Consider the following 288,358-nt stretch of genomic DNA (forward strand, 5'->3'; position numbering starts at 1 on the left):
TAATGTCCTTCCATGTGTAAAATCTTCTCTGTCCCCCACCCCCAGGAACAGATGCCTCCAGCATCCAGTCAATTTATTTGCCATGGTGCTCATCACACTGAACTGTGAGAGTGTGTTCATCACACATTAGCCTGTATGAAGGTACAGATATTGTTTTAAATTATTAAATCTGACCCAGCATCAGAGTGTCTGGCTCATATGGGCTCATTAAAGAGTTGTTGAGTGAATATATACAAGCATGAAGGAATGAATAATACAGTAAAATAATCACTTCTCTTTAGCTTGCTTGAAATTACTTGGCTTCTCTTACCTTTGGGTTTTTACTTTTTGAGAATTGTCAAGGACTTTGGGATGTTATGACTCTCTTAAGTAATAGGCAAAAATGTAATTTTATGAAGATTTAATGATATAATATCATTGCCAGCTGGTTTTAGCACTCAGGGAATTTAATAGAAAATTTGTAACATTGTCTTTAATTTGTTTAAATATTTATGAACATCGTTTTTGAGAAAACATATCTGGGGTTATTGTTTTATAGAATTCAATTTGGTGTGGTTTCAATGGTTTGGTGGTTCAACCTGTTTTAATAAATTCTGCTAGAACTGTCTGTAAATTCTCTGGAATCTGAGTGGGTGTCTTTTTGTATCTCATTTCTGCTTGTCCCACCTTCCAGGGCCCCAGATTAAATCAATGTGTCTGTCACAAGGATCTTGGGACATTCAGACCAGCAGTCCTCATCAGAACTCGTCATCTTCTGATATGGAATCTAGATAATCTGTGTCAACATATAGGAGAAATCCAGAGAACAAGCTGTCTGCCCAACCTGGGTCTGAGAAGAGGCCATTCTGGTCAGTGAAGAAGATCTCCAGCCAGACTTCATCTTCTGGCTGCAGATAGATGACTGTGGACCCTGAAGCCACGTCATGGTTTCCTGTGTTGGCGTCAAAGGTCTTTATCCGGTACTGCCCATTGTGTACCAGCCCAATTGCCAGATGCTTATTTGCCAATGTGATATCATAAGAAAAGTAATAGATCCCTGGGAAAGCACAGATGAACTTCCCTGTTGCAGGGTTGTAGTGCTCTCCCTCATTGAAGAGGACCTTGTTAAATATAATTGGTAACCTTTCTTCTGGGTAGCTGGTTGTGATGCCAACAGAAAAGGCAGATTTGAGCACGATGCTTCCACATCTACAAACACCAGGCAGCCCTGGGTCCCCTTGCTCTCCTCTGTCTCCCTTTGGTCCAGGAGGCCCAACAGGACCTACTTCTCCTTTCTCTCCCTCAGGTCCCATGGGTCCTTTCTTCCCAGTCTCTCCTTGGTCCCCTTTCTCTCCAGCAAGGCCCAGTGGTCCAGTCTTACCTCTCAAACCTTCAAAAAGAGTTTATAGTTTAATTAACAGTTTCTGTAAATATAGAGTCACAAACAACATGCCCACATACCCTAAATATTTTTTCTCAGTCAACTTTCAACAGTATACTACTACATAATTAATATTTAAATAAATCACTAATGCACTAAAATGGAAATAGAAAAATTTCATCAAAATGTCAAGAAAATTTTCCTGAATATGTAAGAAATCATTTAAAACCTGATTAATTTAAAATAAGTAACCATCATTTTGATGACAGATTACCTGCTGCTAAATTAGACACATATAGATACTTATCTCTATAGGAGGAATTCAAGGAGCATGATATTATTCCCCAGAGTGAGGTCATGGGGGCAGACAGAACAAGATGAATCCTTAGAGGCTACTTAGTCTTATGCACCATTCTACTTCTATCAGGATTATTAATATTGGGTTGGCGAAAAAGTTTTGTTTGGGTTTGGAAAAAGCCCGAACGAACTTTTTGGCCAATCCAATAAAAAGTTAATCAAAGTGAGATTAGCTCATATTTATTGAACATTTACAATGTATCAGGGTCAATGCTTTAGGTGCATGCATTATCTTCTTTAAGTCCTGCAACAACTTTATGAACTAAGAATTATTATTATTTCCACTGTAGATGAGAAAACTGAGCCATGGAGAAATTAGTTTGCTCAAGGAAACAGAGCTAGGGAGTGATGGAGCTGTGATCTGAACTCATGCCTGCCTGACTCTGGCATCCGAACATCTGGGGCAGTGGCCAGAGTGTCATTTGTAAAGTGCACCACAGTAAGGGCTTTTCAATATGTCACGATAACCAAACAACAGTGACTGCCACCACTGTGCAGGAGTTCTTTTTTGGAGGAGAAAACTGAATCCCAGAGGGATGAAGAAACTTGCTTCAGTAGCAAGACTAGGACTGGAATCCAAGTCTTAGCCTAACGATGTTTCTCCTTCATCAAAATGCTTCTTACTTTTGGGGCTAAAATAAAAAACCTTTAATTCTTTTTGGCTCTGCAGCTAAATGGTTGTATTATTTTAGGCAAGTCCTTTACTTTCTCTGGGTCTCCATATTTGTAGAAAATACATAAGGGCTGTGAAAGGATTTCAACAAATTCAAAATCATCATACTGGAATATTTTCTGTTTGTTCAGATATTTATATCTACAGGTCAACCATAGGCTAAATGTAGAGAAATTGTGATCATGGGTTGAAAGTGATAAGCAAAATCTATTGAATTTTTAAACCTTATATGTAATAACAGTGACTTAAAAGTATAAAAAATGTCATTCAATTTTATGGCCAAATCCATTCCATAAATATTTTCTTGAAAAGTATCCAAATGATTGGTAATTTGTAATGCACTTTTGTAGTCAGGGAAAGCATATTGTTGTTATATTGTGTACTTTTACTCTTAACTATGTATTTGTTCTCAGGAACTTTTATTAAGCTAAAACTTTTATTTGATAGTGCTTTGATATCATTTATTTGAATATTACACATACATCAATGTATGAGTTTGATCATTTTTCAGTTATTTGGCAAATTTAGCAATGAAGTGTTCTGGATAATACAAGTTTCAGGAGAATTAAAGCTTTACCCTTAAAACATCAAGTATTTTGTTTCAGTAATTTTAGAAAGAGGTTGTGTAATAATTTATGATGCATAGAAAATGCTAATAATGAATGTAACCCTTTTTTGGTGACTAGGATCAGCGTTGTTACGGGTCATAGGAACATCCTCCAGCTCTAGATGACTTTTGTTATTAAGTCGAAATTCCACTAGCCCCAGCCAGAACAAACTGGTATTCATTTCTGGAAATAAGGCCATAATAGTCTAATCTTTCAATGTTTGTTTCTTTTTGGTAGAAATGAAATATGAATACTATTTTACTGTTAAATTAACTTTCGAATCAAAGACTACAACTTATACATTGTTATTTTATTTTCAATAGGAGCTAACTTTTGCTGTCTTCATCAGTGACTGATGCATCAATAAAAAAAATTTTGGCATCAGTAACAATTTCTGCCATTAAATTTCATTATGTACTGAAATTTCTTTGCCTCTATAACTTTGGGGAAGTCACTTATTGTCTTAGTTTCAAATGCCTCATTTGTACTATGAAGAAATTGGATCTAAGTTCACTCTAAAGCCGTTGGGAAAGTAGTAAACAGTGACTCAGCAGACTTGGCAAGCCCTAATTCAGCCATGGATTAGTTAGGTGACTGTGAAGAAGGGGCTTTACCTCTCTGACTTTAGTTTCCCAGTCCTTGAAATGAAGGTGTTGGACTAGATTGCTTGAGGTTTCATCCTCTTGAAAATTCTTTGAGACCAAACCGTAAATACTAAGATGCAATTTTACAATGCTAGCCGTGAAAAGATCTTTATAATCTCAGCACTTGGATCTCTGTAGCTATTTAATATTTTGAACTGCTGGGAGTTAGATAATCAGGGACTAGTGGTAATAATTTACAGTAATTCTTTCTGTTTGCGTGAATGATTTACCCTTGTGATAAAAGCCAATTAATGAAGAATGGAATGAAGGGATAAATCATTCCCCCTCCCTATTCAGTCAGACATAGGCTGGGTAGAGAGGAGAATTATGGAGTGTTAGTCTATGCTTAGATACTGAAGCTTAGAGAGAAAGAATTTCTTCTTAGTTCTCCACAAAACAAGCTTACAAGGATTTTTTTCTTCAGTGCCATTTCTTTTTTCCATCCATCCATCCATCATATATGTATGTGTGCATGCATACATTTATCTAAACCATCTAATACTGATTGGTCATCCACTACATGCCAGGCACTGTTCCAAGGGCTGAATGCCATTGACATGAATGACACCTGTCCTACCCTCAAGTTAGCTGTTATGACATATGTTGTGGTCTGCAAATATGGGCCATAGCTAAGTTCATGAATATCTGAAGTCATATAATGAAATAGAATAATCTGTTCATGAGGTGGTTTTAGTGTTATCTGAAGATATTTATATGGATGTACATTCACATTAAATTAGATTTTAAAAATATGCTACCACAATAATTGCTATAGACCAGTGAGGGAGACAGATATTTTTACAGAAAATTGATAATTCAGTATAATAAACTCTGTATTTGTAATTTAGAGTAGGGAAGTTGGAGAAGACATATACTTGACCTTGCCAGCGGGTTGAGGTGGATGTGGTGGGGATGAATGAGAAGACATATATGGTATTAAAGGGGAAACAGGAAGCAGAAGCTTCCAGCCAAGTTGTGTCCAGTTCCAGCCACATTAAAAGCTAATTCTCAAAGCCACAAGACTCTGTTCTTATTGTTTGTAAGTGAGGTGTGCTTCTCTTCATTGACCACAAAGGCATTCTTACCTTTCTTAGCTGTCGTATATCCTTACTTGTGTATATGTATCAATATATATTGGATTTAAATAACTAAGGTTGGGAAAGTCTTTTTTACTTTTGAATCTCAATTTTGTCATTTGTAACATTATTATTATTGATTGTAATTTTAGCTAACAAGGTTATGGCTGAAATTAAGTACTAAATGTAAAATTGCTGACACCTAGTAAGTTCTTAATTAATGGTGATGATGGTGATGTTGATGATGATGATAGTGACATATTGTAATCATGTGTTTCCACATTGGCCTCTCCCACCCAAATGTTTGCTTATCAAGGCAGGGACAATGTCTTGTTCATGTTTGCATTCCCTAGATCAGTGTTCTCAACTGGGGGCAATTAAACACTGCCCACCAAGGGAAAGTTGGCAATGCCATAAGACATTTTCATTGTCACAATTGGTGGGGGATGTCACTGACATCAAATGGGATCCTGCTAAATGTCATTCAATGCACCAGATAGCCATCCCACAGTTAATAATTATTTGGACCCAAATATCATCAGTGTGGAGGTTGAGAAACACTGGTTTAGAACAATACTGGAGAGCAAGAGGTGCACAAAAAAATTTGTTGAATGAAAAATGCATGAATGGATGGATGAATGAATGGATTGATGAATATGGGGGATAGCTGATCTCATATATGGTTAAAATTATAGCAATTACGAACATTCAGTTTGCTCTGAATACATATGCATATACATATCTTTAAATAACACTAGAACTACCTCATGAAATGGATAGCTCATTTCTAGTTTATTATATGGCTTTGGATATTCACAAACTTAGCTAAGACAAATATTTGCAGATCACAATGTAATAAATAATAACAGCAAACATTTATGGAATGCTTACTACGTGGCACTTATTCTATTGAGTACTTTACATGTATTATCTTCCTTAATCTTCACAATGACACTTACTACCCCCAGCTTACAAATGAGGAAACCGAGGCTCAAAGAGGTTTTTTTCCTCAAGGATGCTAAGTTAGTAATTGAAGTGTCATGTCTTTCTGACTCCAGTGAATGTTTCTGTGACTCCTACATTATTGCTTCTAGACACAATAAACTAAAAGGACCAGTAATATCTAACAATGATCCTGGTGTTATTATAGGATTTCAAACGTATTCATGATCATGATACAGCAGTAAGAGAGTTCATATGTGCTACCAAATAGAGCCTTTGAAAGACGTAAGCTCCGAATGAAAAGTTCTTTATCTGATGTTGAAAAGTTACCTAAAGATACTTTATCTAGTGTTGATTAAGGGTCATAGATTCAGTAGCTGCTTATTTGCCAAATATTTTCTGCATGATAAATTCAGCAATGAATTGGTATCTAACCTTCTGAATATATATTATGATATTGTTTCATATAACACCAGTAAATCACGTGCAATGACTAGATAGAGATGTATTTCTTAGATCTACTGATTTTTTCTTCCTGTCTTTTGTTCCACATTTTACACTCAGAAACTTGTTTTCAAAGATTGATTCCATCCAAATCTTCCTCTTTTAGGGTTAACACAACCTTACTAGAATTTCAATTCGGTTTACTTTGAAGGATTGCAGAATCTGGCAAGCTTCATGGGCCAACTTATTTGTGGGGAAAAAGTGAAAATTACTGAAAGAGTAGGACACAATTGTGTTGCTGTAAAGAGCAATAAGACGTCTATATTTCAGCTGCTACAGGACAGGTGGGAGAGTGTTGAACTAGGAAAGGTAGGCTATACAGTATTATTGTCATTTCCTTTGTGACAAGTAAGCCTTTTGTGTCTTTGTTAAGGATATGAGTGCAGAGCAAGATGGCCCCTGTGCTTTTGGCTCCTAGTTCCTGCCTCTCCTTCATCTCTCCGTCTCCTCCCCGTCCATCTGTCCGTCTATCCATCCATGCTCTCTCGCATGCAGCCACTGCCCGCTGGCTGTACCAGCCCAGAGGTCACGGACATCAGATGTTCCAGATGACTCCAGCTCTGCCAGTCACTAGACATGCACTTCCATCTTCAGTAATTCATTTAATCATGCTACCGCTCTGTGTTCTCATGTATAAAACGTGATCACGTCCCCTTGAAAGAGGTGTCATTACGATGCAGTGAGAATGCAGGTAGAGGGTTTAAAGCAGTATCTGAAGCATAGTGAGGACTCAGTAAATTGTTACGATTAATGAAGGTGAAGTTGAGAAGGGACTTAAAGGGCAATTCTCATTAGAAAAAACAACAAAACAAGGGAGTGATTTTCAGGTGGGGGTGACAGAGGGGTTTTTTATGGAACTTCATTCATTACCTGCAGCCCCCTTTTCACCTTTCTCTCCTTTCCTGCCGTCTCTACCATCTCGTCCTGGAAGGCCGATCCGACCATGGGGCCCAGGGGAGCCATTTGCTCCAGGGGGGCCTGGAGGTCCAGGTAAGCCAGGAATGCTACAGATATATCTTGGGGAGTAGCTGTCTCCTTTGAACTGATTACCCCGAGGTTGTCCACTCGCACAAATGGCAAAACTTGTAACATAGAGCAAGACAAACATCTTTGGCTCTGGAAGAGAAACACATGGACATAAATGCACCCTCTTAGGTGGGGATTTTGGCATAACTGAACATGAGAATGGACATTTGCAACAATTCACCCCAGGGCTCACCTCTCCATGTGTGTCTAAATACCCTGTTTGCCCTCATAATACCATTGAAAATTATTAGCACTTTATTGATAGAGAGTTCTCAGTGCCCCACACAAGGGCTGGTGGAGATGAAGTTGGTGAAGATTTTAAAAATTCCAGAATAAATCACTTTGTTGCATTTTCTTTTCTGCAGGAATCAATGGTGGACTTTGAAAAACAATATTTTGTTTTTGCAAAAGTACACATTTTTAAAAAGAAAATTAGAGATGCAAATGAATAAGATAAACATTAAAGTTATTCTCACCACTCACAGATAATTACTCTTTACATTTTGACGTATACATCCTTCTGGTGTTTTCTTTCTATGCTATGAAGAAAAGTGATGTTATGACATTCCTGCAAGTCTTTAACTTTTTTTCACTTAACAATATGTCGTGAGCATCTTCCCATGTCAAAAATTATTCATAACATTAAAAAAATTGTTGCATTTGCTTCTACTGTCCTTTATGTACAACATTCCCCATTATAGACGTTTGCTTCCAGTTTTCTGCTAGTATAAACACCATGCTAGATAGACACCTTTATATCTAATCTTTGCATGCTTCCACAGTCATTTTCTGAGAATTTATAGGCTTTTTAAAGCAAGAAAAAGGAAGTGACATTTTCAGGAAAATCATGTTTTTCATTTGATAATCATGTGTAATGTCAATTAGTGTTAATTGGAGTACTGTGCATGTCCTGAGTGGAGGTGTCTCAAACTTTAATTTAAAATCTGCAGGATATAATGCCGTACTGTCCCATTAAGCTGTTAGCACTGGGGCTCAATTAAAGTGGTGAGTGAAATTAAATCACGCATGTTGCCACATGGTCCGAGTGAAGCAGGCAACAGATCTCTTCAGCTCTGATCTAATGGGATTTGGTTTTTCCCTCCACAAAGCCTGGCCACTGAGGATGATGGATCATTTATTAGCATCACATTTGGCATATAGGCTGAGGGGTGCATAGTGTAGGCTTGGGACCCTTGATTTTCTAGGCTAATGTCTTACAGCTATCAGCATCTTGGGTGGGAGTATACATGTGATTCTGGGATGGTATAAATGAGCAGTTTTTGCACAGTTGGACCTATACTTTAATAAGAAATCTGTGGAAACAACCTGAAAGTCTATCGACAGATGAATGGATAAAGAATATGTGGTATATATATATGCATACACACACACACACACACAAACACAGTGGAATATTAGCCATAAAAAAGAGTGAAATAATGCCATTTGCAGCAACATGGATGGACCTAGAGATTATCATACTATGCAAAGTAAGTCAGAAAGAGAAAGATATGATACCATATCAAATACCATATGATATCACTTATATGTGGGATCTAAAATATGATACAAATCAACATATCTAAGGAACGAAAACAGACTCACAGATATAGAGGACAGACTTGTGACTGCCAAGGGAGAGGGTGTAGGGCAGGGAAGGATTGGGAGTTTGGGATTAACAGAGGCAAACTATTATATATAGGATGGATAAATAACAAGGTCCTACTGTATAGCACAGGGAACTATACTCAATGTCTTTTGACAAACCATTATGGAAAATAATGTGAAAAAGAATGTATATATATGTCACTTTGCTGTACAGAAGACATTAACACAACATTGTAAATCAACTATACATCAATAAAATAAAAAAAAGAAATCTGTACAGTGCTTGATGTATATGCCTGGTGTATACTTGTCAAAAGGAAATAATCATAACATGTGGGAAAAGCAGTTAGATAGAGTTTCTTTTTTTTTGACAGCCACATCAGAAAATTAATCAGCACACTGTACCACTTTTATAGCACCCATGAGGAAATTGCAACATCTTGGAATTAGATCCAGAAATTTGCCAGAGCATAGGAATGACAAACTGAGAAAAACATAGTGTGCACATGTGGTTCAAAATAAGTCTGATTCCTAGAAATCTTATTAGTGAAAAACTGAAGCAACTTATCCAAATATAGGCTCTGTACCCTTGACCAAATCTCCATGTTACCAGTGTCCTTACCCCTCACCAAAAAAAAATCAAAGAGAACATTTTTCTATGCCCTGTCTCCTTATAGAACACAAACTCAAAATTATTTATCTTATTACTCACCTGGGATTAAGGCACGTTCTGAAAAGCCCAGCAGATCTGATAAACATACCAGCCCTTCCAAAGGTGCCTCAGATGAAAGAAAATGGAAAGAATCTTTTATTCAAACCCTTGTCAGTTAAAACAAGACAGGATGATTAAATTGCTAGATCTTCCACCTTGCAAAAAACTGATTAGAGGAAGCTTTGGGAAGGGATTTAAAAGAGGAGAACAGATACTTATAAGGAGGCTTTTAACCAGACATGGAATGCGATGCTGTAGCTGAAGCCAGGAGCTGGTCCTAAGAGGGACTTGAAACGATCTGGTGAGAAGGTGCTTTGGGCAGTGGCATCTCAGACACTGGTGGAGATGCTGAAAACATACATGCCAATAGTTGGGGATCAGTCTATGAAGGAGCGTGTGGTCAGAGTTGATGTTATGATGGATAGAGGATGCAAAAGTTTTAAAGATGTGCTTGGAAGAAAGGATGTTAATATTTCCAAGAGCCAGGTAAAGGTACTCAAAGGAAGAATAAATTAAAACAACTGAAACAAAGATACTCATTGAACAAATGGTTTGCAATTCTTTGACAAATGCACTAGAATATTGTCTGCACAGTAGTTTAAATGCTGAAAGCATTCTCAGTTAGAATACTTTGAAAGGCACTCAGAATGGTTATCCATTAATAATCCTCATCAGAATTGAGGAGCGAGGTGTTGTGGCACCTGACCCATGATGATGACATGATGGTGAGTGGCTTGGTTCGAGGCTTGGGACTCAAATCGTCAGGATGACAAAGGGGTGTGGGTTACAATGGAAAACTACAGTGGCATTATCTTGTAATGGTTCTTCATTTCATTTAAAAGTCAAAAGCCTCGTGGTACATGGTCTACAAGGCCCTACTTGATTTGTTGCCCATCTTTCTTACCTCCCTGACTTCATCTTCTTCTACTCTCTTCCCACTTCCTCATCATCTGTCACACTGGATTCCTTGATGTTTCTCGAAGATGCCAGATACGCTCTGCCTTAGGGCCTTCACACTGTCTCTTCCCTCTGTCTGGAACTCTTTTCTCCAAGATGCCTACATGTCTCCCTCCCGCATCTGCTTCTGCCTTTGTTCAAATGCTACCATTTCATTAAAGCCAACCTTCACCTCCTCATCTAACATTGCAAATGACCTTCTCCTACCCATGACGTGCCCTCTTTCTGTTCTATTTTTTTCTATTCTCCATTGTACTCATCATCCTCTAATTTACTAGATTATTCTTAATTTTATTATGCTTTTAAATTTGTAAATATCTCTGTCTGATAGAATGTAAGCTTCATGAGGGCAGGGATCTTTGTCTTAGCCATTGATGTCTCCAACCACCTAGAATAGTGCTTAGCACAAAAAACTCAGGCTGAGGGCAAAGGAGATTTTGGGGGTGGGGAAGGTGTGATTTTTGTGGGAAAAAGACTAGATAGAAATTATGGAATATGAGAATATTACAAAAGAAAGAGGAAAGAGAGAATTTAAAGAAATATTCCTGGGGTCTATGGGTCCCTTTTGCAGTATCTGTTTGAGAAATACAGATAAAGGATTTAAGTTGTTTTAATTTTGTATAGTATAAAGTATTTAAAATATTTATTTTTGTATAGATAAAACATGCACGTTCATAAAATTAAAAAAAGATGTGCAATGAAAAGGAAATCTCTTCTCTTTCCTCTCAGTCTCCCAGACATGTAGGTTCTCTCTCTAGAGGCAATAACTGTTGCTAGTTTCTTGTGAGTCCCTCCGCCTGTAGGCATACTGTATGCAAATTCCTGCACCTTTCTTTTCCACTTAGCTTGGAGATATCAGTATACAGATAAAGCTGCCTCATTCTTTTTTTAGTCGCAATGGAATATCCATCGTAAGAATCTATTATATTTAACGAGTCACCTATTGATGGATACTTGGGACATTTTTATTCTTGTGCTATTACAAACAATAGTGCGATAGATATTTATATGTATATTCTTTGCATGTGGTTTATGACATGAGCAGCAAATAGCTTTTCCCAGTTTGTTTTTTCACTTCATTCATGTATTTTAAAAAATCTTTTTATCTTGAAGACATTTTTGAGGGTTCAATTTCTTGTGTTTAGAAAACCTTCCCCACTTCAAGATAATAAAAAGAATTCTCCCACTTTTCTTTCAATTTTATTTTCATTTTTTCACCTTTAAAATTTGAGCCACTGGAGTTTTTCTGATTAAAAAGTGTGAGGTAGGGATCCAACTTTATATTTTCAACACCTTATATTAAAAAATCCATCCTTCAACCACTGCCCCACTGGTTTGCGATGAATTTGGTTATTCTGGCTGGGAATGAACTATGTGAGTCATGGCTCTATACACATTACAATACTTTTAAACAGCTTTTTGAGATTTAATTTACACACCATAAAACTGACCAATTTAAGGTATACAATTCAATGTACACCATAATCTAATTTTAGAACATTTTTAAAACTACAAAAAGAAACATACATATTAGCAGTCACTCCTCATACAAAATACTTTGAAAGATTGCATTGAATTATGTAAATTTATGTAGAATATGTGCTAAAATGTATTATTTTTTTCCACTAGTGTGGTCCTTTGGAGTTAGAAAATCAAAGCTCTGGAAATATTGTTAATTTGAACAGATCTGTCTTGGATGTTAGCTGTAAATGACTCTCTATACTATTTTTCTGTAAGGATTACAAAGTAACAGATCTTTAATTTTTTTAAATCCCTATTTTAACAATTATAATACTTTGTGGTACTATAGATTTCGAAGCCTTCATGTTAATGTATATTTTGAACCTGTAAGGCAGGAATGTAGTATATAGTGTTTTGTAAAATTTTAAAGTCATAAAACCCTTTATTTTTGCTAAACTAGCTATGGAAAACACTTGGAGAAATACTGAATAAATCAGTGCAAAGATTCACCTTCTAGAAAATGTGTCCACAGTTTGAGAGCTTTCAGTAAATAACATGTTTTTTCTTTATTATAAAATAAAATAAGCCCATGCATACATGGTCAACTAATACTTGACAAGGGAGCCAAGAATACTCACCAGACAAAATATAGTCTCTTCAATAAATAAATGGTGTTGGAAAAAACTAGATATTCACATGCAAAAAAATAAATAAATAAGAAATTGGAACCCTATCTCACACCACTCAAAAATATAACTCAAAATGGGTTAAGGACTTAAATGTAAGGCTTAAAATCATGAAACCTCTGGAAGAACACCCAGGTAAAAAGCACTTGACACTAGTCTTGGCAACAGTTTTTTGAATATGACACCAAAAGCTTAAGCAACAAAAGCAAAAATAAACAAGTGGGACTACATCAAACTAAAAAGCTGCATAGCAAAAGAAATGATCAACAAAATGAATAGGCAACCTATGGGGGAGAAAATTTGCCACTCATGTATCTGAGAAGAGGTTAATATCCAAAATACATAAAGAACTCATATAACAATACTAAAAACCAAATAATCCAATTAAAAATGGGTAAAGAATCTGAATAGACATTTTTCCAAAGAGGACATATGAATGGACAGCAGGTACATGAAAAGATGCTCAACATCACTTATTATCAGGAATTTGAAAATCAAAACCCCAATAAGCTATCACCTCACACCTGTTAGAATGGCCATCATAAAAAGACCAGAGACAATAAGTGTTGGTGGGAACATGGAGAAAAGGAATACTGTACACTGTTGGTGAGAATATAAACTGGTACGGCCACTAGGGAAAACAATATGGAGATTCCTCAAGAAATTAAAAATAGAACTACCATATGATCCAGCAATATCACTTTTGAGTAGTATCTATCTGAAGGAAATGAAAATCATTACCTTGAAGAGATATCTGTATTCCCATGAAAACTCTAATTCGAAAAGGTACATGCAGCCCAATGTTCATAGCAGTATTATTCACAATAGCCAAGATGTGGGAGAAACCTAAATTTCCATCAACAGATGAATGGATAAAGAAAATGTGATATATATATATATATATATATGTGTGTGTGTGTGTGTGTATATATAAAATATACAATGGAATATTATTCAGCCACAAAAAAAGAAGGAAATTCTGTCATTTGTGACAACATGGATGAACCTTGAAGGCATTATGCTAAGTGAAATAAACCAGGCAGAGAAAGACAAATTATCTTGCTTATATGTGAAATCTAAAAAGCTTAACTCATAGAATCAAAGTAGAATTGTGATTAGCGGGGGCTGGAGTGTGGAGGAAACAAGGAGTTGTTGGCCAAAGGGTACAAACAAAGGATCTTCCAGCTATGAGATGAATACGTTTTGAGGCTCTAATGTATAATGTGGTGTCTATAATTAACAATACTGTATCATACACTTGAAAGTTGCTGAGAGAGTTGATCTTAAATGTTCTCACTACACACAAAAAAATAATAATTACCTGAGGTGATGGATGTGTCAACTAATCTTATTGTGTTAATCATTTTGCAATACATATGTGTACCAAATCTTCATGTCATATACCCTAAACTTACACAATGTTATATGTTAATTATATCACAATAAAGCTGGAAAAAAATTTTAAATGTAGTTGATAGACATGTAAAATTGTCCAGCTGCTGTACAAAACAGTATGGTGATTACTCAAAAAATTCAATATAGAATTATCATATAATCCAGCAATTCCATTTCTGGGTATACCCAAAAGAAATGAAAGCAGGGGCTCAAATATGTTTGTATACCCATATTCACAGCAGCATTATTCACAATAGCCAAAAGGTGGAAGCAACTCAAGTGTCCATTAACAGATGAATGGTTAAACAAAATGTGGCACACACATACAATGGAATATTATTCAGCTTTTAAAGGAAGAAATTTTTGACACATATTACAACATGGGTGAATCTTGATGACTTTAATGCCAAGTGAAATAAGCCAGCCACAAAAGGACAAATATTGTATGATTCTACTTATATGATGTGTCTAGAATAATCAAAATTGTAAAGAAAGAAAATAGAATGGTGATTGCCAAGGGCTGGAGGGAGGGGGAAATGATGAGTGAGTGTTTAATGAAGACAGAGTTTCAGTTGGGGAAGATGAAAAGTTCTGGAGATGGATGGTGGTGATGGTTGTACAGCGTTGTGAATGTACCTAAAGCCATAGAACTGTGTACTCTGGCAAATTTTATGTTGTGTATATTTTACCACAAAAAAACTAAGTAAAAAAAAAAGATTAATTAGGATGTATGGAACCTACTAGTATTCTTATTACTGTGCTTTAAAGACTCCATTTACTCAATCCCCACACCACTTTTATGAAGTTGGTGCTATTATCTTCACTTTACAAATAATAAAATGGAGAGTCTGAGGGTTCAAGTCCACACAGCCCAAAAGATGGCCCAGGCAGGATTTGAACTGAGCTCTTTTGTCTCTAAACACTTGGGTTTTCCCTGACATCATGTGAGGGAAACTGTAACATTACTTCATGGCAAAGGGCTCGATTACTAATTCAAGTTGAAAATGTGTTTTGCCTGGAAATCATTAGAAGGAGGGTAGGTAACCATGGAGGCCAAAACGAGATATATCCTTGGCCTGCAGGGGAAGGGATTTCACAACAGCAGGGTTTGTCCTCCTCTGGCTGCACTAGGAGTGCACCGTGAACAAGATGGGATCGGACCTGAGCTGCTCACACCCCAGTGCCTTCTGTTTGTTCTTCCTCAGCTCTCTCTTTGGGGCCCTGGTTTTCCTCCTCAGAACGGCTTCTTCTGTTGGCCATGAAGTCCCTTCCTTCTCCTGTCTCTACTCCACCCAGCATAGCCACACAACCACATTGTGTTATGGCTAACTATTGCTTTTTCTCCACCAAAATGCAAACTCTATCACGAACATTTAGGACAAAGACTGATCTACAGTAGAGGCTCAACAAAGGTTGAATGAAGGAAAATATTCATCAATATTTATTCTTATAAACAGTTCATAATTTATAAAGCTCCATCTGCTGTATGTAAAAGGCTATGATGGCACAACAGTAATCTGTTCTAACATCTGTCAAATATTTTGTCATCTACAGAGCAACGTTAAGCCTGTATCATCTTCCCAAGGACCCTTTTGTGTTAGGTCGGACAGGGAACCGATGTCCAGAGAAGTCAGGTAACTTGTTTATGATCACAAAGCTAATGTCAGACCAGAGATTTGAACCCACGTCTTCAGTTTCATGGATTCTTCTTCCAGAGCCATCTGTTTAATAAACTCAAAAGCTACCATAATGAAATAGGACACTGCATCCACATCTGTCAAAATTCTAAAAAAAAATAAACACCATACCTTGCTCTGGGATGGTGGGTTGCTCCAGAATTCTAAATCCACAAGAGACTGAGGATCTTTCATGAGAGCTCAGAGAAAATCTTGCTTTGGTACCAGACAGAAAAACAGATCCAAGTTCTCAGAGGTTTCCAAATAGTTGTGCTAAAAATAATTCTCTCCGTTAGTCCCAAAGAGCCAGAGGCACTGGAAGTCATTCATTGGGTGAGGCTCAATCAGGGCCAGTTAAAAACCTCGATTTTGTTTGAGTTAAACCTGAAAGTGCCTGCTTTTCTTGACCGTTAACTGTAGAGGCGCCTCCATCTCTGTGTGTTGCGGCCTCGTTTTCAGATTTGTTTACTTAATTTTTTCCCCTCTTCATTTGTTTTCCACTGAGTGGATGTTTCAGGAAAAAAATTACTCACTGAGTGGAAATTATTTGTTAACTTAGAGAAAAAAGTTATGTCCTTTTTGAGCATTTTCAATGTAGAATCTTCAGATTCTGGAAGTGGGATTGTGTCTCGTGAGATAACAAGGAAAGATGTCCCTATTCTGGGTAAATACGGCAGGAAAATGGTCCCTCATCCTATGTGCTGCAAAATGAAAGAGGGTGATGAATACTGTACTGCTGTTTTCTTTGTTCTCTGAATGGATAAATGATTGGATATTTTCTGAAGACTAATAGGTCTTTGTTTGTATAGAGAATGGATCACAACTCAAAAGGCAGAATGCTTCTCCAGACCCTATGATGACTCATCTTCAGTGCTATCAATTTCTTTTTGTCCTTTTGATACGAACTTCATGTATATCCTTACAACAGCAGTATGTAATTCATAATGGCGTTTATGGAAACTGAGTGACCGAAAAATTTTGTTTTTATCTTGCTTTCCCCACCATTCTTCTCAAGCTACTAAGAATGCAAATTGAAAGAAATACTTCCAGTTGGGGAAATGAGCACGAATCACAAATTTGACCGAGAAGATTCATGGGCTTTATTTTGCCTTAGCTATCCACCCTCCCATCTGGAGGACATAGTCTTTTGAATTTATTGGCTGTCCAAAATCTGAGTGCCAACATAGAGTCATAAAAATAATGCCTTGAGCATAGAAGTGAGGCACAGCTTTTGCTAAAGTAGAGTAGGATCTTAATCAGAGAGAGTTTCCTCATCCTCAAAATAAAATGGTTGTCCTTATATTACTCAGCTATAAAAAGGAATGAAATTGAGTTGTTTGTAAAGAGATGGATGGACCTAGAGTCTGTCATAGAGAGTGAAGTAAGCCAGAAAGAGAAAAACAAATACTGTATGCTAACACACATATATGGAATCTAAAAAAACAGTACTGATGAACCTAGTGGCAGGGCAGGAATAAAGATGCAGAGGTAGAGAACAGACTTGAGGACATGGGGGGCAATGGGAAGCTAGGACAAAGTGAGAGAGTAGCACTGATATATATACACTACCGAATGTAAAATGGATGGCTAGTGGGAAGCAGCTGCATAGCACAGGGAGATCAGCTCGATGCTTTGTGATGACCTAGAGGGGTGGGATAGGGAGGGTGGGAGGGAGGCTCAAGAGGGAGGGGATATGGGAATGTATGTATACATGTAGCTGATTCACTTTGTTGTACAGCAGAAACTAACACAACATTGTAAAGCAATTATACTCCAATAAAGATATAAAAAAATAAAATGGTTGTCCTTGATTATTTCTAAGTTTTCTCACCGTTCTTAATATTCTCTCATCTTGTGCCTCGTGATGTGGAGCTTAAAAAATAATGTCAGCCACTCTATACCTTACATACAAGTAGAGATACAAGTCACCTGGAAGGGGATACTTGTTATTGAGAGAGGTTACTCAGGTGACTCTTTGCATAAAGGGAAGCACTTGGTAGTGGTTTTTTTTTTTTTTTTTTTTTTTTTTTTTTGGTAGTGGTTTGATGAAGGTTTTCCTCTCAGGGACCCTTGGCTGGAGAGGGGTTGAGACTATTTACTTATAGCATCCAGGGCCTTCTGGAAAGGAAGGAACCAATGACCCAGCCCCTTCTTTCCATGATGTAAACTTAAAGAAATTAGTCATGGACGACAGGGTTGGTTTGGTCCAAAGCCTGCTGTGAAGAAAGAATACTGTGGACCACAGAATGGAATTGAGCGGGAGGTACTTGGGAGTCTGGGCCAAAAGCATTAAAGGATTTGGGGGTGGCTGGTTTTGGTGGAGTATGTGGATGAAGCTGAAAGTTCATCTGTCTTCAGTGATTCTGTCATCGCAGCTCTCCTTTGGGGAACAGTGGTTGAACACACAATGGTGAATTAAGAGGGTCATTATATTAAAGCTTAGTAAGGTGGTAGTACCAGGGTTAGTGAGAGCATCTCCTACAAATGGACAAGCATCTACTATTTTCTGCACAATCAGAGTGTGGCAATTTGGTGGCAGCTAAAGCAACAGGACTAGTGGACAAAATTTTTGTTTTTTCACTTTCTGCCTGGGGTAGAAGTAGACATGACCCCATTTGAACCAAGAATGCCCCTAGAATTCTTAGATCATTCATGGAGGGGAGGATTTAGATCTTGACTAGTCTACCTGCTAATAAAAGAAAATGGGATCCTGAGAACTAATTGGAAGAAAGAAAAATGGCATGACTGTATTTGAACTTGAACTGGCACATAGGTCATAGAGGCTGAATTCTTTCATTAGTTCACTCCTAGCCTAACACCACAGAACAACCCACTGTCTTGTGTAAGAAGGCCCTAACTATCTGATTTGAAGGTAATCTCTCCACACTCCCCTCTGAGGTCTTCTAAAAGGCTGGACTAGAATAGCAGTCCTTATAATCTTAATTTCTGGGATGTCAGCCTGTGGATATGTTCATTTATTTTTATACAAGGGATGACTTTATTTTTACTGAAGTACAGTTGATTTACAATGTTATGTTAGTTTCTGGTGTACAGCAAATTGATTCAGTTATATATATACATATTTTCTTTTTTCAGATTTTTTTCCATTATAGTTTATTACAAGATATTGAATATAGTTCCCTGTGCTATATAGTAGGACCTTATTGTTTATTTTATGTGTAGTAGTGTGTATCTGCTAATCCCAAACTTCTAATTTATCCCCCACCTCCCTTTCCCTTTTGGTAACCATAAGTTTATTTTCTATATCTGTGAGTCTGTTTCTGCTTTTTTTTTTTTTTTTTTTTTTTTTAATAGCTACTTTATTTATTTATTTATTTATTTTGGCTGTGTTGGGTCTTCGGTTCGTGCAAGGGCTTCCTCCAGTTGCGGCAAGCGGGGCCCACTCTTCATCGCGGTGTGTGGGCCTCTCACTATCGTGGCTTCTCTTGTTGCGGAGCACAGGCTCCAGACGCGCAGGCTCAGTAGTTGTGGCTCACGGGCCCAGCTACTCCGTGGCATGTGGGATCTTCCCAGACCAGGGCTCGAACCCGTGTCCCCTGCATTAGCAGGCAGATTCTCAACCACTGCGCCACCAGGGAAGCCCTGTTTCTGTTTTGTAAATAACTTCATTTGTATCTTTTTGTAGATTCCACATATAAGTGATATTGTATGATGTTTATCTTTCTCTGACTTACTTCACTTAGTATGATAATCTGTAGGTCCATCCATGTTGCTATAAATGGCATTATTTCATTCTTTTTTATGGCTGAGTACTATTCCACTGTATATATATATATATATATATATATATATATATATATATATATATATATATATATACCACATCTTCTTTATCTATTCATCTGTCAGTGGACACTTAGGTTGTTTCCATTTCTTGGCTATTGTAAATAATGCTGTTATGAATATTGGGGTGCATGTAAATGATGACTTCTTAAAGGGATTTTCTCATTCAGTCTTCTTTGGATTGGTACAATCTCCATCAAAGAGCTTAGAAATGGGTAAATTTTTTGACCTCCAAAAGAGGTAGATGTGTTCTTATTTTTCTGTCTTAACTTGACCAAGTGTTGACACAATTTATGGGTGTTCATATTTGTTTTTTCTGTGTCATTCATAACTTCCTTAAATTCCCTTTAGTGTTTGATGGCAAGGTTTCTTATATTATTAAATTATAACTGTAATTTTTCTGTTCTGCAATATTTGATTTTTTCTTCATTATTTTTCATCTTAGCTAACTTATTATAATCTATATCTTCCTGGATTTACTCTTCTTCACAGAGAGAATAAAACCTTTGAAATTGTGTCCTAGAGCATTCAGACCTCAGATGTTACTAAAGCTTGTTATTGCCTATTTCACTCAGTTATTTTCACACTTATTTTAGAGACAGTAGCAAAAAAAAAAAAAATGATGGGTAGAAAAATATGCTGAAGGAAGTATTGGCTTAAAGTAAAAAAGTCGGGTTCCATTTACACCTGCCACTCATGCCGAGGCCAAGGTCTTATTCTGTCTTTTCTAGGCAGACATTTTTTTCTCCTCTCAGCTTGTGCTTATTTTCCTGTAACCTTAACTCACTTTTCAACTGAATTCAGTTCAATCTAGATCAATCCAATCAACGTTCACGGAACATCTCACAGTGTGCTGGTGAACCAGCTCTCAAGAAACAGGTACAGATTGATAGCTTTGTCAGTTTCCTTGGTGTAAATACTTCCATCACGGCCAATTTCAAGCTACCAACCTGATATTCACTGAATACAAAGTTGTGTGGAGTTGGCCCTTGCTAGCTGGTCTAAGCTAAATCAGCACAGCACTGGGAATATATATAAGCCAATTCTTGGTACTAGAATTATTTTAAAAAGAAGGTTCTAGCTTATGTGCTAAGACATTACATCATTTTCTCCTTTAATCCTCACCATAACCTCTTGAGGTGAGTAATTTTATCATCCTCCCTTTGTAGATGAGGGATTTGGGCAGGCTGATCCACAGTTGGCCTACCTAACCACTGTACCATGTATCCCCATAGGGTGTTTCTAACTTTACAAGACCAGGTTCCTGCATCCACACAGCTTGCTGGTGGGTGGATTGCACGCCTGACTCCTCCTCTTCCTCCCCATAGCACTGGGTTTGGGCGGGAATCTAACCTTGTCTTTCTAGCCTCAGTGCCTTGGTTATATCATCTCCTCTTGCTTGCAAGTCCCTGTTGGCCATGTCCTTCCCATGCCTTTTTCTTCATATGCTTGCTTTTGTCCTCCTTATGCATTGCTTTCGCCAGAAAGTCTCCCTGATACTCTCAGCAGGTACAGCCTTCACTTCACTCGAATCCTCCTAGCACATTATTTGGATCTCTCTTATGCACTTTAACTCGTGGATTCTTAACTAGATCTACTGTATCAGCACACCAGTGGATTAGTTCTAGATACTGATACTTTTCAAAAGCTCTATGGGTAATTCTGATGGGCAGTCAGAAATTGGGCATCGTTACCTTATCTACTTTTGCTCAAATGATACCTCCTCTGTTAGTCCTTCCAAGCCAGGGAGTGTCAGTGATATAAATCTGATCTGGTCTTCTCACTCTTTTATTCTGTTCTTTTGTTAATCACCTCATTACATACTTATTGAGCTCCTACTATATGCCAGATACTGAGTGCTTGATCTTGGTATTCAATGGGGAGCAAACATGGAGCCCTTACCCTTAGAGAGAAAAAGTCTAGTAGGGAAGACAGACATTCATCAAATAAGCATAAGACTATGTTTAGCAGATGTTAATTGGGACTTTCCATCATCTTGGAGTTTCAGTTGAGCACTCAAGGCAGAGAATAATGGGCAATCAGTTCTCATACATCCATTTAAGACTTGCCAAAAACCAGCTGGATCTGATACTAGCTATAGTCCATTTTTACCCACATAAGAGAAAACTAGAAATTCGAACGGGATGAATAGTTGAAGGGAGCCATCAAGGTAGAGAGTCATTAGCTGATAAGGGAGTGCCAAGGACCTCTCCTCTCCCTTCCTATGAGGGAGGAGATGGAGGAATAATACCCCCTTCCCCAACTCCCAGACTAGTGGCAAGGACCCCAAGAGATTATGGATAGTATTAGAGGTGCCTGCAAGAAAGAAACCATCTTGTTCTCCAGTTGGATATTAACCGAACTGTGAAACTGAAAGCCTTGCAGTTCTCATGAGATCAGAGAAATGTGGGGGAGCTTGACCTACCCCTAAAGTTTGATGTCTTATGTGATCATAGAAATTAGAGAATTCTGAAGGCAGAAGGCTGTCTGGAGAAGAGAGAGCAGTGTAGAAGCAGCTATTTGAGAGGCAAGGATGTATGAATTTCCCAAGAGGAAGATGGTACTGAGGATGGCAACTGGGATTGGGCCATTTATTTGGGACCTCTTGAGCCAGGAGGGAGTCCTTCTAGGATGAGGAAGCCAGTAAGAAGCCAGCTAGCATACCACTGACTGCAGAAGCTGAGGATGGTATGGGGGCAAAGTGGGGTATCACCCAAGGAGTTTATCACCCATATTAGGAAATTGTACAACATGGAGGTCCCTCAGAAAGCCTCTAACGGCCATGGGAAATGTTCAAACAGAGAGAGCCATATTTGAATACCTGGAGCACCAAGCAGGTATCGGCAGTCAGAAAAGAACCATACAAGTACCTATTAAGTAAACATACTTTGGTCACATTTTTCTAATTCTCCTCCCTTCTGATCTGACTCTGGACATGCCCAAAGTAGAAGGAGAGGTAGGAGATGGGGCAAGAGTGAAAAGCATAACATATTCTGAGCTGAAGACTTGGAAAGGACAAGCTTTCTATTGGATGTGATATTGAGGTGTTGATTTAGATTTGTCTTTTTAATGTCTGAAAATGAGTCACAATTAACCAACGAGATTATTCATGTCATTCAAAGTGACCAGAAAGCTAAGGAATTTGCCTGAGTTGTCACGAAAGGGCAGGGAAGAAGATCCAACAGGATTTGACTAGAAAAAGTGATGGGAGAAAAATGAAGTCGCTTCTTATTTATATCATATTTAAGACATAGAAGATCATTTGATAAATTCAGGAAACTCTGGAAAGTGTTTTCTGAAGGGAAAGTAAAGGGTGTTATGGGAGTGTTTAAGCAGGGCAACCTAGTTGAGACCTAGGGCTTGTCTAAAGAAATGACATGTGACCTGAGATATAAAAGCGGAACAGTCATTAACCAGGAAGAGAAATTAGAAAACACTTCCAGGCTGAGGGAATGCCATGTGCAAAGGCTCTGAGGTGGAAGAGGATGATTTTGAAAGAAGGTCATTGAAAAGAGCAAAGGAGGGCATATGCCCGGAGGGAGGATATGCCTAGAACTAGCAGGGCTCTGCTGGGCTTGGAAGGTTCTGGTCTTTATCCTGAAAGGCTGTGAGCAGGGTTTTATGAGGCAGGCTGCCAACGCTCCCTCAACCCCATTTTCCTGCCTCTCGTTGAGGTGACTTCAGTAAGCTATACAGACTTCATTTGGCTTATGAACTGAATCTGCTTTCATTGTTGAGAAAGATGTAAGTTCTTGTGAGAAAAGTGGTTTGCATATTTAAAAAAAGGCAATTCACACAGTCATTGAATGAACAAATGTCATGACCTCTACCTTGTGCCAGGTGCCACCGCAGGCCCTGGAGATGAGGAGCTGAAAGAGGAAGACAGGATTCTAATGCCTTGGAACTCACTCCAGTGAGAATTTCAAGTCATTAGGGAAGGAAGGGACCTCCGAGGGCATCTGTCTGATTTTCCCATTTTAGAGAGAAGGAAATACCTTCAGTGAAAAGTGACTCTTCCAAAGGCCCCATTTATGGATAAGACCAGAGTTAGAACTCAGGTCCCCTGTAAGATTCTGTCCTCTGTACAGCATAGCTGGATACCAGGACCTGATTCCTGACTTCACACAGAGAAGACACTGCAGTACTTTTCATACACATAAATACTTATTACTGTGGATAATTGAGAGTTAACATGGTAGTATTATCCCAGATCATAATACTTGATTTTCATCTTTCTACCCCAAATATCACTTCTTATATTTTAAATCATAAGAACATTCTTAAAAATTACAGAAAATTTTGAGCGTACACAAAAGTAGAGACCAAATGGAAAATGAGTTGCTGTGTACCCACCACCCGGCTCAATAGTTACTGAGAAGAATATAATTTCATTAATACCCCTACTTAACTAATCCTTTACCCCTGCATTTGGTATGTTTAGAAGCAAATTCCACACATCATATCATCTATTTCATAACTATCTCAGGAAAACCAAGGAATTTTTTATCATCTTGGGTAATAAATAACAGAGTGATTGACACCATACAGCTTCATCAGCCCTTGAGACTTTTAACCAAAAATGGGCTTACTTTAGAGTAGTTTAAAATGTCTTAAAAGCACTTTACTCACGAACTGCTACACTGTGCACTAAAAGTTGCGAAATGTAATTTTATGTAGGCTCAAGCTTTCTCAGTGAAGTTTTCAGGGTCCACAGGGGAGCTCTCTGGCGACTTGTTACAGAAATTCCAAGAAGTTTGGAGCTCATTAAAGGCCTGTCTGTGGGTCTGTGGGTTCCAGGAAAGACTACAGTACAGAGCTGGCCTTTAGTCCTGCCACATGTCAAGGATGGGTGATACTGCTGCCAGGTGCAATTTTTGACTTTTACCAACATAACCTGTCATACCATCCTAAGATTGTTTAGGAAACACGAGAGAACTAGCATCATCTTTATTTTTTTCATGGAGCATAAGCTTTTGATAGTCATACATGTTCCTTTCTCTGCTAAGCACTATTCCACTGTATGGGCGTACCACATCTGGTTTGTCCATGTACAAGCTGAGGGACATTAGACTTGTTTCCAGTGGTCAGCTCTTCTGAATTAAAGCTGAAATAAACATTCATGCACAGGTCTTTGTGTAAATGTGTTTCTATTTCTCTTGGCTGAATACCTAGGAGACAGATTGCTGGTGAATATGTTACATGTATATTTAACTTCATAGGAAATTGCCAAACTGTTTTCCAAAGAGTGTATGCCATTTTGTATTTTCAGCAGCAATGGATGAAAGTTCTAGGTGCTCCAAATCCTTGCCAGCACTTGATATTACTGATTTTGCTTTCAAATTTTAACCATTCTAATTGGTGCGTGGTGGTATTGTGCTGTGGTTTTAATTGCATTTCCCTAATGATGTTGAGTATCTCCTCATGTACTTATTTGCCATCCATATATCTTCCTTGTTGAAGAATCAGTTCAAATCTTTTGTTCACTTTGGGTTAGCTGCTTATCATTTGTTGTAAGAATTTATATATTCTAGATATATATCAGATGTGTGTTTTACAAATAGTTTCTCCAGTCTATGATTTGACTTTTATTTTATTAGTTATGTCTTTTGAAGAGAAGCATTTCATTTTAAGTGTAGTTTATTAAATTTTTTCTTTTATATTTAGTGTTTTTATATCTTATTTAAGAAATCTTTGCCCAACTCAAGGTTACAAATATTTCCTCCTAGAAATTGTATAGTTTTAGGTTTTATATTTAGGTTTATGATATCTTTTAATTTTTTATATGGGGTGAAGTAAGAGTCAAGCATTTTTTTGGGAGGTTGGGAATTGAGAGACTGAATATACAGACAATGGCCAGACCATATTTACAATAGACTCTGACCTACAACCTTAGGCAACCTACCCAGGAATCCAACCTTCTTACCTATCATAACAGCCAAGGAGGTCAACTTGTTGTCGTAAGCTAGATGTGCAGGAAGTCAGACTACTGTCTCTAGTAACAATCCTGGAAGCCAAACAATAACCCCTGTAGCAATCAGCCCCACATAGCCAGGACTTGATTAATAACTGACAGCTTCCCTAATTTTTGTCTCTACTTCCAATGTAAGTCTAACCAAAGAAAGCCAAATATACACCCCAATCAATCACATAGGATATCCCTTGTCTGGTTATCCCACCTACAGCTTTCCTATGAAAATTCCCTCCAGTCAGGGCATACCTGAAACCTTCTCTGTCTTCCACTATAAAGCTTTCCCACTCCTCTGCCTGTTTTTGAATCTCTGTCAAAATGCAAGTGTTGGTGGCTCACTCCCTTGCTATAGCCAGCTCAGTTCCTTGTTCTCATTTAGTTGGTCTTCATTTATTTCCACAATACGGATGCAAACTGCTTCGTTTTATTTCTCAGTTTGCGTAAAATCTGGCAGGGAAGCAGGGGTATTGTTTATTGAGGCCCCCAATAAGTGTGGGAAAGCCAACTCCTACTTTTAAGGGGTTTGCAGTCTGTAGGGAGAAGCCAGTCTTTTGTACCTGAGTTACACTTGATATAAACTCAGGGATAAGAATGTGCACCTTACAGTGTGCTCCTTTGGGGCAAGAACCCTGTGTTATTCTTCTTTGTATCACCCACTTATAGCCAAGGCCTAAAATCTAGAATTGCTCAATATATGCCAGTTGACATAATGACTAATTCTAATTAGATGCCCAAATAAGAGCATGACAAGCAGTCGACAATGAGGATTGGGTTTTGGAAATAAACACAATGGGTGTGTAGGAACAGCCAAGTAAATAACTCTCCTACTTTCCTACTTTCCTCGGTTTAGGCCTGGATGTCTCATAACTGACCTCTTGCAACAGCCTCTTAACGGCTCTCTCTGCCCTTGTGGTCTTTTTGCCTTCAAGTCCAACCTCTTTAGTCTGCTGCTAAAGTGAACTCAAACAATGAGCATTTGATAAATAAATATTGGTTAAATGAAAGAAGAATAGCATTCTCCTATTTAAAACCATTCCAATAATTCAAACTACTCTGTGATTTTATGACCTAAAGAAAATAAAAATCTACAAAGGCAGGAAATACACAGTAAACAAACATGTGTTGAATGTCTACTATTTTCCAGGATGGATAAATAAATAAAGAAACCAACATTCATTGAACTCAGACCTCATTCATTGGTAGTTCCCATGTTAAAGTGTTGATGAGAGCTAGATGCCTGGTTTGAAAACGTTTGGAGTGTCTGAATCTTGAACTGGATTGTTAAAGAATGAAAGCATTCACAGCAATGCTGATAATCATAATAATGCTGATAACAAAGATGAGAGCTAACTGGTATTTCATGCTTACTACATGCCCAGCATTGTCCCAGCACCTAACGTTTATTTTATCTTCCTAACAGTTGCATGAGGTCGGTATGCCACATTCTAAGCTCCCTGAGGACAACAATCAAGGACTTGTTCCCTCCCAGAAAAGTGCATGCATCAGAGGAGGCCCTCAACAAATGACCACTGAATGGATATTATTATTCCCACTGTGTATCTACATAAGCTACAGCTTTAGGTGTGTAAGGGACTTGTCCAAAGTCACCCAGTTAGTAATTGTTGGAATCAAGGTATGAAGTGTTTGGTTTTAAGCAGAGTGTTCTTAGGTCCCAGGTTTCCACAATAACTGCTTCTGCTAAGATATCCAGCTAGACCACGGATGGAACTTGAGGAATCAAGAAATCCTGTGTGGAGTTTCACTCTGCTGGAGCCCAGCAGGCTGATTTGAGGCAAAGCAAAAAGGAAGGAGGGTGTCTCTGAGGTCAGCTGGTCAACTCTGGCTTTAGAGTGGCTCATTGCGGTTATATCCCTGGCCCTGGGAGCAATTCTCCTGGGACCCTCACAAGACAGGAAAGAGAGGAGTTAAAAGGGATGGGGGACCTGAGATCTCATCTCCTTGCTTGGAGAGGAAGTAGGCAGCATTTGCGGCCAGCTAACAATATCCTCCAGTTTGTTAAGAGTAATAAAGAATGAGCTCAAAGGCATCCATTATGCAGAACTTCGCCATGTGACAAATACCAGGGAAAATCATAGAAGGTGCGAATGGAAAGTGGGATTATTTGCTAGTATATCAGTGCCATTGGTTGGAATGGTGAGATCCACCTTGCTCTTGGATTCTGGGGCAACTTGGAAGCCAAAAACACCTGCTGTCCTGTGCAGGTGGTTACACGGGCCACTCTTTTTCTACTGGGCAGATGTGGTCACTGAGACGTACATATCTGGCCTCTCAGGACATTAGCCAGTGGCCAGGACAAGGGACCTATCTGAAGGGTTGCCCCTGGCAGCCCAGAGGAAGTTCCTCAAGGGGCTAATAGTCAACACCATTTATTGGGATTCCTAACTTGAAGGCAGCAAATAATAGCATCCATTTATTAAGCACCTACTCTATGCTAGCCACAGTAATCCTGACCACCTAGTGAAGTAGGTATTATTACCTACTTATTACAAATGTTTATTTTTTTATTGTTCTATATGTGTCTGTTCATAGATCTTTTGTTCAAAGATTTGTAATATTGCCCATACACTGTTGCTGTTTGCTTTTTTTTAAAAATCCTCTCATTGTTCTATTTTACAGCAGATTTCTTTCATGTTTGTATTCTAACATTTCTTTTCTTTTTTGTTTTTAATATCTTTATTGGCATATAATTGCTTTACACTGGTGTGTTAGTTTCTCATGTGTAACAAACTGAATCAGCTATACATAAACATACATCCCCATATCTCCTCCCTCCTGCATTTCCCTCCTACCCTCCATATCCCATCCCTCTAGGTGGACAAAAAGCACTGAACTGATCACCCTGTGCTATGCGGCTGCTTCCCACTAGCTACCTATTTTACATTTGGTAGTGTATATATGTCCATGACACTCTCTCACTTCATCCCAGCTTACCCTTCCCCCTCCCTGTGTCCTTAAGTCCATTCTCAATGTATGCGTCTTTATTCCTGTCCTGCCCCTAGGTTCATCAGAACTTTTTTTTTTTTTTAGATTCCATATATATGTGTTAGCATACGGTATTTGTTTTTCTCTTTCTGACTTACTTCACTCTGTATGACAGTCTCTAGCTCCATCCACCTCACTACAAATAGCTCAATTTCATTTCTTTTTATGGCTGAGTAATATTCCATTGTATATATGTGCCATATCTTCTTTATCCATTCATCTGTTGATGGACACTTAGGTTGCTTCCATGTCCTGGCTATTGTAAATAGAGCTGCGATGAACATTGTGGTACATGACTCTTTCTGAATTATGGTTTTCTCAGGGTATATGCCCAGTAGTGGGATTGCTGGGTCAGGTGGTAGCTCTATTTTTGAGGAACCTCCATACTATTCTCCATAGTGGCTGTATCAATTTACATTTCCACCAAGAGTGAAAGAGGGTTCCCTTTTCTCCACACCCTCTCCAGCATTTATTGTTTGTACATTTTTTGATGATGGCCATTCTGACTGGTGTGGTGATACCACATTGTAGTTTTGATTTGCATTTCTCTAATGATTAGTGATGTTGAGCATCCTTTCATGTGTTTGTTGGCAACCTGTAGATCTTCTTTGGAGAAATGTCTGTTTAGGTTTTCTGCCCATTTTTTGATTGGGTCGTTTGTTTTTTTGATATTGAGCTGCATGAGCTGATTGTACATTTTGGAGATTAATTCTTTGTCAGTTGCTTCATTTGCAAATATTTTCTCCCATTGCAAGTGTTGTCTTTTCATCTTGTTTATGGTTTCCTTTGTTGTGCAAAAGCTTTTAAGTTTCATTAGGTCCCATTTGTTTATTTTTGTTTTTATTTCTATTTTTCTAGGAGGTGGGTCATAAAGATCTTGCCGTGATTAATGTCATGGAGTGTGGTACTTATGTTTTCCTCTAAGAGCTTTATAGAGTCTGGCCTTACCTTTAGGTCTTTAATCCATTCTGAGTTTATTTTTGTATATAGTGTTAACGAGTGTTCTAATTTCATTCTTTTACATGTAGCTGTCCCATTTTCCCAGCACCACTTATTGAAGAGTCTGTCTTTTCTCCATTGTATATTCTTGCTTCCTTTATCAAAGATAAGGTGACCATATGTGCATGGGTTTATCTCTGGGCTTTCTATCCTGTTCCATGATCTATATTTCTGTATTTGTGCCAGTACCATACTGTCTTGATTACTGTAGCTTTGTAGCGTAGTGTGAAGTCAGGGAACCTGATTCTTCCAGCTCCGTTTTTCTTTCTCAAGATTGCTTTGGCTATTTGGGGTCTCTTGTGTTTCCATACAAACTGTGCATTTTTTTTTTCCTAGTTCTGTGAAAAAATGCCATTGGTAGTTTGATAGTGATTGCATTGATTCTGTAGATTGCTTTGGGTAGTAGAGTTATTTTCACATGGTTGATTCTTCCAATCCAAGAACATGGTATATCTCTCCATCTGTTTGTATTATCTTTGATTTCTTTCATCAGTGTCTTATAGTTTTCTGCATACACGACTTTTGTCCCCTTAGGTGGGTTTATTCCTAGGGATTTTATTCTTTTTGTTGCAATGGTAAATGGGAGTGTTTCCTTAATTTCTCTTTCAGATTTTTCATCATTATTGCATAGGAATGCAAGAGATTTCGGTGCATTAATTTTGTATCCTGACACTTTACCAAATTCATTGATTAGCTCAACGAGTTTTCTGGTAGCATCTCTAGGATTCTTTGTGTATTGTATCATGACATCTGCAAACAGTGACAGTTTTACTTCTTCTTTTCTGATTTGGATTCTTTTATTTCTCTTTCTTCTCTGATTGCTGTGGCTAAAACTTCCAAAACTATGTTGAATAATAGTGGTGAGAGTGGGCAACCTTGTCTTGTTCCTGATCTTACGAGAAATGGTTTCAATTTTTCCCCATTGAGAATGATCTTGGCTGTGGGTTTGTCATATATGGCCTTTATTATGTTGAGGTAAGTTCCCTCTCTGCCTACTTTCTGGAGGGTTTTTATCATAAATGGGTGTTGAATTTTGTCAAAAGCTTTTTCTGCATCGATTGAGATAATCATATGGTTTTTCTCCTTCAGTTTTTTAATATGGTTTATCACATTGATTGATTTGCATATATTGAAGAATCCTTGCATTCCTGGGATAAACCTCACTTGGTGATGGTGTATGATCCTTTTAATGTGCTGTTGGATTCTGTTTGCTAGTATTTTGTTGAGGATTTCTGCATCTAAGTTCATCAGTGATATTGGCTTGTAGTTTTCTTTTTTGTGGCATCTTTGTCTGGTTTTGTTATCAGGGTGATGGTGGCCTCGTAGAATGAGTTTGGGAGTGTTGCTCCCTCTGCTATATTTTGGAAGAGTTTGAAAACGATAGGTGTTAGGTCTTCTCTAAATGTTTGATAGAATTTGCCTGTGAAGGCAGCTGGTCCTGGGCTTTTGTTTGTTGGAAGATTTTAAATCACAGTTTCAATTTCAGTGCTTGTGATTGGTCTGTTTATATTTTCTATTTCTTCCTGGTTCAGTCTCGGAAAGTTGTGCTTTTCTGAGAATTTGTCTATTTCTTCCAGGTTGTACATTTTATTGGCATATAGTTGCTTGTAATAATCTCTCATGATCCTTTGTATTTCTACAATGTCAGTTGTTACTTCTCCTTTTTCATTCCTAATTCTGTTGACTTGAGTCTTCTCCTTTTTTCCTTGATGAGTCTGGCTAATGATTTATCAATTTGTTTACATTCTCAAAGAACCAGCTTTTAGTTTTTTTGATCTATGCTATCGTTTCCTTCATTTCTTTTTCATTTATTTCTGATCTGATCTTTATGATTTCTTTCCTTCTCCTAACTTTGGGGTTTTTTTAAGTCTTCTTTCTCTAATTGCTTTAGGTGTAAGGTTAGGTTTTTTTATTTGAGATGTTTCTTGTTTCTTGAGGTAGGATTGTATTTCTATAAACTTCCCTCTTAGAACTACTTTTGCCACATCCTATAGGTTTTGGGTTGTCGTGTTTTCTTTGTCATTTGTTTCTAGGTATTTTTTGATTTCCTCTTTGATTTCTTCAGTGATCTCTCGGTTATTTAGTAGTGTATGGTTTAGCCTCCATGTGTTTGTATTTTTTACAGATTTTTTTCCTCTAATTGATACCTAGTCTCATAGTGTTGTGGTTGGAAAAGATACTTGATATGATTTCAATTTTCTTAAATTTACCAAGGCTTCATTTGTGACCCAAGATATTATCTACCCTGGAGAATATTCCATGAGCACTTGAGAAGAAATTGTAATCTGCTGTTTTTGGTTGGAATGTCCTATAAATATCAATTAAGTCCATCTTATTTAACGTATCATTTAAAGCTTGTGTTTCCTCATTTATTTTCATTTTGGATGATCTGTCCATTGGTGAAAGTGTGCTGTTAAAGTCCTCTACTATTATTGTGTTACTGCCAATTTCCCCCTTTATGGCTGTTAGCATTTGCCTTATGTATTGAGGTGCTCCTATGTTGGGTGCATAAATATTTACAATTGTTATATCTTCTTCTTGGATTGATCCCTTGATCATTAGGTAGTGTCCTTCTTTTTCTTGTGTAGTAGTCTTTATTTTAAAGTCTATTTTGTCTGATATGAGGATAGCTACTCCAGCTTTCCTTTGATTTCCATTTGCATGGAGTACTTTTTCCATCTCCTCACTTCCAGTCTGTATGTGTCCCTAGGTCTGAAGTGGGTTTTTTGTAGGCAGCATATATACAGGTTTTGTTTTTGTATCCATTCAGCCAGTCTATGCCTTTTGGTGGGAGCATTTAATCCATTTACTTTTAAGGTAATTATCGATATGCATGTTCTTATTACCATTTTCTTAATTGTTTTGGGTTTGTTTTTGTAGGTCTTTTCCTTGTCTTGTGTTTCTTGCCTAGAGAAGTTCCTTTAGCATTTGTTGTAAAGCTGGTTTGGTGGTGCTGAATTCTCTTAACTTTTGCTTGTCTGTAAATGTTTCACTTTCTCCGTCGAATCTGAATGACATCCTTGCTGTGTAGAGTTATCTTTGTTGTAGGTTTTTCCCTTTCATCACTTTAAATATGTCCTGCCACTCCCTTCTGACTTCTAGCATTTCTGCTGAAAGATCAGCTGTTAACCTTATGGGGATTCCCTTGTATGTTGTTTGGTGTTTTTTCCTTGCTGCTTTTAATATTTTTTCTTTGTATTTAATTTTTGATAGTTTAATTAATATGTGTCTTGGCTTGTTTCTCCTTGGATTTATCCTGTATGGGACTCTCTTCGCTTCCTGGATTTAATTGACTCTTTCCTTACCCATATTAGGGAAGTTTTCAACTACAATCTTTTCAAATATTTTCTCAGTCCCTTTCTTTTTCTCTTCTCCTTCTGGGACCCCTATAATTCGAATATTGGTGCATTTAATATTGTCCCAGAGGTCTCTGAGATTTTCCTCAATTCTTTTCATTCTTTTTCCTTTATTCTGCTCTGCAGTAGTTATTTCCACTATTTTATCTTCCAGGTCACTTATCTGTTCTTGTACCTCAGTTATTCTGCTATTGATTCCTTCTGGAGAATATTTAATTTCATTTATTGTGTTGTTCATCATTGTTTGTTTGCTCTTCAATTCTTCTAGGTCCTTGTTAAACGTTTCTTGTATTTTCTCCATTCTATTTCCATGATTTTGGATCATATTTACTATCATTACTCTGAATTCTTTTTCAGGTAGACCGCCTATTTCTTCATTTGTTTGGTCTGGTGGGTTTTTACCTTGCTCCTTCATCTGCTGCGTGTTTCTCTGTCATCTCATTTTGCTTAATTTACTGTGTTTGGGATCTCTGTTTTGCAGGGTGCAGGTTTGTAGTTTCCATTGTTTTTGGTGTCTGCTCCCAGTGGGTACGTTTGGTTCAGTGTGTTGCGTAGGATGCCTAGTGGAGGGGACTGGTGCCTGTGTTCTGGTGTACGAGGCTGGATCTTGTCTGTCTGGTGGGCAGGACCATGTCCGGTGGTGTATTTTCAGGTTTTTGTGAACTTATATGATTTTAGGCAGCCTCTCTGCTAATGGGTGGATTTGTGTTCCTCTCTTGCTAGTTGTTTCCCATAGGGTGTCCAGCACTGTAGCTTGCTGGTCGTTGAGTGGAGCTGAGTCTTAGCATTGAGTTGGAGATCTCTGGGAGAGCTTTCTCCATTTGATATTACATGGGGCCGGGAGGTCTGTGGTGGACCAATGTCCTGAACACGGCTCTTCCACCTCAGAGGCTCAGGTCTGACACCCAGCCAGAGCACCAAGACCCTGTCAGCCACACAGCTCAGAAGAAAATGGAGAAAAAGAAAGAAAGAAGGAAGGAAATAAATAAATAAAATAACATAATTAAAATAGAAAAGAATTATTAAAAATAAAAAAGTAATACAAAAAAAGAAAGAGGGAAAGAAAGAAGAGAGCAACCAAACCAAAAAACAAATCCTCCAATGATAACAGGCACTAAATCCTATACTAAAACAACAACAACAACAACAACAACAAAACAGACAGTCAGAACCCTAGGATAAATGGCAAAAGCAATGCTATACAGAAAAAATCACACAAAGAAGCATACATATACACACTCACAGAAAGAGAAAAAGGAAGAAATAAATATATATATATATGGAAAGAAAGAGAGCAACCAAATCAATGAACAAATCTACCAATGATAATAAGCTCTATATACTAATCTTTGTTAAACATAAAAACAAACAAATTAGATGCAGAAAGCAAACCCCAAGTCTACAGTTGCTCCCAAAGTCCACTGTCTCAACTTTGGGATGATTTGTTATCTATTCAGGTATTCCACAGATGCAGGGTACATCAAGTTGATTGTGGAGATTTCATCCACTGCTCCTGAGGCTGCTGGGAGAAATTTCCCTTTCTCTTCTTTGTTCACACAGCTCCTGGGGTTCAGCTTTGATTCGGCCCTGCCTCTGCTTGTAGGTCACCTGAGGGCATCTTTTGGGAAGTCTGAGGTCTTCTGCTAGTGTTCAGTAGGTGTTCTGTAGGAGTTGTTCCACATGTAGATGTAGTTTTGATGTATTTGTGGGGAGGAAGGTGACCTCCGCGTCTTAATAATCCTCCGCCATCTTGAAGGCACCTTCTGCTCTTTGCTTTCAATTTCACTCTTTAATTGAAATATATTTGTCATATAACATTGGGTAAATTTAAGGTGTACAGCATGTTGATTTGATATGTTTATATATTGTAATATGATTGCCATTGTAGTGATAATTAGCACCTCTATTATGTAACATAAGTTTCATTTCTTTTTTGTGGTGGGAATAATTAAGATCTAGTCTCTTAGCAATTTTGATAATTATATTACAGTATTGTTGTCTGTATTCACTATACTGTGCATTAGATCTTCAGGACTTGCATTTGTCCACTGGTTGCAGGTTTATACACTTAAACAACATCTTTCCTCTTCTGCCACCCCTAGTCCCTGAGAACCACCATTTTACTCTCTGTGTTTATGGTTTAGCTTTTTTAGATTCCACATATAAGTGATATCACACAGTATTTTTCTTTTTCTGACTTATTTCACTTAGCATAACACCCTCAAGTTCCATCCTTGTTATCTCAAATTGCAGGATTTTCTTCTTTCTCATGGCTGAATAATACTTCATTATGTATACGATATCATCTTTATCCATTCAACTGTTGTTGGACACTTAGGTTGTTTCCATATTTTGGCTGTTGTGAATAATGTTGCAATGAACATGGGAGTGCAGATATCTCTTTGAGATTCTGTTTTCATTTCCTTTGGATATATACCCAGAAGTGGGAATCCTGTATCATCTGTTTACTTTTTCTTTAACCTAATATAATATCATAAGCATTTCTCTTCTGTTATTCTTTGGAAGAAGTAATTGCCAAACAATATCTGTCAAGAAATTATACCATAATTTATTTAATCTCTACCCCCCCCTTTATTGGACAATTAAGCTCTTTCCAATTTTTTCCTATTATAAATGAGATTATATTGAAAACTTTTGTGCATAAGCCTTCATCCTTATTTAGGATTATTTCCTTAGGATAGATTCCCAGAAATGGAATTACGGGGTCAAAAGACTTGTAAGTTTTATGTCTCTCTTGGTACATGCTGCCAAACTACTTTCCAAAAGGCTGTGTGAATTTATATTGCCCCATCCTTTTATGAAAATAAATGCAAGGGAATGTAAACCCCTTAACTCTCAGGCACTCCTAGTCCCTGGAACACAGACAGAGCCAAGAAACTCCAATTTGGAGGTGACGTTAAAGGTCAGTGAAGCTGACCCCTACTGATGCTCGATCACAGAGGTGTGTTTTGTGGAGAGCACATCAAAGTTTGTTCCACAGTGGTGTTGATAATTGTACCCTCTCTGGGTTGGGTGGCCCCAGATTCTCTACACAACCTCATCCAGGGGCTAAGCCTGTTCATTTGTAATTTCACAGAAATTTCACAGCCCTGTTGCATGCTGGACACATAGTGGTTGCTCAATCCAGCTTGGCAGATTGGATATAGGTGATGAGACACACTGCCCGGATTGAAGCACTCTCATTGTGTCCCTGGGTAGACAGCTCTGGCAGGACACCAGAGGCAGCTTTGTGTTGGGACAGAACAGTTGGCCTCTGGTATGGCCAGAGCTCAAGGGCACCAGAGACCCTCAGTCCCCAAGACTCCTCTTCTATAGGGTCTTTGAAGTGTGGGACACTCTTAAAAAGCTTCCTAGAGACCCTTGCTCAAAGAGTCACATGACCAAGGAGGAATCATGTGACCAGAGAGGTAGAATCCATTTCTATCTCTTCTGCACCCAACGTGTCAAGCCCTCCTGGCCCTCCCTTCAAGGTACTACCCTGACTCAGACCTACCTGTGACATTTGCCCTGGTTATGTCCTTCAACCTGGCCTTCCTTTGCCCTTCAGGCTATATAGAACTCACCACTTTTCCAGATCCAGCTGAAAGCTGGCTCTGCTAACTCCAGGTAGTTTATTCATTCCATGGAGATTTATCCAGCATCCCCTAGGTACCAGCCCCTGGCCATGTGCTCAGGGTGGCAGTTAGACAAGCCTATTCTAGTCCTCGCACACACTTGATACTCTTAGAGCTCTACAACTTTGTATGTTGCTCCTCTCTTTCAACCTTCAAGATCTTTCTCTCTGCTTCTTTACCTGGTTCACCCCCACACTCATTCAAAATATCTTCATTAATATTCAACTCTGTGCCCAGGCACTGGCCAACATTAAGTCACTTCCTCTTCTTACAACCTTAGAAGGTAGTTACAGTGACCATTATTTTCATTTTATACATGGCAAAACTGAGGCACAAGAGGTAAGTCTCCTGTCTGAGGCCACACAGTCTTAGACTCTTAACCACTCTATTTTACTGCCTCTTTTAGTAAATACATACACTAAAGACAGCAAGGGCTACAAAGAAAAAGAAGAGAGGCTGGTGATAGACAATAAAAAGGGGGGACCTACTTTAGTTCACGGAGTCTAGGAAGACCACTCTAAGGAAGGGACATTTAACAGGATTCTTGAGGGTGACATAGCTGGATAAAGATAGGAGAAGAACCTCCCAGGAAGGGAGAACAGCATGTGTAAAGGTCCTGTGGCAGGAGAGGGCTTTGGGAACTCTAGGAAATGAAAGGACAGTGGGTTGGAGCTCACAGGACAAGGCAGCCTGTAAGAGAGGAGGTCAGAGAAATAGGCAAGGTCACATCATTTCAGAGCTTGAAAAATTTGGCTTTTATCCTAAGAGCAATGGGAACCATCAGTCAGGGGAAACCATGATCTTTTTGTTATGTTGAAAGTGATGCTCTGGCTACTGTGTAGGGAATGGGTCAGAGAGGGCTGGGCAGGGGAGGTTGCTGACCAGTTGGGAGGCTGATGCAGCCAAGCGGGCAAGAGATGATCATGGTTGGTCACTATAGTGGCAGGAGATAAAGAGATGGAGAGATTTTGAACATATTTTTGTTTAAGTCCTGATGGTGTCCCATGGGAATCTCCTTCCACACTTGTCAACACCAGCTAGCTCCAGCACCTTCTTTCTGCTCCCATGGGACCTCACCCTCTTCTCAGCCTCTTGTCACATGGGCAATGATCTCCACCTTATCTCCTCTGCTTCCTCTCTGGACTGTGAGCTATCTGTTGTTCATTGTTTTGCTTGCTGCTGCACCCCTACTTCTAGAACAGTGCCTGTCAGTTGGTAGGTGCTTGATAAATGCTTTTACAATTTGTTGAATGGGTCATTTACTGTGTACCAGTCTCTGAGCAAAGTTTTATGTGCATCATCTTGTGTGCTATGCTCAGAAATCCCATATGAGGTGGTTACTATTTCATCCTCATTTTACAGACGAAGCAAAGGCATAAAGGGTTAATTTCCTTTTTCACACTCATGTAACTATGAAGTATAGAGCCGAGGCTGGAATCCAGGTCTGCTGGTGACAAAGACCATGTGTGGGTCACCTAGCTATGCTCCCTGCCTGCACCTCCCTCCAGATGTGTCTATTAGGAGAGCAGGATTCTTGCTTGGATTGTCACTGCATTAGACATCCTGGCCCAGTGCAGGAGGCAGCAAGTAGTTGTGAATGAAACTCAACCAAATTTAGTATAGACATACAATGGAATATTGTTCAGCCATAAAAAGGAATGGAGTACTGATACGTATTACAACACGGATGAACCTTGAGAACAGTATTCTGATTGAAAGAAACTAGACACAAAAGGCCACATATTGTATGAGCCTATTTGTATGGTATATCCAGAATAAGTTAACCTGTAGAGACAGAAAGCAGATTGGGAATTACCAAGGGTTGGAGTTGGGATTCAGAAATGGAGAGTGACTTCTTAATGGGTCCAGAGATTTCTCTGTGGGCGTTGAAAATGTTTTGGTACCTAGATAGAGGTCATGACTGTACAACATTGTTATTATACTAGTTGCCACTGAATTGTTTAAGATGGTAAATTTTATGTTATATAAGTTTCACCTTGATAGAAAAATAATACATGGGAATGAAATGTATTGATACTAGCTTCAGGGTAGTAGTTAACTGAGGAGCAAGAAAAGGATCAAAAATGGGGCTTTAGCTAAACTATAATTTTTTATTTCTTTATAAAAGATCTGAAGCAAAAAAAAAAAAATCTGTCATTACTTGAGTTGTCGCTGGAAATTCTTTCATATAGAGAAATGAAATTAAGACAAAATGGAGTGCAATAGCCGAGCAAGAGGCAGAGTTGGCCAGATTTCAGCATAATTCTCTTTCCACCAAAGCCTCTGACTTTAACGTACAGGAGGGACTTCATACAGTGTGTTGTGGCCACAGTCCCTGTCGCAGAATGAATGCAATGTCAAAGTGAGACCTAACCACAGAGATCAGCTTCCCATAATTAGTCTCTCTTCCCTCCAATGGCAGAGGAGTTGTCTGAGACAGCAGGGCACATCAGAGTGGAGGGCTGGATCTCCCCAGGCAAAGCCAAATCCAAAGTCATGAAAAGAGCTGGTAGTGCTCAGGCTTGTAGGGGAGTGGAGTTCAGGCACCAACACTTACTGAGGGGTCTGTGGACACTGCCTGGACCCCACCACTGTGCACGTGCCAACGTGGCTTACTTTCAGAGTCACCTCTTGGGTGAGCTGCATTTGCCTCTGTTTTGCAGCTGAGAAAATGGAGGCTCAAAGGAGGAGCATGCTCAAGATCACAGGGGAATAAGACAGGGCTGGGATTCCAACCCTGTCTGCCTGGTGCCAGTAACCTGTGTTCACTGCAGTGCTTCCAGCCTGAGAACAGACCCTGGCACATAGAAGGTGTTGGATCAGCACTTGTTCAATGAATAAATGAATGGTAGCAAAACAAGACAAATTTTTAATGGCCCAGTAGTTTGGTAAAGATGCAAAGAATTCAAACCGGCTAAGGGGCAGGTGTGCTCATAGGTTATTTGTGCAAATATTAAGCGGTACAGTCATTCAGTGGTACCACATTTATATTGACAAATATATATGAAGAGTCTGAAAATTTTGCAGTCCTTTGTCTCAACACTTCTATTCTTAGGATTTAATTTGAAGAAAATTTAAAAAATGTAGGCAAGCTATGTGTACAATGATGATGATCATAGCATAATATGCCTTTTTATTTTGGTCTTATCTGTTCTACAGTTATAGATTGATTAAGTCAATGACACATCAACAAAAGGACTACTTTGTAGCCATTAAAATCTATGTTCTGCAAGAACATTTAATGACAAAGACAAGTGTTTATAATATGTTACTTAAAGGAAGAAAGTAGGCTACCAAATACTGTCTCTAGAGTTGGAACATTCATTTTGGCTTACAAAATAATATATTATCAGAAGATGAGACACCTCAATTTTAAAATACTAATGTGGCTGTATTGCCTTGTGAGGAGGTTATGGGTGTTTTGTACTTTGTACTTTAATTTCTACTGTGTTTTCTAAGTTTTCCATGAGGGACAATAAGCATATTCCTTTTGGTTTTAAAAAGTCAATAAACACTAACCCACTCTACCTATGCAATGGACAGTATCTTGTGTGGATGAAAAGAATGCCCTTTTTCTAAAAGAAATAAAACATTGATAATATAAAAGATTATTTGTGGATATTTATCTCAGTGTATTTTCTCTTCCTCCTCTTTTTTTTTTTTTTTTTTTGGTTCTTTAATGTATAATTTTAGCTCCTCTTCCTGGTACCAGATTAAAACATTTGGTTAAAGTCCCAAATTCTCTTCTTCTATACTTTCTCATTGATGAATTTGACAGCAAAGAGTCTTGAATTTTAGACATCTGGGAATGGCCGTGATTTTGGATTTGTTTTGTGAAAAGATGTATTTGTTCAGTTGAGCAAGTGTGAAGCAAATGCTTTCAGCGTGTCTATTAATCTTAGTGGCCTGAGTGATGTAAGGGTATGCTCACTCATGTTTTATGGTGTTTGGTTTCATAAAAATATGTTTGGTTTCAAGGCATTGGCCCCTGTTCTCTGTTTACTAGGAACGAGTTTGGAGTATGGAAGGCATCTTGAATTTTTTCCCAAACTTAATTTGTTTCTTAATCGTCGACTGGAACTTTGTGATGGTTATGACTAACACATTTTGTGAGTTCATGAAAACGTTTGTTTTAATAGGAAAAACCCCAATAGAATAGCACTAGAACCAGAAATGCCCGACACCATGTTTTACCAAAAGACTCCTGCTGGAGGGTTTGGGGATAGATCTGAATGGCTGTTTCTGCTTACCACACCAATGAGACATGGAGGCGTCTTCATTTTGGTCATGGATTCTAAAAGGTAAAGGAGTTAAAACAAAGGGATTTTCCACCAGAGCTGAGGAACTGCAGCCTGATTTATAATAGTTGGGACACAGGTGAAATTCTCTTTGGCTCACACCAGAACTGAGGTTAATAATGTGCCCAATGGCATAAAATTAGTTTGTGTCCTCAAGAATCATGTTAGAACATTCTTTATCTTCATCAAGCTTCAGAAGTATGAGATGGCATACAGTATTGGCTATGTTAATATTTAGTAAGAAGGTCCCAACACAGAAATGTGTGCATAGGATTTTGTAAGGAGAAAATAAAAAGAAAGAAAAAACACTCTACATTAAAAAAAGAGGAAAACATAGGCAGAACACTCTATGACATAAATCACAGCAAGATCCTTTTTGACCCACCTCCTAGAGAAATGGAAATAAAAACAAAAATAAACAAATGGGACCTAATGAAACTTAAAAGATTTTGCACAGCAAAGGAAGCCATAAACAAGACCAAAAGACAACCCTCAGAATGGGAGAAAATATTTGCAAATGAAGCAACTGACAAAGGATTAATCTCCAAAATTTACAAGCAGCTCATGCAGCTTAATAACAAAAAAACAAACAACCCAATCCAAAAATGGGCAGAAGGCCTAAATAGACACTTCTCCAAAGAAGATATACAGATGGCCAACAAACACATGAAAGAATGCTCAACATCATTAATCATTAGAGAAATGCAAACCAAAACTACAATGAGATATCATCTCACACTGGTCAGAATGGCCATCATCAAAAAATCTAGAAACAATAAATGCTGGAGAGGGTGTGGAGAAAAGGCAACACTCTTGCACTGTTGGTGGGGATGTAAATTGATATAGCCACTATGGAGAACAGTATGGAGGTTCCTTAAAAAACAAAATAGAATTACCATACGACCCAGCAATCCCACTACTGGGCATATACTCTGAGAAAACCATAATTCAAAAAGAGTCATGTACCAAAATGTTCATTGCAGCTCTATTTACAATAACCAGGACATGGAAGCAACCTAAGTGTCCAACAACAGATGAATGGATAAAGAAGATGTGGCACATATATACAATGGAATATTACTCAGCCATAAAAAGAAACGAAATTGAGTTATTTGTAGTGAGGTGGATGGACCTAGAGTCTGTCATACAGAGTGAAGTAAGTCAGAAAGAGAAAAACAAATACCGTATGCTAACACATATATAGGGAATCTAAGAAAAAAAAAAAAAGGTCATGAAGAACCTAGGGGTAAGACAGGAATAAAGACACAGACCTACTAGAGAATGGACTTGAGGAAATGGGGAGGGGGATGGGTAAGCTGTGACAAAGTGAGAGAGTGGCATGGACATATATACACTACCAAACGTAAAATAGATAGCTAGTGGGAAGCAGCCGCATAGCACAGGGAGATCAGCTCGGTGCTTTGTGACCACCTAGAGGGGTGGGATAGGGAGGGTGGGAGGGAGGGAGATGCAAGGGGGAAGAGATATGGGAACATATGTACATGCATAACTGATTCACTTTGTTATAAAGCAGAAACTAACACACCATTGTAAAGCAATTATACTCCAATAAATATGTTAAAAAATAAAGGTCAGAGAGAACTATAAGAAAATGTTTCTTGTTTTCCCTTTTTTTTTTTATGATCATGGAACTATGTTTGTTGCTCTCTACCTTTCACTATTTCTGAAATTCTTAATGATCAGGCATCATATTTATAATAAGAGACTCATTCATTTATCCAACAGAGAGGTGCCAATCACTAACGTTAGAGATTCAAAGATAACTAAACCACATATCTGCCATGAAGAAGCTTATAGCATCCCAGGGGAAACAGACAAATAGATTAGAAGTGAACAGTAGCCACGAGGGAGGTATGTTTGAGGTCAAAGTGTGAATCAAAAAAGCTGTGACCAATAAAACTCTTAGAGGAAAACATAGGAAGAACACTCTTTGACATAAATCACAGCAAGATTTTTTTTGATCCACCTCCTAGAGTAATGAAATAAAATCAAAAATAAACAAATGGGACCTAATGAAAGTTCAAAGCTTTTGCACAGCAAAGGAAACCAGAAAGATGAAAAGACAACCCTCAGAATGGGAGAAAATATTTGCAAATGAATCAACGGGCAAAGGATTAATCTCCAAAATATATAAACAGCTCATGCAGCTCAATGTTAAAGAAACAAACAACCCAATCCAAAAATGGGCAGAAGACCTAAATAGACATTTCTCCAAAGAAGACATACAGATGGCTAAGAAGCACATGAAAATGTGCTCCATCACTAATTAGTAGAGAAATGCAAATCAAAACTACAATGAGGTATCACCTCACACCAGTTAGAATGGGCATCATCAGAAAATCTACAAACAACAAATGCTGGAGAGGGTGTGGAGAAAAGGAAACCCTCTTGCACTGTTGGTGGGAATGTAAATTGATACAGCCACTATGAGAACAGTATGGACGTTCCTTAAAAAACTAAAAATAGAATTACCATATGATCCAGCAATCCCACTACTGGGCATATACCCAGAGAAAACCGTAATTCAAAAAGACACATGCACCCGAATGTTCATTGCAGCACTATTTACAATAGCCAGGTCATGGAAGCAACCTAAATGCCCATCAACAGACGAATGGATAAAGAAGTTGTGGTACATATATACAATGGAGTATTACTCAGCCATAAAAAGGAACGAAATTGAGTCATTTGTTCAGACGTGGATGGATCTAGAGACTGTCATACAGAGTGAAGTAAGTCAGAAAGAGAAAAACAAATATCGTATATTAACGCGTGTATGTGGAACCTAGAAAAATGGTACAGATGAACCGGTTTGCAGGGCAGAAGTTGAGACACAGATGTAGAGAACAAACGTATGGACACCAAGTGGGGAAAACCGCGGTGGGGTGGGGATGGTGGTGTGCTGAATTGGGCGATTGGGATTGACATGTATACACTGATGTGTATAAAATTGATGACTAATTAGAACCTGCAATATAAACAAACAAACAAAAAAAAACTAATCTTAAACTTTCTTTGGGTTTTTTGTATGGAAATATGTTAATATAAATGTTTCAGACATTACATGAAATTTCTAAAAATCTTATATGTTCTGGTATAATGTTATGTCATAATTCTAGTTATTACTTTAAAATGTATATCTCAGAAATAACTGAATTTCCTTGTCAATTGCATTATTATGAACTTTCATCAAATCTTTAACCGTGGTCATTTTTAAGTCTTTTGTCATTTACAGACAGTTCTGGGTGTACTCTGATGCTTTTGCAAAAATGTTCCTATAAAAGGGTTTCATCTTCAAGGAATTCATGGAAAAGACTCCGGCAAGTACAGGTTTCTGGTAACTGACTCTACTGCTGAACTGAATGAATAAGCATTTTCAGAACTCTAATGGAAAACTGATGAATTCATAAAAGTGCTAACAAAAGATCAAGATGAAAAAAAAAATTAATTACATGGGACTGAGTGAACTGATGAAGATGATTATAATTTTTGTGACTTTCTGTTTGAATAAAAAAAAAATCCCACAAGGACTCAGAGGCAAAAAATATAAAATCAGTTTTCACTGCAAAGTAAAGGAGCTGTTACAGTGGAGGATTACTGGACTGAATGTCAATATTATGACATAGTATGAGTGTGTTTCGTGTTTGGTAATTGCAATCATTGTTGCTTTTGTTGTGTTCATCCATTTACAATGCTTGGTGTCAGTTTATTTATCTCTTGTAAAAATAAAATACAGTGTGTGTGTGTGAAAAAAAAAAAGAACTGACTATATCAGAAATTAATGAAATAACGTCTACAAAAGAATACTTTGGCATATTGAAAATTAATTAAATACTATGTGTATATATGTTTGTGTGTATTTGCACATATATGCTATATCTGTGTGTATATACATATATGGTGTATATATACATATATGTGTGTGTTGTACATATATATGTTTATATATATAGTCTCTTGGTATGGAATGGAAGCTAATTTTCTGCTATTCAGGAAAAATATTGCTTTAAACTAAAAAAAAAAAAATAAAGCAGTGGCCATTATACTTATGTGTAGAGTCAAAATTTTAAAATAAATGAATGCACATGACTTGACCATGAGACAAAGATTTCTATGTATGAAAGAATATCATCTCTTTGAGTCTGGGTCTGGGTCTGGGTCACTCTGTCTAGTTATGTGTGTTTGAGAGCATGGGACCTAAAGACTGAGGTGGTCCATCCTGTAGGGAGCTGAGTGAGACACACACATGTGCTGGGGTTGAGGCTTGGCAACTTGTCAGTTTGAAGAATGTCATGAGTTAGTCTCTCTGAATCTTGTCTCCATCTACAGAGGCCATAACTTTACTGATGCATCTCTTGAATATTATAACATTGATGTACAGTTACCTCACTCCCTTGGATCCTGTGTTTCAGATGGATGACCTTCTTTCAAAATTTTAACTATAACAGAAGGATATCCTTTTTAGCAGGAAGTAGAGTGATAAAGAGCTCAACAAATTGGTTAGAAATCACTTTCCAGAAAGAGAACACAGGTTCTGCATTAGGTCTCCAGGGGTTTTCCAAAGAGATAGAGCATTAATTTGGATTGAGAGTTGTTTGTTTTGGCTGTTGAGAAGTCTTATTGTGGTGTTTGTTAGTTTTTAGCATCCCTTCCATGTTGTAAGTGGTTGAGTTTGCTCACATTGGTTATCTCTGAGTCAAAGGACTGTTATTAATTTATTACTGAAATATTTCTTTAGTGTCTGCTATGTTCCTGGCCTTTCTCAGAGCTGAGGGGACAGCGAGCAGAAAAAAACAAGATTCTTACCTTCATGGAGCAATAGATAATAAATACATAGACAAACAAATAAATAAGGAAATGGGTGACGGAAGGGTTGTGTGCAGAGGCTGCTTCTTGTTAGATCCCCATTGCTGGTGATGTTCATTTAGATCAATTTTGGTGTCAGTTGTCTGGACAGTGTGGACAACACCTGGACTTTGGGGTCACAGCCACCTGGGTCCAAATCACAGGCCTGGTGCCCATCAGCGTTCTTAGCTGTGTGACCTCGGGAGAGTTACATAACCACTCTGAACCTGTTTTTCTCATTTCTGCTTTGGGGACAAGGGTACTCCCTCTCAGGGCTGTTGTGACGATGAAATGCATTAAGGTAAGTGAAGTACGTGGGTCATATTCAGTGCTCAAAAACTGAGATACCTGCTCTTTTTTATTGGAGTATAGTTGTTTTACAATATTGTGTTAGTTTCTGCTGTACACCAAAGTGAATTAGTTATACATATTCATATATCCACTCTTATAGGTCATTACGGAGTAGTGAGTAGAGTTTCCTACGCTATACAGTAGGTTCTTATTAGTTATCTATTGTATATATAGTAGTGTGATACCTGCTCTTTTTACGCTATCTCCATCTCCTATTGCTGGTTCTGTTGGGATTGCTGGAATCCTAAATCGAACAGCTTTTCCCTGTTGTATCATCTCCAGAAAAGTAGCTCTGCAGGACACTTGTGACTTTTCCAGTTGTCGTGTGGCTTTCTTTACTGGTCATAATCTGAATAATGGCCACCCGAGGATGTTCATGTCCTAACCTGTGAATATAGCAAAGGGGCTTTGCAGGCATGATTAAGTTGAGGGTCTTGAGAGAGGGAGGAATATCTTGGATTAACTATGTAGGCCACTGATGTCATCGCAAGGGTCCTTATAAGAGGGAGGCAGGAGGGTCAGAGTTACAGAGAGAAGGTGATGTGAGGATGGAGGCAGAGGGAAACAAAATCAGAGGGAGAAGATGCTATAATGGCTTTGAAGGTGGAGGAGGGGACCAGGAGAGGAGAAGTGTAGGCGACCTCGAGAAGACAGAAAAGGCAAGGAAACAGCTTCTCCTCTAGAGCCTCCAAAAGGAACACAGCCCTGTGAACCCATTTCAGACTTCTGGCCTCCAGAACTGTAGGTTAATAACCGTGTTGTTTTAGGCCAGTAAGTTTGTGATAATTTGTTATAGCAGCAACAGAAAACGAACACAGGTGACAACGGGAGACCCTGCCTGAGTTCCAGGCAACAGACAGAGTACGGGTCTCTGGGGCTGGGCTTCTTAACATGATTTCTGAAGCTCGAAATCATGGTTTGAAGCCCAACTCTACCACCTACTAACTGTGCGATTTTGAGAATGTGACAGTCTCTCTGTACCTCGGCGTGCCTTCTATAAAATAAGATGAAAGCATACGTTTAGAAAATATATTAGGACGTTGTCACGTGGTGAGTGCTCAATGAACAAAAATTATTAACATAAATGAGTTCTCACTGAAATGAATGGCTGTCTCCCTGGAATAGCGGAGGATGAATGAACTGTTGCCAAGGTGCTGGTTGAAACTCACCAGTTGTTTGAATGTTAGGAAAGATGATTTTAGTTAGTATACATGTCCATTTCCTTACAGAGTCTCTTTCAGCTGGGGCCAATGGTAGTGTCTTTCCCTTCCTGTTCACATATGGAAAGGGATGCAAATTGGATGACAGATGCTTCTCAAAACTCTGTTTTGTCTTGGTTATAATTCAAAATTCATGTTGAAGCTCTAACAGCCAAATAAAATGTTGCCCTTTGAACTTTTTGCAATTCCATTTGTCTCTGGTAGATCACAGGCTGCTTTGTTTCTGCTCTGCACAGAGTTATTCCCTGATAATTCTGAAAATCAGGGAGAAAGCACATTCACATGAAATGGTTGTGATTTTTCTAAGTTTATCTAGTTAAGGTCATACTGTTCTCTAATGTGGTTTTATATTTGAAAAACAGAAGACACCATTTGTGTGAATTTAACCTAAGGAAATAGTTCTTAATTCAATAAAAATATCTACATATAAAGATGTTCATTGCAGCATTAAAAACAACCAAAAAATCAGAATAAACTATAATGTTACAAAATAGGAGAATTGTTAAATATATTGTGGGATAGTCACCCAGTGGAATATTATGAAGCTAGGTTCAAAGTGTGGTTATAATAGGGAAAGTATTTGCAATCCACTGTTAAAAGAAAAATCAGGAGATGAAATCTGTTCAGTGTAAATATAATGCTTTTTATGATTATAGCTCACACATTAACAGCTTAGCAGGAAATATACCAAAATACTGTCATCTATTGTGTTAAGGTGGTGGAATTTTGAATGCTTTTTGAATTGCTTTTTTTCCCTTCTATTTTCCAAATATTTAGCAATATATTTACATATCTAAGGGAAAAAAATAGTTAAAAAAACAAAGCAATAAGCCAAAGCTTCAAAACAGTACGGAGGATGTCCAAGAAAACTATGAATGTACACTTTTATCTAAACGAAAACACCTAAAGAGTTCTAATTTCTTAGATCAGTGCTGATGGCAAGAAAACAGGGGTGAGAAGTCTTGGTCATTAGCACTTATCAGGGCATGTGGAGACCTTTCTGGCACATACACTTTCTAGCTTAAAGTCAACCAATTTGGTTTCATGAAACAAAGAAGAATTTTTCCTTCCAAAATAATTCAGTTCTGATCATATCAATAATCCCCATTTCAGCACAGGGGCTACAGAAAAAAGAAAGAGGAAGAATGGCTATTATTTACTGAGGGCTGGCTATGTACCAGGCTCTGTGTTGAGTGTTTTACATGCACTGTCTTCACTCATCCTCACAGGTCTGTTAGGTGGGTACCATTATATGGGTTTTACAGACGAGGTGCTCAGAAGAGTGAACACTCGTTGGGGCAGAGGCAGGTTCAGACCTGAGCTGTTGGACTCCTAAGCTCATTATTTCAACCAGGAACTTGACCTAACTAGGCTGCCCTGAGACCTTAAGCTAATTCTGTATAATACTCTATTTTTAAGAGATGCAACACTGTCTTGCTAGATCTGTAGTTCCCTGCCGTGGCTGTGCAAGGGGAATTTTTAAGTTTAGTTTAGTTTCAAATAGGCAACACACAATGGTGTTTGAAAAATTCATATAATAGAAGTATATATAGTGAGAATAAGTCTCCTTCCCACATCCATCTCTCATTCTCCCGTTTGTCTTTTCTGAGAAAACCATCGCAAATGGGGAGCACTAAATAAATACAGGTATCAGGGACCCATTCTCACGTTTTAATGACTTAAAACCTAGGTTTGCCCAAGAACCTGAATTTTTTAACAGGCTTCCCTGATAGTTTGGATGCAGGGCCTGGGGCTGAGGATCATTGTTCCAGTGATACAGTGGTGTCTAACCAAAGAAAAAAATAGTAAATAGCAAATTCACACTGCTTATGTCAACAATATTTCACTTGCATACAGCCTTTCAGGAATATAGGTGTTTGATAAAACTAGTTCACCTTTTCTTGGATTTGCAAAATCCAACAATTTTAGAGAGTGATATATTTTATTTGGAAATGTTTCTCAGCAGAGGTAGATTTGAAAATGATCTCAGGATTCTGTGTGTCCTCAGACTCCAGCTGGTGCCTGGGAAGGAGCACTGACTTAGGGGAGACTGGGTGTCTCAGTCAGCTCAAGCTGCTGTAACAAAATACCACATACTGGGTGGCTTAAACAATGGCATTTATTTCTCACAGTTCTTAAGGCTAGGAAGTCCAAGATCAAGGTCCCAGGCAATTTGATTCCTGGTGAGAGCCCTCTTCCTGGCTTATAGATGCCATCTTCTTGTTGTGTCCTCACATGATGGAGAGAGGGCACTCTGGTCTCTCTTCCTTTCCTTATAGGGACACTGATCCCACCAAGGGGGGTCCCACCCTCATGACTTTATCTAAATTAATTACCTCCCCAAAACTGCACCTCCAAATACCATCACACTGGGGGCTAGGGCTTCAACATAAGAATTTTGAAGGAACATAAACATTCGGTCCAGAACACTGGGCTCCAGTCCACTCTACCAATGTCCAGCTGAGAGTTCTTGGGCTACTTCGATTGTCAGGCTTTAGTTTCCTCATCTATAAAGTAAGCTGATTGGACCTGCTCAAGGGTTTCCAAAGTGATCTCTAGGGGGATCTGGAGCTCTCTCTGGGGCTGAGATGGAGGAAGGAGGTGGTAATTGGGCAGGTAGATGTCTACCTTAATAGACCAGACGCTTCCTCACCCTCATCATTCCGCAAGAGCATTTATCTATCTACCTACCTATCTATCTATGCATCTATTATCTATCTATCAAATCATCTATCATCTCTCTATCAAATCATCTATCATCTATCTATCTATCTATCAATCATCTATCTATCTACCTATCTATCATCTATCACCGTTTTAGTATTAGTTAAACTCCAGACTGCTCAGATTTCACCAGCTTTCCCACTAATGCTCTTTGTCTTTTCCAGGACCCAATCCAGGATACCACATTGCAGTTAGTGTTTTATTTGATTTTGCCTTTGATTAGATTTTATTCAAACTAATGGTTCCAGAATAACAACACAAAATGCTTGATATCCACTGGATTAACTGCTCACTATGTGTCTTCCACTTATTTGGGCTTAAGGCAGACATGTATGACGATTAACTGATGCAGGGAAATGAGTAAGGTCTTTGGAGTCAGGCAGAGCTGGTCTCTGGAGGTCTCTGGATATCTACTCTTGGAGGATATCGGACAATTCACTGAGCCTCCCTGAACTTCAGGATTCTCATTTGTAAAATGGGAGAGTAACACCTAATTTGCACATTCTGAAGATAAAGTGAGTTTGGCACAAGATGCAACTGTAAGTGACATTTTGGCTCTGGGGGCTGTTTTCCACGTCCATACGGTGCTACTGACCCTCAGTTTTAGGGCTGCCTAGGCCACCACCTGGCTATACTATTGGTGCTGTCCTCCTGACACGCTTGTCCCCATGCCACCTGAGCCTTTTAAACATGTACATGTGCCTGGAATAATATTTAACAGCAGGTTGCTCTCCTGCTCCAAGGAAATGCCCTCTGATATCCAGTGTTTTTTCATACTGTTGAGGTGGGATTTAAAACATGCATCCTGATTCATTTATTTGAAACTAGAAAAACATTACACAATTAATACATATTAATCATGGAAAAATTAGACTATATGGATAAACAACAACAACAAAAAAGAAAATAGAAATCAGCTGTTAATCAGACCACCCAGAAATAATCCTGTTATCATTTTGGCATCTACATCTGGAAAGATACATATTCTCTCTCTCTCTCTTTTAAATTATACTATTCTATGCATTACTTTTTTGGAGAATCCTATTGTCATTTACTCTATATTTACTCATATTTCCATATAATAAATATAATTCTGTAATGTAATTTAAAAATGATATTATAAGTTTGTATGGAAATTGTCTTAACTAATTCCTTATTGTGGGATGGTTTGGTTGTTTTCAAATTTTGCTTTTGCCAGTAACATTGCAATACGCATCCCTCTAGTGAAATCTTTGTGCACTATTCTCCAATTTGGAAATTTGAAGCTGGCAGCTGTCATACTCGGCCCACACCCTCCTTTCCTCTTGCTTCCCTTTGCAGAGTCCCCTGTGTGGTTTGTTATGTGTATGGTGAAGGGTATGCTCCTTTGAGGGCAGCGAGCACGTGTTATTCATCTTCTCCTCTCTGATACATGGCACCATTATGAGCTCTCCATGTGTTCCTACTGTGTCTGCCTCCCTGAACTTGTGCCCCCATTGCTGGTTCTGCTTGGATATTGATGTCTGGGTTCTTCACTCTGGTCCATCCCCTTACTCATTCAGTAGAGATCAGTTGAGAACCTAAGACGTGCAAAGCAGGAATCCAGACACTGGGGAAACAGGGCAAATAAGACAGAAAATGGTCCTGCCCTCAGGGAGTGGTGCTGTAGAGCGGTAGGCAGACAACAAGCAAGGGGAACAAACGCAGTGTTAACCTCAAATAGCGGGAAGTGCTGGAAAGACCAGAAAGCACTTAGGAGGATGGAAAGTCTTGGGAAGGAGATCAGAGGAGGTTTCCCTGAGGAGGCAATGTTAGAGATCTAAAAGAGGCAAAGGTGTGACCAATGAATCTGGGTGGACGAGCGGTCCCTGTAGAGGAGTAGCGGTCCCTGTAAGGATCCTGCAGCAGGAATAATCCTGCCTGTTCCCAGGAAGGAGATGAGATAGCCGGGAGAGAACAAGGGCCAGGGTGTTGAAGATGAGCTAGGTTATGCTGGGCTACATCATGCTAGGTCATGGAGGCCATGGGGAGGAGTGTAAATTGTATTTGAAGTTCAGTGGGAAGGCCTTGAAGGAAACAGGAGAGGAACATGATCTGGTTTTCATTTTCAAAAGATCACTCTGCTCAAAATTTATCCTAAGCCAAAATTATCCAGATGACAAAGCACTCAGCAGGGAGAATGATAACTCCTCAGCAGATACTGATTTAGAGGAAGGAACAGGGTTTTCTGAGTTTTAGTCTCCTGAGCTTTCCAAATTTCTTTTTGTGGCAGATACTGTTATAAAATCAGTATTTGTTCCCCATCTGCTTTTGCTACTACAATTCCAATTTTGTCAGCTGGCAATATAGGTCCACTGCCTAGCCTCATTTGCCGGTGGCCTTGGGAGGCATGTGACATGATTATAGCCAATAAGGTATATATATATAAAAAAAAAATTGAATGGAGAATTCTAGAAAGATTTGCTTTCCGGAAAGCACCATACACAATTGGTACCCACCCCCTCCTTCTCCTCTGCCTGTGATGAGCACAGAGGTGATGTTTCAAGCACAGAGTCATCTTGATGACAAGCATGAGGATGAAAGATAACATGTTAAGGATGAAATGGTGGGAAAAGAGAAGCAGGCTGGGTCTCAGGGGCTTTAATGAGCAGCTGAACCCATGCCAGCGACCCCTTGACTTTTTGTTGTGTGAAGAAATAAAAACCCTTACTAGTTTAAGCTGCTGTTACTCAGATATTCTGTTGATTGCCGCCAAAACATTCCTAAGTGACGCATTTATCACTGAGGAAAAGTGAGCGCTGACTTCATTAGTAATTCCCCGGAATAATATGCAAATCATTAAAAGTCTGAACAACCCAATGTGTTTAAATTGAAATGATTACTGAACCCAACTTGGGAAGCCTGAGTTTTGTGGATTAGGGTCCAGGATCTCCATGCTAAACCTAAGTCTACTTGATATTACCCAAAGAAAAACAAACCAGAATCAAACTGAAGGAATGGTTGAACTTCAGATAAATATTTGTTCATAACAACTGATATTAGTTCCTAAAAGATGTTTCCAAGGTTAAAAGACAATTTTGAAAAAATATTGTTTGACATTATTTTGCTTTAAAGAAACTCTGTATGTTTCCACTTATATATTTACTTTCTGCCATGAAAGAGGAGGATTTTATTCACTTCCTGCTCCCTACCACCCCCAACCTCCTGATTTTTGTTAGTTACATTATTATTTTGGGATTGCCTGGAATGATCATGTTTATATTCTGTTCTGCCAACTCATTCCCACTGTTCGTCTGTCTTGGTTCTGTGATTAAATGAGTTCAGTACTTACTGTTGTCCTTTTCTCCACGGCTGGGTGTTTAATTTTGATTCATGCCTTGTACGCTGGATTTCATCATCAGATATTTCTCAGGAAGCGCTTTGTTACTATAGCCCTTGAATTCCTGCATGTTTAAGAATGTTTCTTAACATTCTTGCATGTTAATGCATGTTTCTTTTATAGACAGCAGAATTTGACTGAGTAGAAAACTCTTTGGGTCACCACCCTTTTCCCCTTAGAACGTGATAGATGTTGTTCTGTTTACTCGTGTTGAGTGTTGTTTTGGAATGAGAAAAATCTTGTGATTCTTGTTCTTTGTATGAGGCAGACGGAACATTTCCCCTTGAATTTCAGTATCTTCACAGTGCATTCGCCGATGTTGCCAATTCTGCTTTTTTTCCCCTAGGATACGGTGTGTCCTTTAAATCTAGAGATACCTAGCTTTCTTTACTTCAAGAGCCTTTTAAGTTTTTTCCTGTCCCCTCTTTTTTTCTGTTCAGAATACCAGTTTGTGTTCCTCAGTTCGTATTGTCTTGTCTGTCATCATTTTTATCTCATTTTTCCTTTCTATTTCGTTTCATGTGATTTCTTACACTTGGCCTGTGCTCTCAACAGTATTTTCTGCTGCTTCTAAGTTGACTTTCATCTCTCTAATTGCTTTATTTTTATCTTCCATTTATTTCCTGAGCTCTGCCGGTTCACTCTTCAACTGGTTTTCTTCTTATTTCTCTTTTGATCACTTCTATTGCTTCTTTGAACTTTCTTTTATGAAAAACTATGCTGTCAGTTCGTTTAAGACTGAAGAGAACTAATTTCTTTGTTCTCTGGAATAGATCATTCATGTCGTGTGTATTTTTAATCTGCCTTCTGTATTTGTTTTTTTCTTCCTCTTGCAATACCCATGCTGGGGCCCTTGCCGCCTGGTTTCTTTCTCAGTATTACTCAAATATGAGTAGGTGCATCCAGCTGTTTGACTAACAGTAGTGCAGAGGGGGGTGGGAGCATTGTTAGCTGGGCTCCAAATTTGGTTGTGGTCTCTGCCCTCCCACCCAACAAGCCTTGATGAATTGTTTCCTTCAGGCTTTTGTCTCCAGAGGGTCAGTGTAGCTCATAATGAAACATTTAAAGCTATGACTCCAGGGTTCTCTCTCCCAAGCCCTACTCACCCCTTTTCACGTCCAGGCTCTCCCAATCAGAGACTCCTTGTAAACAACAAACATGGCGAGTCTTCTTGGTTCCTCTTCATATATTTGCCACTCCCTTCCCCCTGTCTATCTGCAATGTGGAAACAGAGTTTTACAGGGATGTTCTGACTTCTCCTGTGTGAGGTCCACAGCACTGGAGCCCACCAGTATCTCCCTTTCTATCCCCTTCTGTAACACCTCCTTCCTCCATCCTCAAAGCTAAGCATGGCCAGATGGATTGCTTGGCCAGCAAAATGTGAGTGGAAGTGACATGAATCACCTACATGCTTTCATTCCCTTCCACAGTGAGCTATGAAGCCTCAAGTTATGATGGTGGTACAGGAAGATGGTGGAGTTGGCCACGTCCCTGAGTGCCTACTCTGTTGCCCCATGTTGAGCATGTAGCTATAGCAATATTGTAGCAACAACAAAGTGTAGCAATAATAACAACAGCAATAAACAACATAAAAACTTTGCTGTCTTAAGCCACTGAGATTTGGGATTTGTTTGTTACTCCTGCATAAACTAGCCTCTTTGACTAAAACAGGGAAAGAAAAGCCAACAATTTCTGTATCAAATGGTAGGAAGTGCAGACACAGAGGAGGTTGGAAGGGCTGGTTGGAAGGTGCGCATCAGAGCAGAGCATTCATCAGCCGTCCTGGACGCTGACCAGCTTCATGGTTTCCCTGAGTGTTGGAGGGGAAATTTCATAGAGTCTCCAAAGGAAGGTCTCTTGTTGCAGAGGGTTTCAGATTTCTTGTGTTCACCAGGAAACAAAACAATAGAACTTTTCTGTTTCTCTCTGCTTCCTTTCATATATCTTCTTGTGCACCAAATTTAGTGCCATTGACAGCTTTATTTACTACCTCTGAACAAACTTGGCTGATTTCTGATGGGTTATACTGATCATCTAACCCTGTAAGGTGATCATGGGAGCTCATGGGAACAGCTGTCTTCAGGTCTTCCTGCAATTTATGGTCTGTAAATGCTTTCTTCTATTTTGTTTAAAAAAATAAGGTATTTCTCCTCTCCACAATTAAAAAATGCGTGTGCAATCCTAGACATTCTTTAAGAATAAAGCATTACATCTTTGATGTACTATTGAGCCTAGAGACAGTGATCTTAGCTCCAGTCTTGTTTCCCTAAAATCCAGCATGCATGTTAGACCACAATAATATCTCTTCCCTGGAACCAGGCAATCTAGGCTTAAACCCCTGTCTTGCCATTCTTTAATGGCACAGCCCTGGAAAAATTGCATAAACTTTCTGGGCTTATTTTTCTCATCTGTAAAAATGTGATAATAAAAATGGACTTTTTCATCCCTTAGGAATATTGAGAACAGCAAATGCGCTGATATCTGGGAAAGCCCCTGGAGCAGTGCCTCACCCCAAGTGGACACTCAGGACAGATTTCTTGAAAGCATCTTATAAATTTTGCAAATGGCATATCCATTCATTCATTCATGTACTCAACACCTATAGAGTTATTTATAGTAACATAAAGAAGTGATAGTCAAATTAAGGTACCAATTAAAGTCAAGTGTTGTACATATCCTGAGATTCCAACAGCTAAATTTGTGTGCTTACTCTGTGCTCAAGCACCAGGCCAAGGCTTTACATAGGCCGTCTCATTCAATCCATACAACTCTCCATGTATTACTATCATTATCCCCATTCTAGACAGAAGGTAACTGAGGCTTAGGAATGTGAAGGAATTGGTGCAGCTCACAAAGCAGCAGAGTTGGGATGGGTGGTGCAGGCAGTGTGACTCAGAGTGTGTATGCTTATCTAGAGCGCTTGCAGAGATACCATAGATGCTGGAAGCCAACTGCTGCCTCAGGATGGATGGTCACGAAAGGTCGTCTGGAGAAATGGCTGCGTGAGCTCAGCCCTGAACTTTGAGTAGGCGGTGCCCATTCAGAGGAGACCTGAGCATGGGCAAAGATGGTCACAGAACAGAACTGTTGAAAGCATGGAGTTTTTGAAGGTCAATGTTGGAGAAGGCTTGAGTAGTAGGCAGGAATCTGATCAAGACATCAAACAAAGGTGCTCAGACACTGATGAGACCAGTGATAGTTAAGCATGAGTCTAATATGACTGGTTTGCCATTAGTGTTTGGTAAATGGATTCTAGCCAGGGTTATTAGAACTCTTGGTAACTCCAAGTGTTTTAAAATTCCCAGCTGGGTGTGGAAGAATAAAATTGCTATTGTTTCTAGGGTCTATAGGCTCCTTTTTACCTAGGGTCATATCTCATCATGTTTGCATTTCTGGAACCAAATATAGCATCTGACCCGTGACTAGCACTCGAGAAATTGTTGGCTGAGTGAGGGAATAAATGAATGACTAAGTAGATTAAGGATAGTAGCCAAGATGGAGGAAAACAGCTAGACCAGATTGTTGGAATGCTCCAGTGCTGGTCTGGTAGAGGATGGGCTCTGCTGGGGGATGGGAGGTGAGTGGTGGGACTCTATCCCACAGTGTGCTCTGGCAACTTCAAAAGCGGTTTGGATGATCTGGGGATCTTTGGAAGCAGGACTACGTAGTTACGCGCCTCAGGTGGGAGATTTTCATGTGGTTTGTTAAAGCAACTCCCTGGCTGTGGGTGGGGCTTTTTGAGGTGGGCTGTTAGGTGTCCTATGATAATTTAGGATCTAGAGGGAAGCTGATTCCAAAGAATGTTGCTTGTTTTTGTTTCTCAGAAAGCATGTTTCTGAGTGAAGCCTTAAGGACTCTTGGGAGTGTTCACAGCCTGGAGGGGGTTGAGATCGTCTGGCTCTTATGCCTGTGAGCCCCTTGAAGGTAAGGACCATGACTTAGTGCCCTCAAGCCCAGTGTGGCTCAGAGCACGTGTGTTTAACCACTATCTATGGAGCCTCTAGTGATACACATAGGAACTAGGAGCAGACTACCACCTAAGGGTGGATGGTCACCAAAGGCCTTTTGGAGAAATGGACGCCCAAGATCAGCCCTGAAGTGTGATGAGCAGATGCCCAATCAGATGGAGGAACCCTGAGCGCGGGCCTGGTTATAGAGCAGGTATGCCAGGTAACTGCAGACAGTTCAGCGTGGAAACACAGAGTCTACGAGGGCTCTCTGAGGATCAGAAACTAGGGTTGCCCTGCTCCATGGCCCTCGACTGACCTCAGACCCACTTGCTGTCGTGGGAAACCGCCCTCCACACTGACAACTGCCCCCAGAGTTACCCATGGTCCTCTGCTTCCCTGCCCGAGGGGCCTGCTTTGGAGCCTGTTCAGCCAGACTGTGGGCTGCCAGGAGGGCTGGAAATGGGAAGCCCCAGGGGCAAACCACAACCCATGTGTGACACGGATGGTGGATAAATACCCCAGCCTCCCATCTTTGATGAGACCACTCTGAGGTGTGTTCTACCCAGCTCCTCAGGGTCCCCAGGGGGATGGAGACGCAGCTGCTCACAGTGTTAATCTACTCAGTAATATACCATGTTTTTGGTTTTATTATCCCTCTTCTGCCTCACTTTCCTCACTTTCTACTTTATGTCGCCAAATCTTTGTCTTAGGGTTTGCTTTAGGGAAAACCAAGCTGCCAGGCAAGTACTATGATACCCTGTGTTATGTATACAGTTGATGCTCAATAAATATTGCTGGAATGTATGACATTTGTATAATCCCCTCACCCCACCCCCAAACCACGATTAACACTGCAGAAGAGTTAGTGCACAATTCACTGACCTCTGGATGGGGCCTCTCTGGATCAGTCCCTGTCTGCCCCTGGACCTCCCGTTTGGAGACACTGCTCCCCTCCCATCCACAGATGGTCCAGTCTCATCTTCAAACTTGCCCGAGGCTGGCTCAGGCCCACCTCGGTGCAGATCTGGACTTAGGGGGCCCAGGATACAATTCTAGCGGCCAAGTGTTCACACCTGGCTGCCCTCAGGCTGCAGCCCTCCTGCATGCCTGCTACCCACCAGGACTGGAGTGACATCTGCCTTGATGAGATCCTTGTGAAAATCTCAGCTGCACTAAATTACTTGCTTGGCAGCTCTGCTTGGAATTGTCATGTGGCTGTGCCCTGATCAGGAACCGCTGTTGTTGAAAGCGCTCATCCTTCCCCCTGACTCACCAGAATCAATCTCCTAAGGGTAGCATCTGCCCAGGTTCAAGCCCAGATTTATGAGGAATCAGGCTTTAAATTTGGAGTTATACCGACTGAGGTTTAAATCCTACCTCCACCATTTACTGGCAGGATGAATTTGGGTAAGATAGTAATCCTCCCTGAGCCTTGGTTTGCTCATCTGTAAAATGGTGATAGTAATACCTGTTTCAAGGGGCTAGAGATAATAAATTTAGGGTGCTGTATATTTGCTCAGCACATAGTAGGCCCAATGATTTTCTGCTGTCTCTTCAGTCTCATTTGGATTGTTGGCCCTGCTCGTGGTCCCTTGGTCTTGACCCTGCCTCCCTCTTCTTTCTCCATCTTAACTCGCAACCCATCATGCCTACTGCAGAGAAGGTCTGAATTATGACCCAGGAGCATGGTCTCTTAATTGGGTCATTGTTCTAACTGTGTTTTCTTCAATTCTGAATCTGTCTCTTTGACATTCATTCATCACAGAGCCAATTGTATTCACCATATTTTCTTATTTTCTATATTCTTGATGCTCTAGCATATATGGCCTCACTGCCCTGGGAGAGACTGCCCTTCCCAGGGCTCACCAGTTTGTGGAGACAGCAAAGGGCTGGACTGGGAGTGTTCCTCTCCTGTGCAAAGTCCAATCCAGAGCCCAGACCCCCAAAGAGCTCTTTCACCCAGGTCTCACACACCAAGCCAACGTTCTCCCTGCCCTAAGTCATCCCAGTGACAGGTGCCAGGCACCCGGGGACAGTCCCTATGCCCCAAAATTGGCTGAAATTTTTGAAACTAGCCAATCCCCTTCACCCGTTCCTGCCTCATCTTTCCAGTGGAAAATGTAATAAAGGTCCTGGTCTAGCGTTTTCTCTCTCTCCCTCTGCCTCCTGACCAACCAGGTGCTTCCCCAGGTGGCCCTGGGTGTCGTGGTCTCCCCATGTCATCATCAGGCACCTCTATAAATTAAAATCCCATGGGTCCATTTTGAGATAGTCCTACTTTTGGGAAACAGATGGAGTGTTTAAGTTGTTATTAATGATTCTGATTATTAACTGGGTACAAATTTCTTAACCAAGGCCCTTTAGGGTGCTCTGGGTAAGAAAGTGCTAGAACCAGGTCTCATGGTTTATGACCAGTGAGACTCTTCACCATCTCACCTGTGATCCCTGAAATGTGAAGAGTGGATTCCAATTCAATTTGGATCAGACACCTATTTTCGGTATCGTTTTGAAAATTATAAAATAAATACCTTTGTTGTGAAAAATTAAAGCAATATAGAAGTATGTAAAGAAAAATGTGAATCCCTTTCCACAAATATCCTCCTTTGAATCCTAGTCCTCAAAGAGTCCCATTAACAGACCTGTGTGCACATCCTTCCACACTTTTTTTTAAACTCTACACAAACATGTACACATATTGAGATATTTTCTTTAAAAAGTGGGATCCATACATATCAGTTTTCTACAACATGCTATTTCACTCCACAGTGTTCAGTGAGTGTCTGTCTCTGCCCATGCGTCTGTTTCTGTGGTCTGAGGGGACTCTAAGTCATCTGGGCATTCCCCTACTGCTCTGCATCAGGCTGTCTAGTTTTGTCAACTCAACGATTTCTTGCAAGTTCTCTATGCTACAAGCTCAGAGAGGTACCTCCGTCGCCCCAAGTCACACAGCATGGGAGTTACCTGGAGTGATGGTTCTCTAACTCATCCAGTCCTCAGAATATCCAAGGGGCCCTTTTAAAACCACAGATGCCCAGGCCCCACCCTACATGTTCAGAATCAGGATCTTTAGGGGTAGGGCCTGGGAGTCTGCCTTTTAACAAGCTCCCAGGTGATTCTGGGGAAGGCGTGGGTTGGGAACCCACTGGCCTAGAACGTGTGTCAGCTTTCCCAGAGGGTCTGACCCCTCCCGCCCTCTCGCAGGCACTGTGGGAGAGTCCTGCAGAGTGGCCCTGTGGGAGGAGTGTCCAGTTAGGGAGACAGTGTCTCCAGGCAAACTCACAGTCTATTTCCGGGCTTTTATTGCAATTGTTATGATTACTTCCTTGTTGGAGGTTAGCAAACTCCCAGGCTTTGGCATTCACCTGTTTTCCTGGTTCCTCTCACCCTGACACTTTCACTGAAATCCCTCTTGAAAACACCCTTGATGCTTTTTTTAGAAAATGAGAATTATTGCAGTTTCTTGCTAAGAGATGGAGAAAGGAAATATGTTCATAGGGAGACAAAGCAGACTCACAAGGAATTTCTGGCTTAGACATCTCTCCCACTATACCCTCTAATTTGCTCTCCCTGGGAGCCTCATGGCCTCAACGCCATGCTCCTAGAAAGAAGGTTGCCTCTAGGCACCCCTGGAGAGGCTGAGCAGGGGCCAGATGAACAGGGATGTCCCTCAGGGCTTGTGGATTGTAGAAGGTAGGGCTAGCACCCTTGGGCTGGGCTGCTCTCCTGGACAGATGCCTGTGAAGAAGCTGAAGAAGCACTGGGTTTGGGAGAGAAGGTTTGGTTCACATATGGGCTCTGCCCCTCTGTCCTTATCTGTACGGTGGAGCTGACATGAAGTTTGTATCCACACTGGGGCCATTGCGGTGAGGAGAAATCAAGGTGATGCAAGGTACGTGCCTCTATATACACATGGGCATGGACCACGATGGGATAAACGTGCAATCTCAGTCTCCTGGCAGAAAATGGAGTCAGGTTTCTCCATGTCTGGAGTGGAGAGTTTAGGGATTTTGATAAAAGAACGCTTAAGTGCAATGTGGTATCTATGGCACATTCCCAGAATTTTCAGTTTTCTTTTTTGGTGCTGGCTAAAACTTTCTCTAACAAAGCCATTCAGATTACTATCACTCAATCCAAGGCTAAAGGAATATTCTAGAATACCTGGTTTACTCCTGCTTAAAGTAAGTCCAGGCAATAACCTGGATATCATAAATGCTTTCTCCCTCCCTCCTTCCCTCCCTGGTCCCATGTCTCCCTCCCTGCCTGCCTGTGTTTATGAGGTCTTATTGAAGTTGAGAGTTGAAGTGTGTCAGATCTGGGTTCAAATCTTACCTTATCTACTTAATTCCTTTATGCATCAATTTTTAAATCCAGAAACAAATGGGAATAAGAATACCTACTAACTCAGATGATTTTGAGGACCAATAGCAATAGTTAATATTTATAGAACACTTAGTATATGCCCAGTACTTTACCTATGTTAACACTTTTAATCCTCAGTTATCTTATGAGATAGGTACTGCTATTATCCCACTTTGCAGATGAGGAGACTGAGAAAGAGTGAGAGATTAAAAAACTTGCCCAAAGTCACATAGCTATTAAGGAACAAATTTATAGTTCTCACTACTATTATTCCAATTCATTCTCTCAGATGAAAATTCTGGATACAAAGGATCACCTGTATTAACTATATTAATAGAACAGAACAAATCTCTATTCTCCTGGGGGTAACTTTGTCCAGATAGTGATACTTTTTCCTGCTAGCTTTCTTTTTCCCTGCTTCCCCTTTGCAGCACAAACTCAAACCTCACCCCATGGCTAAAGCTCTCATCATATCTTATTTGCATATGGTTTATTATTTATAAGGAATATTTGCATATATTGCATTTGACTTTTAATAATACTTGTAGCTATGAGACGTAGTAAGTTTTGTTATTAGCCCCGCTTTAGAGATGAGGAAATTGAGCCTCGAGGTTAGAGCAGGATGTCCAATGGGATTCTCAGCTCTGTTCTGACTTGCACTGGTTTCTGGATCTTGAATTGTGATGTTCCTATAGAGGGCCCTGCCTTTTATTGTCTACCCAATATCCGTTCCTACTTCTGGAACAACCTCTTGATTTTCTGTTGGGAACCTTTTTCTCTCTCCACCCATGCTCAGCCTCTCCAGGTTATTCCATTGCTCTGGTCACAATGATTCATTCATGGGAGGGCTAGTGACTTACAGGAGTCCAGTGAAACTCAACCCCGGGACTTTTCTGCTGGAATTAAACTGCTCTAGGATGTAGGCCTGGAGCTCTTGTTGACCCTTTCTGCTACTGCCAGCAGAGACCTGATTAACCATGAAGCCGCCTCAGAGAAAAGCAGAACAAAGAGATGCGGAAAGACAGAGTTCAGACTATGTTCTTAGAGTACCTGGATCCAACTGAACCTGAAGCTGGTGATCTATCCCAGACTTTAGTTATATGCATTAATGAATTCCTCCTCTCCCTTCTTTTGCTTTGAAGCATCTTGATTTGGATGTTCTCTCACTTTCAATTGAGAGAGTGCTAGCTGATAGCCTCCCCAGAGAAACTGCCTCTTGGGGAAGAGGCAGAAACAGTGGCTAATTATTTTTTTCCTATTTTCATTAGGATGCTGGGTGCTGATTAGGTGCCCATAAATATTTGTCAGTTCATTAATCATAAGTTTAGTGGAAGATGGGGTAATTGTTGGGAATTTTGAACTATTACTTTAAAATTCTTGCACACTAGACAAATACTTCCTTTCTTGAAATATCCAGGGAAATTTGGAATAACTTTTCTTTGGGGTTCTTTCCAACTTGCTTTATTTCCCACTGAGATAAACTATAATTCACATGGATTTGCACTGGAGAAAGTCATAGATTATTTATAGTACTGTTAGCTCAAATTCCTTCCTAAGAATTTTTACCACTTAAGCCCAAAGATTTGAGTTTTCTGAAGCGCAAGGTGGACCATCTTACTCCTCTCCCTATAATGCTCTGTGGACTCCTCATTGCTCACAGAAGGAACTCCTACCATGGATCTATAGATTTTAGGGGGTACATTGATGTCATCATCCTCAGTTTGATGTATCAACTTGGTTAGACTTCAGTCCCTGGTTTTTCACCAAACATTGGTCTAGATTTTGCAGAGAAGGTATTTTATAGATGTGATTAAAATCTGTAACTGGTTGACTTTAAGAAAGGGAGGATTTCTTAGATAATCTGGGTGGGCATGATTCAATCAGTTAAAAGGTCTTAAATGCAGAGCAGAGGCTTCCCAGATAAAGGAGAGATTCCACATACGGACCTCAGTATCAGCTCGTCCCTGGCAATTCTACTCTGCCCTTCCTGGAGGTCTCCCCGACAGATTTCAGACTCTCTAGACAATGTCCACAACTCCATAATCCAATGTCTCACAATACATCTCAATATATATTATCTCCTACTGGTTCTGTTTCTCTGGTTGAACATTGACATATACAACTGGTAAACCCCTAACTCCCTGAAGTTGTAGGTAGAATGGATGCGTAGGGTTATGTGGAGTGGAAGTAAGACCATAATCTTCATAAGGGCCCTCTCACATCACAAAGACTAAGTCTGTGGGATAAAGGCTGAAGTTTTCAGCACGATGCACAGTTCTCCATAACTTGTCCCTGCTGACCCCGTCAGCCTCCTTTCCTGCCTCCTCAACCTTCTCACGCTTTATAATCCAGGATTACCAATGCTCCTGGGCCTCTCTAGATAGTTAATTAAAATTTATATTGGGAGCAAGGAAGGCACCCCAGAGCTTTCTGGGTGCTCCAGGTAAGGCTTCTCACTCTCCCAGCTCCAAGTCTCTGTGGACCTGTCATGGTTCTCGGAGACCCCAGCTTACTTCTCCTTCCCACTGACAGCCTCACTTACCACCACTCTGCCTTGAGACCCTCGGGGGAGCCTCATCACACCCTTAATGCCAATGCATGTCCTTCAAGCTCCCAGGTCATCACTCATCCTGTGGACTCTCACTCTGATGGCCCCTTTCCCAGCCCAGCTCCCACCCTTTCCAGGAGTGGACCAGAAGTCCCTCCCTGGTGTCTCTTGGAACTGAAGTTCCACTCATATCAGCAAAGTCCTCTGTAACCTTGTCTTCCTTTCTGGATATTCTTTCACTTTCTTGTTCTGACTGAAGCCTGGGTCTCCCCTGGGGACATCTCTGTCCCTGCAGCCCACTCAAGTGGTAGCTCTTTCCTACCCTCACTCCTCATTCCACTGGGCCTGGATGTGAAGTTGGTCACCTCTTAGCTCCTCCCTGATGTTACCAGATCATTCATTCTCCTGCCTCCTTATATCCCTCCAGCACTGAATCTCATGTCATTAGTCCATGCCACCCACTAGTCATCTACTAATCTATACCACGTCCCTCATTTTTGGAGATGTCTGCTCCTGGCTCCTGTCATTCTCTCCAACATCACTGTCATAATTCTCAGTGATTTCAGTATCTGCTTAGAAAACCCATCACATACCCTGGCTTCAGAGTTCCTGTGGTAGTGTAGTAGACACAATATATACATTATATAGAAATAGAAATTATGTATGTAGTAAAATATATACATATATAATCATACAATAATGTATAGAAATATATAAAGTAAATTATATTTGTAGGAAAACATATTACTATATTTACTAGATACATTACTAATATGTTACCTTCTCCAGACACTTCCCCTCCAGTCGCTGCCCCACTTCGCTGGTCCCCTTTTTAGGGAACTCCTTGAATAAATGATCTCTACTCACTGTCTACAATTTCATTCCTCCCATTCTCTCTCAAACCTACCCCGTCAGGCTTCTGTCCCACCACTCCACTGAAATCACCTTTGTCAAGGTCATGAACAACCCCACATGTCTAAATCAGTGGTCACTTCTCAGACCTCTTGGTACTTGACCTATGGATCTTCCTTTTTTTCTTCATTCATCCCTGAGAAGCCACTGTCTCTTGGTTTTCCGCTTGCCCCTTTGTTTCTTCATTGCCTCCTTTCCTGGGTCCTGCTTCTCTTCCTAACCTGTAAGTGTTGGAAGCCCAGGCTCAGTCCTCAGACCCTTCTCTTCTCTATCAACACCTTCTCCCTTGGTGATCCCATCCAGTAACATGGCTTGAGATGTCTATTTCCAGCTCAGAGCTTCCTCCTGAACTCTGGACTCACATCCAACCACCACTAGACATCTTCATGTGTGTGTCTACTAGACACCATGACCCTAACGTGTCCAACATAGGAGCTCCTGTCTCCCTCCCCAACTGCTGCCCCTTCTCTGTCCCAGCTCTTCTTTCCCACGAATCCTTCTGACTCTCCTTAAATGTTATCTTAGTCATCTTAAATGTTATCTCAAGAATCTCACCATTGCTCAGCATCTCTACTGCTGCCACGTTTGTCCCTTTCAACAGTATCTCCTGCCTGAATTACTGTGACGACATCCATCTGGTCTTCTTGCTCCTGCCCTTGGAGAAGGCACTCAACAGAGAAATGTTATGCTATGGCTCTCTGATTGATCCTTCATAAGAGGCCCATGTGACCCTTTTTAGAGTGAAAATTAAAGGCTTAGAAGGAGCCACAGTCCTGCCTTTCCCCACCATGTTACCTCATAGTCTCCTTCTCTCTTCTTCACTCATTTGGCTCCAATCATACTGTCTCTGTGCTGACCCTGAAGCATATTCCTGCCACAGGATATTTGCATACACTTTTCTTCCAGCCTGGAAAGCTTTTCCCTCAGATGTGTGTCTCTATCTCAATCTCTGTCTCTGTCTATATTATTGTGATATTGTGATATATATAACAAGAAGTATATACTTGGTCTTCCACTAGGTTCTGGCACAGGGCTTCTAAAACTCTTGGAATTTCCTAAGTGATGAGAGCGTTAAAGGTATCTTTTGTCATGTTAAGAAGGTGATTTTTTGGAAAGCTCCTAAGATGGGGGCTGGTTGCCAGTGGAACCAACCACTTGCATTAGAGCGTTGGAATTTCTGTTCCCATGCCCCACCCTCTGCCTCCAGCCCTCATCCCCACCTCAGGGGAGGGGACAGGGGCTAGAGATTGAGTTCAGTCCAATGGCTAATAATTTAATCAATCATACCTTTGTAATGAAGCCTCCATAGAAACCTAAAAGGACAAGGTTCAGAGATCTTTCCAGTTGGGGAACACGTGGCGATTTGGGGAGAGTGGTGCCCTCAGAGAGTATGGAAGCTTGGTGCCCTTCCCACGTATCTTGCCCTGTGCAGTTCTTCCATCTGGCCTTTCCTGAGTTATATCCTTTCATAGTAAACCATAATCTAGTAAGTAAAATATTTCTCTGAGTTCTGTAAGCCTCTCTAGCAAACTAATCAAACCCAAGGAGGTGGTCATTGGAACCTCTAATCTACAGCTTGTCTGTGAGGAGCATAGGCCCCAACCTGGACTTGCGACTGGCATCTAAAGTGGGGCAGCCTTGAAAGACAACACTTAACATGTAGGATCTGATGTTATCTTTGGGTAGAGTCAGAGTTGAGTTGAATTGTAGAATGCCCAGCTGGCACAGGAGCAGAATCATAGTTGGTGTCACAGAGAATTTCTTATTGCGGGGAAAAATCTTCACACATGGCAATTGGAGTTAGAATTGTAATCATCTATACCTATATCTATATCACCTGCCTATACTACACCTACACGTACATCTACGTAATCTACATCTAAACCTCTATCTCCCTCTACCTTTATCATCTCTTTTTGACCTAAATCAAATAGTCTTCCAGTTATTTATAAAAAAAAAAAAAAAAAGGTTTACTCAGAATCATCAGAGAATTGCAATTTGTCATCTACAAAACCACGATGAGCTGCGTGCAAGTCCCCACATAGCAGGGGAAGGAGAACGCTTTTATAAAGGGGAAAAGGAAGTTGAGAGGGCTCTGGTAAACAAAGAGTTCATGGCTTCTTATTGGCGAGTCCTTGCCAGGAAGGAACAGGAGTCTTTGATCACAGGGCATGAGAACTCCCCCTTCTGACCTCCTAATTTTATTTAATTGAGGTTTCTGTTTATTAATTTTTTACATTCGTTCGTCTCTATCATCCATACCTACCTCTATCTACACTCACACCAATACCTACACCTACACTGACATCTACATCTATATCTGTACCTGGATCATCATTTTGCTCTATCACTTTTTCTTAGGTTTGCATTCAAATTTCACTTGGCCAATGAGGCCTCTCCTGACCACTCTTCTTAAAATTGCAAACCTAACCATTCTGCACCCTTTTAAACTTTATTTTCTCCATTACATGTATCATTATCTAACATACTATTGTGAACAAAAAAATGTTTCCTGTCACTTCAGTAGAGAAAGAAGGTTGCCTGCCATTCCAGTAAACAAAGGACATTGCTGCCATCAAGCCCTCAGCCACTGCAGCCCCCCAGGCAGTGCACCCAGAGGGGATTCAGGATGAAGAAAAACAGAACACTGGCTCTAGATAGTTAAGATGCGTATCTAAGGAATGACTTCAAAGAGGCCAAACTCTCGCACCTTCCCATACATAAAAAAACACATAAATCATGAACTTGAGATGTCTGTTTTTTCTGTGATTAGCAGTACTCTTTTAATGTTTGATTACTTTTTTTTTTTTTTTTCAGCAGAAACTCCTCTCTATCCTGGCTCCTCCCTCACCTCTTTGGAACATTTCCTCAGAGCAATCTGAGAGGCTGTATCCTGGGCTATAGTCCTCAGTAAGTTCCCCGAATAAAACATATCTTATAACTCCTAGGTTGTGTGTTTTTGTTTGTTTGTTTGTTTTTTGTTTTTTTGGTCAACATTGTGTGTTTTACTTATTTATTTTTCTACCACGTTTTTTCCCCATGATGCATGAGGTGAGATGCATGAGGTCAGGTATTTTCATTTGTGCTTTTGGTTGCCGAGTGTTGAGCATCTAGAATAGTGTCTGGTGAGTATCAGGGATGTGTATGTGTTGATGAAATTCTTAAATCAAAGCTAGCAATGTTGATAAACAATATTTAATTGGGACCCATGACCGCTCACATCTAAGTCTTCACTTAGATAGTTTCTGTAGTAAGCCTCTCTCCACATGGCCACCTGAAGGGTCTCATGCACACACAGACCAGGCAAAGGAACATCTTGTTACAGCTGGTGCTTTGGTCCCAAATGCCTGAGAAGGATCCCAGAACCCTGGTGGGCTGAGCTGGGACACAGATATCATTCGTGTTCTCTGTGGATATCACTCTGATTGCCAGGAAAGGCAAGTCCAGGGAAAACAAAGACAAACAGACAGCTTTTTCCTTTGGCTTCTAGGTCTGGTTTTGAAATAACAGTTTGGTATTTAAGCTTTTTGGCTGGCAAAATAAAATGCCACAAATAGAATGTCCTTAGTCAACTTAATTACATTTTATTACTGTGCTATGATGGGCTTTGTCTGTCCTTAGGCAGAGCAGCATAATGTAAAGTGTAATCCATAAGGTGAAGATTGTCAAACTTTTAACGTATGTCCATTTTGTTGTGAATTCTTTATCAAGGGAGCCTGCTGTTGGTGTTGAAACCACAATAGTCCTGGAAAGTCTACTGAGTGCTAGAGCGGGGATGATGTGATTTACACAGCCTTGCCGCCCCTACAGTCTATTTTCTGAACAGCAGTCGGAGCGGTCTTACAGAATTTAAGTCTGAACCCGTCAGTCACTCTCCTGCTCAAAACCCAGGAAGAGATTCGCGCATCCCTCAGGATAAAGCTCAAAGGCCCTTGCAAAGGCCTTAGAGGCTCCGGATCCCCACTCCCTTCCGACCTCACGTGTCCACCTCATGTGCTTCCTTCCAGCCACCTGGCATCCTCCTGTTCCTGCAACAAGCCAAGAGTCATCAATCCTGCTTTCTCTGCTGCTTGTTAACGCCCCAGCCCAAAGCACTCTCCTCCCAGATGCTGGTGTGGCTCATTCCTCTCCGCCTTCAAGTCTCTGCTCAAATGTTGGCTTTCCTTGCCCCCAGCCTTCTCTGACCCACCTGTCTAAAGCAGCACGCCTGCCCTCTCTTACTCCACTTCCTTCTTTGTGGTCCTCATCACCTCTGACACACACACACACACATCTTTGTGTTTTCTTTGTCTGTCTATCCCTCAACTGGACTCTGGCAGGAGGGAATTTGTTTTGATCACAGCTCTGTTTCAAGTGCCTAGAATAGTGCCAGGCACTTTGTGGATACTTAATCCTGCCTCCCTGTGACTGTGCTGGTTTTGTGAGTGACCAGAAGTCGTAAAAGGCAAGCCAAAGAGACCAGTACTTACTTATTTGCAAGAGATGAGATGAGAGAGAGGGGAAGAGAGAAAGGGGAAAAGAGAGAGGGGAGAGAGAGAGAGAGAGGGGCACAGAGAGAGACAGAGACAGAGAGACAGAGACAGAGATTGAGAAAACCACTGTTCAGGAAACCCCCAAGTTTTACCCTTGTTCTCACAAGAGAATCCTTGTTTGGGGATTCCTGAAACACTGGCTGAATCTAGACCCGGTCCACCCATATCTGTGCTCCTCCCACTGTGATGTGGGCGAGAGAAGGTAGGACCAGGGAAGGAGAAGTTGGAGCTCCCCCCAGAGGTCACTACCTGCTCTGGTTCACCCGCCAGCTGCCCTCAAGTCTGAGCACGAAACTTCCCTGAACTGACCCTTATGATTTTAAATAATCAAAGGAAGACAGTCTAAATCTGAAACATTTGGGAGCTAAGAACCTGATTTGGCCCAGGAAAGCTGATGCTTATTAAAATCTTCAAAGGCCAAACATGCAAACGGCCCATGTTTTAGATTATCTCCCTCATTTGTCATGTCTGCAACAATTGTCACAGCACTAAAATCAAAAGCTCCAAGAGTTCACTTTTCCTCCTACACACACCTCTTTGCTGGAGAAGTTCCAGAACATTCTTCAGACTTGTGGGTCACAAAGAGAGCATGTGTGTGGTCAGGGGGCCTCTCTGACAGTCTGCACTTGGGCCAAGTTATTTTCAAAACTGAGATGAGTTTAGAGAGGTCATTATAGTTCAGGATTTAAAATAAAAGTTTCAGGAAGGCTCATGTGTTTCACTTAAAATGCAAAATATATGGGTGATGTCATGCTGGCTATTTTTATATGAGGCCTTTTGGAGATAAACATTTGCTATAAATTTCAATCTGTCAAGGGAAAAGGAGGGAATATAATTTTTTTTTCTAGTGCTTACTTACTCTATGACAAGAACTAGTCTGGGTGCTTGCAGCACACACTTAACCAGCTCACTGTCCTTGTCTTAAGCAATGTCCCCAATTCCAACCTCCTAGAGAAAAACAAAGAAGCATCATCATGATTCCCTCAATTTCCCTCCTATCCTTAATTTATTCACATTCCCAACCATCCTCACTCGCTTCCTGCCTGTCTCAGTGGACACAGGTGTGAGTCAAGACTCATGATTTTTTAAGACCAAGCCTTCCCCTCAGGTGGTTGTTTTGACCCACCTCTTGCCTCACCTAGATGACCTTCTCTCGTTCTCGGGTATCTTCAACTTCCACCACTGACTGCTTGCTCTCAGCCTGTACAAATGTTCAAGTCTCTTTCCATCCTTGAAATAACCTTGACTTGGCTCCCTTGACCCACCTGTAACCACCATGCGTCTCTGTTCTTCCAAGGAAAATAAAACCTGTAGGTTAATGGCATCTCATAGGACCAAAAAGGGGTGAAGAAAGCATATCAACTCTTCAGAAGCCACTTTCTGAAAGCATCCATATGTGCCTGGCCATTCTGTGCTTAGGAGTAGGTGGTGATGACTATTTCCGAACTATACCAATTTGAAGGCTCAAAACTTGCCATAAATTTCCCATTTCCTTGGTTTCTAGAGTGATCTAGCCAAGTCCAACGAGACATTAGAGATTGACCATTAAGGGTGAGAGCCTTGGGGGATGTGTCTGCACAAGTATCTGAATAGGGAGGGGGATATATAAAGACAGTGAGGAGTAGAGATTGTTTCTGTTCTGGTTTTGAGGCTTCATAGAGAGAGTTGTTAATGTCAGGGGCTGAAAGCAGTGTTTCTAGGAAAACTTTTCAGGAAGACATTTCCAGTAAAGACTTGAGTCTTTGGGTACAAGCACAACTACTTTGGGGCCAGGTGACTCAACATGGAGAGGTGGCTTTCTCTCCATCTCTGACCAGAACTTAGTAACACTCTGGCTGCATGGAGATGATCAGTTTTGGGAAGACAAGAGATTACATTCTTCATATGAAAGTTACCATTCTCAAGATGACACCATTAAGGTATATGATTTGCATAGAGGACAGTGATTTGGTCCATGATTTGCCTAAGGACTGTCGTAGAGGAATTCAGGAGCACATGTGGGCACAGCATAGAGACACTAGGGGGAAGTTGCTCAGAGAGAGGAGAGGGCATGACACTGGATTGTTGATATTATCAGTGTCTTTATCAGTATGCCTGGCCTGGGGAGGCCAGAGGACTGACACGTGATCTCCAAAAGGGCAGAGAGTTTTGTCTGTTTGGATCACTCCTGATTCAATAAATAAATATATATTCAGACAGATGTAGAAAAGAAACTTAAGGTTACCAGGGGGTAAGGGGGGGGGAAGGGATAAATTGGGAGATTGGTATTGACATATACATAGTACTATATATAAAATAGATAACTAATAAGAGCCTACTGTATAGTACAGGGAACTCTACTCAATACTCTGTAATGGCCTATATGGGAAAATAATCGAAAAAAGAGCGGTTATATGTATGTGTATAACTGATTCACTTTGCTGTACACCTGAAACTAACACATTATAAATCAACTATACTCCAATAAAAATGAAAAAGTATACATATATTCAATGAACATGAGATGAATTTGGTTGCACTGGGAACAGAAAAAAGTGGTGAGCCTGCAGAGAGCTGGATATTTAGTCTGACGAGCTACACCCCAGGAAGAAGTGGCTAAGTTCAGACTAAGGGTATGAAAAAGAGAGTGGAGAAAGATAATGGCCTCTTGTCAAGAAAGTTTGGCTGTAAAAATAAGGTGACAATTCAGATGGAAGTCTAAGAAGGTTATGGGATTCATTACATGCTACAATGTGGTACAAACTGTACCATAATAGGTAGGAAATACAAAATAGGCTTGAGCAGATCAGACATTATTTTGACTAGCAGCTCTTGCATTATCTCAATGACCTTCCTATCAACCAGGTGAGAGGGGAGGGGCACTTGTGTTCATTCCTTTTTCCAGGTAAGGATCCAGAGAATAAGTTTAAATATCTTGCTAAAGGTCACAGAATTCATACGTGAACAGGAATCCATGGCTTTGAATTATATTCTGTCATTTTTTTCCCACCTTACCATAGTGCAGAAATGAGGTTTTGGCTGATGACCAGATTTCGATTCTGTGAACTCTTTTTGGTTTGTTTCGTTTCCTCTTTTTAATTTTGCAATGGTGATTATGAGATAATAAGCTTTAGTCATCCATCTTTGACTGGAAAGGTCAGAGTGACATGAGGAGATAATTAAAATAGAAAGAAACTCAATTTAAAACTTGGCTTCCTGGGTTAAGATGAAGATAATGTATTGAAACAGTTGAACGTTTCCGTGAAGGTTTCAGTTCACATCTTAACCGCACAGAACAAGTTGCACAAATTCTAAGAATTATATCCCTTGGTAACAAACACTGAAGTCACTTTTTAAAATGTCATCAAATGGCTTTACTGACTCTGTTTTGTAACATGTCATAAGCAGATGGCACTTTGAAGTATACGATGCAGCTTGAAAAACATAATTACTTAGACATTTTTGTCTGGTTTGCTAAGATAATGTGGTGAAGCCCAAAATGAAAGAATCTTGGTGTGTGTTGATCAAGAAAGGCCACACACCATTCAGGGGCTTTGTTCTAATTTCTTGCAGTCAAAGAGTTGATTCTTCAACTGTCAGCTCTTGGCTGAATTTGGTTTTATGAAGGTTTTTGCACTGGCCAAATAAAAGGTGCAAAGCAAAAAGAGAAGAGAACTACTATCTCTTGAATGTCTATTATCTGTCAGACTCTTTATATGGTAGTTAATTTAATTCTAAAGCAATTCTATGGGTAGCTATTATTACTCTTATTTTGGATATAAAGAAATTGAGGTCCAGAGACATTCCACACCTAGTTGTGTATAGAGCTGGAATCCACACCTTGATCTGATGTCCAATCCACTTCTTTCCATTACTCTGTAGTACTTTAGGTAGAATCCTGTCCCCACCTACTTCTTATTACTTGTTTTAAAATATTTTCATGCTCACAATTAAGTATTAGAATAAATGCAGCTAAGAAATGTTTATGTAATGTAGTTCTATTTATGTATCAAATTCCAAATTTATTGCTTTCAAAAATAGGAATTTATAGCATATTTTGACAAATACTGTAGACCGGCTCACAACCCATCCCAATCCACTTCTTCCCTGCGTTTCTCTATATGGAAGACTGGAAACAGAACACACAAGCTTCCAGAGTCACTTGCAGCTAGGGGTGGCCATTTGACACAGTTTGGTCAATAAGATGCACACAGAGAGTCTCAGAAGAGGGTTTTCCTTCCCAAATAAAAAGCCAAGGTTTGACAAGAAGATTTTGCCTTCCTGCCTGGAATATGCACTCAATGCCTAGAGATGCAGCAACCGTCTTGCCATCATGAGGATGTAAACCACATGCTAATGCTGGTGAAGCAGGAATATAGAAGGAGCCTGGTTTCTTGGTGACATCTGAACAGCTACACCATCTTTTGATCACCTACCTCTCAGCTTCTTTTTATGTGAGAAAAATAAACCCCTTCCATGTGAAAGGAACTGGGCTTTCAGATACTCACAGACAAGTGCAATCCTAACTGATATACATAATAGCCAGAATTTTAAAAGACATTCCTGCTTTCCAACAGTGTTCCATTTTTTATGTGACTTTGGACCTGATTTATAGTTCTGAAGCATTGGAAGTACAGACTCAAATTAGATACTAGATTCATTGGAATGGTGTTCATTTAGTTGGGCACAAACTGGAACAGAGTTAAGTCCCCACCCTAACTGTGGGAAAATGGCCAACAAAGCCTGTGATCATAGAGACTATGTTTCTTCCAAAAAGTCTGGACATCACTTCACCCAAAGCAATCGGCGTGGAGCAGGAGAGGGAGAGTAAGATGGCTGGACTTAACCCATCACCACCATTTTGCTTTGCACGGATGCAGACTTAGTCTTTGGTTGGAAAAACTAGAAGGGAACTTGGGGAATCATTTTGTCCATCTTTTCACCTTGGGTAAGGACCCCTCTGGAGTTATACCAGACATATATGATAACCAATCTTGTTTTAATAGAATCTGATAAAGCCCAGGAAACTGCCAGCAACACCGTAACTACCAGGAACATCATTTAAATCTGTACTGTTTATTGGTTGATATATCTGGTTCTAGTATTAATAAAGAAAAATGTCATTAAAATAGCATACATACTAGTTCTTCTTCTCCAAAGAAGACAAATCCTCTGCCTTTTCCCTCAGGAGGCCATTTCAACACTTAAAAACTTGCAGTAAATTCCTTTTTTATTTAAATAGAATGTGCATTGCATGTGGGAATAAAAAGCCCTTTGTCTTTCTAAAGCAGAGTAGTGGAGCGGCAAGTTGGTTGGTTGTGGAGTAAGGCAGCCCTAGATTCAAGTTGTAGTTCTTCCACTTCCTAGCCGGTGAACTTGATTGTTACTTAACTACACTGAGCCTCAGCTTCTCATCTGTAAAATAAGCAGAGACATAGCCACACTATACTTGGATAGTGGCAAGGAGCTAATGTATGTAAAATGCTAGAACATCATTTGCATTGAAAGTGAGTACACAGGACTTCCCTGGTGGTGCAGTGGTTAAGAATCTGCCTGCCAATGCAGGGGACATGGGTTCGATCCCTGGTCCGGGAAGATCCCACATGCCGCGGAGCAACAAGCCCATGAGCCACGACTACTGAAGCCTGCGCACCTAGAGCCCGTGCTCTGCAACAAGAGAAGCCGCCGCAATGAGAAGCCTGTGCACCGCAACGAAGAGTAGCCCCAGCTCGCCGCAACTAGGAAAAGCCCGCACGCAGCAACGAAGACCCAATGCGGCCAAAAAAAAAAAAAAAAAAAATAGTGAGTATACAATAGTAGTTCTCTCCCACCTTGCTCTCCCTACTGGACAGCAGCTCACTGCTTACAATAGCTTTAGAGCGTCAAAGAGCATCCTTGAATTGCCCACAACTCTCTACTACCAGTTAACTAAATTCAAAGTCCTAATCTCATCCTCTTTGCTCTTATTTTTCAGTCCTTGGATTCTAACATTGGACCTTGTTTCCAAAACAATTTTTAAAAATGTGTTTGCAATTTGGAGAGATCACATTTTTATAAATTAAGCACCAAATATCAGTATTTGAGAATCAAAAACATTGACCTGTACATTTTAGGTTGCCATGCATACAAAATTCTCGATCTAAGTTGTCGATCCATAATTGGGGTTTACACCATGGTGCTAACAGCAAAATGGAGCAATGAGACAGTCATCTGGATTGTTCCAGCCAACAACACTCTGACCACAAATATTTGGTGGATTGGGAGACAAAGACTCCTCTGGTACAATTATCTGCACTGTGACCTTCACTTTGGATGGATGCTGTCTCAGCCCCAAGTGAGGTCTGCTGCACAATTTTAAGAAAGGAAACATTTCAGACCATGGATTGTTTCTTAAAGCCATGCACATGACTCTTGGCTAATAGAGGGTTGGGTCAGCCAACTTCTGGCAGCTTTGCCTCTTGGCTCCACTGACATGTGTGCAATTTCAGACTTGAAGCCACACATGAAGTCATTGGGAAGCTCACACAATTCATCTCTAAAAATCTGCCATACAGTGGTTCTTGTCTTTTCCAGCAATGTAATCCCTAGGAATTGTGATGATTTGAGCATTTTAAAAGGAATCACTAATTAATCGTCATTCACTTAGGACTTATTCATTTATCTTTGTTAAGAAAAACCTTTTGAAAAAACCCAGAAAATGGAATGAAAGAATGAAATAACTGTAGTATAGTTTGGTTCAGGGCTTTTGTTTTTCTTGTTCTTATACAATCACTCATGGCATAAGATCCTAACACAGGGAAAGGAACCGATGAAACCCACTTTCAGTACTAACAGAAGCCCCATAGATTTCCTCCACCTCTGCAGTTTGGAGGTGATGAAACCAAGACCTAACGAGTTTCAATGATTTGGTTAGTGTCATGTGGTGAGTTAGTGGCTTAACCATGGCATTGGTGTTTTTCTTATGATCTGTGACTGTGCTAACTACCACTTCCTCAGTGAGGCAATCCCGGACCACCTTAGCTAAAGAAGTATCCCCTTCCCCACCCTTGTAGTCACTCTGTCTCATGACCACATTTTATTTTCTTCATAGCACTTATCAGTCTAAAATTACATTCTGATAATTACATTATCAGTCCAAATTACATTCTGATTTATAATTCTGTTGACTCCTCCTCTACAGGTATGAAGGCAGAGACCTGGGCTCTTGTTCACTGCTATATCTAGAATAATACTTAGTACATAGTAGGTGCCCAATAAATATTTGTGGCTTGAATGGACCAGAACTGGGAGGAAAGGAACTTCTGTTCATTGGGCATCTACTATTCTGGGTGTTATGTTGATTGTTTATGTCTGTTACACACGCTTGAGAGGTAAATGACATACTTGGAGTCTTGGAGTTAGAAAGTGGTGAAGCCAGGATTCAAAGCCAGGGATATTTCACTCCAAATCCTGAACCTGGCCAACACTGGAAATTATTTCCAGTGTTCAATGGTTCCTGCTCTACCACGCCTTCTGTGACCTCTCTTTGAGGTATCTGGACTTCCCGGTATGTGTTTTGACATCTCCCTGTTGGCTTGTGTGTCTCTTTGCCACCCTAATCTCCAGAGAGATCAATCTGATTATGTTTTATTCAGCACTGTGAATATTCTATGTTGCTGGTTTCTCTGTGTAAAGTTCATTGAGTAGTTTTCTCAGATTATAGATACAGCCCATGCTCTTCTAATACGGTGGTGAATTCCACTGAGTTGTACTGACTTATAATAAAAGGCCTACAAAGGGAAAGAAATATACCCATCGGCTGACACTGAAGCCTGATGCAATCAAAGGGGTTGATGACAAGAAGTTCAGATGGTCACAGGGCTTAGAAGGTCACGTGTGGAAAACACTGGGATAGAAACAAGACAGTAAATCACTCTGAAATAATGTTGATTCTGACCACAGGGAAATCCAAAAATTTGAATGGGGGAAAGTGCTCCATCTCTTGTCCTTAACAGAACTTTTCACCTCCTTCAGGTGAAGGTCGTATCGGATGCCGCAATCCATTTTTCCCCAGATTACAAAACATACTGAGCAGAGTGACTGTCAAACTTTGATGCAGATCTGAATCCTCTGGTGAATGATTAACACAGGGACCCAGGGACCTGCTTTATTTAGTTAATGAGGCACAGAGTAAAGGCCTCCTGAATGACAAACATAATCATCTTTCACTAGCTCACTCTTCCTTGCAGGGGGCAGTATGGGCCTGACCCGGTCCAGAGGATGGGGTTGTGAAAAGAGCACAAGACTTCAAAAATCTGTGCTTCACCCCCAGCCCTGCTAATTTCTAAGTGTATGACTTTGGATTATGTCTTCACATCTTTGAGCTTCAGTTTCCTTGTCTGAAATCCTCACGGTCCATGGTCAGCAACATTTACCTAGAAGGCCATGAACAGATAAGTGACCTGGAAGATAAAATAGTGGAAATAACTACTGCAGAGCAGAATAAAGAAAAAAGAATGAAAAGAATTGAGGACAGTCTCAGAGACCTCTGGAACAACATTAAACGCACCAACATTCGAATTATAGGGGTCCCAGAAGAAGACGAGAAAAAGAAACGGACTGAGAAAATATTTGAAGAGATTATAGTTGAAAACTTCCCTAATATGGGTAAGGAAAGAGTCACCCAAGTCCAGGAAGCGCAGAGAGTCCATTACAGGATAAATCCAAGGAGAAACACACCAAGACACATATTAATCAAACTATCAAAAATTAAATACAAAGAAAAAATATTAAAAGAAACAAGGGAAAAACAACAAATAACATACAAGGGAATCCCCATAAGGTTAACAGCTGATCTTTCAGCGGAAACTCTGCAAACAGGACAGGTGGCAGGACATATTTAAAGTGATGAAGGGGAAAAACCTACAACCAAGATTACTCTACCCAGCAAGGATCTCATTCAGATTTGAGGGAGAAATTAAAACCTTTACAGACAAGCAAAAGCTAAGAGAATTCAGCACCACCAAACCAGCTTTACAACAAATGGTAAAGAAACTTCTCTAGGCAGGAAACACAAGAGAAGGAAAAGACCTACAATAACAAGCCCAAAACAATTAAGAAAATGGTAATAGGATCATACATATTGATAATTACCTTAAATGTAGATGGATTAAATGCTCCAACCAAAAGACACAGACTGGCTGAATGGATACAAAAACAAGACCCGTATGTATGCTGTCTACAAGAGACCCGCTTCAGACCTAGGGACACATACAGACTGAAAGTGAGGGGATGGAAAAAGGTATTCCATGCAAATGGAAATCAAAAGAAAGCTGGAGTAGCAATTCTCATTTCAGACAAAATAGATTTAAAACAAAGACTATTTCAAGAGACAAAGAGGGATGGATAAAGGATGCATGTGAAAGAACCTGACAACACAAGGGAAGGAGGCAGTGGTTAGAAACGTGGACTTCCTCCATTATGATAAAGCTGGATCATTTACTCCCAAATCCAGCCCTGCCAGCCATCACCTGTGTGGCCATGGGCAAGTTACTTAGTTACTGCTAGCCTCAGTTTCTCATATATGTGAGATGAAAACAATACTTTACTTACATTAACTCTCAAGCTTCATGCAAACCCCACTATTATTACCTTCATTTTATGGAAAGCAAACTGAGGCACAGAGGAGTTAAATAACCAACCCTGGGTCACACAGAGGCTAATCAGTATGTGTCTCCAGGTGCTCTGGTTGCAAGACACTACTCTTTACCAGTGAGCCACCTGCTCCAAAGACCACATGACACATGGCCAGTAGACAGCCAAACATATGGCAAATGCTCAGTAAATGTTTCCCAATATTTGAAGAATTTCCGTTCACATTCCAGACATACATCCCTCCACCTTATGATCCACTGCATCACACATGTTCCCTGCAGCCATAGGATTCTTGATGAAGGACCCTGGAAAAGGACATGAGGTCCTGGGGAAGATGTAGGGACTCACGGAACAGAGGTCGATCGAAACAGAACTATTTCTTTTAAGTGAGCTACATTCCTGCAATTACTTCTAAGCCCTTAACCACAATCTAATTTAAAATACACGTAAAAGGGAGACTTTCAAGATGGCGGAGGAGTAAGATGTGGAGATCACCTTCCTCTCCACAAATACATCAGAAATATATCTACACGTGGAACAACTCCTACAGAACACCTACTGAATGCTGGCAGAAGACATCAGACTTCCCAAAAGACAAGAAACTCCCCACGTACCTGGGTAGGGCAAAAGAAAAAAGAAAAAACAGAGACAAAAGAATAGGGACAGGACCTGTACCTCTGGGAGGGAGCTGTGAAGGAGGAGAAGCTTCCACACACTAGGAAGCCCCTTCACTGATGGAGACAGGGGATGGCAGGGTGGAAGCTTTGGAGCCACGGAGGAGAGCACAGAAACAGGGGTGCAGAGGGCAAAGCAGAGAGGTTCCCGCACAGAGGATCTGTGCCAACCAGCACGCACCAGCCTGAGAGGCTTGTCTGCTCACCTGTGGGATGGGTGGGGGCTGGGAGCTGAGGCTTGGGCTTCAGAGGTTGGATCCCAGGGAGAGGACTGGGGTTGGCTGAGTGAACACAGCCTGAAGGGGGCTAGTGTGCCACAGCTAGCCAGGAGTGAGTCCGGGAAAAACTATGGACCTGCCTAAGAGGCAAGAGACCATTGTTTCAGGGTGCACAAGGAGACAGGATTCAGAGCACCGCCTAAACGAGCTCCAGAGATGGGCGCGAGTTGCAGCTATCAGTGTGGATCCCAGAGACGGGTATGAAACACTAAGGCTGCTATTACAGCCACCAAGAAGCCTGTGTGCAAGCACAGGTCACTATGTACACCTCCCCTCCTGGGAGCCTGTGCAGCCCACCACTGTCAGGGTCCCTTGATCCAGTGACAACTTCCCTGGAGAACATATGGCGTGCCTCAGGCTGTTGTAATGTTATTCTGGCCTCTGCCGCCGCAGGCTCGCCTCGCATTCCGTACCCCTCCTTCCCCCCGGCCTGAGTGAGCCAGAGACCCCGAATCAGCTGCTCCTTTAATCCAGTCCTGTCTGGGTGGGGAACAGAAGCCCTCCGGTGACCTACACACAGAGGTGGGGACAAATACAAAGATGAACACCAGGAGCTGTGTGAACAAAGAAGAGAAAGGGAAATCTCTCCATGCAGCCTCAGGAGCAGTGGATTAAACCCCCACAATCAACTTGATGTACCCTGCATCTGTGGAATACTTGAATAGACAAAGAATCAACCCAAAATTGAGGCAGTGGACTTTGGGAGCAACTATAGACTTGGGGTTTAATGTATGCAACTGACTAGTTTCTGATTTATGTTTATCTTAGTTTAGTTTTTAGTGCTTGTTATCATTGGTGGATTTGTGTTTTGGTTTGGTTGCTCTCTTCTTTCTTTCTTTTTTTTAAATTACCTTTAATTTTTTTATTTTTAATAACTTTAAAAATTTTTTATTTTTTAATAACTTTATTTTATGTTATTTTTTTCTTTCTTTCTTTCTTTTTTTCTCCCTTTTCTTCTGAGCTGTGTGGCTGACAGGGTCTTGGTGCTCCGGCCGGATGTCAGCCCTGTGCCTCTGAGGTGGGAGAGCCAAGTTCAGGATATCAGTCAACCAGAGACCTCCTGGCTCCATGTAATATCAAACAGCGAAAGCTCTCTCAGAGATCTCTACCTCAACGCTAAGACCCAGTTCCACTCAACGACCAAAAAGCTACAGTGCTGGACACCCTATGCCAAACAAGTAGCAAGACAGGAACACAACCCCACACATTAGCAGAGAGACTGCCTAAAATCATAATAATGACACAGACACACCAAAACACACCACCAGACGCGGTCCTGCCCACCAGAAAGAAAAGATCCAGCCTCATCCACCAGAACACAGGCACCAGTCCCCTCTACCAGGAAGCCTACACAACCCACAGAACCAAACGTACCCACTGGGAGCAGACACCAAAAAAACAAACCTGTAGCCTGCAAAAAGGAGACCCCAAAACACAGTAAGTTAAGCAAAATGAGATGACAGAGAAACACACAGCAGATGAAAGAGCAAGGTGAAAACCCACTAGACCAAGAGGAAATAGGCAGTCTACCTGAAAAGAAATTCAGAGTGATGAGAGAAAAGATGATACAAAATCTTGGAAACAGAATGGAGAAAATACAAGAAACACTTAACAAGGACCTAGAAGAACTAAAGAGCAAACAAACAATGATGAACAATAAAATAAATGAAATTAAAAATTCTCTAGAAGGAATCAATAGCAGAATAACTGAGGGAGAAGAACGGATAAGTGACTTGGAAGCAAAAATATTGGAAATAACTACGACAGAGCAGAATAAAGAAAAAAGAATGAAAAGAATTGAAGACAGTCTCAGAGACCTCTCGGACATTAAACACATGAACATTTGAATTATAGGGGTCCCAGAAGAAGAAGAGAAAAAGAAAAGGACTGAGAAAATATTTGAAGAGATTATAGTTGAAAATTTCCTAATATGGGAAAGGAAATAGTCAATCAAGCCCAGGACGCAAAAAGAGTCGCATACAGGATAAGTATGAGGAGAAACATGCCAAGACACATATTAATCAAACTATCAAAAACTAAATACAAAAAAAAAAGTATTAAAAGCAGCAAGGGAAAAACAACAAATATCATACAAGGGAATCCCGATAAGGTTAACAGCTGATCTTTCACAGAAACTCTGCAAGCCAGAAGGGAATGGCAAGACATATTTAAAGTGATGAAAGGGAAAAACCTACAACCAAGATTACTCTACCCAGCAAGGATCTCATTCAGATTCGATGGAGAGATTAAAACCTTTACAGACAAATGAAAACCAAGAGAATTCAGCACCACCAAACCAGCTTTACAACAAATGGTAAAGGAACTTCTCTAGGCAGGAAACACAAGAGAAGGAAAAGACCTACAATAAGAAAACCAGAATAATTAAGAAAACGGTATTAGGAACATACATATCGATAATTACCTTAAATGTAAAAGGATTAAATGCTCCAACCAAAAGACATAGACTGGCTGAGTGGATACAGAAACAAGACCTGTACATATGCTGTCTACAAGAGACCCACTTCAGACCTAGGGACACATCCAGACTGAAAGTGAGGGAATGGAAGAAGATATTCCATGCAAATGGAAAACAAAAGAGAGCTGAAGTAGCAATTCTCATATCAGAAAAAATAGACTTTAAAATAAAGACTATTACAAGAGACAAAGAAGGACACTACCTAATGATCCAGGGATCAATCCAAGAAGAAGATATAACAATTGCAAATATGTATACCCCCAACATGGGAGCACCTCAATACATAAGGCAAATGCTAACAGCAATAAATGTGGAAATTGACAGTAACACAATCATAGTAGGGGACTTTAACACCCTACTTTCATCAAGGGACAGGTCATCCAAAATGAAAATAAATAAGGAAACACAAGCTTTAAATGATACATTAAACAAGGTGAACTTAATTGATATTTATAGAACATTCCACCCAAAAACAGCAGATTACACTTTCTTCTCAAGTGCTCATGGAACATTCTCCAGGATAGATCATACCTTGGGTCACAAATCAAGCCTCGGGAAATTTAAGAAAATTGAAATCGTATCAAGTATTTTTTCTGACCACAATGCTATGAGACTAGATATCAATTACAGGAAAAAATCTGTAAAAAATAGAAACACATGGAGGCTAAACAATACAATACTTAATAACCAAGAGATCACTAAAGAAATCAAAGAGGAAATTAAAAAATACCTAGAGACAAATGACAATGAAAACACGACGACCCAAAACCTATGGGATGTGGCAAAAGCAGTTCTAAGCAGGAACTTTATAGCAATACAATCCTACCTCAAGAAACAAGTAGCATCTCAAATAAAAAACCTAAACTTACAGCTGAAGCAATTAGAGAAAGAAGAACAAAAAACCCCAAAGTTAGCAGAAGGAAAGAAATCATAAAGATCAGATCAGAAATAAATGAAAAAGAAATGAAGGAAACAATAGTAAAGATCAATAAAACTAAAAGCTGTTTCTTTGAGAAGATAAGCAAAACTCATAAACCTGTAGACAGACTCATCAAGAAAAAAAGGGAGAAGACTCAAATCAACAGAATTAGAAATGAAAAAGGAGAAGTAACAACTGAACCTGCAGAATTACAAAGGATCATGAGCGATTACTACCAGCAACTGTATTCCAATAAAATGGACAACCTGGAAGAAATGGATAGTTTCTTAGAAAAGCACAACCTTCTGAGACTGAACCAGGAAGAAATAGAAAATATAAACAGACCAATCACAAGCACTGAAATTGAAACTGTGATTAAAAATCTTCCAACAAACAAGAGCCCAGGACCAGATGGCTTCACAGGTGAATTTTATCAAACATTTAGAGAAGAGATAACACCTATCTTTCTCAAACTCTTCCAGAATATAGCAGAGGGAGGAGCACTCCCAAACTCATTCTATGAGGCCACCATCACCCTGATACCAAAACCAGACAAAGATGTCACAAAAAAAGAAAACTACAGGCCAATATCACTGATGAACATAGATGCAAAAATCCTCAACAAAATACTAGCAAACAGAGTCCAGCAGCACATTAGAAGGATCATACAGCATGATCCAGTGGGGTTTATCCCAGAAATTGCAAGGATTCTTCAATACACGCAAATCAATCAATGTGATAAACCATATTAACAAATTGAAGGAGAAAAACCGTATGATAATCTCAATAGATGCAGAAAAAGCTTTTGAAAAAATTCAACACCCATCTACGATAAAAACCCTACAGAAAGTAAGCATAGAGAGAATTTACCTCAACATAATAAAGGCCATACATATCAAACCCACAGCCAACATCATTCTCAATGGTGAAAAATTGAAAACATTTCCTGTAAGATCAGGAATAAGACAAGGTTGTCCACTCTCACCATTATTTTACATAGTTTTGGAAGTTTTAGCCACAGCAATCAGAGAAGAAAAAGAAATAAAAGAATCCAAATTGGAAAAGAAGAAGTAAAACTGTCACTATTTGCAGATGACATGATAGTATACATAGAGAATCCTAAAGATGCTGCTAGAAAACTACTAGAGCCAATCAATGAATTTGGTAAAGTAGCAGGATACAAAATTAATGCACAGAAATCTCTTGCATTCCTATACACTAATGATGAAAAATCTAAAAGAGAAATTAAGGAAACACTCCCATTTACCATTGCAACAAAAAGAATAAAGTACCTAGGAATAAACCTACCTAAGGAGACAAAAGACCTGTATGCAGAAAACTATAAGACACTGATGAAAGAAATTAAAGAGGATACAAACAGATGGAGGAATATACGATGTTCTTGGATTGGAAGAATCAACATTGTGAAAATGACTATACTACCCAAAGCAATCTACAGAATCAGTGCAATCTCCTTCAAACTACCAATGTCATTTTTCACAGAACTAGAACAAAAAATTTCACAATTTATATAGAAACACAAAAGACGCCGAATAGCCAAAGCAATCTTGAGAAAGAAAAATGGAGCTGGAGGAATCAGGCTCCCTGACTTCAGACTATACTACAAAGCTACAGTAATCAAGACAGTATGGTACTGGCACAAAAGCAGAAATATAGATCAGTGGAACAGGATAGAAAGCCCAGAGATAAACCCACGCACATATGGTCACCTTATTTTTGATAAAGGAGGTAAGAATATACAATGGAGAAAAGACATCCTCTTCAATAAGTGTTGTTGGGAAAACTGGACAGCTACATGTAAAAGAATGAAATTACAACACTCCCTAACACTATACACAATAATAAACTCAAAATGGATTAAAGACATAAATGTAAGGCCAGACACTCTAAAACTCTTGGAGGAAAACATAGACAGAACACTCTATGACATAAATTACAACAAGATCCTTTTTAACCCACTTCCTAGAGAAATGGAAATAAGAAAAAAAATAAAGAAATGGAACCTAATGAAACTTAAAATCTTTTACACAGCAAAGGAAAACAAACAAGATGAAAAGAAAACCCTCACAATGGAAGAAAATATTTGCAAATGAAGCAACTGACAAAGAATTAATCTCAAAAATTTACAAGCAGCTCATGCAACTCAGTATCAAAAAAACAAACAACCCAACCCAAAAATGAGCTGAAGGCCTAAATAAACATTTCTCCAAAGAATATATACAGATTGCCAACAAACACATGAAAGGATGCTCAACATCACTAATCATTAGAGAAATGCAAATGAAAAGCAGAATGAAGTGTCACCACACATCAGTCAGAATGGCCATCATCAAAATATCTACAAACAATAATTGCTGGAGACGGTGTGGAGAAAAGGGAACCCTCTGGCACTGTTGGTGGGAATGTAAATTGATACAGCCACTTTGGAGAACAGTATGGAGGTTCCTTAAAAAACTAAAAATAGAACTACCATACCACCCAGCAATCCTACTACTGGGCATATACCCTGAGAAAACCATAATTCAAAAAGAGTCATGTACCGCAATGCTCATTGCAGCTCTATTTACAATAGCCAGGACCTGGAAGCAACCTAGGTGTCCATCGATAGATGAATGGATAGAGAAGATGTGGCACATATACACAATGGACTATTACTCAGCCATAAAAAGAAACGAAATTTAGTTATTTTTGGTGAGGTAGATGGACCTAGAGTCTGTCATACAGAGTGAAGTAAGTCAGAAAGAGAAAAACAAATACCATATGCTAACACATATATATGGAACCTAAAAAGAGAAAAAGAAAAAGAAAAAATGGTTCTGAAGAACCTAGGGGCAGGACAGGAGCAAAGATGCAGACGTAGAGAATGGACTTGAGGACACGGGGAGGGGGAAGGGTAAGCTGGGATGAAGTGAGAGAGTGGCATGGACATATATACACTACCAAATGTAAAAGAGATAGCTAATGGGAAGCAGCCGCATAGCACTGATCAGCTGGGTGCTTTGTGACCACCTAGAGGGGTGGGATAGGGAGGGTGGGAGGGAGACCCAAGAGGGAGGAGATATGGGGATATATGTATTTATATAGCTGATTCACTTTGTTATAAAGCAAAAACTAACACACCATTGTACAGCAATTATACTCCAATAAAGATGTTAAAAAACAATACTCGTAAAAGACACATGTTCTAGAACAATGCATTATTTATGAAACTATGCAATCCATTCATAGAATTACTATTAATACAAACTCGTAGTTTTACCAATGCAGTCTAGATATTTTCATACATATATTGCAATGAATGCATTGTCTTTTCCAAAGTTATGTGCAGTTATGGGCACATTCACTTAATAAAATAAACAGTAAATAAATCAGCACCCTTAACCAAAAGTAAATTGAGCGCACGGTTTATACTGCTACAAGGAAATCTCCGCAGGACAGTAAAAGCTTTAATGTTTTCTTTTTCCTCTATTTAAAGCCTACAAAACAAAGGAAAAACCTTCAACTTGAATTATGTAGCCACTGACTCGATGATCATTCTGTTTTTCAGAGGAGGTGACGGAACCCCTTTTGTTTGCTCCCACAAGTGTGCACATCAGCCTCTCACTCGTCTTGTTTATGGATCTATAGCCATGAGAGAGCGTATCTGCCAAGTCAAGGGCTGTTTTCAAAACTAACCCAAGCAAAGCAGATTCTGACTTTTGCTTTCTCTCTTCTGTTCCACATGAGCTGCCCCCAGAGGAGATGTTTCATTGAGAAAGTCCAGGTCAGTAAACACCCCCAAACCTCAGAGAAGAACAGAGAAAGAGTAACACCAGCGTGAGCCAAACGACTCATCTCTGGGAGGAAAAAAAGACTGAAGAGGTTTCATTTCAATCGGGAGAGAGGGATATTTACTTACATCGCTTGCAAGACCTTCCAACAGCTTGAGTCTTTGAACTCTACTGCACACAGATGTGGAGCTTTCACTTGAAATCTCCCTCCCTTTGGCAGTGAGGAGGACTCATAGCTCTTTGGGGCTTCAGATTGATAAGTAATTTCCTGATTCATTTCAAAAGCATCCTCCCAGGCTCCGAGCAGAGGCAGGGGGAGACGAACCAGCCAGGCCCACGCTGTGCGGAGATGCCACGGCCTACACAGACCTCCCAATGGTTCGATCGAGCCTGAAAGAAGGGTTTGTGAACCTCACAAACAAAAATAAATCTCCTCCTCTATCTGTTGACTCACTCCCCGAATCACACTTGAGAAACAGCACAAAGAGTCTAGACAATATTTGCTCTAAAAGTGTAAAATTCAAGTTGAACGGCATCTTATATTTCTTGCTGGGGGAAATCGGGGGCACCTTTGATGGGTCTTCAGGGCAGGTCGTGATTGTTTCCTCATGAGCCACTTCAGAGAATGTTCTTAGAGACCAGGCCATCCAGCCCCTTCAGTTTACAGAGGAAGAAGATCAAGATGAGGGGTGACAGGCCTTGACCAGGATCACACAGGCCATGAGGGGAAGGACTGGAACCAAAAGGCCTCCTGGCAGTCAAACCAGAACTCTGTCCCCTACAGGTAGGTGGAGACAGACACAAAATTTTGAGGTCTGGCTCTTGATCTTTAGGACACATGTCACTGGATACTTCTGTCCTTAATTCTTCTGTGTCTCAGTTTACCCAGCTGCAAAATGGGAATCCTAATAATAGCTCTCCTTGCTTGGTCATACAATATGGTGATCTCTATGAATAAGCGTCATCAAGGATGAAAGCAATTACACTATATGATGGACTTTTATCAACCTGGCCCAAATTACACACTTCTCTTCTCCTTTCCAGTCTCATGTTCCACCAACATTATTTTCTGTGCTAGAAGAAGACATCAAGTGACCTTGGGGGAAAAGGAAAATATTGGTTGGAAAATGGTATGGGGCATGGAGAAAACTTTGACCTTGGAAAACTAGGTCAAGATCATATGACTAGGTAGAGCAAGGCTTGACATTTGCTATGGAAAGGACTCCGGGTCTGGAATCAGAAAATCAAGGCTTGGCCACTCTGTGTCTAACAATTACCAGCCAAGGGAGCCCCATTTAAATATTCCAAACCACAGTGTCATCCCTGGAGACATGATCCCTGTCCTGCTGTGCTCACCTCCTTTTGCTGTGGTGAAATTCAAATGAGGTCTTCATTGAGATGGTGCTTATCGGCCTGTGCAGGCTTTGAAATTGGAAAGCAGTGTTTGCCAGCACTCAGCACAGCACTTCACACAGAACACATTGTTGATGGGGTGGTGCAACTATCACTTCCCATTTCATCTGTGGCATTGGCTCACAACCCTTAGTGCCTGAGATCCTGGGTCCTTGGCCTTTTGTTCTTCTCCTTTTAAGGAGTATATTTCACCTTTCTTCCCTGTCATCCCATCTCTTGGCACTTGTCTCCCCATGCTGGCCACTACTGGTTTTCTTAGAGTTTAAGTGTCCTTCCATTTCTCATGCAACAGTAAGAATAAAAACAAGGAGAAAACATTTGCTCAATCACATGGAAAAGCATCTGAAGTCTTGACACAGACTGGATCTTTGCTTTGGAAGTCGTCACAACCAAACACCAAATGAATCGAGGTCAGCCTCATTTTTGAAAATGCTCAAGCCCCAAACCAGCTCATGTTTAGTTATTCCACTCACTTCCTTTGCCCTTTCATAAATCTATTCTTTAAATGTCATTGCAATTAAGATTTGCACTTGATCATCTATAAGAGCAATTTTCTAAGTGAGCCTCATTTTAGTTGGCTTAGGCTGCCATAACAAAATATCGTAGACTGGCGGCTTCAACAGAAATTTATCTTCTCACAGTTCTGGAGGCTGGAAACCTGAGATCAAAGAACCAACATGATCGGGTTCTGAGGAGAGCCCTTTCCCTGGTTTGTAGACTGCCTCTTGTTGTGTCTGCTCACAAGAGAAGGAGAGATCTCTTTCTCTCTTCCTCTTTTTATAAGGCCACAGTCCTTTTGGATCAGGGCCCCACCCTTATGACCTCATTTAACCTTAATTACCTCCTAAAGAGCCTGTCTCTAGATACATTCACATTGGGGGTCAGGGTCTCAACATATGAATTTTGCACGGGACACAAATTCGGTCCATATTGAACCTGGAGAAAGTGAGAGAAGAGAACTAACATTTATTGAGCCCTTACTGGGCATAAGGTCCTACTTGTTTCTTTTCTCAGTCAATCTTCACAACAACTATGATAGTCGGTATTTCCTTTTCCAAGGTCACAAAGCCAATAAGGGGCTGTGTCCAAATGTAAACTGTGGTAACCAAAGCTCTGCTCTTTCCATGACACATTCTGCCTCCACCTCTTTTTCTCTCCTTGATTCTGAGCCAGGAACCTCCATTTATCTTTCCTGCTAATTCCCAGCTCAGTTGCCTTGAGGCAGGACATTGTTACCCACAGCACTTTGAGAAGGCAAAGGGGGTAGAGGGAGCTTTGTGGTTTCCCTTGGGGTCCTCACTGTATTTAGGCTGACAGCTGTGGAGAGCCTGCCCAGAATGTTCTCTCCCTGCTTTCTTCGCAGCCTCCTTTATGTTGATAAATTTTTCTCATCATTTCAAACTCAACTTGTGTTCCTTCCTCAGGGAAGCTTTCTTTGACCTGCTTCTCACCTACCTTAGCTCTCTCTTGCTCTCTCTTATATATTATCCTATACTCCCCCTTCATAATTTTTTTCCTTTTGTAAAACTTCATAAATGTTTCTTCACAGTTGTAGTAGTTGTTGCAATAGCTATAATACTTCTAAGATAATTTGTATAATGTTTGTCTTTCTACTGGTTTGTAGACTCCCTGAGGGCAGGGATGTTTTTCCCACTGAAGTATCTGCAGCAATTAGACCACTAACAAGAGGACTTACAGGGAAGGAAGGGCAGGGTAGGAAAAGGTGAACCAAGGAAAATAAATAGTAGAAAGAGGCTAACAGATTCCTTTACAGTCATGTGACTGGCACATATATGCCTGAGAGAGAGCGCCATCTAATTGGAATCTTTATTAAGTCCTCTGCATACCACCAATTTTATTCTTCTCCTTGTTATTTTGCATGGGGGTTCTAGATTTGGCTGATCAAGGATGGAGTTCTTAGACTAAGGAGGGGTAGCTGAGGAACAGATCTTGTGTCACACCTGCTGGCTTGCTTGTCCACCTCTGGACTCCTGCAAGGGAAGCACAGCCTGGCTCTCTGCACGATGGGGATGCCTGTTCATATCCCGTCAGACTCAGTCTCTTTCAGGAAAGAGAGGAAGCAAGACCTTGGTGGGACAGGGTATGAAGAGGTATAGGGCCTGCCAGGAGGAATTTGTTACCAGGGATAGACATTCTCAGCTAAAGAAACCACATGCACGAAGACATGAAAAGATGGTGTTTTTTCTTCAGAAAACTACAAGGAGCACACTTTTGTTGGTGGGTTGCAAGGAAATGTGATACTATAAATAAAAGAGTTAGATAAATATTTTGTGTTTTCATTATTATCTATTTCTCAGCATTGTTTGGTGGGTCAGTGAGAGAGTTCATGTGGAATTGTTTTAAAAACTGGAAAAATCCTATGAAAACTTGCTTATTATAAATTATTTTAGATGAAGATAGCTTGGAAGAGATACCAGGGAATTATGCTGGGAAACTGAATTATTTAAGAATGTCTTTTTTATATAAACTGAAAATTTTGTCTAATTTCCTTCTTCTAATCCCCTTTTCAAAGACTAGATTATAAATTTATAGTATCTGTTAAATATCAGTGAGTTGGGGTATATGTTTTCAGCTTGGCATCATCCATCCCTGGACCTTTCTACTCTCTCTCTTACAGACCAGGGAGTGGGAGCCTGGAACAACATTTCCCAGAATCCCTTGCAGTCAGGGTCCCTGATCAGAGCCAGCCAAGGAGGGCACTCACAGAGATGTGAAAGGCAGAAAGGACTAAGAGGACATTCTTTGGTGGCAGTTTCAGGCAGCATGAAAACAGTCAACTGATGCAAGGTTTACAGGGGCTTCTATGTGAGATCCTGTAAATCACACATTAGTGTGGCTTCCTAGCAATCCTGCACTTCTGGGTTTCCAGCAAAACAGTATGTTCTTTCTTCAATTGTTGGTTCTACAGCCCCTTTTAAAAAAAGCTTTTTATTTAGAAATAATTATACATGAATCAACTAGTGTATATAATATACTAATATTATATATAATAATATTATTATACTTAATTAATATATAATAATAATTTATAATTATAATTTTAATTCAGAGGAAGTTGAAAAATTGCATAAAAACCAAATGAAACAAAAACTAGCCTTCCTCAAGGGTGACATCTTACATCACTGTAATAGGAGATCAAAACTGGAAATTGGCATCAGTGCAATAGTATTAACTAGACTACAGGACTTATTCAGATTTTAGCAGTTTTTGCATGGATTCCTTTGCGTGTTGTATAGGTCAATGAAATTTGATCCTACGTATAGATTCTCTATAGTTCTTTCAATGATTGTTTAAGGCTTTGATTCTCATCTTGAATCCCTACCTAGAGTGATTTTACCTAACTGAATCCTGACTGGTATGATGGATAATTTCCTGGTGTTATCTCATATTTAAAGCCTGTAGTTAAGTTTTATTTCTTACATTTATTTACTCAATTAACATATTGCTCATTGGGGTACCACCTCATACAGGTCAGAATGGCCATCATTAAAATGTCTACAAATAACAAATGCTGGAGAGGGTGTGGAGAAAAGGGAACTCTCCTACACTGTTGGTGGGAATGTAAGTTGGTGCAGCCACTGTGGAAAACAGTATGGAGATTCCTCAGAAAACTAAAAATAGAATTACCATATGATCCAGCAATACCACTCCTGGGCATATATCCAGACAGAACTATAATTCAAAATGATACATGCACCTCTATGTTCATAGAAGCACTATTCACAATAGCCAAGACATGGAAACAACCTAAATGTCCATCAATAGATGAATGGATAAAGAAGATGTGGTACATATATACAATGGAATACTACTCAGCTATAAAAAAGAATGAAATAATGCCATTTGCAGCCACACAGATGCCAACTAGAGATTATCATACTAAGTGAAGTAAGTCAGAAAGAGAAAGACAAATGCCATATGATATCACTTATATGTGGAATCTAAAACATGATACAAATGAATCTACCTATGAAACAGAAACAGGATCATGGACATAGAGAACAGACTAGTGTTGTCAAGGGGGAGGGGGTTGGGGGAGGGATGGAACGGAAGGTTGGGGTTAGCAGATGTAAACTTTTATATATAGAATGGATAAACAACAAGGCCCTACTATATAGCACAGAGAACTATATTCAATATCCTATGATAAACCATAAAGGAAAAGAATATAAAAAAGGAATATATGTATATATATGTATAACTGACTCACTTTGTTGTACAGCAGAAATTAACACACATTGTAAATCAACTATACTTCAATAAAAAAATGAAAAAAATTATTGCTCATTGGTACTTTTTTCCATCTGTTTTTTTTTACCCATTGTCTTTGCCCATGGCATTGTCACATTACAGCATTTACTGCAACAGATTTTTAGCTATTTCTTGGGCTTTTAATTGCTATATTCTCAAAGTCATCCTTATCATAGTGGATCCAAAATACAATACTATTTTAATCATTCCTAAATGATGGTAAAATAATTTACATGTGATGACACAGGAAACAAAAAATTAGAGGTATAGGAATTGGATTGGAGGAAGCAAAGTTATTATTATTGACAGATAATACAATTGTGCACCTAAACAATGCAAGCACATTTTAAAAGGCTATTAGAAGTTATATATCTTCAATATGGCTGCCAGATTAAAAAAAGAATACACTAAAAATAGCTTTCCTATATTCCCAAAATAATCATATATAGAATAGAATGTTTAAAAAATTATCAAAAATCCTTGTGATAGCAAAATGAGGCTGGCTTCTCTGCAGAGGAAGGGGAGATCAGACTCTCCCTAACTCTGGGCTGTGTTTTCTCACTTGGGCACTTAATCAGCTTAACTTGTGCAAAGAGACTCACAAAATCTTGGTAAAATATATTTTTTTCCCTTCGGATTCTTACCTCTGACTCAATAACTACAAGTGATACAAATCTGGTCTTGGGGAAGCCAAGTTAGCAACAAACACTATAACACTGTTTGTCCCTAAGGAGCTAGATACATTTCCTCCCAAAGTGCCCTCCTCTGCAGAGATGCCCTCTGGTTTCAAATTAAATTTTTAAAAAAATTTTTTCCCATAATGCATTGAAATGACTTGAAACCACTTATTTCAGAATTTAATCTTTGCATTACATTCCACATTTAATTGGCTTTCCCAGAGTAAATGAACTGTCTGCCCTACAGGACTATGCAAGCCTTCATTCTCTCTACTAATGAACTAAGAAGAAATCCTTACTAACATTTGTTAAGTGCTGGCACTGTTCATTGATTATTTCTAGGAGTTGTCTTAATTAATCCTCACACTCATATGGATAGAAAATTAAAGTCACTTATCCAAAATCTCGAGGCTACCGAAATGTAAAACCAAGATAAGAATCAGGTAGTGAGGCTCCAATCCTTTTCAATGTCACCAGAGTATACTGCTTTTCTTGTGGGTGACAATACTTTTCTTCCCACAAAAGTTTAAAAATCATTAGAGTCTGAGAGTCAGCCTGGGCTCTCAGGACACTGCTATGCATGAGCCCTAATGAACTGCATTGGCTACATCATCTTAGTCTAAAAAAGTAAATTTGTGCATAAATGGTACAAGTGGTACTATGTATTGACAAAAATTGTGAAATTAATGTGAATGCTGTTATTTGGAAAACCCAAAGGTAGTGGAAGTCCCAAGTATGTGATCCTGACTTGTGGATGGAACCCCTGTCATGAGGGAGTATTTGAATTTGCCTCCAAAGTGGAGTTACTTCTTTAGAAATTCAGCACTTTAATAAGGGCAGCAAAATTCTCATCCCTCACCAAAGTGTAATTCAGAAGGCTCTGTTTTCCTCAAGATAACTCTCCTTCAAAGACTAGACATTGCTTTCTTTCTAATTTTATTTTAAGATTTTGATTGAAAACATTCAAATGCAGGCCTGGCTTCAAAGCATAGTTTGTAACCAAGAAGGATTTCCTGGTTTACATTGCTTAATTAATGATAATATTGATTTAAAAGAAGAAGGAGTTACCAAATCTCAGCAATTTCCATTAGTAGTAGGTGCAACCCCTATGTAAACAGTTAAACCAAAATGTCCCTTGAAAGAATTCAATCTAAAGTTCTTCCAGTCTCCAGTCTATTCATTTCACAATCATCACCATCTTCTTTGCTTTGCTTTTTTTCCCCCCAATTTTTTCATTCTTCATGCTCAGCATCATGACCATGCTGGCTCAGCAAGCCCACAGTAATTGCACATACACTTCTTGTCCTAATCAACAGTGAAGTTTCCACTTACTTGGTGGATTAACCACTATAAATGTATTTAGTGAGGCTGGTGTGTTTTAGTCAAACAACACATAACAGCTCCTTTGAAGATCACAAACAAATCTAAATCACATGTTATTTGAAAGGTGAATATGTTACCAAACAAGAAAGGAAAAGAAAAAGAAGAAAATAAGAGAGAAGGAAGATGGGAAGGAAGGAAAGAATGAAAGGAAAGAGGAAAAGGGAGAAAGAAAAACACTGAAATAAAAACAAAGAAAACAGAGGGGGAAGGCAAAGCAAAGGAGCAGATATGTAACTCTAAGTAAAACACATGGTCTATGCATTTTTCCATGGGACTATCTATAGAAATAGTATTTCCCTACTATTTCGATGGTTTTGGGTGTACCATAGCATGTCAATCTTCTATTGATGCAACAAACTAATAAACTGACCTAACAAGACCTCAACTGCAGTTAAGATTTACACTTACAAGTGCTGTCTTTGAGCAGGGTGACCAGCTGTCCTGGTTTGCCTGGGAATGAGGGGATTCCCCAATGTGGGACTTTCAGTTTTAAAACAGGGATAGGTTAGATAAACCAGGAAGGTTTGCATGGGACTGAGGAATTTTCCAGGGTGTGAGACTTATACATTGCTAACACCAAGAAAATCCTGGGCAAACTGAGAAAAGTTGGTCACTTTGTCTTATGTCCTTTGACTATAGTGTAGGAAACTGTTCAGCTAATTTTAGCACATCTTCTGTGTGCCAGGATCTGTAAAGTGTTGTACATACTGTAGTGGACTTTTTTTCCCCTTCCTGTCTAATACCCCAGTATTCTTTGGGTACTGCTTCACTATCTTTTGTGGCTCTAATCAGGGTCTCATGTATAGTGCCCTTCGCTCCCGCCATCTCCCTGGAGGTGAGAAAATCAACCAGGCTGGACCAAGCCTAGGAGTTGGCACCTGACACAATGGAAACAGTGATTAGCTGAACATGTAACACAAGAAAAACAGCCTTTGGGAGAGAGCAGTCCCTTTTGCTTCTGGTGAAGACTATCATTGGTCATCCTGTCCACCATACCTGACAAAGTCAACAGACACAGAAGGGGGTAGGGCAGCAGAGAGAGAGAGAGTGAGGATACAGTGCATTATTTGAGCCCCTGGATCCTGCCATGCATGAAGGTGGCACCATTCCTAGATTGCCCAATTACATGAGTTAATGCATTCTCTGCCCTTTTGAAAACATTCTAGCTTTATCGATGTATAACTGACAAATAAAAGGGAAAGATATTTGAAGTGTACATTGTGGTGATTTGATATATATTCCCTTTTTCTAAAGCTACTTTGAGTCGGGTGCCTGTCACGTGCAACAGTAGAGTTGTGACTCATAGGCATACATGGACTTAGTCTTCTAATCTGGACTCAGTCCTGTGAAACAGGTACAGGCCGAACCATATGAAAGCACCAATATTTGACTTCTCTTGACTTCAAATATGGCAATTTCACTTGGCTCAACTTAAGTATTATTTCCATTTTACAGGTGAGGAAAAAACTCAGTGGTGATAAGTAGTACGCCTAGTGCTGCACATTTATTAGACAGCAGTCCTGGAATCAAATCCAGGTCTGTTTGATTTTTAAGTACACAGATACATTTCCAGTTGTTTATGCTGCTTGACAAAAAGAAATCTCTTGAGAGCTACCTTTTGCTATCTAACAAATGCCTTGAAAAGACACTAGGTTATGACTCATACCCTATGTATGAAGTTGTATATGGTGTCAAACACCTGTTTATTGCTTCCAAAATTCCAGTTTCACTGGATGTTTTATGAAGAGAGGTCTGATACATAAGTGTGTCAAGCAAGATGGAAACCCCATTCAACACTGGTGTGAATTTACATTTTGGTAGGGATAAACCTCCAGGCGACCACATATCAGATTTCCAAATTTACTCCAGCTTTGGTTTTCACTGACAATCAAGAGATTCAATTTTTGACAAAGGAGAGGTGTTTTACCCATTCTACTCTCTGTACAGGGATTGTTTAATTGTTTCCCATAACTCAAACCTAATGCATTTATAATGCAGTTGTGTCAGTGAGATAAGCATTCTGGGTATTTTCTTTTGTCATCGGCATCCCATGCACTTGCCCACTGATGTAACAGAATCATGCTTGCTCAGAAAACATTTCCTTCCATGGTGGTGCTTTACATGCTCTAAAAACCTCAGAGTAGGATTTGGTGAAGTTCCTGTGTCATTTTTTAAGCACTTTTTATATGTGAGGCTATTATAATTCAGGATTGTCTATTAATTTTAACAAACGGTAGAGAAAAGAGTCTTGTTACAGGATGGATGTTATTCTATAGTAAATATCTTTGGCACTATCTGCTGAGCATCTCTTTTGCATGAATTTCCCTCCCTCACTAACTGGTGGCAGGCTATAGTCATCAGCTATTGCAGCTATAATGCTGCAGCATGATAAAAAAATCTCTAAAACAAGCATTTCCTTTCTCTCATCATGGTAGGTCTGAAACTTGTCTAAGATCACACACCTGGTAAACGATGAAGCTGAGATTCATTTGTTCGATGGATATCATTGAGCTCCTATTAAGTGCCAAGCAAAAGAAGATGCTGATAAAAACCAAATGAAAGGCTATTTATTTCTTAGCTGATGACATTGCAAGTGGAAACAATATCATTACAGCTCTGGAGAGGAAATCAAAAATAGAGAATATATCAAGCAGGAAAAATTTGACATGATCTAACAAAGTCAGCAGTGCTGTGTTTGCCAGAGGTTAGGGATATGGACACACTGGCCAGACCAGTAGCTATAGTTAGATCAAACCAAGATCAATTAGACAATGCAGATATAAAGGCACTCCAAGGGGAAGCTGGTACTGCATTTCTAATTTCCTTTGCGAGAGAGGACAAAGAAAAGGGAAATATTTAAAACCATTTTTGAGTGTCTATTCTGTGCCAGGCATTGTCACATGAGAAAAATCCACATGGAGATCTTCTGAGAAAAATGCATTTCACATTTCACATCTCTCTGGATATAATTTTCTTTAGGAAATGATTTTCTAATGCAAGGATAGTGTTCTTTCTTTTTTAGCATTGTTTTAGTTTGTGTCTAGCACATTGCAAGACCCCAGTGAATGGTAGTCTTCTTGGCAGACTCTGTTAGTTGCTTCTCAATGCCGATTTTGATATTCTTTCTCACTAACAGAGGTCTCATCTGTTTGGGGGCAGCAATGGCACGTGGTAAATACCCATCTTCCCAGACTCCCTGTGGTCAGTGAAGGTCATGTGACCCACCCAGTAGGGACAATAATATGTAAGCAGAGGTTGATGGAAGATGTTGCTGGGAAACTTCCAAAAGAGGAAAGACAGCTGGTGTCACCTGTTCAGATTCTGTTCTTTGTATTTTGCCTTCACGCAGAAGGCAGTTATGACACTGATGTAGACTCGACATCTTGTGATCCTGATAAAGAGAGTCATATACCAAGGTGGAAAAGCAGAAAGGTAGAGGAACCTGGGTCTCTGATGACCTTGTGGAGCCATTGTACCAACCCTTAACTGCAAGCCTCCAAACTCACTTCTTTTTAGGTGAGAACCACAAGCCCCTATTTAGCCAGGGCACTGAAGTTGAGTTTCTGTTATAATACGTGAAGTCACACATTCTTTTTTTTTTTAAATTCACACTTTTTTTTTTTTTAATGTATGTCTGTATTATTTTAAATTTTTATTTATTTATTTATTTATTTTTGGCTGTGTTGGGTCTTCGTTTCTGTGCAAGGGCTTCCTCTAGTTGCGGCAAGCGGGGGCCACTCTTCATCGCGGTGCGCGGGCCTCTCACTATCGTGGCCTCTCTTATTGCGGAGCACAGGCTCCAGTCGCACAGGCTCAGTAGTTGTGGCTCACGGGCCTAGTTGCTCCGCGGCATGTGGGATCCTCCCAGACCAGGGCTCGAACCCATGTCCCCTTCATTGGCAGGCAGATTCTCAACCACTGCGCCACCAGGGAAGCCTTGAAGTCAGACATTCTTGATTGGCACAGCTCTACTTCACCTTCCCACCTTGTTCTCAATATGGACTATTTTCAGATTTGTGTATAATACTTCATGGTTGCAAAAGATTTGGCCTCTCTTTGAACAAACTTTCTGGAATAGTTCATTTTTCTTTCTAAATGAGGCATTATTTGGCTGCAATATAACAAAATGCTGCTTGAAAGAAAACACCAATTAAACATGTCTTTTTTTTTTAAACCAGTCATCCAATACACAATCATGATAGCCTACAGAAACAGCTCCAAGCTGGCTGAATGACTGTGCTGAGCTTGATTTTGCCAACCATGGCAACATAAGAGAAAACAAAAATCAGAGCTTAAAATAAAAAAGGACATCCAATGGAAAGTGATTCAAGCAAGGAATTCATAAGGCTTCTTTTAAGGCTTGCACTCTTTAATCCTGTAACTTCAGCAGTGAAATTTGCTAGAAGAAAAGCAAAGAATTTCAGGGCAGAGAATCCAGGTTCAAATCCCCACTGAATCACTTACCAGCTGCAGGATTTGGGGCAAGCCTTTTCATCGGTCTAGGCTTTAGTTTTCCATACTGCAAAATTATGATGATAACGATAACAAAAACAACAACGTCAGTACCTACCTAAAGAGTTGATATAAAAGTAAGGTGATATACGTGAAAGGGATCTGTACGTGCTAAAATATTACACAAGCTTTCATTGTTACTGAGAGGTGAAAATACACATCAAGTATGAAATAGCACTCTTTGTCTAGTTGCTTTCTAGCACGGATGCATGGTCTAGAGGTGTGAAACTGAGTTGCTAAAGGATATATGGACTGTAAGTTCTCTGTTGAAGATGAGCAATGAAGGTCTTGCATGGTTATAATTAAATATTTCTGCAAACGTAGTCATCAGTCATTAATGGCGGTGGGGAAAAAAGGAAGAAAAATGACATTTTTTTTGAGCACTTATGGCACTTTGGTGTTTTACATATATGATGTCCTATAATTAATTGGAGGTGTGAAGCTGCATCCACAAATCCTCCAAGGACAGAGCTTTTACATTTACGTAAGTGGAGCTATCCTGGATGCAAAGTTGGTTGGATGGCATGGCTAAGGCAGAAGGTTGAGGAACGATGACTCAGGTAGGTAAGTCTGGGTCTGGACCAGGCTGAGGGGAAAGGTCTGGGATCTGAAGTTAGATTATTAATCACTCACGGAAAGATGAGAGCCTCCTTAGCCTTGGATTAAGCCCTTTTATCTGGAGGAGAAGAAGGGAAAATAATTTCTAACCATTAAGATGGGCTCCATCAGCTCTCCATACTTACACCTCTTAGGTAATAATGCGTGCAAACATTTTGCTGTGTGGCTGGTACTGTGCTGAATACTTTAAATTATTAAGTCACTTATCTCCACAACAACCCTGTGAGGTAGGTACTATGATTATCCCTCTCTATTCCTCTATTTTCCAGATGAGAAAACTGAGGAATAGAGAGTTTAAGTGACTTGCCCCAAATCTCCCAGTTGGATTGAGATTGAGGTAGCCGGGCTCCAGGGCCCTGCATTTCATGATGATGTTATTTTACCTCTTAAGGGGAGAAATAAAGCAGAACAGATGTCAGACAGCTGGGCTGTGAATCTTGAGGACTCATTTCCTAAAGAAAGTCCAAAGAGTTCATGTGTTTTCTTGGTGAGATAAAGGCTGAAGAATTGCCCAGAGATCCTTTTGGCTTTTCAGTGAATTAAAATGTAACCCTCTACTCATATACAGCAAAGATTCTCCTTATTCTAATGTGAGATTTAGGAATTTGGGAAGACATCTGGAATTTATTTATGCCATTTGGGTTTTGAAATTCAATATTAACTTCTTATAATGAAAGAGAAGAAGTCAGAGTGGGTCAGATTAGCGAAATCTGACACACAGGACATAGATTGGCGAACTTGGCTTTACTCTCTGGCTAAAATATTGCTCCAAATACCCTGGACCATTCCTCTCCAAAAGAAAAAACACATTTTTGAAATCATTTTGACCTTCTGTATATATGTCAATGGAATAGGCTGTATTTCAGGGTTTTCTTTCTCTTCCAGATAACTTTGTAAATGCTCAAGTGATTCACTTGCCCATGCTAAGATTAAATATGGCACCAAGATAATTAGAAAAGTATCAGGTTGACTGTGTCAGTTTTTCATTCTGATCCTGGGGAAGCAGCATGGGTTTCGGAGACAGGCAGCCAAGACTGGTTTTGCCAGTTGTGTAATATCTGGATAATCTCCCCAAACCAGTTTCTAAACCTAGAGGATATCTCAAGCAGAAGGTGTGAGGTGGAAAGCAGGGATAAAAACTGGGGATATTTCAGATGGCTCATTATGACTAAAGTGGAAATTACTTGTGAGGCCAGTTAGGTGATGGAACCTAAGAGGTAAAATCATAAGAAGTCTCGTGTCCCAAGCCAGGTGTTTGGACTCTTTCCTGAAAGCAATAGGGAACTAACAAAGGGTTGTTTTAATTGTAATCTTTTAAAACACTGAACAGAACTGTGTTTTTTAAATAGTGAATGTAATAGCTTATTGTAGAAAAAAATAGATAAAGAAGAAGGGAAACACTTTGAACTAAACTTGGAGAGTTTTGTTAACCTCTTGGGAATGTTTTCCTTTCTTATAGATGGATGTTTTAATAAAATGTAATCAGATTGTAACCACTCTTTTATAATCTTCTTTTCTATTACAATTTTATAAATACCTATGTAAGTCAACGTAGATTTGTTCACATTGTCATTTTAATAGCTGTATTGATGTGCCATAATTTCTTTAATATTGTTCTATTCTTGGGTGTTTCCACATGTTGGGATAATAAAGATCCCTGTAATGAACATCTAAACTAAATTTTATTTTATTTTATTTTTTTGTGGGTTTTTAATTTTGTCCGTTTCACGGGGCTTGCGGGATCTTACTTCCCCGACTAGGGACTGAACCTGAGCCCTTGGCAATGAAAGCATGGAGTCCTAACCACTGGACTGCCAGGGAATTCCCTGTAACTAAATTATAGCACATGTCCATAATAATTTCCTTAGTATAAACTTTAAGACATGGAAGGATGTGCTTATTTTAAAGAGTTTCACATACATTGCCAAGGTACTCCTCAGTAAAATTGTGTATTGATACCTTAACCAGCAGAACTTGAGGCTACTCATTTCGTTCTAGAGCCTAAGCAGGACATGGCAGTTAATTTCCGATAGATTAGAAACAATGTTCCAAGAAAGCAACAAAGATGGTGAAATTAGAGTAATTACGAGGAATGGGGATTTCCAATGCGGGAAATTGCCAACTTGAAAGAGGGAACTGGTAGCATCTTCAGATATTTGAGAGACCACAGTGTGGAAGGAAGCTTGACCCTGTTCTGGGTAATTCTCAAGGACAGAGCTAGGATCAATTAGTAGGAGTCCCAGGAAGAGAGTCTGCCTTAATAGGCGGAAGATTTTTGTTTTTTTTTTTTTATCAATTTCATGCTGAAATATGCAAATGGCTGATGTAGTATCTTGGTAAGATGTCTCAGGGATAATTCCAGTTGTTTTCTGTGTCCTTTCAACGGAAAAAACCAATTCTACAATGCAACGTTTTATCTTTTTCAACATCCATGATGTCCTCTGGGCTAGTTAATATTTACACATCTTAAAAATAAATTGAGTTGATAGAAATTGACCAGAGCCCTGCCAGGCTGAGTTTAAATGCAAATGTTAAGTGTGTGAATAAATTTTAGATACAGTCAATACTCATTATTTGTGAATTCTGTATTTGCAAATTTGCCTACTTGCTAAAATTTATTTGCAACCCCCAAATCAATACTCATAGTGCTTTCCTGGTCGTTTGCGGATATGCACAGAACTGCAAAAATTTGAGTCACCTGACATGCATGTTCCCAGCTGAGGTCAACCAAGGCTATGGTTTACTTTCTTCTTTCAGCTTTCGTACTATAAAACAAGTATCCGTTTCATAGTCTATGTACTGTCATGTTTTCTGCACTTTTTGGTTTTTGTTGGTGATTTTGCTGTTTAAATTGGCCCCCAAGCAGAGAAGTGCTGTCTAGTGTTCCTAAGTGCACAAGAAGGCTGTGATGTGCCTTATGGAGAAAATATGTGTGTTAGATAAGCATCATTCAGGCATGAGTTACATTTCTGTTGCCTGCATTCAATGCTAATGAATCAACAATATGTATTAAAGTGTCTTTAAACAGAAACACATGTAACACAAGGGTATGTGTAGGTCAGTTGCTGAAAATGCTGTGACCAGAGACTTCCAGGAACCTAACTTTGTATTTCCCCTAGGAGAAATGAATTTGCTAATTCAGCCTTTGAAATGACCTTAAATAGAACGTAGCTACTGTGAACAGCAAGAATTGACTATATGTGTTCTTAAAAGACTGATGGAGTCCTTTTGCTCACAGAACCCAACTCTCAAATGCCAAGTCACCCACCCCAATCCCAAAGCCCTGATTATTCAGAGGATAGCTGGCTGTCCAAGTGGAGAACTTGAGGCTTTTCAGTGAGCCAGACCATGATGGAGGAGGCCAAACCCAACCGAGTCAGGGGTCAGGGACAGCCCAAGTCTAGTGACATTGCCTTTTTCTGTGATGAGTTATTTAAATATAGTCTGTCCTCTAATAGTTAGGGTCTGTGTTTTCCTCCTATTTAATCTCCCTTAACATAGAGCACAGTTTCAAGTGACATGAAAACCTTTCTGGATGGGGAGTAGCAGTGAACCTTAACGAGCCTTAAAAATAACTGCTGTGAAAAGACCAAAACTCTAATTTGAAAAGATACATGTACCCCAATGTTCATTGCAGCACTATTTACAATAGCCAAGACATGAAAGCAACCTAAGTGTCCATCAACAGATGTACGGATAAGGAAGATGTGGTCTATATATATACAACGGAATATTCCTCAGCCATAAAAAAGAATGAAATAATGCCATTTGCAGCAACATGGATGGAACTAGAGATTATCATACTAAGTGAGGTAAGTCCGACAGAGAAAGACAAATATCATGTGATATCACTTATATGTGGAATCTAAAAAACTGACACAAATGAACTTATTTACAAAACAGAAACAGACTCACAGACACAGGAAACAAATTTATGGTTACCAAAGAGGAAAGGGGGCACGTCTCCTTCCTGACTGTCCTCTGTGGTTTGTCTGTGAGAACTGCTGATAGCAATATGTCTTCAGCAAATGCCAAAATTGGGCACCGTGCCCCCCGTTTAAAGCAACTGCTGTAATGCCAGAGGGTCAGTTCAAAGATATCAGCCTATCTGACTACAAAGGAAAATATGTTGTGTTCTTCTTTTACCCTCTTGACTCCACCTTTGTGTGCCCCATGGAGAGCATTGTTTTCAGTGATAGGGCAGAAGAATTTAAGAAACTCAACTGCCAAGTGATTGGTGCTTCTGCGGATTCTCACTTCTGTCACCTGGCACGGATCAACACACCCAAGAAACAAGGAGGACTGGGACCTGTGAACATTCCCTTGATATCAGACCCCAAGTGCACCATTGCTCAGGACTATGGGGTCTTAAAGGCCAATGAAGGCATCTCATTCAGGGGCCGTTTTATTATTGATGATAAAAGGTATCCTTTGACAGATTACCATAAATGACCTTCCTGTTGGCCGTTCTGTGGATGAGACACTGAGACTAGTTCAGGCCTTCTAGTTTACTGACAAACATGGGGAAGTATGCCCAGCTGGCTGGAAGCCTGGCAGTGATACCATCAAGCCTGATGTCCAGAAGAGCAAAGAATATTTCTCTAAGCAGAAGTGAGCGCTGGGCCATTTTAGGGCCAGGCTGCAGTAGGTGGCCATGAGAACAAAACTATTGTCTTTTGTACTATTGTCATGCTTAAAACACAAGACCTTACAGTCAGCCCAGATATGCTGTGGGACAGGACAGGCCTTTCCTGCAGGGGTTGGGGAGACCAGCCTTTCTTCCTCTGGAGGGAATGGCCTGAGCTGTATTATGGGGCAGGCAAAGTGATGTGTATAGTAGTAGGGTATCACTTTTGGTCTTTTGTAGTTTTATTAAACTTGAGCTGAGACCTTGTTGATTCTTCATTTTTGGGGGGCATTAGCCTTTGAGTGCAAGAGGAATTTACTTTTTGCTTTCCCTCTTTAGGGGAAAATGAGGTGTGAGAGCTGCCTCAGAATCAGGAAATTATATTGAGGGGAAATGCAAGTAGATACAGGGAATGGACCTGAAGCAAGGTGTTTCATTTCACCATATCTGGAGAAGAGCAAGACCTACTACAGTATTGGCCAAGGCACTGCAATTTATGCTATAGGCTGGGTTGCAGGTTAAGAGCCCAATGAGATTACTGACATTTACTTTTACACTACTGGGAGGGCTGTTTGAAAACCTGAAGCTTGGCCTCTTCTGATTAAATGCCTGGTACTGGTTCTGTAAAAGGTCAGAGATATAGACTTCAGTAGCTTTGGAACTAAAAGGGGGAGGGGGAGACAAACACAAGCGCTGGTGTTCATAGGGTAGGGCTTTCTGTGTCAAAAGCACAGTGCTGGGCACCTCGTGGCTTCCCTGGGTTTCTATCCTTGATTTAAGGGTAGTTCTTTCTTGTCCTCATATCATTGTCCTGAGGGAGGGTTATCAGTGGGGCAAAGGTGGATTCCTCCTGGGCTCTTGAAGCTAAGACAGATGCAGGACTGAGAATCCTTCTGTATATCATGTGGTCCCCTTCTAGACACCTTCCAGACACGGCTACCCCAGCCTACCTACCCCTCCAATATTCAGACAAGCAAGAGCTATGAGCAGCAATATAGGATTCCCGGGGCCTTCAATAATAGCTTATTATATGCCAGGCACTATTTTGTATTTATTCAGTCTCCATAATAACCCTCTGAGGCAGGTACCATTATTTAGGGGATAGTTGCTTCTTAAGCCCTGTAACAAGTAGCATCTTGAAGCACTGCAGAGAAATGGTAACAGGTAATAATCCCATATTCCAAGGCAGGTGGCAAGTCTGGATCTGCTTTGGCCTTTTGACCAAACTTCTTTGAGCCTTGTTATCTTAATTTAAGATCTCTACTATAATTCTTTATCAAAAATGATCATCTTGTACCCAATAAAAGTCTTGTCTAGCCAAAAAAGAAAAAAAAAAGAGGAAAGTGGGGGATAGATAATTAGGAGTTTGGGATTAACGTATACACACTACTATATATAAAATAGATAAACAAAAAGAACCTACTGTATAGTACAGGGAACTCTCTTCAATATCTTGTGATAACCTATGATGGAAAAGAATCTGAAAAATATATATATATGTATACCTGCTATACACCAGAAACTAACACAACATTGTAAATCAGCTATACTTCAGTTAATAAAAATAACTGTTGACACTTACTGAGCATTAAGAAAACTGAAAAATGTATGAAGGACTTTGGTGAAAGCTGTTGTGCCAATCTCCCACCCAGCAGATTTCTCTGCAGACCAGTAACTAAAGGGTTAATGTCTGGCAGAGCTGGGGGGGTGGGCTTCCATCCCCCAGCTCCAACCTCCAGATTGCTGAGCCCGGGGCACATGATCTCAGTTAATCTCCAGCACTGCCCTCTACATTGCCCTTCTTATCCACATTTCTTTGATGAGAAAAGTAAGCTTTAGAGAAGGTGTGAGACATGTCTAACACACACAACTAGAAAGCGGCAGAACTGGGGTTTGAGCGTAACAGTTTGCAAGCAGCCAGTCCATGTCTGCAAACTGGCAGCCGAATTTGATCCACTACTTTGTTTGGGGTTTTACAGGTGATCTGAATTAGTTGCTATTATTTAAACATTGGGAAGTAAATTGAGGGTGGCCGAGAAACTGGTACCAGAGCATGGAAGCTCTGGTTTTCAGGTCTTCACTCAGCCCACTGCATTCATTTGCATTTCCTGCTTGGCTCTGGAGACACTGATTCATGATCATGCTGACCTCTGTAGTCAGCCCCTTACTTTGAGTATAATGCTGTCACCTCTATTATTTCATCTCATCCTCATGCTTTTGTGACTATTCTGCAGCCGAAGGAATTTGCCCAAGGTCAGATGTCTAAGTGAGCTGAGATGCAATCTTATTTCTCCATCTCATCCTCATACTTTTATGACTATTCTGTAGCCGAAGGAATTTGCCCAAGATCAGATGTCTAAGTGAGCTGAGATGCAATCTTATTTCTCCATCTCCTCCTCATGTTTTTATGATTATTCTGCAGCCGAAGGAATTTGCCCAAGATCAGATGTCTAAGTGAGCTGAGATGCAATCTTATTTTTCCAGCCTCTTCTCCCACACCGTCTTCTTGAATGATGCACAGACCCACTGCCCGCGAAAAGCAAGGTCTGGTTAGGATGTTCCTAATGCAATGGACTCTGGAGATTGCTCTGATAAAAGCGAGGATCCAGCGGCGCAGAGCAGGGGTGGGGTGAGGCAACAATGTCTCTATGGAAAATTGTTCTTTAAGTGTGAAGTTCAAGTGAGCCCTTCACGTTCTGCCATTCCTGCTTTGGGGCCGTAGTTTAAATTTGTGTTCTAGGGCATTGGGAACAATTCTCTAAGAGGCAAGCACATTTTTTCCCCCAAGCAGCTTGCTTCTCATCACCATCTCCTTGCTTCCTAAGGTCAACATGCTGGTAGTGGGGGCCCCCTTCTTTAGTAGGTGCTCTCTGCTGGAAGGGTTCCTGGAATTCGCTCATCACTGTCAGGATGACATTTCCACATCAAAGGCCACAGGAATTAGGCCATTCCACAGGAGCCCATTGGACAGAGCACAAACAGCCTAAAGATGCCTGCCTCATCCAAAGAGCACACAGCACAGCCCAAATGGCATGCAGAGCCTCCCGACAGCCATGGCCTTGAGTGTCATGGAATTCTTCTGAGGAAAGTTCCCCAGCTGGTCTCCCCACTTCCAGTCTCTCTTCCAAACCATGGCCAGCTTAATCCTTCTAAAACTCTGTTTCCTTCTTGTCTCCCTCACTCAAAAGCCTTTGATGTGTTCCCAGTTCCTTGAAAATAAAGTCAAAATTACCTCTCCTGTATTCTGCGTCCTTCACGGCTTGAACCTTCTCCAACCCTTATCTAACTTTCATCTCACTACTTTCCTTCCGGAACATTCTTCTCTGATCAAACAGGGATACTTGGCCTTCACCAAGGACTCCATCTGCAAATCTCTCTTTTTTTTTTTTTTTCTGTTCTCCACTGGGTGTGTGGGTCTGTATCCTTTCAAGACCCAGTCCAACCTTCTCTCTTTTGATGTTTAAGACTTCTGATTCTCATTTTCCCTAGTTGGAAAGTGCGTTGTGATGAAGATTAAGTTCGCTTAACTAGTCGACCACAGAAACTGCTGTGGAGGAGGAGGAGATGGTGGTGCTTCTTCATGGAGATCCACGAATATTGGGATGTCCCTTGACTGAAGCTTTAGACTCACACAAAACATCGGCTTCCAGTTTCCAAGTGTTGAAATGAATACAAGGCTTATCAACTCACTATATAATATATTTCTTTTTTGTTACCTTCCAAGATTCATTCATTCACTGATCCAAACACAATTTGGATAAATAGTAGTCTCAATCTATGCTTCAACTCATATGTTATCCATACACTTGCCACATTTTCTATTTCTTTTTCTTTCTTGGTAAATGCGACTAATACCATTCTGAAGGGGTAACTGGGAGGACTGAATGAGATAATGTTCATCCATTATTGTGTCTGGCATGTGTAAGGCACATGCCAGACACAAAATTGGCACTTAGCAAATGCCCCAGCTTTCCTTTTGATGAATTTTGTAATCAATCCGGGACATCACAGACAGGAAGCTTGTCCAAATTACCACAAATTCCCTGGACTGATTTTGGTCTGAGATACAAGCTCTACCTGAAGTGTTTGTATTTCATAGGTGTATTGCATGGCTTCTCTCGAATTTTTATTAGACTAATTTTTGAAGAAAATCTGAAAATAAGAGCCAAAAGAAAATGTTCAGCCGATCCTTCCTTTTATGGGCATGTTGGCAATTTTTCTGTTCAAACTAAACAGTCTCTGTTATGTTCTTACCCAACTTGATTCTCAAAGAGTCTAAAACTTGTCCTGGAATGAACTTGCTGGCCAGTTTCTTTTAAAATATTATATTAAAATACGTTTTAAAAAGGCAACACAAAATGTCTCTGGCTCTTTCATGTGGACATTGCATCAGCAATTTCCAGGCCTTTTGATTGGAAGGAAAAATAATGTTTTGCTCACTCCCCCATCTGAGTATAAGGGATAACTGATATTAATATCTACAGATGGAAGCCCAAATGGAAATCATCTCTTTGACACAGATGATGCAGCTATTTGGAACTCATACTTTTTTATTAAATTTCATTCTCCTCTAAGCTAATATCCCAGAAATCAAACAGCCCTCTGGACCCTATATACCTGGACGTACTAGGAGGAAAACATTGCTTGCAAATGGATACTAATCAGTTTTCAGGGATAATCAAGGGACGTGGAGATTCAGTTTGAGCAAGAGAAGATGGCCAAATGAACTGGCACAAGTTGGATGATTTGGCAGGTAGAAGTCAGCAAGGATGATAAATCCACGGAAGGAGGAAGGCATGGGCAGATGGCAGAGAGGAACGATGTTGAGAATGACCATTGCTGTCCAAACCCCGCTGCACTTGCGCATGGAGCGTTTTCAGGTTAGTGTCTGCTGTGGGCAACCTCAATTCTGGCTGCCCCTCCACTATCTTCCTGGGCATCTGTGTCAATGATGACAGACCTCATGCCCACCTCTCTCTGAAATGCTTCGTACCTTGCTCAAGCCCTTCTGCAGCCTCTGATACATTTTCACTTTTTCATTCATTTTATCCAGAGGTCCTGGAGCCAGGACACCACCTTTCACGGCATAGTTTTTGTCATTTGGCAGATTTTGAAGGAAGCACGCAACTCTCCAAGGATTGAATTTGTGCTTTATCTGGAGGCATAGGGGCAGGGTAAAAAGACTGTGGGCTTTGGGGTCATAGAGACTCAAGTTCGAATCTTGGTTTTGTCATTTATTGACTCTGGACAAACCACGGCGCCTCTCTGAATCTCATTTCCTCATCTGAAAAGTTTCCTCATCTGTAAAATGGGAGGCAGCCACTTTACAGGATTTTGTGAGGATTAAGAGCGGCCAACAAGCGACATATTTGACACACAGCAGAAAATGGAACAAATGGCAGTTAAAATGAAAGGAGTGGTGAGACATAAAGCAGAGGGCATAACTGGTCAAGAGCCTGTGATGTATCTGAAATCGTCAAGATGAAATCTGTTTGATCAGTGCAAACATTTTTTCACTATTTCCCCAAATTTAATTTGGAAGTGTACAAGATGTGGTAGACTCAGCTTTGGTTCAAATATGTTTAGGTCTCCCATATTCTAGAAATAACTTGTTTTGCTTTTGCTAACTCCTCACGCTGTCTTCCTCACTCTTCCCTTCTGTGTTCCACCATATTTGTTGAAGGATTAAGATACGCCTGCTGTAGACTCTTCCTAGCCACTCACTTCTTCCTTTCAAGTCTGATTTCTGTTCCCACAGCTCTCCTGAAAAGCCTCTCTAGAGTTTAGAAAATTATCGATGTGCTCACACCAGTGTGTACACATCCAGCCTCGTCAACTCTGCAGCTTTCCACACCATTGGCTAGTAACTTCCTCTAAAACAGCAGTTCTCAACCTTGGCTGTATATTAGAATCACCTGGGGGGCTTTAAAAATTATTTACGCCTGGATCCCAGCATCAGGGATTCTGATGTAATGGTCTGGGGTGCAAACTGAGCTTTAGGTTTTTTCAAAGCTCCCTTGTTGATGATTAAGGTGCAGCTAGGGTTGAGAACCACAGCTAAGACTCTCTTTCTCTTTTATTTATATAATATTGCAAAGCTCTGTTTCACATCTTCTGAATTTCTTTTGGGGTCTTCCTCAAATCCTGTTCTTACAGTCTGTTTTTCTGTAATAAAGGATGCAAGTGTTGCAGTTAAGGCAATTTATAGTTAGAGTTTTTGCTATGGTGTTGCTAAAGGAAATCTGCAACTTGTGGTTAATCAGAAAACTTACCGAATGCAGGTTCAAGGTATGGCTGGATACGATGGGGAAAGAATGAGGAAAGGAAGGAAGGAAGGAAGGAAAGAAAATCTTATGCTTTATGATCCAAACAATAACCCTGTGTATCTAATGCTTTCTCTTCTATTGCATTTCAACAGAAGTACCAGGAATATTAATCTTAGCTATGACTGATTGAGCACCATGGTATATCCTCATAGCAACCCCAATGAGATGGATACTATTATCCTCATTTTTTACATCAAAGAAATGGAGATGGGCAGAGTTAGTTCCCCAAGGACACAAGCCTAGAAAAATGACAAAACTGTGATTTTTAACTCAGGTCAAATCCTCTCTGGATTAGAATCCTAAGTAATTGATGCCAAATCTTGGAGAATTGCTTCCAAAGTCCTACTTGAGGGAGACACTCAAATACCTGAAATCATACTCACATCTCCCATTAGTTTTCCCATCTCCAGGGTAGGACCTTGCAATCCTTGTTTGTGTACTTTGGTTTTAATATTTCTCATCCTCTGGTCGCACAAGCTACCTCTACTTCAGCTTGATAATGGCCCTATTGGCATGTGGTGTCCAGAGTCTAGTATAACAGTGATAGCCTTAGGCATATTTTGGGATAATGGCTGAGTCAGTAACAATACAGAAAATCTGTGATGATGGTTACATTTCTATGTTCAGGAGAAAGTATTGAAAATAAAGGACTAGGTTTTCATGGAGAAGGAGTAGTCTGAGATGGAGATACAGTTTTCTCTGCAGGCTTCAGAGGGAAGGTGACAGTGACAGAAAAGAGGAAAGAGTACAATGTAAGGGAAGATGAGGAAACTGAGTATCTATAGGGGAAAGTAGAAAAAGATTCAGAGAAACATTTCCTTCCTCCTTCCTTCTCCCCTCCCTTCCTCTCTTCCTTCTTTCCTTTATCTGATATTTTTCTCCCATGAACTTCACAGCTGTTGCTTGAACCCACATTCAATAAACTTTTTTTTTTCATACATAACTACTCTCCATATTTGATAAAAATCTCAAACCATTATTTTTGCTTCCCACAAATATAATACATACAAATTTTTTTCTGAAATACTAAGGTCAGCAAATTAAGTATCTTGAGACTAATATAACCACATACAACTGCTGTTCTACTGACTTCCAGGAACAAAACAAAAACAAAAAGATTCTTATCAAGATGCTCTGGGTTTCCTTTTATTAGTGTTAGGGATTCGGAATTATAATCATCTGCCAGTAATAATTTATACATTCTAGTTGATTGTCTACAAATAAAATATCGCAGGCTCTGCTTTGTGAGTTCTGGATTTGACACGACACTGACAATACTGCGGATTTCCTTTAGCAACCTCCTAGAAATACCCTCAACTACAAATTGCCTTCATTATAAGATTTGCATTCTTTACTACACAAAACAATATTCTAAACAGGATTTGAGTGAGCTTTAAACATAATACAACACTGGATAGCCAGTGAGACATTAATGAACTGTTGGAAAGAAAGCTGAGATATGGAGAAAACAGTTGCCCGGGTCAGGGCAAGAGGAAAGGAATTCATTTCTTCTCCTCCAGTACTTTACCCCAGCACACCAGAGAATACATGGGTCACTTTAAGTCTGAAAGGACTATGCATTTGGCTTCCAGGAAGTGAAATTTCACGCTCAATCACAGTAACCAAATTGGGTCTTGTGGTTCACATATTTTGTTTCCCTTTTGCCTCAGGGCTTTGACTTTTTAATTTCCACTTAAATTGCTTCATTTTGCACATTTCTTTTAACGTGCCTCAAATCTTGTGTAAAAGGGGCATTCTGACACTTATGAGGTTTCTACTATGTACCAGGCACTGCTTGGGGCACTCCAGTTATGGGGGTGTACATCCTACAGGGTATGAAGTGTAAAGAAGAACAAACAAAAAATAGAATTTAGACTTCAAGGGTTGTTGTGGAGAAGAGGACAAGAGGAAAATGAAGAGAGGGGAGAGGACTTTGGAGAAGGTGATGATTGGGATGAAAGAGAAAGGCTGAGAAAGTAGAGGAAGAGAGAAATAGGAGGAGAATGCACGAAGAGGAGGTTACAGAAAGTGAGAAAAGAGAAGCTGTGTAGAATAATGAACTGAAGGACACAAAGAATAGGGTAGAAAGAGGGAAATGGCTGAATGGCGTGGGCTGGGTGGGAAGAAGTCTAAGGGTAAGGGTGGAAAAGAGAAAAAGGCAGGAGAGGCTGATTATCTGTAGAAGAGGTTGGGTGAGAAGGACTTAATTGTGTCCCCACCCCCCAAATGCAGAGGTCGAAGCCCCAATCCTCAATGTGACTATATTTGGAGGTAGGACCTTTAAGGAGGTAATTAAGGTTAAATGAGGTTATGAGGGTGGAGCCCTGATCCAACAGAACGTGTGTCCTTATAAGAAGAGGAAGAGATTGTACTCCTGTCCTGCTAGAAAGAAACACAAACCCACCCATTAGCAGAGAGGCTGTCTAAAATCATAATAAGGTCACAGACACCACAAAACACACCACTGGATGCTGTCCTGCCCACCAGAAAGACAAGATCCAGCCTCATCCACCAGAGCACAGGCACCAGTCCCCTCCACCAGCAAGCCTAAACAACCCACTGAACCAACCGTACCACTGGGGGCAGACACAAAAAACAATGGGAATTACGTACCTGCAGCCTGCAAAAAGGAGACCCCAAACACAGTAAGTTAAGCAAAATGAGAAGACAGAGAAACACACAGCAGATGAAGGAGCAAGGTGAAAACCCACCAGACTAAACAAATGAAGAGGAAATAGGCAGTCTACCTGAAAAAGAATTCAGAGTAATGATAGTAAAGATGATTCAAAATCTTGGAAATAAAAAGGAGAAAATACAAGAAACGTTTAACAAGGACCTAGAAGAACTAAAGAGCAAACAAACAACGATGAACAACACAATAAATGAAATTAAAAATTCTCTAGAGGGAACCAATAGCAGAATAACTGAGGGAGAAGAACGGATAAGTGATCTGGAAAACAAAGTAGTGGAAATAACTACTACAGAGCAGAATAAAGAAAAAGAATGAAAAGAATGGAGAACAGTCTCAGAGACTTCTGGGACAACATTAAATGCACCAACATTCGAATTATAGGGGTCCCAGAAGAAGAGAAAAAGAAAGGGACTGAGAAAATATTTGAAGAGATTATAGTTGAAAACTTCCCTAATATGAGAAAGGAAATAGTTAATCAAGTCCAGGAAGCACAGAGAGTCCCATACAGGATAAATCCAAGGAGAAACATGGCAAGACACATATTAATCAAACTACCAAAATTAAATACAAAGAAAAAATATTAAAAGCAGCAAGGGAAAAACAACAAATAACATAAAAGGGAATCTCCATAGGGTTAAGAGCTGATCTTTCAGCAGAAACTCTGCAAGCCAGAAGGGAGTGGCAGGACATATTAAAAGTGATGAAAGGGAAAAACCTACAACCAAGATTACTCTACCCAGGAAAGATCTATTCAGATTCAACGGAGAAATTTAAACCTTTACAGACAAGCAAAAGCTAAGAGAAGTCAGCACTACCAAACCAGCTCTACAATGAATGCTGAAGGAACTTCTCTAAGTGGGAAACACAAGAGAAGAAAAGGACCTACAAAAACAAACCCATAACAATTAAGAAAATGGTAATAGGAACATACATATCGATAATTACCTTAAAAGTAAATGGATTAAATGATCCAACCAAAAGACATAGACTGACTTAATGGACACAAAAACAAGACTTGTACATATGCTGTCTACGAGAGACTCTCTTCAGACCTAGGGACACATACAGACTGAAAGTGAGAGGATGGAAAAAGATATTCCATGCAAATGGAAATCAAAAGAAAGCTGAAGTAGCAATTCTCATATCAGACGAAATAGACTTTAAAATAAAGACTATTACAAGAGACAAAGAAGGACATTACGAATGATCAAGAGATCAAACCAAGAGGAAGATATAACAATTGTAAATATTTATGCACCCAACATAGGAGCACCTCAATACATAAGACAAATGCTAACAGCCATAAAAGGGGAAATCGACAGTAACACAATCATAGTAGGGGACTTTAACACCCCACTTACACCAATGGACAGATCATCCAAAATGAAAATAAATAAGGAAACAGAAGCTTTAAATGATACATTAAACAAGATGAACTTAATTGATATTTATAGGACATTCCATCCAAACACAACAGAATACACCTTCTTCTCAAGTGCTCATGGAACATCTCCAGGATAGATCATATTTTGTGTCACAAATGAAGCCTTGGTAAATTTAAGAAAATTGAAATCATATCAAGTATTTTTTCCAACTACAAAGCTCTGAGACTAGATATCAATTACAGGAAAAAAAAAACTGTAAAAAATACAAACACATGGAGGCTAAAGAATACACTACTTAATAACCAAGAGATCACTGAAGAAATCAAAGAGGAAATCAAAAAATACCTAGAAACAAATGACAATGAAAACACGACGATCCAAAACCTATGGGATGCGGCAAAAGCAGTTGTAAGAGGGAACTTTGTAGCAATACAATGCTACCTCAGGAAACAAGAAACATCTCAAATAAACAACCTAACCTTACACCTAAAGCAATTAGAGAAAGAAGAACAAAACAACCCCAAAATTAGCAGAAGGAAAGAAATATAAAGATCAGATCAGAAATAAATGAAAAAGAAATGAAGGAAACAATAGCAAAGATCAATAAAACTAAAAGCTGGTTCTTTGAGAAGATAGATAAACAAACTTGATAAACCTTTAGCCAGACTCATCAAGAAAAAAGGGAGAAGACTCAAATCAATAGAATGAGAAATGAAAAAGGAGAAGTAACCACTGACACTGCAGAAATACAAAAGATCATGAGAGATTACTACAAGCAACTGTATGACAATACAATGGACAACCTGGAAGAAATGGACAAATTCTTAGAAAACACAACCTTCTGGGACTGAACCAGGAAGAAATATAAAATATAAACAGTCCATTCACAAACACTGAAATTGAGACAGTGATTAAAAATTTTCCAGCAAACAAAAGCCCAGGACCAGATGGCTTCACAGGTGAAGTCTATCAAACATTTAAAGAAGAGCTAACACCTATCCTTCTCAAAATCTTCAAAAATATAGCAGAAGGAGGAACACTTCCAAACTCATTCTATGAGACCACCATCACCCTGATACCAAAACCAGACAAAGATGTCACAAAGAAAGAAAACTACAGGCCAATATCACTGATGCACATAGATGCAAAAATCCTCAACAAAATACTAGCAAAGAGAATCCAACAGCACATTAAAAGGATCATACACCATGATCAAGTGGGGTTTATCCCAGGAATACAAGGATTCTTCAATATACGCAAAGCAATCAATGTGATACACCATATTAACAAACTGAAGGAGAAAAAACATATGATCATCTCAATAGATGCAGAAAAAGCTTTCAACAAAATTCAACACCAATTTATGATAAAAACCCTCCAGAATGTAGGCATAGAGGGAACTTACCTCAACGTAACAAAGGTCATATATGACAAACCCACAGCTTACATCATTCTCAATGGTGAAAAACTGAAACCATTTCCACTAAGATCAGGAACAAGACAAGGTTGCCCACTCTCACCACTATTATTCAACATAGTTTTGTCAGTTTTAGCCACAGCATTCAGAGAAGAAAAAGAAATAAAAAGAATCCAAATCGGAAAAGAAATAAAACTGTCACTGTTTGCAGATGACATGATATATATGTAAAGAATCCTAAAGATGCTATCAGAAAACTACTAGAGCTAATCAATGAATTTGGTAAAGTAGCAGGAAACAAAATTAATGCACAGAAATCTCTTGCATTCCTCTACACAAATGATGAGATATATGAAAGAGGAATTAAGGAAACACTCCCTTTTACCACTGCAACAAAAAGAATAAAATACCTGGAATAAACCTACCTAGGGAGACAAAAGACCTGTATGCAGAAAACTATAAGACACTGATGAAAGAAATAATAGATGATACAAACAGATGGAGGGATATATCATGTTCTTGGATTGGAAGAATCAACATTGTGAAAATGACTATACTACCTAAAGCAATCTACAGATTCAATTCAATCCCTATCAAGCCACCAGTGGCATTTTTCACAGCACTAGAACAAAAAATTTTACAATTTGTATGGAAACACAAAAGACCCCGAATAGCCAAAGCAATCTTGAGAAAGAAAAATGGAGAGGGAGGAATCAGAGTCTCTGAATTCAGACTATACTACAAAGCTACAGTAATCAAGACAGTATGGTACTGGCACAAAAACAGAAATATAGATCAATGGAACAGGATAGAAAGCCCAGAGATAAACCCATGCACATATGGTCCCCTTATTTTTGATAAAGGAGTCAAGAATATACAATGGAGAAAAGACAGCCTCTTCAATAAGTGGTACTGGGAAAACTGGACAGCTACAAGTAAAAGAATGAAATTTGAACACACCGTAACACCACACACAAAAGTAAACTCAAAATGGATTAAAGACCTACATGTAAGGCCAGACACTGTAATCTCTTAGGGGAAAACATAGGCAGAACACTCTATGACATAAATCACAGCAAGATCCTTTTTGACCCACCTCCTAGAGAAATAGAAATGTAAACAAAAATAAACAATTGGGACCTAATGCAACTTAAAAGCTTTTGCACAGCAAAGGAAAACATAAACAAGACGAAAAGACAACCCTCAGAATGTGAGAAAATGTTCGCAAATGAAGCAACTGACAAAGGATTAATCTCCAAAATTTACAAGCAGCTCATGCAGCTCAATATCAAAAAAACAAAAAACCCAATCCAAAAATGGGCAGAAGACCTAAATAGACATTTCTTCAAAGAAGATACACAGATTGGCAACAAACACATGAAAGAATGCTCAACATCACTAATCATTAGATAAATGCAAATCAAAACTATAATGAGTTATCACTTCACACCTGTCAGAATGCCCATCATCAAAAAATCTACAAACAATAAATGCTGGAGAGGTGTGGAGAAAAGGGAACCCTCTTGCACTGTTGGTGGGAATGTAAATTGATACAGCCACTATGGAGAACAGTATGGAGGTTCCTATAAAAGTAAAAATAGAACTACCATACAATGCAGCAATCCCACTACTGGGTATATACCCTGAGAAAAGCATAATTCAAAAAGAGTCATGTACCACAATGTTTACTGCAGCTCTATTTACAATAAGAAGTACATGGAAGCAACCTAAGTGTCCATCGACAGATGAATGGATAAAGAAGATGTGGCACATATATACAATGGAATATTACTCATACATAAAAAGAACCAAAATTGAGTTATTTGTGGTGTGGATGGACATAGAGTCTGCCATACAGAGTGAAGTAAGTCAGAAAGAGAAAAACAAATTCTGTATGCTAACACATATATATGGAACATAGAAAAAAAAATAGTTCTGAAGAACCTAGGGGCAGGACAGGAATAAAGATGCAGACATAGAGAATGGACTTGAGGACACACGGATGGGGAAGTGTAAGCTGGGACAAATTGGGAGAGTGGCATGGACATATATACACTACCAAAGGTAAAATCGATCGCTAGTGGGAAGCAGCCACATAGCACAGGGAGATCAGCTCGGTGCTTTGTGACCACCTAGAGGGGTGGGATAGGAGGGTGGGAGGGAGATGCAAGAGGGAGGAGATATGGGGATATATGTATACATATTGCTGATTCACTTTGTTTTACAGCAGCAACTAACATACCATTGTAAAGCAATTATACTCCAATAAAGATATCAGAAAAAATTAAATTAAATTAAAAAGTAAGAAGAGGAAGAGACACCACACCAGATCTCTCTCTCTCTCTTTCTTTCTCTGACATGTGAAGACATAGAGAGAAGCTGGCCATCTGCAAGCCAGAAAGGAAGTTTTGGCTGGAAACCAACCCTGCTGGCACCTTGATCTTGGAATTCCATCCTCCAGAACCACAAGGAAATAAATTTCTGTTGTTTAAGTTCCCAGCCTGTGGTATTATCCTGTTATGGCAGCCTTAGTGGACTAACACAAGGCATATGGAGATTTAAAGTTAGCAGAAGCGGCCAGGAGAATCACTGTTCACCCCACCTTGCCCATCTCTGGGCACACGGGCAGTAAAATACATTTTACTTTTCTTCCTGAAATTCAAGAGACAGAAGGACTCAGGCTCTGTTGGCAAGGGGATCATGTATTCATGTACATATGTGTCACTAAAAACTGATGGTGGGGCTTTGGGTGTCATTTGTAAAATAGGATTAAACATAGTACCAACATTACAGGTGTGTTGGGAGGATTAAATGAGGGTTTATCTAGATGTATACCTCTGTGTAGGAAGTGCTCTGTATTAGCTATTGTTATTAATAGTGTGTGTGTGTGCAAAAAAAAGAAATTTTTTTGAAGGGTGAGGGCTCCTGAGGTTTCCCACATAGCAGGAAAATGGGAACAGTTTTTATGTCTCTAGATTATATTAGGTTGAACCATATGACGTTGTCATTTCTATAGGTCAGAAACACAGCAAGTGTTTTTAAAATCGGAACATGTCACATAAAAATCCAGATTATGTGGATTTTCTTGAAAAATCTGAAGATCTGGCTCCATAGGGTCACATTGCGCCTGGACACCCCCCACTGGAGCAGGTGGTGACTGCCCATGTTAGGTGGAGAGTGTGGTCTCCGGCCTCCTGGGTCTCTGCCACATGCTTATTCATTCATGCGCAACAGCTTGGTCCTGTAGATTTAGGATCGTTGCCCCTGATGCAGTATATGGTGCAGAGCTACGCTAATATGCTGCTGACAACACCCAGAGAAATGGGTATATTTTCTTTCACAGGCAAAAGCATTAGGCCAGCAATGTAGATTTGTGTAAGCAAATGGAAAGCACAAATCATCCCAAACCAAACATCTTTGGCCTTGAATAATCAAAACAAACAGGGAGAGGCACTCTGGATTTCACTCATCATTTTGCTTTGACAACATGGTGGAAACACTTTCATCTTGGCTGAAATTCTTTCCCTTGACGAGTTTACATTCACGTGCAGGTCCATTCACTGAGTATCTAGTGTGTGTCCATTCCTCTTGCTTGTACTTTTGTTTCTAATCTCCTACTAGATGTCAGTTTGTCCAGTGAGAAGAAATCCCCTAAGACAAAAGAGGCTGAGATCAAAAATTAGCTGGCCAGCCAAAACTATCAGGCTCCTAACATTAACTAGTATTTGTATTTCACCTTCTGACTTGCAAATTTTTCTCACATAATATCTTATTTAAGATACCAATGGGTCCACTGGAGTAGGTACTTATTGTTCTCATTTTCAGTGATGAACAGAGGCTCAGAGCATTCAAATAACTTGCCCACAATCACACAACCAGGAAGGGTTAGGACTGAAACTGCCACAAAAGGAGATCACAGTTCCAGATTCTTCATTTTTTTAGTTAACTAGGAAGAAAAGCAGCACCATAGCACGGATGAAAATAGGCTTTGCAGTAACTAAGTTAAAGAATAATCTGAGTGTCTTAGTTGTTGTTGTTGTTGTTTTTATGAGATTGGCTGACTAGCAAAGCTGATGCAAATTTAGCATTAAGGAAAATAGAGTATTTAAATCACAGACAGTAATAGCTCCCCTGTGCCCTAGGCTGTCAGACAGTATCCAGAGTAGTAGTTAGTGCAGCTCTGGAGAGTATTTGCTTCTCCCTAGGGCATCACTAATCAAACTCTACGTTCTTTCCTGCTAACCTTAGATTGGGTTCAGATTTTTTCTCACTACAGGGCTCTGTGTAGCTGTTATCCATCCCAGAAAATTGATATGGAGCTAGCACTAGATGTGAAACTCATCTGGTATCTGGTGTTCAGGTATAGATGTCATTTCAAGAGAGGCATGAATATTTTTGGTGAACCACATAGTGTCTGGGGAAATTCCTCCCTGCAAGTCCAGGGATACCCTAGAGAGAGTTAGGAAGGGAGGTGGTGATGGTCTTTAAATATTTAAGAAGCCAGAGGAAAGAGGTGGACTTCCTGCTACTGCTAAAAGCAGAACAAGGACCAGGGGAGAACCATTTAAAAAGAGCCAGATTCTGACATAAGAAAGAACTTTCTGGTGACCAGTGGTATTTTAATGGAAGAGGCTGCTTTATTAAGTATGAGCTTTTTGCTATGGCTTGCGTTGAAGCTGAAGGTAGGGTCTGTAGTGTGGACAAATTCTCAAAGTCTTTTTGGAGACCATTTTATCTCAGACTCAAGGACAAACAGGAGGACGACCAACAATTTCTGTAATATTATAAGGACACCACACATAATTTGTTTTCAAGAAATGAGAGTTTTTAAGTCTCTAAGTTATATTGGAATTATATTAAATTGCCATTTTTTGTAGGTAATAGAATGGTTGAAGGCCAGCAGTTGTATATGGCTCAACATAATTTATACAAAGGCAAGGGAATAGACTCAATTCTTTAGACCTATGTCATATGGAGAAAAGGGATGCATGAGAAACTGTGAAGACTTCACTGTGCATAGCTTTTGGGTTGTTCTGGACTGAATTGGGCTTCCCCAAAAGTCACATGTTGAAGTACCTCACCATGTGACTATTTGGAGATACCAACTTTTAAAGGGGTGATGAAGTTCAAGTGAGGCCCTGAGGATGGGCCTTAATCCAATCTGACTGGTATCCTTATAAGAAGAGGAAATTGGGACACACAGAGAGATACCAGGGATGCTCTGCACAGAGGAAAAACCACGCGAGGACACAGCGAGAAGGCAGCCATCTGCAGGTCAAGGAGAGAGGCCTCAGAAGGGATCAAACTTGTGGCACCTTGGTCTTAAACTTCTAGCTTCCAGAACTGTGAGAAAATAAAGTTCTGTTATTTAAACCACCTAGTCTGTGGTATTTGGTGTACATGGGTACATGGATATGTGGAGGGGAGCAGTAGGGGTGCAGGGAAAGAGGAAGGTGGGTAAGAGACAGGTTTTCAAAGCCCCCCTATGACCATGCCAAGGAATATGGCCTTTATTGTGAAAGAAAAGAGGGGTTGCTAATGATCTGAGGAACTGATATGAACACCTGTGATAAAATGGGTTGGTAATTCAAAGAATCCCTAAACTGAGATTCTACTGATGTTAAATTAGATTTTAGAGTGGCCGGGGGTCAAAATTACTCCTAAGAAGTCTCTTCTAAAAAAATTAATGATGGAAGAAAGAAACTGAAACAATCACTTACCAGCTTAAGAGAATAAGCTGCTTTGAGGTGGCAAGGCCACCAGCTAAAGTTTTAATGACAGCTCTCAAATATCATTAGTCTCCATCTGGCATGATGCGTTTTAAAGCAATGACATCAGCTATGGTTTTCTGTTATTGGTAGTATGAGAAGGCACTAAAAGTGTAAATATTTAATACTGGTTTATAATTAGCTTTTCTTTTGAGCCATTTATTTGATGTGAATCTTTAAGGAGACTCTATTCTTTTTTTTTTTTTTTAATTTTATTTATTTATTTATTTATTTATTTTTGGCTGTGTTGGGTCTTCGTTTCTGTGCAAGGGCTTTCTCTAGTTGTGGCAAGTGGGGGCCACTCTTCATCACGGTGCGAGGGCCTCTCACTGTCACGGCCTCTTGTTGTGGAGCACAGGCTCCAGACGTGCAGGCTCAGTAGTCGTGGCTCACGGGCCCAGTTGCTCCGCGGCATGTGGGATCTCCCCAGACCAGGGCTCGAGCCCATGTCCCCTGCATTAGCAGGCAGAGTCTCAACCACTGCGCCCCCAGGGAAGCCCTGTAATTAGCTTTTGATTGATTAGGACTAACTTCTTCCCCTTGACTTGGAGGCAGAGACAGACAAATGCATGTTCGACTTTGAGCTTCCTTCTAGCTCTGTGGCCTTGGACAAGTCACATTACTTTGCTCTAATCTTTCAAATAGGATTAAGTCTCCCTCTCTGCTGCCTTGCAGATGAGTGATGAGATGGGGTAAAAAGCCATTCCATGAGATTATCAGTATGTCAAACAGAATCACACTATGTTCATGGTGGGAAAAATCTCTATTTAAAACAAATGTTATAGAAAACAGCCTTGTGGTTGCCAAGGAGGAGGAGGGTGGGAGGGATGGGTTGGAAGTTTGGGATTAGCAGATGCAACGTATTATATATCAGATGGATAAACAACACGGTCTTATTGTATAGCACAGGGAACTATACTCAATATCCTGTGATAAACCGTAATGGAAAAGAATATGAAAAAATGTATATATATATATATATATATATATATAACTGAATCGCTTTGCTCTGCAGCAGAAATTAACACAACATTGTATATCAACTTTACTTCAATTAAATAAATTTTAAAAATGTTAATTGGAAATGTCTACTGAAGGATTAGTCAAGAACAGAGCTCTGTTAGAGAATAAGGAATCCTTTCCAGGAGTCCATATGGCAGGGTGGAAAATGTATGGGTTTTAGAGATGGGAACAACTTTAAATACCTACTCCATCCCTTAGTGCTCATAGGACATTGGATAAGTAACTCACCTCTCTCATTTGAAAAATGGGGACACATAGTAAGTACATGTAAAGTACTGGCACATAGTAGGTTCTTAATAAAAAGCCTCTACTAAACTCTTGTGGCAAACTGAGCAACTTTGGAGAAGTCATTTCATCAATTATTGGGACATGTATTCCACTGACCATTACTGAATACCTATTGGGTATGCAACAAAATAACTTAGGGAAATATTTATTTGTGTGTGTTCTCCACTCCCAACTTATCCCAAGAATGTTGCCTGGCTTTTTGTGCTTCCTTGTTTCAAGGTTGTATAGGCAGAGCAGGAAGCAGAAGTTTCTTGAAAATAATCCTTTTTCCTTTCTTTTCTGAAAGTCCAAGCCCAAGAGTATATGGTGGGAAAGGGGAGAATGCAGGGCCTTTGATGGGAGATTTCCCCAGACCTGGAGGGACTGGGGCTCAGGGATTGTGGATCTGTGAGAAGTGGAAACGCTCACTCTGTGTGACCAGACCTCGGAGGGGAGGGCTGCCTAGGATTGCTCAGACCCCAGGTTCCTGGCTAGACAGTGACTGCCAGTTCCCAAGCAGGGCTGGAAAGCAGAATCCTCAGACATCAAAGGGGCAGGCAATTTATAAAAGTGGGCATAGCTGACATGAAGGAAGACCTCGCCGGTATCGGTGTCTGTGGGAGTAGGAGCCTGATCATTTCTGAAAGTAAAGTTCCTGCTGCCATTAACTCTTAGAATCAAATTTAAGTTGTATTAAATAAAATGGAAAAATATGAAATTTCTTGCAGACCTGTGTTTGTAGATTGATTCAGACCTACTATAGTTGTAAGGCACTGGAAAATCTAAAGATGAATTCATTCGTACTCTCTGAAACTCACCCTGTGTGGGAACTGGTGGAAGTCATATGAGCCCTGCATGAATAATTGTCATTCAAAGCACCACAAGATCCTGATGTGGTATCGCACTGCAGGAAGAGTTTTCAGTCACAAGAGGTAGACAGCTGGATTTTGCAAAAGGCAGACAGCCAAGAGGATGGATAAAAATTTCCCCTGAAGGGATATATTAAAATACACTATCCCCCAATCACTGCGTGCCGCTACCACTATTATGTAATTGCCATAGCTGTAAACTGATAAAAATTTTGCAGACTCTGAAGTTCTTTGGGAAATATGCCTGTTTGATATGAAGTCTGGAAACTGGTGATGGAATAGGGAACTGCATGGTTATTGATTTCCATAAAAGTGCTTAGAGTTTTATCTCCATGGAGATTGAAAGCTGAGAAGGCTTTCAGAGGTCAACCAGCTCCTCTTGGACCTTCCATTCCCACCCCCTGTCATCTTAAGGGTTAAATCTGGATTTAGTGAGGCCTCAAGGTTGTTGTTTTGAAAGACCACTATGACAGTCAAGGCTTTGGTGTAGCACGTTTAGGAGACTGGGTCCAATGAGTATCTTCATCCCTTAGCTGCTGTGGCACCAACTACTGCCGTCTCCCACCTGGACAAACATCGCTTCCTAACTGGAGGTTTAGTCTCTGCCCCTGCTGTACAGATCGATTACTCATCTTAAATTATTATTCTAATAAACTACCAGGGAGTTACGTTCTCGTTACTTTCTTGTTTACAAAGTTTTAATGATTCCTCCATTAAAAAAAATCCAAACTTTGTGGTTTGGCATTCAAGGCTTTCTAGGATCTAGTTCCAACCACGTCTTTTTTTTTTTTTTTTAACCAAGTCTTTTTAAAATTTTTCCGGAAAATAACATAACTTTTTATTCATTATACATTTCTATAACAATATAACACTATTTTCTAACATTTTCTAGCTTAATGCATTTTCCTACATTTTCTTTTTTAGAATTTTCTTAATTTTTTTTTCTATTTTTAAATTAAGATACGATTGACATATAACATTATATTAGCTTCAGGTGTACAACATAATGATTCAGTAATTGTATATATTGTGAAAAAATCACCAAAATAAGTCTAGTTAACATCCATCACCAAACGTACTTATAATTTTTTGTTCTTGTGGTGAAAACTTTTAAGATCCAACCAAGTCTTTTGAGCTCATTTCCCTCTTTTTCTATGCACACCCTTTGTTCTACCAGGGCGGCTTTCCTGCTACTCCCCACATTGGTCTCTTTCATACTTTTGTTGAGATTCTTTTCACTGCCTGAATTTCCCCTCCCATTAATCCTCATCCACTCTTCAAGGCCAAGTGACACATTATCTCCTCTGAAGAGTCTTTCCTGGGTAAGGGATACAGAGCATCACATGGACTTGAGTTTGAGACATACTCTGCCCCTTACTTCCTGGAAGACTTCTGGCAGGTTACTGCTTTTCTCTAGGGCTCAGTTTGTTCATCTGTGAAATGGGCAAGTCAACACCCACCTTGTAACCTTATAAAGTACACATGGGTTATCATATTGTAAAGTGCTTAGCACAATTCCTTACACTTGGTATATGTCAAAGAATGTTACCTCTTACTCTGATTATTCCAGGGACCCAAGGTCTCCTTTTCTCTGAATTCCCATTCACTTTGAACCCCTCTTATAGCCTTCCTTGTAAACCTAATTTTGCATTTTAGACATAAGAGCACACATTTTATTTTCTCCACCCAATTGATGACTCCTTGAAGGTGGGATCATGTTTTATCCTAGCTTGTGCCCTTGCTTTGCCCTCTATACACAGGCCCTCAAACCATAGGCAGAGGTTGGCCTTTTGGGTGTGAAAGCCAAGACGGACAAGAATTTGCTTTGCTGTTACTTTTCTCTTCCTTCTAAAAATTGACAATAGTTTTAAGAAAAAAGTCAATTTCCTTTGACAGGAGAATCCCAGTTTGGGGGCTTTTGTTTCATAGAAATATGGAAGACAATTCGTGAGGTGACTGGTGGAGATTGATAAATTTCAATTAAATCTCGGGAAACGTCATTGGCTTGAAGGCCACATAGCCTCAACTCATTAGGCCAACCCAATCATTTTCCAGCATGCATTCCGAGTTGCATGGTTTGTGTGATACTCTTCGGAGAAAAGAAGTGGTTTCATATTCTAACAAGTTGGAAAACATTAGAGTCTAATGACCCACTCATGGAGAGACAGAGGACATGTTAAGGAACTAAAACATGTGAGAATTCCTGCAGTAAAGAAACCAGTATCTAATAGCTAGTAAGAATAACTAAAATTCGTGGAGCTCTTATATGCCAGACACGTTGATAGTAGGCCCTTTTCATGAATTCCCTAATTAAATCCTCAAAATGCCCCCATAAGAATGTATATAATGATCCTCACTTAACAGATGAAGAAACTGATGATTGAATGGGTCCAAGTTCACATGGCAGTTAAGGGGTGGAGCAGGGATCTGAAGTCAGATGTTTGTGACCCGAGAGCCTGAGTTTTGGTCCTCTGTGGTGTATAGTTTTTCACTTTCCCAAATTTGCCTGTCCAGGAAATACTTTTGGTTATTCCCTTATTAATAACCCATGAAACTGGTATTCCTTGAAATGCACTTGGGGAAATAGCACCTCAACACTCACAGGGAAGCAGCCATGACCTTTACATCTCTGTGCCTTTGTCCCCTGGCTTCTGCCTGGATGCTCTTGACCCCTTTGTCTCTCCCATGATATTTTACTCCTCCTCCAAGGTCTAGTTCAAATGCAACTAGAAGCTCTCTTTGATTTCAGCAGGCTGATTTGCAAAGCTCCTCTTTGTGTTTGCCATGAACTTTCCAGGCTGTTACCATTTGGTCTCTCTGTCAAGGGTCAAGTTCAAAGAGCCTTGGTTTATTGAATTACAATGGTGTCTTTTTCCCAGGTGCCCTAGGGGTTGATTCTGGAGTCTGGGGCTTCTCAGGTCCTGATCTACAGACTTGTGGTGTGAGGCTGTAGTTGGCAACCTGGGCTAAATCTGGTCCAAACTCTTTATAGGTTCAGACAGCGTGGCTCCTGCACTCCCTGGCAGCTCATTAGTTAATACTCTCCTCCCTTGTCCCTCGCAGATGTTGCCTCTCTCTCAGCCTCTCTGAGGTGAGGAGGCACGATTAGGTCACAATGGGCTGATCCTCAGTGTCCTTTTCGGGACAACCCTGACCTGCCCTTTCCAGGGCTCTGTCCAGGTTTCATCACAAAGCCCCCCAGTGGCTGTGCCTCAGATGAGTCAGCTGGCTTGGGGCTTCATTAGAAACTCTAATTGCCTTTTTTTTAAATTATTTTTTTAACATCTTTATTGGAGTATAATTGCTTTACAATGATGTGTTAGTTTTTGCTTCATAACAAAGTGAATCAGTTATACATACACATATGTCCCCATGTCTCTTCCCTCTTGCATCTCCCTCCCTCCTTTTTTGTTTTTGTCCTCTTTGGGGCCTCCTCGGGCCCAGAGGCGGGGCCTGGAGGGTCTGGCTTCCAGAAATGCTGCCAGCTGCCATGGGAGCCCAAGATGGGAAGTGCGCACTCCATCCCTGGCAGTCACCTCACGCCACACTGCGCATTTCGTGGCCACACCCATCCCCAGGGTACACTCAGGCGCCACGCAACCCCTGGCCATCCCAGCTCTCCGGCTGCCTGCGATGAGGTCACGGGGTGGGGTCCTGGAGACCCCCCTCCAAATAGGGTGGGGGCTTCCCCAACTGGCCTGGGAATGGCCAAGAGGACGAGAAGGAGGAGATGCTAATCATCTTGTCTGTCCAACCCACCGTTCCCTTTCTTGAGGTTGCATGGCTGGCTTGGACAGAACAGGAGGGAGAGAGGGAGAGCAGAGAGGGTCTGGGAAGGAGCAAGACAGCGAAGCCGCAGGCGGGGTCCCTCACTTCCTCCATTCACAAGTGCGGATGGAGAAAGGAAGTAATGCTTTCTCCCTGCGACCTTGACATGAGTTGATGGAACTGCCTTCTCGGTTTTCTACAATCACATCTTTCTCTCTGATCTGAATTTCTCTCCTTTCCCTGAGATCACAGAAGGCAGGGGAAGTCGCTGTAATCCACTTTATGTCATCAGAATTTGACACACAAGGAAAAACAGTCCAGAAACAGATCAACAGCTGGTACAGCAAAGCAGGTAGAGCCCTTTGCACCCCAAGAGCCACGTCTTTGGGGCAGCATCTCACTTTCTCACCCAGGCCTAACTGGCTTGTTGCTAGAGTTTCTGCAGCAGTGGGTTTCACAGACTGAGGTCGCTTAGATGTCCCAAACCACTCAAGCTCCAGCAAACCTACAGGGCTTTCTGAGTACATGTGTGTGCATGAGGAATGAATGTGAGCTCTGCTAAAATCGCACCCTGCTGGGGGGATTCGCAGATCCCTGTGGATATCTAGTTTTTTGCACCTGGAATTCTGCTTCGGAAAGACGGCAACACTGATAACAGAGACTTTCTCAAGGAAATAATAATGACACAGCAGACATTTACTTGCCCCTCCACCTAAAACCACAGGATGCTTCTCCTGTGACCCATGCACAGAAAAACCAGGACTGTCTTAGGCTCTCTGCTCCCTACCTGTTTCTGAGGCACAATCAAGAAGACACAGCCACCCTATTCAGATGAGAGCATTGCCAGTCAATGAAAACTTCACAGATTTTGAGTTGAACTTTTTCACTCTGCCCGGGACACAACATCTATAACGGTCTTCTCATGTCACTCCAAAGGAAAAGTCAAAGGATTTAATTAACTTTTAAAAAACATAGGCTGCAAAACAAGTTTATAAGAAGTCAGAGTAAGCACACTTCAGAGACCTTCTGGAAGGATGTTAAAATCTTCCATGGGAAAGATTTCTGAGTTAATAGAAAGATCATAGCTCCGGAAGTTGAGTTGCATATAATGGGATAAGAAAACATAGGTAATCTGACCTTTGCAATAAATGAGCCCATCACCACACTGGCAAATGCTAGGTGCATCAGATTGGAGATTTTGAAGATCTGCACACACTTTCTGAGAGAAATGGCATTTTTCATACAGTCAAAAATAGTTCACAGCTGTTCCTGCGACAAGCGGAATGAAAGTAGGAGGAAACACTACAGCTGAGGTTTTCCGACCTCTGACTTATCATTTGTTGACATACTTTCTACAAGTTCCCCATTTCTCTACAAGTAGCTGTCTTAAGTCTTTCCAGTAAATATTGTTGACAAAGGCCAAGTAGAAGGGGAAAAAAAAGAGAAAAACTGCAGTGAAAAATAGAAGCTTACCTTTTCTAGGCATTGCTGACATCAAACCTTCCCCCAAATCATGAGGCTTTCTTGTTTTGGTTGTCCCATGAGTTTAGAAACCATTAAAAAAGTTTACAGCAAAAATATGTGTTTATCATTCAAAGCGGCTTCAAAACAACACAAAAAAAAACTTGGTGAAAAATAAAGTGCTCGTCTGCGCGTGAGAATGCTTTTGAAGCTTGGAGTTCATGCTGCTGTGCAAAGTTTTGCAACTGTCTTTCTCAGTTTAAAAAACCTCCCTCCCCTCCCAGGCACTTGCCAACTTCTATAATTTAAAGCAACTGTGATCCTTCCCATAATACTCACATTTCAAAGAGCTTAATATATACTCTTGTTAGGAATCAGTGGGAGTAGGTGACGTCCTTCTGCAAACCTCAGGCTAAGGCAAATGAAAAGCAAGGGTTTCAGATATCTAAACAGTTCTGTTTCTCTCTTTTATGCATTGCTCTTCTCACCGTGTTCCTTCAAGTGGCTTTTGTCTTTTAAAGTGATGCCTTAAGACCAAGTGGTATCACTTCACTGGAAGCAAAAAGCACATAGGAAAGTTTAGGTCCCACTTATGGAGCAATAATGCTAGTGAAATTGTGTTTAAACATCACTTTTGCTGACACAATTATTTCCATACAATTTCTCCCTAATGTATCTGTTTGAAAATTTAAATTAGTGTACATTATGTTTTACTAAGAGGGGAAAATGTCTAAAATGATGTTATTTGCATTGGTCTTATTTTAACCTTCATTCTGTATGCAAATCATAACTCGGGGAAGGAAATTTGCTTTGCAGGCTTTCCGTGTAGCTGAAGAAATCTTCTGACATTAAGTCTGTGACCAGTGTTAGCAATTTTTACGATTTCCACCACCCTTACCAAACTGCCATTAATCTCTCTCTCTCTCACACACACACACACACATTTGTGAATTGACATTTCAGCAAACGTAAAGTGTGGTCAACTGAAAATGGTGATTTAAAAAATATTTATAGTCTATCTTAAAGCATGTCTTGCTCAGCACCTGATAAATGGTAAGTGCTTAATAAATATTTACTGAATGAATAAAGTATTGTGTAGGCTCAGATCAACCAACAGTTTTGACAATTTTGGTTTGCATATATGTTCCCATAAGGAAGGTTAATATGTCAAAGCTTGTACAGAGAGTAAGCATACGACAATGTGTACCTCTGCCAGATTTAATGAATGGTTATGGTATAATAAAATTCCCTAAATGAATACAGAAAACATTCATTAAACAAATAAACCACTCAATGGAGAATCAAAATGTTGACACAGGCACAATCCATTAAGTAAGCTCACTGTGTAAACTGACATAAATAAATTTTGAGACAAAGACCTCGTTCATTGTTTCAAAAACTACAGATTATTTTCCACTGTGTTTTTGAGTCATCTTAAGTAACTATTATTATGCTATGGATAGAGGGTAATACCTCTGAAATAGTGTAAAGAGAGAAAGGATCGGAAACTACAGGGAAACGGTCAGGTTTCAGATTTCCTTTGCTATAAAAGCAGAGAACAAGGTGGAGCATATTTTTTGCTCTGGCTTCTACTGAGGAGACGTCCAGAGGCACAAGCACAGGTGGTGTCACAGACCTGGATCAACCATTCCAGATATATCTGGGTCAATCTGTTCCAGATTCCAGTAACACATCTCTGATGTGTTACTTAATTTCTTTAAGTGTTGGTTTCCTTAATTGTGAAAGATTAAATACAAATATGTTCAAACAACTGATTTGCATGTATACACCTAATACTGCATTTTTCAATAATATTAATAAGCACCTCACTACGTATAAGGTACTTAGCAAGACCTATTTATGAGTCACCTTGATGTAACACAGCGCCTAGCGTTATTTCCCCTGACCAGTACCAAAATTGGTAATGGACATGGGCTGCTGCTCTAACAAAATCCTAAACTTGGTGGCATTGGCCTAATAGTCACGAGGTGGGTGGCAAGGAAACTGATACCAAATGCTGGAAAGGTGAGATGCTATGTTTTGCAGCGACAAAACATTTGGTTAAACTGACACCCACCACAACTTGGAAGGTTCTGTGTGCCAAGTAACCTTGTAGATCTAGAAGGGGAAAATGCGGGGAAAATCGTTAGTTGTGTGTGGTGGCCACTATTGACTGCATTGGCAAGTGTTTCAAGAATGAGATGAGCCCCAGAAAGAAATAGATAAATTACAAAGAGAAATAAAAGGGAATAGAAACAGTACATAAATTTGATGGCTTGCAAGACACTGCCAATTTTTTTGAGGGACTTATATTGTTAAAATAACCGTAAGCCTATCTGAAAAATGTCATGAAAGACTGAAAACCACTTCTTCCACTAGCAGGAGGTGGACTGTTGGCTGCGTGGAGGGCCAGCTCTACAACACACACCTCAGAGGTGGACAAGGGGACCCTCTCGGAAGGCACAACTTCTGGCCATAGGGAAAAACAGACAAGGAGTTCCCCAAGAGAGCAGATCTGGTGCCTTATGAAGAATCTTCTCTACCCACAAGGCAGAGGGTGGGTGTGTCAGCCTGGCCATATGCAGTATCAATGACTGCTGTGTGTCTCCCATTTTTTCCTTTTCTGGACAGGAATTTTTATTATAGTTATCCTATTGCTATTTTGACATTTGTACTTTGTGTGTATTTGTGTTTGTGTGTGTGTGAGAGAGAGAGCACACTTGTTATTCTGGTTTATCGATCACTTTCTTTTTGGTTCATAGGACACTGGATCAAGAGATGCCACATCCAGACTTAGACAAGAACAGGAACTTTACAGAACCAGGAGTCCTGGACTTTGAGCTGGATGCAATGACCAGATGGGAGTTCCTTTGGGGAGGGGTAAGTGTGCTCTGTGTTTGAAAAGAGGGAAGGAAATCTCGATATATTTGGTGACCAGAGAGTAAACTATAGAGGATACTTTTAGTGTTTACTGGTGTCTACATTTTCCTCACCATTTCCCAGCCTCTCCTGTAGTTTGGTTGACCATGTGACTGATTTCTGGGCGATGGGATTTGACCAAAAGTAATGTAGGTTAATTGTGGGCTGAGGTAGGTAGAAACTGGTATACCTACGCCACATTCTTTCTTTCTCCCTGTCTACAGGGCAAGAAGCAAAAGACTCAGAGGTGCTGAAGCCCTATAATAGAAGGAACCCCACGCCTCAAGGCATCCTTTAGAGGCCTGCTACCCAGGAAAGCTGTGTGACCTGCATCAGACATTATTCAGTAATATGCAAACCTAGATTGAGTTCCCCCACTGAGTTTGGGGGTTTATTTGTCAGAGTTAGCTAGCATCAGTTACTCTAACACAGATAGCTATCTTGAAAGATTCTTGGAAGACCGATTGAGATAATAGAGGTAAAGAATGCAGAACAGGGCCTGACACAACAATAAGTGTTCAACAAATGATAGTTATTTTCATATTAACCATAATTTCTCACTTTCTTGCTCTTGCAAAATGAGTCTAGCTAAATGCCAGTTGTGAGTACTTCTATAAATTTAGGTTTTCTACATTGTGTGCTAATTGGCAAGATAAACTGGAAACCATGGAAAGATTAGGGAGAGAAATAGATGTTGAAAACAAAATTTATTCCCTGTCTTTCAAAATATATGCATTTATTAAGAAAATTGCCCAGTGGTTTACTGTCAGATTTCAGAAGCAACCTTCAACTCAGGGGATAAAGAAAGTTATAAATTCCAAGTTACAAGTTAAGTAATCTCCTTAACCTTTAACTAGTAAACTCCAAAAAAAAAAACCATTTGTTTTACTATGTATACAGAACAAAGCCATCATCCTGACATTGACTGTTCCAGGCTACTCCTCTGTAGAAATGGGTAAATATCTCATTAATACTAGTTGAGAGCTAACTTTTCTGAAAATTGCCCCCCACTCAGGCCATGTGTTTTTTTATACTGTCTTTGAACAGAGGTATAGAAAGCCCTGGTTGATATATTTTGTTTCTACCTCAGGTATTTTGAGCAATTCCCAATGGACATGTGGCTTCCTTCATTCCACAAACTCAAAAAGAGGCAGGCCTTTTTCTCTTCTACTATTTTAAAGCAACAGCAACAATAATTACAATTTGTTGAGCACTAACTACATACTAGGCACTGTTTTATGTGCTCTGTAAATGTATTAACTCATTTTATCCTTTCAATAATCCTATAAGGTAGATACTAACATTATCATCATTTTATGGCTGGGGAACCTAAAGCACAGAGAGATTAGGTGACTAATTCCAGTCACACAGCCAGTAAGTAGCAAAGCTGGGATTTGAACCAAGTTGTCTGGTTCCAGTACCTAAACTTTTGAATGCTGGTTAAAACACATTCTTCATGCCAAATAAAGAAAATATGCTTACATCATGTATTTTCCTTAGCATCCACTGCATTGGAGTACTGATTACTTCTGAAAGACACTCTAAACTCTTAGAGGCAGCAGGTTGTTTTTCTTGGAAAACATGTACTTCCTTATCTGAATGTAATTACAAAGTTTGAACATTTTTCATATATTAAGATTTGTGTTCTTATAGTTGACTTTATTTCTTCCCCTTTGCATGCATCAAAGCAGCCAAGTTTCCAATTATATCCTGAATCCCAGGTGGTTTCATCTGGATTTTATAATAAAGCCTTTGCTGAGTTTTATCAAACATGTGAAGACATCGAGGAAGAGGCCAAAGAAGAAATGAACCTTGTTGGGAAACTTCATCTTCCTCTTGGAAGATATTATTAAAGGTTGGAGATTGGAGATCAAATGAAATGTTATTTATTGAGAGTGGTAGGAAATACAGTCATCTCTCAGTACCCATGGGGATTGGTTCCAGGACTCTGGCAGATACCAGAATCTGAGGATGTCCATGTCCCTTATATCAAATGATGTAGTATTTGCATATAACCTACCCAAATCCTCCCTGTATACTTTAAATCATCTCCAGAATACTTATAATACCTAATACAAAATAAATACTATGTAAATAATTATAAATCAGTGTAAATGCTATGTAAACAGTTGCTGGTATGAAGCAAATTCAAGTTTTGCTGTTTAGAACTTTCTGGAATTAAAAAAAATTTCTATCCATGGTTGGTTGAATTTGCAGGTGTTGAACTGGTGGATATGGAGGGCTGACTGTAATTCAATCCTAACTTCAAGGTGCAGCCACATAGGAGGTGCTGATCTTCTCCAAATTGTCAGGTAGTACACAGATGTGTATTTTGTGCTTATCACTGTTGGGTATTGGAGACACAGATGGAGCAGAAGACATTTCTTTGAGTTTTCAGTCTCTGGCTAACTCATCATGGATTTTGGTCATGGGGAGCAAATCTGAACTCCCTTTTTACTTTCTTAGTGATATAGGGTAGCAGATCAGCCTATAGAAAATAGTCAAAATTAGGAAAGGAGATGACTTATTTGTAGATCCAGGATCACAGATTTGGAAGAAGATTTGAGGGTGTTTTAATTCACTCTCATACTATTCATGATCCATCTGCATAGCTTTGACAGTTGGCTACTCCATTCTGCTTGATGATTCCCAGGGGAAGGAACCACAACAAAACATAGAAGAATCCTCTAAGTAACAGTGACTATTCCTGCTCCATTTTCCACCCATAAAAGCCTTTACAATATCTGAAGGCAACTCTCAGCCTCCCTCCTCCACCACAACTTCCTCTTCCTTTTTCCATGTTCAATGATTCTGGCGCTTTCAACTGTTCTTCATGCAACATGATGGCAATTAGTTCACCATCTTGGTTGGTTGCCCTCCAGTGAATCAATATCCAATTAATGGCTAAATGACTCATGAGCACTGTTGTAAGGTTACCAAGAAATCAACAGCTTGAGGTACAGTCTCTCAAATCTGCCTTAAAATGTACCTCAAAATGAGGTACAATCTCATTTTCCCACCCTTCGCCCCTGTATGTATGGCTCACCTATATCACAGAATTTTGAGGTGCCTTACTCAGCTCCTGACTTTCTTCCCTCTGCAGCGTCTTCTTTCATGAGTTGGTCATTCACCATTTAGAATCTGCAGAACCAACCCAGCTCTCTCCCCTGGCATCATTCCTGATTTTCTGATGCCTGCTAACTCTCACTTCCTGGAGATAGTACATTCCCTTTAGGTTTAATATCTCTAAAGCAAATCTATTTTCACTCAAACCCACTTCTCCTGAGTTGCATAATTCTGTCATTACTACCACAATCTTCGACATTCACAGAAAGATAGACAAGATGAAAAGGCAGAGGGCTATATACCAGACGAAGGAACAAGATAAAACCCCAGAAAAACAACTAAATGAAGTGAAGATAGGCAACCTTCCAGAAAAAGAATTCAGAATAATGATAGTGAAGATGATTCAGGACCTCAGGAAAAGAATGGAGGCAAAGATCGAGAAGATGCAAGAAATGTTTAACAAAGACCTAGAAGAATTAAAGAACAAACAAACAGAGATGAACAATACAATAACTGAAATGAAAACTACACTAGAAGGAATCAATAGCAGAATAACTGAGGCAGAAGAACGGATAAGTGACCTGGAAGACAGAATGGTGGAATCCACTGCTGCAGAACAGAATAAAGAAAAAATAATGAAAAGAAATGAAGACAGCCTAAGAGACCTCTGGGACAACATTAAATGCAACAACATTCGCATTATAGGGGTCCCAGAAGGAGAAGAGAGAGAGAAAGGACCAGAGATAATATTTGAAGAGATTATAGTCAAAAACTTCCCTAACATGGGAAAGGAAATAGCAACCCAAGTGCAGGAAGTGTAGCAAGTCCCATACAGGATAAACCCAAGGAGAAACATACCGAGACACATAGTAATCAACTTGGCAAAAATTAAAGACAAAGAAAAATTATTGAAAGCAGCAAGGGAAAAATGGCAAATAACATACAAGGGAACTCCCATAAGGATAACAGCTGATTTCTCAACAGAAACTCTACAAGCCAGAAGGGAGTGGCATGATATACTTAAAGTGATGAAAGGGAAGAACCTATAACCAAGATTACTCTACCCAACAAAGTTCTCATTCAGATTCGATGGAGAAATCAAAAGATTTACAGACAAGCAAAAGCTAAGAGAATTCAGCACCACCAAACAAGCTCTACAACAAATGCTAAAGGAACTTCTCTACATGGGAAACACAAGAGAAGAAAAGGACCTACAAAAAAACCCCCCAAAACAATTAAGAAAATGGTAATAGGAACATACATATCGATAATTACCTTAAACGTGAATGGATTAAATGCTCCAACGAAAAGACACTGGCTTGTTGAATGGATACAAAAACAAGACCCATCTATATGCTGTCTACAAGAGACCCACTTCAGACCTAGGGACACATACAGACTGAGAGTGAGGGGATGGAAAAAGATATTCCATGCAAATGGAAATCAAAAGAAAGGTGGAGTAGCTATACTCATATCAGATAAAATAGACTTTAAAATAAAGAATGTTACAAGAGACAAGGAAGAACACTACATAATGATCAAGGGATCAATCTAAGAAGAAGATATAACAATTATAAATATATATGCACCCAACATAGGAGCACCTCAATACATAAGGCAACTGCTAACAGCTATAAAAGAGGAAATCGACAGCAACACAGTAATAGTGGGGGACTTTAACACCTCACTTACACCAATGGACAGATCATCCAAAATGAAACTAAATAAGGAAATAGAAGCTTTAAATGACACAATAGACCAGATAGATTTAATTGATATTTATAGGACATTTCATCCAAAAACAGCAGATTACACTTTCTTCTCAAGTGCACACGGAACATTCTCCAGGATAGATCACATCTCGGGTCACAAATCAAGCCTCAGTAAATTTAAGAAAATTGAAATTATATCAAGCATCTTTTCTGACCACAACGCTATGAGATTAGAAATGAATTACATTATAATTATAATTATTTATAATTATAATTATAATTATAATTAATTATATGTTCTGGTATAATGTTATAAGTAATAATCCTAGTTATTACTTTAAAATGTATATCTCAGAAATAACAAATTTTCTTGTCAACTGCATTATTATGAACTTTCATCAAATCTTTAACCGTGGTCATTTTTAAGTCTTTTGTCATTTACAGACAGTTCTGGGTGTACTCTGATGATTTTGCAAATATGTTCCTATAAAAGGGTTTCATCTTCAAGAAATTCATGGAAAAGACTCTGACAAGTACAGGTTTCTGGTAACTGACTGTACTGCTGAACTGAATGAATAAGCATTTTCAGAACTCTAATGAAAAACTGATGAACTCATAAAAGTGCTAACAAAATATCAAGATGAAAAAAAAAATGAATTACATGGGACTGAGTGAACTGATGAGGATGAGTATAATTTTTGTGACATTCTGTCTGAATTAAAAAAAAAAAAAAATCCCACAAGGACTCAGAGGCAAAGAATATACAAATCAATTTTCACTGCAAAGTAAAGGAGCTGTTACAGTGGAGGATTACTGGACTGAATGTCAATATTATGACATAGTATGAGTGTGTTTCATGTTTGGTAACTGCAATCATTGTTGCTTTTGTTGTGGTCATCCATGTACAATGCTTGGTGTCAGTCTATTTATCTCTTGTAAAAATAAAATACAGTGTGTGTGTGTGAAAAAAAAAAAAAAAAAAAAAAAAAAAAAAAAACCAAAAAAAAAAAAAAAAAAAAAAAAAAAGAAATGAATTACAGGGGAAAAAACGTAAAAAATAAAAACACATGGAGGCTAAAGAATACATTACTAAATAACCAAGAGATCACTGAAGAAATCAAAGAGGAAATCAAAAAATACCTAGAGACAAATGACAATGAAAACACGACGATCCAAAACCTATGGGATGCAGCAAAAGCAGTTTTAAGTGGGAAGTGTATAGCTATACAAGCCTACCTCAAGAAACAAGAAAAATCTCAAGTAAACAATCTAACCTTACACCTAAAGGAACTAGAGAAAGAAGAACAAACAAAACCCAAAGTTAGCAGAAGGAAAGAAATCATAAAAATCAGAGCAGAAACAAATGAAATAGAAACAAAGAAAACAATAGCAAAGATCAATAAAACTAAAAGCTGGTTCTTTGAGAAGATAAACAAAATTGATAAACCATTAGCCAGACTCAACAAGAAAAATAGGGAGAGGACTCAAATCAATAAAATTAAAAGTGAAATAGGAGAAGTTACAACAGACACCGCAGAAATATAAAGCATCCTAAGAGACTATTACAAGCAACTCTATGCCAATAAAATGGACAACCTGGAAGAAAAGGACAAATTCTTAGAAAGGTATAACCTTCCAAGACTGAACCAGGAAGAAACAGAAAATATGAACAGACCAATCACAAGTAATGAAATTGAAACTGTGATTAAAAATCTTCCAACAAACAAAAGTCCAGGACCAGATGGCTTCACAGGTGAATCCCATCAAACATTTACAGACGAGCTAACACCCATCTTTCTCAAACTCTTCCAAAAAATAGCAGAGGAAGGAACACTCCCAAACTCATTCTATGAGGCCACCATCAACCTGATACCAAAACCAGACAAAGATACTACAAAAAAAGAAAATTACAGACCAATATCACTGATGAATATAGATGCAAAAATCCTCAACAAAATACTAGCAAACAAAATCCAACAATACATTAAAAGGATCATACACCACGATCAAGTGGGATTTATCCCAGGGATGCAAGGATTCTTCAATATACACAAATCAAACAATGTGATACATCATATTAACAAATTGAAGAATAAAAACCATATGATCATCTCAATAGATGCAGAAAAAGCTTTTGACAAAATTCAACACCCATTTATGAAAAAAACTCTCCAGAATGTGGGCATAGAGGGAACCTAGCTCAACATAATAAAGGTCATATACGACAAACCCACAGCAAACATCATTCTCAATGGTGAAAAATTGAAAGCATTTCCTCTAAGATCAGGAACGAGACAAGGATGTCCACTCTCACCACTATTATTCAACATAGTTTTGGAAGTCCTAGCCACGGCAATCAGAGAAGAAAAAGAAATGAAAGGAATACAAATTGGAAAAGAAGAAGTAAAACTGTCACTGTTTGCAGATGACATGATACTATACATAGAGAATCCTAAAAATGCCACCAGAAAACTACTAGAGCTAATCAATGAATTTGGTAAAATTGCAGGATACAAAATTAATGCACAGAAATCTCTTGCATTCGTATACACTAACGATGAAAAATCTGAAAGAGAAATTATGGAAACACTCCCATTTACCATTGCAACAAAAAGAATAACATACCTAGGAATAACCCTACCTAGGGAGACAAAACACCTGTACTCAGAAAACTATAAGACACTGATGAAAGAAATTAAAGATGATACCAACAGATGGAGAGATATACCATGTTCTTGGATTGGAAGAATCAATATTATGAAAATGACTATACTACCCAAAGCAATCTACAGATTCAATGCAATCCTTATCAGATTACCAGTGGCATTTTTTATGGAACTAGAACAAATCATCTTAAAATTTGTGTGGAGACACAAAAGATCCCGAATAGACAAAGCAGTCTTGAGGGAAAAAAACGGAGCTGGAGGAATCAGACTCCCTGACTTCAGACTATACTACAAAGCTACAGTAATCAAGACAATATGGTACTGGCACAAAAACAGAAACATAGATCAATGGAACAAGATAGAAAGCCCAGAGATAAACTCACGCACCTATGGTCAATTAATCTATGACAAAGGAGGCAAAGATATACAATGGAGAAAAGACAGTCTCTTCATTAAGTGGTGCTGGGAAAACTGGACAGCTACATGTAAAAGAATGAAATTAGAACACTCCCTAACACCATACACAAAAATAAACTCAAAATGGATTCGAGACCTAAATGTAAGACCGGACACTATAAAACTCTTAGAGGAAAACATAGGAAGAACACTCTTTGACATAAATCACAGCAAGATCTTTTTTGATCCACCTCCTAGAGTAATGGAAATAAAAACAAAAATAAACAAATGGGACCTAATGAAACTTAAAACTTTTGCACAGCAAAGGAAACCATAAACAAGACGAAAAGACAACCCTCAGAATGGGAGAAAATATTTGCAAACGAATCAATGGGCAAAGGGTTAATCTCCAAAATATATAAACAGCTCATGCAGCTCAATGTTAAAGAAACAAACAACCCAATCCAAAAATGGGCAGAAGGCCTAAATCGACATTTCTCCAAAGAAGATGTACAGATGGCCAAGAAGCACATGAAAAGCTGCTCAATATCACTAAGTATTAGAGAAATGCAAGTCAAAACTACAATGAGGTATCACCTCACACCAGTTAGAATGGCCATTATCAGAAAATCTACAAACAACAGACGCTGGAGAGGGTGTGGAGAAAAGGGAACCCTCTTGCACTGTTGGTGGGAATGTAAATTGATACAGCCACTATGGAGAACAGTATGGAGTTCCTTAAAAAACTAAAAATAGAATTACCCTATGATCCAGCAATCCCACTACTGGGCATATACCCAGAGAAAACCGTAATTCAAAAAGACACATGCACCCGAATGTTCATTGCAGCACTATTTACAATAGCCAGGTCATGGAAGCAACCTAAATGCCCATCAACAGATGAATGGATCAAGAAGATGTGGTACATATATACAATGGAATATTACTCAGCCATAAAAGGAACGAAATTGAGTCATTTGTTCAGACGTGGATGGATCTAGAGACTGTCATACAGAGTGAAGTAAGTCAGAAAGAGAAAAACAAATATCGTATATAAATGCATGTATGTGGAACCTAGAGAAATGGTACAGATGAACCGGTTTGCAGGGCAGAATTTGAGACACAGATGTAGAGAACAAACGTATGGACACCAAGGGGGGAAAACCGCGGTGGGGTGGGGATGGTGGTGTGCTGAATTGGGCGATTGGGATTGACATGTATACACTGATATGTATACAATTGATGACTAATAAGAACCTTCAGTATAAAAAAACAAACAAACAAACCTAAAAAACAACTAATACTAAACTTTCTTTGGGTTATTTGTATGGAAATATGTTAATATAAATGTTTCAGACATTACATGAAATTTCTAAAAATCTTATATGTTCTGGTATAATGTTATGTCATAATTCTAGTTATTACTTTAAAGTGTATATCTCAGAAGTAACTAAATTTCCTTGTCAATTGCATTATTATAACTTTCATCAAATTGTTAACCGTGGTCATTTTTAAGTCTTTTGTCATTTACAGACAGTTCTGAGTGTACTCTGATGCTTTTGCAAAAATGTTCCTATAAAAAGTGTTCATCTTCAAGGAATTCATGGAAAAGACTCTGACAAGTACAGGTTTCTGGTAACTGACTCTACTGCTGAACTGAATGAATAAGCATTTTCAGAACTCTAATGGAAAACTGATGAATTCATAAAAGTGCTAACAAAAGATCAAGATAAAAAAATTAATTACATGGGACTGAGTGAACTGATGAGGATGATTATAATTTTTGTGACTATCTGTTTGAATAAAAAAAAAATCCCACAAGGACTCAAGAGACAAAAAATATACAAATCAATTTTCACTGCAAAGTAAAGGAGCTGTTACAGTGGAGGATTACTGGACTGAATGTCAATATTATGACATAGTATGAGTGTGTTTCGTGTTTGGTAATTGCAATCATTGTTGCTTTTGTTGTGGTCATCCATTTACAATGCTTGGTGTCAGTTTATTTATCTCTTGTAAAAATAAAATACAGTGTGTGTGTGTGAAAAAAAAATACCACAGTCCTCTCAGGTTCTCAGGCTTTTAAACATATGTTATTGCTTTTACTCCCTCTTCTACTCCCCTAAGACATCCCATCATTAAATCCTTATTGTCGTTTCTTTATTATGTTTCTAAAATCTGACATCCTGGAGCACTTATTTACTGCAATTTATTTACCCCAGTGTCTCTCTGGACTGTTGTCTATGGAATCATATTCTGAAATGTCCCATGGAGAGGGACATAATGGTGAAACAAGTTTGCATGATACTAGTTATATATGGGAATCTCTTAGTCTGCTTGGCCTGCTATAACAAAGTGGTGGCTTAAATAACAGACATTTATTTTCTCACAGTTCTGGAGGCTGGAAGGCTGAGATCAGAGTGCCAATATAAGAAGTCTCTTCCCATCTTGTAGAGGTGCTTTCATGTTGTGCCCTCACATGGTAGATGGCCTTGGCGTCTCTTCCTTTTCTTATAGGGCACTTGTCTCATCATGATGGCCCTCCTCTCATGACATCGAAATTTAATTATCTCCCAAAGGCTCCATTTCCAAATACCATCACATTAAGTGTTAGGATTTCAACATGTGAATTTGGAAGGAACACAATTCAGTCTATAACATTCTGCCCCTGACCCCACAAAATTCATATTGTGCTTACATGCAGAATACATTCATTCCTTCCCAATAGCCCCCAAAGTCTTAACTCATTCCAGGATCAACTGAAGTCTAAAGTACAAATTCTCATCTAAATACCATCAAATCAAATGTGGGTGAGACTTGAAGTATGACTCATCCTAAGGCAAAATTCCTCTCCAGCTGTGAACCTGTGAAACCAAATACGTTATGTGCTTCCAAAATACAATAGTGGAACAGCATAAGACAGTCTCATTCCAAAAGGGAGAAATAAGAAGGAAGCGGTGATGGGCCCAAGAAAGTCCAAAACATAGCATGTCAGTTTGCATTAGATCTTAAGACTCTAGGATAATTCTCTTTGGTTCAATGCTCTGCCCTTCGGACTCACTGGGGTGGTTGTCATCACCATGTCTTAGTGGGGTAACACAACCCATGTGGCTTTGCTGCTGGTGGTCCCACCCTGTGAAACAGAGGTGGAGGCAGCTTTGTCTCATGCACCTGTGCATTCTGAGCCTGCCATGAGAGTGGCAACACTGATGGTCTCTGAATTGCGTTGGAGATTCTTCTTCCCTTTTCTTGAAAGATAGCACATGTTTACTAATACTAATCCTATCGTGAGCCCACCCTCATGACTTCATCTAAACCTAATTGCCTCCTAAAGTCTCCATCTCCAAATACCATCACATTGGGGGTTGAAATTTCAACATATGAATTCTGGGTTGACACAATTCAGTCCATAGCACTCTCTAAGAAGGGTGTATCACTTAGCTATTTCTATGTAAAAAAACAAAACAAAACAAAAAACCCCCCACAGCTTTTAAAACAGCTTTTTAGTGGCTTTTAAAACAGCAGTCATTTATTATTCCTCATGAACCTGTTGGTCGACTGGACAGTTCCACTGATCTTGGCTGTGCTTGGCTAGGCAGTTCTGGTCTTGGCAGGCACTCCTTCATATGTCTTGTGGTCTGCTGGCTGTTGGCTTATCTTGGATGGCCTTGGCTATGGCACATGACTCTTTTCCATGGCTCTCATTCTCCAGAAGGATAGTCTGGACATGTCCTCAGGTAATTGTAAGAGTCTAAGAGAACAAGTTGAAATACGCAACTCATTTTTCAAGTTTTTGCTTGCATCAAGTTTGCTATTGACTCATTGGCCAAAGCAAGTCACATGTTCAAGCCCAGGGTCAGCATTAGAGTCTACCATATCTGAATTGATATGGATGCAAGAATGTGCGAAAGTTTGTGTCATGGGTGCTATCAATCTTCCACTAAAGGGAAAAAATATTCCACCTTTTTTCCTAAAGAAACACTTGATTCAAAGAATGCCTATTTTGAGGCACACATTATGGTACAAATATTGTGCAAAGCAGATTTAGGAAGAGGCTGTTCTAAGGTAATTACACTTATTGGGAGAAAGGGAATTTTCCACCCCTCTGCTCACATCTCATCTTCAGCCCTTAGGAGAGAAAGAGATAATACTACTACTTTTTCTTTCCATAATCTTCCTTTCCTTGCCTAGTGTCCCTCTAATAGAGAAAATGTTGGTCCAAGACTTGGTCTGCTTGGTCCAAGACTGAAATTTACTGGCCAGAGTTCACTGGGTGGAGACACATCCTTGACGGCCTGGGGCTTTGTTGTCTGAGCTCTCTTCTGATTCTGTGATAGATCAGGGGATGACTTCTGCTCTCAGGGCTGGGCAAAGACAACTATCCTGTTTACCCGTTCACTTCCTCTTCCCCTGGTGAGGTGTGTGGTTTTCAATTTCCTATTTCCATGTAATAACAGGAAAGTCATCTCCCCAGAGATGGGTCCACCATTCTTTCACTCTGTTAGACTTTTGGACCAAACAGTTGCTTAAGTAAGTGGGTTTGGCATTGGTTTGTGGATTTGGGGGTGGAAGATGGAAAGTAGCAATGCTCATTTGGAATATGAAGCATAAACCTTGTGCTTCAACACTAAGCATGAGAAAAGATCAGCTTTCAGTCTCCTTGACTAGGGTGTGGTATGAATAGGCATTTGCAAAGCTATTAAATAGCATTATTTTATTCCTCACTTGGCCACTAATTTTTATGTACATAGTTCTCTTGTCCCAGCAAAACCCTGCCTACAAGGACACTCAATGCTTTCAAGCTGTAATCATTTATCTCGCTCACAGGGTATTTATCACTTTCTGCTTTATGTCAGTTCTTTATACGACTGCTTTTTTTTTTCATATTAAAGTATAAGTTTCTCAAAGGCTGGGATTATGTCTTAGCCTTCGTTGTAACTTTCTATTATCCCCATGGTGCCTCACATAATACCTTGTATTTATGAGCATACTAAAAAAAAAAAAAAGCTACCAAATGAAACCACATAAGGGAAAAACCATTTGGAAGGTTATGTTGTAAAAACATGTTCAGAGTTACCAAGCAAATTTAAGGTGTGCATGTATGCTTTCATCCATTTTCAAACAGATGTGAAGCACTACCAGATATAATTCTTGGGACTGGACGTTACCATATTGTGAACCCTATGAGGGAAGAGAGAGACTGTGTGAAACTGAAATTATTACATTCTGATAGTAGTTCATTGCCAGAATGAAAGAGGAAAATGGGAAGAGAGTCAAGAAAACATTTTTGCTCGGATTTGATTTCAGGGATGGACAAAATCCCTGGCTCAACTTTTATTTTGCTTTCATGGGTGAATTTGTACCTGATTGTGGAGTGTGATTCTTTCAATTCACAAAAAGTCAAAATAAAATGTTAGGATAGATCTTCAGATTTATTTCAGAATTGGCCAGAACTTGAAATAATATATTTTCATTGATGATAGTGGTTCTTTAAACTTGCTGTGTGCTTTCTGTCTTTCTTCTTCAAACCGAAATATTAGACTGGAAGAAAGTTAAGAGTTCAGTAATATAATGCATATAGTGTTATATACTTTTTAATGTTATCAAAGTTTATAATAATTGTAGCATGAATGTGATGGGACCTCACTGGGTAACTTCTACTCTTGGCACCTGACTTATAAACACAACCTTAACCTCAAACATAGTGGTGAGAAATGTATATTTACTAAAGGTTTTGAGAGGAGATAGAGGAGATTGCATCACGCACGCAACAGCAACACTTCATCCAAATTACAAGGCTGCTATGTTTAGATAATTGTCAATAACAGAATTCCTCCAGGCTACCTCTTTTTGGCCCACTCTGATGCTACCAGCCTTCCTGGCTTTTGCTCTATGACTTAGATTCAGCTCTGCACCCAGCCATGTGAACCAAGAGCAGAGCCTGGGGCCACCAGGGCTGGGATGTTTTCCAAGAAATTGTTTCCAGGTATTTGGTACCCTCCTTTCATGAGCTCCTCCTTCACTTAACAGCTATCTCTAGGGCAGCATCCTTGAACAGAAGGATCATAAAGTTAATTTACCAACCAAGATTTTTCAAAAACCAACCAAGGTTTTTCAAAATCAGAGGCTCAGAGGTAGTATATGATACTCCCCATGACAACTGCTGATGCCTGGTTGAGAGCCTGAGTTCTAGATCCCAAACTTTCCTCCAAGGCAAATGTTGTTCTTTATGTTATGCACAAATTCAGCGGCATGCCTATATCACTCCCAGGATATGATTTGAAGGATTTAAGAGGCAAGGCCCTCTATCTAAAAATATCTTCTCAAAAATGCTATTTGGGTGCCTTGTCTTTGAAGTAACTCCCATAAATTGCAAGTCATTCTGGAAGGATTTCCTGAGCTTCCTAGACCAGGTTAGAACCCCTCACTATTACCCTGAGCCATTAGCTCCTGGAGTGCCCTGTCTCCTAACTGTTGACATCCCATTCCAGTGAGGACAGGGATGATAGCTGGTTTTGTTCGCTAGAGCAAGTCACCCACTAAACACTGAACCATTTAATTAGTTATTCCATCAGTCTTTTGCATGTCAGAAAAAAATGAACTTAATACCAGAGTTGCTTTTCTAATAATTTAGGAAAACCAGCCTCCCTAAGTGTATAGGAGTATTATTCGGAGGAAGGAGAGAGAAAGGAAGCATGCTTGACTTTTAAGCAGGAGTTTAGGTTCAAATACCAGCTGTCTGTGCACTTGTCCTGTAACCTTGGTGGAACACTGAGGCTCTCTGAGTCTCAGCTTCTTCATCTTCAGAAGGAAAGTAGCCATTACCGTACGTAAGCTGACTGAAGAATTAAATGAGATAATGCAAGTGCAATCTAAAATGAGCTATATTTGCTCATAGTTTGCGCTATGCACTTCTTCCATTGCCTGTTCCAGAGTTATACCCTCTTTTAATAAACTGGTAAGCTAGTAAGTAAAATATTTTTCTGAGTTCTGTGAGCTGCTCTAGAAAATTAATTGAATCTGGGGAGAAAAAGGTTGTGGGAACCTCCCATCCATAGCCGGTTGTTCAGAAGCACAGGTGATAACCTGGACTTGTGATTGGTGTCTGAAGGGTGGAGGGGCGGTCTTTTTTTTTTTTTAAAGGCAAATCTATTTATTATTTCTGGCTGAGTTGGGTCTTCATGGCTGCGTGTGGGCTTTCTCTAGTTGCAGTGAACAGGAACTACTCTTCACTGTGGTGCGTGAGCTTCTCATTGCAGTGGATTCTCTTGTTGTGGAGCACTGTCTCTAGGCATGTGGGCTTTAGTAGTCATGGTGCTCGGGCTCAGTAGTTGTGTCTCTAGGGCTCTAGAGCGCAGGCTCAGTTGTTGTGGTGCAGGGGCTTAGTTGCTCCATGGCATGTGGGATCTTCCCCGACCAGGGATGGAACCTGTACCTCCAGCACTGTCAGACGGATTCTTAATCATTGCAGGAGGGGCAGTCTTGTGAGGTCGAGCCCTTTATCTGTGGTATCTGACACCATCTCCAGATAGGTAGGGTCAGAATTGAGTTAAATTTGTGGGAGGCCTGGTCAGATTTTGCTGAGAATTGGAGAATTGCTTGAGGTGTTAGAAAAAAACACTTATCATACAGGCTAATCCCTGGAACCTGGGAATGTGATGAGATATATCTCTGGTGATTGTGTTTTACGATGTGGCACAGTTGACCTGAAGAGAGGGGATTAACTAGGTGGGTCTCGTCTGATCACAGGAACCCCCCAAAGTGGAGAGCTTCTTCTGGCTAGTTGGTGGCAACATCAGATGTCAGAGATTCCAAGGGTGAGAAGGATTCAATGTGTTGTTGCTGCTTTGAATTTGGAGGTGGCCCCGTGAGGAGAAATGCAAATGCAGAGAGTGGACCCCAGGTTACAGCCAGTAAGGAAGCTAAGCTCTCAGTCCTATGACCGCAAGAAAATGAATTCTGCCAACAACCTGAATGTGTTTGAAGTGGATTCTCCTTCAGGACCCTCAGATAAGAGTGGCCGGGCCAATACCTTGATTTTGGGCTTCGAAGCCTCTGAATATGATATCCAGCTGACCCAGTACTGCACCCCACTCTAACTTCTGACCTACAGAACTGGGAGCTAATAAATGGGTCTTGTTTTCAGTCACTAAGATATATGTATATGTATAACTGATTCACTTTGCTGTACACCTGAAACTAACACAACCTTGTAAATCAACTATACTCTAATAAAAGTTAAAAAAATAAGTTTATGGTAATTTGTTATGTAGAAATAGAAAACAAATATACCCAAGGCTCTTGCTAAAATGATCATTCTGAATCTGTAGGTCTGGCATGGAGCCTGAGTTCTGCATTTCTAATGAGCTCCCAGGTGATTCAAATGCTGCTGGTCTGGAGATTAAATTGGGTAGCAAGATGTGAAAGAACACAAACATCACAGTAACTCTGGTCAAACTTTCTTTTCCACCAGTATTATACCATTTAGGAAATAAATGAATTGTTATTATTAGCTCTACTTTTTTTCCTGGCAGTCTTTTTTCCTAGGATTGTTCTTGTAGTTTGCTTATTTTACAAGTTCAGTTGTCTCTCCATATCGTAATGTGCTGGAGTGGAGAGAGTGGCCTTCATCTAGGGTCAAATTCTATCTACCCTTCTCACTAGTGATGTGACCTTGGGTAAATTATCTAATGTCCAGGAGCTTCAGTTTCCCCACACTAATGGGTCTACTACAGCCTTCCTCACAGAGAGTGATGGTCAATCTTGTCTCAACTTGGCTATGGTGCCAACTGTTTGGTCAAACACCAGTCTAGATGTTGCTGGAAAGGTGTTTTGTAGATAGGATTAGCATCTATAATCAATGACTTTTAAGTAAGGGAGACTAGCCTCAATAATATGTGTGGCCCTCAACAAATCCAAGGAAAGCCTTGAGAGTAAAAGCAGGTATCCTAGAGAAGAAGGAATTCTGTCTCAAGAGTGTAACATAGAAATCCTGATGGAATTTCCAGCTTGCCAGTTTGCCCTACAGATTTTGGATTTAGCAGCCCCCAATCACATGAGCCAATTCCTTTAAAAATACATATATATATATATATATATATATATATATATATATTAGATCTCTCTATATCTACCTATCTATAGCTATCTATCTCTATCTATCTATCTCTCTATCTATCTATCATCTACGTATCTATCTATTTGAGTTCTGTTTCTCTAGAGAATCCACAGGAGTTAAGAGAAATAGTGGCATATTGGAGGCATTAATAAATGTTTATTATTATTTTTAATTTGTATCTCTCCATGTTGCAGTAGATGGAGGAATGTACAAAGGAAGAATTCCCATATTTCATCCCCCTTATTTGGTCACATCTGTTGACCATGTTCTTAGTTCTTTTTCCTATTCCAAGGGTGGGTGGTGGTAGAGATTCAGCAGGTTTCAATATATTACAGACAATGGAGATGATTATCATTGACATGAGCAGCCAAATTGGGGATCAAGTTATAATCATTCTGTGAAGGGAACCTGAAAGCAATTGCTGGGGGTAGATGGGCAGGAAGGAAGCACTTCTCCTGAAATCATACCAGGACCATAATGATGATGGTGCTGGGGTTTCCCCTTTGAAGTCGTGTCTCTGATTATCCACATCTGCCTTCTAATGGACTTGTCAGCAGAGTTTGTACACTGAAGAAGTCAAGGGTTGGTTGGTGGTTCTGGATGTGGATAGAAGGATCACTTCATGTAGGAGAAACTGGAAGTGCCTGGATTGAAAAATAGTAGCAATTTTCTGTATCTGTATGGTTTTTGCACCGTTAAGAAGTGATTTTCATTTCTTTATGTTGTCTCACTTTTATAAGTAGTGCCTTGCTATCTCCATTTAGATATGAAACCATGGAGGCACTAAGACTTGGGGGTTTCTCTGTGCAAGTCTTCTCAGCAAGTCAAATGCAGAGCCTGGGTCTGTCTGGTTTTAGGACAGTCCCTTTATCTCTGCAATAGCCATCTCGCTATCCTATCTGTGCAATCCAGCAGGTTGCAAAAATCACTGGCATCAGAAACTCTTCTTTGATCTTCCCTTCTGTGGTGAGTGGAGAAGCCTAATGATTAGAGAGAAACTCTTGGGGCATGGGGCCCTTCAATGTTGGAACCATTGTAATGTGACTCAGGGCAGGAAGGAGGGGGTGGAGTTGGCAGGAAAGATAGGGACCAACAGATGCATAATATGGCTAAGTTTATTAGTGCTCAAGAAATGAGGTCAGTTACATGAGGAGCAGGATTATAAATTTTTTAATGTGGACCAGACAAGAATTTTTGGAAAGAAATTAATTCTCTTGGTGGTGAGGCACATTTAATTTTATACATCCCAGAGAGGTTCAAACTCTAATGCTTTTGGGGGCCAGAAGATAAGTGAATGAGCTGGCTGTGTACAAGATAGTGGCAAGTCAAGGTTACTCTGGAGAACTGGGGAGTCCAACCAAACATGACATCTACAGGTCAAGTTATTGAGGACATGGTGTTCCTATCTCCATCTCTAGGACCAAACAGTTCTATCCTTCCCGGTCATAAGGCAAGAGCTCAGGTTCACACTCCCTGGGGAAACTGGAAAACCACCAGCTGGAGCCCAGCTCTCCCCTTCAAGTGGGAAAGGGAGACAAGCCTATGACATCTAGGGGAGCATGGTGTCTGGGGCCCCTCTCAAATGGGAAGAAATTCAGGATCTAAGCAGTGGATGAGGTCCCCAGGATCCTAGTGGAGGATATGAGATTTTGAAGGATTTGCAAAGGAAGCAGCAGGAAAAAATCAGAGGTCAGAGCTATCTTCAAAGAGGAAGGGAGGGAGCCCACATGAATTGCTAGCGATTCACAGTACAGGTTTGCAGTGGAGCCCATGTCTAAAGAAGTCTGAACTTTGAATTTCTAACTTAAGCAGACCGTGGACCATAACATCATAAGATGGGCCTCCTGTGCTACCTGACCTGGCTGACTCTCCAAGGTGACTTCCCCTTTTGCCAATTTTGGTTTTCAATGAATAATCTTTGATTTCAAGAGTATTGTTCACTGGATTTGAATACTTGGGTTTTCAACTTTTTGTTTTCCGTGAATAACTTCCCTCGATTTATCTGAAGTCACATAGATGTTAATTAAGGGACAATGGCTGTGCCTGTAAATGCTGATGGGGAGAATACGGTGCTGATCTAAAAGGGGAAAGACTCAAGTTCATTCTTTGAGAAGAACTGCCGGAAGAAACCCCATTTTCATTAGTCAAGGGACTGCTACACGGAGCTGGGGATTTGGCAGTGATCACGACAGGCCCGTCTTCCCGGCAGCACTGGTGGAGAGGGAGGTTGGGAGACACCAGTCTGTGTGTGGAAGCCCATGAATTCATGTGACATTCTATTTACACTGCTGGAGAGAGCGGTCTCTTAAACTCAAATTTGGCTAGAAGCTTGGGATTCTTTGGTAGGCTCATCTCGATATAACTGTGATGAGTCAGGGACCCCTTTGAACTTTTAAATGAGAATTATTAGTCACTTATTTGTCTTTTCACTCATTTGGCAAACAGTTATCAACCACCCACTGTATGGCAGGCTGTGTCCTAGGCTTTAATTAAAGCAATTCACAAAATAAACAAAGTTCTGCTCTTCCAGAATGTATGTCCCAAAGGATTGGGGCAGACCACAGAGGCCAAGTGAACAAAGACTGCATTTCACCAGTTCTTAGACGGGCATTTTTAAAGTTGCAATAATAAGAACTGGAAATATGTCTGCATACTTACATATACTCACACTCAGTGTATCCTGGTACCTGCAACAACCACAAACAAACAAGCAAACAAGACTTTGCTTTGTAGTAATTACTGATTTCAATGGTATAATTACTCCCACTGCAGCCAATTTTAAGCTACCAATGTGATGTCACCACTGAATGTGGAGTTGGGAACAAGTACAGTAAATGCAAGTAACATCAAGAGCATAGATAATAATAAAATGTAGTAAAATATTGAAGGTGTTATGAGTTTTTTATATTTGTTACCTTTATTTTTAATATTATTTATTTAATTTTAAGTTTATATAATTTAATTTTAATAACAGCTGTGTTAACAATGGGCTCACAGAGTGTCTGGAAATTTAAAAATGAGATCTCATGAGCCAGTACGGCTGTGTCTGACATGCCACTGACATGTACATTTTGGGAATCACGTGTGTGCACTGACTGAAACCTCCAACTCCAATCTGGGTGGTTGTTCTTGCTTTTTCCCATTCCATCTTTATTTATTTTTATTTATTTAATTAAAAAAAATTGAAATATAGTTGATTTACAATATTGTAATAGTTTCAGGTGTACAGCATAGTGATTCAGGGTTTGTTTTTTTTTTTTTACAGATTATATTCCATTATAGGTTATTACCAGATATTGGGTATAATTCCCTGTGCTATACAGTAATTCCTTTGTTGCTTATCTATTTTACGTATGGTAGTTTATATCTGTTAATCCCTAATATTAGTCATTTGCTCAATCTTACTATACATCTAAAGTAGTTATAAAATTGCTTTACCCACACCACTAAGCAAAACAAATCTACTAAGAGGAATTCAGTTGTTCCCCAGTCCTCAACCCCATTTAAGACTGAGAGTACACAGTGACATACTGTGTCATAGTTACTCAAATTAGTTTTCCACCTACTGAACCCCATCAGTATTCATTTTAAATACATTTGGGTTTATTTATTTTAGTTTATTTTCTGCTTTAGGTTTTCTTTCCTCCTTTCCATCCTCGTTGATTTAAGATTATTTTTTAAATATGTAGAAAATAAACTTGCTTCTGAAAGTCAAATCTATGCAGAAGGTGTACTCAGAGAAATGTCACCCACTCCTGTATTTCCTCCAACCTGTACTCCCTCCGCCAACATCAGTACTTTCTGCTTTATCCTTCCTGGGTTTCCTTTTGTAAAGTTAAGCAGGTATATATTTCTTAATTCCTCTTCTTTTTTACACAAAGGATATATTTTTTGCATGTTGCTTTCATCATTTAACATTATTTCCTGGAAATCACTCCATATCAGTTGTTAGAGCTCCTCTTCATTCTTTTTTTTCCAGATACATAGTACTCCATTGTATCTATGTATTATAGTTTATTCAACCAATATCCTATATTTGGACATTTAAGTAGTTTCTAATAGTTTTAATTATAAATAAAGCAATGAATAATCACATGCACGTGTATCTTCATATTGTTGAAAGTGTATGTTTGGGATAAATTCCTAAATGTAGGATTACTGGGTTGATGGGCTTATGTTTTATGTTTAGGTTATTTTGTTAGGTATTACCAAATTTCCCTCTCTAGGAGTAGTAGCACTTTGCATCCCCTCCAGCACTGAATGAGTGTACTTGTTCTTCCAAAGCCTATCGTATTTCTATGCTTAAAGTGAAAAATAAAATTTCAAATGGACTGGATTTGAAGTCTGGGAGTCTTGGATTTGAGCCAAATCTCTGATTTTTACCACCTGTTTGAGTTTAGGAACTCCCCAGTTTCCTTATGTAGAAAATGGAGATGGTGGTTGCAGAATTAAGGAGAGGGTGCAACGTATCAGACAAAGCTTTGGAATCTGAGAAGATGTGTACAAATGTTGCTTGCTTCTACTATGCTTTTGCTTGCTTTACATTAATCTTGATTAAGATAAGTTTCAAAAACAAGAACTCTGGCAACTCAAGGTTCCAAGTAGACAGGAATCTCCTTCCTTATGGTTTTACTATCTGGGGACCATAGGGCTGCCAGATAAAACACAAGACACACAGTTAAATTTGAATTTCAGATAAACAATGAGTAATCTTCAGTATAACTATGTCTCGAATATTGTATAGGGCATACTTATACTCAAAATGTACATATTTATATATATATGTTTTTTACCTGAAATTCAACTGGGCACTCTGTATTTTTGTTTGTTAAATTTGGTGGTGCTTCCCTGGTGGCGCAGTGGTTAAGAGTCTGCCTGCCAATGCAGGAGACACGGGTTCGAGCCCTGGTCTGGGAGGATCTCACATGCCGCGGAGTGACTAAGCCCGTGAGCCACAACTACTGAGCTTGTGCGTCTGGAGCCTGTGCTCCCTAACGGGAGAGGCCGCGACAGTGAGAGGCCCGCGCACCGTGATGAAGAGTGGCCCCAGTTCGCCGCAACTGGAGAAATCCCTCGCACAGAAACGAAGACCCAACACAGCCAAAAATAAATATAAATAAATAAATAAATTTATTTAAAAAAAAAAAGTAAATTTAGTAACCCTATGAAGGGGATGAGAGAATAAAGATATCTAAGTGAAATGTCCTGTCCTTGGTCCAAGAGGGTTAAGAATCCAAATTCAATATCCATCAATGGATGACTAGATAAACAAAATGTGATATATACATGCATGCAGTGGAATACTATTCAGCTTTAAAAGTGAATAAAATTTGCATCCATGCTACAACATGGATGAATCTTGAAGATATTATGCTAAATGAAAGAAGCCAGACAGAAAAGGTTACATATCATATTATTCCATTTATATGTGGTACTTAAAGTAGTCAAATTCACAGAGACAGAAAGAAGAAAGTGTGTTTACTAGGGGCTGAGGGAGTGGGGAACAGGGAGTTATTGTTGAATGGTGATGGAGTTTCAGTTGGGGATGATGAAAAAATTTCTGGAGACGGATGGTGGTGATGGTTGCACAACAGAGTGAATGTACTTAATGCCATTAAACTGCACACTTACACGTGGTTAAATGGTAAATTTTATGTATATTTTACCATAATAAAAAAATTCAGTGTGAGTTACTTGCTTTTTCTGGTTCTCAGCTTTCCCATCCACAAAATGGACCACTAGACCAGTGAGGAAAGATGGAAATAGAGTGTCCTTGCCTGCTTCAGAGTCATGTATGGTCTTGTTCAAAATATGAGCTCCTCACCCACCCCCACCCCTGCATCTGGGCTTTTAATTCAGTACGATTCAGATATGGTCAGGGGACTGATAGTTTTAATAAGCTCCTCAGATACAATGTAAGCAGCAAGAGAGTCTCATTCACCAGGAGAATCTCGGCACTTTAACAAGGACTTCAGGAGCTGAGATAATTAATGGATCACACTGAGTTCCTGTATTCACACCGGCATCCTCCTTCTGGAAGAAATATCTTTAGATGTTTTTGAAAAAGTTCAAAGCCATTGGAAATCAACCCAAACAGAAACTCAAAGGCTTAAATAAAATATGTCTAGGTTGATTTCCTGCCCTGGCATAGATTTTATTAATCCATTTTTTCCCCTTCATCTTGCAACTTTCCTCTCATATACTTTGCATATTTCCCCCCATGAAGTTTTCGGCTTTAACATTGAACTTTGCTCTTTGAGAAACATCACCACACACAATATTGATCTTTGTCTTATTTGTCCCTTTTATTGGAGAAAGAATGTAATTTCCAACAAGATGTTAATCTGTAGATTAAAGGGGATTTCAAATTGTCTTTAGAGAAAAGGTCTATACTATTCATTACTGGAAGGAAGAAAGAACAACAAATTTTCAGACTTTTAAGAGTCATTTTTCACACACACACAAAAATCCCTGTCTGCATTTTGGAACTCCAAAGCTGTCTCACTGGTTCATATTAAAACACTTAACAGAATCACTACCGTATAGGCTTCCGTGGTCCAAAATGGGTAATCAAAGCAAGCTGCCCCATCCAATAAGACCTTCCTTCCTTGTTTTACAGGATCTAACATTGTCTGCCCTGCCTGGTCTATAAACAAGGCTAATGAGGTCAACCTGGAAGTAAAAATTCCAAAGGCGCTGCTAATTCTATCATTCATCACTGAAAATAATCAGAAAAACCCGTTTGTTAAGAACTTAAATGACCCTGGGAAAGGAAGTATATGATATAATTGTTTATACTAGTCAGTGGGTGTAAAATAAACTTTTCTCAAGGGCAGGTGGAGAGGGAGCTGGGAATGTAGCGTGTAAGAATATCAATTTTGGAGACAGATTTTGCTCAACTTCCGGCTCTGCCTTTACTAATTGTGTCATTTTAATAAAACTACTCAACCTCTTTGTAAAAAATAGATAAAAATCCCTGTAGCTGATGCCAGAGGTACAAAGGTAGATGATGATGGTGACAATAATAATAATAATAACAACAACAACAGCTATTATTTAGACGACAAGTCCTTATGTAGTCCCTACTCTGTGCCAGATGCAGTTTGGAGCACTTCATATTTAATAAGCAAATTTCCCTTACTACCCCATGAGGAAAGTTCAGCTCTTATTACTATTTCACAGATGAGGAAATTGAGGCACATTATGAGGTTTAAGCAGTGTCACTAGAATAGGAGCTCCCTGAAGGAGCTCTGTTTTTCTCCAGCTCTGTTTTTTTCACTGCTGTGACCTCAGTCCTTAGAACAGTGCCTGGTACCTAGTAGAGGCTTAATAAAGCTCACTGAATAAATGCGTGCATGAGCACCCAGTAGAGGACTTGTCATATGTTTGGTGCCCAATAACTGTCTGGCCCCTTCCACCCAATGTCTACGGTGCCCCGGTTGACAGGTATTTGTTGAGTGGTTACTGTGTGCCAGGCACAGACCTAAGTCTTTTACATTTATTACTTCATTGAATTCTCACTGTAATTCCGTGCAAGTGGTACCATTATTTCTCCAATTTTGCAGATGTGGACACTGAGACCCAGAGAGATTCTTACTTGCCCAAGATCATACTCTTAATCAAAGACACAGCCAGGACTCAGAATCAGGTCCTTTTGACCTCAGATTTCATGTTCTCCATTACCATGCAGTGATACAGCAAAGTTCTTATTTTTGAGATTTAGAAAATCAAACAGAACTTGATAGAGACGACAGAGACACACATGGCTCAGCATTTATAGGAGAAAATGTTTAGCTACTTTTCAATTTGATAACACTACTTTCTCTCCCTTTTCTTTCTGCAGCTCAGCTCTGATTTCAGCACCGAGCCCACTAATGACTACGCGTGGCCCCTGCATAAAGTACCAGGCTCTTCACAAAGTCGCCACCACTCACTGGCATGTTGCTGGTGGTCAATAGACGTTTGCTGTGTGAATGGACCTATTCAATCAGTGACCTGATTTCTCAGTTTCTCCACATGCAGCCAATGTGAAGTTATGTTAGCCTCTAAAGTATCATGTGCATCCATCAGTGTGAGCAGGATAGGGCCTTGGGAACAGCAGGATTTTTAAAATTAGCATTTGTTGGAAGAATGACAAGTTTATAAATTCTCAACATTCAAATGTGTAGTGAGAGTAATCAAGTTCTTCCATTCATTCATTTATTTGGTATTTATTGACAAACAATACATTTCAGATTCTATGCTTCATAGTAGAAATAGAGAGATGAATAAAATATTATCCTTGTAATCTACTTGCTTAGAGCTATTGTGAGAAACAGTTATCAAAACAATCAACTTTAAAAAAAAAGCCACAAAATTGAACTTAAAAGAAAAAGAACTTTTAAAAGCCCTAAAAAGGAGGCATATATATACTGTGATAGAGTCCAGCAATTCACTTGCTATTTCTTCATGAAACTTCCTCTTAATTGTATTTTTAAAGCACTTTCTGGGCAATAACTTATTAATACCCAGAATAGTTGGATCAAGACCATCTAGAGAACATTTCCAGCTCTGTACTCTGTTGATTGTGCTTGCAATTAATTACACAAAAGAGGAGGAATTGCAATCAGATTCAATACTTTGGTAAAAAATTTTCTAGATATTAAGATATATTTTCCCCTCTCTGAGCATCCGACTAGCCATCCAAATATCTCTCCATCTGTCAGTCCATCCATCCATCGATCCATCCATCCCATCCACCTAACTGTTCATCCATCCATCCATTTTATAAAGCAAGAGACTGAGGCCAGAAGAGATGAAGTGAATAGTGCCTGGCACATAGTGAATTTGCAATAACCACTGGCTATTATTATTCTTCACTTCTTCAGTCAGCCTTTACTGAGTATTGCCGATTACTGTGCTAAACCCTGAAGATGCAGAAATACACCCAGAGCTGAGAGGCAGATATGCAAAAACCTAGAGATAGTAGAATAAGTTCAATAAGGAGAGGCATCTGTGCTTAATGAAGGGTCTTCAGAAGACCTAAGTCCTTCTACTTCTCTAAGACAATAGACTTACTTATTTTCTGACAAGCCTACCATAGAAGTCAGGTTTAATAGAAAGAACTCACGCTTTGGTGCTAGGAAGAGCTGCCCTTATCCTTTATTGCCCACATGATCTTTGGCCTCAGTGCATCTGTGCATTCTATTCTGGAGGCTCTAGAGGAGAGCCCATTACCTTGTATTTTCTACCTTCTAGAAGCTGTCCTGATTCCTCGGCTTATGGTCCCTGTTCTCCATCTACAGTGTCAGCAGTGATAGCTTGAGTCCTTACATTACCTCACTCACTTCCTTTCCTGCCTTTCTTCCATTTGTAAGGACCCTTGTGATTACATTGAGGCTACTCAGAAAACCCAGGATAATCTTCCCATCTCAAAGTCCTTAATTTAATCACATCTGCAGAGTCTCTTTTTACCAGGTAAGGTAACATATTCCCAGGTAGTGGGGGATTAGGTCATGGACATCTTTGAGGGGCCATTAATCAGTCAACCTCAATGAGTAATGCCACATGAAGTATCAATAAGTCACAAGGGACAATTGGGAGGAAATGGTAAAGATCCAGGTGTGAGAGAAAACAGTGACAGCTGGGCTTGGAAGAAGTGGGGAGTTTGGACATTCATGGCTAGAAAGTGAGACACTGGGGCAGTAGAGCAAAGTAAGAGGGACGTCCAGGGTGAGGTGAGGTGGTGGGGGAGAGCCACCCTACAGGGCAAGTGCCAGGACTGGCTGAAGATGGATGGAGGGAGGACAGAGCACACCTGAAGGACAAACAACAGGATGAGACAGGATGAGAAAGTGGTTGCAGGTGTGAGAAAGAGAAAGCATCATGGGAGGGACGTAACTGCATTTGGCTCAGTAACTGGGTTTTAATGGACACCTTCAAGAAGACAGGTCACCCCTCCTCTCACCATCAGCAGGGAGGCCCCAACCAGTATATCATAGTAACCCAAGTGCAAAGGGAGAGATGAGGCATTAGCAAAGGAGGCCTCTGCCATCACTTTCAAATTGAAAACTAATGACAGAGACAGACGTTGGAACTCAAAAGAAGAGAATGTGGAAACAAAATTCATTTTGACATGACATTGCAGATGAGAAGCCAACCAAGCACATATTTCTATTTGAACAGATAGAAAAGGAAGAGCCTGTCTAAATTTGGGCTGTGTGGAGCCCCTCAGGCCATGGCCTCCTGTTAGGGGGTCTGGAATTAGTATTCCAAATGTTGTAAAATGATTATGGAACCTACATTCCATCTCTCATCATCTGTGCAGCCTTGTTCAAATAATTAAATCTCCCAGGGCCTCAGTTCTCAAGTGGAAAATGGGGGTAATGGTATCTAACTCACATGGCTATTGTGAGGATTAATGAGGTTAAATGAGAGAACATATGTAAAGGGCTTATCACGTTATTGGACATATAACACATGACAGTTGACACGTAGTCAGAGCATGACTACACTTCCTTGCGCTATATGATTACTCTTCCATTCTTTCTGGGTCCCTTCATCTCTTGCTTGTTCTGGTAACAGTTTCCTTAATTCTGTGTCATGCAATTTATACCAGTGCAGTGTACAACTCCTTTCCTCTCCACCCAGTAAAACACTGGATCATCTGGTGAAAAGTCTTCAGAAGCTCTTTGTTGCCTTCAGGTTAGAAATATGAACTTCTCGGCCTATTATTCAAGGTCCACCACTGTTTGACCACAGCCTTCTTTTCCTACTCACTGCTCCCTAAACATGAATCTTTGACTTCAGCCCAACAAATAAATCCCTGTTGGGATCCCCTCTCACTCCAACCCCCATCCTGCCATTAAGTCAGCCTTGTTTTAATCTTTGGTCATACCTTGATCTCTGTCTGGAATGTCTTCTTCATCTACAAGTCATTACACTTCTGATGTAGGCTGATAGAAGAGAAGAGGAGGAAGGGGATTATTAGTGATGAAACCAATAATGACAGGAGAAACAGTGGGCGGGGTATGGGGGCATATGCTGGTGGAGGTAAGGATAGAGGGAGGTGTTGGGGTGGAGGAGAAAGAGTAAGAACAGATTCAGAAAGCGGGAAATTGTTATCCTAAAGGCAAATGGAAAACCTTCACGTTGAGGTGGTGGTGATTGAGTGGAGATGGGTGAGATACAGATAAGTCACCATTTCCAGGCCCAATAATCTATGAAATAAAGGGAGACGGAAGAGGACATCAGAAGCATCTAAATTCTTTGAGATGGCAGGAAATGTCTGCAGTCGCCTGGCCCCTTCCTGCTCGGTCAGCCCACCTCACTTTACCTTCCATGACACACGGCTGCCTATAGTCTCCTCCGACCCTGGTTGCCCACACCCTGTGTTGTTCACTGCTTTAAGTTACTCATGGTCTTTTTCTCAGCCTGGAACACTCTTTCCCTGCTTTGTCTGTCTCTCATACATTAAAATGCAGCTCCAAGAATAATCTCCAAGAAGCCCTATTCAATGGATGCAGCTTTCCGTCCCCCTTCCCTCCCTTCCATCTCTGTGCTAGCTCTGCCCCTCCTTGCATATCTGTTGTCACAAGCATCCTGCTTTCTGCACTCCATTTATTCACTTGTCGTTAGCTCCATTACTGTAAACTGTCAAGTGTAGGAGCTGTGGTTTACTTACTTGTAAATGTTCAGTGCTTATTCTATCATGTAGTAGATACCCAGAAACATTTATTAAGCTAAATCGAGTATCTTAGGAAGAGTTGTTGACATGGTAGGTAGGGAAACAAAATGAGAAACTTTAAGATAAAAATCTAAGAATGACAGTGGTTTTAGTACATAAAAGGAATGGAGGTGAACAGTGCAGTGGGTATAAAAAATATTATTGCCTAGATCAATAGAAAATGTTTAACAAAAACCATGTAATGCCCCCAGCCGATCAGAAGCTATAAATCAAGAATGATTGCTGATGATTTTGTGTAAGTCAAGCTATCATTATGATTAGGATCTAAAGGTGTTGCCATTTCACCCAAGTCCTGAAAGATAAGAAGGGAAGCAGTGTGGTAAAGAAGTAAGAGAAAGAACCTTCTCAACAAGACAGTTCTTTTGTGTCTGGTAGCTTTTGCCATATAAAGAACCAGCCATAAATAACAAACATGTATTATTCCTCACAAATCTTTGGGCCAGCTGGGTGGTTTTCTGCTCAGGGCTGGCTGGGCTGATGTCTCTGTTCAGCTGGCATTGTGGAGGGTCTATAGTGGCTCCATTCAGATGTATAGTGGCTGGTAGGATGCTTGGTTCAAGGGTTCTCAATTGGTTGCCTCATTTCTCCTTCCATGGTGTCTTCTTCTAGGAGGCTGGTTTGGGCTTCTCCTCATGGTAGCCTCAAGGTTTCAAAGAGCAAAAGAAAGAGAAAGCCCCAGTGATCAACTATCTGCTTATATCACAAGTTCTATTGTCTTCCTGCCAAAGCAAATTACATGGCAAATTTCTAAGTCAATGAGACAGGGGGTTGAGGGTAAGAGAACAGGGAGATGTGAATAATTCGGGGACAATTACAACAACAGTCAACCACACTTTGGGAAGTCCTCATGGGGGAGGCAACCCTTTTTGGAGAGCTTCAATCTGGTGTGATGGAAGTGAGAGAGGGGTGAGGGCCATGAGTTGAGGGTGGAAAAGCAGGCATGAAGTAGGACCATGTGATTTGATTTGGCAAGCCAAATGTAAGTGGAAGTGATGTGACTTCCAGGCCAATCAACTAATTGCCCATGTGAGATTCAACCACCCAATTTTCTCCTACCGTAGCAATAACATACAGAAGAAAATGTTGAACCATCACATGGAGGAAAGCCAATAGAATGAGTCACCCAGACCCTCAGGGCACTTTGTGTGAAAGATAAATAAGTCTTTGTTGTTTAAAGCCTTTGAGGCTTGGATATTGTTTGTTATTACAGCATATCCTAACCCTTGCTGACTACTACAGAAGTGAAAATCATATATCAGTTAAAACCACGGAGACAGATGACCTAAAGAAAGCAGGAAAGTGTGTCCAGGACTGAGTCTGGGGTAATTGCAACATTTACAAATTAGGGAGAAAGAGAGAAGCTAGCAAAATAGCCATTAAAGAGATAAATCTTTGGGGGGGATGGAGTCAAGATGGCAGACTAGGAGGATGCAGAATTCACGTCTTCACAAAACTAGGGCACCTACCAGGCACCAGTGGGGGACAATGGACACCTAAGGGGTTGGGAGGAACCCTCAGTGACAGGGTAGGACATGGAGCATGGGGAGGAGTGAGAGGAGAGGAGAAGTGGAGGTGGGACGGGACTGGTGCCCCTGAGGGTCGGCTGGGGGAGGGGAAGGGATTCCACACCCGAAGGGGGAAATTCAGGGACCACTGGGAGGGCAGAGGATCAGAAGGGAGTGTGGTCAGTTTTCCCCTGCCCACTTGGACCCCCAAGAGCCTGCTGAGACCTGGGCTTGATCCTCTGCCCACTGAGACCCCCTCCAGCCATGCCGGTCCCGAGGGAGTGGGAGGGAGGGAAGGGGGAGCAAAAATAAAGTACAGACCTACAGGACCGGCACCCCTGAGGGGTGGCTGGGGGAGGGGAGGAGTTCCTACACCTAGCGGGACCCACCCATGGTTAGGGGTCCAGTGGGGATGGGGGAGACCCCTGGCCGGGGGGCATGGAGGAACGGAAGGGAATGCAGCCAGCACTTTCCCTGTCCACTTAGGCACCAGGGAGCCTGTTGGGCTCCCAGGCCTAATCCTCTGTCCTCGGAGCCTCCCTCCTACTAAGCAGAGCCCAAACCCCGCCCCTACACTCCCACCCAGGGCCCTACCTCTACACTTGGAGACCCCCTCTGAGACCCCCTTCAACTGCGCTGGACCTAAACCACACCCACACACCCTCACCCAGGGCCTTACCTCCAAACTCCGGAACTCCACACTCCAGAGGCCCTCCTTTGGAGGTGCTGCCTCTCCCCTTCCGCACACAGGTCCTAAGCAGAGGCCCTGTCCCACGCTTGAACGTCACCCCCCACTCGCCTAGGTTCTGCCCTACCCTAAACTCCGCCCCTGCCTTGTTCCACTCCCGCCTAAACTCCACCTCCCATAGCCAAGTTTTTGTTTTCTTTTTTTTCTGTTGTGGTTTTATTTTACCTTGTTGCAGTTGTTTCAATTATATTTTTTATTTTTCCTAATATATTTTTTATCTTTCTAATTTTATTTTGTTTTTATTCTTTGTTATTGTATTTTTTTTTGCCATGCTACACGGCTTGTGAGATCTTGGTTCCCAGGCTGGAGGTCAGGCCCAAGCTCCTGTGGTGGGAGCTCCCAGTCCAAACCACTGGACTAAAAGAGAACCTCAGATCCCAGGGAATATTAATCAAAGTAAGGCCTTCTGGAGGTCCTCATCTCAGCAACAAGACACGGCTCTATCCAACTGCCTACAAACTCCAGTGCTGGACGCCTCAGGCCAAACAACCAGTAAGACAGGAATACGGCCTCACCTATCAAAAAAAAAAAAAGAAACGATGAAAAAATATGTTACAGATGAAGGAGTAAGGTAAAAACCTACATGACCAAATAAATGAAGACAAAATAGGAAACCTACCTGAAAAAGAATTCAGAGTAATGATAGTAAAGACGATCCAAAATCTCGGAAACAGAAGGGAGAAAATACAAGAAACATTCAACAAGGATCTAGAAGAACTACAGAGTAAACAAACAGTGATGAAGAACACAATAACGGAAATTAAAAATACTCTAGAAAGAATCAATAGCAGAATAACTGAGGGAGAAGAGCGGATAAGTAAGCTGGAAGATAAAATGGTGGAAATGGTGGAGCAGAATAAATAAAAAGAATGAAAAGAATTGAGGACAGTCTGAGAGACCTCGGGGACAACATTAAACACACCAACATTCAAATTATAGGGGTCCCAGAAAAAGAAGAGAAAAAGAAAGGGTCTGAGAGAATATTTGAAGAGATTATAGTTGAAAACTTCCCTAATATGGGAAAGGAAATAGTCAGTCAAGTCCAGGAAGCACAGAGAGTCCCATACAGGGTAAACCCAAAAGAGAAACATGCCAAGAAATATATTAATCAAACTATCAAAACCTAAATACAAAGAAAAAATATTAAAAGCAGCAAGGGAAAAACAACAAATAACATACAAGGGAATCCCCATAAGGTTAACAGCTGATCTTTCAGCAGAAACTCTTCAAGCCAGAAGGGAGTGGCAGGACATATTTAAAGTGATGAAAGGGAAAAACCTACAACCAAGATTACGCAGCAAGTATCTCATTCAGATTTGATGGAGAAATCAAAAGCTTTACAGACAAGCAAAAGCTATGAGAATTCAGCACCACCAAATGAGCTTTACAACAAATGCTAAAGGAACTTCCCTAAGCAGGAAACCAAGAGAAGAAAAAGACCCACAAAAACAAACCCAAATCAACTAAGAAAATTGTAATAGGAACATAAATATCAATAATCACCTTGAATGTAAATGGATTAAATGCTCCAACCAAAAGACACAGACCCACTTCAGACCTAGGAACACATACAAACAAAGTGAGGGGATGGAGAAAGGTATTCCATACAAATGGAAATTGCAAGAAAGCTGGAGTAGCAATACTCATATCAGATAAAGTAGACTTTAAAATAAAGACTGTTACAAGAGATAAGGAAGGACACTACATAATGATCAAGGGATTGATCCAAGAATAAAACATAACAATTATAAATATTTATACACCCAACATAGGAGCACCTAAATACATAAGGCAAATGCTAACAGCCATAAAAGGGGAAATTGACAGTAACACAATAATAGTGGGGGACTTTAACACCCCACTTACACCAAAAGACAGATCATCCAGACAGAAAATAAATAAGGAAATACAAGCTTTAAATGACACAATAGACCAGATAGATTTAATTGATATTTTTAGGACATTCCACCCGAAAGCAGAAAAATACACTTTCTTCTCAAGTGCACATGGAATGTTCTCCAGAATAGATCATATTTGGGGTCACAAATCAAACCTTGGAAAATTTAAGAAAACTGAAGTCGTATCAAGCATCTTTGCTGACCACAACTCTATGAGATTAGAAATCAATTACAGGAAAAAAACAATAAAAAACACAAAAACATGGAGGCTAAACATGTGCTGCTAAATAACCAAGAGATCACTGAAGAAATCAAAGAGGAAATCAAAAAATACCGAGAAACAAATGACAATGAAAACATGATGATCCAAAACCTATGGGATGCAGCAAAAGCAGTTCTAAAATGGAAGTTCATAGCAATTGAAGCTCACATCAAGAAACAAGAAAAATCTCAAATAAACAATCTAACCTTACACCTAAAGCAACTAGAAAAGAAGAACAAAGAAAACCTAAAATTAGTAGAAGGAAAGAAATCATAAAAATCAGAGCAGAAATAAATGAAATGGAAACAAAGAAAACAATAGCAAAAATCAATAAAACTAAAAGCTGTTCTTTGAGAAGATAAACAAAATTAATAAACCTTTAGCCAGACTCATCAAGAAAAAAAGGAAGAGGATGCAAATCAATAAAATTAGAAATGAAAAAGGAGAGATAACAGCTGACCCTGCAGAAATACAAAAGCTCATAAGAGACTACTACAAGCAACTATATGTCACTAAGATGGACGATATGAAAGAAATGAACAAATTCTGGGAAAAGTACAACCTTCCAAGATTGAACAAGGAAGAATTAGAAAATATAAACAGACCAGTCACAGGTAATGAAGTAGAAACTCTAATTAAAATTCTTCCAGCAAACAAAAGACCAGGACCAGATGCCTTCACAGGCGAATTCTATCAAACATTTAGAGAAGAGTTAACACCTATCCTTCTCAAACTCTTCCAAAAAATTGCAGAGGAAGGAACACTCCCAAACTCGTTCTACGAGGCTGCCATCACCCTGCTACCAAAACTAGGCAAATATATCAAAAAAAAAAATTATAGACCAATATCACTGATGAACATAGATGCAAAAATCCTAAACAAAATACTAGCAAAGGGAATCCAACAACACATTAAAAGGATCATACACCATGATCAAGTGGGATTTATCCCAGGGATGGAAGGATTCTTCAATATACACAAAACAATCAATGTGATACACCATATTAACTAATTAATGAATAAAAACCTTATGATCATCTCAATAGATGCAGAAAAAGCTTTTGACAAAATTCAACACCGTTTATGATAAAAACTCTCCAGAAAGTGGACATAGAGGGAATCAACCTCAACACAATAAAAACCATATATGACAAACCCACAGCCAACATCATTCTCAATGGTGAAAAACTGAAACCATTTCCTCTAAGATCAGGAACAAGACAAGGATGTCCACTCTTGCCACTATTATTCAAAATAGTATTGGAAGTCTTAGCCACAGCAATCAGAGAAGAAAAAGAAATAAAAAGAATACAATTGGAAAAGAAGAAGTAAAACTGTCACTGTTTGCTGATGACATGATACTATACATAGAAAATCCTAAAGATGCCACCAGAAAACTACTAGAACTAATCAATGAATTTGGTAAGGTTGCAGGATACAAAATTAATGCACAGAAATCTCTTGCATTCCTATACAATAACAACGAAAGATCAGAAAGATAAATTAAGGAAACAATCCCATTTACCTTCACAACAAAAAGAATAAAATACCTAGGAATAAGCCTACCTAAGGAGGCAAAAGACCTGTACTCAGAACACTATAAAACACTGATGAAAGAAATCAAAGATAACATAAACATGGTGGAGAGATATACCATGCTCCTGGATTGGAAGAGTCAATATTGTGAAAATGACTATACTACCCAAAGCAATCTACAGGTTCAGTGCAATCCCTATCAAATTACCAATGGCATTTTTCACAGAATTAGAACAAGAAATTTTACAATTGGTATGGAAACACAAAAGACCCTGAATAGCCAAAACAATCTTGAAAAAGAAAAATGGAGCTGGAGGAATAAGGCTCCCTGACTTCAGACCCTTACCTTTGATAAAGGAGGCAAGAATATACAATGGAGAAAAGACAGGCTCTTCAGTAAGTGGTGCTGGGAAAAATGGACAGCTATATGTAAAAGAATGAAATTAGAACACACCCTAACACCATACACAAAAATAAACTCAAAATGGTTTAAAGACCTAATAAATGTAAGGCCAGAAACTATAAAACTCTTAGAGGAAAACATAGGCAGAACACTCTATGACATAAATCACAGCAAGATCCTTTTTGACCCACCCCCTAGAGAAATGGAAATAAAAACAAAAATAAACAAATGGCACCTAATGAAAATTAAAAGCTGTTGCACAGAAAGGGAAACCATAAACAAGACAAAAAGACAACCCTCAGAATGGGAGAAAATATTTGCAAATGAAGCAACTGACAAAGGATTAATCTCCAAAATCTAAAAGCAGCTCATGCAGCTCAATATTACAAAAACCAACAACCCAGTCCAAAAATGGGCGGAAGACCTAAATAGACATTTCTCCAAAGAAGACATACAGATGGTCAACAAATGCATGAATAGATGCTCAACATCACTAATCATTAGAGAAATACAAATCAAAACCACAATGAGGTATCACCTCACACAGGTCAGAATGGCCATCATCAAAAAATCTACAAACTAAATGCTGGAGACGGTGTGGAGAAAAGGGAACCCTCTTGCACTGTTGGTGGGAATGTAAATTGATACAGCCACTATGGAGAACCGTATGGACGTTCCTTAAAAAACTAAAAATAGAACTACCATATGACCCAGCAATCCCACTACTGGGCATATACCCTGAGAAAACCATAATTCAAAAAAAGACATGTACCACAATGTTCATTGCAACTCTATTTACAATAGCCAGGACATGGAAGCAACCTAAACGTCCATCAGCAGATGATTGGATATAGAAGATATGGCACATATATACAATGGAACATTACTCAGCCATAAAAAGGAACGAATCTGAGTTATTTGTAGTGAGGTGAGGTGGATGGACCTAGAATCTGTCATACAGAACGAAGTAAGTCAGAAAGAGAAAAACAAATACCGTATGCTAACACATATATATGGAATTTAAAAAAGCAGTACTGATGAACCTAGTGGCAGGGCAGGAATAAAGACGCAGACAAAGAGAACAGACTTGAGGGCACGGGGGGGGGGTGGGAGGGGAAGCTGGGATGAAGTGAGAGAGTAGCACTGACGTATATACACTACCGAATGTAAAATAGATAGCTAGTGGGAAGCAGCCGCATAGCACAGGGAGATCAGCTCAGTGCTTTGTGAGGACCTAGAGGGGTGGGATAGGGAGGGCGGAGGGAGGCTCTAGAGGGAGGGGATATGGGGATATATGTATATAGCTGATTCACTTTGTTGTACAACAGAAACTAACACAACATCGTAAAGCATTTATACTCCAATAAAGATGTGAGAAAAATAAAAAAATAAAGAGCTCCTGAAAATTAAACAAAAACAAAACAAAGAGATAAATCTTTGGGTGAAAACTCCACATCCTAATGTTTTTTCTGTAAATTCATGTATGATGGGGACTAACGGTTTTAATTAATATAGAGATACTGCCAAGGGAAGCAGATGCCACCTTTGGGTTTTCCTGGTCACTTCACACCCTGAAGCTGCGTTTACCAAGGAACCAGTGAAAGGGTGTACAGACCAGTCCACAAACAAACAAGCAAAACTCTCATGTGAATGCAAATCACAACATCTTTTTATCTAAACGGGGCATGCTTAAGCTGAAAAAAGGGCAGCAGAGGTACATTCCTGCACTGGTCATTCTTTTCATCTTCCTCTCCATGTTTTCTTGAGTTTTTCCAGTAATCCCCTGAAGGACACAGGCTTGTATCCCACTGGCCTTTCTGAGTACCCTTCCCATATGTGACTTCTAGTTTAAAGCTGCAGGGGCTAGGAGTCTGGGGGTGGCTTTGTTTCCTGGGGTCATTTGTTGCAGAAAATTTATTTTCTGTCTTCAGAGGTGTCCTGTGCATGTTGAATATCAGCCTTTCCCCCTGTAGTGGATGTCTGCAAAATGTAATTGTGCTCGGCATTGTAGTCTGTCCTTGTGATTCTCCTGGGCCTGGGGAGAAGCTGCCAGAATTTTCAGCTTTGCTAATTTCTTAGATGGGGGATGTGCTGACCTTCCTTACACTGTGTCTCCTCGCTGTATAATTTTGTTCTTCTGAGGGGTATGATCTAGCTCAACTTTGAACCACTCAAAACGAGCTTTGCCAAGCTCACCCTATTCTGTGTCAAATTTCACATCGAATGCAGGTAGCAAGGGATGACGACACTCCAGAGACATACCTTCCATCCTTCCCTTTGAGTTCCAGTGTCCCAAACAAATCTGGGAGATTTGGCTCTGCAGTTGAAGCTAGACTGGTCCCTTATGGGCAGTTAACTCAAGATCAAGTTTTTAAACTTCAAGATTCAACTTCCTTTGACCTCAACTAGGCAGTAAAGCTGTTTTATCCTCCAGGGTACCCCCGTGGTGAGAGAACTCTGTGGAAGACTCTATCTGCATAATATCCTGGATCTCATGATTTCTCTGCTTCGAGTGTTCTCCGACACCATACCTAGTCAGCCCTGGCTTGTTCTTTGACAGTCACCCCAAGGAACCCCCTCCTCCAGAAAGCCTCACTGGCACCTCCTCCCATCCCTGTCTGAGTTGGGTGTTCCTCCTCCGTGCTTCCATAGCCCCTGTGGTCTACTGCCTTCATGGCATTTCCCACCCTTTGCTCTAAGTACCCAGAAGGAGCTGCTTGGGTCTACATGGGCTGTGTCCTGGGCCAGGTCTTTATGCATCACATCTCATCCAAAGCTCAAGGTCAGTGCCATTGGCCTCTTCGTCTTGTGGATGAGGAAATGGAAGGTTGCAGGGATTAAGGAACGTGCTCAAGGTCACAGGCACGGTTAACGACTGGCACCTTAGATTCAAATCAAGGCAGCGAAACTCTACATGGGCCTCCCCATGACTCCCCTGACTTCATCTAGTCAGGGACATGGCATGTCCATCTTTGTGTCCTGAGCACCCAACAGAGGGCGTGGCACATGGTGAGAACTCTAGAATTGGCTGGCAGACTGATCACATACAGAAGTAAGCCACGCGCAGGTCTGTCTTGTGGGGCTGCAAGTTCTTCGAGAGTAGGGGCCATAACTATTTTATAACTGATGGCTAATCATCAGCAAAGACTCTGGCACAGAACAGTAAAATCAAAAAGAACAGCAAACACAACACTGAGCGCTTTCCCCATGTGCCAGCCACTACTGGAAGCACTTTATATCTACAACATTTTTAATCTTGACAACAACCCTATGAGGCAAGTTCTCTTATGATGCCTCTTTTATAGATGAAGACCCTGAGGTACAGAGAGGTCAGGTAACTTGCTCAAAGTTGCACAGCTGGAAGGTTGGAGTTCTGATCTATGGTCCCAGTCAGTCTATAGAGGGTAAGTGCTTATCATGAAATATAAATGAAATAATGGGTGGGTGGCTTTCTGCACTTGGTTTGATAGCAGTGTATCTTCTTCCTTATCCTTGGGTGTCCTTGGACTAAAGAGTTACTGAAGTGGAAGCTGAGATCCAGGTCCCCTTTCTCACAGTTTCAGCCAAAGTTCCTGCCTGGGCATATGGAAAAGAAGAGAAGCCAGTGTGTTCCCTTCTTGTGTCTTTTAGGCAAAAAAGGGAGCATCATGGCCACAGACATTAGAAAACTACTGCCATACCTCACATGTGGAGGGACAAGAATAGACCTGGGAGGGAACAGAAACTGCTGAGGACCTCACAATGGGAGACACCTTCTCTGGGGAAGATCAAAACAGCACAGTCTACAGAAATCTCATATATTGCTCAACTTCATCCTCTTTATATGAAGAAGGAAAATTGGGCCCAGAGAGGGTCTGACTTGGTTTTATCACACAGCAGCTAAGGAGTGTTATCAGGAGCACATCTCCAGGTGGGAGGAAAAAGAGTTCAGTGTCTTGAAACTTTGTATGTGTCAAGCACTGTGCTAGGCCCTAGAAAAACCTGATTTCATTTAATCCTCAAACAAACCTAGGAAATCTGGAAGATCACCTTTCAGATGAAGAACCCCAGACTTTGAATCCATTTGCCCAGGGTCATGCAGCTTGTGCGTATTTGAACCAGGGGATTTTGAAAATATCTATTTTGTCTAGAGTTTCTTAAATTTCTAAAGGTGGAACAATTATTTAGCATGAGACCAACTGCTCAACATTTTCACTAGCCATAATAAAGAATATTACTCAAAAGGCAATTAATTTAGTGTTGCTATCATTATAAAGAAGACTCCTTCACCTCCAGACTCCTTTTCTTTTCTGAGTATTTCTTTCAAGAGCTAAACACATTGACTGCTTAGTATAGATTAGAATCCTTCACTTAATCTGGATGTCCAGTCCCTCTCAAACACAGATGAGGGAGAATACCTTGTTTAACCTCACAAAGCACGCAGTCCAAGAAAACCAGTTGCATGATGGAATGACCAGCCGCTCCCTGGAATTTCTGTCTGTGACTCTGGAGATGCCTAGGGCCCCGGGTCCGCTGGGCATGCTCAGAGCATGCTTTCAGCCATAGTACAGGCTGCTTAGCTTCCCCTGTCTGCAGACCCCTTTTGCTCATCTGCAGGTGGGGAAGGGGAGGTGCGGGCTGAGGTCACACCTATTGCCCATCTTCTCAGGGCGTCTCTGTCCCCATTCTCCAGGTTGGGACAAGTCCAGCTCCAGTGCAGGAGGATGTTCCTGGGCTGGGTTGGTGGGCTCTGGCATTTTCCCAGAGTAGCGGCTGAGGCAAGAATCCACTCTAAGTTGCCAATTTAGCATGAACTCATAGCAGGAGTGCAACAATCTCCAAAAGTCAAGGAGGCGGGCAATTTAACTTTATGAGGAAGGAGGAAGGACATTTCTTTTGGCGTCATCCTTAAATGGACCTAGGTCTGCTCCAGGTCACTGCTTGAAAATCAAGATTCTTACTCACATTTTTGTACCATAGAGTGTCTTCAAGCAGCAAGTTGATGGAAATAGTGAAAGAACTGGAATATTCTCTGGAGGGGAAGCAGGAATTTTGAGATATGTTTTCTGTCCACCTCGTCCAGGATTTATTGAATGTTATCTTCAAATCACTTAACTTCTTCATGTCTCAGATTCCTCAGCTATTGAGAGGAAAGGAATTCATAGGCCCTTTTTGGCACCCCATAAAGACGTTGCTAGAGGCCAATTAGTTTAAACTTGAAAATATTTGTGATTCTGGTACAGTGTATGATAGAAAAGAAAAGGGATTGGAATCCCCTCATTTATGTAATGAACATTCACAAACTACCTACCAGGTACAAGGACCTTTTTCTAGGTACTGAATCATTACTCGTATGTTACTTTATGTATTTAAATTATCTTGAGATCTTTAAACATGTCTAGCTCAAGCTGCTGTCTGGCGCTCACTTGCTGGAGGGAATTCAGTACCCCAAATGATGTCATCTCTGCCTCTCACTTTTATCCAATTACAGCAGTAACCTGGATAATATAAAATCCCTTCTAAGTCATCAGTCATAGCTGACAGCCTGGGCTGATTTCTTGAAGAACATTTTTCCATTTCAGTAAAGTTAGGCTCATGTCAAAAAGCTGCCGGTGCACAAAAGCATCATGAGGAAATTAATCTGTGACTTGTCATCAATGACAAAGCTATGGACAACATGAGACACACACCTTCTCCTCCCTGTCCCATCCTCTTATTTTGGAGAACTGGTCTCAGGGCTCCATCTTCACATGCATCCCAGGTGATGGGATGTGTGATCGCTCCCATGGTCACAGCATCTCTCTCTCACACAGCACGTGTGTGTGCATGCTCCTGGTGACACACTCCAGTGGCTGAAAGCGGGTGTGGTTTAATCTTCATTTTCATCCGAGACCTGCTGTAAAAAGTTGAGTGCTAACCAAGATCTCTGGAACATCATTCTCACGGATGCTTTTTTCCATCAGCGTCATCAACCATTATCCACCATGGAAGATCCAGCCACCTGCCATGGGGCTCGAAGAGTCACAGTGTTTTTCTGATGGGCTACACAGCTTCTTGAAAGTTAGTTGTAATAAATTGGATATTCTTTTTGTCCACTCAGCTACAATTATGCTTCTACTGGTGGTCTGAATTGTAGATTAAGGAGCCTTACATTTTTTGATAAAGGTTTGCATCAGAGACTGAATGTAAGTCTTTACAATTGGGCTGAGCAGACAACATTCTAAAATTGCGGTACTGGTTCCAAGACACTTTTCACTCAGATCCTCAAGAAGACAGCAGGTATGCAATCACTCATCCACTTAAGCCTGTCAGGAAGGAAATTGCTTATGAGAGGAAGGGAACTGTTATGTGAATTTCCATAAGATTGCAGGCCAAGACAATAACGTGTCACTACTTTTCAAATATTGGGGAAAAAAACAACACCACCCTATCATTTCTCTGGCTAAAGGCAACCTGCTCTTCTATTTATCCAATTCACTGAAGAAATTGTATTTAGCTGCTTAGAAAATTGCAAGACAATCTATAAGAAATCGTGTATTGGGTATTATGTTTGTTCTGTGGATATTGGCTTGTGCTCCATGCATTTGCTTTAGCTCACTCTGCCAGATGGGGTTTGAACTGTCTAGGGAGGAGAGAGGGGGGAGGGAAACATTCTCAATTAGTGGTTTCATTCACCTATTTAGGGAAGGGATTGTGTCCTAAAGTTTTTGCTTGCAGTGCGTTGATTCTCCTTTTCAGGTATCAGTGTCTCTTACTTTGGGAAATCACTCTTCCCCACTCCATGGTCTGGGTATTCTACCCTCTACTCAGAGATGCCAATCGGTTTCATGCTGCCCCATCATAGTACCATATTCCCCTGGCCACAGTGATTGATTCAGAGTTGGACATACGAGCCAAGCAAGGCCAGTCAGGGTCTTCATTGGGATTCCTGTATGGGCATCAGGTAAAGAAGTCCTCCTTCCACTAGCATTAGTAAATCAGGAGGCTGTGAGTCCGAAGTGCTGTGTGGCTATCTTATCAACCATGTGAAGAGAACCAGTGTGAGAGTAAAGCCAAGAAGAGGCAATTAGATCTGAAGTGTGGCGAGAAGGCACAGCCTTGATCATCTCCCTTCTGTACTGACTTTATCAGCCTAGACTGGCTTTAAGCAATCCAGAGAACCCACCCTTGGACTGATGGTTGGTTATGAACAGCATACAAAATCAACTCCACCTTCTATTAACATGGTTTGAGTTAAATATCTGTCATTTGCATATACCTCAAAACATCACTTATGTGCCAGGCAAATGGCTAGACACCATTCTCTCTGGATCTCTCTTAATCCACACAGCTTCCACAGGCATGAGAGAACATTGTCCCCATTTTACAGATAGGGAATATCATTCCCATTTTACAGAGGTTCAGAGAGCAGTGAGAACTCACCCATGTTCCCATGACTAGTGATGGTACACCCAGCTTTATACCCAGGCTATGTAAGCTCTCTCCACCCTGCAGAGTGGCTCTCTGAGTCATTTATCCTCACTGTTTTTCAACATTATCTTGGGAAATCTAACTAAATTGGCACATGTAAACATGGAAAAACCGCAAGGAAATGGGAATGAGGCTGCCATAGTAGAGGCACATCTTGGAACATGAGCTGTTCTGAAGAGAAACCAGCTTCATTTATGGACATTGACATTACGTTTCTCCTGGGACTTCTTTCTGTGTTTTACATGAAATTAATGAAAAATGCAACATACAATTTTTGAATTAGATTGGGGTAGCCTCACCAAATCTGTCCTGAGGAGTTATTATCAGATGAGAAGGAGAAACCATTTGGAACTAAAAACCACTCCTGATTTTCTTCAGTAACTGGATTAGGACAGATTAGGATTAGATTAGATTAGATTAGGAAAGAGTTTTCACAGCAACTCATTGATAACTCTTGGAGGACCTGTCTGTATCTTTTTGTTCTTACCTGATGCCATTTTTCTAGCATCTGGCCAGTAAACATTAATCTGGACATAAATGCTAAAATGGATGTGGAGGCATACATAGCAACCAATCTACTCCCAAGTCTTATGTTCAATAACGATCACAAAAAAAGGATGATAGAAGCTTCTAGATTCTTAAATTGCTCAATGTGCTAATTAGCAGGCAATATAGCCTAGGCACCTAGGAATAGGGATCATGATAGCTACTTTACTGGGCATTAGGTACTAGATACCTGACATTTTCTAACATACTTATAAAAACTTTTTAAGGTAAATATTCTTGTCCCCATTTCATGGATTAGGATATTAAGGTTCAGAGAGCATAAGTAACTTTCTTGAACTCCCCTAAATGAGGAAGGTAGGGTTCAACTCAAGATCTCTCTGCTTTCAATGCCTGAGGTCTTCCTGCTTTGTCATGTGACCTTTCTGCCCAAGATCTGGACTCTACTCCACCAAGTTCATTATTGAAAACATGATTTCTACCACCAGTGTATGTACTGACAAGGACATAAATTGATGGTGTAAGGGTGCCTAGCTGTGAGTTTCCTCACCTGCCAGGTGTCAGGCTGGATTAGGCTGCCCTGGCTGTCAGGTCAAAGTCAAATTCAAGATATTTGTCCTTAGACATAGGTCCAAGTCCCAGCTCTAGCTGTTTGGCTTTGGGGAGCATCTGGCCCTCTCTGGGCATTGACTTTCTCATCTGTGAAATGGGGCTAATCAGGTGCTTCATGAAGTTGAGGAAAGAATCAAATGAGCTGACACATAAAGTCCTTAGCACAGGGCCTGCCTCAGTGTAATAAACAGTCTGAATCCATTTTTGGTATTTGACTGTTGACAGCTCTTAAGATTTACCCCTCCCTTCTCCCACTTCTGCCTCACATCTGGGCAAGTTGATTAGAAAGACAGGGTGGTCCCTCCTTTGGAACTGATGGGAGGTTCAAACTATTTAAGCCCCTGAAATCCTCAACCAGCCCCACCCCTTAACCACAATCGAAACCTCAAGCCAGTCTCCTCTCCTTGCTGTTTCAAGCCAGTTTCAGGCCAGCCCGGGAGGCTTGCTCTGCTTTCCCTTAAAAGCCTTATTATGTAAATAATAAACCTTTTCATACTTTCTTGGTTTGTGCGCATTATCAGTCTTGACATCTGAACCAGATTTGGGATGGGTGAGGTCCCTCCTGTTTCTGAAGGGTGTCCAAAACACACAGAGTATATTAGCTATCATTATTATTACTGTTATTAAAAAGTTGAATTTTGGGGTTTTAAATTTCATGTAAGAGCCTCATCATTGATAGTATTAACTTGAACCTATACATTTAATTGACAGCAGTCACTCTAGAAGGAATGGGAGTTAGTAGGGTTTTTAGAAAGACTGGTAGGAAGGTTGCTTATTCCAGGTTTGCACAGCTGTGAATCCAGGGTGAGGAGCGGGAGGTGGATATTCCTGGGATGGGATGGGGGCTTTGGCATTTTCCCAGAGTAGCCAGAAAGTGACTGAACCAAGAATTCACTCTAAGTTGCTGATTTAGTAGGAAAGATGAAGGTCGAGACTGAAGAAGAGGTTTCCATTGCCACGTCCGAGGAGGAGATGGGAGGGCTAAAGGACCAAGGCCAACAACAGTTTGGGAGCTGAGTGCATGGCCATCAGACGCAGAATGCTTTATTCATAGGCTCTTATTAAGGTAAGCTGGTTGGTTCCTCCTTAACCCCCTCACTAAACTGAGTGTCTCCTTACTGCATACCAGACTAGCTTAAAGCAAGAGTAACTGAATTAATAATTTGCATGCTATTTTCTCAGGCAATTGATAAATGACCAGCTATATGTTGGCAACTTAACGCATCAGTCTCCTGAAGGGAATATGGCCTGAACCCATCAGTTCTTACAAAGCCGCTGGGACCGTAAGTCTGACTAATTTTCCTTCTCTAGAAGTTAGACCCTGAAACATCCTGAGACGACATGAATCTGCACCAAATCACCTGGCCAAACAGTGAATACAATCTGCCCACTGGACAATGTTTTCCTAACGTGAACATTGTTGAAACACAAGGAATGTAATTTCTGTTTTTAGCTCAGTCAACACAGTAGCATGAGCAGATTTTATAAGCTCTGTATAAACAAAGGTATGATGTTTAGATTCAGAGTGACAGAGCCAAAAATATGAAACCTGGATGCTGTGTGCTATTGTCTGTGTGCAAAGACTCATATTTCTTGAAACAATGAAATAAAGGGTACCCGTGTTCAGAACCTGGCAAGCACACCCAAGTGAGATCTTTCAGGGTGAGTCAGCTCTCCCCATACACGAATGATGATCTGTTACTCAAATGGGATCAAGAGACAAGTGCTCCGGAGAAAGCCTGATGGAGCAGAGACGTGTCATTACTTGTGGATACCATACCCTCCAGGAAACTTATAGCAGTGGTGTACCTCAGTAATAGATGTAAATTGCCTTAGCACCCTTTCAAGAACTTGGCTTCTATGCAAACTTCTTTCTATCTGAAGTAACTTTTTAAAATGCTGGTTCACCCCAATTTGGTTTTGCAAAATTTACTTTATATAGTATGATCATAAAAGTAGTTATTCATAAAAACATTAGTTTAGGGGTATTTTTCCCCCAAAGATTTTTTTTTTTTTTCTCACTAGGGAGAGGAAACCATTGTGAAGATAGTGTGAGTTAAACCTTTTATGCTGTTAGTTGCCTAGATGTTTCTTTTTGACAATTGACTGTCTCACCATTTCCTCACCCTCCAGAATAAAGATTTTATTTATTTATTTACTGAAGTATAGTTGATTTACAATGTTAATGACTGCTGCACAGCAAAAGTGATTCAGTTATACATATATATACATTCCTTTTTTAAACATTCTTTTCCACTATGGTTTATCATAGGATATTGAATATGGTTCTCTGGGCTATATAGTAGGACCCTGTTGTTTCAGAATAAAGAGATTCATGTTTTTAGCTCCTAAATCTTCCCCCCTTCCTTCCTCCCTCCCTCTTTCCCTCCTTCCTTCCATCCTTTTTTCCTTCCTTATATCGCTCCTTTAATAAACAATAACTGAGGTTCTACTATGTGTCAGACTATAGTTTAAACTCAATTAGTTGGTTAATCAAAATGACACAGGACTCAGTTTACCACTGATTAGCTAGAAGATGAGGAAAAATAGAACCAATATAAAATAGAATCTCTTCATTGCCTTAAGAGGGAGAGGTGAAATAGTGAAGAGATCAGGGTCACGGCCCTTGTTATTGGACACCCCTCGTCTACAGCCCTTGTGCTCTCCATCCTTCTCACACCAGTCATCTATAATCTTCATTTCAGTTTCCTGATCAGCCACTTTAATCTGGCTTGGATAATCATCACCCCAGAAGGGCTCTTGCTATTAGTCACCAACAGCTTCTAAGCTGCTAAATCCAAAGGATATTTTTCAACTATAATCTCACTTGATGTCAGAAGAATTTCATGTTTTTGAAACAAGCTCTTTGTTTTGTTTGCAATGATACAATACATTCTTTGTTTTCGATGATCTTTGCAGGCTTATCCTCCTCTTTTTGTTCCTTACATTAAACTCCAACATAGATCATTTTCTTAAATCATTTCCTTAGTCTCTCTTCAAACAACATCATCTTCATGGCTTCAATTTCATCATCTATATGTTGGTGACTTATGCATTTATATCAGTCAGGGCCTTCCTTCCGTCTCTCCACTCAACCTCTGCACCAGGGTGATTCAAAGGCATTTTACGTTCACCAACTCCAAAGCCAAACTCACAATTTCCTTTCTGCCTTCCCATCCAAGATCCTTCCGCTCTCTTGTTCTCAAGAACAGAACAGCAGAATCTTTCCAATTCAGTTGGAAATCTAGGGTCACGCTTGACAGTCCTATATCCACTCAGCAAGTCCTATAATTTTATCTCCTAAATACCTCTCACAACTGTACACTTCTATTGTCCCTACCAACACTCCCGTTCTTTTCCCAGTTAGCCCCAAATCATTGTTCAGGTTGCAGCAGAAGCAACTCACCCTGAGGAAAGAGCCTTTTCTGACTTCCTAGACAAGGAGAGGTTCAAACGTTGTCCATTTCACAGCATGGCTGCCCCTTTCTTCACTCATCACGGTTTGCAACTATACCTTGAATTTTGTGATTATTTGATTAATATTTGTCTAATCCATGATAGTAGAGAGCTTGCCTGACTTTGCCCTCATGGTATTCTCAGTACCATTGTTCCTCAGTATCTGCAGGAGATTGGTTCCAGGAACCCAGGTGGATACCAAAATTCACAGATGCTCAAGTTCCTTATATAAAATGTCACAGTATTTGCATTTGACCTATGCACATCCTCCCATATACTATATACTTTAAATCATCTCCAGATTACTTATAATACCTAATACAAGGTAAATGCTATGTACATAGTTATATATACAACGTAAACACTATGTAAATAGTTACTGGCAAGTGGCAGATACATGTTTTGCTTTATGGAACTTTCTGGAAATTTTTAAAAAAATATTTTCTACCTGCGGTTGGTTGAATCCACTGATGCAAAACCTGTGGATACAGAAGGCTGACTGTATTCGAGAACTGTACCTGGAACCTAATGGTCAGTTAAATATTGCTGTTTAATGGGGAAAAATTCCTGGCTCTGTCTTTCCTTGCCTGTGTGGACTTGAGTGTATTTTTTGCCTTCCTCAAACCTCTGCTTCCTTGTCTGTGAAAGGAAGATATAATTCTTACACTTTTAGGGTTGACATGGTGTTTACATGAGATGCTGTATTTGAAATATTTCTCAGTGAAGTGGCTTGTTAAATACTCAGGAAATGGCTGCCCTCCCCACATACAAGTTCATGACTTGGAGTTTTTGGGGAAAGAAAGTCCTATGGGAAGACAAAATGCATTTTAAATTATTATTATTTTTTATTTAAGATTTTTTTTTTGATATGGACCATTTTTAAAGTCTTTATAGAATTTGTTACAATATTTCTTCTGGTTTATGTTTTGGTTTTATGGCCTTGAGGCATGTGGGATCTTAGCTCCCTGACCAGGGATCGAACCCACACCTCCTGCATTGGAAGGTGAAGTCTTAACCACTGGACCGCCAGGGAAGTCCCTAAAATTATTTTTAAAATATGTTGTGGGAAACTGGATATGGGGTCATGGGCCACCAAACAAATTCAGAGCAAGCACCACCCAGATGCAAGGCCAGTGAGGATGGTGGCTCCAAAAGCAGGGTTAAGGGGTGCTTGGGTCCTATTAGTGTTCAAATACCTAAGAATAAGCAAGACTTCCTCCCTAACTAACCAGTTTTGCAGAAAACACTCAGGGATGCATAGAGATTATATTGCATTTCTTAACAGGCAGGCATACTTCCTGGGGTCCAGCAACAGCCAGAAGGGTAGGAGAATATTGACTCTTGCCCCTCAAACAACACCCAGTGAGAATGGCAGAACCTTGCATCGTGTATGGAATTAGCATCCTCGTGGGGGAGTGGGATGGTGTCCCTCCAACTAGGAATATGCTGCCATTCCTCTTGCTTTGAAAATTTATGCCATGCAGAAACTTTCTTTGACCTTTACCACTAAACAAACATAGTGGCCTCTGTTGTGTTGGGCTCTTCTGCTGATTATGTTATGATGGGTTGTGCACAAAGATGGGTAGGATTAGGTCCACATTGCAGGAGTAAGTATTCTAGGTGGAAGGGACTTTTATATGCATAACAGCACAAAGGCAGGAAGGTAAAATGAAAGATGGTCATCCTTGGCATTGGAAACGTAACATTCATGAAAGAAATAAATGACTCTAAATCAGGAAAGAAAATTTGGCACGAGATAAGGAAGGGTCCTGAATTTCTGTCCAGGAGCTTTTATTTTATCTATCTATCTATCTATCTACCTATCTATCTATCTATTTATTTTCTGCAGGCCATACAGAGTCATTGAAGACTTTTAAGCAGATGACTGTCAAAATGGCTTACATTTAATAAGATTACATCAGTGTAACAGAGTGGTTAAGAAAAGAACTCATTCTTTGGAGTCAGACTACCTGGGTTCAAAACCCAGCTCTAATACTTACTTGCTGGAAGACTTGGGGCCATGTGCTTATACTCTCCGTGCCTCAGTTTCTTCATCTGTAAAATGGAAATAATAGTTGTACCTATCTCATAGGTTCTTGTCAGGATCAAAAGAAATAATAGAAGTAAAGTGCTCAGAGGGGTAACTGCCTCTGAGTAAGCACTCAAGAAATATGTCTGTGATGGTGGACACTGAGGCTTTCTAGAAAGAAGAGATCCATATTGCAAAATAGAAGAAGAAAAGACAAACTTAGGGAAAAAGTGGGTGACTTCAGCTTTGGCTTTGTTGAGCTCGTGTTCCCTTCCCGATAAGCAGATGGGAACTTAATTCTAACACTGAGGAGTAAGTTTGGGGCTAGAACTGCAGATGTGTAGAAAGTAACTGCAAAATAATCGTATTTGAAGTTTTAGGTGTTTTACTTAGTTTGGGTCATTTACTTTATAAAAGCTCTATAGTAGAGATAGACTTTCTCCACGAGCTATGGATTCCATATTTGTGAATATGCCTACTTGTTAAAATTTATTTGTAACTCCCAAATCATAGCATTTTCCAGGTCATTTGCAGATATGCAAAAAGCAGTGAAAAGTTTGTCTCCCAACACACATTGCCAGCTGAAGCTGGACGAGTTGTTGCTTTACCTTCTTGTTTTAACTCTTCTACTATAAACAAGTTGTTCTTTCCATGGTCTGTTTAGTGCCATGTTTTTCTGCATTTTTGTACCTTTTGTGGTGATTTTGCTGTTTAAAATGGCCCTTGGGCATAGCGCTAAAGTGCAGTCTAGTGTTCCTGAGTACAAGAACACTTAGTATGTGATGTGTCTTTTGGAGAAAATGCATGTGTTAGATAAGCTTTCTTCAAGTATGAGTTACAATGCTCTTGGTCATGAGTTTGGTGTTAATGAATCAACAAAATATCAATAATATACTACATAAGGTACTCTAGACTAAAATGTACATGAAACAAGGTTATGTATTGATCAGTTGACAAGAAACTTGTGACCAGAGGTTCACAGGAACCTAACCCTGTATTTCCCTTAGGAGCAATTGTTCAGTACTTAACCAAATTAGTTCTTATGATGACATTACAGGAAATAACTCCTGCAGATAATGAGAATCAACTCTAGATATAAGAATACAAGTTGCAATAGAAACACAGAGAAGGAGAATGTGATCAATTCTCTTTGAGAAGATTAAGTGTCATAAAGGAGGTGCACTTCGTAAAAATTATCCAGAAGTTCATTAGGAAAATGATGTCCAATTGGCTAAAGGCAGTAGAAGGAAGAGAAGTGACTAATATCCCAACTTTCCATCTTTAAATTGAGCTCTTTGCCACATATTAGATTTTCCAGTCACAGTACAAAGTTGCATGATATTGAAAACACGTGTTACCCAATTGCATGGAGGGTGCTAGCATTTTAGGGAGTAGTTGAGAAGTTGCGTCAGCGTCTTCAATCCCATTTGCCTTTAATCTTGTTTAGCTTGAGTTGTTGATTTTTCACAAAGCTTCTCTGAGTCTCTAAGATACCATCTCTAAGATGGCATTCCCTGATCATTTTCATAGGAAGCTATGGTCTTATGAATGATAAAAAATTACTATCTTATTGATACAATGATACAATTGATACTTATTGATATGACTCACATTTGTACAGTTCAACATTTTCCAAAACAGTTTGCATCCTAGCAACTTCTTTTTTTCTTTTCTTTTTTCTTTTCTTTTATTTTAACATCTTTATTGGAGTATAATTGCTTTACAATGGTGTGTTAGTTTCTGCTTTATAACAAAGTGAATCAGTTATATATATACATATGTCCCCATATGTCTTCCCTCTTGCATCTCCCTCCCTCACACCCTCCCTATCCCACCCCTCTAGGTGATCACAAAGCACCGAGCTGATTTCCCTGTGCTATGCAGCTGCTTCCCACTAGCTATTTATTTTACGTTTGGTAGTATATATATGTTCATGCCACTCTCTCACTTTGTCCCAGCTTACCCTTCCCCCTCCCCGTATCCTCAAGTCCATTCTCTAGTAGGTCTGCGTCTTTATTCCTGTCTTGCTCCTAGGTTCTTCATGATCGTTTTTTTTTTTTTTAGATTCCATAAATATGGGTTAGCATACGGTGTTTGTTTTTCTCTTTCTGACTTACTTCATTCTGTATGACAGTCTCTAGGTCCATCCACCTCACTACAAATAACTAAGTTTTGTTCCCTTTTATGGCTGAGTAATATTCCATTGTATATATGTGCCACATCTTCTTTATCCATTCATCTGTTGATGGACACTTCAGTTGCTTCCATGTCCTGGCTATTGTAAATAGAGCTGCAATGAACATTTTGGTACATGACTCTTTTTGAATTATGGTTTTCTCAGGGTATATGCCCAGTAGTGGGATTGCTGGGTCGTATGGTAGTTCTATTTTTAGTTTTTTAAGGAACGTCCATACTGTTCTCCATAGTGGCTGTATCAATTTACATTCCCACCAACAGTGCAAGAGGGTTCGCTTTTCTCCACACCCTCTCCAGCATTTATTGTTTGTAGATTTTTTGATGGCCATTCTGACTGGTGTGAGGTGATACCTCATTGTAGTTTTGATTTGTATTTCTCTAATGATTAATGATGCTGAGCATTCCTAGCAACTTTGAAGATAGTTAGACTCTTAATTTACAGATGACAATCCGAGTCTCAGAAATGTTAATGATTTGGCTGGGGCAAGCAGCTCATAAATGCAGTAGCTGAGACTCAAACCCAGGCCTTCTGGCCCCAAAGTTCATGTTATTCCTCTTACTTAAGTGAATTTCTAGTTGGGTTTCAGGGTGATCCAGGTTTGTGCTGAGATGCCTCAAAGTGTGATGGGAGGTTGGTGATGACCAGAAACATTTGACTACACATTCTCAACTGCCACTTTAACCCGACCAGCTCTGCTTTTATTTTTATTTTTAAAAATTATTAATCTATAAATTCATGTTTATATGTTTCATTATAATGAAAGGTATAAAACTTAATTTCCTCTGCTTTCAGAGGTTTAAAACCTGTGGAGCCACAGCACTGAAGATATACCGAAGAGGGAGAAATGATGTGAATTGAAGGAAAGTCTTTGATCTGGGAGGGACTTCCTTGGTGTTTATCCAAGCTCTTGATTTTGCTGATATGGAAAAACAAGAGCAAGAAGGGGAGGTTAGTTCCCCAGATTGTGTCGTAAAAAGAAGATCGCTTGTTCAAGTTAACTCAGGGTGGAACATTGCTTTCTGGGATGGCAGCTTCGCATGAGCATGGGCCATAGGCTTTGAAGCCAGAAAGACTGGGTTCAATTCCACCTGTATGACCCACTGTCTCTCAACAGCCCTGGGCAAGCTACTTAATTTCTGAGCTTCAGATTCTTCATATATTAAAATAGGAATGGAAGTACCTGTTTTGGGGGCTTAAAGGAACCATTAAATAACACCCCTGTCACCTCCACTGTGTCTGGAGCCCCTTGAAAAACAGCTGCAAGAATCACACAGGTGGAGATCAAAACCTCAGTTTTATTAGCATCAAGGCTGAATTGAAGAAATGTGGTGTGACTCTATACCCACGTGAGCTTCCTAAAATGTCCTCCCTGAATTCTATCTCCTTTGCTATTCCCAGGTGGAGTCCAAGAACCACTCACGTCTCAGGAAGGGGCAGAGTGCTTCCCTGGAAGCTTGTCAAAACCAGCATCAGAGAGTATGTGTGTCCCTGAATGGGAGTGGGGCCGGGGGCTGCTGCTAAATTCTTTCTCTTGGGAGCATATATTAGGGAAGCCTTTCTTTCTCCCTTGGGGAGGGGATATGAGGGGTGGAGAAAAGCCCTGTGTGTTCAGATCGTTGTCCTTTAAGGGCCTTTAAATGAGGTGCTACCTGTAAAGTTCTCGTTTGATGCACTCTGCACTGTATGTTCTTGATATAAAGATAGTACATGGTGTTGGAAGAAGCAAGCCCACAAACCCAGACCCTTAGTCCATTATTCTTTCCTCTACGATTAAACACGTGAGTATATTACCCAGGGTTGGGCCGTCTTCAGGGTGGTTTAGAACTACGTTTCCTACCACACTCCATTTTCTGTAGCACAATACCTGGTGGCAACACAGAATCAACATAATACACACATAGTGTTTCCTTAGTTTGTCCACCTAATGGGACCTGAAGATTCAGGGGTTTGTGTTTGTGTGTGTGTGTTGAATCTGGTGAGGTAACAGGAAAGCATCTAGCCCAGTAAAATAGGCATCAGAATACATGGGAGTCATTTATTTAGCACTTGATCCATACAGAGCACATGCTAAGAACATTACTTGCATTATCTGTAGTCCTCATAATAACTCTGCAGGATGGATGGGTATTATCCTTGAGAATGAGGAAACTATCAGAAATTAGGTTTACAAATCAGGTCCAGCTTGTTTCAAAGTTTCTCCCCTTTCACCACTGCCTTCTGCTATAATAGGTCATCTTTTCCCTGCTTTGAAGGAGGTGTGCATGGAAAGAGGATGACTGTTCTTCAGATTCAATAGGAAAACAGCAGCAAACTCTACCTGAATATAAAGCGCAGTGGAACCGACAGCCCCTGCATGCAAAACCGCCTTTGAGAGAGAGTGGATTCTGGACGCAATGGCAGAAACCCAGAGTTCCCTCTGCAGGATGACTTTCACTTAGATAAAGAAAATCCAGTGTCCAAGGCCACAAGGCATCTCCCCGTTTAATGACTTGGTGAGAAAAACAGGGCTGATCGGGAAATTACCTAGATCCTGTTTTTCAAAAGATCAGCTTGGTGCTTCGTGACCACCTAGAGGGGTGGGATAGGGAGGGTGGGAGGGAAGGAGACGCAAGAGGGAAGAGATATGGGAACATATGTATATGTATAGCTGATTCACTTCGTTATAAAGCAGAAACTAACACACCACTGTAAAGCAATTATACTCCAATAAAGATGTTAAAAAACAAAAAACAAAAACAAAACAAAGAACAGCTGCAGAAACTGCCGTTGCCAGGTTTGCTGCGGCTCTGGCTGGATGGCAGATGCCCAGCGGGCAGCCTGGGCGGATTCCTGCCCCTACCTTCCCACAGTCTGCCTTTGATGTGAGTTTCTTTCTCTTGTCAGTGCATTTCTCTTGTCAGTGCAAGTCTTGATGTGACTTGCCTTCAAATAGATCCAGCCTAACTTGGATGTAAGCCTTCTTTTCTCTCTCCCAAGCCCCCTTTATGTCCTCCCCTGGTGTGACCAGAATCAGGTCATCAGAGCCATGGACGGCACTAAGTCAGGGAGAAACTTTGGGGAAGAGACAGAGAAGGGGTTTGAGCCGGGCCTGGGTCCCAATCAAGGGCTTACAGACATCAATCCAACATCCTTTTCCTCTTGGCAGGAGACATTTCAACCTCTTTTCTTTTTTAAAAAAATAATTCATTAATTAATTTAAAAATTGAAGTGTAGTTGATTTACAATGTTATGCCAATGTCTGCTGTACAGCAAAGTGACTCAGTTATACACATTTAGACATTCTTTTTTTATATTCTTTTCCAGTATGGTTTATCACAGGATATTGAATATAGTTCCCTGTGCTACACAGTAGGGCCTTGTAGTTTATCCATCCTGTATATAATAGTTTACATCTGCCAATCCCAAACTCCCAGTCCTTCTCCATCCCCACCCCCCCGGCGACAGCGAGTCTGTTCTCTATGTCTGTGAGTCTGTTTCTGTTTTGTAGGTAGGTTCATTTGTGCCATATTTTAGAAAATCAGGCTTTTAATAAGTGTTGTTAGGAGAATAACAATTACATGACATGTTGATAAATTGTGACATTTACTGTCCTGTCCTTGGGTCTCCCGGTATACCAGTGGCCAGTAGGGTGTATATATTTCTAAATGAATTTCCAAAGCATCATTAAAAGGAAAACCCAATCGACAGCTGCAGCCTCTTTACTTATGAACAAGGCCTGACCACATTCCACAGTTTCTCGGCAACGCAGAGAAGAAGGGTGTCAAACTCCAGTCATCTGGCCGAATGGTATCCTGTCTTCCATCTCAAAGGCTGGTTCCTTCTTATTTTGCTGTCTGAAGACTGCTGCACTGCTGACACCACAGAAGTAATTTTATCAAGAAGTGGGAGGAAGGATTCCTCTGCCTATTGGTAATTAAGAGCCTTGGTTCTATTGGGAATGAATTCCAATTTGGAGGGGAGAGAGATTTGAGAAGCAACCACTTTTCCAGCTGTTGTATGAGGCAGGCCATGGTGTCATAGGGGGCATTCTGCTCTTCTGTCTTGTTCCCCTCTGTACCCCTTCCTTCTGGTCATCATATCTTTCTTCAGACTGTGACCTTTGAGATACTACAAAAATAAAAAAAGTTCTTGCTTTATTTTCTTGTTATGATATCATGTTTCTATTATTTTTAAAATTCTTTCTTACATTCCTCTCCTTCCTATTGGGTTCAAATCCTTTCTTTTTGAATGTGGTTGACAGATTGGCTTACCCAAGCTCTAAAGTCAACCCAATTTTCTATGACTGCCTCCATAATAGAGCCTATAAAGGTGAAATAGTTGATTTTCCAACCTTCCTTGTAGCTCCAATAATAATTTGACTCAGTTCGGGCCAATGAGAAATAAGTTAAAAATTGCAGAATCTATCCTGAACTATTCCTCTTTTTTCCTGTCTTGAATGAAGATCTGATGTCTAAGCCCGAAGCTGCCACCTTGTCACCATGAGGTGACAAGCATAAGGGAAAGACAAAGAGAATCTCAGAGAGACTACTTCTGATATCATATCGGATAATAATTAGTAATTTTTTTATTTTCTGTTTATCCAAGTGCCCATTTATGCTACTTGCTTAATAGACACACACACACACACACACGTGTGCATGCACACCCACCCCACCTCCCCACACACACTGGGCACTTTCTATGGCCGGCCTCTGCTCTAGTAATTTGAGATTCATTAGTAAACAAAGTAGACAAAGATTCCTGTCCTCAATCTCATTCTTTCTCTTCTCAACTTCTGGAACTCTCATTAGATACCTGTTCAATCCTGTACTTCTCTCCTTCCCATCTCTCACCTTCACTTTCATATCTTCCATCTCCTTGTCTCTTTCAGCTACTTTCTGATTGATTTCCTCATCTCTATTCTATTGTTTTCTTATTCTCTCTCAATTGTGTTTAGTTGAATTTAATTGTTTAATGAGTTTTTGGTTCATCTTCTGATGAAATTCTGGAAATTCTTCATTTCTAGGTTATTTTAGAGTTCATTTTGAAATCTACAGTTGCCCTCAGTATCCATGGAGATCCTGGAATTAATATTCAATCCAAGGTTGGTTGACTCTGTAGATGTGAAACTCACAGATATGGAGGGCTGACTGTACCTGCTATTTTATTCAAAAAGTTCTGCTTTATATTACCTTATTTCTTGACTTGACTATTTAAACATGTTTTACCTATTTATAAGTCCCTTTCATGTTATTCTATTATCACTAATTGTTTAGTTGTGAATTATCCTACTAACTGAATCAACTGGCCTGCCCTTTCCTTTAACAGTTGCAATCTTTGGGTGCTTTGTAAATTTTAAAAATATGAATTCATCTTTAATGGGAGTTGTCTTCCATAGGAGTCTCTCTTGTACCTAGTATTGAATGAATCCTTTGCTTTTTTCTCTGCATAGGCCCAAAAGAAGATGAAATATATATATAAGTAAATTTTTTAAAAAGTCTTAATGGAGGACCACACTAAAGGAATTTTGTATTACTTCATATATATATTGATATATAAATATATATAATATATATAATATATATATATGTATATAATTTATACTACCAGGCATAATATAGTGAGTTTTTTAAAGAGTAATTCTTGAGGGGACTTCCCTGGTGGCACAGTGGTTAGGAATCCGCCTGCTAATGCAGGGGACACGGGTTCGATCCCTGGTCTGGGAGGATCCCACATGCCACGGAGCAGCTAGGCCCATGCGCCATAACTACCGAGCCTGTGCCCTAGCGCCTGTGAACCACAACTACTGAGGCCCGAGCACCTAGAGCCCATGCTCCGCAACAGGAGAAGCCACCACAATGAGAAGCCCGCGCACCGCAACGAAGAGTAGTCCCTGTTCGCTGCAACTAGAGAAAGCCCGCGCGCAGCAATGAAGACCCAACACAGCCAAAAATAAATAAATAAATAAATGTTCCTTTAAAAAAAAAAAGAGTAACTCTTGGAAGCATTAGTAATAGCTGGCTTGAGGATTTTGGAAGAGAGCATTAGAGAAGGATTGAACTCCACAAGTGCTATATTCTGCTATCAGTGTATCTTAATAGTGAAGTTTTTGTTATTATAGTCCATGAACAGACATTTTTCAAGAACATTTTCAAAGATGTCAAGTAATTGTGTAGATTTAGTAGAAGAACTGAAACAAATGTGGGAATTGAGGCTCATGAAATTGTAATCATTTATCATGTCAGGAAGTGGGATGGTTTTAATATGGAAAAGTCTTTTAGAAACTGGGAAGCCAGGGACTCTAATGAGGTTTCCAAGGCTGGCTTTTTAAAACCATCCTGTAAATCTAAAAAAAAAAAAATGGTTCTGAGGAACCTAGGGGCAGGACAGGAATAAAGACACAGACATAGAGAATGGACTTGAGGACACAGGGAGGGGGAAGGGTAAGCTGGGACGAAGTGAGAGAGTGGCATGGACATATATACACTGCCAAATGTAAAACAGATAGCTAGTGGGAAGCAGCCGCATAGCACAGGGAGATCAGCTGGGTGCTTTGTGACCACCTAGAGGGGTGGGATAGGGAGGGTGGGAGGGAGACACAAGAGGGAGGGGATATGGGGATATATGTATATGTATAGCTGATTCACTTTGTTATAAAGCAGAAACTAACACACTATTGTAAAGCAATTATACTTCAATAAAGATGTTAAAAAATAAATAAATAAAACCATCCTGTAATCCAATGACGTAACATATTGACTAATACCCTTATTGCCATTAAGTGCTGGAATCCGGTTAATCTAAGAAAAATTTAAAAATACACTAAGAGCAACATCCCTGTTCTTATAGTATATAAAATATAAACAGCATTAATTCAGAATTCTGTCCTTAATACTTGCATTTGCTTTTAATTGTGCTCTGCTAAGATTTACAGGTCAACTTCATTACTTACCTGCAGCATTTCCTTTGCCAAGTTACCATCTGAGACTCAGTTTCCTTCTTTATAAAGCCAGGATATTAATTGTAGCTACTGTTAGGGCTGTTGGAGGATTAAATGAGATGAGTTTCATGGAGTGCTAGCACCGCATCTGGTCCCCCGAGAAAGTAGGTATTATTATTTTTATTTTCAATGTTCCTAGCTAGCCCAATTGTCCAAGGTTTTCCTTCCATGTAAATTTCACATCAAAGACATAATCCAAACTTCTAAGTACCAAGAAGATTTATTTCCTGCAAGAGCCACAGCAAAAATCCATCCTGTTCACTGAGCGTCTGTTGCATCATCGTTGGCAGCAGCTCACAATTGAATAATTCTGCTCTGGGCATGGTGCGCATTCTCAAGTACAGAGAAAACATCATGACAAGAGAACCAATGAGCCTGCAAGTTCCCTCACCCCAGGCCTGTAATTCATCTGTACCATGAGAGGATATGGCCTCTGAGCATTTGAAAGCTTTCTGAGGAATGTAGAAATAAGCAGAGTGCAGATTATTTTTTTAAGCTTGTTGACAACCCGGAATGAGGAGTAGCTGTTGCCAGCGGCCTGTAGAGAGAAAAACTGTGAAAAACTGAAAATGTTAGAGCCTTACACTGTCTATAGTTAGACGCTGCAGACACAGAGTGGGGGATTTTAAAGAAGGCCCTAGAACACAATGTCTGCAGAGGAGTGCAATACAAAGGTCTCAAGGTTTGGACTCAAATGACCTGGATTTGACTCTCAATGCTCCTGCTGAACAATCTCTTGGTCATGACCAGTTAACATCAGCTCTGTGGATATTAAGTTGTGATCAGTAAAATGGGGACAATGATAATCTAACTAAAAGAGCCATTCTGAGAATGAATTTACATGGACTAATTCCATTCGTTCACTCGTTTGTTCATACACTAGTAGAGGCCTTTACTAAGTGCCTCTGCAGGTGAGGCTCTGTGCTAGGGAACTGGAGAAATAGAGATGCAGGAGAATTGGACCCATCTGATCCCATTGCAAATGAGACTTTAAAATTCTCTAAGTGTTCTGCTCTTTTACATAAATGTTCCTACTCTTGATCCCAGGGTACGAAATAAGTCAGAAGTCAGCCTCTCTAGTAGACGTAATGTTGATAGGTCTGGAGTCCCATCAGATCAGCATCCTCTTGACTCCCAAAGCTGCTCCTGAGTCAATTCCCTGGGGACTCCTGAGCGGCCTGGAAGAGCTGGAAATCCACTGCCCCACAATGGGGGCTGCCTTTCTGGGTTACTCAGTGAAGTTTCTCGTGTTCTGTGCTCCTCAAGCAGGATTGGCTTTCAGAGTCTAAAGAATCAGAGGCAAATCCTAGCAAGAGTGGCCTGCCATGGGGGCCACGAGAATATGTCTCCAGACCCTCGACCACTGAGAGCTGAGTCCTATGAAGGCCCAGCTGCTAGGCTTTGAAATCCACTGTCGCATTTGTGCCCAGGCTGTGCCTTCCACGGCTGTTGCTGCTAAGGACTGAACATGGTACTGGAGATACTAGGAAGACTAAGGGACTTCTCTGATGGGCAACTTTATCTCAAGGACTCGTTGGTCCCTTGGCCAAATCTTCTCCTAACTTGATGGCAGACAGTCTATGATGCCTCCACTTAATCTCACCTTCTTCTCCCCTTCACCTAGTCAGACTCGCATCATATTCTGATGGCCTCCCAGCCTTTCCAGGCTCCCTTTTCATTCTCTTTTACTGGCACTTCCTCCAATAAAATCCTGGCACTTTTAATCCTGCCTTGTCATCTGCTTCTCGGAGGACCTAGACTAACACATCTGCCAGTTGCCTCATCCTGCTTTCCTCTGGGAATTCAGATTAAATGGTCCGGCTGCTGCTTGTGGATCCCAAGAGAACCAGTCCAGAACATTGAGCATCTGTGAAGCTGGGCTGGAGTATGAGGGCTGTGGGGCCGAGTCAGCGAGGGAGGGTGGTTCCCCCAGGACAGCAAGTGGAACAAGCCCACCTCTGAAAGAAGAGAAGCACAGGAACTGGCGAAAGACCTAGTCAAGTCAGTAGCAAGGAGGGAAGCAGAACAGGATCAGGGGGGATAAATGGACCTAGGAGGGCAGTTGAAAATGAAGAACATCAAGTGCTTAGGGAAGCTCACTTTTTAGGTGGTGCCTGATGTCCATGATCAGGACGGTTCTGGAAACTTAAATGGACCCCACAGGAGTTAATATAAAATATGTGGCACGTAGATTTTGATACGGGGTGGTGGTCAAGATCAGGGAAGCCAAAGGAGTTGGTGAGAGTTCTGAACAATGAGCCAGACTGGGGGTCAGCAGTGCATGACCTTCACCAAGCCTGACCTTTCTCCTTGACCAGACATTCTGACCAGAAGGAGGCAAGGGTCCAATAAGCCTCTGGAGAGGGAGATGACCTGGGGATCCCGGCAGACAAGTGGCAACGTGCCATGATGGAAAAACATGTGTAGTAGGACCAGTCGCTGCTGCATCCGAGGGCCAGCGTGGCCAGTTACCAGCTGGGAGACCTCAGGCAAATTTCTTCTTCTTGCTTCACTTCACTTACCCCATTTATAAAACAAGGATAATAATACCAGCCTTGAAGGTCATGGTAAAATGAGAGATAACGTAAATATAGTGCTTAATATAATATTTGGTGCATAATGGGTGCTCAAAATATGGGGCTTATTATTAATATCAGAAACCAGGAAGTTTGCATTAGCAGGGATATGTCAGACCAGGTAGCAAATGAATAGCCCCAGAATTCTGATAATTAGAAGAATGAGTTATTCTGAGTCCCAAGTAGTTTTTCTATACTTTACATTTGAGCAGAATTCACTCTTAGAATAAGACCTATCCTATTACTCAGGAGTTTCTCATTTGCAAGGCTTTCCTTCCACCTTTCAAAGTCAACTAAAATGACTGTCATCAAAAAGGAAATTTGTTGTGTCCAGCAACTGAGAAGTTCAAAGGGTGCACTTGGCCTCCGGGTGCTGGACCAAGTGTGCAAATGATGCTTGAGGCCTGTCTCTCTTTTCCTTAGCATTGCTTCACTTGCCTGGGGACCCTAAGATGACTGAGGGCAACTCCGGGGCTGTAGCATCTTTCCAGACCAGGATCCCAGGGGAAAGAGGGCATCTCTTTTCAGAAAATTCCAGCAAAAGACCCGAGGAGTAACGGATCGGCCTGGCCTAGTTCAAATGTCCATACCTAAGCCAGTCACTGTGGCCAGAGAGTGGAAGTATCTTTGATTGTCCAGTCCTGGTCAGCTGCTCATCTCTGGAGCTGGGGATAAGAACAGGTGAGGAAGGTTTCCAGAAACGGTTGTATAGACAAAATCATATGCCCAAGACATCTGCTCATAAGAAGGCTTTTCTTCCTTCTACCATTTTTCTTCATTACCAAAAATTCCCTAGAGGGCCATATCCCTCTTCAGAACTAGAGACAGCCTCACAATTAGCAGTTGGTTCTATTCGATCTTACAGATTGGGGAACCACTTAGAGACACCTTTAGAAATTTAGACAGAAGAATAATTCAGACCCTATCCTTAGAGATGGATATTGGGATGGTAGTTTAAGTCATACATTATTTCAGATAAAGGACTTAGAATGGGAATCTCCCTTCTAGTTGAAGGAATGAAAAATGCCTTCTCAAATATTCTGGGACTTAAGTGTATAAAGTGACTGTCGACTCACATCAGTTCCTAACTTTTTAGGCTCTAAAACAGTCTAAACATATTGGAGGGCGGTTATGTATTTTTCTTTGCCTCCCATCCTCTCTCCTTTTCCTGCCCATGTTCAACGATGTATGTCATGAATCACATGTATCCTCAGGAGCCAACTTCTCCTGGAGGGGATGAGATTCCTCCCAACAAGTGTGCTGGGACACATCTGTGCTGTGTCAGGCTATGACACATTGGCATGAAAAATCTTCCGGACCGTACAGATGCTGCTGGCTTCAACCGTCTGCTGCCTTTGGCATTAGTTCTTTCTTAAAAGCTGATTATGTAACACTTCATTTATTTATTTACAGCCAATAAATACTAACTTTTAAAAACTAGAAAAAATATAAGTATAGAGAAGAAAATACAAGCCACTCGTAATTTTATCCCGTCCCCAAGAACCTGTCACATTTAATATTTTAATGTATATCATCCCAGCTTTAATCTACGTAATTCCCTTTGATTTGAGGGATTGGTTTCTAAGGAGCTCACCTAATTTAAAAATAGCAAATCTTGAACCTGATTCTTTCATAGGAATTAAATATAAAGCAGCTGGGATTGTGTTCTTGGTGCATGTGAATCTACAACCCTTACGCTGAAGGACACCTTTACCATGTACATCTTGTAACCAAGTAACCAGACTTTTTTTCTTCCAGTTTTTCATTATCCTTTGCTGGTTACATGATGACTTTGGTAAGCCATTGTCTCATTTCATGCTTTTCTCACTCCAAAATTCACACTACAACATCTCATTTCAGGCCATATTATGACCTTCTTTGTAACAACTAGTTGCATCTAGTATTTAATTCCAAAGTTGATTATTTAGAAAGGTTTTCCCATTCAAGTATCACTTTCTAACGAAAGTTCAGTCAACATTATTTGAGGGTATAAAATCAAAACAGTTATAAACAACAAGGTCCTATTGTAGAGCACAGGGAACTATATTCAATATTCTGGGATAAACCATAATGGAAAAGAATATAACAAAGAATGTATATATGTGTATAATTGAATCACTTTGCTGTACAGCAGAAATTAACACAACATTGTAAATCAACTATACGTCAATAAAAAAATAAAATAAAAACAAATTATTAAAAAAGAGTGAATCTTTAACAGTGTGGTGGTGCAAGAAATCCCTCACCTGAGGGCCAGAGCAGACAGCCATGTGGACCCCAAGATGGTGAAGATTCCTGATTAGCAGCAAAGGGGGCCCTCCCCACAGCACAAGCATCAATGAACATTCCCTCAGACCTTTAGATTTCAAATTCTTTGAATCCTGACAGTTTTTTAAAAGCTCGTATGGATTTATAGTATTTTGATTTTATACTGAGATTCTAAACATTTCTATATCTCACCATTGTAGAGCCACAAAAGCTGTGACCTTCTCTTTGTGTTCGTGTGTGTGTGTGTGTGTGTGTGTGTGTGTGTGTGTATAAACCTTCGCTCACAGAAATAGGGTTCACAGCTGACACTGTTTGGAAACTTGTTCTTTCAACTTAACAACAAATCATTGTTTACAATGTGTGACACACAGAAAATAATTCAGAATCAGCCAGAACAGAGACTACGATTTTCATCACATCTTTTAAAGTGTTCTCACCAAGTGGAGACAGATATCTAAAGGCACCCAATGCCTGTGATAGGTCATTTATCTAAAGGTCTGTAGTAAAGTGTTCCTAGTTCTTACTCTATTCTGTGGACTCCAAAATTCTTAGCAAAACCCAGGTCTTCTTAAAATCCCTCATTCCAGTGGAAATTAACCAAACATCCCTCACAGCTGCTCTAGGTGCCGGGTTAGAGCAGCAAACATCATCTGGGCTCCCTCTGAGCATGAGTCTCGAGGGAAGACAAGTGATAAAGCAAAGGCAGGTGACAGACAGCTGCTCAGCCTGAATGATAGGACGGCATCCGACTTAACTCAGTTCCGGAAGGCTGCCCCATGGAGGAGACGTTTCAGCTGAGACCTGAAGTATCCCTCTTGGGAGGGAGAAGCAAGGAGTTTTTTGGAGAGGAAGAGAGCAGTGTTCCAGGATGACAGAATGGAGAGTTTGAGAATCTGGAAGGAAGAGGGAACATGGTAATTAGAGTTTCTGAAGGGCATCCAATTCCATAGAACCCAAAGCAGAATGTAGGGGAATCTGAGGGAACATCTTGGAGACAGATTTCAGGTTGATGTAAAGGGACATTCAGAGAAGCCAGAGTTGACTGGTGACATCATGGCCTTTCTCAGTGTTTGTCCCAGGTGTGTGTAAGCAGGGTGGGGCTGCTGGAGGGGGAATCAAGCTTTGGGATGGGGTCAGAGAGATGACCCAGATACTCTCTGATCCTATAAAACATACTCTACCTAAAAACCACAGACACAACTAGAGCCTCTTCCCTTAGTTTTATGACTTGGTGTTTTTACTTTGGCCAAATACCAAAGAATATTATTTAATCCCTGTAGAACTGTGCACAGAACTCAGCTTGTGCTCAGCACAGATCTCATTCAACTGCCATTCATCTGAAGATCTAAAGAAAATTTAAATTGCTCCTGGGCATTCACGTAGCAGAGAATAGAATTTTGAAAAGTGTTGAAAAACATCTTTAAAAAGATAAAGTCCATGACCAGCATTGAATTTAGAACTGGAAGGGACTTGGGCCAACAAGCTGACATCTTCACTTTACAGATAATAAATGGAAGCAAAGACAGACCCAGTGACCTGGGCCACGTCTCCTGGACAGTGAGGTCCAGACACAGGCCTGGTGAAGTAGGCCTCCTGACTCCCAAGCCGCTGTCTTTCCGTTTGATCTGGGCACTTCTGGGGGGCAATTCCTAAGAAATAACACCCATGTATTTCACAAAAATTCAAATCAAGTTCAAGGACTCAAATATCTAAAGAGCTGTATGTGTCAGAGGCTTTTGTTCATGCTCTACCTCGGTCTGGGATGCTCTTTTTAAATCATCCACCTGGCTGGCTCAGCTGAAATGGTACATCCACAGGAAGATCTCCAGTCTAAAAGTGATCCCTTATTATTACCTCCTATGGTGCCGATTTTTTCCTTCAAATGTTTAGCCAAGTTCATTGGTGCATGTACCAATGAACCAATGGTACATGCACCAATGCAGAATTTACAGTAAATTCTGTGAAGTCATGGACCAAGACTATTTCCCCAACTCCTCCACATTCAGGGATAGCATAGTGCCTGGCAATGATGGGAGGGCTTGGTATTCTCCATCTGCCCCTCTGCACCCACCCCGTCTTCTCCATCCTGTTCTGGAGCTGAGAAGCTGACTTTCATTACCTGCATCAATAGGTTTCCCTTGACCTCTGACTTCTGGTCAGGTTCTGCCAATGAGAGGGGCAGGCAGGAGAAGGGGGAGGTCTGTTTTCCTTCTTCTGCACCTTCTCAAGTAGGTCCAAGGGTGCTGGTCGAAACTTTCCACCCAAAACACAGATTCAGTCTTTGGTTCTCTCTTGAAGTTAACCACTTCCTACCCCAGCCCCTCCTGGGTGCTGAAGGTGGTAATGGCTCCCCTCTGTGGCCAGTTCTGGTTAGTGCATCACACCATTGTTTCATTTTAATCCTATCTAAGTCTTTGGACATATAAGTACCTTTATTAAATTTTTCTCAAGGGCTCCATCTGAATGTGCTCTCCCTGACTTGCTGAAACTCTTAACGGTTGCAGTAGTTTTTTGATAAAATTTAATTACATATATTAAAATGGGGGGAAAATCATACACATTCCGTAGAGTTCCAGGGAGGAGAACCAAGACCATTGCCGGGAAACTTCAATGAAACGTAGTAGCATGTTTAAAGAAAAAGACATGAGAGACATGTGAAGGCCGATCATCAAGGAGAGTGAGTAGGTCTTATAAGTGGGAATTCAATAGATGCTTGTGAAGTGAAATAGTTTTAATCATTTCCATGCCATGTAGATCACACATCAGGGGAATGGGGCTGACTGCATGGTCTTGGTGTAAAAAGGGAGTCTTTGGGGCTGGGCTAGCCTCAGTGATATGGGAACCGCCATATCACAGATTTCTTTTCCTCTGTTGAAAACAAAAAGCCCAGACTAAGTGATTTATAAGAGCTCTTTCAACTCTAAAATTCCCTGATTCAGCATTTCCATGATGTGGGCTGGCTATGGCATGGCCTAGAATTCTTAGGAAGGATGGAAACAATCTCAGAAGGAGGGTCTTTTGTTTGAAGACATCTTAGCAGTTGTTAAAGCTGCTGTTTTGTCAGATCTCTTCATGAATAGGTCTGTCTCTCCCCTTGAGCTTGGACTTTAGGTCAGACAAGCTCACCCATGTACCACGTGGCCAGTGTCCACCCAAAGAGAATGTTGGATTCCTTGTAGGCAGAGACTGAGTTCTCCAACATGGAAACTGGCACATTGAAAGTGCTCAATGAACATTCAGAAAATGGAGGAAATAAATGTTTGTGGCAGAATTTCCTGGCTCCTTTTGGCCACTGCCTTCAATCCCATTTTGATTCTATATTTTCCTGGCTCTTAACCCCTTTTGACCTAATTTTCTGTTCCTGGCTCCATATTTTCTCCTTGGAACCAGTGATGGCTTTGGCTGCTCCAGAACTGGCCTTTGATAATTGCCACCTGTGGAGTCTGCATTCACACACTGCCTCATGTGCTTCAGGAAACTACAGCCCAAACATACCCTTTTAGATGCCACACAAAAAGCAAGTTATGTGCCAAATGGATCTCCATCGTTCAGCCTCATCTCATTTTTGACCTTTACTTCATCCTTAACTCACATTTCCTAAACTCCTATCAGAAAGGTTTATCATTCACTGAACAATAAAATTGCTTAGACCATTTAAATGTCTTCAGCAACAAAAAGCCATAATTAACCTGTCCTGAGAAACTGTCACACACTTTGACTGTCACAGTAGTTTCTCAATACATTTGGTAATAAAGAGACTGCTATGCATTCATCAACTCCTGTTTCCTTTTCCCTCTTGGGCACATAGCTAAACTGCATCTCCCAGACTCCTTTGCAGTTAGGTGGGGTCATGTGACTGAGTTCCAGCCAATGGAATGTGGACACCAGAGATGTATGCTGCTAACAAGCCTGATCCCTAAAATCTTCCACGCTAACCTCAGTGCTCTCTCTCTTTTTCTTTTTTTTTAAAAAATATTTATTTATTTATTTGGTTGTGTTGGGTCTTAGTTGCGGCTCATGGGCTCCTTAGTTGCAACTTGCTGGCTCCTTAGTTGTGGCATGCGGACTCTTAGTTTCAGCATGCATGTGGGATCTAGTTCCCAGACCAGGGATCAAACCCGGGCCTCCTTCATTGGGAGCGTGGAGTCTTAACCACTGTGCCACGAGGGAAGTTCCATCTCTCTCTTCTTCTGTTTGCTCTTTGGAGTCAGGGTATCCAGTGACAGATTCTGAGGCCTCAGGGATGTTGGAGCCAGTAGATGAAGGAGTCTGAGTCCCTCGAAATGATAGCAGAGCCACTGATGAAAGAGCCTGGGTCCTTGAATGCAACAGAGAGGTCTCTACCAGCTGACTTTCACTGGAATTAACAAGAAACAGCCTTGACTGTATCAAGCCACTGAGATGTGGGGCTGTTTGTTACCGCGTTTGCTCTCTGACTAATTCAAGACGTTCACTTTCCCCAAACTTTGAGGCTTCAGATCAGCCTCCTTGAATCTCTAAACTGGCACTTTTCATGGGAGAAATTTGACCAGTTCTAAAACAGAATTCTACCAAGAAGTACATGTTTAGACAGAAATATTTCCCTTAAATATCTTTCCAATGTTATGTGTATGTGTGTGTGTGTTTGTATTCAAAGTTGAGAGAAATTCTTTCAGTAAAGTAAACAGATTGGCTTTGAGGTTTAATAATCTGGTATATGTTGTTACAACTAAAATGACCAAATAGAAAAATACCATCTTAAGGGGAAAAAAGAAGCTATCTCCATTGTCTCTGGTGGCCAATGATTACTGTGGCAAAATTATTGTCTGTTCTCCCAGCCTGTGCTGTTTTTGGCAGAAGCTCCAACTTATGACCTTTCTAAATTAAAGTTTTCCCTTGGAGAAGGATTTTAAGAGAGGAATTTAACAATGAGGAGAGAACAGATAGGTTTCTGCCCTGTAGAGTGTGCCAGCTACATCATGTCTGAATCTTCAGATAGGGCATGCTCCCCCTAATTAGCCAACAACCTCATGCATTTCAGTAATTTGGTTTTCCAATAGCTGCTGCGCAGGGCATGTGAAATGAGGAAAACTTCAAGTTGTTTCCTAGTTGTTTTGATCATTTCTCTAAGAGATATCATCAAAAATATAATAGGGGAAAAACCAAGGCAAGAAGAACTTCATATTTTCCTCTGTGTTGTTTTTGCTACAATTGATATCTGCCTTTTCTTCTGCCATGTGCAATGTGCAGTGAACTGGCCAATGTTACTACAGCTGAGATAATCAGCCAAAATATGGGAAACTCCAAAACCTTGTATCTGGGGAGAACTCCAAAGGCTACTTGGGATTGTTTACCATGAGGTTTCTTGTTAAATCTAAATGATTTAGTACTCTATAAGACCAATATGGCTAAATTAAATTGTAAATTAGTCCATTGCAAAAAGCTGGGAAATACCCTTTTTATTTGCTTCCCATTTGAGCATTCATAATGACGTTGGAAAAGTATTATCAGCAGCAATACTTGATGTCAGTTCTTCATAGACCCAAGGTTCCTAAAGGATAATTTTCATTTCTCCAATGTCCTGAGATTGTCTGGGGGCAGGGGTGGTTGGGATAGAGGCAGACTTGGATGGAGGTATAGATTTTGCCACTCTCATTTAGTGTGACTTTGGGAAGGTTACCTATGCTCTCTCAACCTGTTTCCTCTTTCATAATCTAGTGATAGCAGAACGCACATTGAGGCTTACTGACAGGTTTATGCGGGTTAGCAAAGGAACAGTGTCTGGATCAGTGACTGGCACTTAGCAGATGTTCAATAATTACTGTCTTCCTCCCAGAGACTGGCAGTGGAGACCCTGATGATCTCTGTGTTATCCCCCTGAAAACTCTAGAAAAACAGCTTAGATATGCAAGGGAGGGAGTGGTCATCTGGTAGGAGAACACAGTGGTCAGAGACCCTAGAGAGGGGGATATTTCAATCTCCTCCCTTCACGGAGGAGGAATTCAAGTATTCAAGAGGGGAAGTGGTGTGTCTGATGCCGCCTACTTAGCAGGCAGTGGAGCAGGGACTCAGGTCTGCTCCTTTGTGCTTTTTACACCTTTTATTGAGCATATACTAAATGCCAGATATTTACAGCAGCCCCACGAGAAGGGCTGTATTATGACTCCCATTTTACAGCTGAGGACACTGAGGGTCAGACAGGTAAAGTTACTTGCCCATATTCATTCACCTAGTGCTTGGTAAAGCACCCCTGGTCCACTGGACTCTGAAGACTTTTTTCAACACATTGTTTTCGCCACCAGAAAGAGGCTCTGTGAGTCACCAGTACATTCCATTTCCAGAGGTCAGAACTCCAGCCAGACATCCAGAGATGAACTAGAGGTATAGAATCAGTAAGCCAAGGCTTTTCTGCTCATTTATTTCACACCAGATGCAAAATTCAATCAGTAAGAACATCTCCAGCCAGCATAGTCTTTTTAGACTATGTTTTCCTGATGAGTTGCAAAGGGGCTTCAAGCCCAGATTAGTTTGACAGAATAACAGAGCTAACCAGCTTCGTTCCCACAACACCATTTCCAAGTCTCTATGAGGTAACTTCAGTTCACTGTCCAGTTGAGACTGGAATGGACAAGCTCTGGGGAGTCCTCCACACCCACGGCACAGCCGGCATCTGGATGCCCAGACGGAAGGGTGGCCAGTTAATGGCATATTTTAAAGAGTTTTCTGTGAGCAGTGTGCAGCAGGGAAAGATCCTGGCAGACGACAGCAAATTAGCGGAGAATAGACAGGGGAGGAATATTGTTTGCAGCCTGGGCAGCTTTGGCATTAACATTGTCTCTTCTTTTCTGCCCAGTTTCAGACCTGTGACTTTTTAACAAAAGGATTCTGGCCCAAATCTGCGACCTAATATTGTGGAAAAACCATGCACAAAAGGAGGGTCAGATGGCACCAGCCCACTGCACCATTCCCAGCCCTTGTTTTCTGTCGGGAAGCAGAGCACAGTAATAAAACACATGGCGGCTTTGCCTCTTCATAGCAGAGGGGACTTGGACAAGGTTCTTACCTTTCCTGACCTCAGTGTCCACATCTATGATAGCGACAACAACTGTACTTACCTCAAAAGTTCTTAAGGGAATTAGATGAGCTATAAGCATGGACCCCTTAGGACAACCCCAAGTCCATGATAAGCGCCATGTGGATACGATGTACCCCTTCTCATTGGTAAGATGGGGATAAAAGTACGTAGGGTTTTTGTGAGGAACAAATGGCTGGATGTTTCTGAAGGACCTAGTACAAAGCAGGTGCTGGCAGGTAAGTACTGGGTCTCATGCAGAGTCTGATCACAGATGCCTCTGAGAGTGCTGGTTTGGGGAACCTGGAAGCAGATGCCCAAGTCTTTTCTCAGCCAATTACCAAATAAATATTATACAGATCAGGTGATTAATGAATGCAGCTTATTTTTCCAGGAGGTGGTATTTAAGGAAAATGAAAAAGTCAGGAAGGCAGCAAGGTAGGCAGAGGTCAGGAGTCCTGGCTTGGACCGATTCAACCATTCAAGATAGATGTAACCTTGGGCAAATCTCTCCTCCACTTGGACTTCAATTCTCTCTTCTGCAAAAGGAGAGTCTAGGTGATGTCCCAAGTTCCTTCAAATGCTAATATCAAATATCATTCCTTTTGGGCATCTCCCCCATCCAAGGCTGGTGGGAATGAAAAATGGAAACAGTTTAGCACTATCTAGTTCAGATGAAGAGGCTCAGACCCACCTCCAAGGCAGCATGTGTTGGTAACTTTATATTTGTTCATTCCACAAATATTTTTTGAGTCCTTTTTATGTTGTCAGTCACTGTTCTAGGAGCTGGGGAGACACTGATGAACAGAGCTAATAAAACTTCAGCTCTTAAGGAGCAGGGTAGACAAAAAATTAAGATAGAATAAGAAAGTGAGTGCTTAAGAGAAGCTGAAGAAGAGGGAGAGTTGTGATTTTAGAAGGGTTGCTGCGGAAGCCCTTCAGAAGGTGGTGTGGAGGTGAGCAATGCCCGGCGCATAGGCAGTAGGTTCTGAGTACAGGATAGATGAACACATGCCTGAATGAGCGGAGCCTGAATCTTGAAAAGACTGATTTGGATGCATATGTGGATAGTCAGTATATTTTTGTCTGAAATGAATTAGCTCTGACAGTTTCCAGAGCAAGACTGAAAATGATTACATTACCATTATTTTAAATCTGAGAAGCACATGGGGAATGAGAACCACATTTTCCTCCCAAACTAGGCCAAAAGGTGAGACCCAGAGCCGTTATTTGCACATTGCTGCCCCCTCGTGGTTGTATAAAATATAGCCACAACTTCACCTTTGTTTACTTCTAGGGTAAAACAGGTCGGTGGGCATGCACCACCATCACTGGAGCAGAGAATTTTGAATAGAAGACCATCAGTTGTGGAGTTTTGCCAGGGTAAGTTGATTTTAAGGGTTGTTGTAACAGGTAAGAAGTGACAGCTGATTCATGGCTGCATAGGTTTAGATGGGAACACAAAACCATCGTGGTGATGTAAGTACCTGAAGGGGTACAAATAACCAATTATCAAGCAGCTGACAGCGTAGAAATGAACACTTAATAAACAAGAAACTCATGTTTTATACATACTTTTGGCAAGAAAGTTAACAATGGAAATGAAGATTGAAAATCTAAGCCCTTCAGCATCTCCTTCAAAGTAATAAGAAAATAGGTGGATTTAAAAATATGAGAAAATCAAATGTCATTTCATAATCTTCTCGGCATATTTATCAGGAGAGAAATGGATTAATTCTTAATTTAAGGCACAAAATGAAATTAATAAAAAAACTATCAGTGTGGGGGCCATAGCTTTCAAATCCCAAAGTCTGAACAGAATGACCTAAAGGGGCAAATGGCTAGAATATATGAAATGAGGACTCTTTTAGATAAGTCAGGAAAATGATAAGGCATCTTATTTTCATTGTGATAGAGCAGGTCGCAGGTTTTGTTTTTTTTTTTCTGTTCACTGAAAAATTGTTTATTAAGGTGTCAATGTTTTATATAATTGGTTCAGTATTTGTATAATTTAAAATTCTGAGTTGCCCTTGAATAATCCACATATCTACAATACTCACATGTATATAAACTACATATTTCCTGATATTTAACATAGACTTCTCTAACTTCCATTTATCAGACAAAACATTAATCTTTCAAAGCTACACCTTTCAAAGCTACACCGCTCAAATACCACCCTTCACGAGTTTATAGGGATCGTAATGGATCAGAGTTCTTAGGAGTCTAAGATATTTCCCAGTTCCCAAATTCCAGGAATGTTTCCTGGGGAGCCCATGTGTGGACTTCAGGGAGTCTTTAAACTTTTGTTTGGGAGCCCTATTCCCAGAACATTTAAGGAAGTGTCAGATCCAAATAGTTGGGAAACTCTAGGCCAGTTGTCTGAGGCAAGTTCTCCATGAAATGAGAGACTGGTGTCCGCTTATCACTGTGATTCTTCTAGCTGGAACATTCTTTCCTTTATACACACTTTCCTTATTTTACCTCTTATCAAGGTGACCAGTAATCAGGTTATTTCTGTTAGTAACTGGACTTGTGACAAGTTTTCTAGCCACTCTGAACCTCTGTTTTCTCATTTAACAAAAGAAGAAAGGATAATCTACTAGATAAGGTTAATCAGAACATGAATAAGGATAGGCATGAGAAAGAAAGTACTAGCGATAGATTAATAAATACTTTTAAAAACAAGCTCATTAAGCATTGATATCTATATAAACTTAGAAAGCATTCAAGATTCAAAAGTGATGTGAAGTCTTATCTGATGAATTATTCCTGACGTTAGGTTCCTGGTAAGCTACGAACAATCTATCAGTTAATGAAAATTCTTACTGATGGGCTTTGTCCATTTTTTTTTTTCCAGGTGTTTTTCTGTCAGAGAGTACTTTGAAAGCCATTAGAAAGAAAATTCTGCTGTTTTTTTTGTGTTTGAAGATAACACGGTTGACCCCATTTCTGTTCACATTTAGTTCTAATTAAAAATAGTATTCTATTATAAAGGCCAATGTTTCCTGTATCGTATACTCAGGAAAACTGCCCTGGGTCTGCATCTTGGGGTCCTTGTTTGCAGAATGGACTGATTTTCTTCTTTTCCCTTAAATCTTTAAAGTTCTTATTTTTATTACTACAACAGTAAAATGTGTTACTGTAAGTAAAATTGAAACAGTACAGAAACATGTGGCCTATAAAGAAAACATTGTCCATAATCCCAACCTTCTCTCATAGGTTCGGCATATTATCGTGTTCATTTTATTTAATGAATAAACTGGTGTGTGTGTGTGTGTGTGTGTGTGTGTGTGTGTGAGATTTAACAAAAATGGTATCATACTAACATGTTGTTCTGCAATTGGATTTTTTTTTTAACTTTACACATCTTGGATAAGTTCTACATCAATCTGCCTCTTCTCTGTCTCCCTGTCTCTCTGTAATTTTTGTGTATTCCACAGTGAGGTGTACCTGCTGTAAATGAGGTTTCCCTTCCAGGTTGCCTGCTGCCTTTGATCAAGGGGAGATCAAAGATCTCATTCATGCAAAGGTCTCAAAGCCTGGAGAAAAGGAAACAATAAGTGCCCTCATTTGAGACTGCAGAGCAGTGGGCAGTGATGGGTAGCTGAGCCCGTGGAGGATGGAGGATTTGGAGGCATTGTGGACAATGTTTCTTAGTAGCTGAAAGATGAATGGCACTGTATTAATCTCATCTTACCCATACGAATCATAGACTTTATTTATTTTAAAAATTTACACATTAACCATTTCTTTCTGATTTGTACATAGTTTCCTTCCAAGGAGGAGTTAAGGGAGAGGTATGTCAATTATTGGTATGAGATGTAGGTATATAAACTTTGAAGGTAGTTGGCAATTTATTCTCTTAATATTTAAAATATGCCTACCACTCAATACAATAAGATTATAGTAACATTTTTTAATTGATTTACAAGATTATATTAGCTTCAAGTGTACAGTATAATGATTCAGTATTTTTATAGATTATACTCCATTAAAAGTTATTAATTACAAAACAATGACTATAATTTCCTGTGCTGTACAATATATTATTGCTTATCTATTTTGTATATAATAGTTTATATCTGAGACCCCCTATCTTGCCCCTCCCCTTTTTCCTTCTTCTCACTGGTAACCACTAGTTTGTTTTCCATATCTGTGAGTCTGTTTCAGTTTTGCTGTATATATTCACTTGCTTCATTTTTTAGATTCCACATATGAGTGATATCATAGAGTATTTGTCTTTTTCTGTCTGACTTATTTCACTAAGCATAATATTCCCTAGTTCCATGTACATTGCTGCAAATGGCAGAATTTCATTCTTTTTTTATGGCTGAGTAATATTTCATTATATAGATATATATATATCTATAGATACATAGATATAGATATTATATATTATATAATAGTACTATTATATAATATTTATATATCTATAGATATCTACAGATATATAATATATATATATATCACATCTTCTTTATCCAATCATTTGTTGATGGACACTTGGGTTGCCTCCATATATTGATATTAGCTATTGTAAATAGTGCTGCTATGCACTTTGGAGTGCATGTATCTTTTCAAATTAGTGTTTTTGTTTTTTTCTGGATATATACCTAGGAGTGGAATTGTTGGGTCATATGGTAGTTCTATTTTCAGTTTTTTGGGAACCTCATACTGTTTTCTGTAGTGGCTGCACCAATTTATATTCCCACCAACAATGTATGAGGGTTCCCTTTTCTCCAAATCCTTGCCTACATTTGTTATTTGTAGACTTTTTGATGATGGCCATTCTAATAGGTGTGAAGCGATACCTCAGGGCTTGTTTGACTTGCATTTCTCTAATAATTAATGATATTGAGCAATTTTTCATGTACCTGTTAGCCATCTGTATGTCTTCTTTGGAAAAGAGTCTATTCAAGTCTTCTGCCCATTTTTTGATTTTTGGTATTGAGTGGTAAATAGTTGTTTATATATTTTGTATATTAACCCCTTGTTGATCATATCTGTATCTCTCCTTTGATTCTAAATGATAATCTTGCTGGATAGAGTATCCTAGGTTGTAGATTTTTCCCTTTCAACACTTTGAATATATCATGCCACTCCCTTCTGGCTTGCAAAGTTTCTGTAGAGAAATCAGCTGATAGCCTTGTAGGAATTCCCTTGTATATGACTCTGTTTTTCTCTTGCTGTCTTTAGAATTCTCTCTTTAACTTTTGCAATTTTAATTATGATATGTCTTGGTGTGGGTCTGTTTGGGTTCATCTTGTTTAGGAACCTCTGTGCTTCCTGTACTTGGATATCTGTTTCCTTCTTCAGGTCTGGGAAGTTTTCAGCCATAATTTTCTCAAATACATTTTCAATCCCCTTCTCTCTCTCTTTTCCCTCTGGGACCCCTATTATGCACATATTGGTACACTTAAAATTATCCAAAGCTCTCTTAAGCTGTTTTCATTATTTTAATTTGTTTTTATTTTTGCTGTTCTGATTGGGCGATCTCCATTATTCTATCTTCCGGATCACCTATACGTTCTTCTCTATCACTTAGTCTGCTATTCATTCCTCCTAGTTTGTTTTTTATTTCAGTTATTGAATTCATTAACTTCATTTCCGATTGGGTCTTTTTTTATATTTTCTAGCTCCTTGTAAAATTTTTCACTGTGTTTATCATTCTTTACCCTAATTCAGTTAACATTTTTATTACCAATGCCTTGAATTCTTTATCTAGTAAATTGTTTATCTGTTTCATTATTTATTTTTTCAGGGGTTTTCTCTTGCTCTTTCAATTGAGAGCAGTTCCTCTGCCTTTTCATTTTGCTTAACTTTCTCTGCCTTTATGAATTTAGGTGAAACAATAACCCATCGTGGTGTTGAAAGGGTGTTGTTCTGTGGGAGAGTCCCTATACTGACTACACGTGCCCAGTGCCTTTGGTGAGAGGACTGGATTTGACATGGACACAGTCACATCTTTCCTCAGGATGTGCTGACAGCCATCACCTTGGTAGGGGGTGGGGCTGGAGATTTAGGGTCTGGAGCTCAAGTGAGTGAAGTGGGACTTCCCCTCTGCTCAATGCCCATCACCACCCTATTGGGGGTGGGGTCTGATCCCAAGTTGCTGGAGCAGAAGCCCTGCGGGTTGAGCCTGAGCTGGCTCTGTTCCCTTTGTGTGTTTTAACCCCTCTCCCAGGATCGGGACTGTTGCCCCAGAGTGGAGGAGTGCTGAAGAAAATGGGACCCATGCAGGGCCCATTCAAGGCTACATCATGTCTGAAGAAGATTCCATGTATTTCCTTCTGGTCCAGCTCTTGTTTTGAACCCAAATGTCAGCTGAGCCAGGCTGTCTTTGGGGATCCAAATGAAATCACTCGAATCCCACTCTGTACACAGAGAATTCTTTTCCAATCTCTGAAGGGATTTTAGGGTGGGGTGGGATGGGCTACTTAAAGGCTTTTCCAATCATTTCTAAATCTTCTACTGCTCCTATGCTAGCTTGGTTTATAAATTGCCACAATGTTGGCCACAGACAGGGTTCTGAACTGTCCTCGACACGCTGTCTGTGCAGCACCTGCAATTATTTCCCTCCCTCCGCTCAGGCACAGCATCGCGTGGGAGTCCCCTTTCCTTCACAGCTGGTCACTGGCCCCAGCCTCCACCCCCCTGCCCCCCGCGATGGGGAGCCACACCACGAGGCAGGTAGTGCTGGCGTGGATTCCTGGGGCCTGCGTGGTGGTGGAGTGGCCGCTCTCAGAATTCTGGGCTTCTTCTGATGAACTGGTTGAATAAGCGCCAACAGTGGCCACAGCACCCCCGCCCAGGCCCTGCCCCAGGACTGGGTCTCCTCTGTGTCCCAGAGCTGAGTCTTCTCCGCAGACCTGCCTGCCCCACATCCAGTGCAGCACTGTGACGTGGAGTGAGCGGAGCTGGAGTGTGTGCACCCAGGCGGCCCCGGGAAGCCCGGCAGCCTCTAGAGAAGACCTCTAACCACCCTTGCCACCCTGCCTGGGGGTAAGCCAGTGAGCGTGCCCCTCATGAGCGGAGTCCGGGCTTCCCACAGCCCTCCTGCTAGTCTCAGCCAGCGGTCCTTCAACCGGCTAAGGAGGCTTGTCACCCTCCTCGTAGGAGACCAGGACTGGGGCATCCAGTCTGTGGCTCTCACCCCTCACTCCCCAAGGTGGGGCTCTGCACGTATATTCTCCCTTTTCCTCTGAGTCCCCTCCCAGGGGCGCAGGTACTGACCTGCTCATTTTTCTTTCCTTCTTACCCAATTAGCTGTGGATCTTTCTTACAGCTTTGGTTGCAGGAAAGTCTTCCAGCCATTTTCCAGTTAATTTTCAGTGAGAATTGTTCCACATGTAGATGTATTTTTGATGTGTTCGTGGGGGGGGGGAGGTGAACTCCATGCCTCTTACTCTACCATCTTGATAGATTCCCCCAGTAGAAGACCGAGAATCATAGACTTTAGTTGGCAACCCTGTGAAGTAAGTGCTATTATTCCTAGTCTACATATTAAAACATCTAAGCCTTGGGAATGTTATGTGATTCCACCAAGTTCACACAGCTAGAAAATGAAGGAGACAGATTTCAAACTCAGGGCCGTCTGATTCCAAAGTTCATGTTCTTGTTTTAAAGTCATTTTAAATTTGTCAAAACTATGCATACTCATATTTCTACCTTTATGTCTCTAAATAAACTACTTACATTGTCACTTGATCTGTTTTAATCTTCACCCTCTCACTTCCTGTCACTGGGTATAGGTATTTACCTCTCTTCCCAGCTCCTGCCGCTGCTGTTATCACATTTCTCCTAACTCACCATTACAATTCTATCATAATTTGCTTAGAAACTAATATCAATATTCAATGGATATTTTACAATGACTGTGTAAGCTCTGTTGACAGTTAAGCCATGGAGTATATTCTAATGCTGTTGTAAATAATACCTTCTCTTGGATTTCATTTTCTGTTTGTTATTGGTAATCAGACATACAATTGATTCTTGTGATATTGACCATGTACCAAGCAATCTTGCTATATTAACTTATTAATTTCCACAGCTTATGTGTATTTCTCTACATATCTTTGAATACTGGTAGTTTTTCCCTTGCTTTCTAATAGTTACTACTTTTTTCCTTAAAGTAAACTTTCTTGAGGAATAATTCATATACAATAGAATGAATGACTTTTAAGTGTGCAGTTCAATGAACGTTGACAAATGTGTGTAATCAGGAGGTTATTACACCAGACAAGATATAGAACCTTTCTTGTCCCCCTGGCTGGTCAGTAACATCCTACATCTTTAATCTCAGGAAACCATTGATCTTATTTCATTTTTCTTTTCTAGAATTTTCTACTTTTATCACCCTTTTCATTTATGATGTTGGTTTTTAACCTTCTCTCTTTTTGTCCTATCATTCATGCTAGGGGTTTATCAGTTGTATTAGTATTTTCAAATAACAAACTTTGGACATTGTTGAGTCTCGCTGTTGCATGTTTCTTTTCTATTTCTTTGATTTCTGATCTTTGTTATTCTCTTCTTTGGATTTAATATACTTTTTTTTTTTTAAACTTCTTGAGATTGATGCTAGATCACTGATTTTTAACTTGTTATCTTTTTCTAATAGACTATAAATTACCCTCTAAACACAACTTATCTACATTCTAGAAATTTTGATATATTGTATTTTTATTATTAATTTCAAGATATTTAAAATATTTCATTGTGATTTCTTCTCTGACTTCAGAGTTAATTCAAAAGAATACTTCCTTATTTTCAAATATAAGATTATTTTATAGTTATCTTTTAAAATTAATTTCCAGATTAATTCTGCTGTAGTTAGACTACATTCTGTGTGATTTCAACCTTTGAAAATTTTTGAGACTTGCTTTATTTTAATGTATTGGTAAATACCCCACATGTATACTTGACAGCTTGTGTATTATGCAGTTATTGCTAGCAGCATTCTATGTGAGTAAATTAGGTTGATTGTGTTTACCATGTTGTCAAATTTTTTATATTTGTATTGTTTTTGTCTACTTGTTCTACTGATTACTGAGAAAGCTGTATTAATATCCACAATTTGACTGTGGATTTGCATATTTTTCTGTTTGAATCTGTTTATTACTACTGCTTTAGATGTCTTGAGGCCATTTATTTCATGTTTGTTTATAGATACTACATCCTCCTGGTAAAAAAAGCTTTTATCTCCTAAAATGGCCCTCTTCCAATTTAGTAATATTTCTTGCCTTAAGTTCTACTGGGTCATACCAGGTATTTACTTTTTAAATCCAATTTATTGAGGTATAATTTCATACAATAAACTCACCTTTTATAAGTATAAAGTTTAATTAATTAAAAAAAGTTATATAGCTATGTCAGCACTACTCTGATCAAGATATAGAATATTTCCGTCACTCCATAATGTTCCATCTTGCCCCATTGGAGTCAATCCCATCTAAAAACTTGTCCCACCTTATTCCTTTTTATCTTCTTTACTACTTTCTTTCAAAAAATTATTCTAATCTTCCCTTCTATGAGCATGTTATTAAAATTTACTTACTGTATTGTAACTTACTGCACTATACATATTATAATTGTTATACAAACCATATATAATGATTTTTACTAAAGAATGTAATAAATTACTGACATATACTTTTTTTTTTTTTAAACATCTTTATTGAAGTATAATTGCCTTACAATGGTGTGTTAGCTTCTGCTTTATAACAAAGTGAATCAGTTATACATATACAATATGTTCCCATATCTCTTCCCTCTTGCATCTCCCTCCCTCCCACCCTCCCCATCCCACCCCTCTAGGTGGTCACAAAGCACCGAGCTGATCTCCCTGTGCTATGCGGCTGCTTCCCACTAGTTATCTATTTTACATTTGGTAGTGTATATATGTCCATGACGCTCTCTTACCCTGTCACATCTCACCCCACCCCCTCCCCATATCCTCAAGTCCATTCTCTAGTAGGTCTGTGTCTTTATTCCTGTCTTGCCACTAGGTTCTTCATGGCCTTTTTTTTTTTTTTTTTTCCTTAGATTCCGTATATATGTGTTAGCATACTATATTTGTTTTTCTCTTTCTGACTTACTTCACTCTGTATGACAGACTCTAACTCCATCCACCTCATTACAAATACCTCCATTTCATTTCTTTTTATGGCTGAGTAATATTCCGTTGTATATATGTGCCACATCTTCTTTATCCATTCATCCGATGATGGACATTTAGGTTGCTTCCATGTCCTGGCTATTGTAAATAGAGCTGCAATGAACATTTTGGTACATGACTCTTTTTGACCTATGGTTTTCTCAGGGTATATGCCCAGTAGTGGGATTGCTGGGTCGTATGGTAGTTCTATTTGTAGTTTTTTAAGGAACCTCCATACTGTTCTCCATAGTGGCTGTATCAATTTACATTCCCACCAACAGTGCAAGAGTGTTCCCTTTCCTCCACACCCTCTCCAGCATTTATTGTTTCTAGATTTTTTGATGATGGCCATTCTGACCGGTGTGAGATGATATCTCATTGTAGTTTTGGTTTGCATTTCTCTAATGATTAATGATGTTGAGCATTCTTTCATGTGTCTGTAGGCCATCTGTATATCTTCTTTGGAGAAATGTCTATTTAGGTCTTCTGCCCATTTTTGGATTGGGTTGTTCGTTTTTTTGTTATTGAGCTGCATGAGCTGCTTGTAAATCTTGGAGATTAATCCTTTGTCAGTTGCTTCATTTGCAAATATTTTCTCCCATTCTGATGGTTGTCTTTTGGTCTTGTTTATGGTTTCCTTTGCTGTGCAAAAGCTTTTAAGTTTCATTAGGTCCCATTTGTTTATTTGTGTTCTTATTTCCATTTCTCTGGGAGCTGGGTCAAAAAGAATCTTGCTGTGATGTATGTCATAGAGTGTTCTGCCTATGTTTTCCTCTAAGAGTTTGATAGTGTCTGCCCTTACACTTAGGTCTTTAATCCATTTTGAGTTTATTTTTGTGCATGGTGTCAGGGAGTGTTCTAATTTCATACTTTTACATGTACCTGTCCAATTTTCCCAGCACCACTTATTGAAGAGGCTGTCTTTTCTCCACTGTATATGCTTGCCTCCTTTATCAAAGATAAGGTGACCATATGTGCGTGGGTTTATCTCTGGGCTTTCTATCCTGTTCCATTTATCTATATTTCTGTTTTTGTGCCAGCACCAAACTGTCTTGATTACTGAAGGTTTGTAATATAGTCTGAAGTCAGGGAGCCTGATTCCCCCAGCTCCATTTTTCGTTCTCAAGATTGCTTTGGCTATTCGGGGTCTTTTGTGTTTCCATACAAATTGTGAAATTTTTGGTTCTAGTTCTGTGAAAAATGCCAGTGGTAGTTTGATAGGGATTGCATTGAATCTGTAGATTGCTTTGGGTAGTAGAGTCATTTTCACAATGTTGATTCTTCCAATCCAGGAACATGGTATATCTCTCCATCTATTTGTATCATCTTTAATTTCTTTCATCAGTGTCTTATAATTTTCTGCATACAGGTCTTTTGTCTCCTTAGGTAGGTTTATTCCTAGATATTTTATTCTTTTTGTTGCAATGGTAAACGGGAGTGTTTTCTTAATTTCACTTTCAGATTTTTCATCATTAGTGTATAGAAATGCAAGCGATTTCTGTGCATTAATTTTGTAGCCTGCTACCTTACCAAATTCATTGATTAGCTCTAGGAGTTTTCTGGTAGCATCTTTAGGATTCTCTATGTATAGTATCATGTCATCTGCAAATAGTGACAGCTTTACTTCTTCTTTTCCGATTTGGATTCCTTTTATTTCTTTGTCTTCTCTGATTGCTGTGGCTAACACTTCCAAAACTATGTTGAATAATAGTGGTGAGAGTGGGCAACCTTGTCTTGTTCCTGATCTTAGTGGAAATGGTTTCAGTTTTTCACCATTGAGAAGGATGTTGGCTGTGGGTTTGTCATATATGGCCTTTATTATGTTGAGGTAGGTTTCCTCTATGGCTACTTTCTGGACGGTTTTTATCATAAATGGGTGTTGAATTTTGTCGAAAGCTTTCTCTGCATCTATTGAGATGATCATATGGTTTTTCTCCTTCAATTTGTTAATATGGTGTATCACATTGATTGATTTGCGTATGTTGAAGAATCCTTGCATTCCTGGGATAAACCCCACTTGATCATGGTGTATGATCCTTTTAATGTGCTGTTGGATTCTGTTTGCTAGTATTTTGTTGAGGATTTTTGCATCTATGTTCATGAGTGATATTGGCCTGTAGTTTTCTTTCTTTGTGACATCTTTGTCTGGTTTTGGTATCAGGGTGATGGTGGCCTCGTAGAATGAGTTTGGGAGTGTTCCTCCCTCTGCAATATTTTAGAAGAGTTTGAGAAGGATAGGTGTTAGCTCTTCTCTAAATGTTTGATAGAATTCGCCTGTGAAGCCATCTGGTCCTGGGCTTTTGTTTGTTGGAAGGTTTTTAATCACAGTTTCAATTTCAGTGCTTGTGATTGGTCTGTTCATATTTTCTATTTCTTCCTGGTTCAGTCTCGGCAGTTTGTGCATTTCTAAGAATCTGTCCATTTCTTCCAGGTTGTCCATTTTATTGGCATAGAGTTGCTTGTAGTAATCTCTCATGATCTTTTGTATTTCTGCAGTGTCAGTGGTTACTTCTCCTTTTTCATTTCCAATTCTATTGATTAGAGTCTTCTCCCTTTTTCTCTTGATGAGTCTGGCTAATGGTTTATCAATTTTGTTTATCTTCTCAAAGAACCAGCTTTTAGTTTCATTGATTTTTGCTATTGTTTCCTTCATTTCTTTTTCATTTATTTCTGACCTAATCTTTATGATTTCTTTCCTTCTGCTGGCTTTGGGGTTTTTTTGTTCTTCTTTCTCTAATTGCTTTAGGTGCAAGGTTAGGTTGTTTATTCGAGATGTTTCCTGTTTCTTGAGGTAGGCTTGTATTGCTATAAACTTCCCTCTTAGCACTGCTTTTGCTGCGTCCCATAGGTTTTGGGTCGTCGTATCTCCATTGTCATTTGTTTCTAGGTATTTTTTGATTTCCCCTTTGATTTCTTCAGTGATCACTTCGTTATTAAGTAGTGTATTGTGTAGCCTCCATGTGTTTGTATTTTTTACAGATCTTTTCCTGTAATTGATATCTAGTCTCATAGCGTTGTGGTTGGAAAAGATACTTGATACGATATCAATTTTCTTAAATTTACCAAGGCTTCATTTGTGACCCAAGATATGATCTATCCTGGAGAATGTTCCATGAGCACTTGAGAAAAATGTGTATTCTGTTGTTTTTGGGTGGAATGTCCTATAAATATCAATTAAGTCCATCTTGTTTAATGTATCATTTAAAGCTTGTGTTTCCTTATTTATTTTCATTTTGGATGATCTGTCCATTGGTGAAAGTGGGGTGTTAAAGACCCCTACTATGATTGTGTTGCTGTCGATTTCCCCTTTTATGGCTGTTAGTATTTGCCTTATGTATTGAGGTGCTCCTATGTTGAGTGCATAAATATTTACAATTGTTATACCTTCCTCTTGGATCGATCCCTTGATCATTATATAGTGTCCTTCTTTGTCTCTTGTAATAGTCTTTATTTTAAAGTCTATTTTGTCTGATATGAGAATTGCTACTCCAGCTTTCTTTTGATTTCCATTTGCATGGAATATCTTTTTCCATCCCCTCACTTTCAGTCTGTATGTGTCTCTAGGTCTGAAGTGGGTCTCTTGTAGACAGCATATATATGGGTCTTGTTTTTGTATCCATTCAGCCAGCCTGTGTCTTTTGGTGGGAGCATTTAATCCATTTACATTCAAGGTAGTTATCGATATGTATGTTCCTATTCCCATTTTCTTAAATGTTTTGGGTTTGTTATTGTAGGTGTTTTCCTTCTCTTGTGTTTCTTGCCTAGAGAAGTTCCTTTAGCATTTGTTGTAAAGCTGGTTTGGTGGTGCTGAACTCTCTCAGCTTTTGCTTGTCTGTAAAGGTTTTAATTTCTCCATCACATCTGAATGAGATCCTTGCTGGGTAGAGTAATCTTGGTTGTACGTTTTTCTCCTTCATCACTTTAAGTATATCCTGCCACTCCCTTCTGGCTTGCAGAGTTTCTGCTGAAAGATCAGATGTTAACCTTATGGGGATTCCCTTGTGTGTTATTTGTTGTTTTTCCCTTGCTGCCTTTAATATGTTTTCCTTATATTTAATTTTTGACAGTTTGATTAATATGTGTCTTGGCGTTTTTCTCCTTGGGTTTATCCTGTATGGGACTCTTTGTGCTTCCAGGACTTGATTAACTATTTCCTTTCCCATATTAGGGAAGTTTTCAACTATAATCTCTTCAAATATTTTCTCAGTCCCTTTCTTTTTCTCTTCTTCTTCTGGGACCCCTATAATTCGAATGTTGGTGCGTTTAATGTTGTCCCAGAGGTCTCTGAGACTGTCCTCAGTTCTTTTCATTCTTTTTTCTTTATCCTGCTCTGCAGTAGTTATTTCCACCATTTTATCTTCCAGGTCACTTATCCTTTCTTCTGCCTCAGTTATTCTGCTATTGATCCCATCTAGAGTATTTTTAATTTCATTTATTGTGTTTTTCATCATTGCTTGGTTCCTCTTTAGTTCTTCTACGTCCTTGTTAAATGTTTCTTGCATTTTGTCTATTCTATTTCCAAGATTTTGGATCATACTTACTATCATTATTCTGAATTTTTTTTCAGGTAGACTACCTATTTCCTCTTCATTTGTTAAGTCTGGTGTGTTTTGACCCTGCTCCTTCATCTGCTGTGTGTTTTTCTGTCTTCTCATTTTGCTTATCTTACTGTGTTTGGGGTCTCCTTTTCACAGGCTGCAGGTTCGTAGTTCCCTTTGTTTTTGGTATCTGTCCCCAGTGGCTAAGGTTGGTTCAGTGGGTTGTGTAGGCTTCCTGGTGGAGGGAACTAGTGCCTGAGTTCTGGTGGATGAGGCTGGATCTTGTCTTTCTGGTGGGCACGTCCACGTCTGGTGGTGTATTTTGGGGTGTCTGTGGCCTTATTATGATTTTAGGCAGCCTCTCTGCTAATGGATGGGGCTGTGTTCCTGTCTTGCTAGTTGTTTGGCATAGGGTGTTCAGCACTGTAGCTTGCTGGTCATTGAGTGATGCTGGGTCTTGATGTTGAGATGGAGATCTCTGAGAGATTTTTGCCGTTTGGTATTACGTGGAGCTGGGAGGTCTCTTGTGGACCAGTGTCCTGAAGTTGGCTCTCCCACCTCAGAGGCACGGCCCTGATGCCTGGCTGGAGCACCAAGAGCCTTTCATCCACACGGCTCAGAGTAAAAGGGAGAAAAAATAGAAAGAAAGAAAGAGGCTATAATATAGTGAAGTAAAATAAAGCTATTATAAAGCAAAGCTATACAGACAAAATCTCACCCAGAAGCATATACATATACATTCACAAAAAAAGGAAAAGGGGAAAAATTAATATATCCTGCTCCCAAAGTCCACCTCCTGAATTTGGGATGAATCGTTGTCTATTCAGGTATTCAACAGATGCATCACATCAAGTTGTTTGTGGAGTTTTAATCTGCTGCTTCTGAGGCTGCTGGGAGAGATTTCCCCTTCTCTTCTCTGTTCGCACTGCTCCTGGAGATGAGCTTTGGATTTGGACCCGCCTCTGCGTGTAGGTCGCCTGAGGGCATCTGTTCCCCGCCCAGACAGGACGGGGTTAAAGGAGCAGCTGCTTCGGGGACTCTGGCTCACTCAGGCCGGGGGGAGGGAGGGGTACAGAGGAGGCGGAGCGAGCCTGCGGCGTCAGAGGCCGGCGTGACATTGCAGCAGCCTGAGGCGCGCTGTGCGTTCTCCCGGGGAAGTTGTCCCTGGATCACGGGACCCTGGCAGTGGCGGGCTGCACAGGCTCCCGGGAGGGGCGGTGTGGAGAGCGACCTGTGCTCGCACACAGGCTTTTTGGAGGCGGCAGCAGCAGCCCCAGCGTCTCACGCCCGTCTCTGGGGTCCGCGCTGATCGCCGCGGCTCGCGCCAGTCTCTGGAGTTCGTTTAGGCGGGGCTCTGAATCCCCTCTCCTTGCGCGCCGCGAAACAAAGAGGCAAGAAAAAGTCTCTCGCCTCTTCGGCAGCTGCAGACTTTTTCCCGGTCTCCTTCCCAGCCAGCTGTGGTGCGCTAACCCCTTCAGGCTGTGTTCACGCCGCCAACCCCAGTCCTCTCCCTGCGATCCGACCAAAGCCCGAGCCTCCGCTCCCAGCCCCACCCGCCCTGGCGGGTGAGCAGACAAGCCTCTCGGGCTGGTGAGTGCTGCTCGGCGCCGAGCCTCTGTGCGGGAGTCTCTCCGCTTTGCCCTCCGCACCCCTGTGGCTGCGCTCTCCTCCGCGGCTCCGAAGCTTCCCCCCTCTGCCACCCGCAGTCTCTGCCCGCAAAGGGGCTTCCTAGTGCGTGGAAATCTTTCCTCCTTCACAGCTCCCTGCCACTGGTGCAGGTGCCGTCCCTATTCTTTTGTCTGTGTTATTTCTTTTTTCTTTTGCCCTACCCAAGTATGGGGGGAGTTTCTTGCCTTTTGGGAGGTCTGACGTTTTCTGCCAGCGTTCAGTGGGTGTTCTGTAGGAGCAGTTCCACGTGTAGATGTATTTCTACTGTATCTGTGGGAAGGAAGGTGATCTCCGCGTCTTACTCTTCCGCCATCTTCTCTCCTCTACCTCGACATATACTTTTATTGGTAACTCAAGATTTACAATTTTTATTTTTTGGACTTTTTATTTTATTTTTAAAAATTTATTTATTTAATTATTGTTCTGTAATAACTTTATTTACATTATTTAACATCTCTAATGGGGTAAAATTGCTTTACAATGGTGTGTTAGTTTCTGCTTTATAACAAAGTGAATCAGCTATACATATACATATATTCCCATATCCCCTCCCTCTTGCATCTCCTTCCCACACTCCTTATCCCACCCCCCTAGGTGGTCACAAAGCACTGAGCTGATCTCCCTGTGCTATGTGGCTACTTCCCACTAGCTATATATTTTACATTTGGTAGTGTTTATATGTCCATGACACTCTCTCACTTCGTCCCAGCTTACCCTTCCCCCGCCCCGTGTCCTCAAGTCCATTCTCCACGTCTGCATCTTTATTTCTGTCCTGCCCCTAGGTTCTACAGAACCTTTCTTTTCAATACCATATATATGTGTAAACATATGGTATTTGTTTTTCTCTTTCTGACTTACTTCACTCTGTATGACAGTCTCTATGTCCATCCATCTCATTACAAATAACTCAATTTCGTTTCTTTTTATGGCTGAGTAATATTCCATTGTATATATGTGCCACATCTTCTTTATCCATTCAACTGTCGATGGACACTTCAGTTGCTTCCATGTCCTGGCTATTATAAATAGAGCTGCAATGAACATTGTGGTACATGACTCTTTTTGAATTATGGTTTTCTGAGGGTATATGCCCAGTAGTGGGATTGCTGGGTCATATGGTAGCTATATTTTTAGGTTTTTAAGGAACTTCCATACTGTTCTCCATAGTGGCTGTATCAATTTACATTCCCACCAACAGTGCAAGAGGGTTCCCTTTACTCCACACTCTCTCCAGCATTTATTGTTTGTACATTTTTTGATGATGGCCATTCTGACTGGCGTGAGGTGATACCTCATTGTAGTTTTGATTTGCGTTTCTCTAATTATTAGTGATGTTAGGCATCGTTTCATGTTTTTGTTGGCAATTTGTATATCTTCTTGGAGAAATGTCTATTTAGGTCTTCTGCCCATTTTTGGATTGGGTTGTTTGGTTTTTTGATATTGAGCTGCATGAGCTGCTTGTGAATTTTGGAGATTAATCCTTTGTCAGTTACTTCATTTGCAAATATTTTCTCCCATTCTGAGGGTTGTCTTTTGGTCTTGTTTATGGCTTCCTTTGCTGTGCAAAAGCTTTTAAGTTTCATTAGGTCCCATTTGTTTATTTTTGTTTTTATTTCCATTTCTCTAGGAGGTGGGTCAAAAACAGATCTTGCTGTGTTTTTTGTCATAGAGTGTTCTGCCTGTGTTTTCTTCTAGGAGTTTTAGAGTGTCTGGCCTTACATTTAGGGTCTTTAATCCATTTTGAGTTTATTTTTGTATATGGTGTTAGGAAGTATTCTAATTTCATTTTTTTACATGTAGCTGTCCAGTTTTCCCAGCATCACTTATTGAAGAGGCTGTCTTTTCTCCATTGTATATTCTTGCCTTCTTTATCAAAAATAAGGTGACCATATGTGCGTGGGTTTATCTCTGGGCGTTCTATCCTGTTCCATTGATCTATATTTCTGTTTTTGTGCCAGCATACTGTCTTGATTACTGTAGCTTTGTAGTATAGTCTGAAGTCTGGGACTCTGATTCCTCCCGCTCCATTTTTCTTTCTCAAGGTTGCTTTGGCTATTCGGGATCTTTTGTGTTCCATACAAACTGCAAATTTTTGTTCTAGTTTTGAGAAAAATGCCATTGATACTTTGATAGGGATTGCATTGAATCTGTAGATTGCTTTGGGTAGTATAGTCATTTTCACAATATTAATTCTTCCAATCCAAGAACACGGTAAATCTCTCAATCTGTTTGTATCATCTTTAATTTCTTTCACCAGTGTCTTATAGTTTTCTGTATACAGGTCTTTTGTCTTCCTAGGTAGGTTTATTCCTAGGTATTTTATTCTTTTTGTTGCAATGGTAAATGGAGTGTTTCCTTAATTTCTCTTTCAGAGTTTTCATCATTAGTGTATAGAAATGCAAGAGATTTCTGTGCATTAATTTTGTATCCTGCTACCTTACCAAATTCATTGATTAGCCCTAGTTTTCTGGTAGCATTTTTAGGATTCTCTATGTATAATATCATGTCATCTGCAAAGAGTGACAGCTTTACCTCTTCTTTTCCAATTTGAATTCCTTTTATTTCTTTTTCTTCTTTGATTGCTGTGGCTAAAACTTCCAAAACTATGTTGAATAATAGCGGTGACAGTGGACAACCTTGTCTTGTTCCTGATCTTAGAGGACATGCTTTCAGTTTTTCACCATTGAGAAGGATGTTGGCTGTGGGTTTGTCATATATGGCCTTTATTATGTTGAGGTAGGTTTCCTCTATGGCTACTTTCTGGACGGTTTTTATCATAAATGGGTGTTGAATTTTGTGAAAAGCTTTTTCTGCATCTATTGAGATGATCATATGGTTTTTGTCCTTCAGTTTGTTAATATGGTTTATCACATTGATTGATTTGCATATATTGAAGAATCCTTGCATTCCTGGGATAAACCCCACTTGATTGTGGTGTATGATCCTTTTAATGTGCTGTTGGATTCTGTTTGCTAGTATTTTGTTGAGGATTTTTGCATGTATATTCATCAGTGATATTGGTCTGTAATTTTCTTTCTTTGTGACATCTTTGTCTGGTTTTGGTATCAGGGTGATGGTAGCCTCATAGAATGTGTTTGGAAGTGTTCCTCCCTCTGCTATATTTTGGAAGAGTTTGAGAAGGATAGGTGTTAGCTCTTCTCTAAATGTTTAATAGAATTCACCTGTGAAGCCCTCTGGTCCTGGGCTTTTGTTTGTTGGAAGATTTTTAATCAGAGTTTCAGTTTCAGTGCTTGTGATTGGTCTTCTTGGTTCAGTCTCAGAAGGGTGTGCTTTTCTAAGAATTTGTCCAGTTCTTCCAGGTTGTCCATTTTATTGGCATATAGTTGCTCGTAGTAATCTCTCATGATCCTTTGTATTTCTGCAGTGTCAGTTGTTACTTCTCCTTTTTCATTTCCAATTCTATTGATTTGAGTCTTCTCTCTTTTTTTCTTGATGAGTCTGGCTAATGGTTTATCAATTTTGTTTATCTTCTCAAAGAACAAGCTTTTAGTTTTACTGATCTTTGCTATTGTTTCCTTGATTTCTTTTTCATTTATTTCTGATTGGACCTTTATGATTTCTTTCTGTCTGCTAACTTTGGGGTAGTTTTGTTCTTCTTTCTCTAATTGCTTTAGGTGTAATGTTAGGTTGTTTTTTTGAGATGTTTCTTGTTTCTTGAGGTAGGATTGTATTGCTATAAACTTCCCTCTTAGAACTGCTTTTGCTGCATCCCACAAATTTTGGGTTGTCGTGTTTTCATTGTCATTTGTTTCTAGGTATTTTTTGATTTCCTCTTTGATTTCTTCAGTAATCTCTTGGTTATTTAGTAGTGTATTGTTTAGCCTCCATGTGTTTGTATTTTTTACAAATTTTTTTCCTGTAATTGATATCTAGTCTCATAGCGTTGTGGTTGGAAAAGATACTTGGTATGATTTCAGTTATCCTAAATTTACCAAGGCTTGATTTGTGACCCAAGATGTGATCTATCCTGGAGAATGTTCCATGAGCACTTGAGAAGAAAGTGTATTCTGTTGTTTTTGGATGGAATGTCCTATAAATGTCAATTAAGTCCATCTTGTTTAATGTATCATTTAAAGCTTGTGTTTCCTTATTTATTTTCATTTTGGATGAACTGTCTGTTGGTGAAAGTGAGGTGTTAAAGTCCCCTACTATGATTGTATCACTGTCGATTTCCCCTTCTATGGCTGTTAGCATTTGCCTTATATATTGAGGTGCTCCTATGTTGGGTGCATAAATATTTACAATTGTTATAGCTTCTTCTTGGATTGATCCCTTGAACATTATGTAGTGTCCTTCTTTGTCTCTTGTAATAGTCTTTATTTTAAAGTCTATTTTGTCTGATATGAGAATTGCTACTCCAACTTTCTTTTGATCTCCATTTGCATGGAATATCTTTTTCCATCCTTTCACTTTCAGTCTGTATGTGTCCCTAGGTCTGAAGTGGGTCTCTTGTAGACAGCATATATCCAGGTCTTGTTTTTTCATCCATTGAGCTAGTCTATGTCTTTTGGTTGGAGAATTTAATCCATTTACATTTAAGGTAATTATCTATATGTATGTTCTTATTACCATTTTCTTAATTGTTTTGGGTTTGTTTTTGTAGGTCTTTTCCTTCTCTTGTGTTTCCTGTCTAAAGAAGTTCCTTTAGCATTTGTTGTAAAGTTGGTTTGGTGGTGATGAATTCTCGTAGCTTTTGCTTGTCTGTAAAGCTTTTGATTTCTCTGTCAAATCTGAATGACATCCTTGCTGGGTAGAGTAATCTTGGTTGTACGTTTTTCCCTTTCATCGCTTTAAATATGTCCTGCCACTCCCTTCTGGCTTGCAGAGTTTCTGCTGAAAGATCAGCTGTTAACTCTATGAGGAGTCCCTTGTATGCTATTTGTTGTTTTTTCCTTGCTGCTTTTAAAATTTTTCTTTGTATTTAATATTTGATAGTTTGATTAATATGTGTCTTGGATTGTTTCTCTTTGGATTTATCCTGTTTGTGTTTTGAAACAACACAAATTTATTACCTTCCAGTTCTGGTTAGAAGTCCAACACATTGGGGTAAAATGTATCTCATTGCGGTAAAATCAAAGTAGGGCTGTGATACTTTCTGGAAGGTCTGGGGAGAATATGTTTCCTGGCTGTCAACTTTCCTTGGCTTATGATCCCACCTCCTCCATCTTTAAAGCCAAAGATATCAGGTCAATTCCTTCTTTACTTTTCTTTTCTTTTTTTTTTTTTTTTTGATGCTTCCAACAATCACTTTAATTACTTGTTTATATAACAGATAATAACCTTGAATCCTTTAAGGTTAGAAGACATGAGCATTCATTCATTCTCTCACTCATTCTACAAATATTTCTTGTGTGCCTACTGTTTGCCAGGCACTGTGGACACAGCAGTTCACAAAACGTACAAGGTCATCTGTAGCCTACAGTGAACCAAGGGATCCAATACGAAGGGACCATCAATGGAAGAACATTCTGTTTAGCAAGTATTCACAAGAATTTTTTATGCAAATGTGACTTTCTTATGGTTATAAGGAAAACAGAGCCAGCAGTCAACATTTCAGCTGATATTCTGACCAAGATATAGAAAAGCTGGATTTAAATCACCTATGGTCCTCAGTCAGACCAGAAGTAAAGAAGAATTCATGCACAGTAGATGAGAGTTTATCCCAAACAGAGAGGACTAGACTTGTTCCAAAATATGGGGATTTTAGACATCTCAATTCCAAAAAAGCATAGTGATCCAAACAGGCATTTTAGACATAAGATGTATGTCTGCACAACTGTAATTCACAGCTTTAAAACACTTGCTGTCCCTTAAATATATAATGGCTGTGATTTGACACAGCTCCAGCATTACTAGTGAGAGGCTCTGACGTGACATGCTAACGCAAAACAGAATCTCACTGCCCTATCGCTGTCACCCAGAGGGGTTTCCTTAAAATGCTGAGTAGCCATCTTCAGTCCTGAAAACAGGAGACTGCAGTATACTGCCCTGCCCTGGCTCCAGCAAATCATCCTTCAATTACCAACGGTGTGCATTTTAAAATGAGCAATCTCTGAGCAACTTCTAGAAACAAACATCTACTCTATACGTTAAATGTTCTCACTTCCTATGGCATTTGGTTTTTCTAACAGATGTACAAATGGGTTTGTGAGCGTATTTTCCCAGCTGAGGTCTTCAAACCAACCACATCTTTCTCAGCCTAAAAGTCATGGAACACTTCTCTTTCCACAAGATGTTTTTCTTTAGAGAAGTAAAGTTTAGGCATTTATCACAGTCTAAAGTGTACTATTCACAAATGAGACTGAATTTTTACAGCTCCCAGAAAAGAAAGGAGAAGAAAGAGTTTGTGTCTCACTCTCCATGAATCCCGACCCATCCCTCCATCCAAACAGGGAGAAAGAGATCAGGAAGACAGCACCTAGCACCTTCTAGGGGAAATGTGAGCAATCAGGTAGTCTGACCATTTCATTCTACAAATGACTAAACTAAGGTTAGAAAGGTTGAATTGTCTGAGCCCATGATACAGGTTAGTGGCAGAGGCTGAATCAGGACTCTATTCCCGGTTTATCACTTGTTACTAAAGAGCTGGGTTACCCAAGCTCTTTGGTAACAGTTCTTTCAGTACCTTGAAAATGATCTGTGTCTTCATTTAATTCTTTTTGTTTTTTAACATCTTTATTGGAGTATAATTGTTTTACATTGTTGTGTTAGCTGCTGCTGTATAATAAAATGAATCAGCTATACGTATACATATATCCCCATATCCCCTCCCTCTTGCCTCTCTCTCCCACCCTCCCTATCCCACCCCTCTAGGTGGTCACAAAGCACCGAGCTGATCTCCCTGTGCTATGCAGTTGCTTTCCACTAGCTATCTATTTTGCATTTGGTAGTGTATATATGTCACTGCCACTATCTCAATAAAAAAGAGTCATGTACCACAATGTTCATTGCAGCACCATTTACAATAGCCAGGCTATGGAAGCAGCCTAAGTGTCCCATCGACAGATGAATGGTTGAAGAAGATGTGGTACATATATACAATGGAATATTACTCAGCCATAAAAAGAAACGAAATTGAGTTATTTGTAGTGAGGTGGATGGACCTAGAATCTGTCATACAGAGTGAAGTAAGTCAGAAAGAGAAAAACAAATACTGTATGCTAACACATATATATGGAATCTAAAAAAAAATGGTTCTGAAGAACCTAGGGGCAGGACAGGAATAAAGATGCAGACATAGAGAATGGACCTGAGGACAGGGAGAGGGGGAAGTGTAAGCTGGGATGAAGTGAGAGTGTGGCGCTGACATATACACACTACCAATTCCTTCTTATGTTGCTATCTCTCTGGGGCTAATTTCTGACAGCCTCTTCCACTTTTGAGGACGCCTGTGATTACATTGGGTCCACTGGACAAGCCAGGGTAGTCTCCCTATGTTAAAGGCCATTGATTAGCACCTTAATTCCATCTGCAAGCTTAATTATCCTTTGTCATTTAATCTAGCATTTTCATAGGTTGTGGGGATTAGGGTGTGCACATCTTTGGGAAGCTATTATTCTGCCTACTACAGAGCTCATCCTTGTTTTACCTGGATTTACATTCTATTAGGAAAATTATATAATTTCCAGTGTAAATCAGGTTTGGGAGCTGTTATGAAATGAATGTTTGTGTGCAAACCACCCCCTTTCCCAACCATCAAATTTATGTGTTGAAACCCTAACCCCCAGTGTGTCTTTATTTGGAGAGAGAGCCTCTAAGGAAGTAATTAAGGTTAAATGAGATCATAAGGGGGGGGGGGCTTGATCCTAAAGTATTTGTGTCCTTATAAGAAGAGACATCAGAGATCTCTCTCTCTCTCTCTCCTTCCCAGCCCCTCCCTCTCCACATGGCCACAAAGAAGAGGTCATGTGATCACACAGCAAGATGGTGCCACCTACAAGCCATGAGGAGAGACCTCACCAGAAGCTGAATTGCCTTGATCTTGGAACTTCTAACCTCCAAACTGAGAGAAAATAAATTTCTGTTGTTTAAGCCACTCGGTCTATCGTATTTTGTATGACAGCCAGAGCTAAGACAGGAACAAACACCTTGGACCCTTGGTCAGTGTAACACTGAATGATGGGTGGTTTTGACCCAGAAAGGATTAATCCTTACCATGGCCTGCCCTCTGTTTTTGTTATCTGGGTACAGCCCATTTCTGCTATTAAACTGTATATCCTTGAGACACAGCAGGAATTTATGTCTGATAGATTTTTCAGCCAACCCGTGGCACTTACCACGATGCCTGGTACCTAGTTTGTGTTCAGTAAATAGTAACTTATTTTTAAGTTGAACCATTGCTTTTGGGAGTTGAACTGTTGCAGAGTTAATGATTTAACCAGATTGTTTTAGTTTTAGTCACTTTACTCCCCCAAAGCTAAATATGTTTATAATAACATACTGCTCACAGAGCTTCTTGCCAAGTGGCGGCACTTCATCCGTTAAGAGGAAAAAACCCTAACTCACTTTCTAAAAACTTGTTTTGGAATTTTTAAGAGGTGTTCCAGTGCTCTGTGGTCAGATTGTATTCATGTCTCCAACTGTAGTGCTGCATTATAGCCCCAGAGTTGGCACTGATGCATTGTTGAAAATATTATCAGTGGTAAGGGACCTACTACTGAGAATTTTATTAACACAAATGAGGGCCCCTAGGAGGATCTCTTGGTAAGAAGTTTACTGATTACAAGCCTCTTCTGTCTAGACATTTAAATAGTCTGGCGATTTAGATTCATTAGATTTGTGATTTAAACCACTGAAATACTTTCCTGTTACAACAATGGAAGAGTTTCTGGATTTTGCTTCTCCTGTGACTTCTTGCTGGAGCTGATGGGCACTGTCATGCAATGTGTTTGCAATTACTACATGGTTGGGGGCTTGCTTCGTATGTGTGTGTTTGAGCACTGAGTGGTGACACACCATTTCCTTGGTCTTGGAAGAGCCTCACATTTTTTCTTCTTCAGTGCTGCGAATTCCAGAATAATCGACCAAGAATTAGATGGAAGCTTAGGGGTTATCTCATCCAGCCTCCCACCCACCCACAGTGTGTTTCAAAGATTCTTAAACTGCAAATCATATAACAGATAAACCAAGGATGTTCATATACACATGCACACACACACACATTTCTGAAAAAAGTTTTCAGGAAACAATACTTACCCTTACCGTATACGATATATACTGATCAATCTTATTCTAGTTTCTTCTATTGTATTCTGCTCATATATATATGTGTATATATATATATACATGATATAAAATGTATAAGATATAATATACGTCGATGCTGGTTGGGTACCCACTAAATTACTTCCATATCTCACTAACATGTTGCAATCTGCAGTTTGAAAACACAGGACTACAGAATCACTGGCAGATGTTTGGTCAACCCATCTTCATTTGAACAGTTCTATCATTGAGGGGTTTAATACTTTATGAGCAAAATTCACAGGTGTAATACTCATTGAACAATTGGTCTTTAATAGTGTCTACTTAGGTCACCCCCTGGTCTAGGCAGTCTGTGCTTTCAAGAAATGTTCCCTCCAATTAGGTTTGCACCTGGGCATGGCCTGAATCTCATGATGTGTGGCCAGTAAGACTGGCAGGATTCTGCAATACATTTAGGGCTCTTCCTTGTTCTATGTAACTTCAGGATCCTAAGGTGCTACTACTCTCAGTTGAAACTCTGTTTTTCTAATAGAAAGATCCCTTCAACTATGTGACCAATCTAATTAAATATATGTTAGGCATGTCGATGACATGCTCAAGTGTCTACTTATAACATTATTAATTTAGTTACTATATATATTTATTTATAAATCACATTAACATACGTACAGTATTGTATCGTATGAACAATAGTACATAAAAAGATACATTAGTTAAACATTTTTTCTCCTATCACATTTCGTGAAACAGCTTTATTCAGTTCTCCACTTGCCTCCTTAATGTAGCTTTTTGGTCATCTCTAGACCCACTTTGTGTGTTCTCTGCGGAGGATGTCCAGAGCACACCAACTCCATTGCCACCTAAGTTATTTGGGATTCAAAGCTTTTTGGATCCATGATGCTGTTACTGTAAACTTTATTCCAAGCAATTAATATCCATTTGCATTGTTTTTCTTTCATTCTTCATGTGTACTATTTACAGGGTAACACTAAGTTGTTTTTATAACAACTGTATGGAGACATAATCACAAACCATACGATTAATCCATTTAAAGTGCACAATTCAATGGTCTGAGTATATTAGAAGGGCTGTGAAAACATGAGCTCAATACATTTTATCATTTTCCTCACCCCAAAAAGATACCCCGTACCCATTAGCAGTCATTTCACAATTCTTCCCACCCCGCCCTGGCCCAAGCAAGCACCAATCTACATACTGTCTTCATGGACTTGTCTATTCTGGATACTTCATATAAATGTCATTATACAATATGTTTCTTTGTGACTGGCTTCTTTCGCTTAGATTATGTTTTCAAAGTTCATCCATGTTACAGCATGTATCAGTATTCCATTTCTTTTCATTTAAATTTGTTTTAAAGTCACCTTTAAATGGTTTACTTAAAGTAATAACCTGTGCTTCAATCTGGAAAATCATACCCCCTCCCCAGAAATAGTGACTAAGTCTCTGTCAAATTCCTTTTCCATCTTTTAAAAATTTAATGCTCTCAGGTGACCTCTATCACTTTGAAAATCAGTGCTAATTGAGTCCATTTCAGGCTAATGTATCTTGAAAAAGAGTTCTGCTTTGTTCCAAATGAAGTCATGAGAAGAACTCCTGTAATACGAGAGACCTTGTAAGCCCTTGAAAATAGGGCTACTTTTGTTCTGAGGAAAATCCCCATATCTTTAGCTATGTGTCTTATATAGTGGAAATCAAAGGGGTTGTATGATCTTGAAGTCAACTCGGTGATGGAAAGTGATATTTCTTGAATGCTAAACAAAAGCCAGGTACTGTGCTTGGCACTCTTTCTATGTTATCTGACTTAATCTTCACGACATCCTATGAAGCAGAAAATACTTTCTTCATTTGATAAATAAGGAAACTGAGTGTTCGGTTTGAGAAGTGGGTCGGGTGCCTTTGGTTCCTCTCGCTTGACCTTTTCCCGCACATTAACTCTGATCTTCTTCCCACCTGTCTTGCTTCACACAGTGTGCACTCCATCCACCATGAAGTCCAGTCCAGAGTTTCATGTCTCCCTGGGTCCTCACTGAATGAGCAATTACTCTGGGTTTACACTTGCACTATGAAAAGATGTTTTACCTCCCAGGTATGTTAATTTTTCTTCTAATGGGAGAGTTACCCTGTAGCTGGGTCAGTTTGGTGCCTAATGCCAGCACTAGGACATTTTTAGTTCATCATTATTTTTAGTTAACTGTTTTTTTTTTTAATTGAAATAGAATAAAACATTTTATTTTTTGGTAATTATCTTGATTATTTTTATTATTTTTATTTTATAGTTTCCAACTTTATTGAGATATGATTGATAAATAAAAGTTATATACATTTAAATTATACACATTTAAGTTATACATGTGATTTTTCTAGGTGTGCAATGTGATGATTTGACATACATATATATTGTGAAATGATTACCACAATCAAGCTAATAAACATACCATCACCTCAAAAAAAAGAGTTTCATGTCTCCAAACATTGTGCCTTATGATGTTCAAGAGCCCTGTGGCAGAGACAGTAGGGCTTGCTGAGTATCCCATGTGCTCTGCTACATTTCCCAACCTTTCTTAGAGTTAGAACAGACTGATATTACTTGTTTTGTCCAAATTGTTGTGAATGAAAGTGTCGTTTCCAGTTGGAAGCAGTAAAAGATGTTACAAGCTCCCAAATACTCCTTTATTGTTGACAGGACCCTGAAGTCACATGCTAAGATGGTATAATCATAACATGATAGTGATTCCAAAAGATTGGGCTCTTGAGAATTTCTGGAGAAGAGAGTGTCCCCCACCAAGCTGTACTGGACATGTGGCATGCAAGAAATAAACTAGTGTGTGTAGTGTGTGTGTGTGTGTGTGTGTGTGTGTGTGTAAGGCCATGAATTTCATGGTTAATTTGTTACTAAAGCATGGCCTACCCTACCTTGACTCATACATGTATTAGACTTCATTTCCTTTGAGTTTAACCAACTTTTATTGAGAACCTATTTTGTGGGCTAATCATATTAAAGACTTCATAAGTGCTATAGTCTTTGAATGAGTACCCAATGGCCTCCATTTCCCCCAGCTGAACTCTGAACCAATTTAGAAATAATTATAAAAGAGTCATTAGTCAGGGGCTAATATAACACTTTGAAAAACTAAACTGATAAAGTGGATATTGAAAATCAGAAATTGGGATCCATAGAACACGCCTCTTCACCTCCTGAACTGGAAAGACTGATTCGTCTACTCACAGGAGCATTTTTAGCATAGAGAAACAAATGCTAACTGCAGACAGCTCACTCTTATGAGAAAGAAAAGAAGACAGAGCTGAAGTACACATGGCCAATTTTCCCTTCTAACCTCTCCAGCCAGAAAAATCAATTCATTTTTCCTGGAGAGAAGAGGATAGAAGTACTATACTAATAGTCCCCTCCACATGGAAAGAAGCACCAAGAATGAGGAAGAAACATTCTCCCTAACAGTAGCATTCCTCTGAACACTGGGTACAATGTGTGGTACAGAGTAAGCTGTCTGTAAATGTTAAATGTTGCTGACACAGCTGCTGTTGTTTGCAAGACATTATGCCAGGTGCTGGGACTCTGTGACCAAAAGATGCAGACCCTAATCTTGGGATGCTTACAACCTGGTGAGGGAAAGAGCTACGATATGGACTCAAGGCTTGTGTCCCCACCCCACCCCCACCCCCGCCAAATTCATGTGTTGAAGTCTTAATTCCCAATGTGATGGTATTTAGAGATGGGGTCTTTGGGATATAATTAAGTTGTGAGGGTGGAGCTCTCATGATGGGGTTAATGCCTTTATAAGAAGAGATATGAAAGAACTTGCTTCTTTTCTCTTTCAGTCATGTAAAGACACAGCAAGATCATGACTGCAAACCAGCAAGAGGGTTCTCACCAGACACTGGACCTGCCAGCACCTTGATCTCGGACTTCCCAGCCTCGAGAAATAAATGTTTCTCGGACTTCCCAAAGGTGAGAAATAAATGTTTAAGGCACCCAGTCTGTAGCACTGTGTTACAGCAGCCTGAACCGACTTAGATACATAAAGAGAAACCACAATACAAGTAAATGATAAGGACATGACAAGTGACCAGGGTACCATGGGAGCAGCTAGGAGGGACCTTTGAGTCCGACTAGATGACTAAATAATGCCTGAGTTGTCTTTCTGAATTAGTAGGAGATTGGTAAGAAGGAAAGAAACTGTATCCCATAAAAAGGGAAACATAAGAAAAACATGCAGGAGGCTTAAAATAGTTCAATTTATGGGGAACCTGCATTGGTCACAGGGCATAGGGTGAGTATTAGGGTTAGAAATGTCAGAAAATGTTGAAAGATGAGGCTTGGGGAGTAAGGAGGGGCCAGATCTTGAAGACCTTTGATATATTTTAAATAAGGGTGTGACATGGTTAAATTTCTCCTTTGTCATACTAAGAGCAAAATATATCCAAGAAGAGATGGCATTTGATAGAAGCTAATGTAGCTATATCAGGAAGAGAAGTTAAATCTTGAGATAGAATTTGGAATTCAAAGTTGTGTAGATTGGATTTAAAGCCATTGGAATTGGTGAGATCGTTGAGGGAGAGTATAGATTGAGAAGGGAAGGGGGCTTTGGAAATGCCCTGGAGCATTTCAAGCCATTGGGAAGGAATCAACAAAGAAAACTGTAAAGGCACAACTAGTTAGATGGTGGGAAGAGAGAACATGAGGACATGGACCCCAGAAGAAGCTGGTGTTATATGACAAGGGAGGGTCACCTCCACTGAATGCTGCTTCGAAGTCAAGTACAACACGGAGAGAGAAGTGACCAGTGAACTTAGCAATATAGACATCAATGCTGGCTTTGACAAGGCAGTCTCAGTGATGGTGGAGAAGGAAGTCTCATCGGAATGCATTGAAAAGAAATGATGGCAAGAAGACTCAGCAACTGAAGATATCTCTTTCAAGGAGCTTTTCTGTGAAGAGGAGCAGATAAATGGGCAGTGGTTGGAAGAAGATATGCAGTCCAGAAAGATTATTTTATCTTTATAAATGGTAATAACTGGGGAGACTTGTGTGCTGACAGGGATACTCCCTAGTAGCTCTCCATAGATATTTGTTGAGCAATTGAATTAAAATGGAGTTTTAAAAATTAAATGAGGAGGGCACACATACATACACATGAACACAGCAGGACTGTTCAGGGTAAAATAACAGAGGAAAAAAATCCATTTTGTTTCCCCATCTCAAACTCCACCCCCACTGCAAAACATGACTGTGGATCCCTAAGGCTCTGATATTGAGTAGGGACATACACTGGGGGAAAAATATGATGTACCTAAAGATGGTGGAGAATAACAGTAATAATGAAGAAGAAGATGACGGTGATGATGTGATGATGGTGGTGATGATGACGACAATACTAACAGATGTTTATTGAGCATGTGCTGAATGCCAAGTCATAGTGTCAGAATTTAAGGTGCCTAATTTCACCGGTTCCTCAAAACAAGGCTTATGAGGTAGGTTCCACTATCACTCCTGTTTACAGGTGAGATTATCGAGGTTTAGCTATAGGAAACAACCTGCTCCAGACTACATAGCTAACAATAACTGTTGGAGCTAGGGTTCCATCTTCAGTTTATCTAATTCCAGATCTTCTCACTCCTACTTCATGGGGGAGATATGGTATTAGAAGGAACTAACCAAAGAGGATCTCCCTAAAAGTAGTCATTTTTCACAAGAAGCTAAAAAGGAGATCCCACTATGTGAGCAAGCAGATCCTTGAGAAGCAACTTTGGTAAATTAAATTCTATCTTCCCAGACCAGCAACCTCTTTTTCTTTCTTTCTTTTTTTTTTTTATAGTAAAACAACATATACCACTCAGCATTACTCTTCTTGACAGTAGGAGATTACATGCTGGACTTGACTGGAGTTTTTGTCGAGGAGAATTTATTGCAATTTCGAAGAAGTTTCTTAAGAGAAATGGCTGTTTTGCATTTATTACACAGGACCTAAAAATATGTCAGGTTTGATCTTCTACGAAATCACCTTGTATAAGCTTTATGCTTCTCTTCCTCCCCTCCTGACTCCCAGCTTCTTCCTGCCTTTGCACGCAATGGCTGTGGCCAAAGCTCCCCCCAGACAGCCCAGCTTCCAGCGGCCTTGATGCACATTTTGTAGAGCTTTTTGCCTGCAAAGTTGAATCTCTACTGTCCTGAAAGCACAACTTGGAACTCTCCTTCTCTACAAATCCTTGTTAAGAGCCTGTCCAGGGACCCCTATATAGCTTTGATGCTATAGCAACCGATCAGTCAGTCACCCTGGGGAAATGAAAGCCAAGATGCACAGATCATAATAATACAACAGTAAAAATGATAAGAGGTCCTGTTTGTTGAGTAGTTATTGCTTATTATGAGCTGGCAAATGGGCTAAGTGTTTGCATATGTTGCCAGTGATTTCAAAACAATACCTCATTTACCTTAATACCCAAATGATGACAGTTTAAGTCCCATGACTTGATTTCTGGGAAGTAGCCCTTCTCAAAGTGTCCCTGGCTGTTTCCAAGAGGTCCAAGTTGACTTATATATGCTCAGGGACATGACCTTGATTTTTTCCACCACATATTTCCTGTGGTGTCTCCATGCTGATTTCTTTGCTTCTAGTGTCTGGTGGGATGGCCTCTGAGAAGAGTGGTTGCTGGTAGTTATTACTCTTTCTGAGAAGAGTGGTTGCTGGTAGTTATTACTCTTTCTCCCATTTTGGCCTCAGAGGAGGTTGGCACTGTTCTTCCTTTTGTTACCTGCTCTGAATCACAGGGCAGGGCCATGTACAATACCTGACAAGCAACTGGGATCAGGCAGTGGAACGGGATTGGACTGAAGTTTCAGGGATAGTGAAAGGGCTGTGCAAGGCTGGTTATAACCTGCAATTCCTCCCAACTGGCTTCTTCTCATTTGAGAGTCTCTTCTTAGAACATTTCCTTGACTGGTAGCCCGTCCTCCACATGCCTCACCCTCTAGTTAACTTCCTACCACTACAAACACTCCAGGAATCTTCACACTTCAGTTTCTGAGCCAAACTCATCCTCTCCTAATCTGAGACTTGTGTCTGGTCCTTGTTGCTCTTCTCCGCATCAGTATCTTCTCAGGGTTCCTGACAGTGAGGACCTCAGTTCCCTAAAATGAAAACTACTCTCCATAGATGTAGAGTCTGGCCTGATGGCTCAAAAGAGATGATCCCACAAGAGTCTAACATCAGCGTGTCACTGAAAGATGTAGTTCTTCAGTGGAAAATAACAACACAGTGTTGGGGATGGCACAGCCCCTGTCCTCTGCCTTCATGCTTCTATGTGGAGAAAGCTCCATTATGGTGATGTTACTGCCTCTTGCCCCATTCCCTGTCCAGGGACAGAGGTGTGACCTATCCGATTAGTGTGCCTGGAGAAGTCCAGTCTGTCTGCCTCTGTGACTGCTTGTTTGCAGAAGTGAACATTCAGGAACAAGACTTCACAGGGAGAACCCTGACGTGGGTCAGCTCAGCCATTGTTTCTGAGGTGGTATGTTTGCTTAATTCAGGGGTGAAATACTAACAATAAAGATCCTATTTTTATTTCTATTCAGTATATTCCTAGGATTTTCTACCAATTGGCTTCCAAACTTAAAAGTGGAAAGGGGTATGTTACATACAGCTCCCTAAACCTAAACCTAAACCCACGTGTTGGAGGACAGTAGCCCAAGGTTGGTGGATTCCACTTCAGTTCAATTCCTGTTCAGTCTCATGGGGTCCAGTTGCATCCCTGGTCATGTTCCACTACATCAGTCAATATCCACAGGTGTGGAGAAGAGCTCAGTGTAGTCCTGGGCTCAGAAAATACGGTGCTCAACTTGAGAAGGCCCTCGATGATGTTTCTGTGGTATATAAGCAAAATACGTTGTCTGCATTCCACAGCATGGACCAAGGCTGTGTCCGGGTGACTTTCCTCTCACACACATTGAGTCCTCTGCTTAGAACCCCTCAGTGGATCATCATCTTCTACACTGGGGGTCATCAAGGTCTGGGATGTGTGGTCTCTGTAGCAACTGCTTAACTGCCACTGTTGTGCACCAACAGCCATAGATGATGCATAAGTGAGTAGATGAGGCTATGTTCCAGTAAAACTTTATTGACAAACCAAGCAGTGGGTCAGATTTGGCTCCTGGCTATCGTTTGCCAACCCCTGTTCTATGTTACTGGTTCCAAGCTCCTCAGCTTAGCATTCAAGGCCCCTCATTTAGCCCCTACTTATCTCTTTAGCTTCATATACTGCCCACTTTCCACCTTCCCGGTCCCTCTGCTTAGAATCCAGAGATACCCAACTGGTTAGAATAACTCTACCTCCCCCACCCCTTACATGCACATACACACATGCGTAAACACACACACACACATGCACAGGCACAGGCACAGAGGAATGCTCTGCTGTTCTGTGATTCTGTGATTTTACACTTGCTGTTCCCTCTGCTTGAAAAGACTTTCTTCCTTCTTCACCTGGTCAAATTCTACTCACCCTTCAGACTGGATTCTAAGGTGACTCTGTCCCTTGAAAGCCTTCTTCAAGCCACCCATGGCTGGGCTGTGTATCTCACCTCTTCATTTCCATATAGTTAATGAAGAGATGAGATGTTTTCCATTTCTGAGTCTGTCTTCCCTGGCTATTCAGGGGGCTCCTGGGGCCAGGGACTCAGTTTCATAATTTCCGCATCCCTGGGGCATCAGAGAGTATCCAGCATGGATCAGCTGCTGAATTTGTGCAGAACTGAACTGACGAAGCCAGAGTGATCCAGAGAAAAAGGGGCAGGTTTTCCTGCAAATATTATAAATGGGACATTCAGGGGTAAGGTGAACTGACGGGCTTATAAACAAATGGGATAAGATAGAAAAAGCCAGGGTTGAGGACTGTAGTATGGCATGGGAATATTGACACAATAAATAACGGGATCTGAAGAATAGATTGGCAGCTTTGACATTTTTTACTTTCTGCCTGAGTCCAAAGGCAAAAAGCATAGCTTCCACATACTAGAAATTCACAATGCAGTTGGCAGTGCAATATTAAAGAAAATGAAATAATCAGAAAACCATGAAAAAAAAAAAGCACATTATCAAATGCTGGGTTATATGGGACAGAGTAAATTTGAAAGAGAGGATGATCAACAGAAGCTAGAATAGTTTTAAAAAAAAAGGCCTCTGGTGGTGGAATTAGGGAAAGAATACCAAAAATATCATGAAATTTATAACTTTTAATTTTTTTACTTAAAAAACTTTTTAACTGGTGTATTATACCCCCCCAATTACAAATAAGTGCACAGCTCAATAAATTTTCACAAACAGAACACATTTCTGTAATTAGTACTCAGATTAAGAAACAGAATATCATGACATAGTATGAGTGTGTTTCGTGTTTGGTAATTGCAATCATTGTTGCATTTGTTGTGGTCATCCATGTACAATGCTTGGTGTCAGTCTATTTATCTCTTGTAAAAATAAAATACAGTGTGTGTGGAAAAAAAAAAAAGCCAAAGAGATGGCACATTAAAGCTAATAAGCTAAAAAAAAAGAAACAGATTATCATCAACATCTCAAAAGCCCCCTTGTGTCCCCTTTCAGTTACCACCTACTTCCAAGGGAAACTACTACCCTGATGCCTAATAGCAGAAGTTAGCTTTGCCTATCAGTGAACTTTATGTACATAAAATGATACAATGTGTACTCTTTTGTGTCTCTTTTCTTTTGCTCTTCATTATATTTTGAAGTTCATCCAAGTTGTTATGTTTGTTAAGAAGTTGTTATGTTTAGAAGTTATGTTGTTATGCTTAGAAGTATTTTGTTCATCCTCATTACTGTTTAGGATTCCATTGTATAAATACACCACATTTATTTTTTTATTCTTCAATTGATGGAAATCTGAGTGGTTTCCAGTTTTTAGCTGCTTTCTAACACAAGTCTTCTGAGAGACATATGTATGAATATCTGTTAAGTACATACCTAAAGAATGAAATTATTGGGTCATAAATTATATATATGTTCAGCTTTCATAGATAATGCCAAACTATTTTCCAAAATGGTTGGACCATTTTATACTCCCACCTGCAGTGTATAGAACCCCAAACACTCCACATCTTCTTTAATTCTTTGCCTCATCAGTTTCTTTCATGTTAGTCACTCTGGTGGGTGTGTAGGGTACCTCTTTGTGGTTTTAATTTGTATTTCCTTGGTGACTAATGAAATTGAGTACCTTTCCACAAATATATTGACTATTTCTATATCCTTTTTGGTTAAAATATTTAACCCTTTTTGGGGTTGGGGGTTGTCTGCACATTCTTTTGCACATTGGTATATAGGATATATATATAGGAACATATATATATATATTTTTGTTTTATTATTATTATTTATTTATTTATTTTTATAAATTTATTTTATTTATTTTGGCTGCATTGGGTCTTCATTGCTGCTCACGGGCTTTCTCTAGTTGTGGCGAGTGGGGGCTATTCTTTGTTGCAGCGCACGGGCTTCTCATTGCTGTGGCTTCTCTTGTTGTAGAGCACGAGCTCTAGGCACGTGGGCTTCAGTAGTTGTAGCATGCAGGCTCAGTAGTTGTGGCTCATGGGCTTAGCTGCTCTGTGGCATGTGGGATCTTCCTGGACCAGGGATTGAACCCATGTTCCCTGCATTGGCAGGCAGATTCTCAACCACCGTGCCACCAGGGAAGCCCTATATTCTTTATATATGTTGGGTATATGTCCTTTGTCAGATAGATTAATTACAACCTGTCTTGCCTTTTTATTCTCTCAAAAGTGTTTTTAATGAACAAAATAAACTCTCATAATTTCTAATTCTCCCTTAGATCTTTGGATTCTTGCTGCTTTCTAGTTCATAGACTCAGTGAATGAGGAGAAAGGATTTCTATTAGGTATAGAAAGCTTGAAAACAATAATAGAAGGAAACTTAGAGATCGCCTGATTCAAATCCCTTGGTTTTTCTCTTGGGAATCTACAGGCCAGAGAAGATGGGTAACTTGCTCTGAGTCACTGACTCGGTTAACAGAATTAGGGTCCGGGGCTCTTGTCTCCTAGTCCATTGTTCTTACATGGCCACGTTCACTCTTTCATTCGAGCGGTGGGAACAAAGTGAGTGTCTATGGCAAGTGACAGCACAGTTGTTAAGCTGTATCTACATCGGTGAGAGTTTCATCAGCCCCAGGGCCAGAAGACAAAAGGAGCAGACCCTTCTGGACCCAGCTTCCTCTACACCTTTAACAGGAGCTGCACTACATTTAGGAAACTCTTGATATGTATTGCTAAGCCCTGCTAGGCTGTGTGCAGCCTGATAGCTATGTCTCCATTCTAAAAATTAGTTAAGAGTTTTACTTACGTTGGCAAAATGCTTGGGACAATAAAGAGAGATGGCAGGCTTAACTCCACCACAGTTTTACTCTAGTAAGTAATTGTGCTCTAGCCCAAACCCTGATTACCCAGAGTGGTTAGGAAATTATAAGGTCAAAGCAACAATTCATCTCATCTTAAGGAGCCGATGAAACAGCTTGTCAAGGCCACATCCCTCACTGGCCAAAGCCAAGTGTACCTGTTGAGTCAGCACTCTGCCCTTGGGAAGGGACGGGCGGATAGTCTGGCTACTGCTGCAGGTGGAGTCCTACAGAAACAGTGCATCTCTCTCAAGTGGAGTGGATGTTAGCAGGGACCTCAGTGACATGTGCTCCACTCGTAATCCTGGTACCCTCTGGGGAAATTTGACCCCTCCTTCACCAGTCAGATTAAGCTTAAAACAACAACAACAACAACCTAGCTTGATTAAGATTTCACTCCTAGTTCTCATCAGCATTATTTATTTACATATATACAAGAAGTCAGAAGGATACACCCACGTGTATCTCTGGATGGTGTTGCTATGGATACTTTCTATTTTTTCAATTTGAAATTTCTAATTCTTCTACTAGGTTGAACCATAGGAAAATATGCTGGCTTTACAGGTCAAAACTGGCTGAATACTAGCAATTTCAAGTGGTTTGACCTTATGTAACAAGCAAGTACTACTGTGGAATTTTAAAAATGAAAAAGGCTTTTATTATTTATTTCTATGTTAGAATAAAAATAATGCTAATATCTACCACTTTTCTTTTTATTGCTAAACTCTCCACTGCACCCCCAGCTTACTCTTTATTCTGCCTAACAATGCTATAAGGGGGGGGGCTATTATGAACCCTATTTTATAGATGAGAAAACTGAGGCTCAGAGAGGCCCAGTGAACCAATTACTCCACTAGCAAGGGCAGGGCTGTGAATCAGAGCTCAAAGCCCTTGCTGTTAATCATTACCCCATCCAGCGTGATTCTGTACCCTCTGATTTCAACTGAAACTCTAAGTCAGAAAGTAAAGGCAAACCTCCTAAGGGAGAAACCCAGCGTTTGTGGGCAGGGCTATATCTTATTCATGTGGGATCATGCTATGTCCCCAGAGTAGATACCCAGAAAGGATTTGCTCAGCAAATACAATAGTTAGGGCTTGAAAAAGCAAAGGGAGAGAAACAAAGGGAGAGAGAGGCACATGTCCCTGTCTTTAGCTTTTCCAGTATGTTCCCTGGCTCATAAGTAACACACGGGCCTCCTAACTCCCCATCTCCCACCTCTGTCCCCATTGCCTTCCCAAGGACCACTCCAACACTCACCGGAATCAAAACAAAGGGTGCGTGTTAACCATGGGCCAGCAGAGGGAGAACCAACACTAGACTCTTCCAAGGTTGAACATACACCTCTTCCCCCTAGAAAACTGAAATCTCTGTTTAAGCTGCCCAGCCTTTTTCTTGAACATTTCCTGGGACTGTGTAAGTTTCTGGAGACAGTGTGTTACTTTCATGATAAAGGCAGCTGTTATTTATTGAGCACTTACTGTGAGCTGGGATCATTGTTAAGATACTTTACAACCAACCAGTATTTAAAATTCGATCTAGCTGACATCAGAGATCAAATGTTTTACCTCAGACCTGCACCCACGGTCCTTGGGTTTCAGAGGGGCTGTGAATCCCCTAAAAATTGTACCTAATTTGTGTGTGTGTGTGTGTGTGTGTATGTGTGTGTATGTGTGCATCTGTCTGGGTGCCTGTGTGTATATGTGTATATATAGGCTTATGTGATTTTATTTTATTTATTTTTTCTGAGGAGAGAGGTCTTAACCTTCATGAGAGTCTCAAAGAGGTGAAAGACCCAATAAGATTTAGGGTCCATCTTAGGAAAAGAGGGTTAAGAAAAGGCTGCCTTGCTGACATGAGAGAGATGTGAAACCATTCCTTGTTCTTAAGCCTCTGGCACTACGACTGAATGGGATGGGGTTCAGGCAAGCATGTAACAGTCAAGAACATTGATCAATGAAGGATGAATCACAAACTCTTAAATCTGTGTTATCTAAGCCATGTTGGAATAGAATGAAACACCCTGTACTGGCGAGATAGTGAAACCAGTTTTAATCAGAGGAAGCTCCTAGAACATAGTGTGGGTGGGCATGGGGGAAAGACAGACAAGACAATGTATGTGTTTATTTCAGAAACAGAACAGAATAGGGAAGTGGGAAAAATTTCAAGGTTATTCCAGGAGCATAATCTATTCCTCTTGGATAGCGCTTTACATTTCCTTTACAGTTCCTTTACAAAGTTCCTTCAAATACATGCATGCCAGACGTCCTCAAAACTGTTCTGTGGGGTCAGCAAGATGGACTACCAAACTGCTTCTAATTTGTGACCAAATAAAAGTAACCGTTGGACACCATGTTGGTTTCAAACTCAAGCTTTCAAATGTTGTAGTGCGTTGGAGGGGCATAGCTTAGTGATGAAGAGCTTGGGCTCTGGAATGGACTGCCTGGCCCCATCCCAGCCACCTGGAGAGGCAATGCAGGCATCAGGAAGTACTACCTGAGAGACGGCTAATGCCCCAGGAGTAACCCTCAGGCAGGGGAAGGAGAAGCAGTTGTGAATAACTACTCCAGGTGTCTTGCCCCTTGGTGATAGAATTCTGAGGTGAAATGCATGGTTTCTCAGAAGGTTCTGGGCAGGGCTGAGCCTCCGGTGGCCCACAGTGGTAGCTGTGTCAACACCCCCCATCAGCTTTCCTTCCTTCCCTGTCTCTCCTCCCCAGTCTGTCTGGGATGGCCTCTGAGCTTAAATCTTCCTAGTGAAACAAATGTCCAGACAGGTTCAAATGCACAATAAACTTCTGGGGAGAGATGCCTCTATTAGCTAAAGAGGAGGAGCAGGAGTGGGCAGGGAGTCTCTGGGTGGAAATGCAGACCTGCCCCTGGGAAGGAGAGGGGAAGGAAGGAGGGCTGGCTAGGAAGATTCTGGGTCTGCAGTGCAGCATAAGACAGCTCTGCCCAGGTGGATGGGGAGTCCATGAGCCAAAGTCACTCGGCTGAGAAGTCCCAGGCCACATAGGCAAGGGCCTTTGTAGGATGACACTGTGTTCAACCTCTAGCTGGTGAGAAGTGTGGCCTCACCACTGACTCGGAGGCCGATCCAGAAGGGCGGGGCCTGGGGCTTCCAATCAGTCAAGTGCCCCAGCAGAGGGGATTGGAGTGGTCCTTTTCATATGTATCTTATTTCTGGGTCTTATCCTGTAGACTCACACAGAGACATAGCTCACTAATTCATTGATGCATGGATGAATGAAAATAGAATTTAGGGTCAACATCCACAGAAAGAAAATTAATAACTCCCGTGCAGGGCCCCTTCCAGTAGCTGTGAACTTAGCCTTCCAAAGAGCCAGGACCCTTACCACATCACATGGGAGCCTTGAGGAAAAGACCAAAACCAAGACAGAACCGAGCGGAAAATGGACAGGTTGACTTGGCTGAGTGACTTGTGTCCCTGGGGGCAGTAGCAAGCAGTGGAGAGAGGTCCTTCACAGGAACCGGGAAGGCGGGCTCTGCTGCCAGCTCAGCCAATGATCAGGCCCTTGACCTCCGCGCCGGTGAAATTAGGATTGATTATTTGGCCAGGTTAGGACCACAGAAAGTGAAAGTCCAGCTCCAGTTGAGGGGTGGGACTCTGGCAACCTGCCAGGGAGTGGCAAAACCATGGATCCAATTTTCATGCATGGCCAGTTACAATAAAGTGCCCAGGGAAGGTGAGGTGTGGGGAACTCATGGAAGCTGCCATAGAACCTGGAATAAAAATTTCTAAGACTGCGTGAGTGGGTGGTTGCTTCTACTGGAAAGGGATAGCTTAAAGAAAGACAAGACAGTCATCCCTAAGTATACAAGGGCGATTGGTACCAAGACCCCCTGGGATACCAAAATCCTAGGATGCTCAAGTCCTTTACATAAAATGGTGTAGTATTTGCCTATGACCTCTGGACAGCCTCCTGTATACTTTAAATCATCTCTAGATTACTTACAATACTTAATACAATGTAAATGCTATGTAAATAGTTGTAAATACAATGCAAATAGTACATAAATAGTTGCCAGTGGGTGTGCAGCAAATACAAGCTTTGCTTTTTCTAACTTTCTGGAATTTTTTCATTTTTCCAATTATTTTTGATCTGTGGTTGGTTGAAGTTGGGGATGCAGAACCCAGGATTCAGAGAATCAACTGTATTAAGCACACAGTTCTAAATTCCTGGCTCAACATAAAGGATTAAAGTCATCAAGACTCTAAAGACTCTGTTATCTTTTGGAGTTGCAGACCTGAAATAGCCAGAAACCAAGCCCAGGCCTGGTCTTTCTTAATGGTTAAGGTCAGGCCTGTCTTCTCCAGATCTAAAGGTTTTTGATTACATACTTCAAGCAGCACTTCAGTAGGCTGCCAGTTATGTTGACTCTAGGAATCCCATGAATAATTAGCCAAAGGTCTCCGCAATGAAGACCATTTTGACTGGCATAATGGTGCTAAGGGTTGGCATGGTTAGCTAGCTTAAGCTCACACATTGTAAGAAGAGAAGGAGGGTGTCTGTCCCCCATCTTTGCCTGTACTTTCCCAACACACATCTCTTCCAGCATCCAATCCAGTGCTGAAGAAAGTCACTTGATCATGGATGCCGGAGCTGAATACCTTCTTCTGAGTAACAAAAATCTGCTTCCTACACACATTTTCAAAAAGATAGAGCAAAGAAATATCACATTCCAAGAAATATAGTCCAGAAAACAGAGGCATAAAACTAACCTCAGTCTATACTGCATCTCTCAAAGAATATTAAAGAAAATGTCATTTATATGTGACCACAGTATTTTAAATTATTTCCTTCCATTCCTCTTGCTCCTAAAACTGTCTAGAGAGCTCATTTTCATCTCTTCCACCACAATCCACATGTGTCCTCCAAATGGTCTTCTCCTTCCTTCTTCTCCCTCTTTCTTTTTGCTCCTTCTTTCCCCCACCTACAGTAAATCTTGGCTCTTCCTGGAGTAGATAACTCAGTTCTACCTTTCTGCTTCTCCCCACAACTGAACTATAATATAACTCAAATATAAGATAAAGCTGGAGGGAGGGGGAAAATTCCCCCTGGGCACTGCCATATTTTCCTGAGTGGAGAATGGGATGGCAAGAAGAGAATGATAATTTTGGAACCTTTTACACATGGCATAAAAAACATCGGTGTTAAACCAAGGGTGAACTTTGTCATGACGCTTAACTTCACTGAGCCTTGTCTCATCATTAAAATGGGGATCCCTAAATTTTCCTTTCATTTAGTTTGAATATTAAGTGAGATAATATGTCTGTCAAGTATTCGGCATAGTACTTGGTATGTGGTCAACAGATGGGAACTGTGATGGAAAGTTGAAAACCTCCTTCTAGCCATACGTCACACAAGTGTTGATCACACGTGTATTCTTTTTCTTCCCAACATTTTATCTAAAGTTTTTTCAAACATTAAGAAAAGTTTTAAAATTACAGTGAATACCTAATGTATCTACCAACATATATTCTACAATTAATATTTCACTATACTTACTTTATCACCCATCTGTCTATCCTTCTGTTCATTCATCAGTTCAGGCTGTTTTTGATACATTTCAAAGTGAGTTGCAGACATCAGAACTCTTCACACCAAATACCTTACCATGAGTGTTTTTAAAGACCTTCTGAGAAAAATATTGTAAAATAACATTTTGTCTTTTGTAGGAGTGCTGATAGGTCACCTTTTCTGCCAAAATGTAAGTCAGACTCTCTCACACTTTCCCTAGCTTCAAAGCAGCATTTAGCAAAGTGTGTTTCATGGAAACCTAGTGCAGAGCTATATGAAAAAACACTAAATATCTGTGGTAAAAAAGTTTGAAAAACTTTGGAGTAAATAAAATTTGCAAAGTTCTCTACTGCAGGACTTCTTAGAGCTTTTGTTAGGCTAATATGATATATTAGGTGTTATATCCAACTTATTTGACCATAAAAGCTCAATTTTCTTCTGAGAAACCTGTAGCAGAATGAGTTCCACAGAATACACTTGGGGAAAGGATACCTCTACCTAAGTTCTACCCTCTTCCCTCTCTTCCCCATAGTTTACGCACATTGCATGGTTTCTAGTTATTGGTCCTATCCACTGTTTTCTGGAAAGTTCCTCCACGTCTCCTAGATCATTTCTGTCTCTAGTTACTATGTTTCTCTCAAATGAGTATGTCTCTGAAACACATTCTCTTTGTTAATAGTGAAATTGCAATTAACTATGGACTACTGCTTGCAATTATAAAAAGGTAAGTTTAGTACAAATGAAAAGAAAAATTAAAGTATATTGGGGAAAACAGCAAATTTTAAAACAGCTTTTCTAGGGTAGATACAAGATGAAAATTTAATAGTTTTAAATGTTTTTATAAGCAAATATAAATAATAGATTATACAGGAATAATAGGATATTCTTGGAATATACCTAAATATCAAGTTTAGAAATATGGAGGTCAGCTTTGCTCTTCGTGAAACCATCCTTTGTTATCAAACGCAGAGGGATGGATCGTAAGTTGTGCAATATCTCACACCTACCATTTAAAATGTCATTTAATCATGAGGTCTGGTTGGGAGCACTCTTGATCCTCCAAGTTCACCTTCCCCATCAGCTGCTCAGAGGAGATCATAGGTGAATGAGCTCTGAAAACTGTGTAAGTCACAAAAATGTTGCTGTTTTTATTATCATTATCATCAGAGAAGCAGGATAATAGGATCTGAAATGACCTTGAAAATATGTCCCGCCTTAATTCTTCTCTTCTGACAGGGCGATGCAAGGTGGCAATGACCTGGTTTTCTAATTTGTTTTAGGAAGGATATTGTTTTCAAGGCCCCTTAGCCATCTGCCACCGTATCTCACATATAGAATCTTGCTACCCTCAGAAGAGACAAAGTACTTTCTAAATGCTGGCATTCTTTTAGCATTTGATGAAATGTCTTTGATGTGTAAGATTTAGGAGAAAGGAAGTATAGCCAACCCTCAGAGTCATGTCTATTCTGCGAGAGGGGCCAGAGACCCTCACTTGCAAAACCACCTGACAGACAACTGAGCAGGTAAAAGGTCTGATTCTCTGGTGCTGACCCACGTCAGAAGGAGCCCAAATGGTGGTGAGGGGAGTAGAAAGAAAGTACCATGAAAGAGAAAGCAAAGCGTGGACTTAAATATGTAATCGCATGGATGCTTTTCTCTAAAACGTAAGGAGTGGAAGGGCAGTTTTAGCATGTCTAGTGGACCCATGATATGCAGAGCTCATCCTCCTGGTCTACCTCCAGTTTACTTGCCCAGCTTCACCTTCTGCCACTCTCCAATAAACTAGTGAAGACCCCACACAATCTCTCACTTCTCTGAGCTTCCAAATACACTTTTTCCTTGACTTGACCAGTGACACCCCTCCTACTCCACCAAGCTATCTCCTCCTTACCCTTCAGAGGTTTTCCTGGCATTACCATTTCTATGAAGCCTATCCCTAGTGATATAGGAGGCCCCTGTCCGGATCCTATACCTCATACAAAATTTCTATCTTAGCACTTTCTGTGTTATTTTATGACTGCATATTTATTTTTCTTCTGACTATGACACTAACTTTCTTGAAAACAAAACTAGCATCTTGACCCTAAAACCTGGGAGGTATTTAGTAAGTGTTTGGTGAATTCATATATGAGTGAATCCAAGAGGGATCACTTTGTGCATAAATCTGTCAATATTTAATTAGGATTATTCAGGCCTAAAGGCAATGAGCAATGAGCTCAATTTATTTTTGAAATAAATGCATTAAGAAAAGAGCATAGCACAGGGAACGATATTCGATATCCTGAAATAAAATATAATGGAAAAGAATATAAAAATGAATGTATACATATGTATAACTGAATCACTTTGCTGTACAGCAGAAATTAACACATTGTAAATCAACTATACTTCAATAAAAAAATAAAAAAAGAAAAGAACATGACAGTAGCTTTCACAGCAAAATATTGTATATTCTGTATTGCAATACTAATATTGTAATGATGTTTACAAATTAATAGTATCTGTAAATGAGCAGGCTCAAAGCTCCTCAAATCCCACCACTTCCTAGATACATTCTTAAAATAATCTCACTTGATTATTACTTTATGTTAGTTTTATTCAATATTTATGGGTGAATAAAAAGAAACGAACTTGAGTTATTTGTAGTGAGGTGGATGGACCTAGAGACTGTCATACAGAGTGAAGTAAATCAGGAAGAGAAAAACAAATACTGTATGCTAACACATATATATGGAATCTAAAAAAAAAAAAGTTCTGAAGAACCTAGGGGCAGTACAGGAATAAAGACGCAGACATAGAGAATGAACTTGAGGACACAGTGGAGGGGAAGGGTAAGCTGGGATGAAGTGAGAGAGTGGCATGGACATATATACACTACCATATGAAAAATAGGTAGCTGGTGGGAAGCAGCCTCATAGCACAGGGAGACCAGCTTGGTGCTTTGTGACCACCTAGAGGGGTGGGATAGGGGGGGTGGGAGGGAGACGCAAGAGGGAGGAGATATGGGGATATATGTGTATGTATAGCTGATTCGCTTTTTTGTATAGCGGAAACTAGCACACCATTGTAAAACAATTATACTCCAGTAAAGATGTTAAAAAAAAAATTTATGGATGAGATTGACACTGTGTTATTTAGCCCTTATGTGTATATGGCTTGTTTTATCTTCTTGGTTCACTTCTTGAAAACCCTACAATTGGATCGCATATTTGCTTATAGCAACTTAATGGCATGAATTCTCAAGCCAGGACAAACTTGCTTTTATCTCTGTGCTTTACAGCTATATGACCTTGGATATGTTCCTTAAATTAACTAAACTTTGATTTCCTATTCTGAAGAAGTTGGGAGAAGGGATTCCTATATTATTGGGTTGTTTTGATGATTAAATAATGAATAAAAAGCATGTGGTAGATAGAATATGCTAAATAAATGTTAGCTCTATTCTTTTCCCTTCTCTTGTCTACATAAACAAGATGTGGTGTCCATGACTCTTCCCTAAACCAATGGGCTTGTTGGATAGAAATCTCTACAGAGAAATTAACATGACTTGCTCTTGATAAGGGGTAATATTTTCTCAACCAAGAAGGATCTGATATCAGATTGGTTAATCTTTTTCGGGGAGGGGGAAGGGTAAGCTGGGATGAAGTGAGAGAGTGGCATGGACTTATATATACACTACCAAATGTAAAATAGATAGCTAGTCGGAAGCAACCACATAGCACAAGGAGATCAACTGCGTGCTTTGTGACCACCTAGAGTGGTGGGATAGGGAGGGTAGGAGGGAGACGCAAGAGGGAGGAGATATGGGGATATATGTATACGTATAGCTGATTCACTCTGTTATAAAGCAGAAACTAACACACAATTGTAAAGCAATTATACTCCAATAAAGATGTTAAAAAAAATGAAAAAAAAAGTGCTTTGACAAAAAAACCCAAAACAGTATAGTAGTAATAAATGTTCAGATGAATCAGAAAATTCAAATAAGCAGAGAACAAGTTAAAATTATGAATATTCTGAGAGAGAACTCCTGTTAAGATTTGCTGCATGATCTTCTGGAGTGTTTCTATACATATATACATATATGTAATTCTATGTATTTTTTCACAGCCAAAATAGAACTCATGGTATACATACTGTTTGATAACTTGCTTTTTGCAAACACTCACTCTGTGTTATAAACATCTTCCCATCTCCTGCAAACTGTTTATTGCTTGCATATGGATTAGGGGGGATTTTAATATTTGTATGGTGTTGCTTAATTTGATGTTCCAAATTTTCTGTGATATTAATGATGGTGATGATTCTTAATTAAAAAAGAAAAAGTGAAAATTCAAAGTTGTCACTATCTCTTTCCTGCTTGACCCTTCTGTCCATTTGGGGACTCTTACTGGATGAGAATTGTAATGTTCAGAAGAGACCCAGTTTGGTACAAACAGAACCAACAGCTGGATGGCTTTTTTGCTTCTAGCTACAGTGATAAAAAGGCCACTTACAGCTTGAGATCTATGTGTGAACTATATTTAAAAATAATGAAAGACATACTCAAACAAGCTTTAAAGAGATATGGACCCAGAAAGTGCCTTTCCTAGATTTCAGTTCGAACAAGAACCAGTAAGTCAGGCTGTGAAAAGTACTTAAATTGCTAGCTTTGTTTCAGCTTTTACTTTGCAGGATTTTTTTTTTCTAAGTGACCTGATTTCAAGGCACACTGTTCCCAGTGTGGCCTTCTCTGCCATGACATCCAACACTAACCTTGTTATTTCCATGTATATGTACTTCTAGGCAACAAAAGCTGTCGACATACTTCCCCTGCACAAGGCCTAAATGGAACAGGATTGAAAAGCTCATCAGATCATTTTATCTTCAATCTTGTTCAGAGTCTGGAACCTTGTCAGGCTGTACGGATTCTGGGTGATCTGTCTTCCCTCCTCCCTCTCCAACTCCCCCAATAATCTCTGATCTTCTCTGACTACCTAAGTCCTAGGAGACCAGTTATCAGAAATGAAAACTGTCTGTGGTATGAGCTCCAGGGGGTGTTATAAAACAGCCTTGTAACCCTCATCAAACTCTGAGGGCACAGCCTGTTGCTTATTTTCAAGATTTTTCAGCCAACAGGTATTGGTGACAACCCTTAGCCAAACTCATAAATGATACTCAAAGTCATTAACTGGGCATTTAGGGTCTTTCATCATGAGGCCCTATCCTTCCATTTCTTTTGTTCATGTATGCCATCTCTGTCCCAGTGAACAACTCACTGTGCCAGGCTCTTTTTTTGTTTTCATTGCTTCGTTTCCTGATGATTTCATCTCTGCATGCTGCCCATCCTCCCAGTCCAAAGACCCCATTCTCCTCCTCCTGAAATTCATCCCTCATGACGAAATGACACAACGACACAACTTATTTGTCCACTTAATTCCTATGTCCTTTCATATTTATTTTTCTGTTGACATATTTTTGATTTCTATTTTGCATTACAATATTTCTGTCTATATCTCAGTATCCTGTTAGCCTTAAAGCTTCTCAAGGTCCCAAACTGCTTTAATTCATGTTCATGTTGTTTAACACAAACATAGTGCCTCATCCACAGTAGGTACTTCTGGTTCTGCCATTATCAAGCTACGTATGGATTAGGGGAATACTAGCTGCTTTAGCAAACAGACCCCAAGGTATATAATGTATCAAACATAATAGGAGGTTACTTCTTATAATTCACATTCCAAAGCAAGTATTATTTACCAGTGGGTGGCTGTCCTCCATACAGTGATTCAGGGACCCAGGCTCTTTTAGATTTGTAGTTTCATAACCTTCAGTTCATGGCTTTCAGGTCTAGTCATCTCCATCCTCACCAGCTGAAAGGGGAAACAAGTATGGAGGAGACATGTGGTAGGTTTTCATGAACTGGGCCAAGAGTAACAAAGATCCCATCCATTTGCATTCTATCATCTAGAACTCAGTCATGTTCCCAAACCGTCTACAAGGGCAGCTGGCAAATGTAGTCAATGTGCCCAGAAAGAAAAAAACCAAAAATATGGACTAAATGATCCCTAGGTTCCTTTTACTGCTAACTAAATGGACATTTGATTCTGCTCATCAGACTGTCCTAAGTTAAGAAAGAGGAACTCGTGCATTTTAGGGAGAAATATACATATACACATATATGTATATATGTGTGTATGTGTATAAAGAACATTTTCTCCATTAATTCACTTAATCTGAAAATTTGATTCCCCATGGCATTTGATTAATGGAGGTTCTATTGAACTTTGTGGGTGAGACTTAAACCATTAAGTTAGTAGAATACCTAAGGCATGGGGGAGACAGGAAAAAACATGCAGATTAACATCTGTGACACACTAACACTTGGGTCTCAGTTTCTACCTCTGTAAATGTAAAATGATAGGTTGGATCTGACACCCTCCAAAGTCCCTGTCAGCTCTAATATCTTATAAATCTAAATGACTAGTTTGCATAACAATGTACATGCCAAAAAGAAACAACTGCATTCTTGGCCAGGCCCATTCTTAGGAGGATGCTTTTTTGGATGAAATAAACTGTTGATCCAAGGTAAGAAGATGGAATTAGGTGAGTCCCAAAGTGTGTGCAATCTCTTATAGGGTAAACTTTCAATTCAGATTTTTATTATTCTTAGAGAAAACAAAAACATAAACTGAGGTAGATTCATCCATGCCACTGTCCAATAGCAGAGGAAAAAATACTTATGGTTAAGGTAACTACTTAATTTAGTTGTACCTAAACCAGTGAGAAACTAAAGTTCTCTTTATATTTGTAACATTGATAATAGTGACAATAACAATCATTTACCAAGGGCCTATTATATCTACTTAACACACATTTTTTATTTAATCTTCATAATAACCAACAAAGAAAGGTATTATTTGCCCTACTTTAAAGATGGGAAAACTGAGGCCCAGAATCCACAAGGTCATTCAGTTAGTAAAGAGTAAATCTAGAATTGAACCTGGTATCCTTGTCTCCAGAGGTAGAGGCTTACCCCCTACAGAAAACTTTGCCTTGTGTGTGGTCAAGGGCATCGGTCAAGTTCTACCTAGCCTTTGAAACTCACCTGTTCTAGGAATCTGGCAGGCAGCCAGCTCTTCAAGCTCTAATCACCTAGACACTGTCTGTGCCACTCACTTGAAATTTATTATATAATACTCTGAATTGCACTGATAGCATCTTTTCACAGAAGGCATTCCCCAAATATTAGTTGATTGACACAAATCTTGCACCAGCTATGTATTAGTCAGTGTTGGCTAACTGCTATAACAAATAATCCCCAAATCTCAGTGGCATAAAGCAATAAAATTTTATTGCTTGCTCATGTCACAGTCCAATGCAAGCCAGTGGTGGGTCAGGGAGGGTAAGGATGGGGGTTCTCTGCTCTACACAGTCATTTGGGGATCAATGTCCTCCCTTCACAGATGTCTTTGCCTTCTCCAAGAGCCCTGGAGTCCTCCACTCAATCCTGCCAGGTGATGAAGGACAAGCAAGGGTATAGAGACGGCCCATGCCCTTTTAAGACCTTTTGGTTGGAGACGAAACATTGCTTTGGAAAGGTCAAGTCATCTAGTAAGGAAGAGGAACAGGTGATCCTAGGCTGGATACTCTCAGGTCCATCGACTGGGCTGGCTGTTTGCCTGCTCAGAAGTTGGTCAAATCTTTGCCATGTGGCATAATTTTCAACTTTGAATCATTTACATGGATAGCCAAATTTGAATAAAACTGAACATCATCCAAACAAACCAAAAAAAAGCAAACACTTCATATTTCTGAAAGTCAGTTTCCTCATCTGAAATGGAAATGAACAGAGCAGTTGTAAAAATTAGCACACAGGAGGTGCTTAATCAAACTTTGTTGAGTTTGATTCTCAGCTTTTCATAAGCAGTAGGAAACCTTCATTCATTTCAGTCACATTGAAAGGACTAATCAAGAGATTTTCAGGAGGTCCTAGGAATGGTTGGAAGAAAAGATAAAAAAATAGGGGAAGAAGAAGGAGAGACAATGAGACAAAAATGATAGAAGATGTAGCTAACAAAGGTGTTGGTGGCACCGACTGTTTTCAGTGTCTCTCCCAAAGCCTGATCTTAGGTAAGGTTTTAGAGTGACAAGGACCTGTTTCTCAGAATACCCATCATGGGTCACAAACAAGGTGGAGGCAGCAATCATGTTGGTACTCGTGTCTTCTGCAGGTAATTAGATGAGAGACAAAATTGGGAACATGCATCAGACCTACAGGAAGACAGTCATACTATTCAATTTTTTTTTACAAGAACAATAACACGTAGATCGTCATTAATCCTCACCTTCATCAGAAACTGCTCTGACCTAGTTTCCCACGTGAATCATTCTCTTTGAAGGCAGACCCAACCCACTGCAGACATTCAGGACTTTCTCCCCATCACTCCCAACCTTTCATCTTTCACCACATTTTATCTTCTCAGCATAACGATTCCCTGTTTTGATTCCTTGCAAAGACAAGGTCCTCAAGCCTCCGTCAATTTGAAGACATTGTTCCCTGTGCCTACGAAGGTAAAACATAACAATTATAAGCCACCACACAGTTACCCCTATTCTGCCTACTTTTGGACTTGTTATGTAGTAAAAACAAAACTCTTGATATGTTTAAACCACTGTTTTTGGTTTTGGATTTCTATTACATGCCACCAAATATAATTGCCATTGATACAAAACACTAAACAATATATAAATTATACATTTATTTTAAGTGAATGAGAATGAAATTACTCAGTGAGAATGCATAATAGTATATGAATGGTGGTTAGGCAAAATCTTCCTGGGTTAGAGGGGGTGTCTCTTTAAAAAATTTTTTTTTATACAGCAGGTTCTTATTAGTTACCTATTTTATACATATTAGTGTAAATATGTCAATCCCAATCTCCCAGTTCAACACACACCAACACCCTTCCCCCACCCCCCGCTTTCTGCCCTTGTTGTCCATACATTTGTTCTCTAAATCTGTGTCCCTATTTCTGCCTTGCAAACCGGTTCATCTGTACCATTTTTCTAGATTCCATATACATGTGTTAATATACGATATAGGTTTTTCTCTTTCTGACTTACCTCACTCTGTATGACAGTCTCTAGGTCTATCCACGTCTCTACAAATGACCCAATTTTGTTCCATTTTATGGCTGAGAAATATTCCATTGCATATATGTACCACATCTTCTTTATCCATTCATCTGTCGATGGGAATTTAGGTTGCTTCCATGACCAGGTAATTGCAAATAGTGCTGCAATGAACATTGAGGTGCATGTGTCTTTTTGAATTATGGTTTTCTCTGGGCATATGCCCAGTAGCGGGATTTCTGGATCATATGGTAATTCTATTTTTAGTTTTTTAAGGAACTTCCATACTGTTCTCCACAGTGGCTGTATCAATTTACATTCCCACCAACAGTGCAAGAGGGTTCCCTTTTCTCCACACCCTCTCCAGCATTTGTTGTTTGTAGATTTTCTGATGATGCTTATTCAAACCAGTGTGAGGTGATACCTCATTGTACTTTTGACTTGCATTTCTCTAATAATTAGTGATGTTGAGAAGCTTTTCTTGTGCCTCTTGGCCAACTGTATGTCTTCTTTGGAGAAGTGTCTATTTAGGTCTTCTGCCCATTTTTTGATTGGGTTGTTTTTTTAATATTGAGCTGCATGAGCTGTTTATATATTTTGGAGATGAATCCTTTGTCCACTGATTTGTTTGCAAATATTTTCTCCCATTCTGAGGGTTTTCTTTTCGTCTTGTTTATAGTTTCCTTTGCTGTGCAAAAGCTTTTAAGTTTCATCAGGTCCCATTGTTTATTTTTGTTTTTATTTCCGTTACTCTAGGAGGTGGGTCAAAAAAGATCTTGCTGTGATTTATGTCAAAGAGTGTTCATCCTATGCTTTCCTCTAAGAGTTTTATAGTGTCCAGTCTTACATTTAGGTCTTTAATCCATTTTGAGTTTATTTTTGTGTATGGTGTTAGGGAGTGTTCTAATTTCATTCTTTTACATGTAGCTGCCCAGTTTTCCCAGCACCACTTATTGAAGAGACTGTCTTTTCTCCATTGTATATCCTTGCCTCCTTTGTCATAGATTAGTTGACCATAGGTATGTGGGCTTATCTCTGGGCTTTCTATCCTGTTCCATTGATCTATATTTCTGTTTTTGTGCCAGTACCATATTTTCTTGATTACTGTAGCTTTGTAGTATACTCTGAGGTTAGGGAGTCTGATTGCTCCAGCTCTGTTTTATTCCCTCAAGATTGCTTTGGCTATTCAGGATCTTTTTTGTCTCCATATAAATTTCAAGATTTTTTGTTCTAATTCTGTAAAAAATGCCATTGGTAATTTGATAGGGATTGCATTGAATCTGTAGATTGCTTTGGGTGGTACAGTAATTTTCACGATATTGATTCTTCCAGTCCAAGAACATGGTATATCTCTCCATAGGTTTGTGTCATCTTTGATTTCTTTCAACAGTGTCTTACAGTTTTCTGAGTTCAGGCCTTTTACCTCCTTAGATAGGTTTATTCCTAGGTATTTTATTCTTTTTGTTGCAATGGAGAATGAGATTGTTTCCTTAATTTCTCTTTCTGATCTTTCATTGTTAGTGTATAGGAAAGCAAGAATTTCCGTGCATTAATTTTGCATCCTGCAACTTTACCAAATTCATTGATTAGCTCTAGTAGTTTTCTGGTGGCATCTTTAGGATTCTCTATGTATAGTATCATGTCATCTGCAAACAGTGACAGTTTTACTTCTTCTTTCCCAATTTGGATCCCTTTTATTTCTTTTACTTCTCTGATTGCTGTGTCTAGGACTTCCAAAACTATGTTGAATAATAGTGGCGAGAGCGGACATCCTTGTCTTGTTCCTGATCTTAGAGGAAATGTTTTCAGTTTTTCACCTTTGAGAATGATGGTTGCGGTCGGTTTGTCATATATGGCCTTTGTTATGTTGAGGTAGGTTCCCTCTATGCCCACTTTCTGGAGAGTTTTTATGATAAACTGGTGTTGAATTTTGTCAGAAGCTTTTTCTGCATCTACTAAGATGATCATATGGTTTTTCTCCTTCAGTCTGTTAATATGGTGTATCACATTGATTGATTTGCACATATTGAAGAAAGCTTGCACCCCTGGGATAAATCCCACTTGATCATGGTGTATGATCCTTTTAATGTGTCGTTGGATTCTGTTTGCTAGTATTGTGTTGAGGATTTTTGCATCTATATTCATCAGTGATATTGGTCTGTAATTTTCTTTTTTTGTAGTACCTGTCTGGTTTTGGTATCAGGGTGATGGTGGTCTCACAGAATGAGTTTTGGTGTATTACTTCTTCTGCAATTTTTTGGAAGAGTTTGAGAAGAATGGGTGTTAGCTCTTCCCTAAATGTTTGATAGAGTTCACCTGTGAAGCCATCTGGTCCTGGGCTTTTGTTTGTTGGAAGATTTTAAATCACAGTTTCAATTTCATTACTTGTGATTGGTCTGTTCATATTTTCTGTTTCTTCCTGGTTCAGTCTTGGAAGGTTATACCTTTCTAAGAATTTGTCCATTTCTTCCAGGTTGTCCATTTTATTGGCATAGAATCGCTTGTAGTAGTCTCTTATGATGCATTGTATTTCTGTGGTGTCCACTGTAACTTCTCTTTTTTCATTTCTAATTTTATTGATTTGAGTCCACTCCCTCTTTTTCTTGATGCGTCTGGCTTAAGGTTTATCAATTTTGTTTATCTTCTCAAAGAACAAGCTTTTTGTTTTATTGCTCTTTGCTATTGTTTTCTTTGTTTCTATTTTATTTATTTCTGCTCTGATCTTTATGATATCTTTCCTTTTACTAACTTTGGGTTTTGCTGGTTCTTTTTTCTCTAGTTCCTTTAGGTGTAAGGTTAGTTTGCTTATTTGAGACTTTTCTTGTTTCTTGAGGTAGGATTGTATTGCTATAAAGTTCTCTCTTCAAACTGCTTTTGCTGCATCCCATAGGTTTCGGGTTATCATGTTTTCATTGTCATTTGTCTCTAGGTATTTTTTGATTTCCTCTTTGACTTCTTCAGTGAGCTCTTGGTTATTTAGTAATGTATTGTTTAGCCTCCATGTGTTTGTGTTTTTTATGTTTTATTTTTTCCCTGTAATTTATTTCTAATCTCATAGCGTTGTGGTTGGAAAAGATGCTTGATGTGATTTCAATTTTTTTAAATTTACCAAGGCTTGATTTGTGACCCAAGATGTGATCTATCCTGGAGAATGTTCCTTGTGCACTTGAAAAGAAAGTGTAATCTGCTATTTTTGGATGGAATGTCCTATAATTATTAATTAAATCTATCTGGTCTATTGTGTCATTTAAAGTTTGTGATTCCTTATTAATTTTCTCTCTGGATGATCTGTCCATTGCTGTATGTGAGGTGTTAAAGTCCCCCACTATCTTTGTGTTACTGTTGATTTCCTCTTTTAAATGTTAGCATTTGCCTTAGTATTGAGGTGCTCCTATGTTGGGTGCATATATATTTAGAATTGTTATATCTTCTTCTTGGATTGATCCCTTGATCATTATGTAGTGTCCTTCCTTGTCTCTTGTAACATTCTTTATTTTAAAGTCTATTTTATCTGATATGAGTATTGCTACTCCAGCTTTCTTTTGATTTCCATTTGCATGGAATCTCTTTTTCCATTCCCTAACTTTCAGTCTGTATGTGTTTCCAGGTCTGAAGTGGGTCTCTTGTAGACAGCATATATATTGTTCTTGTTTTTGTATCCATCCAGCGAGCTTGTGTCTTTTGGTTGGATACCTAACTCATTCACCTTTAAGGTAATTATTGATAAGGTATGTTCCTATTACCATTTTATTAATTGTTTTGCATTTGTTTTTGTAGGTCATTTTCTTCTCTTGTGTTTCCCACTTAGAGAAGTTCCTTCAGCATTTGCTGTAGAGCTGGTTTTGTGGTGCTGAATTATCTAAGCTTTTGCTTGTCTGTAAAGCTTTTGTTTTCTGCATCGAATCTGAATGAAATCCTTGCTGGATAGAGTAATTTTGGTTGTAGTTTCTTCCCTTTCATCACTTTAAGTATATCACACCACTCCCTTCTGGCTTGTAGAGTTTCTGCTGAGAAATCAGCTGTTAAACTTATGGGAGTTCCATTGTATTTTATTTGTCATCTTTCCCTTGTTGCTTTTAATAATTTTCCTTTGTCTCTCATTTTTGTCAGTTTGATTACTATGTGTCTCAGCCTTTTTCTCCTTGGGTTTATCCTATTGGGACTCTCTGCACTTCCTGGACTTGGGTGGCTATTTCCTTTCCCATGTTAGGGAAGTTTTCGACTATAATCTCTTTAAATATTTTCTCGGGTCCTTTCTCTCTCTTCTCCTTCTGGGACCCCTATAATGTGAATTTTGGTGTATTTAATGTTGTCCCAGAATTCTCTTAGGCTGTCTTCATTTCTTTTCATTCTTTTTTCTTTATTCTGTTCCACGGCAGTGAATTCCATCATTATATCTTCCAGGTCACTTATCCATTCTTCTGCCTCAGTTATTCTGCTATTGATTCCTTCTAGTGTATTTTTCATCTCAGTTACTGTATTGTTCATCTCTGTTTGTTCTTTAATTCTTCTAGGTCTTTGTTAAACATTTCTTTCATCTTCTCGATCTTTGCCTCCATTCTTTTTCTGAGGTCCTGTATCATCTTCACTATCATTATTTAAATTCTTTTTTGGAAGGTTGCCTATCTCCACTTCATTTAGTTGTATTTCTTGGGTTTTTAGCTTGTTCCTTCATCTGTTACATAGTCCTCTGCATTTTCATTTTGTCTATCTTTCTGTGAATGTCGTTTTCATTCCACAGGCTGCAGGATTGTAGTTCTTGCTTCTGTTGTCTGCCCTCTGGTGGATGAGGCTATCTAAGAGGGTTGTGCAAGTTTCCTAATGGGAGGTACTGGTGGTGAGTAGAGCTGGGTGTGGGTCTGGTAGGCAGAGCTCAGTAAAACTTTAATCCACTTGTCTGTTGATGGGTGGGGCTGAGTTCCCTCCCTCTTGGTTGTTTGGCCTGAGGCAACCCAGCACTGGAGCCTACAGGCTCTTTGGTGGGGCTAATGGTGGGCTCTGGGAGGGCTCACACCAAGGAGTACTTCCCAGAACTTCTGCTGCAAGTGACCTTGTCTCCACGGTGAACAACAGCTGCGCCCTGCCTTTGCAGGAGGCCATCCAACATTAGCAGGTAGGTCTGGTTCAGCCTCTTATGGTGTCACTGCTCCTTCCCCTGCATCCTGATGCACACAATACTTTGTGTGTGCCCTCCAAGAGTGGAGTCTCTGTTTCCCCAGACCTGCTGAAGTCCTGCAATCAAATCCTGGTAGTCTTCAATGTCTGATAATCTGGGAATTCCTCCTCCTTTTACCAGACCCCCAGGTAGGGAAGCCTGATATGGCACTCAGAACCTTCACTCCAGTGGGTGGACTTCTGTGGTATAATTGCTCTCCAGTTTGTGATTCACCCACTCAGTGGTTATGGGATTTGATTTTATTGGAATTGCGCCCCCTCCTACCATCTCATTTTGGCTCCTCCTGTGTTTTTTATGTGGGGTATCTTTTTTGATGAGTTCCAGTGTCTTCCTGGTGATGGTTGTTCAGCAGTCAGTTGTGATTCCTGAAGGAATCACAAGAGGGAGTGAGTGCATGTCCTTCTACTCTGCCATCTTGAACCAATCTCCTGGAGGGGGTGTCCCTTGATGTTGGAAGGAGTTGAGTGCTTTCTAGAACTAAAATAATTCAGTTGCAATTACTTGGAGCAAAGAGGTATGTTGCATGCGGATGAAGTGTAGAAATAGGCAGATCAGCAGAATTTTGGAGGTTGGATGCTTTCATCTGCCCCTAGAGTCCCTCTCCAGTCTTCTTCACCCTGTTCTCTGCCTTGGGAAGCCAATCTATATGAGCTACATCAATGTGGAGAGTTTGCATGAGATCAGATGGAAGAGGTGAAGGACATTGGGGTATTTATTACCCAGTTTCCTCCTGGTGGAGTTTCCCTGGGCTGGCTATATGGATGTGTGTCCCTCTACCAAAGCTCACTGGTCTTTTCAAAGTGGCCTCTCTGCATGACTTTCTCCTTCTGGGTTCCAATCTGTGGAAAGAGTTCAAAAAGTCTGTAAACTTTAATGGAGAAAATAAAATTACACCTTTATATTCACTTATCTCTGACCAAAATTTACCATTTCCTTCAATTATCAATTTAGGCAACACATCATAATGGCATTGGCAATGCCTGTGGCTACTATCAGGAATATTTCCTATCACTTTACAGAAGGTGCAGATATGCCCAAATATTTTTATGCTCATCACTACTTTGAAATTGTAGTGATTCTTAGACTACCACCAGATCTTTTAAGGTAATGTGCCAATAAAGTAGCATTTATATTAATACATTACAAGCTTATTTTATTTAAATATTTTATTCATCATATTTTAATAGAATTGGCTTCTTTTGGAACCCTAAGTATTTTATTGAACTCATTTGAAAACTTTATCTTGAGTTGGGGGTCTTCAGGGTCCAGCAGACAGATAAAAGTTCAGGAGTCTATGCAGTAATCACTTCCCGTCCTCGTTCCATTGAGCCTGGTGGTGGTGACTGCTCCCCTCTCACTAGCGTGGGGGGCCTGCATTTGTCATTTCTCTACTCCCTGAAACACCATTTAAGTAATCCCTTTATTAAACCCTCCTTAAATTATCCTAAGTTTAGCGTGTCATCTCTGTCCTGCTGGGATGCTGACTGATACACCTTGCAAAGGACTTTGGCTTCATAGTCAAGAGTAGCTGTGGGAACTTGGGCAGGTCACTTGACTTCTGTGAGCCTCTGTTTTTCTCATTTGTAAAATGGAAGTAATACCTAACCCACTAACATCAAAACATTCAGGTTACTGTCTGGACAAGTCAATGTAATATGTTTGAATATTAGTTGACACACTAAAAATATTGCATAAGCCCTGTCATTTACATCTCAGCTTTCTTTCCCTTCCTTCTCTCTGTTCTGCTTGGCCAGCAGGTTGGCAGGACCAAAATATGCTGCTTCAGCCTGAAGATAGGGGTCATTGCAGAGGACACTAGCACTTGTGTTGCTTCTATTGTTAAGGCTTTGCCGCTGAGTCAGGGGAAGTATTGTATTTAGTCTTTCCCTCTTCAACCAACTCTTGATGAAGTAAGTTCTCATTTAAGAACCCAGACAATATTTCTCAAACAGGGATAATATATAGACATTACTTCCAAGAATATTTTAATACATAGTGATTTCCCTGTGTTGTTCAATTACTTTAATTGCAATATTATTTAAATGTGTACAAATAAATTGGATATATACCCTTATGCTTATAGTTCTTGTACAGCTATTAATCAAAAACAGATTTGCAAATTAAATACAGAAGATGATTAAGATGATAAAGTGAGCATATGCTATAATGCCCTTTTCCTCCTCTAAATATATAGAATAAAATTGCCCATAACAGTGCTGTGAAACAAGAGGGACTATTTTCCACAGACCAGAAATTATAAAGAATTTCTGAAAGGCTTGAGGCAGATGGGATATGAATAATCGATGAAGCTGTAGCCCTAACCCTGCCGTGGGGAGCTTGTTCCCAGTTGGGAGTGGCTTCGGATACTCTGTCTAAATGCTGAGGATTGGATACTGGAGCAGGAGGGAGATCTAGGGAGCTCTTTGTGGTCAAAGTGGCTTCTACCAGAGTAGGAGAGTTCAGAGGGTTTGCCCCCTCCCCCTCACCACTACCATGCACACCTCACACGTGAAGGCAGCAACCAAAGGGTCTGTTCCTAGGTGGAAGCAGTAAGTGGAGGCATTGGACCTAAGAGCCCCCTGGGTGGCTGGTGATACTCAAGGGAAATAAGGAGTCTCTGTGACTAGAAAACTAGCTACTGACCTCCCAGCTAGTAGTACATCCACCTTTGGTTTATCATCACTGGCAATAGGCAGTGCAATCCAGCTCTCAAATAGTCAAGCAATCAAAGATACAAGCACAAAACCAAGATTCATGCAACATTTAAGAAAGTCAATCTAACAATTGAGTCAACAAACTCAACCGACATTAGTTGTGAGAACTAAGGAAATCAAATTAATGTAGCAAATACAGAGAGATGAGAAAGGACATTGCATTCAAATAAAGAGACTCAGCTAGAGATCTAGGTTATAGAAAGTTGTTTGAATAAAAGGAGAGATTAGCAGATGTACTAAATAGCATAATGTACAGAACTGAGAAGAGAACTCATAAGTGGAAGATCATTGAGAAATTTTCTCAGAAGGCAACGTAAAATGGCAAAAAAAACCCATCAAAGAACAATTAAAAAATAAGAAGTTCTAAGAGGGGTTCTGGAAGAAAAGACACAGAGAATAGATAGAAAGAGATAGTCAAAAAATAACAAAAGAAACATATTCAATTTCAGGAAGACATGAGTTAAAAAGGACTACTAGGTATTGGGCAGAAGGAATATAAAATGATCCACATCCAGAAATATTGTAGAAAAAATTTAGACCACCAAAAATAAAGAGGAAATTCAAAAACCTTTCCAACAAGGGGGAAAAAGAGCTTCTCTACAAAAGGATAAGAATCATATTGGCATAGTCTTTTAATTCACAACACTGAATACAAGAAGAAAACATAACAGTATCATCAGAATTCTGTACTCAGCCAAACTACTGTTCAATTCAGATGGGAGGACAAAATAGACACATTTCAGTGACTGGAATGTTTTGCCATCCTTAAACACTAACTGAAACAATTACTAGAAATTGCAGTTGGTAAAATGAATCAAAATAAATCTAAGAAGAAAATAGGGGGTAAAAAAGGAAAAGAGAAAAAAAACCCAGCAAAATATATTACAAAGAATAAAAATGTTTTGATTGTTAAAATATCTGATAAATAAATCTCAGATTTGGTACTGAAAGCAGATCAAGGAAATGTGGGAATTTAAAATTTGGTTAGGTTTTGTCCTATTTGGGAAGAAATTATAGACACCAATTAACTCTAGATATTGATAAAAAAAAAAAACCCAAAGCCCTAAGCATAGTTGGGAACTAAGAACTCCCACATAGCACAAAGGACTTACCTGAACACTATGCTAAGAGATTTGAGCAAATGTTAGTCTGGTTTCTACCTGCACTAGGCAGTGTCCTTAAGGGTGACCTCTGGGCTGAGTCTTCATTCAAGAAAACACAATGTTACCAAACTGCAGAATGAACATTATCCCAAGCCACACTGACAAACCATTTTCAGTAATTCTCCACTTTCTCCCCTCCTGTAATTTTCCATTTCCCTGTAACCCCCTTTATGTTCTCCTATAGCCCACTTTCGTTCCTTCTCTGTGTTGAAAACCTCGGTCACCTTTGTCTTAATTGCCGTTGAGCTCAGTCTGTACTGGAGTCTCTTTCTCCTATGGCAGCCGTATGAATAAAATCTGCCTTGTTGTCTTTAACAAGAGTCCAGCCCTGTTTTTTGGACAGTGTTAAAAGTTTTAGATAGCAATTAGAATGGTAAAAGTAAAATGTATAGTTTCTGAGTCTGAGGAGACCTCAAAGAAGGTCTCTTTCAGGAGGAGACAAATTTAAGCCAAGACCTGAGGGACAAAAATGGGGCAGACTTTCCAAAACCTGGGGAAGGTGTATTTTCATACAGAGGCCACAGCAAATGCAAAGGCCTTGAGTTGAAAAAGCGCTTAGCAATTTTGAGCAACAGTAGGAACTAAATGTGACAAAAGTGAAAAGTGGGAGAGTGTGAGGTGAGATTAGGGAAGGAGGTGGGGTGGCTAGTAAGTTACTGGGCTGCTTGATTTTGGGGGCAACCCCATTCCTGCCTAGATCTCTACAATAATTCTGAATGCTTTATAGTTCAGCTGTGTCCTTGTCTATCTCTCTCCCCAGACAAGGAGCTTGAAGAAGGCAAAGACTGTATCTCATGGTATTTCCCCAGCACTTCCCAGTTCTCCAGTACTTCCCAGTTACCCAGCCAGTTCACAGTAAGTGCTCGATGACAATCGATGGTTGTCAATTCCTGAGCTTTTCTTGTCTCTCCCCCATGAAGTCTATATAGATTTGAGATTTAAAAGGAGAGAAGAAACAGTCTTATGTTTCTTCACAGAGTCCTGAGACAGTGTAGAAATAAAGGCTACAGCTACAGGCAAGTCCCTGACAAAAGGTCCAGGCTTTGAGAGGGGGGGCACTCCCCAACATGTTACTTGACTCTGACACTTCTTACTGTCCCCACGCCCTCATCACCTTAACACACAGGCAGCTTAGACCTGAGAAGCTGAAAAACAGGCTCTTGAATTTAAAATCCTAAGCATCTTCCTGGGATATGTGCCTACACATTGCTGGTCATCCCACTGGGGCTGTCCTGCAAAACTGGAAGATTGACACATAAAGCTCTACAGCTTTTCATCAGGATACAATTAGGTGTCACTGGATGGGTAATGGGTGGCCCTTCCACCTAAGAGAGGTTTCTCAGAGGATTCCCTGTTCCCTTTGACAAAGCAAGATGAAATGAACTATTGACCAACTCAGTGGGTTTATTTTTTCTTGGAAGAAAGAAACACTAGGAGAAGTGACTTGCTCTTTTTCTGGTAGCACTCAGATGGTACTGTTGACTGGACTCACCTTACAGGGGGCTGGGGAAATAGCTCTGCCTCCCCCTCCCCACTACCATGGAGCTCATGAACTTATTCTTTGAGAACTGAAGTCTTCCGTGATTTACCCTAGAAATAAACAAAGTTGTTATGACTGACATGGCTTTACATCCTATAAGAGAAAATTTTAATTCTGTAGAGAGAAGTCTTCTGTTCCTTGAGAAAATCTAGAGTTATAGACAGGGGTGGTTTAGTCTAATTCTCTCCATATTAGAGACCAAAGTTGCATAAACATTGATGTCAGTGATTGCCTCAATCCTATTTCACACTGAAGGTGATGCAAGATTATTAGGAAAAAGGCCTCTTGCTTGGGTGTTTTGAAAATTAAAAAGTTTTTCAGATGATTCTGCTATACTCCCATAGTTAAAACCATCACTTTTTAAAAAAGAACAGAATGTATCCAATTTCTCTTGAGTTTGGTATATAAATTTGTGTGTTTATGTGTTTGAGGAGTGAAGGTGTGAAGGTGGGTTCCAACATGTGTTTCTCACTATTTTTGGAAGGTGGTTTTGAGAGGCACTGATTCCTGGAAAAAGTTGAGTTTATAAACTTCCTTACTCATCCTCTTAGAAACTGGTTTAGATATATCCTCCATGAAATCTTTTCTGATTCACCCAAGGAGACTTGATCCTTTTTCTTCTTTGACCCCACTCCACCAGGAACAAACATTTATTCAGGTGCTTACAACCCTGCATAATAATTTATGTTTATCTGTACCCCCCATCCCCATCCCCATCCATAAAGAACTTCTCCATGGGCTGGGTAGAATTCTTCCTCTCTATAACCCTAGTTGTCTGTAAATGTTTGCTGAATAAATGAGGTTGAACAGACAGGGCAACAATTCCCAAATGAGGGACTGTTGATCCTCCAGACTTTTATAAAGGCAATAACTAATATTCACAAGTTATTTTCAGTGTTAAATAGTTTATTTTTTTAACATCTTTATTGGAGTATAATTGCTTTACAATGTTGTGTTACTTTCTGCTGTAAAACAAAGTGAATCAGCTATATGTATACAAATATCCCCATATCCCCCCCTCTTGTGCCTCTCTCCCACCCTCCTTATCCCACCCCTTTAGGTGGTCACAAAGCACGGAGCTGATCTCCCTGAGCTCTGCAGCTGCTTCCGACTAGCTATCTATTTTACATTTGGTAGTGTATATATGTCAATGCCACTCTCTCACTTCATCCCAGCTTACACTTCCCCCTCCCAGTATCCTCAAGTCCATTCTCTATGACTGCATCTTTATTCCTCTCTTGCCCCTAGGTTCATCAGAACCTTTTTTTTTAGATTCCATATATATGTATTAGCATACGGTATTGGTTTTTCTCTTTCTGACTTACTTCACTCTGTATGACAGATGTGAGGTCCATCCACCTCACTACAAATAGTTCAATTTCATATCTTTTGATGGCCGAGTAATATGCCATTGTATATGTGTGCCACATCTTCTTTATCCATTCATCTGTCGATGGACACTTAGTTTGTCTCCATGTCCTGGCTATTGTAGATAGTGCTTCAGTGAACATTGTGGTACTTGTCTCTTTTTGAATTATGGTTTTCTTAGGGTATATGCCCAGTAGTGGGATTGCTGGCTCATATTGTAGCTATATTTTTAGGTTTTTAAGGAACTTCCATACTGTTCTCCATAGTGGCTGTATCAATTTACATTCCCACCAACAGTGCAAGAGGGTTCCCTTTTCTCCACACCTTCTCGAGCATTTATTGTCTGTAGATTTTTTCATGACGGCCATACAGACTGGTGTGAGGTGATACCTCACTGTGGTTTTGATGTGCATTTCTCTAATGATTAGTGATGTTGAGCATCCTTTCATGTGTTTGTTGGCAATCTGTATGTCTTCTTTGGAGAAATGTCTGTATAGGTCTTCCACCCATTTTTGGATTGTATTTTTTGTTTTATTGATATTGAGCTGCATGAGTTGCTTGTATATTTTGGAGATTAATCCTTTACCAGTTGCTTCATTTGCAAATATTTTCTCCCATTCTGAGGGCTGTCTTTTTGCCTTGTTTATGGTTTTCTTTGCTGTGCAGAAGCTTTTAAGTTTCATTAAGACCTATTTGTTTATTTTTGTTTTTATTTCCAGTTCTCTGGGAGGTGGATCAAAAAGGATCTTGCCGTGATTTATGTCATAGAGTGTTCTGCCTATGTTTTCCTCTAAGAGTTTTATAGGATCTGGCTTTATATTTAGGTCTTTAATCCATTTTGAGTTTATTTTTGTGTATGGTGTTAGGGAGTGTTCTAATTTCATTGTTTTACATGTAGCTGTCCAGTTTTCCCAGCACCACTTATTGAAGAGGCTGTCTTTTCTCCACTGTATATTCTTGCCTCGTTTATCAAAGATAAGGTGACCATATGTGTGTGGGTTTATCTCTGGGTTTTCTGTCCTGTTCCATTGATCTATATTTCTGTTTTTGTGCCAGTACCATACTGTGTTGATTACTGTAGCTTTGTAGTATAGTCTGAAGTCAGGGACCCTCATTCCTCCAGCTCCATTGTTCTTTCCCAAGATTGCTTTGGCTATTAGGAGTCTTTTGTGTTTCCATACAAATTGTGAAATTTTTTGTTCTACTTCTGTGAAAAATGCCATTGGTAGTTTGATAGGGATTGCATCAAATCTGTAGATTTCTTTGGTTGTATAGTCATTTTCACAATGTTGATTCTTCCAATCCAAGAACATGGTATATCTCTCCATCTGTTTGTATCATCTTTAATTTCTTTCATCAATGTCTTATAGTTATCTGCATATAGATCTTTTGTCTCCTTAGGTAGGTTTAGTCCTAGGTATTTTATTCTTTTTGTTTCAGTGGTAAATGGGAGTGTTTCCTTAATTTCTCTTTCACATTTGTTATCACTAGTGTATAGGAATGCAAGAGATTTCTGTGCATTAATTTTGTATCCTGCTACTCTACCAAATTCATTGATTAGCTCTAGTAGTTTTCTGGTAGCATCTTTAGGATTCTCTATGTGTAGTATCATGTCATCTGCAAACAGTGACAGTTGTACTTCTTTTTTTCCATTTTGGATTCCTTTTATTTCTTTTTCTTCTCTGATTGCTGCAGCTAAAACTTCCAAAACTATGTTGAATAATAGTGGTGAGAGTGAGAAAACTTGTCTTGTTCCTGATCCTAGAGGAAATGGTTTCAGTTTTTGACCATTGTGAATGATGTTGGCTGTGGGTTTGTCATATATGGCCTTTATTATGTTGAGGTAGGTTCCCTCTATGACCACTTAATGGAGAGTTTTTATCATAAACTCTTGTGGAATTTTTGTCAAAAGCTTTTTCTGCATCTATTGAGATGATCATATGTTTTTTCTCCTTCAGTTTGTTAATATGGTGTATCACATTGATTGATTTGCATATATTGAAGAATCCTTGCATTCCTGGGGTAAACCCTACTTGATCATGGTGTATGATTCTTTTAATGTGCTGTTGGATTCTGTTGCTAGTATTTTGTTGAGGATTTTTGCATCTATGTTCATCAGTGATATTGGCCTGTAGTTTTCTTTTTTTGTGTCATTTTTGTCTAGTTTTGGTATCAGGGTGATGGTGGCCTCGTTAAAAGAGTTTGGGAGTGTTCCACCTTCTGCTATATTTTGGAAGAGTTTGAGAAGGATAGGTGTTTGATAGAAGTCACCTGTGAAGCCATCTGGTCCTGGGCTTTTGTTTGTTAGAAGATTTTTAATCACAGTATCCATTTCAGTGTTTGTGATTGGTCTGTTCATATTTTCTATTTCTTCCTGGTTCAGTCTTGGAAGATTGTGCTTTTCTAAGAATTTGTCCATTTCTTCCAGGTTGTCCATTTTATTGGCATAGAGTTGCTTGTAGTAGTCTCTCATGATCCTTTGTATTTCTGCAGTGTCAGTTGTTACTTCTCCTTTTTTATTTCTAATTCTGTTGATTTGAGTCTTCTCTGTTTTTTTCTTGATGAGTGTGGCTAAAGGTTTACCGATTTTTTTATCTTCTGAAATAACCAGCTTTTAGTTTTATTTATCTTTGCTACTGTTTTCTTTGTTTCTATTTTATTTATTTCTGCTCTGATCTTTATGATTTCTCTCCTTCTACTAACTATTTTTTTCCCTTCTTCGTCTAATTGCTTTAGGTGTACGGTTAGGTTGTTTATTTGAGAATTTTGTTGTTTTTTGAGGTAGGATTGTATTGCTATGAACTTCCCTCTTAGAACTGCCTTTGCTGCATCCCATAGGTTTTGGGTATTCGTGTTTTCACTGTCATTTTTCTCTAGGCATTTTCTGATTTCCTCTTTGAGTTGTCTAGTGATCTCTTGGTTTTTTAGTAGTGTATTTTTTAGCTTCCATGTGTTTGTATTTTTTACAGTTTTTTTTTTCCCTGTAATTGATATCTAGTCTTATAGTGTTGTGGTCAGAAGTGATACTTGATACGATATCAATTTTATTCAATTTACCGAGGCTTGATTTGTGACCCAAGGTATGATCTATCCTGGAGAATGTTCCATGAGCATTTCTTCTTGAGAAGAAAGTGTATTCTGTTGTTTTTGGATGGAATGTCCTATAAATATCAGTTAAGTCCATCTGGTCTAATGTGTCATTTAAAGTTTGTGTTTCCTTATTTATTTTCATTTTGGATAATCTGTCCACTGGTGAAAGTGGGGTGTTAAAGTCCCCTGCTATTATTGTGTCAGTGTCGATTTCCCCTTTTATGGTTGTTAGCATTTGCCTTATGTATTGAGGTGCTCCTATGGTGGGTGCATAAATATTTACAATTGTTATATCTTCTTGGATTGATCCCTTGAACATTATGTAGTGTCCTTCTTTAGCTCTTGTAATAGTCTTTATTTTAAGGTCTATCTTGTCTGATATGAGAATTGCTACTCCAGCTTTCTTTTGATTTCCGTTTGCATGGAATATCTTTTTCCATACCCTCACTTTCAATCTGTATGTGTCCCTAGGTCTGAAGTGGGTCTCTTATAGACAGCATACATATGGGTCTTGTTTTTGTATGCATTCCGTCAGTCTGTGTCTTTTGGTTGGAGCATTTAATCCATTTACATTTAAGGTAATTACCAATATGTATGTTCCTGTTACCATTTTCTGAATTGTTTTGGGTTTGTTTTTGTAGGTTTTCCTTCTCTTGTGTTTCCTACCTATAGGAGTTCCTTTAGCATTTGTTGTAAAGCTGGTTTGGTGGTGCTGAATTCTCTTAACTTTTGCTTGTCTGTAAATGTTTCAGTTTCTCCATGGAAACTGAATGAGATCCTTGCTGGTAGAGTAATCTTGGTTGTAGGTTTTTCCCCTTCATTACTTTAGATATGTCCTGTCACTCCCTTCTGACTTGTAGAGTTTCTGCTGAAAGATCAGCTGTTAACCTTATGGGGATTCCCTTGTATGTTATTTGTTGCTTTTCTCTTGCTGCTTTTAATATTTTTTCTTTGTGTTAATTTTTGATAGTTTGATTAATATATATCTTCGCATGTTTCTCCTTGGATTTATCCTGTATGGGACTCTCTGCACTTCCTGGAATTGATTGACTATTTCCTTTCCCATGTTAGGGAAGCTTTCAACTATAGTCTCTTGAAATATTTTCTCAGACCCTTTCTTTTTCTCTTCTTCTTCTGGGACCCGTATAATTTGTATATTGGTGCAATTAAATTTGTTCCAGAGGTCTCTGAGACTGTCCTCAATTCTTTTCATTCTTTTTTCTTTATTCTGCTCTTTGGCAGTTATTTCCACCATTTTGTCTTCCAGGTCACTTATCCATTCTTCTGCCTCAGTTATTATGCTATTGATTCCTTCTAGAGTAATTTTAATATCATTTATTGTGTTGTTCATCATTGTTTGGTCTTTAGTTCTTCCAGGTCCTTGTTAAATGTTTCTTGTATTTTCTCCATTTTATTTATGAGATTTTGGATCATCTTTGCTATCATTTCTCTGAATTGCTTTTCAGGTAGACTGCCTATTTCCTCTTCATTTGTTTGGTCTGGTGGTTTTTTACCTTGTTCCTTCATCTGCTGCATATTTCTCTGTCTTCACACTTTGTTTAACTTACTGTGTTTGGGCTCTCCTTTTTGCAGGCTGGAGGTTCTTAGTTCCCATTATTTTTGGTGTCTGCCTCCATTGGGTAAGGTTGGTTCAGTGGCTTCTGAAGGCTTCCTGGTGGAGGGGACTGGTGCATGTTCTGGTGGGTGGGGTTGGATCTTGTCCTCTGGTGGGCAGGGTCATGTCCAGTGTTGTGTTTTGCGGTGTCTGTGAATTTAGTATGCCTTTAGGCAGCCTCTCTGCTAATGGGAGGGGTTGTGTTCATGTCTTGCTAGTTGTTTGGCATGGGGCATCCAGCACTGGAGCTTGCTGGTCATTGGGTGGAGCTGGGTTTTTGTGTTGAGATGGAGATCTCTGGGAGAGCTCTCTCTGATTGATATTACATGTATCTGGGAGGTCTCTGGTGGTCCAATGTCCTGGACTCGTCTCTCCCACCTTGTAGGCTCAGGCCCAACACCCAGCTGGAGCACCAAGACCCTGCCAGCCCCATGGCTCAGAAGAAAAGGAAGAAAAAAAATTTAAAAAGAAAGAACAGATAGAAACCCAAATCACATGGTTAAAGCAAAACTAAACAGACCAAAATCACACAAGGAAACATACACATACACACTCTTAAAAAGAAAAATAACAAACAACCACAACAATGCAAAAATAAACTTAAAAAAAAGAAAAATAAACCGAACAGACAGAACTTTAGGACAAATGGTAAAAGCAGACTTAAACAGACAAAATCACACAAAGAAACATACACATACACACAACAAAAGGAGAAAAAAGGAAAAAAAATTATAAAAAAGGAAGAGAGCAACCAAACCAATAAACAAATCCACCAATGATAACAAGCACTAAAAACTAAACTGAGATAAACATAAAACCAGAAACAAATCAGACATAGAAAACAAACCCCAAGTCTACAGTTGCTCTTAAGTCCACTGCCTCAATTTTGGGAGCATTTGTTGTCTATTCAGGTATTCCATGGATTCAGAGTTTATTAAGTTGAATGTGGGGATTTAATCTGCTGCTCCTGAGGCCTCACAGAGAAATTTCCCTTCCTCTTCTTTGTTCACACAGCTCCTGGGGTTCAGCTTTGGTTTTGGCCCTGCCTCTTTGTGTAAGCTGCCCTCAGGCATCTGTTCCCTGCTCAGACAGGAGGAGGTTAAAGTAGCAGCTGATTAGGGCTCTCTTGCTCAATGAGGCTGGGGAGAGGGAGGGGTGCGGTAGTCATAATTGGAACGCGGGGCAAGCCAGCAGCGGCAGAGAGTGGCATGACATTGCAGCAGCCTGAGGCACACTGTGTGTTCTCTCGGGGAAGTTGTCCCTGGATCACGGGACCCTGGCAGTGGCATGCTGCACAGGCTCCCTGGGGTGTGTGTGACCTGCACTTGCATACAGGATTGTTGGTGGCAGTGGCAGCAGCGTTAACAGTTCATGCCCATCTCTGGGGTCTGAGCTGATAGCCATGGCTCACACCCACCTCTGGAGTTTGCTTAAATGGTGCTCTGCCTTCTGTGGGCACATGGAGCAGGAATCCCCTCTCCTCGCACACCTCCAAACAATGACCTCTTGCCTCTTCAGCAGGTCCAGACTTTTTCCTGCACTCCCTCCTGCCTAGCTGTGGTGCACTAACCCCCTTCAGGCTGTCTTCATACAGCCAACCCCAGTCCTCTCCCTGGGATCTGACCTCCAAAGCCCGAGCCTCAGCTCCCAGCCCCCACCCTCCCTGGCAGGTGAGCAGACAAGCGTCTCAGGTTGGTGAATGCTGGTCAGCACCGATCCTCTGGGTGGGAATCTCTCCGCTTTGCCCTCTGCACCCCTGTTGCTGTGCTCTCCTCCATGGCTCTGAAGCTTCCCCACTGCCCACTCCCTGTCCCCACCCATGAGGGGCTCCCTAGTGTGTGGAAATGTTTCCTCCTTCACAGTTCCCTCCCAGAGGTGCAGGTTCTGTCCCTATTCTTTTGTTTCTGTTTTTTCTATTTTCTTTTGCACTACCCAGGTACGTGGGGAGTTTCTTGCCTTTTGGGAAGTCTGAGATCTTCTGCCAGCATTCAGTAGGTGTTCTGTAGGAGTTGTTCCACATGTAGATGTATTTTTGATGTATTTGTAGGGAGGAAGTTGATCTCCACATCTTCTCCTCCACCATCTTGAAGGCCAAGCCTAAATAGTTTTTAAAAAAATATATTTTACTTATTTATTTGGTTGCATCGGGTCTTAGTTGTGGCACACAGGATCTTTCATTGCTGTGCGCAGGCTCTCTTGTCATGGTGTGTGGGCTCTAGAGCACGTGGGCTTAGTTGTCCCGCAGCATGTGGAATCTTTGTTCCCCCAACCAGGTATCGAACCCGTGTCCCCTGCATTGCAAGGCAGATTCTTAACCACTGGACCACCAGGGAAGTCCATAAATAGTTTTAATGAACACTGAACATCTGCCATTAAGAGTTTAGCTCTGGCTGCATGAAATGCCTCTTTGCTTGGTGGTTACTTTATCAACTCTGCTAAGACTGCTGTCAGATAGGATAACATTTCCTATAAGTGAATCAAAAATGAAATTATTACTTAGTCAATAGGACTTTCCTTCTTGGTTGACAAAATCATTGAAAACATTATGTCTTTGTGGGGAAATTGAAAATAATAAGAAGAAATGGACAACTGGAACTTTGGAACATATTGGCTACCCAAACCTGTAACTGAGGGAGACTTAGAGCTAGGGAGGAATGGTTCCTTTGCTGACTATCTCTGAAGCCAGGCAGAGGAGACTTCTGGGTTACAGAACAATGGAGGCTTCCCAAAGGGAAACACATAGAAACAACCAGGAGAGCAAATAAAACTATGCAAATGAAACTATGCAAATAAAGTTTTATTTGCATAGTTGAAAATAAATAAAAATTTTAAAATGGAAAGAAAAGAGAGGTAGTGGAAAGCATAATAACTCTTTTAGATGTAAAAGGATACCCTCTAAAACTGAGTAAAAGGTTGCCTCTTAAGTAAAGTGTCAATCCCAATCTCCCAATTCCTCCTCTCTACGTCTGTGTCTCTATATCTGCTTTGCAAATGGGATCATCTATACCATTTTTCTAGTTTCCAAAAGGGAGGGTATATATGTATATGTGTGGCTGATTCATTTTGCTGTACAGTAGAAACTAACACAACACTGTAAAGCAACTATACTCCAATAAAAATTAATTTTTAAAAAGATACCTCTTAAATCAGACATAGACGATAGTGAAGGTTAAGTAAGAAAATAGAAAATTAGTGGAACTATAAAAAGTATTAATACCAAGAGAACCACTAGACTAAAAATGAAAATTTTTCTGAATACTAAAAGAGGAAAAAAGGCAGCACACCAAGTAGAAAAGGAAACACAGTAAGTATAATGTAATATATACATATATCACAATATAAGATAATAAGACAAAATTGAACAAACATTTTAGTTGTATCAATAAATGTGAATGGGTTTAACTCACCTATTAAAGGGAAATTATAAAATCAAGTTGGTTCATAAAGCATAGCCCAATTCCATACAATATACAAGAGATACTCTTTAAATGAGTGATTCAAAAGAACTGCAAATGAAGGGATGGACAAAAATTTACTGGACAAAAGGAAATGGAATGTAGTCAGGCACCTATACTGTGGAGCAGACTGCCTAGTGTGCATCCTCTGCATTCCCTCTCAGACCCCATTGCCTAGTAAGAACCCCTCCTTTATTCTGCTCTAGTCCCGCCATCCTCGGTGTTCCTCAGAAATTCCAAATACCCTCCCATATCTGAGCTTCCTGCATGGATCACTCCTTCTCCAGATACCCACTTAGTTTGCTTCTCCACTTTTTTTGTATTTCTTCCCTAAAATCTCCTTATCAGAAAGGATACCTAACCTCTACATAAAATAGAAATCCCTATCACTGAAATGTAAGATGGCAATTTCCATAACACTTACCACCACTTGACTAGGGCATGTATGAGTCTGCTTGGGCTGATGTAACAAAATACCACAGACTGGAATGTGGCTTAAGCACAGAATGTATACCTCATATTTCTGAGGGCTAGAAGTTCCAGATCAAGGTCTGGCAGGACTTGATTTCTAGAGAGAGTTGTCTTCCTGGCTTGTCGATGGCTGCCTGATCGCATCATTCCTCACATGGCCTTTCCTCTAAGCACATGTGGGGGGAGGGAAGGAGAGAGAGAGAGAGATGTTCCCTTCCTCTTCTTAAGATTCCACCAGTTCTATGGGATTGGGGTCCTACTCTCTGATCTTATTTAACCTTAATTACTCCACAAAAGCCCTATCTCCAAGTATAGTCACATTAGGGCTTAGGCCTTCAACATATGAATTTGGAGGGGGACACAATTCACTCCATGGCATGACCTAGTTATCTTTTTATCATATATCTGATGTGGGTTTCATGAGAGCAAGAACCTGTCTATATTCTGTTCACTGCTGTATTCCTAGTGCCTCGAATATGATCTGACATAATCAGAGCTCAACAGAAAACTGAATTAATGAATACGTGAAAAAAAAAATAAGTGGATGATCTTTGATGTGCTAATCCTATCTTGCTCTTGTTGATCTTCCCTTTTTCATCTAAAAAATGGGGTTCATAAGTATACCTGCCTCACAGCTTTGTTTTAAACATTGTGTGACATGAAAAGATGCTCAGCATCACTAATTATTAGAGAAATGCAAATCAAAACTACAATGAGGTACCACCTCACGCTAATCAGAATGGCCATCATTAAAAAGTCTACAAATAACAAATGCTGGAGAGAGTGTGGAAAAAAGGGAACCCTCCTACAATGTTGGTGGGAATGTAAGTTGGTACAGCCACTGTGGAAAGCAGTATGTAGGTCCTCATAAAACTAAAAATAGAATTACCATGTGATCCTACAATCTCATTCCTGGGCATATATCCAGACAAAACTATAATTCAAAAAGATACATGCACCCCTATGTTCATAGCAGCACTATTTGCAATAACCAAGACATGGAAACAACCTAAATGTCCACTGACAGATGAATGGATAAAGAAGATGTGGTACATTATATACAATGGAATACTACTCAGTCATAAAAAAGAATGAAATAATGCCATTTGCAGCAACACTGATGTAACTAGAGATTATCATACTAAGTGAAGTAAGTCAGAAAAAGAAAGACAAATTCTATATGCTATCACTTTTATGTGGAATCCAAATATGACACAATGAACCTATCTATGAAACAGAAACAGAATCATGAACATAGAGAACAGACTCGTGGTTGCCAAGCAAGAGGGTGTTGGGGGAGGGACGGAGTGGGAGGTTGGGATTAGCAGATGTAAGCTTTTATATATAGAATGGATAAACAACAAGGTCCTACTGTATAGCTCAGAGAACTATATTAAATATCTTATGATAAACCATAACGGAAAATAATATAAAAAATGTATATATGTATAACCGAATCACTTTGCTGTACAGCAGCAATTTACACAACATTGTAAATCAACTATACGTCCATAAAAAAAATAAACATTAAGTGTGACAGTTCATGCACAGTGCTTCATATTGTACCTGGCATATGATAAGAGCACAGTATAGATTAGTTATTGCAGTTGTTATTAATGTTGTCGCCAATATTATGATTGTGTTGAAGTTAATCCTCAGCTGCATTCCCCAATCCCCCTTGGAATGGGACTGAACAGTGGAGGCAGGGAAAGCCAGTGCCAGCACGCTCTAGAGAGATGGTGGTCACTGATCCCACAAGATGTCATATATGGGTGCTCTTGGTTTTAGTTTGTACTTTGATATGAAATTTGAGACATTTCTCTGGCTTCAGAACAAAGAGACTCATGTCCTTGGTGTTATAGCCTACGTAGGTACTTAATTTCCTGCACCTCCATCCTGTTTCAGGTTTTAAAGTGTTGTTATGATCTGACCTCTTCACAAATTGCCGTTTCCATGGGATGTTGGGGACCCTTATTTGAGATTGAAAGGGAGAAGGAATGTGCCTTTTGGGTCAGCTCTTCATCCAGACCCACCCCAGCTGGAAGACTCTGGTAGTTCATCCCATGACAAGGTCTATAGCCAGGCACCCCTGGGGGGCACAGAGGAAGGAAAACCAAGTGTTGTGCTTGTCCAACCCTCAGACTCAGCCAGCTGCTTCTCACACTTCTCTTGGTTTTATCTCAGGAAAAAGAAAGCATTACCACATCTTCTTGTCACCACTGCTCTGTCTGCCAATCCTCATCACCTCACATAAACACTTCACAGAATTCTTGCTCAGAAATCTGCTCTGGGTGGATCTGGATTCTGTGAGCTTTTGCCTTGGGGAAGAACTAGTCATTGTTGAGAAGCAGGTGAGGGTTGCGTTTGTGCTCCATGACCCATCGTACTTGCAGAACTTGGATGCCATCCTGTTATGCCGGAGCTGCGTGGTGGGGTTGTCACCAGCACCAGCTGACAAAATATCTTTCTAGAACATTCAAGTCCACGGTGTTTCTCTATTTCACTCAGCTATTCCCAAGGGCATTACCTCTTTTTCTGCATGGAAGACAGCTATGACTTCTGGACCGATGCCTGGTATACACACAGACAGACGCGAGATGTGCTTCGGCGTCAGATCCCAAAGCTTCCTTGACAGCCACTCACCTGTCCCATTTTTGCTTTGGGGAATAGAAATATTGATAAGGCAATAGTTATCTCCTGATGACAATTGCCTCCAGGAGAGACAAACCTCGAGGAGTACCTTAAAATAGAAACAAAACAAAACAAAAGACATCACAAAAATCAATGTTTGCTCCAGCTATTACTCCACACTGCCAGAAGATGGGGCCGCATCTATTTTTTCTATATGCTTTTGCAAACTACAGCCATTGTAGGGAAAACCTACGTTGGTAGGTTCATTCCACAGTGAATGATTGTAGTCTTGGCTTTATTTTGCTCTCTGCCATCCTCCCTCCCTCCCTCCCTTCCTTCCTTCCTTTGTTTCATTCTCTTTTTTAAAAATAAAAACTGCTTTATTCTCAGGAAACTATTAAAGAACTCTCTCCCCCCCATTTCTTTAAGTACACATAAAGGCCACTCCTCAAATTTGAAAATGAATAAAATAGGAGTCATGGCCTTTCCACTAGGGTGTCACTTCCTTCAGTTTTCTACTCAGAAAATAGAAGTTCAGTAACATCTGCTATACTTATATGGTAGGGCCTTATTCTAGGCCATTGAAAGCTTCAGAAGAAAGGTGGAACTCTAGTCAACAAAGAGTTATTATCTGTCCTCAAGAGCCCCGCCTGGGAGACCTCAATCATGCAACTCCTGAGTCAGGAGGTGATAAAACAAAAGGTACTGAAGCTAAGCGACTGTGAGTGTTTTGGGGGAAGGGGGAGATATCTCCAAGGATGAACAGAAGGAGGTGGAAAATGGGCTAGAATTGCAGAGAAATGCCATGGGTTTGTTTTTTTTTTTCAGCTTTATAATTTACTGTATTCATCCTCTGAAATACTCTATTGTGTTTTTTTTCTCTGTTAGAGGCCTAATTTCCCTGTTCATTCAACTCCTCTGCCCTAGTTTTTTTAAAAAATTAAAACCCAATTGATTGGCATCAAGTGCAGCCATAATTTCCATAACAATATCAACAGTTTCAAAATCAGGCTCATGACTTCCGAGCGAAATTATATCATGGCTCCTGGAAAATCAGCTTCAGGGAACAGCTTTTGCTAAATACTAATGTGGTTTCCAATCAGGCCACAGCACACAGAGAGCCGTTGTCAGCAGAGGGGAAAATGATTTGTTGGGTTTGACTGAGCGGCAGGGCCAGGCCCTCTCATACATCTTGGCAGCACTGGGTACAAGGAACTTACAGATTTTATTGTGTGATTTAGTTCCTGATGAAGGTTCCTAGGCAAATGGTCTGACTGTGGTTAAATCTTGCTTGTCTTGGAATCGATTTCAGTTGGGAACCAGTTCTCTCTGAATAGAATTGCCAGTTTCCTTTGTTCATATTTTCTATTTAAGATTCTCTGGTGTCTCTTAGGGTCAGTAAAGCCTTGGATTTGCATAGCTATGTATAAGATAGTCACTGGCTAGAAGCACCTGCCTTGTGTATCTTGGTTTGTGGGTAAGCTTAGGGAAGGCTCTTGTGGGCTCAATTCAATGCCAAGAGTTCTGAGCCATGTTGTGGTTTGCTGGCGAGGTCAGCAGTGTCGCCAGAAATACTTAACCCTCAGAAGGTCAGATCAAGTTAAATCCCTGCAAGCCCAGTTTTCTTCTAGACTTCAAACAACACAGAGAAATAAGAACATACACCATTCATGGATATTACAGACATTCCTATCCAAGCTTTTCATTCCTAGATGAGATGAAGGTTGACCAGCTGACTGACCCACCTTCACCAAACAGCTCTGCAAAGGCCATAAGCCCTGCTTTGTCATTTGGGCTATCTTCTCACCACAAAGCAGGCAAAGTGTGGGCATGCTTCAGTTCCTCACCTTTCTCCCTGGACAAACCACAAAGCCTGTGTAATGGTTAAGTCACAATGTGTTCAGCTCACATCTTGACTTTATTCACCACATGCGGCCTTAATGTAAGTGCTTAACCTCCCCTATAAAATGGGAATAATCAGAGTATCTGCAGTGAGTACAGTGCCTGGCACATAGTAAGGACTCAATACATGCATTACTCTCCTTTATCTTCAGCAACAGACAAAAAAAGGAAAAGCTGGAAGAAACTTTAGAAATAATCTATTCCAGTAATTTTCAAATATTTTAAAGCCATGGAGAATGCTTTGTAGAAATGAAATTGTGGGCAGAAATATAAATAAACCTATGAAATAGATTTAAGACGAGGAACTCTGAAGAAAGTGTGAGGACCTGGAAGATGGGGGGCCTATCTGCTTGGCCCTCCTTCCTCTCCGTCTCCCCCAGAACACACTTAAAAAGGTCTCTAGGGCTTCCCTGGTGGCTCAGTGGTTGAAAATCTGCCTGCTAATGCAGGGGATACGGGTTCGAGCCCTGGTCTGGGAAGATCCCACATGTCGTGGAGCAACTAGGCCCGTGACCACAACTACTGAGCCTGCACGTCTGGAGCCTGTGCTCCCCAACAAGAGAGGCCGCGATAGTGAGAGGCCCGCGCACCGCGATGAAGAGTGGCCCCCGCTTGCCACAACTAGAGAAAGCCCTCGCACAGAAACGAAGACCCAACACAGCCATAAATAAATAAATTAATTAATTAATTAAAAAAAAAAAAAGGTCTCTAGAACTCCAAGAATTGCAATGTTTATACTCTGGCAATCACTCATTTAACCCAATTCCACATTTTAAATAACAGGACAAGAGAAGGAAGGAGACTAATGTATGGTCATATGGCTAAAAAAAGACCTAGTCAGACTTGACCAGTTTTTATTACATACTTTTGAGTTAGGCACTGGAGATAAAAATGGGATATATGGGTCTTCATCTACTCTATTTTCTGAAGCAAAATCAGGGTTTATGATCTTACAACAAGCACAATATTTTGATTCCATATTGTCCTGGAAAATTAGAGATGTTTAGTTACAGTCAAGCAAAGATCCACTCTGAGCGTATAAACTAGTAGCTGAGACCATATAGCCTCATAAAAGATGACTAAGGCATCTTTGGCTTCGAACCAAATGTGTGGTCCCGACACAATTATAAGATTCAGAAGTGGTAATAATCTGGGAAGGTTGGAGTGCATGGGGAATGCTCCATGGAGGGTAATATTCCTATGGTAGCCCTTGAAGATAGGTCAGAGCATTGGCAAGTGGAGAGAGAGATAAAGGCCATTCACTCCAGAGGAACTCTATGGAAAGTGGTGTGGAAAACACAATATATGTTGAAGAAAGTTGAAGAAACAACCAGCTTGGTAGGAGATGAAGATTCTACTAGAGAATTTGAGGTAATCACATCGTTGATCCTGGGGAAGGGGATGGACTTTATTAAATGGGGCACCCCTGCAGAGTATAAGCATGGAGAAGCCAATGTGTGCAAAGTAACATTCTGGGAAAATTAATCACATCATAATAAGTACAGGATGAAGGGAGGAACCAGGAAAACAAATTGGGGAGCAATTACAGTAGTTCAGACATGACATCATGAAGGACCGGGCTTGGGGGTGGCAGTGAGACCCAAAAGGAAAGGGAGGGTATGAAGAGCTACACAAAGAAGGAAACAACAAACTTTAGTGACTCAGTAGATGCTGTGGGTGAGGAGAGAGAGGAGCTCAGACTGAGGGCAAGATATGAAGCTGGGGTGGGCAGCCTGTGTGCTGAAAATGAGAGTCTATAAAGAGAGGCACTTAGGAGGCCCTGGTGAGTTTTTGGCTGGTTGAGTGTGTAGGGGTGGTGAGATGTTAGGTAGACCTAGAGAGTATTCATAGTGCGGTGGTTAAGAGGTCAACTCCAGGGGTCTATCGGTTCCACCACTCCCAGTGGTGTCCCTTTGGGCAAGTTATTTAAATTCAACTCTCTTAAGCAACAGTTACCTCATTTGATGGTTGTGAGGATGAACTAAGATAAGGCATATCATGTGCATAGGACAATGACTGACCCTTGGTAGATGCACGCTCTCTACCTCTGTGTCTGTCTGTAGCTGTAGCTCTAGCTCTTGAATTATCCTGGAAGAAAGATGTGAAACACTCAAATTTAGTGAGGAATAAAGATAAAGATATTTAATTCATTTTAGAAGTGATAGTTGAAGATGTTAGTTATCTCTTGAAAAGAAGAGAGAGGGATACCAGGAGGAGAAGTCTCTGGGCACCCAGGGGGTAGTAGAGAGGGTACTCTGGACCAGCCCACACAGTTTATTATTAAGGTGCTTGGACTCTCAGTCCCACTGGGGAGTCCCCGCTCTGATGGACCAGGACAGACAACAAGCATGACAACTTGGGAGTCTGGCCCATCTGACGCCAAGTGCAAGGCAGATGAGCAGTCACATGGGCCCTTTTCTCTTGATCCTATCCTCTGATCCTTGCCTCTCCCTGAGGCCTTACCATCCAAATGGTCATAAAAGTCGAGGGAGGACAAACTCAAGAGCAGAGCTTGCCCCAAACACCTAACCCTACAGTGGAAGCCAATGCCATCATTTTTATGACTGATTTTGGAATTAGAGAGAGAAGGGAATTAGGGGAAGAAGAGAGAGAGAGGGAGGGAGAGAGACAGAAGGTCAGGGAGGGCAAACAGAGTAATTTTATAAAATTAAGACTCTAAAATCGGTCTCTTATTTTCTTACAAATGTTCTCCTGTGCCCCAGTGACATTGCGAAATTTTGTCCTTGCTGTGAGCAATTCAGAACAGCCTTCCTGGCAGGGTGAAGTGGTAGAGGTGGAAGAAGTGAGCTTCTCCCAGTGAATCATGTCACAAATGGAGGCCATAAGCCACAGAGGAGAGGAAGCCTGCAGTCTGAAGATAAAGAGGCACAAGTCTAGTAAACGATGCTATCGTTTGGGCAAGAAGAGGAAGTGGAGCCCAGTGGTAAGGCTGGAGAGGAGCTGGCAAGTGAGGACCACAGGGTGCCTGAAGCCGAAGGCGAAAGAGGACAAAGAAGAATTTGATGGAGAAGGACGGTTCTTTCAAAGACCCTCCCATCTCTGACCCTCACCTGAATTAGGTCTCATCTGAGGTTAGTGCTGGACACCTTTCTAAAGCCAGTTGGATCCCAGGGGGAGCTCTCAGGACCACGGCCTTATATTAGAACTAGGGCAACCACAGATAAAAGCTGATGATTTGGGCATGAGCAATCAAGACCAGTGTTGGGCAGACACCAGACTCGAATTCCCAGACATGTTCTGAAGTTACCAGCACTGGTGCTCTGGTTCAGGCCCCCCAGTAGCATGGGCCAGGGCTACTCACCACCCATCACTGTGATTAAACAGCAGTTATTTATCTCATGGTGTTCACCATTTTGACATCTGTCAGCTATTTGCTATAAAAAATGACAATAGTTATAACAAATATAACAACAAAAAATAACTGTTACTGTTTGGGACTGATTTAGAAACAAAAGGCTCTTTACAAATGATTTAGCATCTGAATTTTCCTTAGGTTGCCTCAAATATGGCTTTCCAGGTCATAAGATTTTATTAAAAATAGGTTCAGGGTACGTCCCTCAGGATAAGAAAGGTTAGCCGAAGATAATTCAGGAGCCTCCAACAACAAAGATGTGATCTTACATGACATGTTCATCACAGGATTCTGTCTCTCACTGTCACAGGAGCTCAGGCCGATGAAACTGCTGCCGTCTCCAATGTGCTGGTCACCACACTCTGAGGGTCTTGCCCTGTAACTGAATGTTCAGCCCAGAAGCGACATACCTCTCTTCCGTTCACAACTTGTTGGCCAGAACTGGCCACATGTCTGTTTTGTCCCCCAGTGTCACGGAGCCAGGAAGTGAGTGCATCCTTCCAGGGACCTGGAAGTAGAGGACTGCAAGTCCTTAGCCAGCCACAGGGACTCTCCATTGACCCCTGCAGGGGTGGTACTTTGACTCTTGCAAGCGATGGAGTCACCCATCATTCATTTTGTGTAACGAGGCTTTGTTGAGTACGTGCTGTATGTCAGGAATGGTGCCCAAGGTGGGAGATGCAAAGTCATAGACAAGTTCTCTGCCCTCCAGCACAGCATTAGACATACACTCTGGAGGGTACATGAGTGGAGTGCTGACTGGAACAGTCGGTCATAGAGAGGCTGGGGAGGAATGTTGCTCCCAGTAAGGACAGCAAGAGCCGAGACAGGGCAGGGCCAGCACCGCGTGTGCGGGCCCTCTAAGCAGAAGTTCTGCTGGAGCATCAACTGTGAGGCAGGATGGCTGAGGGTAGGGAGTTTGGATGAATGGAGGACCAGTTAGGAGGTAGTGACAGCATCCAGGGAAGAGAGATGAGGCCTTTACAGGGCAGGTGAAGCAGGGATGGAGGGAAGTGCTCAGGTTTAGGGAACTGTGAAATGCTGCCTTCAACTCCAAGCTCCCCCAGGAGCCCCAGAGCACAGAGGGAGGGAATAGCCTGCAGCCAGGTCAGAGCTGGCCGCTGTGTTCCCTCGCTTAGAAGCCAGACTTTTTTGGTTTAATCCCAGCTCCCCCATTTAATGGCTGTGTTATCCTGAGTTAGTTATTTGCCCTCTCTGTGCTTTAGTTTCCCTGTTTTCAAGATGGGAATAATGAAAAAGACAACTCATAGCTACGAGATTAAACCAGTTAATATGCATAAAGAGCTCAAGTCAGAGGCTGCAGGGTGTGGACCATCGCTCCTAGCACCGCAGGGGGGTTCCTGCCTCTCCCAGCCAGGCCTGGCCCGTTCTGCCAGCTGAAATGTCAACACGGGCGGTTCCCATCTGAAGTCCCCATGGACAAAGGACACTTTGGGCCCTGGGACCTGAGCAGTGTCCTTTTCTGTTTGCTTCACAGAGGCCTTCCTTTTCTGGCCTGCAGGGTGGGCGGGCTCTGAGCAGCAGGTCATTTTCTGCTGAGTCACCCTGCCGGCCCCTCCTGGCTGGCGTCTGCCCCCAGGTTCCTAGCAGGAGGGGCCCGCCCCCCTGAGCAGTTTCTGTTCTGGGGGCACAGCAAATAGCATGTTACTTGGGGGGATCAAAAAGCCTTCCTAAGAAACAATAGAGGTTTTTTTATGGGGCAAGGTGGGCTGTTTGCCAGGGTAGCCTGCCAAATCATGCCAGTAGAGGAGGCCCTGTTGTCACTGGGCTTTGTGCCATGAATTTGCATCCGTCGAACAGAGCAGGAAGCAAGAGCCCAGAAGGGCCTGGGTTCCGATCTTATTTTTACCGCTTAAGACAGATGTGCCCTTGGTGGAGGTTTAGAGACTGTTTCACTTCCACAGCTGCCACGCTGGGTAATAATAGTTGCTGACCTTTTACGAGCACTTGCTAAGTGCCAGCCTCCGTACTATGCTTTCAAAGCATCTTCTCAATCAGTCTTTACCAGCTTGTGAACTAGGTCCTCTTCTTATTCCTGTTTAACCCCTGAGGACCCTGACTCTCAGGGAGATCAAGTTGCTTGTATGAGGTCACACAGCAGCCCATTTGAGGCCAGGGCCCATTCTCTCAAGTACACCTGCCAGCAGGCTGCAGAGACTGCTGGATGGGGATGTGTGAGTCTCACACAGTGGGTGTGCAAGCGGGTGTGGCCTCAGTTGGTGTTTTTACTCTTATTTATTCCTTTAACATGGTGTGATTATCCCTTTGAAGCAAATGAACAACAGCAAAAACACAATGCAGCAACATCGTTTTCTAGGCTGGCTTTTGTCCTGAAGGAGGCGAGGACCAGTCTTGCCTCTTGGGCCCCTCATCATTATGACACGGAGGGTCTGTGGGCAGAGACCCCAGGGATGAGGAGACCACACCCAAGCCGCATACTCTACCCTGGTTATATTTGCTTCTGAACTGTATTGGGCTGACCTTGTTTTGAAGCAGAGTGACCTTCAGTCTGCATGTCCTCATTCTGTGGTTTAGTACTGAAGTGTGTAGGTTGTAGAAATTGCATGGATTCCAGACAGGCTGACCACACTTAAAATGCCACCGACAGGTGTGTGACGCCTACTGTTTTAACTCCATGTGGGTCAGATACACGTTACTCCTCAGAGCAAGAACTTTCTTAAACCAACTTGGAACTGGGCTATTTTGCTTGCTAGCTCATGGCCCAATAACACCAGGCTTTTTTCTTTTTTTCTTTTTAAGAGTTTTCAAGAGACATTTGCTCCTCTCCCAGTGTCCTTTCTGGCGCCCAGAAAGAGTCCTGGTTGCTGAAGCCGAAAGCACATTCTTCCCTTGGTCACCATCAAAATCAAATTACCGAGCAAGCAGGTGCTGACGAGGCCTGTCCCCACGCAAACTTAATTAACAAAATAGGTAAGTGACCCAGTTTCCTGCGGAGTGACATTTCCTGAGGAGTGACACCTTGTGACAGGGACACGACTTGGCAAGATGTGCAGCTTGGAGCCTGGGATCTGCCTGCCATTTGGGCTCCTGTCGGAGTCACTGTTGAGACCATTAATCTTCAATTTACGGCTGCACCTTCTCCTCGGGGGGTTGGGTTTTCTTGTTCTGTTTTGTTCGGCATGGCATTCAAGATTCCTTCACAGAAATCTGTGTTGGGGCAGCAAAATGCTATGTGAATTATGTCCTCGTGAAGTCACCATCTGGCCAATATTCATCTTGCTTTGCAAAATACCAAGGATATCCTTCGGCACAGATGCTGGGCCAGATCATCACACACCAGCGACCGCAGTCGTAAACCAACACGCAATCAAGTGTAATTAATGCACCTGGTACCCGCTTCAGAGTTCCCACCCTGCACAATGCTTGGCTTTTTTTTTTTTTTTTTTTTTCTGTATGTAGGGCTTGGTTTTGTTTCCTTCCCTTTTAGGGTGGGGAGAGAGGTTTGCAGTTTGAATCAGCTCTCGCATCTTCAGCAGTAATTAAGTCACCGTCACGGGGCTGGTAAAAATGGGAGTGTTTGTGTGTGTTCAAGAAGCTGCATCACATGCAAACAATACAGCACTGAGCAACTTTCTGTGGCTTGAAGAGGCCATTGTCCTGGGCGCCTGGCATCCATTCTGCTGTTGGCGCTCACTGGCTTTGGGAGGCCGGCCCCAGCCACTGGTCTCCTAGTGGTTTTGTGCCTGATGGAAGAAGGGAGGGATCTCAAGCTTGGAAAAACAAACAATAAAACACCAAGCAGCCCATCGTCTTCCTGTGAGCAGAATTTCACAGCCTCCTTCCTCTCTTGCCATGCTGGGTGCTTTAAAGTGGTGATGGGAAAGGCGGGGAAGCATCCTGCCTCTGTGCAATTGACATTCTTGGAAGCTGTGAACACTGTCTTTGGACAGAGACCAGCGAGGGTTCGCAAGTGGGACACAGAGGGTGGAGGGGAGCGGAAGCTGCAGAATAGCCAACGGTGATGGTGACTGCGGTTGGTGATGGGGTGCGGGGGTCTGAGGGCCCCTGCAGTCTCCTTCCATCCCAATAGCCATGTAGGCTGTGGAGTGTGGGAGGCTGGAGGGCCTTGATCTGGGTTCAGGAACATGCAGGACAGTGACCTGGGCTCCTTGGCAGCTTCCCTGCTCTGCACTTAGGTGCTCTCATGGTGACCTTGCTGTGGGCACCTTATTCTGAAGCACCTTGTCCCATTGCCTGAGCGCCGTCTCTGAAGCCTTCTAATTGCCAGCTCTCTTCAAATCAATTCCATTCAGTAGACGTGCACTGGATTTCTGCTCCAGAGGCAGCAGGCCCTGACAGAAGGAGAGACAGTTAGGTAAATGAATCAGATGTCATAGGCTTCTGCATAGAGAAAGCATTTCTTAGTGTCTGAGAAAGGAGGCAATAGTTTGAGCTTCAATCCAAACTCAGGAGCTGAATCATCTTGGGCAAGTTCCTTAAACTCTCCAACCCTCCATTCTGGAGGCTCAGCAGTAAAATGGCGATAATAGTGCAGAGTTGCTCTAAGAATTGAGTGAGATTTTTATCTGTCTATCTGTTGATCTCTATATAGTTCACACACACATATATACACGCACGCGCACTAAGCCCTCAAGAACCTGTTGTTATTTTCCCTGCAATTCAGATGGAGCCTGAAGCGGTAGTAGTCATCTCTGCCTACAGAAGTCCACAAAGGCTTCATTGAAGACGAGAGATTGAGCCAGGTGTTTCTTCTTCCAGTAGACCCGAGAGGAAAAGAGCGTTCCAGGGCGGGGAAATATGTGTACAGAGTCAGGGAGGCAGGAAGGAGCCCAGCGTGTTCCAGGAACAGCAAGTACACCTGGAGCCCTGGTTTCCGGGACGGCCTGGGGTCAGATGGTGGCGGATAACCCTAGAGAGGCAGTGGGTGGCCAGGTCGACACCCCCCGAGGCCCCACCTCTCTCAGCCGGTAGCTGCTCCAAGAACACGCCTCCTCCACCTTCTCTGCGTTGTGTGATTGCCCCTCTCTTTCTCAGTACTACTCAGACTCTCCTTTTCCATTCAGCCTTACCTGCTTCCAGGTTCAGTGCAGCCCCTAGCACCACTTGGGACTGGTCAGACGTCATCAGTCACCTGTCTGGGCTCAGCTTGTAAAGTCCTCCAGGATGGAGAACTCATAGGAGGCTCCTCTTGTAACCACATTTCAATAGCACTTTGCAAACAGAGGGAGTTTTGTAAAGGCACTTGCTTCACCAGGCAGATTATTTATTTATTTATTTATTTTTATTTTTAT

General features: G+C 40.2%; 1 protein-coding gene and 1 pseudogene across 8 annotated transcripts; one reads left to right on the top strand and one right to left on the bottom strand.

The window, feature by feature from the left end:
- Window positions 1–385: 385 nt before the first annotated feature.
- Window positions 386–130,206, bottom strand: C1QTNF7 (C1q and TNF related 7). 8 transcript variants are annotated; one of them, XM_036851941.1, is made up of 4 exons: window positions 129,809–130,019; window positions 9,511–9,577; window positions 7,035–7,280; window positions 386–1,369 (listed from the first exon to the last, which is right to left on the bottom strand). In XM_036851941.1, the coding sequence occupies exons 3-4, from the start codon at window positions 7,270–7,272 to the stop codon at window positions 738–740; spliced, it is 870 nt and encodes a 289-aa protein (XP_036707836.1). In that variant the 5' UTR covers window positions 7,273–7,280; window positions 9,511–9,577; window positions 129,809–130,019; the 3' UTR covers window positions 386–737. The 8 variants fall into 8 exon arrangements, with proteins under 8 accessions (XP_036707836.1, XP_036707834.1, XP_036707837.1 ...); XM_036851939.1 differs by lacking the exon at window positions 129,809–130,019 and adding an exon at window positions 87,447–87,515; XM_036851942.1 differs by lacking the exon at window positions 129,809–130,019 and adding an exon at window positions 54,374–54,433.
- Window positions 104,209–104,854, top strand: LOC118895153 (annotated as a pseudogene).
- Window positions 130,207–288,358: the final 158,152 nt, after the last annotated feature.

Source organism: Balaenoptera musculus, chromosome 5, assembly GCF_009873245.2.
Source record: "Balaenoptera musculus isolate JJ_BM4_2016_0621 chromosome 5, mBalMus1.pri.v3, whole genome shotgun sequence".
In the NCBI taxonomy this organism is placed as follows: Eukaryota; Metazoa; Chordata; class Mammalia; order Artiodactyla; family Balaenopteridae; genus Balaenoptera; species Balaenoptera musculus.

Excerpts from the sequence above, each read along its gene's own strand:
- C1QTNF7 (XM_036851938.1), bottom strand. The coding sequence starts at position 129,830 with ATGTCAGCAATGCCTAGAAAAG. Across the intron at positions 7,281-129,808 it reads GTCAGCAATGCCTAGAAAAG|AGCCAAAGATGTTTGTCTTG; the intron begins GTAAGCTTCTAT and ends TTTCTCTTCCAG. Across the intron at positions 1,370-7,034 it reads AGGTGAAAAGGGGGCTGCAG|GTTTGAGAGGTAAGACTGGA; the intron begins GTAATGAATGAA and ends CTCTTTTTGAAG.